Here is a 258,790-nt window from a genome sequence, read left to right on the forward strand (position 1 = left end):
TTATTAATAAAGATTATAGATTTCATCACATTTTCAGTTTGACTTTTTTGTGAATAGGTTTTGCTTGTATTGTTCATGAATATTGTATTTGTTTTATTATTTATACCCCTTTTCACAAGTAAAGCGCTATGGAATAAATGGCACTATAATAATAATAATAATAATAATATTTTCTAAGGTTATTTATTGGTCAGGAGGAATCTCATTCATCTGCCTTTTCTCTATATTTTTTTTATAGGAATCACTATTGTCTCTGAATGAAGTAGAACTGGAGGTTGGGTTGCCGGGGCACTTGTGATGGCTCAGGCCGACACAGGGTTCTGCTCAGCCTGGCACAGGGCTCTGCTCAGCTTCACACAGGGCTCTGCTCAGCCTGGCACAGGGCTCTGCTCAGCTTCACACAGGGCTCTGCTCAGCCTGGCACAGGGCTCTGCTCAGCTTCACACAGGGCTCTGCTCATGTTCTGCAAATCCTGGCACACGGTTCTGCACAGCCGGGCACAATGTTCTGCACCACCTGGCACAGTGCTCTGCTCAGCCTGGCACATTGTTTTGCACAGCCTGGCACATTGTTATGCACAGCCAGGCACAGGGTTCTGTACAACCTGACACAGTGTTCTGCACAGCTTGGCACAGGGTTATGCACAGCCTGGCACAGTGTTCTGCACAGCCTGGCACAGGGTTGTGCACAGCCGGGCACAGTGTTCTGCACAGCTTGGCACAGGGTTATGCACAGCCTGGCACAGGGTTATGCACAGCCTGGCACAGTGTTCTACACAGCATGGCACACTGTTCTGCACAGCCTGGCACACAGTTCTGCACAGCCTGGCACACGGTTCTGTACAGCTGGGCAGTGTTCTGCTCAGTCTGGCACATGGTTCTGCTCAGTCTGGCACACGGTTCTGCTCAGCCTGGCACAGGGTTCTGCACAGCTGGGCACAGTGTTCTGCACCGCCTGGCACAGGGTTCTGCACAGCCTGGCTCAAGGTTCTGCTCAGCCTGGCACAGGGTTCTGCACAGCTGGGCACAGTGTTCTGCACCGCCTGGCACAGGGTTCTGCACAGCCTGGCTCAAGGTTCTGCACAGCCGGGCACAGTGTCTGCATAACCGGGCACAATGTTCTGCACAGCCGGGCTCAGTGTTCTGTTCAGCCTGTGTAGCGCCCAGGGAATGGGGTACTCGGTTCTGGGCAGAATATACCGTTAGGGATGTCACTTTAGTAACCGTTGCCCGGTTCCGTGCCCTGGGCCCCTTTTTGTAAAGGGGGAGTATTTACAGGGGCGATAATAGTTAGGGGCATTTTGCACACTACGACATCGCAGGTGCGATGTCGGTGGGGTCAAATCGAAAGTGACAAACATCCGGCCTCGCTGTCGATATCGTGGTGTGTAAATCCTTTTTGATACGATTAAGGAGCGCAAAAGCGTTGTAATCGTATCATCAGTGTAGCGTCGGTCATTTCCATGATTTGGAAATGACCGATGTTACGATGTTGTTCCTCCTTCCAGCCGCATCTCACATCGCTGTGTATGAAGCTGCAGTAGCGAGGAACATCTCCTACCTGCGTCCTGCGGCTCACGCCATCTATACGGAAGGAAGGAGGTGGGCGGGATGTTTACGTCCCGCTCATCTCCGCCCCTCCGCTTCTATTGGCCGCCTGCCATGTGACGTCGCTATGATGCCGCACGACCCGCCCCCTTAATAAGGAGGCGGGTCGCCGGCCAGAGTGACGTCGCAGGGCAAGTGAGTGCATGTGTAGCTGGCGTAGCGATAATGTTCGCTACGCCAGCTATCACCATGATATCGCAGCTGCGACGGGGGCGGGGACTATCGCGCACGGCATCGCAGCACCTGCTTGCGATGTTGTAGTGTGCAAAGGGCCCTTAAAATGTCGTCTGACGCCACTTGTGGGTTGCGGTTAAGGATGGAGAACTGCCGCTGCTAAAGTGGGTACTCCCAGAGCTGGTAGTGATTGCAGCAATGGTGTTAGGGGTACTTTACACGTTGCGACATCGCTAGCATCGGCTAGCGATGCCGAGCGCGATAGTACCCGCCCCCGTCACACATGCGATATGTGGTGATTGATGCCGTAGCGAACATTATCGCTACGGCAGCTTCACACGCACATACCTGCTCGGCGACGTCGCTGTGACTGCCGAACAATCCCTCCTTCAAGGGGGAGGCAATCGGCCGGCCAATAGAAGCAGAGGGGCGGAGATGAGTGGGACATAACATCCCGCCCACCCTCTCCCTTCCACATTGCCGTCAGGACGCAGGTAAGGAGATGTTTGTCACTCCTGCGGATTTACACACAGCGATGTGTGCTGCCGCAGGAGCAACAAACAACATCGTATCTGCGGTCGACCCGACATTATGAAAATGACCGACGCTACACAGATCACCAATTTTCAACGCTTTTGCGTTCGTTTATCGGCGCATCTAGGATTTACACGTTGCAAGGTCGTTACCAGCACTGGATTTGTGTCACTATCGACGCGACCCCGACGATATTTCGGAAGCGATGTCTCAACGTGTAAAGTCCCCCTTAGGCCCTCCGCAGATAGGGCCGTGCCTGGGAGATTATAAGGGGCAATAATTGAGACCACACCAGGTTGTCTTTAACAGTCTCTACTCACTCAGGCCCTTGTATTACTGGTTCAGGTCCCTTGGAGTATCCGTGCCAATGTAGTGACCCAGGTTGCTCTGTCCCTGGCACTCTCTGTTGGTTGGATCCCCATAGCGTGGAGCGTTTGGGGGCCCTGACTGTCCCTTTTGGGGTACAGTCTCCTTCTCCGTACGGCGGGCAGTGCGGACCCTGTGGAGAGGTAAGTGTCCGAACCCCGATCCTAGTTTACTGCTGATGCCCCCGGATTATTTGGTTCGGTGAAGTCCATGAAGGTGTCCTCACCGGCAGGTATTTATCAAGCCGTGTAGAACTGGCGCCTGATCTAGGGCCCTGTGCCCCGTGCGTGCTCCGGTCCCAGCTGTATCTCCGATACCCGTACTGGCGACCTCTCTCCTGTGCCCCCAGGTCACCGCTGCATGGACCCAGCTCAGGCACGTCTGCACACCTCTCCTGTGTGCTATACTCTAGACTCCCTACTGACTGACTGCTGACCTCCCACCAGGCTGGCTAATCCCAGGGACTCGTTCCTTTCCATAGCGACCATCCCCTTACATGGTTAATGTCGCGGGCGGAGGAGGGGACGCTGCGCTCTCCCACTGCTTGGGTCCGGCTGCTGCTGCTCTGCGGCTGCTGCTGCTCGGTGGCTCGAGCGATGGGCCGGATCCCGGGGACTCGAGCGGCGCTCCTCTCCCGTGAGTGAAAAGGGGTGGTTTGGTTTTGGGGATATTGTCCGTGACGCCACCCACGGTTGTGGTGATTGTGTGGACACCACCGCTGCTCTGGACGGGGATCCCGGGAGTGGTGACAGGGAGCAGCTTTGTTGTTATTTCTCCCCTCCGTGGGTAGGGGGTTGGTTGTCCCGGGGCCCGGTGATGGGGTAGGAGTCGATGGCAGGCCGGGTGCGGGGCCTGGTGAGGTGCAGGGTCGCAGGGGCAGTGCTGTGCCGCACGGCACGGAGGTACTCACTCAGCCCAATGATGATGACACAGTTCACGGTAAAACAAGCGGCTGGATGGACGGGTCCCTCGGACGGCTGCGGTGTTGTTGTTCCCTGCAGGTTAGTGATGACTGTCTCTCCCTGCACCTATGTTCTATGTTGATTCCGATGGGTTCCCACCGGTAACCCGCTCCCCGACCTGGATGTGGGCCGGAGGAGCCCCTTTTGCCCGCAGGCACTGGCCCTGGGAAACGGTTGCCCTTGGCGGTGGCGGTGTCTCCCCTTCACGGTTGGACGGTTGCCTTCTGTCGGGACTTGACTGTTTGGAAACCCGGAGGTTCCCTTCACTAACGGATTTAGCAAATTCACGGCGACTCCTAGCCTTGCCGGGGTCCGAAAAGCCCCTGCCAATGGTGCTGGCTTCTCCTTGTGTACCGGTCCGGTACCGCCGGGCCACCGCCCGTCCACGGTCCTTACGGCAAACTCCGATAGGCCACTCCTGCAGACGGTCACCACCGTCTGCCAACCTTGCTGTCTCGCCCGGGCCACACACCCGGACGCTGTCAGTCAGTTGCTCTGCTCTCTTGCCACTTCACTGCTGTTCACTTTTTCTCCTTCCACTTTCACTGTGCAAACTCAACTCCACTCTCCTTCACTTCCCTAGCTTAACTGAACTTCCTTTTTCCCGCCTCCAGGACTGTGAACTCCTTGGTGGGTGGAGACCAACCGCCTGGCTCCACCCCCTGGTGTGGACATCAGCCCCTGGAGGAAGGCAACAAGGGTTTTGTGTCTGACCTTGATGTGCCTGCAGGGAGTGTGGGGTGTGTTGGTGTTGTGCTCTGTGGCCCCTGGCTTGTCCAGGGTGACACATTAACCCTCTATGCCTGGTGTGGAGTGGAGAATTTAGGATTTTGGTTGTGCTTTGGTGGTATCAGCACTATTACTCCAGGTCCCAGGTATAGGTCCTGCATCCCCAAGAGGATGCAGTTCCCTGTAGTACCCTGAGAGTCTCAGGGGTGCTACACCTGGCATAGTGTTTTGCTGACCCTGGGGCACAATGTTCTGCTCAGCCGGGCACAGTGCTCTGCTCACCCTGGCACAGCCGGGCACTGTGCTCTGCTCCCCCTGGCACAGCCGGGCCCCGTGCTCTGCTCCCCCTGGCACAGCCGGGCACCGTGCTCTGCTCCCCCTGGCACAGCCGGACACAGTGCTCTGCTCCCCCTGGCACAGCCGGGCACCGTGCTCTGCTCCCCCTGGCACAGCCGGGCCCCGTGCTCTGCTCCCCCTGGCACAGCCGGGCACCGTGCTCTGCTCCCCCTGGCACAGCCGGGCACCGTGCTCTGCTCCCCCTGGCACAGCCGGGCCCCGTGCTCTGCTCCCCCTGGCACAGCCGGGCACAGTGCTCTGCTCCCCCTGGCACAGCCGGGCACAATGTTCTGTACAGCCGGGCACAGTGTTCTGCACAGTCTGGCACCGTGCTCTGCTCACCCTGGCACAGCCGGGCACAGTGCTCTGCTCCCCCTGGCACAGCCGGGCACCGTGCTCTGCTCCCCCTGGCACAGCCGGGCACCGTGCTCTGCTCCCCCTGGCACAGCCGGGCCCCGTGCTCTGCTCCCCCTGGCACAGCCGGGCACAGTGCTCTGCTCCCCCTGGCACAGCCGGGCACAATGTTCTGTACAGCCGGGCACAGTGTTCTGCACAGTCTGGCACCGTGCTCTGCTCACCCTGGCACAGCCGGGCACAGTGCTCTGCTCCCCCTGGCACAGCCGGGCACCGTGCTCTGCTCCCCCTGGCACAGCCGGGCACCGTGCTCTGCTCCCCCTGGCACAGCCGGGCCCCGTGCTCTGCTCCCCCTGGCACAGCCGGGCACAGTGCTCTGCTCCCCCTGGCACAGCCGGGCCCCGTGCTCTGCTCCCCCTGGCACAGCTGGGCACAGTGCTCTGCTCCCCCTGGCACAGCTGGGCACCGTGCTCTGCTCCCCCTGGCACAGCCGGGCCCCGTGCTCTGCTCCCCCTGGCACAGCCGGGCACCGTGCTCTGCTCCCCCTGGCACAGCTGGGCACAGTGCTCTGCTCCCCCTGGCACAGCTGGGCACAGTGCTCTGCTCCCCCTGGCACAGCCGGGCACCGTGCTCTGCTCCCCCTGGCACAGCTGGGCACAGTGCTCTGCTCCCCCTGGCACAGCTGGGCACAGTGCTCTGCTCCCCCTGGCACAGCCGGGCCCCGTGCTCTGCTCCCCCTGGCACAGCCGGGCACCGTGCTCTGCTCCCCCTGGCACAGCTGGGCACAGTGCTCTGCTCCCCCTGGCACAGCTGGGCACAGTGCTCTGCTCCCCCTGGCACAGCCGGGCACCGTGCTCTGCTCCCCCTGGCACAGCTGGGCACAGTGCTCTGCTCCCCCTGGCACAGCTGGGCACAGTGCTCTGCTCCCCCTGGCACAGCCGGGCACCGTGCTCTGCTCCCCCTGGCACAGCCGGGCACAGTGCTCTGCTCCCCCTGGCACAGCTGGGCACAGTGCTCTGCTCCCCCTGGCACAGCTGGGCACAGTGCTCTGCTCCCCCTGGCACAGCCGGGCCCCGTGCTCTGCTCCCCCTGGCACAGCCGGGCCCCGTGCTTTGCAGGCTCGCTGATAGGTGCAGGCATTCCTCCTGTCCACTAGATGCTCCTCATTGCTGCTCTCTGGCGCTGGAGGCTCTGCTGCTTCTCTTGTGTCGCTGTCACTTTAAACAAAGGGATCAGGGACCTTGGCAATCTGCGAGCTGGTGGCAGGAGTGAGGCGGTATGGGGGCACCGGGCATCCTGCAGCCATAGCAGCGGCCGCACCTGCGATCCTCCCTCCTCGGTGCCGGGGATGTGCGCACAGCAGGGAGCCGGCGCTCAGCATCCATGTCTATGTGAGAGCAGCACGCTGGGCAGCCTGGCATAGCAGGGCACTGAGCCCTATGGCAGCAGCTCTCAGGGTGTCAGCAAGCAATCAGCTGTAGTGTAACAGGACGCTGAGGAGAGGGAGACAGCAGGGAATGGACTCCTCCTAGTGCTGCATGAGAAGCCTCTGCACACTCACAAGGAGAGCACTGGGCATGTGGGCACTGACTGGCACAGGAGACCCATTTGACTCAGGCCTGGCATAGACTGGAATTAAACAACGTGGAGAATCCCAGGAGAAGCAACCACTCCAGGAGCAGGAGGGGGCATTACTGGGGTGAGTAGCCTGTGCTTACCTTGTGCTGGGTGGCAGTGCCCAGGGTGTGTGCATTGTATGTGCCCCACCACCCCACTGCCATGTGCCAATCACACCAATAGCTTAACCCCATAACTGCTGGGGCAGATTGCTGTCTATCATGTTCCACTGTTTTCCTGACCTTATGTTGTTTACATAACCTGGGAAATCATTATTGGAAGATTGTTAAGTTTGTCTATATTATAATGACTGCGGTGAATGTGCTCTATTGTTCTCTGGAAGCTGCTGTTTCAGGCTGGGGTGAGTTTGTGGGATGATTGACCTGAAATATGTCTGATCATTACTTTATGTCACATCTCTCCGGTTCTGATCAGATGTGGTCCATATGTGGGAATGAAAAAAATCTAGATTAACGCCCGCATCACCATATAGGTGCTCTGGAGAAAAATATAGTAATCTCAAGGAGGAACTCTGTGGGAATGACACTAGTGGGTTCCCACTTTTCGGAGCCTGTAAGATGCCATGCAGGACTGTTGTGGATTCTGCTTTGTATACACCGCGCTCTTGTATCTGGATGACATGCCAGCTGTTAGATTAGTAGGCTCCTAAGGATTTGCAGAACAGAGGTATGGGACTGCAGTAAATCTCCACGCGGGTTGCTGGGAATACTAACATCTGTCGGATTCTCCAGAACACCATTACATCTTTTTGTTGCTGATAGGCTTGAAGAATCCTTATTTAAGGAGAGTAACAATCCCTATGTGCATTCATTCGGCGGAGGCTCCTGAACCCAATAAGTGATACATCCATGGAATCAGGCTGACATGTGTCGTTGTGACACGGCTCCGCTATCGTGTTTGTCTAACGTGACAATCTCCGATTTTGGGTCACAATAGTAGAAAGTACTTTACTGCATGGCGGCATCTGATTAGCTGAAAGTCATTGGAAAGCTTTTATGGAAGAATTTCAGGACTTGTGTAATAAAATATATATTAGGTTTAATAATTCAAGACTTCTCTGTAGTAAAATTGTTCCAAATATTGTTTCTTTGCGTTGTTCTTTGATGCAGATCGCTGATCTGATACGGACAGGAGAACGTTATTGGCCACAACCTGATGTTTCAGAAACACACATAGGGCTGCAATCATTAAAGGGCTTGTCCAGTCCCATAATCATTTTGAAAACAGCTTACAAGGTGTAAAATAGAAAAAGGGGCAATACTGACCTTTCTACTCCCTCCTTGGTTGATGCCACCACTTCCCTGGTCCACCTTTGGTTTTGTTCTCCAGACGCCGGGTGATTGATAAGGAACGTGTTACTCATATTCTTATTTTACACCATTGTAAGATGTTTTTAAAGAATTCTTGTGGTTGAACAATCCTATTAAAGCAGTTGTTTAAAAAAAAAATAAAAACCCTTTCAGGTGTGAGCTATAGCAATATCAGCTCATCCCAACAGATCGGTCTTCTCCCACCCATGGATAAAAAGTGAACATGTGGCCAACCAGACTCAGCAGGGCCGATGTTATATTACATGGTGGATAGTGAGATGAAGGTCAGTCCATGTGATATATGGACGGCACAAGACCATTAGTGTTTCTTCTTATGTCCAATCATATTGTTGCCCTATAAGAAAAGTGTTAGCAGACGACATTGGCATCCAGTTGTATTTTTCTTATTCCATGCCAAGTAGGTGTCTTAGTGAGGACCTGAATGTTTTAGCTGCCAACCAAATCTTGGTCACTAAAGCTTGACCGCGGTTCTTTCCAGATTTAGGGGCATCTGAAGTTGCATAGAACCTATAAGACACAGCGATAGGTCTTAGCTTCCTGGTCTACTGTGACTATATGCTGCCGATAGTAATTCACAAATTTTGCTTGGTTGTTCATCTCATCCGAAAATGCAGGAGAGATGAGTGGCCAGCAGCTTTCTCGAGTGCTGCTAACAGCAACCAGGAACAAATGGTTTGGATAGGAAAACGCCATTATGACCATCACCAGTCCCTATAGACCAGTGTTCCTCAACTTCAGTCCTCAAGGCCATCAGCAGTGCATGTTTTCAGGATTTCCTTAGTATTTCTAAGGTGTTGGAATCATCACCTGTGCAGGTAATTAAACTATGACCTGGGCCATACTAAGGAAATCCTGAAAACATACACTGTTGGTGAGCCTTGAGGACTGGAGTTGAGAAACACTGGTCTATGGGGACTGGTTAATACCTACAGAGGAACTGTAGATTGGTCATATTGGCGTTTTCCTATCCAAACCATTTGTTTCTGGTTGACGTTAGCAGCACTCGAGAAAGCTGGTAGCCACTCATCTCTCCTGCATTTTCGAAAAAGAGATGAACAACATAGACATTAAGGTATATTTCCACTATACAAATTTAAAGCGAAAGAGATGAGAAATATCATTCGCAGGACCTGAGTCCGGCATCCACGGCAGTACTCCATGGCAGCCAGACCAGGTCCTAAGAACTTCCTTGAGTGCCATCATTCTGGGCCCCTTTGGCATTTAAAAGGACCCTGTAACAATATGATGTTCCACAAGGCCTCACACGACATGGGTAAGGCTATTATGGCATGTCCTCCTTGTAAACAGCAGAGACTCCTGGGATTTAGGCATTCGAGTGCCTGAGGAGGAAGCTTGCAGGACCATGGTCCGGCTACCCGGAGTGCCGATGTGGACCATGTGGACAACAGAGCAGGGTGCACCAAATCTTTTTCTTAACTCCGTCCAGCATATTTTTCCCTGCTGATTTGCTGTTCTGAAAATCAGCTGCATATTATAGTAGCAGTGTTGTGAATGAGATTTCACAAAATCTCATTCACACACCACTGAGAAGATAAAGAGTGTAAATTGACCAACGCTGCAGGTCTGAAATTCGCAGCATTTCTATTTATACTGTGAATATCACAGCAAATGTTGAGAATGAAATGTGCAATGAAATGGGTGAAATGCGCAGTGAAATCCCACCTTTTTTGCGTATTGTAATACATGTGCGTAATTTGCTGCAGACATGGTTCGTGTGAACATACACCTAAATTGCTGAAAAATACTAATCAATTTTTCATATTTATTAGAGGAAATCTGTCAGAAGATTTTTGGTACCTTATCTAAGAGCAGCATGATATAGGCAAAGAGACCCTGAATCCATCGATGTATCACTTAGATTACTGGGTGTAGCCATTCTGACACAATCAGAGTTTTTAGATTTAGTCATGTACAGGAGCAGAACTGAGAAAGTTAAAGGGAACCTGTCACCAGAATTTTCGCTATTAAACTAAAACCCTTTAAATTAAACTTAAATTAAATTAAACCCTTCTGCAGCTCCTGGGCTGCATTTTATAAAGGTTCATCTTGCTACTGGCCCCCCTTTCAGACCTAAATAACAACTTTATAAAATATTACCTTTTGCTATGCTAATAAGGTTTGTTGGCCCCGGGGGCGGGCTTTATTTCGTCTGTTATCCCCCCTCCTGCCGCTGTTCGCCATCCCCCAGTGTTCATTTACATAGATGAGGCCGCCGTCCTCATCTTCCACAGTGCTCCGGAGGTCTCGCGCATGCGCAGTGGCACTATCGCAGGACTGAGCACTGTTTTCAAAACGCAAGCGCCGGTAATGACACCGGCGTCCTCACATTACATAGCAAAATCCTGCTGGCAGATTTCATTTATAGGGGCTGTTTCTTAGCTCTCGTTTAAATGAATTTGTCAGTATCTGTTTGCTATTTAATCTGAGAGCAGCATAATATGGGGAAGAGACCTTGATTCTAAGGATGTGTCACTCATCAGGCTGTGTGTGTACAATTACCTCAGCAAATTAACAGCTAGAATGCCAAGGGTCTGCAAAGCTGTAATTGCTGCAAAGGGAACATTCTTTGACGCAAGCAAAGTTTGAAGGGGAAAATTATTATTTCAAGTAAAAATCATTATTTATAACCTAATCAATGTCTGGGCTATATTTTCTATTCATTATGCAACTCATTTGATGAATAAAAGTATGATTTTTTATGGAAAAGACAAAATTGTCTGGGTGACCCCAAACGTTTGAACTGTAGTGTACATTTATAATACAATCAGCATTTTCCCAGCAGGAGCTTGACACTAATGGACTGCAACTTATGAGACAGGCAGCCTGGTTAATTTATGTAACCCCGCCACCACCACTGATTAGCAGCTCACAGTGTACACAGGAATTCGGCAGTCAGGGCTGTGAGCTGGGTTATAGACAGTTTAACAATGAACTCTGCTACATCTATGTCACAAACCACCGGGGGGGGTCACTCAGAAATCCCCCGCGCTGGCTACCAGTACGTCACAATCGGGGGGTAACAAGTGGGGGTCACCCCTCCTTTATACCTCCCGACCGACAGACAGAGCACGTGACGCGCTCTCTAGCGCCCCTCTTATAGTCAGGCCAATTATGGAATTGCCCGACCATAAGCAAGGAGGCCGCTATACTACTTATGCCGATTATTGAAGGGTCCCCGGTGAGAGTAAGGTATATATTCCCCCGACCTCCGCGGGCGGAATATATAAAATCTCCCCGAATCTCACTGGCCTCCCCACAATAATCCTTGGCACAATTCGCTGCCACCAACCGATTTACGGTAACTATTAGCCGAACACACAGACGTGGGATTCAAGATCGAGATAACAGAACAGCCCAAGATTAATTATATAATTTAATCAGCCTAAAGCACACTAGAAACTACAATATATACAATAGGGAATCTACAGAATATACATATGTCAGAGTACAGTTACAATCAAAGCATGGGTTACAAACAGGCATACACAGTTCCAGCAGTTACCTTGTTGCGTCTGGCCACAGGGGGGCGCTGTACCCAGGTTTCTAGGATCCTTCCCACAGATGTTTCCTACACGTGCCCCCAGCGAAAAGAACACTGGAAAATGGCCGAAGTAGGGTTATCAACCTGGGCAAGTCCAGGTCCCCTCCTACCTTAGTGACCTCAGAGGGAGCACTGCTCCACCCCTGGCTTGAGTTATGGACAATCCACAACATGGAATATGGGCCATAACTTTGCCTGGGAGCGTCGTAGGCGGACGCCAATGCTCTCATTGTGACAGTTATGAATTTAGCTACAGAACGAGGGGACTCATGACCTGTCTGCCAGTTCCCCATTGGCTGATATCACGCCTGGGGCATTTCCCAATGTCCTGCTCCCATAAAAAGGGTGTGCCGGCATCGTCCGCATGCGGAGACACCATTTTTATGGTTGCCATATTTATCGGAAATATGGCTTGCGAGATATGAACCATTTTTTACTGGAGTCGTTCTGTCTGGCTATTTCCATAGCCTTGCTAACTAGCTAGCAGCCCCCACTACAGGGTCACGGCAGGGAGTCATCCTGTGTCCATTGTCCCTAAGCCACCTAATTTCCATATCACAGGACATGGCCAGGGAGGTGTAAGTGGAACACTGAGAACAAGAAGGGAGGGGGCACTGCCAGGGAGTGATGAGGGATTATGACTGGAGTCATAATTCATCTTCATATCCCGGGATTTGCCTCACAATCTACATTAAGAAAAAATAGGTATGCTATGAAAACTACACCAAGAAGCCCAATAAGTGATACATCCATGGAATCAGGCTTACTTGCCCTATGTTATGGTGTTATCAGATTACATAGCAGAAACCTGCTGACAGATTCCTTTTAAGTGTGCAGATGGCACAGTATCTTCATAATAGACTCAAGCTTCACTGATGAGGTTGCAATAGATGTACTAGACAGCTATAGTTGTCTGAAATGTAGAATATTAAGAATGTGTCCTGGAAAGGATGGTAGATAAGTACAAAACAAGATATACCGTAAGTCATCCATGCAGTGATTTTCATATACAGTTAGGTCCAGAAATATTTGGACAGTGACACAATTTTCGCGAGTTGGGCTCTGCATGCCACCACATTGGATTTGAAATGAAACCTCTACAACAGAATTCAAGTGCAGATTGTAACGTTTAATTTGAAGGTTTGAACAAAAATATCTGATAGAAATTGTAGGAATTGTACACATTTCTTTACAAACACTCCACATTTTAGGAGGTCAAAAGTAATTGGACAAATAAACCAAACCCAAACAAAATATTTTTATTTTCAATATTTTGTTGCGAATCCTTTGGAGGCAATCACTGCCTTAAGTCTGGAACCCATGGACATCACCAAACGCTGGGTTTCCTCCTTCTTAATGCTTTGCCAGGCCTTTACAGCCGCAGCCTTCAGGTCTTGCTTGTTTGTGGGTCTTTCCGTTTTAAGTCTGGATTTGAGCAAGTGAAATGCATGCTCAATTGGGTTAAGATCTGGTGATTGACTTGGCCATTGCAGAATGTTCCACTTTTTTGCACTCATGAACTCCTGGGTAGCTTTGGCTGAATGCTTGGGGTCATTGTCCATCTGTACTATGAAGCGCCGTCCGATCAACTTTGCGGCATTTGGCTGAATCTGGGCTGAAAGTATATCCCGGTACACTTCAGAATTCATCCGGCTACTCTTGTCTGCTGTTATGTCATCAATAAACACAAGTGACCCAGTGCCATTGAAAGCCATGCATGCCCATGTCATCACGTTGCCTCCACCATGTTTTACAGAGGATGTGGTGTGCCTTGGATCATGTGCCGTTCCCTTTCTTCTCCAAACTTTTTTCTTCCCATCATTCTGGTACAGGTTGATCTTTGTCTCATCTCTCCATAGAATACTTTTCCAGAACTGAGCTGGCTTCATGAGGTGTTTTTCAGCAAATTTAACTCTGGCCTGTCTATTTTTGGAATTGATGAATGGTTTGCATCTAGATGTGAACCCTTTGTATTTACTTTCATGGAGTCTTCTCTTTACTGTTGACTTAGAGACAGATACACCTACTTCACTGAGAGTGTTCTGGACTTCAGTTGATGTTGTGAACGGGTTCTTCTTCACCAAAGAAAGTATGCGGCGATCATCCACCACTGTTGTCATCCGTGGACGCCCAGGCCTTTTTGAGTTCCCAAGCTCACCAGTCAATTCCTTTTTTCTCAGAATGTACCCGACTGTTGATTTTGCTACTCCAAGCATGTCTGCTATCTCTCAGATGGATTTTTTTCTTTTTTTTCAGCCTCAGGATGTTCTGCTTCACCTCAATTGAGAGTTCCTTAGACCGCATGTTGTCTGGTCACAGCAACAGCTTCCAAATGCAAAACCACACACCTGTAATCAACCCCAGACCTTTTAACTACTTCATTGATTACAGGTTAACGATGGAGACGCCTTCAGAGTTAATTGCAGCCCTTAGAGTCCCTTGTCCAATTACTTTTGGTCCCTTGAAAAAGAGGAGGCTATGCATTACAGAGCTATGATTCCTAAACCCTTTCTCCGATTTGGATGTAAAAACTCTCATATTGCAGCTGGGAGTGTGCACTTTCAGCCCATATTATATATATAATTGTATTTCTGAACATGTTTTTGTAAACAGCTAAAATAACAAAACTTGTGTCACTGTCCAAATATTTCTGGACCTAACTGTATGTGAATTTTTGGCAAGCAAACCAAGAACAAAGAGGAAGAGATCAGAAAATCTCCTGAAACAGTAATATCACTAATACTATAAGTAGCGTCTTAGATTTTGGAATAGAGATGAAGTGAAACTTTCTAATATATTCCGAGCCACGTGTGCTAACATGCTTTACAGCCGAACAGTCTACAGAGAGAATACTTACAAAATGTCCATGTAGTTTCCAAAACTCCTGCTCCTCCATAGGCCTTGTGCACACTGCAGAGCGGTAGAATTAAAAAACGGCTTACCATTGTGCTTCTGCGCCTGCGCTCTTTAATCTGCCCAGCTGAGCGCAGATCAAAGTACTGTGATGCGCGTGCACGAGCGGTCTTTGACCTTTCTTCGCGCCTGCACATTACAGTACTTTGCTCTGCCCACAGGAGGACAGATTAAAGTGCGCATGCGCAGAAGTGCAATGGCGGCCTCTTTGTGCATGATGTAGGATGCGTCACGCACAAGGGGCTGGGTAGGAGGACGGTGATCGCACAAGATAAAGGAGACGCCGAGAGCAGTGATACCCATCAGACCCCCTAGGTAGGTATAATAAAGGTGTTTTTTACGTTATACAGAGCGACTTAGGCTCTTATATACAGAATTCTAGAATGCTGTATATAAGGGCTCACTGGTGGCGGCCGCAGCTCAAAAGGGAAAAACATGGTGACAGGTTCCCTTTAACAATAGGCAGCCATCTCCTCCATGAATTGGTAGAGTGGTTGTCTCATCAATATTTTGCGCCTGTGCTGCCCCCACCTTTATTATGGGGGTCTGCTGCATCCTGCTAGTGCCTTGGTAATGGCTGCTTCTTTTTCTGAGTCTTAGGATTAGAAAGTTACACCTTGTCTACTTTATTGCCTGTGGGCCATAATTTTTTAGTAGTGATCCGTTGAAAGGATTTTCCACTTTAAGGAAAGTGGATCCCAGATGTTATGTAGCTAAAATAACAAACAGAAGAGATACGGTACATGCCCTCCCGGGTCCAGTGCCGACTCCTCACTGCTCCTCGGGTTTTGGTATTTTTGCTGCGGCGGTGATTTCACGTCAATAGTGCATAACTGCTGCAGCCAGTGACTGAACTCAGCGGTTCCGCCGAAGTAGACTGCCTGAATAGTGATCTATCAGTAGCCTGTATTTTTCACACTACAGTGTAGCACCTGGATGAAGATACCTTCTGACCCTTCTCTTTCCTTCTTGGTTTGCTTACACACACTCACATATATGAAAATCACTGCAGGGACGACATATATCTTGTTTAATAATTACTCACCATCCTTTCCAGGGAAAGCTCTGAATATTCTACATTTCAGACATCTTTAGTCCTTCATCTATTACAGCCTAATAAATCATTGACGTCTCTATCTACTGCTCGCTAAAGTTTTATTAACAAGATACCACGCCATCTGTAAAGGGAAGGAAAAGCAAGTAACAACCCCTTTAATTAATTTGACAAATTGATTTGTCATTTTTAAGATGACCATGGAAGCAGATTTTCCAGCCCATTGTGGCAGTCAGGCTGAGGATCGCAGTGCTTTAGGACATAAGGTTACAGCGTCTGACACTCAGACATGCTCAGTCATTTATTGTAAATCTCACAATGAATATGATCTCATTTCTTACAGGGAACCTGTCCTGTGATTCCTGCTGCCCGAATCATGGGCACCAAGAATCAGAGTATGGGTGTGGTGTCGCCGCAGGTATGTTTTACTTGATACGGTGTTTTGGAGAATGCATACCTTGAAAAGTTAATCAGGGACTAGGTGTCTGGGATGTCTAGTCCGAGGCAGATACCTGGTCGCTTCTCCACATCCCAATCCCTTTGACTGACAGGTCTCTTTCTATGTATTTACAGTGCCTTGCAAAAGTATTTGGCTCCCTTGAATTTTTCAGCCTTTTCCCACATTTCAGGCTTCAAACATAAAGATAAAAATTTTAATGTTATGGTGAAGAATCAACAACAAGTGGGACACAATTGTGAAGTTGAACGAAATTTATTGCTTATTTTAAACTTTTTAAAAAAATAAATAACTGAAAATTGGGGTGTGCAATATTATTCGTCCTCTTTACTTTCAGTGCAGAAAACTTACACCAGGAGTTCATTGATGATCTCTGAATGATCTAATGTTGTCCTAAATGACTGATGATAAATATAAGCCACCTGTGTGTAATCAAGTCTTCGTATAAATGCACCTGCTCTGTGATAGCCTCAGTGTTCTGTTTAAAGCACAGACAGCATCATGAAGACCAAGGAACACAACAGCCAGGTCCGTGATACTGTTGTGGAAAATTTTAAAGCCGGATTTGGTTACAATAAAATTTCCAAAACTTTAAACATTCCAAGAAGCACTGTGCAAGCGATCATATTGAAATGGAAGGAGTATCATACCACTGCAAATCTTCTAAGACCCGGCCGTCCATCCAAACTTTCATCTCAAACAAGGAGAAGACTGATCAGAGATGCAGCCAAGAGGCCCATGATCACTCTGGATGAACTGCAGAGATCTACAGCTGAGGTGGTAGAGTCTGTCCATAGGACAACAATCAGTCGTACACTGCACAAATCTGGCCTTTATAGAAGAGTGGCAATGAGAAAGTAATTTCTCAAAAATATCAATAAAAACTGTCATTTAAAGTTTGCCGCAAGCCACCTGGGAGACACCCCAAACATGTGGAAGAAGGTGCTCTGGTCAGATGAAACCTAAATCGAACTATTTCAGCATAATGCCAAATAATACGTTTGGTGTAAAAGCAACACAGCTCATCACCCTGAACACACCATCCCCACTGTCAAATATGGTGGTAGAAGCATCATGGTTTGGGCCTGCTTTTCTTCAGCAGGGACAGGGAAGATGGTTAAAATTGATGGGAAGATGTAGCCAAATACAGGACCATTCTTGAAGAAAACCTGTTGGAGTCTGTAAAAGACTTGAGACTGGGACGGAGATTCGTCTTTCAACAACACAATGATCCCAAACATAAAGCAAAATCTACAATGGAATGATTCACAAATAAATGTTTCCAGGTGTTAAGGGGGCTTTACACGCTCCGATATCGTTAATTTATTATCGTCGGGGTCACGGTGTTTGTGACGCACATCCGGCGTCATTAACGATACCGCAGTGTGTGAGAAGTACGAGCGACCTTATATGATCGCAAAAGCGATCAAAATCGTTTGCCGCGGAGAGGTCGTCCTGAAACTAAAAATCGTTCTCTGCTTATTAGCGATGTTGTTCCTCGTTCCTGCGGCAATACACATCGCTATTTGTGACACCGCAGGAGCGAAGAACATCTCCTTACCTGCCTCCACCGGCAATGCGGAATTAAGGAGGTGGGCGGAATGTTACGTCTCGCTCATCTCCTCCCCTCCGCTTCTATTGGACGCCTGCCGTGTGACGTCGCTATGACGCCGCATGAACCGCCCCCTTAGAAAGGAGGCGGATCACCGGCCAGAGCAACGTCGCAGGGCAGGTAAGTGCGTGGGACGGGGGTAAGCGAGGTTGTGTGGCACGGGCAGCGATTTGCCCGTGTCGCACAACCGACGGGGGTGGGTACGATCGCTTGCGATCTTGCTAGCATGTGTGATGTGATGCGTGTTTACCCCAAAACTATATCATATCATGATAAAGCGATCATGAGAGAGTATTTATGGCCATCGGTGGCACCAGAAAGAGCTGATCGCTGGGGTTCCAGGTGTCGCAAACCCAATGATCAGACATCCTAAGGATAGGTCATCAACGTTAAAGCCCCGGACAACCCCTTTAATGAGAAAAACTGGTGAAAATCAGCTCAAAAACATTGATGACACAGACCATTTTTATTGTGTGAAAAAAATCACTAATGTCTATATAAGCTCTTAATCATAGCAAATATACAGTCCGATTCACTGGCAGCATTTCATTAAATGTGTACCATATATATCTTCCACAGATCTGCACTTTATGAATGTGTGCAATGTAGCATCTCCTATATGTGTAGCTGTGAAGAACAGGAACGTGATGTAACAGATCTATTCAGAGAAGCCTTGTGATTATGAGCAACGTGCATTGTGTAGGAGAGGGTCCTGTGTCACCTCTTTATTATACATCTGCAGATAGAACAGCAGCGAGGGCTTTATGATCAGCGGCTCCTTCCGTTACTGCGGTAGATCCTTTTATACTTAGGTAGCGGCAAACTCCATTGTAAGCACACAGCACAGTTCCTTCATTCCCGCCGAGACTGTGAAAACAAATCTAGAATAGGATGCGTAAATCAGAAGACACCACTAATATTCAGTATATATATATATATATATATACAGTATATATATATATATATATACAGTATATATATATATATATATACAGTATATATATATATATATATACAGTATATATATATATATATATATATATTATATAGTATATATATATATATATATATATATACAGTATATATATATATATATATATATATACAGTATATATATATATATATATATATATATATATTATATATATATATTATATATATGTATATATATGTATATATATATATATATATATATATATATATATATATATATATATATATATACACATACACACCGTATATATATTTATATGGCCAAAAGTATTGGCATCTTTGAAATTGTTCCAGAAAATGAAGTACCGTATTTCTCCCACAAAATTATTGCAATTACACGTTTTGTCATAAACACATTTATTTCCTTTTTATGTATTGGACCAACACAAAAAAACAACATAGAAAATAGGCAAATTGGACATCATTTCAAACAAAATTATCAGTATACTCAACTTAAAGTGTATTTGTTGTTTTAATTTTTATTTAATAAGCAACTTTGTAATATTTCTTATCAGATAAATTTGCTTCTTTCTCTGGTAGAATTCTGAGGTGAGATGGCAGCTGGTGCTGATGAGATTCTATGTAGATAGAAGTGGAAGGAGGGGACGGAGCTCTGTCTCTAGCTTCTCCCTTGGCCTCTAGCCCCCCCTCTGCCTCTAGCTTCTCCCTCTGCCTCTAGCCCCCTTTCTGCCTCTAGCTTCTCCGTTGGCCTCTAGCTCCTCCCTCTGCCTCTAGACCCTCCCTCTGCCTCTAGCCCCCTTTCTGCCTCTAGCTTCTCTGTCGGCCTCTAGCTCCTCCCTCTGCCTCTAGCCTCTGACTCTAGCCCCCCTCTGCCTCTAGCTCCTCCCTCTGCCTCTAGCCCCACCCTCCGCCTCTAGCCCCCCTCTGCCTCTAGCTACTCCCTCTGCTACTAGCTCCTCCCTCTGCTACTAGCTCCTCCCCCTAATTCTAGCTCCTTCTTCCTTTTGTCATCATAGAATCTCATCAGCACCAGCTTCCATTTCCTATCTCAGTAATGGGAAAGTCTTCACTGAATACAGATTTTACCTCAGAATTGAGGATTTTGATAATGACCGATCAATTCTGGAAGAGAAAGAAGCAAATTTGTCTGATAAGAAATATTACAAAGCTGCTTATGTTTACATGTAAGGCCTTGTTCACACAGTTTGTTTTTACCCACGTTTTTTTGCATTTTTGCAGCAGAAATTTCTTGAGAAAATGGTCATAACCTTTCTGCAGACATTCCCCAGCAAAACCTATGGAAAAAAATAGCTGTGCTCATTTTTTTCTCAAGAACATTCTTTCTGCAGAATTTCTTGAGAAAAAGAATGTGCATGTCACTTCTTTTCTGCAGGTACCGGTGTTTTTTGCCATAGATAATGGAAAAATAACGCAGGGACCAACCTGTGGAAAAAACGCATAAAAAATGCACAAAAACGCAGTAAAAACTCATGCGTTTTTCGTTGCGTTATTGGTGCGTTTTTTGAACGCAGGTGCGCTAATCTTTCAGACTCAAGAAATTTCTTGAGAAAAATCCTTTTTCTAGTACGTACAGGGCCTAAAATTGATTTATGAAAAAAAAAGTAATAGAACAATGGTTACGCATTAATATCTAGTTACCTTTTAGGGGTACTTTGCACACTACGACATCGCAAGCCGATGGTAGCGATGCCGAGCACGATAGTCCCCGCCCCCGTCGCAGCTGCGATATCTTGTGATCGCTGCCGTAGCGAACATTATCGCTACGGCAGCTTCACATGCACTTACCTGACCTGCGACGTCGCTCTGGCCGGCGAACCGCCTCCTTCCTAAGGGGGCGGGTCGTGCGGCGTCACAGCGACGTCACACGGCAGGCGGCCAATAGAAGCAGAGGGGCGGAGATGAACGGGACGTTAACATCCCGCCAACCTCCATCCTTCCACATAACCGGCATGAGCCGCGGGAAGCAGGTAAGGAGATGTTCCTCTCTCCTGCGGCTTTTCACACAGCGATGTGTGCTGCCGCAGGAACGAGGAGCAACATCGTACCTGTCGCTGCCGCGACATTATGGAAATGACCGACACTACACCGATAATACGATTTTGACGCTTTTGCGCTCGTTAATCGTATCAAAAACGATTTACACACTCCAATGTCGACAGCGACGCCGGATGTACGTCACTTTCGATTTGACCCTACAGTCGTAGTGTACAAAATACCCCTTAGAGTAAATAACTACAATTAATAACTTCCTATAACCATCAACAAGTTTCTTACACCTTTCAACTGGAATTTTGGACCACTCTTCTTTTGCAATTTGCAAACTTCTCCAGGTCTTTCATATTTGATGGGCAGCTTCTCCCAACAACAATTTTACGTTCTCTCTACAGGTGTTCAATGTTTAGATCTGGACTTATTACTGCCACTTCAGAACTCTCCAGCGCTTTGCTTCCATCAATTTCTGGGGGCTTCTTGAAGTATGCTTGGTGTCATTGTCTTGCTGAAAGACTCATGACCTAGAACAGAAAAGCAGCTTTCTTGCACTTCATTGTAACCCAAAATCCTTTAGTGATCATCAGATTTCATGATGCTGTGCAAATAATCAAGGCACCCAGTGCCAAACGCAGCAAAGCAACCCCAAAACATCTTTGTATCTCCACCATATTTGACTGTAGGTGCTGTGTTCTTTTCTTTATAGGCTTCATTCCATTTTTGGTAAACAGTAGACTGATGTGCTTTACCAAAAATCTCTACCTTGGTCTCATCTGTCCACAACTCTCTTTGCCACAAGGATTTTGGCTTAAACATGTATATTTTGGCAAACTGCAGTCCAGGTTTTTTTATGTCTCTGTGTCAGCAGTGGGGTCCTTCTGGTTCTGCTGCCATAGCATTTTGTTTCATTCAAATGTCGACAGTTAGTTTACACCGACACTGATGCACCCTGAGTCTGCAGGACAACTTGAATTTCTTTGCAACTTGACTGAGGCTGCTTATCTACTATCCAGACTATCCTCCGTTGTATTCTTTCATCCGTTTTCTTTATGCCGTCCACATCCAAAAAGATTAGCTACAGTGCACTGGGTTGTAAATATCGATGAGCGAGTGTGCTCTGCACTGCTTGTTATTCAATCGAACATCAGGGGCTGTATGTAGGCAGATACCTGAACAGGCCAATCATTGACTTCCCATAATGCTTGTTACTCATGTCAAGCTTGTCCGAGTGTCTGACCTGCTCGAATTGAGGAATCAGCATTCAAGCATTTTAGGGCTCGGCCATCACTAGTTGTAAACTTCTTGATTATGTTGGTCAACACGGATAAAGGAAAATCAAGATCTCTGGAGATAGACGTGTAATCTTGAGATTGTTGTTTTCTCAAGTCCTCAGACGGTTCTCTTCTTTTCTTTTTGTTCTCCATGCTTAGTCTAGCACACAGACACACAATCCAAAGATTGAGTCAATTTCTCCCCTTTTTATCAGGCTTTAGGTGTGATTTTCATATTGCCCACACCTGTTACTTTCAACAGGTTAGTTTGAATGAGCATCACATGCTTGAAACAAAGTTGTTTACCCACAATTTGGAAAGGGGCCATTTGTCCAGACCATTTTTGGCGTTTTGTGTGAAATTATGTTCAATTTTCATTTCTTTCTCTGTGGTTTCCTTTTGTTATTCCAATACACAAAAAAAGAAACAAAAATGTCTTTAACAAAACATGTGTAACTGCAATAATTTTTTGGATAAATACTTCTTTATTTGGAACAATTTGAAGGGTGCCAACACTATCAGCCATGACTGTATACATACATACACCCCTCACATTTTTGTAAATATTTTATTATATCCTTTCATAGGACAACACTGAAGATATGACACTTTGATACAATGTAAAGTAGGCAGTGTACAGCTTGTATAATAGTGTAAATGTGTTGTGCCCTCTAAATAACTCAATACAGCCATTAACATCTAAGCCACTGGCAACAGACGTGAGTACACCCTTAAGTGAAAATGGGCAAATTGTGTCCAATTAGCCTTTTTTCTCTCCCCAATGTCATGTGCTTTAGTGTCACAAGTTGAGCGTTCCTCTCTCTTAGTGGACCCGTGGCTTGGAGCTGGAGGCTCAACCCAGGTTCCTGAGAACAACCGAGGGACACTTCTCTAGAAAGACTTTCATGGGCACCGGCGGTGACCGCCGACTATCCAGGATCGGCTGAAGCCCATTGTGGCAGAGATCGGTACTCTGGGGCAGCACCTGAACTATCTGTGAGTAAAAAACCTGGAACCGCAGCCCCTGCCTCTGCTTCTCATTTGTCATCGCCATCGCCCAGCGCTTCGCGCCAACGGGGACTACCACCACCCCCGTCCGTCCACCGTCATCCTTCCCGGGGTAACCCCGCTTCGCCTGTGGGGAGCGACACCATCCCGGCTGCGACCTTCACCATCAGCTCTGGAGAGCAGCACCTGCAGCGGCGGCCCATCTCTGGCCGCGGACCACAGGTGGCGTCACACTCTAAAAAGACTTTCCTATCCGTCACTACCACCCCCATCCTCCATCCTTCTTCCCATCCACCGCTTTTCTCCCCTCCTGTACGTCTCGGGGTCATGAAACCGGGCCAGGTCAGCCCGTGACGACGCAGAGGATCTGCACCCCCAGCCCGGCTACGAGTCAGGTGAAAATCCCTCGACCCCAGGGTGTTAAGAGGCAGCATAGGGTGTGGAATAGAGGTGGAGCGATGGAGGCTCTACAAGAGTCTCCGTACACCGAAAGCCCTTCAGCTTCATTTGCTTATCAATACAAACTTCATAAGTAACGGAGGAATGAGTGGGTCATGTACAAGTATTGCTGGATTTGTCTTTGAATGAGCTACGTTCACATATAAATAGTTTGTGGGGTGAAGTCCTGATGACATATTCCCTGTGTTATTGCAGCTTTTAGTAATATCTAATTGAGGAGAATATGAGCTCATATGCAGTTCCTGGCAGTGATCAATAAACAGTGTACAGAGCTGTGCTGCTCGGCTTTGTACAGTATTTACAGCTGGCCACCGCCAGAGATGATAACAGCTGATCTGTGGAGTGCTAGGTTTCGGGCACCCATGATTTCATGATGACCTCTTACTGCTTTGACCACTGACTGGGTGCAGTGGGCACATGGTAGGTACGGCACATCATCATCCCATAATTTCCATCAGGATTAATAAAGTGTACCGTATTGGAGTCATGAAACACCGGAAACTGGTATATCAGCAGTACAGCAGCTCGGTTCATGCCTTATATATATATATATATATATATATATATATATGTATATATATATGTATTTTTTTTTTTTTTTTTCTGGTGGTCTTTATTGAAATAGAAATGAGCTCTTCAAACACTGAGGTGGGATCAAACATAAACGTAACAGGCAAGTCTAAAAAATCAGAGCTGTAGTGTAAAGCATGGGCAAGAAAAATGATGTGCATGGTCCAAGTTTGTTATCAGAGTGACTCTTATTTTTATAATACATATTTCATACAGAATGAAATCATTGCATTTTGTGGTACAGCCGCTTTGTGTGGTCTCCTCATCAGCCCTCCGCAGAATCATCCAAGTTAAGTATAACACAGCCATATCTCATTTATATAATGATTGCTTGCAAAATCGGATTTCTTCTTACTATAAACTCATTAATAGAAGAGCCAGGCTGGAAATGTCTTCTCATTACTGACGAGAAATCTGCACTTTCTCCTATGGCACGCTCTTTATTAGAAAGCCTGTGCACAACACAACACTTGGGGCACAGTCATTTTGGCCATGTACTTTAGTCCTCAATGTGCCCATTCCGTCCAGCCATTGCTGAAGTGCACAAAGATACAATAATTACAATAAACACTATAATCCGGGATCAATTACTTTCTGTGTCAAGGTTCCTGAGATGGTAATTACTTGCGCATGCTGAGTCTTCTCTGCGTTAAAATCCTGTAAATTAGATACTGAGACTCATAACCTGCTCTTTTACTGGTTATTTAGTGCATATGTGACCATTCTGGGACCTGGATAATGACCACATTGGAGCTGGAGCGCTATATGAATCACGAACATCTGCAGTGCGAACTAATGATTAAAATGCAATTATTATTAGTGCACAAAGGGGGGTGACCAAACATGGTGCGCACATAGAGCCGAGCGTCGCTTATGTAGAAGGCTGGGAATGTATAGCACCAGTACAAGTCTGAACCGCTCCCCACATAGCCCCACATAGCCTACAGACAAGCTCTGGAAGAATAGCACAAGACATGAAGCGACAAGTGCTGTAACCTCTGCTTAATAAGTATCTGCAGGAGTTCACACTGGATACATTGGAAGCACTGTGTTGTGTCATTAGGATATTCATTAACTACCTTTTTGGGGGGCAATTTGCTTTGCAACAAATACAAGGGTGAATTCCTCCAAACATTTAGTAAAATAAATCCTTACAGATCACCTTTAGAGCTCAATTTCTGATCTAGATATAATAAAGGTGCCGTATCTTGCCAATGTATGTAAAGCGCTGTGGAATTAATAGCGCTATATAAGTGAATAAATATTATATTATTATATGCGGGACAAGGGTAAGGCTGGACTCACAGGAGCGTGAGAGCATCGGATGCGATATGCTTATGACCCCCAGCTCAGGCTGTGCTGTGAGCATGAGCCGAGTGTCATGCGACTGTGACCCGAACTTGCGATCAGGTCACAGCTGGGAAGCTGAGTGCGGGCTCTGCGGAGGAGAGGGAGGGGTTAATCCTATCTCCTCCATTGTCAGCCTGTGCGTATATTGCACTGCACTGGGATAACATCTGAGTGCAGTCCGATGTATCTCTTGCATCCATTCACTTGAATGGGTGCGAGAGATACGGCTGTAGCAGAAAATCACAGCATGCTGCTGCTCTTCTCGCATCCAGAATCTGGATGCGATAAAAGCTGCCCAACTGCTCTCCCTCATTACCTAACATTGGTCAGAGTGCAATGCTAGATTTTCTCGTATTGCACTCGTCCGATTTTCACGCTCGTGTGAGCGTACCCTAAGGCAAAGGCTTGTGGTGGGATGTATTACACCTAAACTACACATATTGTGAATACCTGTCGGCACAGAAGATTTGTGCCTAAAGGGGACTCTATGCGTATATATGTATATGCATTTATATGTTAGGTGTTGTTATCTACTGCATATGCTTTAAATGCATGACAGATTCGGGTTCTACCTCTGGGAGAATGAATGGGGAGATGATCTTGAAGTCCTACCTCTGGGAGAATGAATGGGGAGATGATCTTGAAGTCCTACCTCTGGGAGAATGAATGGGGAGGTGGTCATGAAGTCCTACCTCTGGGAGAATGAATGGGGAGGTGGTCATGAAGTCCTACCTCTGGGAGAATGAATGGGGAGGTGGTCATGAAGTCCTACCTCTGGGAGAATGAATGGGGAGGTGGTCATGAAGTCCTACCTCTGGGAGAATGAATGGGGAGGTGGTCATGAAGTCCTACCTCTGCGAGAATGAATAAGGAGGTGACCGTGAAGTGCTAACTCTGGGAGAATGAATGAGAAGGTGATTGTGAAATCCTACTGCCGGGGAGGTGACCTTAAGTTCTACGCATGGGAGAATGAATGGGGAGTTGACCGTGAAGTCCTACATCTGGGAGAATGAATGGGCAGGTGACCGTGAAGTTCTGCCTCTGGGAGATTGAATGGGGAGGTGACTGTGAAGTCTTACCTGTGGGGAGGTAACCGCAAAGTCCTACCTCTCCAAGAATGAATGGGGAGATGACCGTGGAGTCTTACCTCTGTTAAAATGAATGGAGAGGTGACCGTGAAGTCCTATCTCCAGGAAAATTAATGGGGAAGTAACCATGAAGTCCTACCTCTGAGAGAATGAATGAACAGGTGACAGTGAAGTTCTACCTCTGGGACAATGAATGGGGAGGTGACCGTGAAGTCCTACCTGTGGCAAGGTGACCGCAAAGTCCTACCTCAGGGAGAATGAATGGGTAGATGACCGTGAAGTCTTACCTCTGGGAGGATGAATGGGTAGGTGTTATTTATATGGGATTTGGCCTATCGAGAATGCTTGGCTGTGTGATAATCCATTCTCCTTCAAGATGAATCTGCTATCGATTGCCAAACGTGTGAGTTTGGGGACTCTGTTCTGCAGATTGATGGGGTTTCCAGACAAGCATTTCAATTCCATACATGTACACTTGATTAGCAGAGTCTAAGGCACCAGACAGTCTGCTGCTACAGGCTCCTGACTTGGGAATCCACTTCTGAATGTAGATCTGCATGGAATTTGAGGTCAGCAGAATGTCCCACAGGTTGCTAAAGGGCAGACTTTTTGCTAACTGTTTGAGGTCTTATTACTGTACCTTGCATTTTCATACACTGCTGACTTCAAATTCCAGGTGGCCCTTCATGTTATGGTTATTACTATCACTGTGGGAAACGGCAAAGATTCCCTATAGATACCAGTGGTGCCCACGCTACAGAATACACGAGGATACTAACGTCATGTGATTACTGATTGAAAACTGCACATTTTGCATCCAAATATAGGTTAGTAATTTGGCTTAGTGCGACCTGTCAGTGCGTCTGCGATCACTGCATTAAGAGTTGTTCAGGCTTCAGTGGGCACAGCTCCAGAGGAATGAACAGCTTGCATATTACTAGTCCTTGTGCGTCTACAACCTTGTACTAAAAATAAGTCACTTAAAAATGGTCAACATGCTGCTATATGATGGCTTATTCTTGTAGGCCTTTTTCTTGCACTATAGGGCTAGATATTAGTTGTGCTCCATTCATTTCCTGCTTGAAGTTGATTGCTGTTTTTACTTAATGGGGACCTCTCACTTGCTTAAAAAAATTAAATTAGTTAAATACTCTGTAATAATCCCTCTTGTCTGATTTCGGCAAAATCAAGTGATTGCAGGGGTCCAGTTCCCCCTCCCCATATGCTATTGGTGATCTCCATAAACACAAAAATTCAAGAAATGAATTATGGTGAAGATCCAGATTACCAGACCAGTGCTCTCCCAGTGTGGCATGAATAATCCAAGTAGGTAATTAAAAATCCAATGAGGTTTTATTTCCAAAACAAAAGTGTGATAAAATAGTTAAAATACAAAGCGTTTCGCCTGTAAAATCAGCCTTCTTCAGGTATACATAAAGATTACTGAATAAAACCAGTCTCTTTTATATCTTTTTATGCTGATGCTTGTCATGTCACTACATTGTTACTGTTTTGCTCCTGGTGGTGCAAAAATATTTTTCTTCCTGTATGCTAGGAAGAAAATGATCAAACTGCATCATGTAACTGGCATGACAGTTAGAAGAATACAAAATAAAGTCCTCCCCTCCATTCAAATGCCAAGAAGAGAACGTCCAGGCATAATATCGGAGTCAACAAGTCGGCTCATCACAAGGACTATTAGTTTTGGCCTGACAAAAACGGCAGTGGAAGCGGCTCACATGCTTCATAAGAGGGAAATCACAAACAGGTTACACAAGTCTGGGATGGTGGCCTGAAAAAAGGTGAAGAAGCCTTGTCTTCTATACTGTCATATGAAGCGTTGGCTCGAGTTTGCAGAAAAGTGGATAGTAGAAGATTGGAAACAGGTGATTTGGAATGATGGGATGAAAGTCAATAGACTAAGCTCTGATGTGTTCAATGGATCGAGAAATTGAAGGAACTGTCAAGTTTGGTGGAGGAGGCCTGATGATATGGGGTTGTTTCACAGCCAAAGCTGTTGAAACTTAACCATGATTGATGGTGGTCTCAAAGCTGAGCTATATATGAGTATCCTACAAGACAAGTTACTTTGTACACTCAAATACTATGGATATGAAAAAAACGACATGGTGTTCCAACAGGACAGCGACCCGAAACATACATCCAGATTGGTGAAGAAATGGTTCAATGACAATGAAGTAGAGGTGCTGGATTGGCCCCCACAGCAGTCCCCAGACCTCAACCCAATCAAACACTTGTGGGTAGGAGTTTAAGAAAAAGCTGTATACATACCTGAGTGAGACAACCAGTATACACCAACATTGGGAACGTGTAGAAGAGACCTGGGATCAGATTTCTCATGGTTGAAGCTGATCTTGAGCATGCCCAGAAGGATTCAGGCAGTGTTGAAAGCCAAAGGTGGATGTACAAAATACTAACAAAGTAATAAAAATTAAAATTGAGATTTTTAGGAGCAAAACAGTAATAATGCAGTGACAGGACAAGAATCTGTATAACTAATAATATACTAAATAGTTACAAGTCAAGTTTATATATGAAATAGCCAAAATGATTGTCTATAAAATGAAGGTAGGCTCACTCTCAAAGCTGTAGTGGATGGTGAGATATAGAGTCTGAAAAGCAAAAGTTCAAAACATTGTCATCCCTTTGCTCGTCGGTGTACATTAAGAAAACATCCATGTAACAGAAACACAAATTATGCTAAACCTATTTGATATACCAACAACAGCTATAAATTACCTCTTTACTTTCCATATTATCAATGCAGCCAAAATCTTAACTCCGACATACTGAAAAGACAATGGCATACACCGTGTATTATGGAATAGCTCAATGAAATATGTGAAATTGAAATATGTGAAGAAAAAAGGTCTAGTTCAACCTTCCTCCACCAATTATACATTTTGTCCCTAAGTCATTTATTACCAACAATGTTTTGTATACTGAGGAAATCATCCAGCCCTTTTTTCAAAGCTGTTATAGTATCTGCCATTATTAACTCTTGCGGTAGGGCATTCCATAGTCTGACTGCTCTAACTGTAAAGAACCCTTTCCTGAATCGCCTTTTTTCCACTTGCAGTGAGCGTCCCTTGGTCCTTAGTATTGTCTTTGGAAGTCATGTACAAGTTCTTTATATTGACCACACATATATTTATACATATAAATGAGATCTCCTCTGAGATGTCTTTTTTTCTAAGCTAAAAAACCTAACTTTTTCAACGTCTCATCATATGGGAGGCCTTCCATTCCTTGTAGTAGGCTATTTGCCGCCTTTGAACTGACTAACTTCTGAATGTCCTTTTTAAAATGTGGAGCCCAAAACGGAATCCCATATTCCATATGTGGCCTTACAAGTGATTTATAGAGGGGTAACAATACGTTGGGATCACGGGATCTAATCTCTTTTTTTATACACCCTAAAATCTTGTTTGCTTTTGCAGCTGCTGCCTGACATTGAGTGCTGCTGCTCAGCTAATTTGTAATGAAAATACCCAAGTCTTTCTCCTGTTCTGAGAACACATAGTTCTCAATTCTTGAATTTAATATCTTAGATACTTTACTTTATTCTTAATATCACTTGATTTGCTCTTGGTCACATGAGAAAAAATGTGACACCACCATGTCATCTGGACTTTCACCTTTCCCCTTTGAATAAATGCAATAATAATATGCTAGTTGCGGGATCATCCTTCCTTTCCCCATTTCTATTTAATTATTGTTTATGCATTTTTGATAAATGTTAGTTAAAACATAAGAGACTATACATATATTGATACCAGTTTTTCTATGACTGTTTTATTTGTTTCATAAAATTAAGAATATACAAAAAAACCCCATAGAAATCAATACATGTGGCGTTGATAGTTTTCAGATGGGGCCGGAACTGAATTCTTCTCTGACTGCACTTCTTTGCTTTAAGAACCTGTGACTTGCTAACAAAAAATGGATTAAATATGGGTAAGCATCCCAGAACTGTTTTGCGCTGCGTTACTCCGTTACATAGATATTCACATTTTTTTGTTTTGGAGCGCGGTATGTGAAATCTCTGCTTATAGGTCAACTGGACATTTCTTCAGTCTTCTCTGGAGGCATGCACTTCCACCCCTCCCTCTCTGACGCTGCACATCCCAGCTTGTCAGTGCCTGAGACTGCTAAATCAGCTGCCGAGCTGTGATTGACAGTATCTGGGAGGGAGGAGATAAAGCGCTCGAAACTAAAGAAGACTAAAAAAATGGCCAACGACGGGATTATACATAGTGCGCTTCAAAGCAACACATGTGATTATCTCTGCAATGGAGTGGCACATCACAAAACAGAAAAGTGCAGCAGAATCAGGGGCACTCAGGGATTTATACAGCGTATTTAACTCATTTTTTTTAGCAAGTGACATTTAATTTTAACGTCTAGAAATGTACTCAGTGAAGCTTTTAGCTCTATACCCAACTGAAAACAATCAATGTCATCTGTGTTGATTTATTTGGTTCTTAATGCTAAAAAAAAATACAGTTCCATAGTAATCGCTGATAGGGGAGCTGAAACTTTTGCAACTGTACCACTGCAATCACCAAAGGCAACCAAAACTATATACCAGGCAACCCCTGTAATGAGGAAATACATACATAAACTAGTGAGCCACAGATTGGAATCGCACAGAAAGTTCCTTATCATTGGGGAATCAATGCTTTATTTGGAGGTAGTGATTAGAAATTATAGTCACTGAATTGGCAATGTCACAACCTATCATTATTATTATGTTTTATTACAGTATGTCCTCACAGGGCATAAATTACAGAAGAAATAATCCATTACATACTCTCTGAGGAATTTGCAGCAAAGTATGCATATATTACATGGAGATTTCCATGTATATAGGCATCAGATTTCACCCTATGTATTCCAAAAGGGTAATATCTGCTATGAAAATCCTCAAAAATAAATGCCCAGGCTGTAGATTTTAAATCCAGGCTGCTGTCAGGTCCTCCTGCATTCCACACCCATTTTTTATAAAGTGATGGACCACTAATGGACAACCTCAGCCAACAATGTATACTCGCCTTCTGCAGCGCCACAGTTCCAGAGATGGTGGCGCCACTGTTCCCAATGAGTCACGTGACTTGTGTCGTAAGCAGCCAATGAGCGTCTGATCTCAGCTGCCGCCGGTACGATTTTGTCAGAGCGACTTGACAAAATATTGCTGAGCTGTAGGCAAATAACGGCTGCGCATTGACTACAGCCGGTACATGACACAAGTGACGTCATTCACCAGGAACGGCACTCATGGAGGAGGGGAGTATAAATTGTTTTTTAGTTTATATCGGGCCCTTTAATGCAGCATAAATTTTCCACCTACAGAATATGGCTGGCAAATTTGCTGTATACCCACCACATATGAAAATACTCTAAAGTTAAAGGGAACCTGTCATGTTGTTTTATGACATTAAACCGCCCCTAGTGTGTTGTAAATGTTGCAAAGTGCATCACTGACAAAGTTTCGTAAAAAAAAAAAATTAACAGATTTATCTTAAAGATTTTATATGCTTCGGTGAATGCAGTACAAACCTTAGGTTTCATTCATAGGGGTGGCACATTTGCTTGTTTAGTCACTATCAGTCATGATCTTTAACATAGTCACGCCCCCCGCATTGAAATTAATTGCCATCCCCACAGGTCCCTTACAACCACCACTTCTGCAATGCTGAGCTCCGCCAATTACAGTCACATGGTTGTTTTATCACCACAGGTCCTTTACCGCTACGTCTGCCATGCTAAGCTTCACACATTATGGCCACAGTTCCGGGGTGTTACATGTCTTCTTGGGAGCACTGTGAACATGTAACCATAATGGGCGAAGGTCAGCATTGTAGAAGTGGTTGTTGTGAAGGACCTGTGGTGATGGCAATCAATTACAATGCGGGGGGCGTGACTAAGTTAAAAAAAAGATCATGACTGACAGTGACTGAACAAGCAAAAGCGCCGCCCCCATGACTGAAACAAAACATCTGTACTGCATTCATCTAGGCATATAGATAAATGTGAAAACCATGTTAGTGATGTATATTGCATCATTTAAAACACATTGGGGGGGAGGGGTGTTACGGAGGGGACGATTGAAATTAAAAATAAAAAATAATATAATATCAATCGTCGCCCCACGTCTGCCGGGCAGGTGTTAATGCCACTAAGGACGAAATACAGCAACTCAGGAAACCACAAAAGAAACTAAGGAGATGTTGTAAGGGCACACTCCTACGTGTAGCGTGTCCCTGTGAACCTCACAGGTGTACACGCAATGGTCACGTGTGTAAGGACACGTCTAAACAAAACTAAACGCAACAGAAAATGGTCACGTGTGTAGAGACACGACAAACCTGGAACATAACCACTGAGCCGGTCACATGCGTACAGGGGCACGTCAGACTGTGAAAGCTACCCAGTTAGCATCACTGAGTACCCAAAGCTGGCACACGCATACACACAAGTCTGCAACTGCAGACAGGGCGCGCGTGTAGGGGGCACCTTTGTCCGGAAGGACTCTAAACCCTCATCATGCCGAGACATAGTTTGTACCTAGATACGAGTACCTGGTACCGGCGCCTGCCCTAAAGTCAGAATCACACTGCACATATACACGAGTCTGCCACAGGCACTGCAGACTTACATGACCATTGAGGAAGGATTCTCCAGTCGTGCTGTATGTGTGTTACCCACCAATACCATCTGTAAATAATACACGAACTGCATGTGACTTGGTTTAAAATTGGCCACAGCAGCCTTTATTACCTATTATTTACATACTAACACAAGGGGGCGCCGTCCAACGGGCGACCCCAACAAATAACAATAGGTAACACAGTAACCAATACAGTAAATATACAACCCTGAGTAGGCCCAGTCCAGGAACCACTTCTCACCCCAGTATCCCTGGCCGCAACACACCGACCCAGAGATGAGGTATTAATCACCTACGGATTAACCCCCCAACTTTGCAGAACCCCGTGCCTGCAACATCCCGGAACCTGGAGCCACCATACCAAGATGGTGTCTCTCTGTCCAGTTACCATTGCCTTCAACCGCCTCTGGACCAGACCTACCCCCCGCCACAGGACAGGGCACGTGACTCCTTACGTGGCCTGGACCCGCCACACACCAAAAGCTTGTACCACACCTCCACGCAATCCCAGCGTCCACAAAACAGCACCAAGCACGTGAAGATGCACCCCCAAAACCACCAGTTCAGCGCCACCAACTTTTGGCGCCGCCCCCCCAATAAGGCTCGATTGATACTGCCTATCGCACGAGCCACACGCCATTCCAACCTGGTCACACTATCAAAACTACCCCACGATTAAGCTCAGGTATGTCTTACACAATGCAACAACCAACAATTTTTTTTTTTTTTTTTTTTTTTTTTTAAAACATTCATAAATAACCTCGAGATACCAAATCGCTGCCTCCAATTTACTGGACCAGTACCATCGACCCGTCCAGACCCAACTGGCAACATTCAGGCGAGCCTCAGACCGTCGAGGCCCCGAGAACCAACGAATGCCCAAATATCCAAATGAGGCACACCCTCACCACAAAAACCCAGGGGTTATAAACCCACAGATAACACCATCCTGTTACGCCAACCCATTCCACTCCCAAAAGACTCAAATGCCCCCATTGCCTTAACCCGATAACAACTGAGGCCAAACGTAACACCGAAACAAGAGGACTCCCACCTCCCAATACTTCTCACAACCCCTTTTCTGAGCCCACCGAGGGGCCTCCGTGGCAGCCCAATCCAGAAGGAATACGACCCATAGTATTCCGGGCGCCCACCCCCGCCACCTGCAATCAAGTCTGCAGCACTGCCTCAAAATGGTACCTTAACAAACGCGACACAATAATGAGCCTGGGCGCCCTCACAACATAATTCCGCACCCGGGACCGCGTATAACAACACCAACCTTCACCACCCGCCTAATCTAATTCGGTGAGCGACAAAGCCGGCGCTCAACCCACTGCACCACCTCGGACACATCCTCCAACATCCAACCTCCGCTCTTGACCGTAGATGGGCTGACCAACCCCACAATCTCAAAGCCCCCCAAAAGGCTAACACAAACCGTTTTGGACAAGGGAAACAAAAACCCGCTCGTGCTCAGATGAACATAGCCGCCACAAACCACTCACCAAACGCTGCCACAAAACAACGGAGACGGACCCTTGTATCCCGCTCCCTCACACCCTTACGACCAAACCCTTCAAGGCCTGCCGCGCCCTAAGATCCTGCGAAAACATCTCTCCACATCTAATCCTTAACAAGACAGCCACAGCCGCCACCCTCTGCTCCACTGCGGACGCCGGCCTAGCAGCCTGAAAACCGTTACTCACCACTGCCAACGCCACCATCAAATACTCCACCGGGCCTTCCTCACACATTGTCCCAAACGTTATCCGCGCCACCCATACTTCTGAATATCAGCCCCAAATAACCTCAGTCACTGGGCACCAAGCCGCTCCCCAACACAGCCACACCAGACTCCACAAGCCCTCCGGACACACCGTGCCCACCTCGTCTGCTACCCGGCCTCAACTCCCGAGACCTGCAGAACTGGAAGGAAACACAGCAGCTGCTATTCCCTTGGCGAACCCCAGTACTGGTTGCGCCACGCATAACATTTTTTTTTTTTTTTTAAAACACATCCAATTGAGAAACCAACTGTCGCAAGTACGCCACCCTTGGCCCCAGGATTAGCAAACCAACTATTAATCGAATTCTCCACCAACTGATAGCCAGAATGACAGCACACCTTCCTCTTGGAAAAAACTGCCAACCTCCACCACCCGACCACTACCACCGATTGGAAGCGCTACCCCACAATGCCCAACCAGAAAACAACTGGACCCGCTGCCTCCGAGTACCGCAGCTACGTTCCATCAGGTAGCACCTTACCCAGCCACAATCCGCGGCCACTAAATCGCCGTAAGAAAAAACCTCCTACACCATCAGATCATCATTGATCTCCCTCGTGACCACACACAAAGGATCCGATGGCTGCACCCTTGGCGCAGCCATCGCCAGCCGTCCAGCAGACACGCACCCCAGCGGCGTAACTCTGCACCCGTGGTTCGACCGCCCCTGCAAAGACTGCACCACCTGAAACCGCACCGTCTTAGCTGACCTAACTGCCTCTATCGCAGCCCATAGGACCACACCATTACCCACGAATCCTACCCCTCTGACCATAACATCAAACTTTATCCCCACAAACCGTATCACTGGCGTTGGACCCTCAGTCTTCGCCTGCGCCAACAGGCCCAAAAGAGTATCCACCACCATCTGTAATAAAACAATCAACCTCAACGAATCATCAACCCGCCAACCCGATGTAAAGAGAATCAACCTACAATGAATAAGAGGTGTAAGCTTGGACACACCACGCACAAACCACTCCACCAAGAAATAACCGCCTCCAAAGGAACATAAAATGGGACAACAACCCATTAGCACCCACCGATCAACATAATAATAACTCCCCTCCCCACCGCAGCACCAGAACTGCTAGCTAGCAGGGTGGACCAGTAACAACCTAAATGCCGCCTCCAAATTCGCCTTTGCCATCAATGCTCCCCGGCTCACCGCCTTTACCAAATCCCACCCTCTGTCAAACGACACATAATAAACCGCCGACAATTCTGGAGCCAAGCAGGCATACACCGATGACTCCTCCAGATAAGATACGTTTTGAACAAGCCGAAATATATACATCTATATACGGCTCATTTCCGGCACTACCCCCCAACAGAGAAACCCAATCGTGACAAGGAGTGCCCCGAATGGCCCACCCATCCTGCCCAACACCACTTCCTGACCCCTCTTTCCACTGACAACCACCAGGTGTCCCCTAGCCCAGCGCAAACTTCCAATAAGGAGGCAAAGATCCACCAATATAAATAGAATGACGCGGAATTACTATGTTCCTTACCACAACCCAACACTTATGCTTAAGACAACCGTCCGCGCCAAATCTGCACCACCCATCCTTCTATTCCCCCCAAAAAACCCTCATCGTCCGTGTCGCCGGGGTTCCAAGCCCCGAACAGCCAACTACCCCCCAAAAAGGGGGGGGGGGGGCTGACTAGGAGCCGCCATCCACTGCAGCCATAAGGATGTGCCCGTATGATCCTACCGCATACTGGCACGCAACACCTTCCCTTGCTGAAATTACTCGGCGTACTGAAGCCAGACTAAACCGCCATATGACCTAACAAGCCACCCCAAATGGATCCATATAACCGAACCATGCCGAACCAATTACCCAATTCCTTCCCCCGATACCCTTGCCAAAAAACGCAAATGCCCGCAGCCACGTTGCAAATGTACGAGGGTGAGCCTCCACCGGCGCTCCCCTCCCTCTACTTATCCTTCCTGGAATCACTTGGCTTAACCTAATCCAGGTGAAACTGTTCCCGGGGGAGCAGCGAAACTATTGCTACACGTTCCCCATTCAAATCTTATCCCTCACATCCTCCAGCAAGTGAGCCCCCCCAGCGGGCCTTTGAAGCACCCATACCTCTCACACTTGGCCACTGTCAGCCAGACGCACCACCTCATCCCCCTCTTCGTTCCTCACCACTCACTCTGTCACAGCCCTTGCCGCCTCTGCCCGAAAATGCTCCCCTGCCGCCTCATGCGCCCTCACTCTGCCTGCCGCACCTGCGCCTACTAACCACCGATCCCGTCCATGCCGCCTGCGGTGCATGCGCACTCTCCACAACCGTATACACCACTTCAGTAAACCCCATACCTGGTCAAAACACCAACCCACTCGGCGCTGCCGTGTCCGCAGCCGCCCCCCCCCCCCCCCCAGCCCTGCCAAATCCACGGCCGTCTCACCCGACCGCGACCCGGCATATCCTGGAATAAAAATCACGCCATCCGGACGTCTGATTCATCCGTCGCTGCTTCCTCCTCCTCGCTGGAGCCGACCGCCTCTGGCTCATGTAATGCAGACACCGCCGAAGCGCTGCCACCACCACGGCCGTCCTCCTGGTACGCCGCGTGGGCACCATCCTCCAAGCTCCATCTTCTGTCCCGCGGCGACAACCCCGGAAACCGTCCCGTCCTACGGGCTGCCACCGCGGGCCTTATCTTCTGGCCTGACCCCCCCTTGCTACCTGCAAGGACAGGGGGTACCTGTGGCCCGACCCGCAGCCAGCAGACTCCCATCCAGAGCCGCCAGCCTCCTGCCCTCCTGGGCCCAGAAGGCATCCGTCCGCCGGGCCCTCCCCCCCTTGGGGGAGACCGCCGCTGCCGGGAGCTGCACGCCTGCTCTGGGTGACCAGGCGGGGACCGCAGGGCCCCCGCCGTCACCCCCACGTACCGACGCCTCCCGGGCATCCGTCGCACCATGCTCGCCTGCCCTGGTGCCGGACCCCTTGCTGGCTGCAGCCCCCCGCCCCCCCCCCCCCTCCACCCGCGGGGGGGGGGGTAACGCTGGCCTCCGTCCTCGCCGGGCGCTCTCCTGGCCAGGAGCCGCCGCATCCAGCCCTCCTGGGCCCCATGAAAGCCTCTGTCCGCTGGGCCCTCCCCCTCCTGGGGGAGACCGCCGCGGCCGGGAGCTGCAACCTGATCTGGGTGACCAAGCAGGAACTGCAGGGCCCCTGCCGTCACCCCCACTCACCGACGCTTCCTGGGCACCCGTCGCCCCAGGCCCGCCTGCCCTGGTGCCGGACCCACCACTGGCTGCAGCTCCGCGCCCCCCCCCCCCCGCCTTCCGCGAGGGGTAAAGCTGGCCTCTGTCACCGCCGGGCGCTCTCCCCGTCCGGGAGCCGCCGCATCCAGCAATCCAGGCCGCGGCTCGGACCGGAAGTAGGCCGCAGCCAAGCCACGCCCCCCTCCCGGCTGCCGCGGCCCGGACGGAGATTCCTCCCGCGGCCGGAGCAGCAGCTGAGTACTGCCCTGCCCACGTCCTACCGCGGAGGGTCCCCGAAGGGGCTCTCGCATCTCCTCCTCGCTCCCCCCGCACACGGCAAGTACCTGAGATATGAGGGAGGGGGGACGCCGCCCGCAGCTGACAGGGGAGCGAGGGGAAAGTGCCAACGGGTTAACCCCCAGCAGCCAAGACGTGGGACCGCGCTGCCAGGGGCCCGTGCACTGCCATGATGAATCCGCTGCTCCCGGGTAGCAGCCATCCTGTCGCACGTCCGGATCGTTCCATATCCGGAAGTCTGGTGATGTGAGGGGCTGGGGAACCTCCATCATGACGTCCTTGTACAGATCTTTGTGTCCTTCTAAATACTCCCACTCCTCCATGGAGAAATAGAAGGTGACGTCCTGACACCTTATAGGAACCTCTCCAGTCAGATCGTTCCATATCCGGAAGTCAAGAGAGAGGGGGTAAGTCAAAGTCCTTTACTTACACCCCTCAACTGTCCCACCTCTTCCTCCAGGGAACTCCTCCTACCCACCAATCCCTTTACTCTGCCTTATAAACAAACCATTCCTGTTTCCATTAACCCCATCACTCCTTCCCTTCCCTCTAGTCATGTCGCCCCTCCACCCTATGGGTTCCATGGCTTTCTTTGGCGCTGGAACCCACTCACTCCTGACAGCAAGGAAAGCAGCCTTCGCTGTCAGCATACAAAATGACGCTCACGACCCCGATGGGCGGAGCTACCGACCTTTTATAGCCGCCACCCTGGCCCAGACTACATGGCATGTGGTAATGGCGTCGGCTGCAGCCATACAGGGGCTGCCACATCATTGCTGAAGTCATGATGACCAATCAACGGCTGCCACTTCATCGCTGATGTCACTGGTGACCAATCAGTGGCCGCCTTGTCATCAATGACATCACGCACATGCTCAGTGTGGCTGCATGAGCACTTAGGCTCAGGATGGTACAAAACTCTAGCCAACTGATTCCTCAAGCGATGGCCAGGTGGCGCTGCAGAGATAACTGACCCCAATGTGGGAGTCAATGACAGGACTAGACCGGTTCAAGGCACAAGTGAACCCCGAACCGTAACAGGGTGGTTTAAAATCACAAAACGACATGACAGATTTCCTTTAAGGGGCCCCATACACATTAGATAAGTGTCATCTAAATGAGTGTTCATCCAACAGCCATGTCTCCTGACACCCCATATACAGAACACTTGGCAATGTCAAACACTCCTCTAGTCTTCATGAGCGAGCCACTGCCAGAATACCTCTACGGTAGTGACTTATCTCATGGTAATACAGAGGGATCTGAAATTTAGGTATTCACCAGGTCAGATACTTTTCTTCTATTGCAAGACCCCATACACAGACTAATGTAGATTACAAAATCCTTTGTAAACATACTCCAGTAGTGGGACTAATAACAGATTATCCCATTAAAATGAAAGTATAGACTCAACAGTTGAGCTATATGAGGAGATAGTCCAAAACTTAAAGTGAACGTGTCACGTGGACAAATCTATTAACCTGCAGATGTTGGATTAATCTGCAGTTTAATAGCATTCTGAATCTGCCCGGTGCCTGCACATTAAACCCCAGTGCCGGAAGGAAATTAACTTTAATCCTCCCGGCAGTATTTGGGTTCAGTCACGGAGGTGGTGCTGGCACAGGTTCAGTCATTGCTCTGTGTATGAAGAGCGGTGACTGTAACCGCGCCCCCGCATTGATTGACAGTTGGATCTAATGCAGAGTGGCTGTCAGTCTGTGTGGAGGCCATGGTTACAGCGCTAATTTTCTTATCCAGAACAATGACCGATGACTGAACCCACACCGGCAACTCCCCATGACGGAACGCTGCAGGGAGGATTAAAGTTTATTTCCTCCTGATAATGGCATTTAATGTGCAAGCACCGGCAGGTGCCAAATGCTATTAACCTGTAGACTAACCAATATCTACAGGTTAATACCATTTTTCTACATGACAGGTTCCCTTAAAGATTCAGGAGTAGCTCTTCAGCATACACAACCAATAAAAAGAACATTTCCAGATGAAAGATCTGAACGTTCTTCAAAGTGTAGAATATACCTTAGAGGGGTTCACAAGCCATAGGAAAATTGTTGAACTATCCTTAGAATTGGTCATCAATATTGGATCTGTGGAGGTCTGACCCCCCAGCACCCTCACTGATCATGTCATCAGGTCCGGCAGCTGCTGAGCTTCTATTCCCGATTAGGAGCTGATCTGTAGTAGTCAGTTACTGCAACAAATTAATTAGAGTTGTGTAGTGTATCTCCGTTTGATGTTTTCATCCGGCCCTTACTAAAGCTGATGACTTGGGGTGACGGGTGTGAGTCCCACATTGATCTAATATTCAAAATAAAACACGTGGCTGAAATCATGCAGCCAGCATCTGGTACATGCTGCCTCTAGAACTGGCAGCATGTATCAGCTATCAGGTTCCCTTCAAGGAACATATATCTTTCTATGAATAAAAAACAGGGGTAAAAGATGTGTCTGAAAAGCACAGCAGCCTGCAAGGCTAAACATACACATTAGATGGCTGTCGGCCATTCGTTTGGCTGGCAGCCATCTTGGCCAGCTTTCCCACAGAAGCCCACATTGAGCCAAGCGCTCTTGTGTTGTCTATGAGGGAACTGCCACCAGACAGATCTGGCAGCGGCACATCTCCAAGAAAACAAACGGATAGACAGTCTAAAATCAACCATGCCAGATCCTTAACTCCCCCAACCATCATTTGTGTTGGGGCCCTGGTATACATTAGAGTGTCTGGTAGCCTGTCGATATTGGCAAGTTCAGCTAACATTAATCTAATGTGTATGGGGGGCTTAACTTTTGCGCTTCACTTACTTTGGCCGACCTCGACCTTAAATTGACCGCCGGTCAGCTACATTCAAAGCGGTCGTTTAGCATTAGCTGATGATTATGTACACAAAGGCTGCAAAAAGGTCCAGAAACATGAAAGTTGTGTCATGAGAGAATATTTATGGAGGCAGAAGGAGCTGCGTAGTCATGGTCTAATTCATTTATATTTGAAGTTGTCCTCATTTGACATTGTTGTATCATTCTATTGTTTGATGTTTAACATTCACAACAACAGACATAACCTGTGCATAAATCATTTAGGCTGACATGTCATCAATCCCAAGGCCGCTTCTTGCTCTACTACGTTAAGGGTTGAGTAATAATCAGAAATACGTGTATTCCACTCAAAGTGCTTAGCTGTCTCCAGGACAGCCCGCTCCAGTACACTACCAAGACATGCAGGGCTGTTAAGATCACAAATTGCGAGGTTTAAAGGGGTTGTCCGATCTAAATCCACAAGTCTGCAGTCACTCTGTGACTGCAGATTTTTGAATCCTCACATCACGCACACTGTGCGCTGTGAGGATTTGCCGGTGTCACGTAGCTGCGAGTGTGCGCTATGCATACTTGCAGCCATAATCCAACTAGATGGGCGCGGCCTCGCTCAATTAAGCAAGGTTGAGCCCATCTATTTAGAATCTGGCTGGAAGTATCCATATCGCATACTTGCGGCCATTCCCGACTGACATCGAAGAATCCTCACAGTGCACAGTGTGCACAATGTGAGCATTCACAATTCTGCAGTCACAAAGACTAATTGCAGACTTGTGCATTTAGACCGGATAACCCCTTTAAGTGTGTATTATCCTCTTCTACATTTTGGGTTAAGCTTCCTTTTCACTGCTGTTCTTGTTGTGGGCTGCCGGCAATTTTTCCTGACACCACACTAATACATTTTATACTATATGGCCGATTCATAAAGGCTGGTGTTTTATACGCTTGTGTATGATGCGCCACATGCATTAAGATGTGCTTGACTAAAGGAACTACAATTAGTTGGTACTTTACTGCTTTTGATATTGTGTCATTTAGGCATTAGTGTTGAGTTCTGGCCCAGTGGTAATACAGTCAACAACATGTTAATGTGCTGGCACGAGCTTTGCGCCACCATTACCTGGTATAGTATGTGCTTTTTGTCACAAATCCAGGACTGCAGCTAAATATATCCCCTTCTCTCTGCCTATCATTAACATGGGATTATACTAAGTAGGGCACAAGCAATGTCTGAACTGGCTAGAAGGCAGAGCGCAGTCTTTTCTTGATGATCCACCTCTAGATTTGTGCTGCATTTGGAGCTCTGCTGGAATACGTGCCCAATATTCCGGAGGGTCGTTCATTTATCTTATAGGGTCAGACGTTAAAAGAAATACAATTAAGCAAGTAAATTAGTTTTTGCTCGCTATGAACAATAATTACTGAATTAGCGATAAAAGAACATCCCAAGATAGTCATTAAAACACTGATGTAAATGAAAAGAATAAATTTGTCTGGCGCAAGTCACAGTGGATATATGTCACTGGGATACTTATACATTATTAAAGCATTGGCCTCGTCTATATGTTTTTAAATGTTCGGTTCATTACAGGAATGCCTTTCTTATCACATTTCATATATTTTCTTAAAAATATATTAAAAACCCTCTTTCTATTTTTACCATTAAATTATAGGTTATCCATTGCATTTTTTTTTTACAATTGTACATATTGCATTACTGATGCTGAAAATATGTATAATGTAAGTTTTATAATTCTACAAAGCCTTTAATGAGTTGCCGGCAATTTTTTTTTTTCTATTACCCTCTGATTCTTAAAGGGAACCTGTCAGCAGAAATTTTGCACTAAACCTAAAAGATTCCCCCTCTGCAGCTCCTGGGCTGCATTCTAGCAAGGTTCCTATTGTTATTGTGCCCCCTTTCTGACCAAAATAAATACTTTATAAAGTGGTACCTTTTCCTATGCAAATCTTGTTAATCGTACACGGGGGCGGGCTGACTGTTGTCCGTTATTCTGCCTCCTGCTGCTTTACGCCGTCCCCCATCGCTCAATTTCATACTTCAGGACGCCGCCCAGTGTGCCCGAGGTCTCGCACATGCGCCGTGCCACTCTAGCGGGACTGTGCACTGTGCACAGTGTGACCGCTGGTGACGTGTTGCGCAGGCGTGAGATTATGGGCGGCGCTGTGATTTTCATCAGCAAGTACCCGCCCATAATCTCGTGCCCACGCTTTCCCCTCTGCCTCCACCGTTCTGCGCAAGCGCTGGCTAGATGACCCCACGTCACCGCTTTCCCATCTTGGTAAGAGGTGACGTGAATTCTGCTGACAGGTTCCCTTTAAAGAAAACATTTTTTTTTAGTTTAGATACTATTCTGTATAAGGACACTAGGGCTAAACTTCTTGAAGGTTCTGTCTGGCACTGTAAAAGTATTAGCATATGTGTGCATCCTGTAGATTAGGTGCAGAACGTTTCTGTATGAACAACTGCTTCTTAGGCCTCTTTCACACGTCCGTAAAAAACCACGCACGTTTTGCACAGACGTGTAAAAGGTGCGTATGGCCCTCCGTGTGCCTTGATTTTGACAGACTTGTGTTCTCCGTGTGCTATCCGTGATTACATACGGAGAACAGGAACTTTTTACTCACCTGTCCCTGGCGTTGCTGTCCATGGTGCTGATCTACGGTCTCCGGCCCTGCCGACTCTGCGCTGATGCTGCTTCCGGTCCTCTGTGCCATGCATATGCGATGATAATGAGGGGTCAGAAGCAAGTGACAGCAGCAGCAGAGACAGCAGTGCTGGAGAAGGTGAGTTTAGAAATTAATTTCATTTCACAGACACGTGTGTTTTCTCCAGTAAGTGTCAAAGGGAGCACACCCGTGTGACACCTGTGCTGCTGGAGAAAGCAAATACATGCTAATAAAACTAAGCTTTCTACAATACCAGCCAAACCTATGAGATTCCAGAAATGTCATGCACACACTTGCTTTTTTCCAAACAGAAATGGCAGAATGATGCGGTTTTGCAGTGTTTTTTAAAGGAAACCTGTCACCAGATTTGTTGACTATAAGCTGCGGCCACCACTAGTGGGCTCTTATATACAGCATTCTAACTTGCTGTATATAAGAGCCCAGGCCGCTGTGTAGAACATAAAAATGACTTTATAATACTAACCTAAACGGTCAGTATGGTGCAGATGGGTGTCTCCGTTCTCCGGGTGTGGCATCTCCTCTTTCGGCCATCTTTCTCCCTCCTTCTGAAGCCGGGGTGCATGACGCGTCCTACATCATGCACACGCGCCGGCATTGAGGTCCTGCACAGGCGCACTTTGATCTGCCCTGAGCAGGGAAGAGCAAAGTATTATAGTGCACCTGCGTAGGACCTCAATGCCGGCACGTGTGCATAACGTGGGACGCATCCAGTTAATTCTTCTCTTTTCCATTAGGTCTATGACATCACGTGATTAAAAACAGACTAGCTGAATCCTTCTAAGATCTATATAGAAACAGAAAATCTCTTTTCTCTGCATTTATCATTTCCCACTTCAACTTTTGACCCAGCTGCTCCTTCCGCTGACAGACAATTTTACTTTGATGAGCTATTAAGGAAAAAGAGACTTCATTTTTCTACATTGCGCTTATAAGATTTCAGCTAGTCTGTTTCTTAATCACATGATGTCATAGATCTAATGGAAAGACAAGAATTAACTGGGTAGAAGGGCAAAATGAGCAATTGTAGATAAAAAGTGCTATATAATATAACTGCAATATATTGACAGGATACACATTTTGAGTAAAGTGCTTCTTCAAAATTGGGCTAATGTATCTTCTTATTACCATATCTTATTTTTTTGAGTAATAAATAACAGTATAGAGGTACTGTATAGAGTTAACATACAGTTGCTTTTTTGCAGTACATTTTTATTCTTAGGCCTCCTTCACATATGTATGGCAAAATGCTTTTGATTTTTCTACAGAAATGGCAAGGGATACTGCTGCCAGAGCTGATTTCATGACAGTGCGGTATATGTTTTTGTTCTGCTGTGTTGTCCCAATACAGATCAAAAATGGATCAAAAGCACATTTCTTTTATCCATATTACGGATGTGCTTTGTTTGGTCTCTATTGACTCCTGTGTAGCATTTTCATGTACAAAACAAAATCTGAATGCGTGTTGTGGGGGTTTTTTTTAGGGATTCTAACTTATTAATATCGTAATACAAAAAGTGTCCATCTATTGTGGTCAGGATGCAAATGGACATTTGTGATACAGACCAAAGATATGATTGTGAAAAAAACTTTAGGCTGGGTTCACTTCTGCATTTTCTCCTTTGATAAAAACGGTTAATTTTGCTGATCAGAGGCAAATCAGAGTGGGATCCTCTTTTCTCAGAAGTGGAGAAGAATTATGAAAAAAGAGTTTCCCCACCTAGTCCAATTTGTCAGTCCGTGAAAATCGGACCACACTTGGATGTCATGTCATGTATGATTTTTTTCATTAACCCATAGACTTGAATGGCGGGATGTCGTCCGATTCTTGGAGGCAAATAGTGCATACTGTGATCTTTCTTCATCAGACCAAGGAAAAAATCACAGATGTGCACTGCCTCGTTGAATAACATTGGGCCGAGTGTGAGCCGATATTTTGTCAGATAGCACTCATACTGAAAATTCAGTGGTCTGCATGAGCCCTTAAAGGGGTATTCTCATGTTTTATCTCCAGGAGTGCATTGCTCCTCTGCCTCCCAACTGCCTCATTGCTGTGGGTAATGCACTCCTGACGATTGACAGTTCAGACAATTTTCCATGGCTACTAGCATAGGCAGCCATTTCTCCCTGCAACATGGGAGAAATGCATTGGGAGTGAGGCTGATCAGATCCGCTTTACTTCAGAGTGGCGCAAGCAAGATCTTAAAGCTTCACTCCAGCGGGGGGCTTTTCAGCACTGGAGTGGTACTTTAAATATAAGAATATAAGTCCCCTACCCGGGTATCATACTAACCTGCCACCAACTTCACCTCTTTTCAGCATTGCTCCAATCCGCGGTGCAATCTTGTGCCCTTATCTTATGACTGCCCGGAAGTTAGAAGTTACGTCACAAGTTCTCAATGTAACTCTATGAGAGCCAGAACCAGGCTGTCAGACATACATTTATTTATGAAACACTGAAGCTACCGGCAGGTCATCACAAATCGCCAGAGACCGAGTGACGCTGGAAAAAGATGACGATTACAGCAGGTGAGTATAAGACATTGGGCAGGGGTCTTACATCTGAAGAACCACTCCAGCGGTGAAATAAACAAAAAAAAGCTAGAGTGGTGCTTTAAAGTGTAACTGTCCTTTTAATTTCAATTTCCTAAATGAATAGTACACATGAAAATAGGCAGCTTTCTAGTATTTCTTATCAGAAAAATCTGCTTCTTTCTTTGCCAGAATTGATCAGTCATTATCAAAAGTCTCAATTCTGAGGTAAAATCTGTTTTCAGTGAAGACTTTCCCATTACTGAGATAGGAGATGGCGGGCTGGTGCTGATGAGATTCCATGATGATGGGAGGAGTTAGAGGCAGAGGGAGGAGCTAGATGTAGAAGGAAGAGTTAGAGGCAGAGTTTGGCCCCGCCTCCCACTTCAATCAACATAGAATTTTATCAGTAACAACTGCCATCTTCTATCTCAGTAATGGGAAAGTCTTACTGACACTGGTTGAATGTGGGCTTAGACAGTCTCAGTGCACATGAGCACATTTGTAGGTCATCAGCCAGTACTCGCTCTGAAAAACGAGCAATGTCAATCGGAAGCAAGGAAAAGCCCCAACATGCAAAACGAGTAGGTGCAACATTAACCGCTTCACGACCATTGGGGTTAAAGCAATATTTTTTAGGTTAATAATGTATTTTTTTCATTTTCACAAGTCAACATTATAAAATTCAGTGAAGCACCAGGGGATTCAACATCAGTCACCAACCATTTAGATAAATAAATCCCTAGATAATGAATTTGAAATGGGGTGCACCAAAATACTACCAATAACAATCACGGGTGCCACATCATGCAGACAAGAGAATACATATAAAGAAGAAGGAAAAAGCTCTGCAGCTCTGCATGTAAATATGTGCACACCAGAAATTAGATGTATCAATACACCTTAAAATATAAAACTTTATTAAATGCCATCTAGTTTCCAAATGGAGCTCCATTGTTTAGGCACCTCAGGAGCTCTCCAAATGTGACATGCTGACTACTAGTGATTCCAACTAATTTTGTGCTCAAAAAGTCAAGTGGCGCTCCTTCCCTTCCGAGCCATGCTGTGCGCCCAGACAGTTGATTTCCAATCCATATGAGGTATTATCATATTCAGAGAAATTGCACAACAAATGGTATGGTGCCTTTTCTCCTGTTACCCTTGTGAGTATTAAAGATTTGGAGTTGAAGCAACAATGTTGTGGTAAAAATGTATTTTTTTATTTTAATGGCTCAACGTTATAAAATTCTGTGAATCACCTGAGGGATCAAGGTGCTCACCAAACATGTAGATATGTTCCTTGAGGGGTCTAGTTTCCAAAATGGGTTCACTTGTGAAGAAGCTCCACTGTTTAGGCACATCAGGGACTCTTCAAACACGACATGGCTCCTGCTATCTACTAGGAACAATTTTACGCTGTAAAATTCAAATGGCGCTCCCTTCTGAGTCCTACCATGCTTCCAAACAGTAGTTTTCCACCATTTAAGAGGTATATGGGGTATCGGCGTACTCAGGAGAAATTGCACAACAAATTGTATGGTGCATTTTCTCTTGCTACCCTTGGAAAAATGCAACATTTGGGGATAAGTTTGAATTTTTGTGGGAAAAACTAAAATTTTCATTTTTTTCCCTCCACATTGCTTTACTTCCTGTGAAGCACCTAAAGGATTAATAAACTTCTTGGGTGTGATTTTGAGTATTTTGAGGGGTGCAGTTTTTACAATAGTGTCACTTTTCGGTATGTTCTGTTATATAGGCCTCTCAAAGTCACTTCAAATGTGATGTGGTCCCTAAAAAAATGGTTTTGGTAAATTTTGTTGGAAAAATTAAACATTGCTGATAAACTTTAAACCCTTTTAACTTCCTAACAAAAAAAAAAATATCTTTCAAAAATTGTGCTAATGTAAAGTAGACATGTAGGAAATGTTATTTATTAACTATTTTGTGTGACTCTGGTTTTAGGGCATAAAAATTCAATTTGAAACTATTAAAAATTTTAAAATTTTAAAAAATGGCCTGGTCATGAAGGTGAAAACAGGCTCAGGGGTGAAAGGGGTTAAGGCCTTGGCCATGTCAATTGTGTACGGTAGTCCTCACATTTGCAGGTAAAATCCTAGTATGATTTTTATAGGGCTAAAGGGTACTATACACGCTGCGATATCGGTACCGATATCGCTAGCGAGCGTACCCGCCCCTGTCGGTTGTGCGTCACGGGCAAATCGCTAACACTCGTCACACTACTTACCTTCCCTGTGACGTCGCTGTTGCCGGCGAACCGCCTCCTTTCTAAAGGGGCGGTTCGTGCGGCGTCACAGCAATGTCACATGGCAGCCGTCCAATAGCAGAGGAGGGGCGGGGATGAGCGGCTGGAACATGCCGCCCACCTTCTTCCCTCCTCATTGCCGGTGGACCGAGGTAAGGAGATGTTCGTCGCTCCTGCGGAGTCACACATAGCGATGAGTGATGCCGCAGGAACGAGGAACAACATCGCTACTCACCAGACAACGATATTTGGTGTTTGGACGATCTCTCCAACACCAACGATTTTTACCACTTTTGCGATTGTTGAAGGTCGCTCGTACGTGTCACACGCTGCGATGTCGCTAACGACGCCGGATGTGCGTCACAAACACCGTGACCCCGATAATAAATTGTTAGCGATGTTGCAGCGTGTAAAGCACCCATAAGTCTCCTATATGACTGTGTATATTGTTTAATATTGCTTTTGGGTGCCAAACTTCCTTTAAGAACTTAAACCAACCTACTTAAGCTGGCTATAGACAATAGATAGCTTTCAGACAAACAATCATATGGCTGGCAACCATTTGTCTTGACTCCCCTGTGCAATAAGTAAAATTCAACAGGTCAGATCCTCCTCTTCCTTGACATAAATGTTGAGGGAAAGTCGTGAGTCTTTAAAACTAGAGAAGAGTGGACCTGTTGAAATTCGGGTCGGCTTTCTATAGAGTTCAGTTCTGGACCGGGACTTGATTTGAACTTCCTTGGAAGTCACTGATTGGGCAGTTCCTCTTTTTTTTGGGGGTAGGTGCACACTACATGCAATAACGCTGATTTTTCCCCCAGTGAAAGACGATCAAACATTGCAAGCGGCTCGCACTGGACTGAGGACCGATCGCACCCCAAGCACAGCTATGCTCACTCGAGTGGTCAGCATACGTAAACCACCAAACTTTACTTTTCAGGTTCGCTCATCTCTACTTAATACTAGGGATGGGCGAACCCCCCGATGTTCGGTGTTCGGGAGACTCACCCGAACGTTTTGTAAAGTTCGCGTTCAGGTTCTGATATAACGCGAACTTGCGTCCGAACCCTGAACTTGGACTTTACAATTATGTGATGGGGCGGGGGGAGCTGTAAAATAAAGAATATAGTTAATAATAAACATTGTCATTATACTTACAGGTCCTGCGACGCGTCCTGCAGACTCTGTCTCCCGCCGCTTCTCCTTCCGTTCATCGCTGTGCCCTTCCGGTAACCAACACTGATGATAGGACCTTCCGTGACATCATAGCATGTGACCAGTCACGTGTGTATTATCTCATTCGCTACAGACTGGTAACATGGCAATGACGTCATGCTAGGTCCTGTCAGTGCATCTCGACAGTATGCGGTGCTCGCCCAAGCATCTCCATACTCAATATACTCCCTGTATGTTGGCGCTCTTTACAGAGTCAGCCCACATGCAGGGATTGGCTGCCACAGCCAGTGAATAGCGGCGCTGGAAATCAGGTGATCGGAGATCACCATTGCTATAGTAACCCGCCTGTCAGGTTACTATTGCAACTGTGGTAGCGGTGACATCACCGCTTACCAACCCTCAGCCTCTGCGCACTCATTGAGTGATTAGACTGCACGGGGGAGAAGGAGCGTCTTTCTCCCATGCTGTCTGATGTAGCAGAGCTGCATGGATTGAAGGAGAAAGAGACAGAAGACCAGGATCGTGGAGGGGTGAGAGGGAGTAATAAACATGTAGTCTCTAAGTGTGTCTGTGTATTTATTTCTAATAAAGTATTTTTTCTCTGTGTGGTGTCTTTTTTTTAACCCTTTATTAGAGATTCTTAATGGCCAGGTCAAACTTGCCTGACATTAAGAATCTCTGGCTTAATACTAGCTAGTAAAACAAAGCTAGTATTAACCCCTTAATACCCAGCGTGCCACCCATCACTAGGGAGGGCCACCGGAAGAGTTGGATACAGCGCCAAAAGATGGCGCTTCTATGAAAGCGCCATTTTCTGGGGCGGCTTTGGACTGCAATTCGCAGCGAGGGAGAAGAAAACTTGGGCCAATTCCCACCTGCCTAGTTGTACCTGGCTGGATACAATAATGGGGCGAAGCCCATGTTGTTGTTTTTTTAATTATTTCATGAAATTCATGAAATAATTAAAAAAAGGGCTTCCCTATATTTTTGGTTCCCAGCTAGGTACAAACAGGCAGCTGGGGATTATGGGCAGCCCGTACCTGCCTGCTGTACCTGGCTAACATACAAAAATATGGCGAAGCCCAAGTCATTTTTTGTGGCAAAAAAACTTACAGTAAAAAAAAAAAAAAAGCTTCCCTGGATTTTCCATTGCCAATGAAGGTAACGCTAAGCAGTTGGGGTTAAAAAGTGAAGAGCTGTGGAAAGAAAGCGCAAATAGGGTCTTACCCCAATATATGCGGGGTGAGGTTAGGGAGTACTCACCAGATGGAGTTGTGAAAGTCACAACCACTGTAAACGCATGGAAAACTTGACCAAGGCAGCAGCAACCCAAGCGGCAGATATCAGAGAACAATAGAGAAGGGTTTTTCATATGCCGCGCCAATGATCACTGTTCAGATGATATGATTAATGTATCTTTATTTTGCACAGGTCGACCTGTGAAAAATAAAGATTCATTAATCATATTATCTGAACAGTGATCATTGGCGCGGCATATGAAAAACCCCTCTCTATTGTTCTCTGTTATAAGCAATTGGGGTTAGCAGCCCTTCCCTGTATTTTGATTGCCTAACATCAGAGTACTGTAAAAATAAATAGATCATTAAAAAAATGACGTAGCGGTTCGCGGTATTTTTGATTCTCAGCGCAGATAAAGCGGACGGCTACGGGCTGCCACCCCCATCTGCCTGGCGTTACCTTGGCTGGCAATCAAAATACAGGGAAGCCCATTATTTTTTTTTTTATTTAAAAAAAAATAATTAAAAAAAAGAATGCGTGGGCTCCCGCCGTATTTTGATCGCCAGTCAGGTAAAGCCAGGCAGCTGGGGGCTGTGATTCTCGGCAGCCCGCAGCCGCCCCTGGAAATGTTTCTTAGCGCGATTTCCAGGCCCTTTACCTGGGTCATCCAGTCGCCCTGATGGTGGTGGCTCGCTGGGTAATAAAGGGGTTAATACCAGCTTTTTATTCTCAAATGGTACTAAGCCCGAAATTCATTGTGTCACGCCAATTAGACATGGCCACCATGAATTTCTAGGAAACAGTAAAAACAACATATCACAGAGAAATATTTTTTTATTAGAAATAAAACAAAAAAACATTTAGAGACTCCATCTTTATTCTAAAAAAAAATCCTTAGTCCGACGTAATCCACAGGGACAGCAAAGTCAACTCTGCTTCATCACTGTGCACTGTACACAGTGAGAAGCAAAGAAACCCATGTCAGGTCTGCTACATCACCCTGGACAGAGCGATGAAGCAGACGCTGACAGTGACGGGATGATTGCACTTGCGTCTCGCAGTACATCATCCCATTCTCCCGACAGGAGCGCCTCAGCTGTGGAAATACATGCAGCTGACCCGCTGCCGTCGGTAGAGTGTGCGCCGTGATGTGATGACACTCGCATCACGGCGCACCAGGACCTTTAATGATGTCATACTCACGTGACCAGTCTGTAGCCAATGAGGTAATACAAAATTCACACGTGACTGGTCACATGGGTATGATGTCACGGTCATGGCAGGTCCTTTTAGCCAGAGGTGCTTACCGGGGGAACAGCACTGATCGGACGGACGCGGAAGCAGAAGCGCTTGGAGGCAGAGTCTTCAGGATGCGTCGCAGGACCTTTAAGTATGATCAGAATGTTTTTTTAATAAAATGCTTTTTTTTTTTTTAACAGCCCCTGGACCCGAACTGTAACATGAACATCCCAGAACGCTCGTGTTCTGGGTCGTGTGCATGAACACCATGTATTCGGTACGGACACCGAACTTTACAGTTCGTGTTCGCCCATCCCTACTTAATACAAATCAGATCCAATCCAGTAACCCAGAAAGTATGAGGGCCTATAGGCTGGATTAACAGGTGGTGTGATATTTATGTTGTAGATTGTTGGTGCAAATCAATTCCATTGATTTCTCAAAACCCCATTCAAATACATAGAACAATCAGTGCAGATTTTAGAGCATGATGTGTATTTGTTCTGGAATATACCCTAAATTTTATCATCTTCATTTATATAATATTGTCAAACATACCCATTCCTCTCACTGGCTGTTTACTCAGATGGGGGATACTAAATTTTGCATTGTCTAAGGAAGAAGAATGATCAGTATTAATGAACATGAACGTGCCGAGCACAGAGCTGCGGCTCTAAACAAATGAGCGATTTTTGATCTGGCACACATGGGTGATCTGTATTACAGGCAATTATGTCTTGCAGAAATCCCTACTTTCAAAGACAGCTCAGATTGCCTTAGGTTCGCTGAAAATATCACCTTGCAGAAATTGTTGACGGCATAATGTGTATAATTTAAACATAGATCCTCTAACCTTATACATTTTTCTGAAAAAGGGCTAAATATATCTAAATGGTAACTAGAAGATTATTCAATATCTTTATATTTCTGAATACATCTTAATTGAGTTCTGTGACCCATTTTTTCTAATACAAAGCTCCAAATAGCCTGCTTGTCTTCACACAGCTTTATAGGTAAATGATAAAATTCTAGCTACCAGGAGCAGATCAAGGCTTGGTCCCACATGGCGCTGGTTGCAAGGCTATGATGCAGCAATGCAGAGGCTCTCCTTAAGTAAAATCTAGATTGATATATTTATATGTGATAACAATGTTAAAGGGAACCTGCCAATAATGTATATGTCCCTAAACAATTGATATGACTGGATACCCCTTTAATAGATTAGCACGTTGATCCCTCTATGACCCCAAAGCAATGTTCTAGAAGTGAGAAGCCGCGTTTTGAAGTTCTGTATTTGTGTTTTGGGAAGTGCATTGGGGCGTGAGAATGCACTTACAGCTTGTCAGCCGCACGCTGTAATCTGTTGGAAATACATTTGAATTAGATTCCAGTTTGGGGCTCCCTCTTTTGGTCAGTGCTTTTAGTGCAGTTGACTTGCTGAATGGGAAACAGACAGCTGAGGAGGATTGGCAATCAGGCCATTCGGATTGGGCCTATATAACTGAGTAGTTTCCTCCTGTTCCTTGCCAGTGCTCAATGTATCTCCTGTGTGCTAAGGACATTCTGAAACCAGCCCTTTTCTCTGTGTCTAAAAAAAATGCAAAACAGGACTGCCGCAGAAACACCATCACATGTCTCAACGCTGGCAGGAAACTAGCCAGGTCTTTCACCGGGAAGGAACAACCATGGGAAGGGCAGTCTCCAGTCAAGGAAACCGCCTATGCCAAAACATGGTATCCATCAACAGACAGCTGTTTCGGGCTATTTGCCCCTCATCAGTGTGGAGTAGGAAACTGGCTAGTGGGAGCAATGCCTAGTAAACGACTACATAAGCAAGGATGATGGACCTTAGGGAGATCAACATCCAGCACCACAGAGACACATCACGTGTTTCACAACGCAGTGATTCTAGAACAAGGCCACCTGGGAAAATATGCAAAACAGGACTGCCGCGGAAACACCATCACATGTCTCAACGCTGGCAGGAAACTAGCCAGGTCTTTCACCGGGAAGGAACAACCACAGGAAGGGCAGTCTCCAGTCAAGGAAACCGCCTATGCCAAAACATGGTATCCATCCACAGACAGCTGTTTCGGAGTATTTGCCCCTCATCAGTGTGGAGTAGGAAACTGGCTAGTGGAAGCAATGCCTAGTAAATGACTACATAAGCAAGGATGATTGACCTTAGGGAGATCAACATCCAGCACCACGGAGACACCATCACGTGTTTCTCAACGCAGTGATTCTAGAACAAGGCCCCCTGGGAAAATATGCAAAACAGGACTGCCGCGGAAACACCATCACATGTCTCAACGCTGGCAGGAAACTAGCCAGGTCTTTCACCGGGAAGGAACAACCACGGGAAGGGCAGTCTCCAGTCAAGGAAACCGCCTATGCCAAAACATGGTATCCATCCACAGACAGCTGTTTCGGGGTATTTACCCCTCATAAGTGTGGAGTAGGAAACTAGCTAGTGGGAGCAATGCCAAGTAAACGACTACATAAGCAAGGATGATTGACCTTTCCATGATCATTGCTCCCACTAGCCAGTTTCTTACTCCACACTGATGAGGGGCAAATACCCCGAAACAGCTGTCTGTGGATGGATACCATGTTTTGGCATAGGCGGTTTACTTGACTGGAGACTGCCCTTCCCGTGGTTGTTCCTTCCCAGTGAAAGACCTGGCTAGTTTCCTGCCAGCGTTGAGACATGTGATGGTGTTTCCGCGGTCGTCCTGTTTTGCATATTTTCCCAGGGGGCCTTGTTCTAGAATCACTGCGTTGAGAAACACGTGATGGTGTCTCCGTGGTGCTGGATGTTCATCTCCCTAAGGTCAATCATCCTTGCTTATGTAGTCGTTTACTAGGCATTGCTCCCACTAGCCAGTTTCCTACTCCACACTGATGAGGGGCAAATACCCCGAAACAGCTGTCTGTTGATGGATACCATGTTTTGGCATAGGCGGTTTCCTTGACTGGAGACTGCCCTTCCCGTGGTTGTTCCTTCCAGGTGAAAGACCTGGCTAGTTTCCTGCCAGCGTTAAAACATGTGATGGTGTTTCCACGGCAGTCCTGTTTTGCATATTTTCCCAGGGGGCCTTGTTCTAGAATCACTGCGTTGAGAAACATGTGATGGTGTCTCCGTGGTGCTGGATGTTGATCTCTCTAAGGTCAATCATCCTTGCTTATGCTTTTCTCTGTGTCTGTCAGAACTCCTCTCAGATAAATTGGTCTTTGTACCTCTGCTTATGGTTTTTACTTTCTTGTTATTTTGCCTGTGTGGAGTTCTTGGTTGAATGGATCATTCCCTGCTGGGAGTATCTGTGTACCTTGTTCCATGTTCTGCTATTTATTGTGTTTTGTCATGCTTGGTACTAAATTCAGTCCCTCCTCTATATCAGTGTTTTTTTTGGATCCCAGTAAGACCAGAGTACTGATATAGTGGGGGAGAGCCTGTGTAGGATCAGTATTTTTTCATATCAGGCGTGCTGGTATTTGCTAGGGTTTTTACGGCTGGAGTCAGTGCTCTTTCCTATCCTTTCCTATGCAGCTAGTTTGGGCATCATCTTTGCTGAATTTATTCTCTAGCTGCGTATTGTGTTTTCCTATATCACCGTAGTCTTTACATGTGGGGGGCTCTCTATATCTTTGGGGACTGCTCCGAGGCAGATTAGCTTTTCTAATATTACTCTCTGTAAAAATATTTAGTCCTCTGGCTGTGTCGAGGTGACCACGGCTAATTCTACTTGTGTGTCAGTATTAGGTCTGAAGTCCGTTAAGGTTCCAGCCACTCTGGTTATTTTTTGGGTTTCCGAGTTTTTGTGCTTTTTCTGGTCCTCCTCGGTCACTTAATCATAACAGTAATCCCTTCCTTCTTTCCCCTGATTGATTGACAGATTGCTGGCTCCAGTACATGACAGGGACTACAGTGTGAAGATGAGTATTTATGTTCATCGTCACACCCCAATGCACTAACACAAATATACTGTATATACATAACTTCAATACTTTATTTCTTGCTCCTAGAATATTGCTTTGGGGTCATAAAGGGATCAAGTTGCTTATATTTTATGCTTACTTATTATTTATACTTATAAGGGAATCTGTCAGCAGGTTTTTGTTATCTCATCTGAGAGTAGCATGATGTAGGCAAAGCGACTGAATCTAATGATGTATCACTTAGATTACTGGCTGAAGTCGTTCTGGTATGATCTGAGGTTTTAGTTTTAGCAAAGAAGCAGAGCTGAGAGCCGTCCCACCCTCACCAGGCTCTCAATTGAGATTGTACATTGACAGTGAGGTGTCAATCACAGTCAGACATCATGGCATGAGCCAGCTAGTCACAGCAATGATTGTGATAAAGCTTTTAGTTTAAGTAAACAGCATGGAGTCTGATAAGAGAAACACAGCTGATTTTTGTATTTTAATCACTACAGCATGCTGTCCTCAGCTTACATAGCAAAAATCACCTGACAGGTACCCTTTAGGCCATTTGCACAGATAGATAAAAAATATATAGGATATATATTTTTGGATGATTGTTTTATTTTTAGAATGTATGCATACAATCCTAAATTGGTTGTCTTTTTGTCATACTGAATGAAAAAAATATGTACAAATCTTTGGAGCAATATTATATAAATCAGATCTTTAAGGATGATTTTTTTTGTCATCTTCTTCCAGGTCTGTTCTTACAGCTCCCAGGGATGAAACTGAAGAAGCAGGTGACTGTGTGTGGAGCGGCCATCTTTTGCGTGGCCGTCTTCTCTTTATATCTTATGCTGGACAAAGTGCAACACGACCCTCCCAGGAGACAAAACGGAGGCAACTTTCCCAGGGTATGAAAAATCCCAATCAATGTTTAACCATTGAACGTTACCACATAAGGACATGAAGGACTGAGAGCAAAGAATTGAAGGTCATCTGCTTATTGAACCTTCCAAGCGACTTCATTCAGTCTCCATACAAAACAATGCTATATCTCACATGTTCTCTGTGGTATACACCTATAAAACATGTACAATGCAGCATTGATTTCTGAGTTCAGTATAATTCTGTTCTGCCCTAAGTAACTCTGTAACTTTCCAGACAGGCTTTACAACGATACATTTACATACCTCCCAACCGTCCCGGATACAGCGGGACAGTCCCTCTTCTGAGCCTTTGATCCCGGGTCCCGCCCGTGAGGCTGTTTATCCCGGCTCCACCCACCCACTGTAGCCCCGCCTCGCTGTTTCTCCCTTCTACTATTCATTACAGAGCCGAGCGCGCACCTACTCCTGTGACTGCTGCTGAGGTATGAATCACCCCCTGCAGCAGAGCGACCCCCCTGCAGCAGAGCGACCCCCCCTGCAGCAGAGCCCCCCCCCTGCACCAGAGCCGACCCCCCCAGTCCCGGAGCCTGCGTTTCCCTGCAGCTGTTCTGACTCCCCGTGTGCGGCTTCTCACTGCTGCAGACACGCGGGGAGTCAGGACGCTGAGGAGGAGACCGTGCAATCAGCACTTCTCTCTCCTGCAGATAGCAGTGACAATAACCTATGCAGAGTGGCATCTGCAGGCTTCTATTAGCTTACCGATCAGTGGTCTCCTGCCTGTGGAGCTGCTGGGTCCTAGCTTCCCAACAGGTTCAGCTCTGCTTTATCCTGGCTCCTCTACCAGTTAAAGGGAAACTGTCAGCAGAAATTTCACAATAAAAGTAAAAGCTTCCCCTCTGCAGCTCCTGGGCTGCATTCTGGAAAGGTTCCTGTTGTTATTGTGCCCCCTTTGAGACCTACAAAAATACTTTATGAAGTCTTACCTTTTTGTATGCAAATGTGTTTTTATGGTCACGGGGGCGGGCTATCTGGCGTCCGTTATTCCCCCTCCTGCCGCTTTACGCAGTCCCCCATTGCTCATTTACATACACAAGGACGCCTTCCTCATGTAACTGTCCTCCCGAAGTTTTGCGCATGTGAACGCTTTTTCAGGTGATTGCGCAGGCACGAGATTATGGGCGGCGCTGTGATTGTCATCAGCAGCGTTAACCAAGTACCCGCCCATAATCTCGTGCCCGCACTTTTCCCTCTGACTCCACCGTTATGCGCAAGTGCTGGCCATATGAACCATGTTACCTATTACTGCTTGCACGAGATTATGGGCGGGTACTTGGATGACTTTGCTGATGACAATCACAGCGCCGCCCATAATCTCGCGCCCATGGTAATAGGTAACGTGGTTCATATGGCCAGTGCTTGCGCATAACGGTGGAGGCAGAGTGAGAAGCGCGGGCACGAGATTATGGGCGGGTACTTGGATGACGCTGCTGATGACAATCACAGCGCCGCCCATAATCTCGCGCCTGCGCAATCACCTCAAAAGCGTTCACACTTTGCACAGTGCTCACTCCCGCGAGAGTGGCACTGGGCATGCACAAAACTTCAGGAGGACAGTTACATGAGGAAGGCGTCCTCATGTATGGAAATGAGCAATGGGGGACGGCGTACAACGGCAGGAGGGGGAATAACGGACGCCAGGCAGCCCGCCCCCGTGACCATAAAAACAGATTTGCATACAAAAAGGTAAGACTTCATAAAGTATTATTTTAAGTCTCAAAGGGGGCACAATAGCAACAGGAACCTTTCCAGAATGCAGCCCAGGAGCTGCAGAGGGGAATCTTTTATTTTTTTTGCTAAATTTCTGGTGACAGTTTCCCTTTAAAGGGAACCTATCAGGTGCAATCTGCACTCAGAGCCAGGAGCAGTTCTGGGTGTATATTGCTAATCCCTCCCTAACTGTCCCTGTATACACTAGCATAGATAAAGGCATCTATAGAAAAAGTATTTTTAAAGAGCTTATATCTTATGCTAATTAGCGCGGGGACTAGTCCCAAGGGCGTTACTTCACTTGGCTAGTCGGCTCACATAGCGTGTTAGTACTCACACAGGGGCGTAATAACATGCTAACATGCTATGCGAGCCGACTAGCCAAGTGAAGTAACGCCCTTGTGACTAGTCCCCGCGCTCATTAGCATAAGATATAAGATCTTTAAAAATATTTGTTCTTGATCTCTTTATCTATGCTAGTGTATACAGGGACGGTTAGGCAGGGATTAGCAATATGTACCCAGAACTGCTCCTGGCTCTGAGTGCAGATTGCACCTGACAGGTTCACTTTAAAGCAGGGGTGGGGAACCTCCGGCCCGCGGGCCGCATGCGGCCCGCCATGACCTTTTATGTGGCCCCCGGGCAGATTCCCGGGGGAGGCAGTGCTGGTGCTGTCACCGCGGTCTTGCTGCCGCCGGCCCTTTAAATCCACACATTGCTGTTTGTGCTGCAATGTGTTCTCCCGTCGGCCAGTGCCAATTGTGGGCGGGTCTACAGTAGCCTCACAGCTTCCTGCCTTGTGTGTCCGCCCCCTGCCCTCCGGAGATCAGTGCCTGCCTTCTCCTTCTGATGCAGTGTGTCCGGCTCCTGCACTCCGGTGATGTGAGTGCGATGCTGCTGTGAGTCCAGCGCCGACCCTCTGCTGCCATGCGCCCTGCCCAATGCTTTGTGCCTCCCCACACCAGTTCTGTAAACCCTCTCCCCCAGAGTTGCATGAAACTCAGCGCAGTGTGGCCCCCAATGTCCTGTGTGCACCCCTCCCCCAGTCCTGTGTGCAGCCCCCCAATGTCCTGTGTGCAGCCCATCACCCAGTAGTCCTGTTTGCACCCCCCCAATCCTGTGTGTACCCCTCCCCCAGTCCTGTGTGCAGCCCCCCAATGTCCTGTGGGCACCCCCACACAATCCTATGTGCAGCCCATCACCCAGTCCTGTGTGCACCCCCCCAGTCCTGTGTGCACCCCCCAGTCCTGTGTGCACCCCCCCCAGTCCTGTGTGCACCCCCCCCAGTCCTGTGTGCACCCCCCCCAGTCCTGTGTGCACCCCCCCCAGTCCTGTGTGCACCCCCCCCAGTCCTGTGTGCACCCCCCCAGTCCTGTGTGCACCCCCCCCAGTCCTGTGTGCACCCCCCCAGTCCTGTGTGCACCCCCCCAGTCCTGTGTGCACCCCCCCAGTCCTGTGTGCTGTGTGCACCCCCCCCAGTCCTGTGTGCACCCCCCCAGTTCTGTGTGCACCCCCCCAGTCCTGTGTGCACCCCCCCAGTCCTGTGTGCACCCCCCCAGTCCTGTGTGCACCCCCCCCAGTCCTGTGTGCACCCCCCCCAGTCCTGTGTGCACCCCCCCCCCAGTCCTGTGTGCACCCCCCCGTCCTGTGTGCACCCCCCCCCCAGTCCTGTGTGCACCCCCCCCCCAGTCCTGTGTGCACCCCCCCCCAGTCCTGTGTGCACCCCCCCAGTCCTGTGTGCACCCCCCCAGTCCTGTGTGCACCCCCCCAGTCCTGTGTGCACCCCCCCCAGTCCTGTGTGCACCCCCCCCAGTCCTGTGTGCACCCCCCCCAGTCCTGTGTGCACCCCCCCCAGTCCTGTGTGCACCCCCCCCAGTCCTGTGTGCACCCCCCCCAGTCCTGTGTGCACCCCCCCCAGTCCTGTGTGCACCCCCCCCAGTCCTGTGTGCACCCCCCCAGTCCTGTGTGCACCCCCCCAGTCCTGTGTGCACCCCCCCAGTCCTGTGTGCACCCCCCCCAGTCCTGTGTGCACCCCCCCCAGTCCTGTGTGCACCCCCCCCAGTCCTGTGTGCACCCCCCCCAGTCCTGTGTGCATCCCCCCCAGTCCTGTGTGCACCCCCCCCAGTCCTGTGTGCACCCCCCCCAGTCCTGTGTGCACCCCCCCCCCAGTCCTGTGTGCACCCCCCCCCAGTCCTGTGTGCATCCCCCCCCAGTCCTGTGTGCATCCCCCCCAGTCCTGTGTGCATCCCCCCCAGTCCTGTGTGCATCCCCCCCAGTCCTGTGTGCATCCCCCCCAGTCCTGTGTGCATCCCCCCCTGTCCTGTGTGCACCCCCCTGTCCTGTGTGCACCCCCCCAGTCCTGTGTGCACCCCCCCAGTCCTGTGTGCACCCCCCCAGTCCTGTGTGCACCCCCCCAGTCCTGTGTGCACCCCCCCAGTCCTGTGTGCACCCCCCCAGTCCTGTGTGCACCCCCCCAGTCCTGTGTGCACCCCCCCCAGTCCTGTGTGCACCCCCCCCAGTCCTGTGTGCACCCCCCCCAGTCCTGTGTGCACCCCCCCCAGTCCTGTGTGCACCCCCCCCAGTCCTGTGTGCACCCCCCCCAGTCCTGTGTGCACCCCCCCCCAGTCCTGTGTGCACCCCCCCCAGTCCTGTGTGCACCCCCCCCAGTCCTGTGTGCACCCCCCCCAGTCCTGTGTGCACCCCCCCCAGTCCTGTGTGCACCCCCCCCCCAGTCCTGTGTGCACCCCCCCCCAGTCCTGTGTGCATCCCCCCCAGTCCTGTGTGCATCCCCCCCAGTCCTGTGTGCATCCCCCCCAGTCCTGTGTGCATCCCCCCCAGTCCTGTGTGCATCCCCCCCAGTCCTGTGTGCATCCCCCCCTGTCCTGTGTGCACCCCCCTGTCCTGTGTGCACCCCCCCTGTCCTGTGTGCACCCCCCCAGTCCTGTGTGCACCCCCCCAGTCCTGTGTGCACCCCCCCAGTCCTGTGTGCACCCCCCCAGTCCTGTGTGCACCCCCCCAGTCGTGTGTGCACCCCCCCCAGTCGTGTGTGCACCCCCCCCAGTCGTGTGTGCACCCCCCCCAGTCGTGTGTGCACCCCCCCCAGTCGTGTGTGCACCCCCCCCAGTCGTGTGTGCACCCCCCCCAGTCGTGTGTGCACCCTCCCCAGTCGTGTGTGCACCCTCCCCAGTCGTGTGTGCAGCCCCCCCAGTCGTGTGTGCAACCCCCCCAGTCGTGTGTGCAGCCCCCCCAGTCGTGTGTGCAGCCCCCCCAGTCGTGTGTGCAGCCCCCCCAGTCGTGTGTGCAGCCCCCCCAGTCGTGTGTGCAGCCCCCCCAGTCGTGTGTGCAGCCCCCCCAGTCGTGTGTGCAGCCCCCCCAGTCGTGTGTGCAGCCCCCCCAGTCGTGTGTGCAGCCCCCCCAGTCGTGTGTGCAGCCCCCCCCAGTCGTGTGTGCAGCCCCCCCCCAGTCCTGTGTGCAGCCCCCCCAGTCCTGTGTGCAGCCCCCCCAGTCCTGTGTGCAGCCCCCCCAGTCCTGTGTGCTGTGTGCACCCCCCCAGTCCTGTGTGCATCCCCCCCGTCCTGTGTGCACCCCCCCCAGTCCTGTGTGCTGTGTGCACCCCCCCAGTCCTGTGTGCACCCCCCCAGTCCTGTGTGCACCCCCCCGTCCTGTGTGCACCCCCCCGTCCTGTGTGCACCCCCCTGTCCTGTGTGCACCCCCCTGTCCTGTGTGCACCCCCCCCCCAGTCCTGTGTGCACCCCCCCAGTCCTGTGTGCACCCCCCCAGTCGTGTGTGCAGCCCCCCCAGTCGTGTGTGCAGCCCCCCCAGTCGTGTGTGCAGCCCCCCCAGTCGTGTGTGCAGCCCCCCCAGTCGTGTGTGCAGCCCCCCCAGTGATGTCTGTGCCTCCCCCCCCAGTGATGTCTGTGCCTCCCCCCCAGTGATGTCTGTGCCTCCCCCCCAGTGATGTCTGTGCCTCCCCCCCAGTGATGTCTGTGCCTCCCCCCAGTGATGTCTGTGCCTCCCCCCCAGTGATGTCTGTGCCTCCCCCCCCAGTGATGTCTGTGCCTCCCCCCCCAGTGATGTCTGTGCCTCCCCCCCAGTGATGTCTGTGCCTCCCCCCCAGTGATGTCTGTGCCTCCCCCCCCAGTGATGTCTGTGCCTCCCCCCCCAGTGATGTCTGTGCCTCCCCCCCCAGTGATGTCTGTGCCTCCCCCCCAGTGATGTCTGTGCCTCCCCCCCCAGTGATGTCTGTGCCTCCCCCCCAGTGATGTCTGTGCCTCCCCCCCCAGTGATGTCTGTGCCTCCCCCCCCAGTGATGTCTGTGCCTCCCCCCCCAGTGATGTCTGTGCCTCCCCCCCCAGTGATGTCTGTGCCTCCCCCCCCAGTGATGTCTGTGCCTCCCCCCCCAGTGATGTCTGTGCCTCCCCCCCCAGTGATGTCTGTGCCTCCCCCCCCAGTGATGTCTGTGCCTCCCCCCCCAGTGATGTCTGTGCCTCCCCCCCCAGTGATGTCTGTGCCTCCCCCCCCAGTGATGTCTGTGCCTCCCCCCCCAGTGATGTCTGTGCCTCCCCCCCCAGTGATGTCTGTGCCTCCCCCCCCGTGATGTCTGTGCCTCCCCCCCGTGATGTCTGTGCCTCCCCCACAGTGATGTCTGTGCCTCCCCCACAGTGATGTCTATGCCTCCCCCACAGTGATGTCTGTGCCTCCCCCACAGTGATGTCTGTGCCTCCCCCACAGTGATGTCTGTGCCTCCCCCACAGTGGTGTCTGTGCCTCCCCCACAGTGGTGTCTGTGCCCCCAGCCCCTCCAGTGGTGTCTGTGCCCCCAGCCCCTCCAGTGGTGTCTGTGCCCCCAGCCCCGCGTGTGGTGTCTGTGCCCCCAGCCCCGCGTGTGGTGTCTGTGCCCCCAGCCCCATGCCCCCAGTTAATTAATTGCTTCACCCAATATAGCAGGGTCATTTAAACATTGATAATTTTGTGCGGCCCCCGAAGGTTGGTAGAAATTTCCAAATGGCCCCCGACAGAAAAAAGGTTCCCCACCCCTGCTTTAAAGGGAACCTGTCACCAGATTTGGGGCCTATAAGCTGCGGCCACCACCAGCAGGATCTTATGTACACATTCTAACATGCTGCATACCTCCCAACCGTCCCGGATACAGCGGGACTTTCACGCTTTACGTTGTTTGTCCCGTTGCCACGGGCGGGACGGCCGGCTCCCGGGCTCCGCCCACCCACTCTCTCTCCGCCTCCCTGCTTTTCCCTCCTACCATCCTAGTAGACGTGGCATAGAGAGGAGCGCTGCCTGTGCTGCTGCTGGTACAGTAAACTAATCTCCCCAGCGCTGATTTCCCTCCCTGCCCCCTCACCCCCGGCCGGAGCCTGTCTGTGCGGTCGGCCGGCCGCCTGTCTGTGCGGTCGGCCCGCCACCTGTCTGTGCGGGCGCCCCCCTGCCGCCTGTCTGTGCGGGCGCCCCCCTGCCGCCTGTCTGTGCGGGCGCCCCCCGCCGCCTGTCTGTGCGGGCGGCCTGCCGCCTCATTCTGCGGGCGGCCGGCCGCCTCTCTCTGCGGGCGGCTGGCCGCCTCTCTGTGCGGGCGGCCCGCCGCCTGTCTGTGAAGGCGGCCGGCCGCCTGTCTGTGAAGGCGACCGGCCGCCTCACTGTGGCTGCCTGCGTGTCCGTGCTGGAGGCCCGCCGGCTGCCTGCGTGTCCGTGCTGGAGGCCCGCCGGCTGCCTGCGTGTCCGTGCTGGAGGCCCGCCGGCTGCCTGCGTGTCCGTGCTGGAGGCCCGCCGGCTGCCTGCGTGTCCGTGCTGGAGGCCCGCCGGCTGCCTGCGTGTCCGTGCTGGAGGCCCGCCGGCTGCCTGCGTGTCCGTGCTGGAGGCCCGCCGGCTGCCTGCGTGTCCGTGCTGGAGGCCCGCCGGCTGCCTGCGTGTCCGTGCTGGAGGCCCGCCGGCTGCCTGCGTGTCCGTGCTGGAGGCCCGCCGGCTGCCTGCGTGTCCGTGCTGGAGGCCCGCCGGCTGCCTGCGTGTCCGTGCTGGAGGCCCGCCGGCTGCCTGCGTGTCCGTGCTGGAGGCCCGCCGGCTGCCTGCGTGTCCGTGCTGGAGGCCCGCCGGCTGCCTGCGTGTCCGTGCTGGAGGCCCGCCGGCTGCCTGCGTGTCCGTGCTGGAGGCCCGCCGGCTGCCTGCGTGTCCGTGCTGGAGGCCCGCCGGCTGCCTGCGTGTCCGTGCTGGAGGCCCGCCGGCTGCCTGCGTGTCCGTGCTGGAGGCCCGCCGGCTGCCTGCGTGTCCGTGCTGGAGGCCCGCCGGCTGCCTGCGTGTCCGTGCTGGAGGCCCGCCGGCTGCCTGCGTGTCCGTGCTGGAGGCCCGCCGGCTGCCTGCGTGTCCGTGCTGGAGGCCCGCCGGCTGCCTGCGTGTCCGTGCTGGAGGCCCGCCGGCTGCCTGCGTGTCCGTGCTGGAGGCCCGCCGGCTGCCTGCGTGTCCGTGCTGGAGGCCCGCCGGCTGCCTGCGTGTCCGTGCTGGAGGCCCGCCGGCTGCCTGCGTGTCCGTGCTGGAGGCCCGCCGGCTGCCTGCGTGTCCGTGCTGGAGGCCCGCCGGCTGCCTGCGTGTCCGTGCTGGAGGCCCGCCGGCTGCCTGCGTGTCCGTGCTGGAGGCCCGCCGGCTGCCTGCGTGTCCGTGCTGGAGGCCCGCCGGCTGCCTGCGTGTCCGTGCTGGAGGCCCGCCGGCTGCCTGCGTGTCCGTGCTGGAGGCCCGCCGGCTGCCTGCGTGTCCGTGCTGGAGGCCCGCCGGCTGCCTGCGTGTCCGTGCTGGAGGCCCGCCGGCTGCCTGCGTGTCCGTGCTGGAGGCCCGCCGGCTGCCTGCGTGTCCGTGCTGGAGGCCCGCCGGCTGCCTGCGTGTCCGTGCTGGAGGCCCGCCGGCTGCCTGCGTGTCCGTGCTGGAGGCCCGCCGGCTGCCTGCGTGTCCGTGCTGGAGGCCCGCCGGCTGCCTGCGTGTCCGTGCTGGAGGCCCGCCGGCTGCCTGCGTGTCCGTGCTGGAGGCCCGCCGGCTGCCTGCGTGTCCGTGCTGGAGGCCCGCCGGCTGCCTGCGTGTCCGTGCTGGAGGCCCGCCGGCTGCCTGCGTGTCCGTGCTGGAGGCCCGCCGGCTGCCTGCGTGTCCGTGCTGGAGGCCCGCCGGCTGCCTGCGTGTCCGTGCTGGAGGCCCGCCGGCTGCCTGCGTGTCCGTGCTGGAGGCCCGCCGGCTGCCTGCGTGTCCGTGCTGGAGGCCCGCCGGCTGCCTGCGTGTCCGTGCTGGAGGCCCGCCGGCTGCCTGCGTGTCCGTGCTGGAGGCCCGCCGGCTGCCTGCGTGTCCGTGCTGGAGGCCCGCCGGCTGCCTGCGTGTCCGTGCTGGAGGCCCGCCGGCTGCCTGCGTGTCCGTGCTGGAGGCCCGCCGGCTGCCTGCGTGTTTGTGCTGAATGGGTGTGGATGGGGAGTGGATATGGGCGTGACTGTGAAATGGGTGTGGTTAGGGGGCGTGGCCTAAAAATTTGCCGCGGCGCGCTACGCGCGCCGCAAACTTTGTCCCTCTTTTCCTTCTTTAAAAGTTGGGAGGTATGCATTTATGACCTTCAGTTTTTACTTACTGTCTAATCTCCATATTTCACTTTTATGGAGCAGTGACACATTTTCTGCTGTGATGTATGCAGTGTGCTTACATAATGCCTTCTTTCCCATACACCTCTGCACGACCTCTTTTTCCTTGATCTGTAGGAGGACGAACATATTATACCATAAGACCTGATTTCACAGTTCTTAAAAGATGAATTAATTTATCTATCTATGTATCTATCTATCTATCTGTCTGTCTGTCTGTCTGTCTGTCTGTCTGTCTATCTATCTATCTGTTATTGCAAAGAGATACAGCATCACCAGTCAAGGTGCAAGACAGAAAGTCCAGACCAGTGGACTGTACAGTAATGTCTATAAAATCAAAAGCGACAGCTCCTCCATATTTAAAAAGACAAAAATTTAGTATTTATTGCAAATCTATGTACAAGATGTTTCGGCTTCGGCAATGAGCCTTTTTCCTTTTATTAGTGAGCATTCTGCCTCTATTATCTCTCTGTCTATCTGTATTTATCTATCTAGCTATCATTATTATTATTTATTATTAAAGCACCACTTAGTCGGGCAGCAGAGTTTAGAATAGATTGGAGGGGTCCAAGAATGTTAGTAGGGAGGCAACAGAGCAGGAGGTTGCAGTAGTCAAAGCGGGAGATTATGAGGGCATGCTCTAGTGTTTTTGCAGATTCTTGGTTAAGGAATGTATGGATTTGGGAAATATTGGAGTTGGCAGAAGGTGGGAAGGGCTTGTATATGTGGCTTTAACCCTTTAGTGACGGAGCTAATTTTCACCTTAATGACCAGACCAAATTTTGCAATTCTGACCAGTGTCACTTCATGAGGTTATAACTCTAGAACGCTTCAACGGATCCCGGTGATTCTGAGATTGTTTTTTCGTCACATATTGGACTTCATGTTAGTACCAAATTTAGGACAATATTTTTTGCGTTTATTTATGAAAAAAATTGAATATTGGCAAAAATTTTGAAAATTTTGCAATTTTCAACTTTTGAATTTTTATACCGTTAAACCAGAGATTTCTGTGACACAAAATAGTTAATAAATAACATTTCCCACATGTCTACTTTACATCAGCACAATTTTGGGAACAAAATTTTTTTTCGTTAGGAAGTTAGAGGGGTTCAAAGTTTATCAGCGATTTCTCATTTTTACATCAAAATTTACAAAACCAGTTTTTTAGGGACCACATCACATTTGAAGTGACTTCAATAGGCCTAGATGACAGAAAATACCCAAAAGTGACACCATTATAAAAACTGCACCCCCCAAAGTACTCAAAACCACATTCAAGAAGTTTATTAACCCTTCAGGTGCTTCACATGAACAAAAGCAATGTGGAATGAAAAAAAGCAAAAATTAAATTTTACCTAAAAATGTTGCTCTAACCCAAATTTATTCACTTTTAGAAGAAATAACACAACAAAATGGACCCCAAAACTTGTTCCCCACTTTCTTATGAGCGCGCCGATACCCCACATGTGGTCAGAAACCTCTGTTTGGACAAATGGGAGGGCTCGGAACAGAAGGAGCAATATTTGAATTTTGGAAAGCAAATTTGGCTGAAATAGATTGCGGGCACCATGTTGCATTTACAGGTCCGCTAAGGTACCTAAACAGCAGAAACCCCTCACAAGTGACACCATTTTGGAAACTAGACCCCTCAAGGCTTCTATCTAGGGGTATAGTGAGCATTTTAGATCCACAGGTACTTCACAGATTTTGTTAACGTTACGTTGTCATATTGAAAATTTTAATAATTTTCTCAAAAATGTTGCTTTAGCATCAATTTTCTCACTTTTTCAAGAGGTAATTCCAAAAATTTGACCTCAAGGTTTGTTAACCACTTTTTTATGAGTGCGGTGATACCTCACATGTGGTCTGAAACCTTTGTTTGGACAAATGGGAGGGCTTGGAACGAAAGGAGCAATATTTGAATTTTGGAAAGGAAATTTGGCTGAAAAAGATTGCGGGCACCATGTCACATTTGGAGGACCCCTAAGGTACCTAAACAGCAGAAACCCTGCACAAGTGACCCCATTTTGGAAACTAGGCCCCTCAAGCAATTTATCTAGATGTTTGGTGAGTACCCTGAACCCCCAGGTGCTTCACAGAATTTTATAACGTTGAGCCATGAAAAAAAAAAATAAAATTTTACCACAAAATTGTTATTTCAACCAGGTAGCTTTTTTTTTTACAAGAGTAAAAGGAAAAAATTCAGCATAACATTTATTGTGCAATTTCTCCTGAGTTTGGCGATACCTTATATGTGGTGGAAATCAACTGTTTGGGCGCATGGCAGGGCTCTGAAGGGAAGGAGTGCCATTTGACTGCAAAATTGGCTGGAATCAATAGCGGACGCCAGGTTGCATTTGGAGAGCCCTTGAGGTGCCTAAACAGTGGCGGTCCCCCACAAGTGACTCCATTCTGGAAACAAGACACCTCAAGGCTTTTATCTAGGTGTATAGTGAGCAGTTTGAATCCACGAATACTTCACAGAATTTGATAAGCTTAGGTTGCCATATTGAAAATTTTCATTTTTTTCACAAAAATGTTGCTTCAGCATCAAATTTCTCACTTTTTCAAGAGACAACAACAAACCGTGGACCCAACAGGTTTTTATCCAATGTCTTATGAGCACAGGGATACCCCACATGTGGCCAAAAACCTCTGTTTGGATAAATTGGAGGGCTTGGAATGGAAGGAGCACCATTTGAATTCTGGAAAAGTTGAGATAAATTGCGGGCACCATGTCACATTTGCAGGGCCCCTTGGGTACCTATACATTAGAAACCCCCCACAAGTGACCCCATTTTGGAAACTGGATTTTATTCAGGAGTATAGTAAGCATTTTGAATCCACAGGTACTTCACAAAAATGTTGCTGTAGCAACAAATGTCTCACTTTTAGGCTATGTGGCCATGATCCAGCGACACGGCGTCTAGTACACAGTGTCAGCCTTCCTGCAGAGATGTGAGTGTTGTCCACGGGAGAACGCAGCTGCCCATGCCCACGATTTGGGTTCAGGCCGCTGTGGAGCTCTATGCTACCTGCAGAGAACACTCATCTCCGCAGCATAAATTGACATGTGGAGGCTTGGGAAGCTGCGCCACAGGTCGGTTTATGCTGCGGAGAAGAGAAGCACAGTGGGCATGGGATTTCTAAAAATCCTTCCACTGTGCTTCTACTGCACAACGCAGCGTTATGGACGCAGGGAAAACACTCTGCGCCCAAAACGCTGCAAACCCTGATCGTGGGCACACAGCCTAAAATGCTACAATGGATGAATGGATAGATGTCAAACATATATAACGTCCCACCCCCTGCATATTCTAAGCTGGCGCCCTTTAGTGCCTTTCATGTGGCACTAAAGGGTGCCTAGCCTTGTATTTAGCCCCCCAAAAAATTAATAATTAAAATAAACGACGTGGGGTCCCCCCTATTTTTGATAGCCAGCTAGGGTAAAGCAGACAGCTGTAGCCTGCAAACCACAGCTGACAGCTTCACCTTGGCTGGTGATCAATTTGGAGGGCTCCCCAGGCGTTTTTTAAAAAAAAAAAAAAACGTGGGGTCCCCCCCAAATTAGATCACCAGCCAAGGTGAAGCGGACAGCTGGGGTCTGGTATTCTCAGGGTGGGAAGAGCCATGGTTATTGGACTCTTCCCAGCCTAAAAATAGCAGGCCGCAGCCGCCCCAGAAGTGGCGCATCCATTAGATGCGCCAATCCTGGCGCTTCGCTCCAGCTCATCCCGCGCCCTGGTGCGGTGGCAGACGGGGTAATATATGGGGTTGATACCAGCTGTAATGTCACCTGGCATCAAGCCCTGGGGTTAGTGATGTCACGGCATCTGAACAGATACCCGACATTACTAACCCAGTCAAGTAATAGAAAAAAATAAAGACAAAAAAAAAATTTATTTGAAAAAAAAACTCCCCGAAACATTCCTCTTTTACCAATTTATTGAAAATAAATAAATTTCGGTCGCTGTAATCCATTTTGGAGGTCCCGCGCCGACTCTGGATCTTCTAGAATATGGGGGGCACGTTCAGGGAACGTATCCCCCATTTTCTGGAAGAGCAAGCTCTCCATGAGCAGTGTGGGTGCAGTAATCTGAGAATACTGCACTCACACTGCCCCGGTCCAACCTAGGGCAGAGTGACCTGCAGTAACCTCATTCTAGAATATGAGGGGCACGCTCACAGAACGTACCCCCCATTTTCTAGAACAGCAGTCTCTCCATGTGAGGAGTGTGACTGCAGATTACCGCACTCACCCTCCCCCGGTCCACAGTGGAGTAGCCTGTGCAGTAGCGACGTCAGCAGGATCCCTGCTTGCAGGGATCCAGCTGACAGCCGCTGTCTGCGCATGCGCCGTCAGCTTTCAAGAAGGAGGCGGCGTGCTGTGATCGCGGGGCCGGAGCAGGAGCACCAGCAGCCAGGTAACGTAAAACCGGGGGCTGGGGGGGGGCGACGGCGACGGCGGGACCTGGGGACAACTTTCTGCCGCATGTGACGTGTCACATGCGGCAGAAAGTGCAGGATGAATGCGGCCGCCATCTTCCACGCTCCGGAGGGGGGAGGGGGGAGGCGGCTCTGGAGACCGGAGGGGGCTCCGGGGACCAGAGATCTCCGGTGGACCGGAGGAGGGGTCAGGGGGAGGACATTTCCCTCCGATCTGAAATGTTTGATCATTTCAGATCGGAGGGAAATGAATGTAGAGCCGGCGGCGGCGGGAGTTTTCAGCGCGCGTCGGCGCCATCTTGGATTTTCCGGAGGGGGGGTAGGGGTGGTGGGGGGACTCTCCGGTACCGGGGGCTTTGGGGGCACTAAGGGCTCATATTTATTTCTCATCTGACATGTTTGATCACGTCAGATGAGAAATAAATCAATTTTACCGGCCATTTATTTTTTTTAATGTTGTCGCCGGTATACGGTGTATACCGGCGATCGCATTAACAGGGTCCAAAAAAAACACCCCGATTCATAATCTTGGGGGTCTCAGCTACCTCCGGTAGCTGAAACCCCCGAGATTTTTCGTCACTGGGGGGCGCTACAAGCTTTTTCCGGCCTGACGTCTCAAGACGTCGGAACAGAATAAGTACCCTGTTTTTCCGACGTCGAGACGTTAGGCCGTCGCTATGGGGTTAAAGAGAGAGCAGAGTCAAGGGTTACCTCAAGGCAGCGAGCTTGCTGGTCTGGGAAGAGTGAGCAGCCTTTGACTATTATAGATAGATTTGTTGGTGAGTTTGAGTGAGATGGGGGAAAGATGATGAATTAAGATGAGTGAACCTTTGGAGGTTCGGTTTGCTGGTAGTAAACAGCGCAACGCTGTACTTCACATGTCCGAACCTTTCCCGAGGAGGATTGGCAGAATGAGTCTCTGCCCCCAGCAAGCCATAAGCAGATCACTTCTAGGGCAGGGTGGGCGGGCATTTTCAAATTTTGTTGGAGGGTTGCACACTACATGTGATCACGCTGTTGTTACCCCCAGTGTTAGCCGTTCAAACACTGCAAGTAGCTTGCACAGGGCTGAGCACCAAGTGTACCCGAGCACAGCGCTGCTTGTGTGAGTTAAGTTCGCATGTAAAGCACCAGAACTCCGAACCTGAACTCTGTGTTTTTAAGTTGGTGTTTGGTTTGAAAACTGAACCTCAGGTTCCCTCATGTTTCTGTTTTGTCCACCTTAAGTTTTAGAAATTCGGCAGAGAAAAAGGATGAAATAGCAGACAGACATTGTGGGATTCAGGTTAGGACGTGATATCGGGTCCAGATTGGTAGATCGATCGATCGATCTATCCCTCTATCTATTTATCCCTCTATCTATCTCTCTATCTATCCCTCTATCTATCTATCTATCTCTCATCTATCGTAATAAGTCTAGGTTTACCCTTGACTTTCCTGCACAGCATTGCTATCACAAATCCATTCTGCTTAGATCACGACTAATGATAGTTTTGTAGCTCAGTAGGTTTAGTTTAACTAATGATAGCTTTGTAGCTCAGTAGGTTTAGTTTTTTCTATCTGTTATTTCTCTGATTTATTAACATATGGGTCAAAATGTGGCCACATTTCTAAGCTCTAATTTAGCAGCACTACACTGCAGTATGTTGATACCTAGCCCTAGTCTAATTATTTAGTGATAATCACACATAAGCTACATGAGAAAAATAATCTGGATAACTGTAGTGTTATATTATTAATATCCAGTGATAGAACAAAAGCAGTAGAGAACAAGAGCCTTTGATGTAGATCACTCCAGCAGCTAATTTAACCTTTTTCCGCTTTTTCACAAATGTAAGAAAAGTAGGTTTTATTCCTCCAATATGGCCACAAATCCCATCCTGACCATTGGTCCAAGTACTCAAACGAATAATATTACAGGGATCTGCATGATACTGTTAGTGTGACCCCTTTAGTAGATACTGCCTAATAGGAAACAGCTGTATAAGGTCTACGCCGGTCATATAAATATAGCAGCATTGGCTCCTAGAATGTGACCTGCTCTATATTTATCCTAAAAATGACCACATCCACATCAGAACTGAGAGTCAGACCAAGGATATCGATGCTTAGTTCTTATAATGGATCTCATTTGTAAAACAATTGTAAGGCTATGTCTGCACGCTCCATTTTAGTTTGACAACAGAACTGCAGCCTTTTGACAAATGTAAACACTGCGTTTGACAAAAAAATGTGGTCAAAACGCATGGGTTTTAACTGCGATCTCATTGTGTTTTGGACGGTGTTGTGTTTTGACATTGAGAAGTCAATGGGTGGAAAATGTTCACAAAACGCACTGAAGAAGTGACATGCTGCTTTTTTTTAGGCAACGATTTTGACAAATAATTGTCAAACAAAACGATTCCTAAAAAAAAGTAACGTGCGCATGGAATTTCTGATTTATTATAGACTTTGCTGGGGAAGCACAACGCATGCATTTTGTCATTGACACAGTACAGTTTACAACGCAACCAAATCGCAAGAAAAAACGCAACGTGCTCAAATGGCCTTACTGTTCCAAAAAGGCACCTGGAAAAGCCTCTGACACTATCACTAGAGGCACCATAGAATTCATAAATAATTACTCGGCTAAGATTGCTATAGCTATGTTTGGGTCACATCGATTTGGCATCTTAGTCAGGGTAATTAGCATTAACAGACTACTAGATAAAAACATAGCATAGTTAAAAGATTAGTCAGTGACTTCAGCTAAGGCCTCGGTTCCACTTGCGAGTACGATCCGATAAAACATCGTATTGCTCTCTCTAGTGCAAAACTATGGGGCAGTGTCCATCTGCGATTGATTTCTCCTGCCATATCAGCATGAGCAATGAATCGCAGCATGCTGAGTTTGGCAGCGAGTCTCGGCTCACGCACCCCCATACAAGTCTATGGAAGCATGTGAAACATTGCACTGTACTCGCATGTAATCCGACCGCAGTGTGATATAGGCAGAGACAGGGGGGAGGAGATGGGGAGAAAGTGCTCCCTCCCTCTTCTCCGCACCTGTGATGCGATCGCAAGATCGCATCACAGTCACATGACCCTCAACTGACGCTCGCATATCTCTTCTGATCCTCTTGCATCAAAAGCTATGGGTAAATGGAACCGTACTCTAACCTGCATTATCTATGGAGTCTAAGGTGGTCTAAAATTCAGCTGCAATGAAGGAGAAGAAAGACAATGCATGAAGGGAGCACACCACCATAAATCAAAATTAATTATTTATTTTATTAGTACAAAAACAACAATTGCCAAAAATGTAATATATAGGCAACAGCTGAGTGTACATGTCCCCATTAATATTTGAAAAATATACAGGTTAGGACTCCTTCACACGCACGTGTCTCCGGTATGTGCTAGGTCCGTGCCCGCATGTACCGGAGACACGGGCACATGTAGACCCATTAAAATCAATGGGTCTGCGCACACGTGCGTGTTTTGCCATGGATCGTGTGTATGTGTGGAGCATTCCACACGTAGACATGTCCACGTTTTCTCCGGTATCACGGGTGTCACACAGCCCGCATACGGACCACAAGGATGTAGTGTGGATGCAGTCCCGTGTGATACGTGCCGGAGAAAATTCACGTGTTAGAGAAAAAAATAACAAATCTTTACTCACCTTCTCCAGCCCTGCTGTCTCTGCCACTGCTGTCACTTGCTGCCGACCGCCGCTCATTATACTCATTTAATATTCACTTCACTGCTGCCGGAAGCAGCAGCAGCGGGGAGTCGGCAGGGCTGGAGACCTAAGTTCAGCACCACGGACAGTGACGCCAGGGACAGGTGAGTAGAAAGTTCCCGTTCTCCGTGTGTTATCACGGATAACACACGGAGAACACACGTAGTGCCATAAACACGGCACACGGAGGGGAAAACGCACCTTTGTCACGTCCGTGAAACACGTGCGTGATTTTCACGGACGTGTCAAGGGGGCCTTACACAAAGCCTACAATAGTGTCACAAAATAAGGCAAATAGTGGACAAATCGGGAAACACAATCTACAATCAATACTATAATACACTGGATACCAGCTGAATATGTGTTCTATAGAAACTAGTTGACACACGCATCATACAATCAATACTAAAACTGCTGGTTGTACCCTGTGAGGGGAGTGGAGAAATCCAGTGTAATGTATAGACCGAAACCCACTTGTGACAATGAACCCTTCCTGAGTATGAGGGATCCTGATATTTGCCTAGTGACCGGAGTTTGGGTCATGCGCACTATGAAGCCGGGTGTACGCGTCCTGGCTTCAAACTGAAGTAGTGCGCATGACCCAAACTCCGGGGTCATGCGCAGTGAGCCAAAATCCCCCTTCGGATGCTATGGCAGCGGAGAGGTGAGTGAGATCATCCTGTGACGCTGCGTATTCATTAGCATGATAGCACTCCCACAGGAGCATACTAACATGCTAATGGGGACGACTGACTGGGGAACTAATGCCCAGGGTATTAGTGCCCTCGCTCATTAGCATACAGTAAAAGATCTTTAGAAATACTTTTTCTAAAGATCTATTTATCTTTGCTAGTGTATACAAGTATAGTTAGGCAGGGATTAGCAATATGCACCCAGAACTGCTCGTGGTTCTGAGTGCGTATTGGACCTGACAGGTTACCTTTAACTGAAAAGCTGGGACCTCAAACATGAATATTCACGAATCAACCCAGGAGCTATCCTAAGGACCACAACCCTTACAATTAGTCAGATCTGGCAAGCAGCACCCTGACCCGCTTGAATTCCAGAATTCTCTCCACTTCATACTTCCTATCCACCTCAACTATGTCTTGAGGAGCATGAGTCCCATCAAATCTCTTCAGAAGGGAAGAATGAAACGTGTTATTGATTTTATAAGTTACAGGGAGTTGAAGCTTAAGGCTATGTGCACACTTTGCGTTCAATTCTGTAGCGTGTAAGTCACTGCCTGTGCGTCTCAGAATGCAGCCGAAAAAGCTGCGTTCTGAGACGCATTCGGCAGAACACAACGTGTGCACATTCCTGGAGAATTCATGCGTTCTGGATGCTTTCTCTGCTATAGACAGAGTGGGCAAAGCATCCAGAACGCACATTTTTCACAGTGCGGTCCCACTAGGCTCTGCAGTATGCCCATAGACTTGCAGCAGACCTGAGTGGGATCGCACTGTTAAAAAGAGCATGGCTGGCTGCGAGACAGTGCCGCGCGATCAGAATGAACTCGGATGAACTTCACCCGACTTCATTGTGATCGTGCGGCTCTGTGCGTGTGCCGCGGCTTGATTGGCGGTCACACGTGAAGGACTCACCTGTGATCGCAAATCCTCTGAGTGACTGCAGTGAGCCGGGCGATCAGCTGTGCTTTCACTCAGGTTACTCGCGGCCACAGCTGCAGTCCTCCACCTGAGAGCGGTGGCTGCGAGTAACCTCAGTGACAGCACAGCTGATCGCGCGACTCCCTTCAGTTCCTGCATGGAGCTAACAGGAGCGGCGATGTTCTACTGCCGCTCCTGTCAGATTCCGATGTAGCAGAGCTGAAAGCGTCGTGGGACCTTGCATGGATTAAGTCGGACCTGGAGGTGTTTTTGAGGGGTTAATAAAGTGGTGGAAGAGGGTGGTTTTTTTGTCTTTCATTCCAAATAAAGGATTTTTTGGATGTGTGTGTTTATTTTCTTTAACTTGCAGGTTAATCATGGAAGGTATCTCGGGGAGACGCCTGCCATGATTAACCTAAGACTTAGTGGCAGCTATGGGCTGCTGCCATTAACTCCTTATTACCCCGATTGCCACCGCACCAGGGCAATTCGGGATGAGCCGGGTAAAGTCCCGGGACTGTCGCATTTAATGGATGCGGCAATTCCGGGCGGCTGCTGGCTGATATTGTTAGGCTGGGGGCTCCCCATAACGTGGAACTCCCCATCCTGAGAATACCAGCCTTCAGCCGTGTGGCTTTACCCTGGCTGGTATCAAAATTGGAAGAGACCGCATGTCTTTTTTTTTTTTCAATTATTTATTTATTTTTTTTACTGCTTGATATAGACACACCCAACGGTGGCTGTGATTGGTTGCAGTGAGACAGCTGTCACTCAGCGTGGGGGCGTGTCTGACTGCAACCAATCATAGACGCCGGTGGGTGTGAGAAGCAGGGAATACGAAATGGATTAATGAGCGGCCGGCATTTTCAAAAGAAAAGAAGCCGCCACAGTGTGAACGCCGTGCAGCGCCGCCGGTGATCATGGATCGGCGAGTATGAGAGAGGGGTGGGAGGGAGAGATCGACATGAACAGAGAGAGAGAGATAGAGACATAGAGATAGAGAGACAAAAAAGACTGACTGCACTCCTCGACCTGACGTGTGAACAGGTGCATAACTGAACATGACATAAAATACAAAAAAACAGTTTGCACTCTGATAATGCTAAAGTATGGAAACCATGAATATGTGAACATGGACCTGCATTACTGCTAAGGAAAATCTGAGAAAAATCAGATATTTAGCATATATAAATGGCCATTTATATATGCTAAATATCTCATTTTTCTCAGATCGAGGAGTGCAGTCAGTCTTTTTTGTCTATATGAAGAGGGTCATACCTTCTGACCGTGCACCCTTCCCCCAGTTGCCACAGGTAATCTTATCCTATATAGCAGGTTCCTACTTGCCCATACACAGGAGGTTTTTAACCTAGAGAGAGGCTTCAGCATAGCGTCAGGGACCCAGTTACGAGATATGCCGTGAAGGGGCAACTGGGCAGATATACAAATGGCCATTTATATATGCTAAATATCTCATTTTTCTCAGATTTTCCTTAGCAGTAATGCAGGTCCATGTTCACATATTCATGGTTTCCATACTTTAGCATTATCAGAGTGCAAACTGTTTTTTTGTATTTTATAGAGATAGAGAGAGACCGACTGACAGACCGACCGACAGAGAGAGAAAGACGAAAGACCTGCCTTTGTTATGTTAAAAAAACACATGCAGATCGCAACAATAATGCAATGCAAACGCATTGATTTCAATGGGTGTAGAACGCAGCCAAAATGGCAAAAACAATTGACATCTTGCTTCTTCAAACGCAGAGTTTTTGACAAATTTTAAGCAACTAAAACGCTGCGTTTATAAAACCATTGTGCGCACAAGAAAGCCCTATTTTCCATAGACTTTGCCTGGAAATCAAAACGCAAGCAATTTTGCATTAAAACGCTGCAGTTCAAAACGCTGCAGAAACGCTGAAAAAATTGCAAAGTGCGCACATAGCCTAAAAGGCACTGTATTCAAAACTTTAGCAATCCTGTAAAGGCCTACAAATTTGGAAGCAAACCTTCCAGATGCCACTTTAAGATATAGATTTTTGAGAACAACCTCTCTAACTCCCACCCTAAAGACAGGAGTCTTCTTCTGCCTGCGGTTGGCACCTCTTTTAGCCTGGTCATTGGTCAAATGAGTACGAGGTCCCAACAAAATCTCGCTAGACAAGAGTTAACCACTGAGACCAGAAGAGAGGTCTTAAGCGGGCTTTACACGCTGCGATATTGGTATTGATATCGCTAGCGAGCGTACCCGCCCCCGTCGGTTATGCGTCACGGGCAAATCGCTGCCCGTGGCGCACAACATCGCTATCACCCGTCACACGAACTTACCTTCCCTGCGACGTCGCTGTGGCCGTCGAGCCGCCTCCTTTCTAAGGGGGCGGTTCGTGCGGCGTCACAGCGACGTCACACGGCAGCCGTCCAATAGCAGAGGAGATGAGTGGCCGGAACATGCCGCCCACCTCCTTTTTTCTTCATTGCCCATGGACTCAGGTGAGGAGATGTTCGTCATTCCTGCGGTGTCACACATAGCGATGTGTGATGCCGCAGAAACGAGGGACAACCTGCGGCATGCCCCACCAACGATATTATGAAAAGGAGCGACATGTAACGTTTTTGCGATCGTTAATCGTTGCTCCTTGGTGTCAAACGCTGCGATTTCGCTAACGGCGCTGGATGTGCGTCACTAACGATGTGACCCCGACGATATATCGTTAGCGATGTTGCAGCGTGTAAAGCACCCTTTAGACCTGGCACAGCCTCTGCAAACGTACTCTTCAGTATAATTGTGAGCATTCGGCCACCAAAAAGATCTAGAAACAGACCTTCACATGGCAGAAAAATCTTGATGCCCCACTAAAACGGAACCGTGAATTCCTTTAAACAGATCTAGTACAAAGAGAGTGGCACATAGAGGTGTTTTTATAGGTAAATCTTCCTGCCCACGGTCCTTTGCATTCAAAATGCACTTTCTGAGATCTGCCCTCAGAGCAGCCAGTATCATCCTTTTAACAGGAACCCTGACTGGTTCTTTGTCCCCCATTTCTGGGACAATGCTACTAGACAAAATATCATTCTAAACATTCTTAGATCCTGGAAGATAAGTTATGGGAACCGAGGATCTCGAGAGACACCCAGAAGAGCAGGAGTCACCCGATAACCTAACCTCTTGGGTCTTTGAGTTGATGACTTAATTGTGATTAAGTAACCATGGCAGACCCAGAACCAATTTTGCAGGTAGAAAAGGTAGCACCATAAATGAAATGGTTCCTTGTGTAATCCTCCCACCTTCATACATACATTCCCCACGCTCATAGTGAGGTGACTATGAAAGAGGAGAATTATCAACAGCAGAGACTTGAATGAGTAGGTTGAGAGAAGAGAAATCATAATCACACTCAACAGTGAAGTCATTTTTAATAAGACTCAGAATAGAACCTGAATGAACAAATGCAGGTGTGCAAAGAACAGGCCTAAGCTCAAGGGATACCTGGAAGAAAAGAGTGGACATCTGTACTAATGACAATCTCAGACTCTTCAAACCTGCATCTCTACAAAAAGTCTCTTCTTTTTCTCCCTTTTTAAATTATTTAATACATTTTAAACACTGAATCATGATGTGACCAGAACCACTGCAGTATATAAACAAAACCGAGCAAATTCTCCAAGTTCAGTTCCCCTTTGGTGTCTAACGGAGGACCAATTTATATAGATTCACCAGTGTCAACTAGTAGGGAGGAAGATGCCACTGAAACGCCTTTAAATTTGTGTCTTATCTCTCAGGCGTCTATCCAAACAAATAGCCAATGTCATAGCTTCCTCCAGGAACTATAAGCAATCGTGTCCTTTATTTGACCCGAAAGTCCCTGACAGAACTGACTGCAAAGAGCAGTTGTTCGAGAAGGTCTCTACTGCCCAATGTTTAAACTGTGAGCAGTAGTCCTCAACTCTCCAGCCTCCTTGAACAAGTTTTTGGATCCTGGGTTCAGGAACAGCGACTTTATCAAGGTCATCATAGATGAGGCCAAGAGCCAAAAAAAAAGCCCCAGCAGAGGAAAATTATGGTGAGTCCTCATGCAAACAAACTGCCTAGTTGTGCACATCCCCACAAAACAATGACAAAACAAGCCCACTCCTTGACTCACACTCAGAAGAGACAGAACGGAGGCAGAAGTACAATTTACATGAGGCAGAAAAATAGAAAACCTACATCTATCCCCATCAAAGCAGTCTGGCAATTTTACCTTAGGTTCAGATGTGGCGTTGATATCAACCAAATTCTTTGTAGAGACAGAAGACATGTGTTGCTACTGAAACTTGATATCCGCCACTTCCAGGGACAAGGCCAGTAATTATGCAGCCAAGGAGTTTACAGGATCCATATTGATGCCCCAGCACACTGTAATGGGCTGGCTATAATGTTATGTCTGATCAATAACATGGTGTCACGTCTCCACCGGAGTCGACTTATGCTTCAATCACCAGACGACGACGTGTCACCACTGTAGGTGGCGCTGGGGACAAAGGAGCAGTCAGTGGCTTTGCTGGGTGCAGGCTGCTCTCATCTATTAGGCTGGGTTTCACTAGGACCTGCAGTACCAGTGGTTGACTGTGGTGGTGTGTGCCTTCCGGCTGGAGTAGCTACCTTTCAGCTGGGGTCAATGGGAAGGCACCACACCCCTCTTACTCTCTCCCTTCTGCTGACAGGTGCCAAATGTAGTTCTGTAATTCCCTGCTAGACTCTGGTTCCTTGCTGTTTGTTTGTATTCTCTTATATTGACCTTAGCTTGACCACCTGACCACTCTTCTGCCTGCCGTTCCTGTACTTCACTGCTAGCTCCGGTTTTGACCCTTAGCTTAATATCTGACCACCCTCCCGCCTGACGATTTTTGTCCCTGTTCTACCTTCTGAATTTGACCCTGCCTGGTTACTGCTCTTCTCAGGACCGCAGTCTTCCGCGGGCAGCAATCACCTGGGCCCTGTCGTAATTCCAAATTCCTGTATAGGGGTTAAAGGGATGCGGGGTCTGGGTTCCTGCTTTGTGGGCAGTTGCCACTACCTGTTTCACCGATCCTGAGTCCGTGGCTCCAGGCAGGCGTCACACATGGGAATGGACAAACCAGGAGTGGTATGGCGTCTCTACTTAACGTCGGCTGACCTTGAGTGTTCTTAACTGCACCCTCAGCTATCCACTAAGGCGGGCTTTGCACACTACGACATCGCAGGTGCGATGTCGGTGGGGTCAAATTGAAAATGACGTACTTCCGGCATCGCATGCGACATCGTAGTGTGTAAAGGCTCGATGATACGATTAACGAGCGCAAAAGCGTCGTAATCGTATCATCGGTGCAGTGGATCATGGATTACGCCGACGCGACGGTCCGATGTTGTTCCTCGTTCCTGCGGCAGAACACATCCCTGTGTGTGAAGCCGCAGGAGAGAGGAACATCTCCTACCGGCGTCACTGCGGCTTCCGTAGGATATGCGGAAGGAAGGAGGTGGGCGGGATGTTTACATCCCGCTCATCTCCGCCCCTCCGCTCCTATTGGCCGCCTGCCGTGTGACGTCGCAGTGACGTCATACGACCCGCCCCCTTAATAAGGAGGCGGGTCGCCGGCCAGAGCGACGGTCGCAGGACAGGTGAGTCCATGTGAAGCTGCCGTAGCGATAATGTTCACTATGGCAGTTATCACAAGGATATCGCAGTTGCGACGGGGGCGGGGACTATCGCGCTCGGCATCGCAGCATCGGCCTGCGATGTCGCAGCGTGCAAAGTGCCCCTAAGTGTAACACAAAACAACAATAACAATAAAGGAAGTATGCACAGGCAGATGGTGAGAGATAGGGCTAAGAACATGTACACACGGTCATACAGGGAAGATGGAGGAAAACAGAAGAAACTCAAAACACTACGGAATACGTGTAAGCCGCCCATATCCACAACGTAACAGAATGGGAAGAATGCTGGGAAGGGAAACTCACATACAAACCACAGGGAAAAGCAATAAAGATAATTCAGCAAGAACATCCGTAACAGAGGCGCTGGGACTCCAAACATCCATCCATCTAGCCAGTGAAGAAAGCTGTTGAGTATAAATCACATCACCTGGGATGTGATAGGACAGAGACAAAATAAGCAAATGAGAACATCTTACAATTGCAAACCAAAGGAAGAAAAGCAAAGATAAAAGAACCATCAGCATTTAGACAGAGACTGACCAGGCTGTAGCTCAGCAGGGAAGGAAACTAACCACCCAGCAAAAGGTCACTGGATTGAGTCCCAAAACTGAGGCATGTCAGCTGCTCTGTTCCTCTGCTGTGTTTTATACTGGATCTCTGCTTGCTCTTTTTACATGTATATAAGCACAAGCTGTCATTCCTTGATCTGCTGTCTGTAGTATTAATATTTGTTACCATGTAGACATCCTAAATTCCAGACAGCTTAAAGTGGCTTTCCAGGATATACCATTGATAGGATGGCCTCACCTCCCAGAATAGTTATCTTGTGTGATTGGTGGAGGTCCCACCACCTACCATAGAACCCTGCCTATGTACAGTAAAAATACAGATGCATAGAGGAGAACATCTCTCTGCTTAGTGCTGCCATAAAGAGGATGCTGTGCTCTCAAAAATGCTGCAGCCGATTCCTTTTACTGATTGTTGGATTGCCGCAAATCACACATTGCTGACCCATATCCATTTTTTTATGCCATTTGTTTGTCAAATATTGAGATAAATAGGCCTCCAAGGTGTTGCTTGCAGGACACAGGAAGAGTGTTTTCTGATGTAATACTTATAAAAAAACATTTACCGGCAATTCAATTTTTACTCAAAAACAATCACTTTTTTTCCCCACAGAGTCAGATTTCCGTTCTACAGAATCGAATCGAGCAACTTGAGCAGCTTTTGGAGGAGAACCATGAAATCATCAGCCACATCAAAGATTCTGTTCTGGAGTTGACAGCAAATGCAGATGGACAACCCCTCCTGCTCCCGTATCACACATCTAATGGAACCTGGGTAATTCCACCAGACCCACGACCCAGCTTTTACTCTATTTCCCCCCAGGACTGCCAATTTGCTGTGGGTCATAAAGGGCAGAAGACCGATTTACAGGTAAAACTAGAACTACATGTTTAAGGCTTTGTTCCCACCTATGTTTTTCTTTCAGCACAGGTATAAGCAGGGGCTGGCTGGCAAATTTTGGCCTGGGAGGCAATCACAAAACAGTGGCCCTCGAGTTGCGGCAACCCACCTTGAGCTTGCTTTATTCTAGTCACTACATTAAATATCGGTGGCTGGTACATAGATATGGGAACAGAACACAGATTACTACATAGATAAAGGAACAGAAGCACTCTTCCTATATAAATGCAGTACCAGAACTGAGCCTACTGCATAAATATAGGAATAAAACTGAGCTTACTACATTAATACAATACCAGAACTGAACTTACTGCGTAGATATGGGAACAGATCTGAGCTTACTACATTAATAAAAGGAACAGAATCTAGCTTACTACATAAATACAGTACCAGAACCGAGCTTACTACATAGATATGGACACAGAACCGAACTTACTACATTAATACTGGAACAGAATTTTGCATACTGCATAAATACAGGAACAGACCTGAGCCTATTACATTAATACTACAGTATAGGGGAGCAACCTGGGAGGGGGGGGGGGGCATTTTGTTCCTCTGCCCCTGGCTCAGCCCGACTTTGGGTATACATCTAGAGCAGGGGTCTCAAATATGCGGGCCGCATGCGGCCATTAAGGCGGCTTCTTGCGGCCCGCAGGCCCGTGGACCCAGTAAAGATGGCGACTGGTGCATGAGCCGCAGCCACCAGCTTTTTATTTCAGCTTACAGTTTTGCCTTTGCCGCGCGCAGTGAAGTTCTCGCTGCAGAACGCAATAACAGCCGCCTGCCAATCAGAGGCAAGCACCTGCTGCATATGACCTCAGATGCTTTACTGTGATTGGCCAGTGGCTGTTGTGCAGTGAGAACTACTCTGTAGCGGTGACAGCAGCTGTGATCATTACCAGGTCCACGTGCCTGGCTGAGGCTGCCACAGGGTGTATGTGTGTGTGTGTGTGTGTGTGTTAGCTGAGGCTGCACAGCCTGTGTGTGTGTCTTGCTAGCTGAGGCTGCACACAGGGTGTGTGTGTGTGTTAGCTGAGGCTGCAGAAGGTGTGTGTGTGTGTGTGTGTGTGTGTTAGTTGAGGCTGCACAGGGTGTGTGTGTGTTGCTAGCTGAGGCTGAACAGAGTGTGTGTGTTAACTGAGGCTGCACAGGGTGTGTGTGTTTTGCTAGCTGAGGCTGCACAGGGTGTGTGTGTGTCTGTGTGTGTGTGTGTGTGTTAGCTGAGGCTGCTCAGGGTGTGTGTGTGTTAGCTGAGGCTGCACAGGGTGTGTGTGTGTGTGTGTGTGTGTGTGTGTGTGTGTGTTTTGCTAGCTGAGGCTGCACAGGGTGTGTGTGTGTGTGTGTGTTAGCTGAGGCTGCTCAGGGTGTGTGTGTGTGTGTGTGTGTGTGTGTGTCTGTGTGTGTGTTAGCTGAGGCTGCACAGGGTGTGTGTGTGTTGCTAGCTGAGGCTGAACAGAGTGTGTGTGTTAACTGAGGCTACACAGGGTGTGTGTGTGTGTGTGTGTGTTTTGCTAGCTGAGGCTGCACAGGGTGTGTGTATGTGTGTGTGTGTGTGTGTGTGTGTGTGTGTTAGCTGAGGCTGCACACAGGGTGTGTGTGTGTGTGTTAGCTGAGGCTGCACAAGGTGTGTGTGTGTGTGTGTGTGTGTGTGTTAGCTGAGGCTGCACAGGGTGTGTGTGTGTTGCTAGCTGAGGCTGAACAGAGTGTGTGTGTTAACTGAGGCTACACAGGGTGTGTGTGTGTGTGTTTTGCTAGCTGAGGCTGCACAGGGTGTGTGTATGTGTGTGTGTGTGTGTGTTAGCTGAGGCTGCACAGGGTGTGTGTGTTTTAGCTGAGGCTGAACAGTGTGTGTGTTGCTAGCTGAGGCTGCACAGGGTGTGTGTGTTTGTGTGTGTGTGTATGTGTTGCTAGCTGAGGCTGCACAGTGTGTGTGTGTGTGTGTGTGTGTGTGTGTGTGTTGCTAGCCAAGGCTGAAAAGAGTGTGTGTGTGTTTGTGTGTCTGTTGTGCTAGTTGAGGCTGCACAGGGGGTGGGTGTGTGTGTGTGTGTGTTGCTAGCTGAGGCTCAATAGATTGTGTGTGTTGCTAGCTGAGGCTCAATAGAGTGTGTGTGTGTGTGTGTGTGATTACTACAAGAAGAAGACATGCATGGGGCACATTACTACAAGAAGGGGACCTGCATGAAGCACATTACCACAAGAAGGAGACCTGCATGTGCGGCACATTACCACAAGATGGGGACCTGCATGGGGCACATTATTATAAGAAGGGGACCTGAATGAGGGCACATTACTACAAGAAGGGGTCCTGCATGGGGCACATTGCTACAAGGTGGGACCAGGATGGGCACATTACTACAAGTAGGAGTCCTGCATGGGGCACATTACTACAAGAAGGGGAGCTGCATGAGGGAACATTAATACAAGAAGAGGACCTGCATGGGGCACATTGCTACAAGGGGACAAGGATGCGCACATTTTTACAGAATGGGGAACAGGATGGGGCACATTACTATAAGATGTTGGCCAAAATTACTCTGCGGTGCTTATTATAAAACTGTATTACTTACAAAAAGGGGAAAAAATGTAAAAAAAAAAAGTGTGTTTTTATATATATATATATATATATATATATATATATATATACACACATACAAAAAAGTACACATTTGTTATAATAGACAAATGAAAAATGTTCAAAAACAGTGATCCAAGGGTGTATAGAAAGAAAAAATGGTACCACTACCAATGTCACTTTGTCCTGAAAGGAATGCGGCCCCTCAAATTATTTTTTTTCTGTGCGCAGCCCATACACCCAGCCGAGTTTGAGACCCCTGATCTAGAGTGTTCTGATGCTTGCCAGTGTACAGGCACACAGTGACAAATTTTCACCATTGACTTCAATTGTAAAAAAATAAAGTGTACCATGAAGTATAATTTTTGTTTACAGGGTTCCTCTCTATAGTAAAGAGTAACAAACTATACTTTCCTATACAGTGAAAGAAAAGGTATGACAGTGCTCTTTAAGTAAGATGAATTTATTAAAACTATTTTGGTAACTTTATTTCTATGTTTACCTTTATCTGTCAATTAATGAATTTTGACATGTGTAATATACATATATATGTTTTGCGCAGCAGATACTTTTGGGAATGTGGTGTTTGTGTGTCGCCACCTGTAAACCTGTCACAGAATCAAACTGATGACTATAGGGATAGGGTTCATGTATCTTCTTATGCCCACCTTGGTGAAGTATTAGTCTAAAGGCCGCTTTACACGCTGCGATATCGTTACCGATATCGCTAGTGTGCGTACCCGCCCCCATCGGTTATGCGACACGGGCATATCGCTGCCCGTGGCGCACAACATCGATCAAACCCGTCACACTACTTACCTGCCTAGCGACGTCGCTGTGACCGCCGAACCACCTCCTTTCTAAGGGGGTGGTTCTTTCAGCGCCACAGCGACGTCACTAAGCGGGCGCCCAATAGAAGCGGAGGGGCGGAGATAAGCTGGACGTAACATCCCACCCACCTCCTTCCTTCAGTATTGCCGGCGGCCGCAGGTAAGGTGAGGTTCCTCGTTCCTGCGGTGTCACACATAGCGATGTGTGCTGCCGCAGGAACGACGAACTACATCGTACACGCAGCAGCAACGATAATTGGGAATAGGGGGGCATGTCACTGATTAGCGATTTTGCACGTTTTTGCGACGATGCAAAATTACTCATAGGTGTCACACGCAACGACATCGCTAACACGGCCGGATGTGCGTCACAAATTCCGTGACCCCAACAAGAACGTTCGAGCGATGTCGTAGCGTGTAAAGCGGCCTTAAGGCTTTATTCACTCATTGACTATAATGAGATTTGTCTGGTTTTCTTAAAGGGTTTGTCCACTACTTGGAGTACCCCTTCTCATTCCCCATGTTTGCCCCCATTAAAATATAAAAGCGTATACTCACCTCCACGGCCTGCGCTGTCCCAGAAGCGTCAGCACTTGCCCTCCTGGGTCTCTCGCGATGTTATTATGTCATGTGGGCCCACATCCCAATTAGTGCTGGCTTCACACTCACCGCCTTCAGACGTATAAGGAATCAAGAGGATGTGAGAGCTGCGGCCAACCACCCATTTCCTCTGGATTGCTTATATGTCCAAACGCAGGGACAGTGAAGCCTGCGGTTTCTGGGCTCACATGGTGTAACACCCTCATATGAGCCACGGGAGAGCAAGTGACGACAGCACTGGAACAGAGGCGAGTATAACTTTTTTTTGTTTTAATGGGCGCAAACGTGGAGAATGAAATGGAGTGGTCAATCCCTTTAATAGTGGCTGACATTTTGCTTTTCTCTTTATAGAATGATCAGAAATAGAGCATCCAACACACACATGTGAATGTTGCCTTTAACTACCTTTTCCGTAAATTTTAAATTTTATTTTATCAATACTTTTCTATTTTTTGTGTTATTATCTTTTCCTAAGATGTTCATATTATTTCTTACTTTAATTTACAGCAGGTGAAGTAAGTATTGAATATGTCACCGATTTTCTAAATAAATATAATATTAAAGGTGCTATTCACATAAATTTCTCATCAGATGTCTGCAACAACCCATCCAATCCACACAGGCAAATTCATGGAATCCATAAATTAAGTTATGTGTAATAATGAGAAATTACACAGAGAAAAAGTATTGAACACGCTTACTGAAATTTATTTAATACTTCATACAAAAGCTTTTTTTTATTTTTTTTTAAACAAACTTTATTTGATGACAAAAGATAATTGCAAACAGTCAAACATTGTATAATAGATTCTGGTCATTCCACCATATTCTTATGAAGCAAAACCTTTTCATCATCCTTTTTTGTGTTTTTTTTTATACAACAATCATTGATGACCACAATTTTTATTATTCGTAACAATGTAAACTTCTTACCTATCTATTCCTACTAAGTAAGGCCTCTTTCACATGTCCGGGAAAAACACACACGTTTTTTACTGACGTGTTAAGGGTACGTATGTCCCTCCATGTGCTATCCAGGATAATACACAGAGATCTACTCATCTGTCCCCACTCCTGTTGTCCGTGGTGCTGATATCTCCGGCTCTCCTGTGTCCAGCCACTGTGTCTCTCACCGCTGCAGCTACTTCCGGGGTCGGCTGTGCACTGCATAACTGCATATACATGAGAATAATTAGCCGGCCTGGAAGCAGGAGACAGCAGCGGCCAGAGACAGCATCGCTGGAGACAGGTGAGTTGAATTTTTTTTTTATTTTAAATGTACATGATTTTTCTGGTACCTGTCAAACAGATCACACCACTGTGTGGTCCATGGGACACCAGTGATGCTAGAAAAAACGGACTTGTCTCCGTGCAAAGCAGGTGGATACGCATGTACGTCGCACGCAAACACATCAGTGAGAAATCACTGATATGTGGACAGACTCATTGATTTTAATGGGTTTGCGTATTCTGGTACGTATACAGTTAGGTCCAGAAATATTTGGACAGTGACACAAGTTTTGTTATTTTAGCTGTTTACAAAAACATGTTCAGAAATACAATTATATATATATAATATGGGCTGAAAGTGCACACTCCCAGCTGCAATATGAGAGTTTTCACATCCAAATCGGAGAAAGGGTTTAGGAATCATAGCTCTGTAATGCATAGCCTCCTCTTTTTCAAGGGACCAAAAGTAATTGGACAAGGGACTCTAAGGGCTGCAATTAACTCTGAAGGCGTCTCCCTCGTTAACCTGTAATCAATGAAGTAGTTAAAAGGTCTGAGGTTGATTACAGGTGTGTGGTTTTGCATTTGGAAGCTGTTGCTGTGACCAGACAACATGCGGTCTAAGGAACTCTCAATTGAGTTGAAGCAGAACATCCTGAGGCTGAAAAAAAAGAAAAATCCATCAGAGAGATAGCAGACATGCTTGGAGTAGCAAAATCAACAGTCGGGTACATTCTGAGTAAAAAGGAATTGACTGGTGAGCTTGGGAACTCAAAAAGGCCTGGGCGTCCACGGATGACAACAGTGGTGGATGATCGCCGCATACTTTCTTTGTTGAAGAAGAACCCGTTCACAACATCAACTGAAGTCCAGAACACTCTCAGTGAAGTAGGTGTATCTGTCTCTAAGTCAACAGTAAATAGAAGGCTCCATGAAAGTAAATACAAAGGGTTCACATCTAGATGCAAACCATTCATCAATTCCAAAAATAGACAGGCCAGAGTTAAATTTGCTGAAAAACACCTCATGAAGCCAGCTCAGTTCTGGAAAAATATTCTATGGACAGATGAGACCAAGATCAACCTGTACCAGAATGATGGGAAGAAAAAAGTTTGGAGAAGAAAGGGAACGGCACATGATCCAAGGCACACCACATCCTCTGTAAAACATGGTGGAGGCAACGTGATGACATGGGCATGCATGGCTTTCAATGGCACTGGGTCACTTGTGTTTATTGATGACATAACAGCAGACAAGAGTAGCCGGATGAATTCTGAAGTGTACCGGGATATACTTTCAGCCCAGATTCAGCCAGATGCCGCAAAGTTGATCGGACGGCGCTTCATAGTACAGATGGACAATGACCCCAAGCATACAGCCAAAGCTACCCAGGAGTTCATGAGTGCAAAAAAGTGGAACCTTCTGCAATGGCCAAGTCAATCACCAGATCTTAACCCAATTGAGCATGCATTTCACTTGCTCAAATCCAGACTTAAGACGGAAAGACCCACAAACAAGCAAGACCTGAAGGCTGCGGCTGTAAAGGTCTGGCAAAGCATTAAGAAGGAGGAAACCCAGCGTTTGGTGATGTCCATGGGTTCCAGACTTAAGGCAGTGATTGCCTCCAAAGGATTCGCAACAAAATATTGAAAATAAAAATATTTTGTTTGGGTTTGGTGTATTTGTCCAATTACTTTTGACCTCCTAAAATGTGGAGTGTTTGTAAAGAAATGTGTACAATTCCTACAATTTCTATCAGATATTTTTGTTCAAACCTTCAAATTAAACGTTACAATCTGCACTTGAATTCTGTTGTAGAGGTTTCATTTCAAATCCAATGTGGTGGCATGCAGAGCCCAACTCGCGAAAATTGTGTCACTGTCCAAATATTTCTGGACCTAACTGTAAAAACAGTAACATACAGACCAGAATCACTGACGTGTGAAGGGGGCCTTACTTGTAACTTCCCTAAATTCCTTCTTAGTTCCACGCTGTATTTCTAAACACCTTGACTAAAATTGAAATTTCTGACTGATTAAAACTACATTCCATAAATGTTCTCCATTTTTTATAGAATGTTTCCGTATTTATTTCTTTTTGTTTCTTTGTCTCTATTTTGTAAAAAAATCATCAGCTTCTTTAGCGTCTCTACTACTTCTGACATAACTGGCGTCTGCTTTTCTAACCAATGTCTGAGAATGTTTTTCTTTGCTACCATTAATACCATGTTGATTATTAGGGGGACACCTCGTCTTCTGTTCTCTTCTCCCTCCTGTGCGCCCACAGAATGTAAGATGAAGGTCTGAGGGATTTTAGGGACTTTTACGCTCCAGCTATTTTTTATGTAATCAATTACGTCTCCCTACACGTTTTGGATATTCGGACATTCCCATAGACAGTGAAATAGATTTGTTCTCCTTAAACTACATTTTGGGCAGGCAAGTAGGGTGCTGCTGCGTTTCGGAAGGAAAGATTAAATGCATACGTCATGTTATGTATTATTTTGAAGTGCATTTCTCCCTACTGCTCGTTGATCATGACCTTCCTTACTTTATTCCACCCTTCTAGAATTTTGACATTTAGCTCTGGATCCTGAATGGTTTGGTCCCATCCTGAGAAGATTTCCTCACTTCAGTCTGATTGTATCTCCATCCCTAATTTGCTATATATTGCAGACAGCAAGTTACAAGCTCCCATCCCACTTGCCAACAGATCAGATTGTCCCAATTTCTCTGCCTTAAGGCCCCGTCACACCCTACGATATATCTAACGATATGTCGCCGGGGTCACGGAATTTGTGACGCACATCCGGCATCGTTAGAGATGTCGTAGCGTGTGACACCTCCAAATGACTGTTAACAAGCAAAAATACTCACCTTATCATTGCTCGTTGACACGTCATTCATTTTCATAATGTCGTTCCTCCTTCTGCTCGCCGATTGTTCGTCGTTCCTGAGCCAGCACACATCGCTACGTGTGACACCCCGGGAACGACAAACACAGCTTACCTGCGTCCCGCCGGCAATGAGGAAGAAAGGAGGTGAGCGGGATGTTCCGGCTGCTCATCTCCGCCCCTCCGCTTCGATTGGGCGGCCGCTGTGTGACGTCGTTGTGACGCTGAACATCCCACCCCCTTCAGGAAGAGGATGTTCGCCGCCCACAGCGACGTCGTTAGGGAGGTAAGTACGTGTGACGGGGGTTAACAACATTGTGCGCCACGGGCAACGAATTGCCCGTGATGCACAAACGATGAGGGCGGGTGAGATCGCTCATGCGATCGCACGATATATCGTAGCGTGTAACACCGCCTTTACCTAAATCCTTTATCAGTGAGCGGTAATGTTGCACTATCTGATTGTATTGGAGGAATTGATGACCACCCAAATTGTATTTTCGTGATAATTCATGCCACATTAGAAATCTCCCTCTCTGCACATCCAACAAATCTCGCACTTTTACAACTCCTCTCTGTTTCCACTCTGAATATAGTTTATTTCGACTCACTTGTGAAAACTTTAGGTTGATTCATAATGTGATGTACTTCGAAGCTCCAAATGGGAGTTTATATATTTTTCTGACAATTTCCGATGTCCCGATGGTGTCACTCAATAGCCCACTTGATTTCACTTGACTTGGTAATTCCCCTCTTTTCATGTGTAGCAATGACACTAAATTATATGGTACTGCTAGTTCCGCCTCTAAAGTTGTGTTTGAAAAGGACTTTGATGCGTTCACCCAATCTCTAACATGTCGGAAAATTGCCGCTAAATTATAAGTTCTAGTCAACGGCATCTGCAGTCGTCCCTCCAACTTCGGGAGCGCTAATTTCTTGTATGCGATTCTCGGCCTTTTTCATTGCCATAAGAATTTTATAAAGGCAGTTTGAACCCGTTGTACATCTTTGTGTTTCAAGAGTGGAGATTTGGTTTCCACTGGGAATAACAGGCATGCAAAGCTAATCATTTTAATTAAATGCGCCCTACCAAAAGGGGATAGGGTCAGCTCCTTCTGTCTAGTTCTTTCACTGTTTTGTCTATCAGATGATTGTAATTGAGGCTATATAATGACATGGCTTATCTCCCTATTTTGATTCCTTGATATGTTAGATGGTGCATCACTATTTTAACTTCCATGTCCTCTCCGACCCTACTATTTGACTGGTTTAGAAAAAGCAGTTGGCTCTTATCAATGTTTACTTTATATCCTGAAAAGGATCCGAAGTATTTCAAAATTTCCACTACTCGCCTCAGTTGCCTCTCTGGGTCAGATATAAACAACAGCATGTCATCTGCGAAACACATTAATTTGATTTCTTTCATACCTACTTTAATCCCGATATAGCTATTTGATCTAATTAAGTTTTGTGCTAGCGGTTCTAGTCCTAGGTCGACTAAAAGAAGAGACAGTGGGCACCTCTTTTATTAATGCTATAGAGTCTGATAGGAAGCCTGGGGTGTATTCTGGCCAGCGGATTAGTATAAATTGCTGTAGGATAGTTCCTGAATGCCCCTGTTATCCCAAATTTGTCAAGTACTAGGTCAAGCCACTTCCAATTTACATTATCGAAAGCTTTTTCGGCATTCAAGGCTAAAAAGGCTGGGCTTCCCTTGACTAGTCCTCCCCTCTTAATACAATCCTGTACCAAAACCATTCTGATATAGAAAAATCAGGTCCTGGCGTTTATTATTTTTCTAAATTTTTATTGCTTGAAGTTTCTCCTCTAGTGATCGGTGCATTCAGAAGTTCTCTATCGCTTTCCTCTAGACCCGGTAAAGTTAAAGTGTTAATACATTTCAGCCCCTCCTTTTCGTCAATCGGGCCTTGGTCATATAGTTTCGCATAGAATTGTTTTAGGATATAATTTATTTTCTTTGGGCTATTTTTTATATGGTGTGACGCCCCTGACTCTATCAGGGTGTCACAGGGAACTGCACCCCTGTCTCTCATGGTGCAGAACTCACCCTCCGTGGTTCTGGGTTCCTACACACTGGTATTGCTTCCATCAGCACTCAAATCCTAACCACACCTCACACCACACCCTGTCAGGCACACCAGTGGGTGGTCTAGCTGGAAAAGGGCCACCCGCCTAGGCGTCAGGCAGACTGATGGGAGGGAGGAAGTCAGTTCAGAAGTAGCCCTAAGAAAGTGAGGAGCTGAGGGAGTTGTAGCTCCCTGTCTGACCTTGGTTGGGTCACAGACGGTGGTCTGGGACCAGAAGAGTCGGAGACCCAGTCGCGGGGTATTGGAAAAGGGTGTACTGACTTAGAGCACAGCGAGGTACAGTACCCTAGATCGGGGAGTAGCTTCACGTAACCTGATAATTTACCTGTGGAGGATAGTCTCTTTATAATCTTTCCCCAAGAGCTCAGAGATCGAAGGCACTAACACAACGAGGGGGATAGGGCTTTCCAGCTTATGCGGCCTACAGAAATCTCAAGTGTCAGCCATCAAGAGCACAGCTCCACTATATCACTATAGGGAGTGGCACCCTGACAGCTTCAGGCCGAAGGGTCACTCAGGAACATCTAGATAATTGTGCATGGAGGCAGGCTCCAGACTACTAAGCAACACCAGCGGGAACGGATACCCGGACGAGCTCCCCCGAGTGGCAGCGGCACCCAGAGACTTGGTTTACTCCTGTGTCAGAGTCTGCTTAATGGTTGCACCAACATCCACACAGCCTGTTTGAGTACATTGCACACCCTGCGTCCTGCCTGCCCGCATAGCCTGTACAACACTATCCGCCACTTAGCTCCAGAGTCCCGGGGTCTCCCCTACCCGTGGAGGGATCGCAATCTGGCTGCCCCACTCCATCTCCTCCAGGTACTCCCATCGGCAGCCGCGGTACTCCCCTTACCGCAAACCACGGGTGGCGTCATGAACTGTCACTTGTAAATAACCCCCTTCACTTTTGAAGTGGCAGCAAGCCCCCGGGTCTGGAGACCCTCGAGCCACAGCAACCTCAGATCCGAGCAGTTCGACTGCACATGGCCTTCTGCATCTTTTAAGGAGCTAATAAAAGACCACTATTGTCTCCCCTTTTCCATGCGTGCTAAAAGTGTACCTCCTTTGTTTGCAAATTTAAAAAACTCTGCCTCATTTTTCTGCTTTCTCAGTTTTTCTAGTCTCTCCAGCCAGATATCAAACTCCGCTTTTGCCGTCACTCATTTCCCTTTGTTGTTAATGGTTGGTTTTTCCACAAACTATATGCCAGACTGGCCTTCTCGCTTGCACCTTCATGGTGTTGTTTTTAGCTTTTTTACATAACCGATTACCTTACTCCTCAAAACTGCCTTTGCTGTATCGCAGTACAACTGAGACTCCTCCTCATAAGCTGCATTATCCATGCTGAACTCTGTCCACCACATGTTTATCTTCCTGCCAAAATCTTCATTTTTGTATCAAGTAGGAGGGAAATTTCCATAAGATACCTAATCCATGTGGGAATATGTCTACTAGGGATAGGGCTGCAAAAGCTTTTGTTGGTGATGACAGGTTCAAGATGACTCCTGTATGGAGAAACTAGTCGCATACATTGCTCAGATGTGATTTTGTCCCATTCTTCCACACAAACACTCTTCGGATCTAGAAGGTACTGTAGACTCCTTTGAACTGTGAGCTTTCGGTCCTTCCAGAAATTCGCTATTGGATTCAGGTCAGGTGACTGGCTGGGCCATGCTAGCAGCTTTATTTTATTTCTCTGAAATCAATTCAGAGTTTCTTTATCGTTTTTTTGGGGATCATTGTCTTGCTTAAATGGCAACCCTCATTTCAGCTTCATCATCCTGGTAGATGGCAGCAGAGTTTTATCAAGGGTGTCTCGATACATTTGTGCATTCATCCTTCCTTCAAGTACATGAATTTTGCCAGTGCTGTATGCTGAAAAATAGCCCCACACCATGATGTTCCCACCTCCAAACTTCACTGTTGGTGTGGTGTTTTGTGGGTGATATGCAGTGCATTTTGACCTCCAAACATTGTGTGTATAATGGCATTCAAGAGTTCAATTTTGGTGTTATCTGACAAGACTATATTCCCCCAGTATTTCAAAGCCTTGCCTAAATATTGTTGAGCAAACTTTAAAAGAGCTTTAACTTGCGTTTGTTCAGCAATGGAGTTTTGCGTGGTGAGCGTGCATACTTGCCATGTAGGTTAAGTGCATTACTTATTGTTTTCTTTGAAACAATTGTGCTTGCTCATTCGAGATCTTTCTGTAAGTCTCCACAGTGGTCCTTGGCTATTGGACAACTCTTCTGAAAATTATTTTCACTCCTTTGTCTGAAATCTTGTGGGAACACCTGGTTGTCTCCAGTTAATGGTGAAATTATGTTCTATCCATTTCCAGATTTTGGCTCTATTAGTGCTGACTAAAAGTTCAGTAAGTTGGAAATTTTTCTGTAACTAATGCCATCAGTATGTTTTGCAACAATTAGGTTGCGAAGATCTTGAGACAGCTCACTGGTGTTACCCATCATGAGTTGTTTCTTGAGTGTCATCTTGGTGATGATACACCTTTTTATAGGCTATCATTTCAACTAGCTGATATTATTATCAGTGACATGATTGCTTTTGTATTAATAATATATTTCAGCTGGTGTCATGACTTTCCATGGCTTTTTGCACCTCTATTTCTGTATGTGTTCAATACTTTTTCCCTTTGTCATTTCTCATTATTACACATTCCTAAAGTTATGGGCATCTATGGTTCTATTTCTTTGCCTGTTTGGATTGGATGGGTTGTTACCAACATGTGGTGAGAAATTCATATCAATTACACTTTTAGAAATAAATTTACTTGGAAAATTGATGATGTGTGAAATATTTATTTCATCTGCTATATGTACCTCTATAAACTAAGCATATTTCTTTACATGTGCTGTAATATAAGAGAGGTAGGACAAAAACTTAGTTCTACTATGCAAAACTTCGGGATAAACACATTTAATTATCTGCTTAGACCAATTACATTTGTAGTCTTTTGACCTATAAGTTTTGAAAGAATTGGGATAAAATGCAGTATCTAAAAAAAGAGAACAAACTCAGGAACAGACCATGCTATTGTATTAAACAGGACCTGTAACTTGTTCATAAAGGTTTGAGATAAATACCTGATTCTAATTCTCTTTTCTGGGGGGTTTTATGTCGCTCCATTTCAGAGAAATTCACATTTGTTTATTCTGGAGTGCTCTTTGTGAAATCTCTGACTGTAGTGCAACTAAGCATTTAGATTTTGCAATCTTCTCTAGAGGCGTTCACTTTCACCTTCCCTCTTAAAAGCTGCCAATCACAGCTCAGCAGCTAATAGACGGCAAGGAAAGCTGCTTAGCTGTGATTGGCAGTGTTTGGGAGCAAGGCGTGAAAGAGTACAAAATGAGGAATGAAAAAGATCTTGCTACATAAAATTCAAAATTATATCGCTAAATATTAAAAATCTGTCACAATGTTACTTCTGGATAGTGAGGGACAAGGGCTCCTATGCTGTCCCTTACACAAGGGAACTATCACTAGGCTATACCTCACCTCCTGTTTACTCCTAATGGTGGAGACGCTGGAGTCCTGTGTCTTTCTATACTCCTGAGAAATACTACTCTAATATCCCCCTGCCACCAAAGAGTACAGGGCAGTACAGATAAAGACTGATATGGGATAACCAAAACTCTCACGAACTGCACACACAGGAATAGACAAAGAGGATCTTGGGAGAAAAACAAGAGCAGGGGCTAGCAACAAAAATGCAACAAGTGTTAACTCTACCACTGCACACAGCAACAGGTATCACACCAGATAGTCTGGATCAGCACACCTCCCCAGACCAACTAAGGTAAACTATAGCTAGTATAGGTGAAAGGATCCAGCCAGCATATATAGGACAGGAGCAGTTGTCATTGGCAGCCCCACAGCAGGTGATCGAAGGAGCCTAACAAGCAGACTAGCAGAGATTAACTCCTGCTAGCCTGCATCTGAATTAGAACTCAGCAGGTCGATGCCCAAACCTGCCTGCGTAGATCACAGACAGTAGAATTGGACGCCGCCATGACAATCGGCGAAATTTGTAAAATTCTCCATGCAAGAAAATTAGAGCCAAAATTATGCAAAAACATAAAAAATCAGATTCCATGTTGTACAGAGGCAATGCGTTTCAAACGCACGTAGGTGGTCTTTATCTGAGTTCAACTCCTGGGAATCCCATGGTTCTTAAATATAATTTCATATCCATTGAATGTAATATAAATAAATCATTTGACAAACATTTATAAAACCACTCTTCAAATACAAAAAATATATCTTAATAATGATATATTATTTATTGTCGGAGGTTAAGCCCGTTTGGATAACATGTACACATCCAAAAAGCTTCTCATGTTAAAAGACTTCTTCAGGTATTTCCACCCCTCAGAGGCTTCACACCCTTTAGGCCGCTTTACGCGCTGCGATATCGTGACCGATATCGCTAGCGTAGGTACCCGCCCCCATCAGTTGTGCGACACGGGCAAATCGCTCCCCGTGGCGCACAACATCGCGCGGACCCGTCACACTACTTACCTGCCCTGTGACGTCGCTGTGACCGGCGAACCGCCTCCTTTCTAAGGGGGTGGTTAGTTCAGAGTCACAGCGACGTCACAGCAGCGTCACTGAACCTCCGCCCAATAGAAGCGGAGGGGCGGAGATGAGCGGGACAAACATCCCGCCCACCTCCTTCCTTCCACATTGCGGGCGGGAGGCAGGTAAGGAGAGGTTCCTCGTTCCTGCAGTGTCACACGGAGCGATATGTGCTACCGCAGGAATGATGAACTACATCGTTACTGCAGCAGCAACGATATTTAAGAATGGACCCCCATGTCACCGATGAGCGATTTTGCACGTTTTTGCGACGACGCAAAATCGCTCATAGGTGTCACACGCAGCAACATTGCTAATGCGGCCGGATGTGCGTCACAAATTCCGTGACCCCAACGAGATCGCTTGAGCGATGTCGCAGCGTGTAAAGCGGCGTTATGCCAAAGCCTCGGCGTTCATGATAAGTAATGAAATGTCTTGATGCAGGTGAATCGTTTCTTTGAGAGCTAGTAGAAGATAAAATATCAGTTAAATGTTCAGAGATTTGTACCTTAAGTTTTCTAGATGTGCGTGTCACATACATTTTTTTTTACAAGTAATGTATTAGACGACATTCTGAGAGTTACAATTAATGTATTCCTTGATTTTAAATTGTTGTGATTCATTAGGATTAGTAAAAAAACGAGATGTTTCTGAATGCTGGCAGGTCCTGCACCTATTGCAGCCACATTTATAAAACTGGGATGATTTAGCCAAGTTTTGGGTTTGGTTTTAGTATAGAAAAAACTGGGTGACAAAAATTTTGCCAAGGAATGTAGCAAATGGAACAACAAGATTGTAGTATATTAGACAAAATATCATCCTCATATATAAAACGAAGATGCTTGTGAATAATAGATTTTATTATATTAAATTGAGGGCTGAATTGTAATGACAAAACAGGTTTTAAATTGATATTATTCCTTTGTTCAACATTTATAAGAACATTCCGTTTTTTGTGTCATACGACATGTAAAGCTCTATTTAAAATCCACAAAGTATAACCCCTTGATTCCAGCTTATTGCGAGACATGTGTAATTCACTGGCAATCATATCTTCATTATTGCAATTTCAAGTAATGCGCATGAACTCATCCACCTTAATGGCTTTGATTACATGTTTGGGGTGGCTACTGTGTGTATGGAGTATTGTATTATCCGATAATCGCTTTGAAAATGTGGAGGTTAGACTAGAATTCCCATAAATGCCCTCCAAATGGAGGTCAAGGAATGAAATACACGATCTATGAACTGTAGATGAAAAAAAATCAAATTGTAATGATTATTCTTAATATTTTAAATAAAATACAGGTACATCGCCCCTCCAAATTATGAGTATATCGTTGATGTATCTGCAGATGGTGAATAAAGTAATGTCCATAGCATACAAGTAACTTTACTCCCAGAACAACATCACCAGATTTGCTCATGTGGGTGAATATTTGGAACCCATAGACACTCACCTACATTGTATAACGCTATTCACAAATATGAATATTTGAAAAAAACTACTGATAAACCTACAGGTCCCTATGCTAATTAGGCCTGTGACTATTTGCAGGGGTGTGTGTTCCCCTGACTAGTCGACCCTTTTTCCATGTTATCACATGTCACCGACACTTAGAAATCTTGCGCATGCATGCGTCTCATTTCGGTACATTAGTGATCCTCAGAAGCAGGGTGGACGCTTCCCGTTTTCATTAGTCTCACTGCGCATGACTAGTAGTTCAGAAGACTGCTCACTTATATGTGGGCTGAACATCTGGTCATGTGCAGTGCACCTAAAGGTACCGTCACACTAAGCGACGCTCCAGCGATCCCACCAGCAACCTGACCTGGCAGGGATCGCTGGAGCGTCGCTACACGGGTTGCTGGTGAGCTGTCACACAGGCAGATCTCACCAGCAACCAGTGACCAGCCCCCAGCCACGAGCGACGCGTGGAAGCGATGCTGCGCTTGGTAACTAAGGTAAATATCGGGTAACCAACCCGATATTTACCTTGGTTACCAGCGCACACCGCTCCCTGCACTCCTAGCCAGAGTACACATGGGGTTAATTACCCGATGTGTAGTCTGGCTATGGGAGCAGGGAGCCGGCACTGACAGCGTGAGAGCGGCGGACGCTGGTAACGAAGGTAAATATTGGGTAACCAAGAAAAGGGCTTCTTGGTTACCCGATATTTACATTAGTTACCAGCGTCCGCAGAAGCCGGCTCCCTGCTCACTGCACATTCAGTTGTTGCTCTCTCGCTGTCACACACAGCGATCTGTGCTTCACAGCGGGAGAGCCAGAACTAAAAAAATTGTCCAGGACATTCAGCAACAACCAGCGACCTCACAGCAGGGGCCAGGTTGTTGCTGGATGTCACACACAGCAACATCGCTAGCAACTAGCGATGTTGCTAGCGATGTTGCTTAGTGAGACGTGGCCTTAACGAAGCCGGGAGGCGTCCACCCTGCTTCTGAGGAGCACTGACGTGCCGAAATGCGCTGCATGCATGCACAAGATTTCTAGGAGCTGGCGGTGATGCCAGCACATGGAAATCAAGTTATCATGCCAACAGAGGCAAAGTAACATGGCAAAAGGTCTTACTAGTTAGGGGAACTAATGCCCCAACAACTAGTCACAGGCCTAACTAGCATAGGGAATAGTGTTATACAGGGCTGATTAGGGGGCAAATTTGAGCATATAGGTATGAATGTTGCTGGGTTAGACAAGTTCCCTTTAAATAATCTCTTTGATTTTTGGTGAGAACTCCGAGAGAAAATCCATAATCTATAGTGTGACTGGTCTCCTGCTGAAAATACAAAGTAGGGTCACTAGAGAGTTTCTTGTACGTAAGGGTGTTATCTAGCATGGCTATAATTTGGGATCTATATACTTTTGAATCTATCAATATTACCAAACCCCTTTGGCTGAGATGTCAAAACGTGTTACCTCTATACATCATGGAATCTGATTTTCAATGTGTTTGCACAATTTGGACTCTGATATTTAATATTCAGCAATATATTTTTGCCTTTTATGTATCTGGACCTTAATTCCTCATTTTGAATTATACGTTTGGTCGCCTCAGCTTTCCTTGCTCCTACAAACACTGATCTACGTATGATGAGCTGGTTTCTGTATTGTTTCCTGTGGTGAAAGAGTTCGCCCCCAGAAAAAACTGAGGAAACGCCCAGTTGGACTGCAAAGCAGAAATTTCACATAATGTGCTCCAGAAGAAACAAATGTGATTATCTCTGCAATGGAACACCGCAAAGAAAAACAGAAAAGAGTGGCAAAATCAGGGGAGTGCAGGGATTTTAAGAAGGTGTTTAACTCAATTTTTTTGCGCAAATGACAGGTCCTCTTTAATACAATAGCATGTTCCTGAGTTTGTTCTCCTTTAGCACATGCTTGTGCTTTTTCTAGGTACTCCATTTTCTTCTTTTTACCTTAAAACCTCATTTAACAGGACAAAACTTGCTCAGAATAGTAAAGAAAAAATACAAACTTGCCAATTCACTCATCAGCCTTTTTGCAACGCTGGAGAACCATTTTAAAGGAACTGTCTAACTGTCTATATAACATTTGACACATGGCACGGTGTGGACTTTTTTGCTGTATGAAGGTTTTGTCATTTTCTCTGAGATTCTTGCTAATGGACTTTTCACATAATGTATTACAATACTTATGTTTCAGATGCTGGATATCTACACACAGTTGCCTTTCGATAATGTTGATGGCGGAGTGTGGAAACAAGGGTTTGACATCACTTATGACCCGGCAGAATGGGAATCAGAACCTCTACAGGTCTTTGTCGTGCCTCATTCACACAATGATCCCGGTAAGAGAACGGTTAAGCTTTCTACCTATTTGCGGGTGGCATTATTCTGCAGACAGGTCTCACGGCTGGTGGCCATTGTAGCAGTGGGATTGGGTAGACGGAGAACATTGAGAGTTTTTGGAGGGTTTTTTAGGTGTTTTGATGCCATATGTCAGAATGTCATGTGATACTGTTTACTATTTGAGACAGTTAGTCAATGGGAATATAGATTAACCCTTAGTTCTTCAGCAGCTTCAACAAAGCGACCTTTTTGATTTATTGCTGAGCGACTCGGTGTATGCCAGGAATGATCAGATTTGTGACACCGCCGAAGCGTGAATTTTTCAGTTCTTCCAGCGCATTGTTGAGAGCACTGACTGAATTGATGTGGCATTTGTTTTGTGCGTATACAAGGCAAATATTCTAATTGGCGTTAGTACTTATAGAAAACACAGTTGATCCCTCCATAAATCAATGTCCTACAGCTCTAGTCTGCGCAGGACTTTCCACAGTCACAGATCTGTCAGCACTATAGATACACAGGCGGAAAAGTAAAAGAGAAGATACGACAATAAATTAGAATATAGAGCGACAATCCAGGCAGCTCAGTATCTGTTACAAGCTGACTGACAACTCCTTGGGGCATTGCTACGGCTGCGATTGCTGGTTGTCATTTATTAAACCAAGATAACACATAAAGTGCTAAGAATATCTAAAAATGACTTAAGAATATTCAGGGATTTATTTTTAGGGAATGTATTCTATAAATTCTTTTTATGTTTCTGTCACTACATTTGCAGCAAATTATTTATTTTTTTCCTTCACATTTTGAACTTAGAAACAAAATTATTGACTTTCCTGGTGTTTTCCTGGAGAGCAGTAAGCTCATAGGGTGCAACTACTTTCTCGTACGAGGCCATAAATTAGTGGGGACTACTTGTTAAACAGAGCGTGCCTCTCAGCTAGTTGGCCAAGAGAGATCACTTAGCATCATCTGGTGGCATGTAGTCTGCCAGGTAATCCTCCTCTGCAGTTCAGGGGGGAATTGTTTTACATCTAGTGCACGCTAACTAATGATTCCCTAACTGGGTCACAGTTTTATGATAAGGTTGTTTGATATCATGTCACTGATTCGATAAAGATTTAAGGAGAAAGAGAGCAGACCCAAGACCCACCTCTTCCAACAAGCCTACAACCTACAATAGCCCTCAGTCGAGTACACCACTGCGCATCCAGCTCTGTCCTCGCCTATTGTACCCTCACCCATTCCCTGTAGACTGTGAGCCCTCGCGGGCAGTGTCCTCTCTACTACTATACCAGTCTGTTTTGTACTGTTAATGATTGTTGTACGTATACCCTCTTTCACTTGTAAAGCGCCATTGAATAAATGGCGCTATAATAATAAATAATAATAATAATAATCCTATCCAAAAGAATGTTTTTAACTTAGATCACCAGGAAATTCTGCCCTTTTGCCAGAAGATAACACTGTTGATACTGTGTTTCCCCAAAAATAAGCCCTAGCCCAAAAATAAGACGTAGTTGCGTTTCAATAATGAAGTGTCCATGCAGATAAAAAGTTAATACAGCAGGACACTTCATTATAGAAAGCAGAGACCCCCAAAAGAGATAACAGACCTCGCAATCGTACTCACCAGACCCCGAATGGGACACTGTCGAACACGAGGACCTGCGTTGGAACGCATCGAGGACCTGCGGTGGAAAGCACACACATCCGGTGATATCGTACTGCTTCGGGGACCTGGGACCTAGTGGAATGTGAGAATCTGCGGTGGACCACACGGAGGACCTGCAGTGGAACTCATCAATGCGTTCCACCGCAGGTCCTCCATGAGTTCTGCCACAGGTCCTTGCATTCCACAGTGCTACCAGCCAGAAGCAGCTTGGTATCACTGGATGCTTCTCTGTGCATGTATTATGTTCCTGCAATCTGATTTGTGTGTGTGTGTGTATGTGTGTGTATGAGAGTGAGAGTGCTGGTTAGAAGGAGGGGATGACTGCTCTGGAGTACACAAGGACCTACTGGGAGCACCCGCTGTGGATCGCAGGAGGACCTGGGAGTGATGCAGATGTCAGGGATCTGGTAAGTATTATTCTCCTGACTCCTGTGGGGTGTCTGCCTTTTTTAGTGAGTAAACTTACCTCCGAACCGTGTTTCCCCAAAAATAAGCCCTACCCTGAACATAAACCCTAGCACATTTTTTGTGGCAAAAAAATTATACAAGACAATGTCTTATTTTCAGGGAAACACGGCAGCTGTCGGACAGTCATTCAGCCAGCTGCTATCTCGCCTGACTGTCCCATACATAGGAACACTTAACAAGCTGGGTGCACCTACAGTTAGGTCCAGAAATATTTGGACAGTGACACAATTTTCGCGAGTTGGGCTCTGCATGCCACCACATTGGATTTGAAATGAAATCTCTACAACAGAATTCAAGTGCAGATTGTAACGTTTAATTTGAAGGTTTGAACAAAAATATCTGATAGAAATTGTAGGAATTGTACACATTTCTTTACAAACACTCCACATTTTAGGAGGTCAAAAGTAATTGGACAAATAAACCAAACCCAAACAAAATATTTTTATTTTCAATATTTTGTTGCAAATCCTTTGGAGGCAATCACTGCCTTAAGTCTGGAACCCATGGACATCACCAAACGCTGGGTTTCCTCCTTCTTAATGCTTTGCCAGGCCTTTACAGCCGCAGCCTTCAGGTCTTGCTTGTTTGTGGGTCTTTCCGTCTTAAGTCTGGATTTGAGCAAGTGAAATGCATGCTCAATTAGGTTAAGATCTGGTGATTGACTTGGCCATTGCAGAATGTTCCACTTTTTTGCACTCATGAACTCCTGGGTAGCTTTGGCTGTATGCTTGGGGTCATTGTCCATCTGTACTATGAAGCGCCGTCCGATCAACTTTGCGGCATTTGGCTGAATCTGGGCTGAAAGTATATCCCGGTACACTTCAGAATTCATCCGGCTACTCTTGTCTGCTGTTATGTCATCAATAAACACAAGTGACCCAGTGCCATTGAAAGCCATGCATGGCCATGCCATCACGTTGCCTCCACCATGTTTTACAGAGGATGTGGTGTGCCTTGGATCATGTGCCGTTCCCTTTCTTCTCCAAACTTTTTTCTTCCCATCATTCTGGTACAGGTTGATCTTTGTCTCATCTGTCCATAGAATACTTTTACAGAACTGAGCTGGCTTCATGAGGTGTTTTTCAGCAAATTTAACTCTGGCCTGTCTATTTTTGGAATTGATGAATGGTTTGCATCTAGATGTGAACCCTTTGTATTTACTTTCATGGAGTCTTCTCTTTACAGTTGACTTAGCGACAGATACACCTACTTCACTGAGAGTGTTCTGGACTTCAGTTGATGTTGTGAACGGGTTCTTCTTCACCAAAGAAAGTATGCGGCGATCATCCACCACTGTTGTCATCCGTGGACGCCCAGGCCTTTTTGAGTTCCCAAGCTCACCAGTCAATTCCTTTTTTCTCAGAATGTACCCGACTGTTGATTTTGCTACTCCAAGCATGTCTGCTATCTCTCTGATGGATTTTTTCTTTTTTTTCAGCCTCAGAATGTTCTGCTTCACCTCAATTGAGAGTTCCTTAGACCGCATGTTGTCTGGTCACAGCAACAGTTTCCAAATGCAAAACCACACACCTGTAATCAAGCCCAGACCTTTTAACTACTTCATTGATTACAGGTTAACGAGGGAGATGCCTTCAGAGTTAATTGCAGCCCTTAGAGTCCCTTGTCCAATTACTTTTGGTCCCTTGAAAAAGAGGAGGCTATGCATTACAGAGCTATGATTCCTAAACCCTTTCTCCGATTTGAATGTGAAAACTCTCATATTGCAGCTGGGAGTGTGCACTTTCAGCCCATATTATATATATAATTGTATTTCTGAACATGTTTTTGTAAACAGCTAAAATAACAAAACTTGTGTCACTGTCCAAATATTTCTGGACCTAACTGTATGTTCTCTATTAGAGAGTTGCTAATAGTCTCCTCTGTGGGCAGCTTATCTCTTAGAGAGCAAAAGGATCGTCAGTCCAAAATCGGGCATGCCACATCCTTATCTTCCTGACAATCCTTAATTGGTGCCTCCATACACATTAGACTGTCGGCTGACCCTTCTATATTGGTGGGTTAGTTTAATGTGTATTGGCACCTTAAAGGGGTTGTCTCAATTTAGAAAGTTATTCCTGATCTAATAATAACTTCCCGATTGCTAAGAGTCTGATTGCTAGGTCCTCCACCGATCTGAGAACTTGGGCTCTAAAGAGCCAACGTGAATGGAGCAGTGGTTGATCAAGTCATTGAAAATGGGAGTGCCGCAGACCAGCCTGGTGCAGCACTCGGCTTTCTCCAGTGGTCCTATTAAGAATGAATGCAGCAGACATGCGATTGATTTACCACTGCTCCATTCACATGAGCTCTACAGAGCTGTGGCTCTCGCGATTGTTGGGGGTCCCAGCTCTCAGACCCCAAGTGATCGTGAAGTTATTTCCTATACAATAAATAAGCAATAACATGCAGACTTACGATAACCAATTTAAGATATGCTCTGGAAACTGCAAATACGTGAAAGAAGGAGAGAAATGACAGATAATTCCGATTTCTTTAAAAGCATTCTTGAGTCTCCATGGAATCAAAGGATTACCACCTATAATGGAGGCAGCCAATAACGATGGAAACTAGGGCTGGACAGGCTCAACTATGAGTGGACCGGACCCATTTTGAGACACAATGATAAAGTAACAACAAGGAACCTTAAGTTTACGTTAATAACCTTAGCTGTTAATCGAAGGCTGGCGATGTTTAATAAACCTGTTAGCCGTTATGGACAGGAATTCTTGCGTGTGCAATGAAACCATCATTACTTCTTCAAGACATGATAAATAAGAGTCCTTCTTACAAGGCTTGTCTGGTTTGGAAAAGTGTAAGAATTTTAAATATCCCACTAAGGAAGTTTTAGTTAATAGAGGGAAAACTTTTATTCAGGTCCTTACCAATCAGCCAAAAAATGGCTATGAAAGATCTTCATTTTGACCGATCTAGCATGACCAGTTCTCAGACCATTATTTTCATGTCATGGCTCTAGTCTGGGGTTCAAACTGTGCTCTCTGGTTGTCGGTCAAAAAACATCCTACATACCAAGATGTTTGTCAAGTAGCAGGGGAAGGGGCACGCACTGTACAGTGCACCACCTGATGACTGAAAGCGAGCAGACGCAGGGAGGATCATTTAATTCTCTCCCTGCAGCTGCATTTCTAATTACACTGCTGCACATATTTAAATGGTATTTAACAGCAGATGGTTGCAGGTACATACTACTTTTGTTTGTTTTTTGATTATGCACAATCTTCATAGATTGTGCTGGGGATGCCGGATGCATGAGCTTATGCTGCAGTGCTAAACGCTGCGTAAACGCATGAAATTATGCAACGTGCGCACAAGCTCTAACAGCTCTCTCTACATACAGAAAATGACTCCTCAGCCAATCAGCAGTAACACGCCATAGCCACTGATTGGCTGAGCTATTACTTCCTGCAGGTCGAAAGCGCCCAGGAAGTATGTCATGTCCCATGACTTGGGAATCATATAACATTGTTGTCACGGGTGACAGACATTCCTGTGGTGTCCACCAATAGGAGGTCACAGCGTTTGGCTGCGCAAAATGCTCCCTGACTTTCTATTATTCCTGCTGTCAGTATTTAGTCTACTAGGTATCTCCTTTGCTGGGTTTTCATACTTTTCCCTTTAAGACCCAGCAGAGCAACTCTTCCCTTCAGCTGCTAATCATCTGTATTTACCCTTGGGTTTAATACTCTCATTTTTCCTGGACTTGTACCAGTGATATTCAGGTACTTCACAAGCTCTGGGTGCAAGCAAGTGGCTTGCACTCATCTGTAGGATTATTGCTGTTCTTTGCTGAACTTCTTCCTGAGGCATCTGTAGATAAGTTGTTCTTGCGCTTTCCATATGTGTGTGTGCTCCCTATGCCTTCTTTAGTGTTTAATGGGGTTGACGAAGAGTTCATCCCACTCTTTTCCTATCAAGGGCCCAGCTGTAGGGTCATCTTAGAGTCAGGAATCTCACTCGGCGTATAGGTGCGGAACCCATCTAGGGTGGTGAGGGATCCCAGGGGCCAGCAGTAGGTTTGATCAGGGGTCACCATCTGCCTCTTCCCTAGACGCAGGGTTTCCCTTCTCTTCCCTTTTGCTGTTCGCTTGATACTTCCCTATACCTAGCATGACATTTCAATTGTCATTATATTGTTGCTCTTTCACTGCTATGCAATAAGGTTTACTTTTTAGAAGTTTGTTCCCCTCTCTCTCTTTAACTGCTCTGATGTCAGTAACCCCTCCCTTCTTCCACAGATAGTGTATGTCATCCATCTTGCTAGCATCATCTCTATACACCTCTCGTTCAGAATCGTCATTTTACCTACTGCAACTTTTGCATAATAAAAGAATTCAGCTTCAAAATAAAACCTGTTCTGGAATCTTCATATATGCTTACTGCAGTCGAGTTAAGCTATGTGATGAAGTCTCTTCCAATTACCGTAGTCCTGGTCAATACAGACATCTATAGAAATGGTTTCTCCAAAACCCATCACTTGCAGCAAAGTTATGGCGTCAGAATAAAATAAATACCAATAGGGACCCAAGAAACATAATAATGGGAGTGACGGGGATTGGTAAATGAAATACCCCTTCTTTTTGTTTTCCATTTTGATGGTTTTTGTTGTTTTTTTTATGCATTGGCCGGACTATCCCTTTAATTGCTGCTACTTATAGGGCTGGAGCTGATAAAAAATAGTTTCTGTCCCCATTTTAAATGAAACTTCTCCAGCATAAGATGAGTAATTGATAAACATTTGAACAGCAGATGAGTTAGGAATAAAATAATGGTTACATGAATGACACCGTCTTATCACTTGAGTTCAGGGACTCGAAATTCCCGTGAAACTGACTAGTGTCCTGTGAAACGGAAAATAGGGCAGTGCTGTCAAGTGGTATAAAAAGCTTGAAGCTTCTTTTTTTTATACTCTTATATCTTGACATTTCATTTGCTGGCAGATGAAATGTTAACTCAGGCAGAATCATCAGAGCATGAAAAATAAATATATATCTGAATAGAAAATCATTTAAACATATTATTTGACAGGAAAAGTAGTAAAATGAGTAAACCTTCACAGAAAACGTTAGATTCAGTGATTCCCCCCCTCCCCCCCGGTGACTTTTTACCACCAGATTTCCAGATGCCTGTCCGTCCTGAGGAAGACAATTCTGTGGACTATCTTAGGTGATATTTTAGCTTATAGAACATCCCTTTTGATGACTTGTATCTAATGATGCGGTATTAAAGGGAATCTGTCTTGTAGGTATATTGTTAGGGCATCTGTCAGATACACTTATAAAGGGGGCTCAAACACTCGTAAATAATGGGCTGTAAGCTACCAGAGAGGGTTCACTTGACTTACTCAACTAGCTTTTCTGTTAGACAAAATGGAGCCTTTCAGGTGATTGCCCATCGGTATATATACACGAGACATAGTTATTACAGATATTCTTGTGACTGAGTGTCACGGAGACAGCCAGTGGGTGTCACACAGATATCCCACCACTGCAAATTTGTCAGAAACAGCACTCCAGTGCCCCCAATCATCAGGACAATATGCAATTGACTGATGATTGACGGACGAGGCAATTGTGGCTTTCACTACTAGGCCAATTATTGGGTAACTGGCAGTGAGCGTATAGTATATACAGAACTGATTCTAGCTCATGATATAAATATATACCTTGGTACACTGGCAGACAACTTCACAATAATAAAAGGAACTACTAATAGCTGCCACCACCAATCATTTTACAGCCCAATTAGACACTTGTTACAGGTAGCGTATGGTTTCTGGTATGCAATTTACAGAGCAAGAAGAACGAAGCTATCAAATTTTATATATTTAGTCCAAAAAGTAGGCAGTGTTTAGAAAAATATACCAAGATTTACAAATGGAACAAAAAATACAGTATATAGAATTACATAAAATAAAAGGGAATAATGAATGAAAAATACTAAACTTGAGTCACAGAAATGGCTTCAGATTTATGGTGGGAAGGACTCTAAGGAAATATAGAACAATTCTACACAACAGTGTACCTTTCTGGCATTGAACAAGGATCATAATTTGACATTTGCCTCTATTAACTCAAGTTACAGCCTCATACCTCCCCTATGATGACTCATAATAGGGCTCATCCTGGAATGTGGCTTTGGTCTCCAGAAAATTAGGAGATCCACCAAATTTCAGGATACCTTCGCTCCTGGAGGTCCCAGGCAGAAGATTTTACCACCATATTTCCTATCATGATTTTACCATTCATAGATTGGAAATATGATTTTATATATATATATATATATATATATATATATATATATATATATATATATAGTCATCCATCTGCCCAATAATAATTATAAGGTCATAAGCAGGCCTCACAATTATGAAAATGAAAATGTCACACATATATAAATATTTGATAAATGCAAACCACAATATTCATCACTGACCAGCGATGCCAAACACTCGGACAATCTTTTGAAATTCAGCAGTTCTGACTTGAGAGGTGAAACATTTGACACTTTTCAATCCCTGGGTATACAGATGCAAGGCTTCATGTCTGAACTGATTCATCTGCTAGATAACAATTACCTGTCCACACCAGATGTTAATTCAATGGTGCTTGAAGTGTCAGCTCTCTCTACATACTAGTTAAAATTAGTTTCAAACTTTCCCAGTTATAATTAATCCCATATGTTTAATGTGGGGGTGGATATGTTTCTTATACAGAGAATTATTTTATAATTTCTCTATGACACGGAGCATCAGTTCCATTTATCTCAAAGCGGTTGTTTTAATGACGGCTTCATGGATTTCTGCAATCTCCAGTCTTTGAAATTTCAGCTACAAAAATTGTTCTGTGTGTGAACATATTCTTACATTTTCATCCAAGTTGATTGCACTGCTGTACATGAAGTGTGCACTAGTGTACGTCCTCCAACTACTGGGCATACAGTGCTGGCCAAAAGTATTGGCACCCTTTTTTATCTCTCGGGGTAAGAAGTGGGGTCTTCCTGGGTATGCTACCATACAGTCCCTTTTCATTCAGACGTCGACGGATAGTACGGGTTGACGCTGTTGTACCCTCGGACTGCAGGGCAGCTTGAACTTGTTTGAATGTTAGTCAAGGTTCTTTATCCACCATCCGCACAATCTTGCGTTGAAATCTCTCGTCAATTTTTCTTTCCTTCCACATCTAGGGAGGTTAGCCACAGTGCCGCCATGGGCTTTAAACTTCTTGATGACACTGCGCACCGTAGACACAGGAACTTTCAGGTCTTTGGAGATGGACTTGTAGCCTTGAGATTGCTCATGCTTCCTCACAATTTGGATTCTCAAGTCCTCAGACAGTTCTTTGGTCTTCTTTCTTTTCTCCATGCTCAATGTGGTACACACAAGGACACAGAACAGAGGTTGAGTCAACTTTAATCCATGTTAACTGCAAGTGTGATTTAGTTATTGCCAACACCTGTTAGGTGCCACAGGTAAGTTACAGGTGCTGTTAATTACACAAATTAGAGAAGCATCACATGATTTTTCAAACAGTGCCAATACTTTTGTCCACCCCCTTTTTTATGTTTGATGTGGAATTATATCCAATTTGGCTTTATGACAATTTTTTTTTATTTTTTTTCATTGAAGACAAATTAAATGAAGATAATAATACCAAAGAATTTGTGATTGCAATCATTTTCAAGAAGAAATTGAGTATTATCTGACAGAATTGCAGGGGTGCCAATACTTTTGGCCAGCACTGTATCTGTCCATCATTACAAGACACAGCGAATGGAGAAGAATTCTGAGAAGACATCAAAACAACATTAGGGTCCACCCAGTATGTAAATCCATGTACTGTTTGTACCTAAAATGCACTCCTCAACATTGAAATTTCAACACCAAGAAGGAAAAGTCATGTAGTTATGAAAATTCCAGGATCTATAGACATGGTAATGATGAACATATGGAAGCTAAATTCTCAAAACATATTGAATTTTTCAGTATCCAGTATGAGCGCAGAAATGCACACAACTTACTCGCCTAGGCATGTTATCAATGAGGTTACTAATGGTTGTCTATGAAATGTTCTATCACGCTGATTACACTTAGGCACGTAAGTCATCATGATCCGCTGCTGGCTGCTCTCTTTGCAGTTGCCGCCAATTACATTCCAGATGTGCTCAATGGGAGATAAGTCCGGACACGCTCAAGGACAATGTAGGACAGCACACCAGCTGGTCACAGTAGCACAGGTGGTCTTGTATTGTCGTGTTGAAAAACTGCTTCTGGGACCCTTTGGAGAAATAGCAGTACCACTGGTTCTATGAGCAAATCAGGGTTTCCACGTCTTGGTCGGTCTAATCATACACATGGTTTGTTTATATTCACAACATTGTGATTGTAAATGGGATATTGAATATTGGTATTGTCTTTATTCAATATGAGATGTTGTGGGCTGATTTTCGTTATCTTCCACGTACTGTTCTATTTTATATACAGTTCATCTTTTATCTTTTGTCTCATATGATAGGCTCTCAATCTATAACCTTTTCTGTACACTGACAATGTATGTTGTTCCATTATCTGATGCTTTTTGATTATTTTTTGTTCTGTGCTGCTCCCCACTTACGGTATCTTTTTAAATTGCATTGTTGAGTACTTTATAAAACTATAATGATATTAATTTTTGAGTGGTTGTTCAATTTTTGTTGGTTCTTATTGTTTGGGATACCTACTGTGTATTTACAGTAGTGATTCATTCCTATTTGAATTTATTCCAAATCAATGTAATATATATGAAATGAAGACTAAAGGGGTCTAGCTACCGTTCATTATGCAACCCCACGCCATATTCCTGAGAGTAGAACCAGTGTGACGTTCCCGTATGAAGGCTTCTTGAGGACCTCATGCCACCTCTCACAAAGACTATCATGGTGCTAAGCAAGATGGTAATGTAGGCTGGAACAAAGGTCTGTCCTCTTCAGTGAAGAGTCCCATTTTTGTCTTGAACACAATGATAGCTGAAGATTACTCTGGAGATGACATGGTAACCCCATTAATAGGCCTTCAGAAAATGTCACACCGGTCCTATAGCTGGAATAATATGTGTGATGGCATAATATACTATAGCCGAACTCCTCTAGGCTTTATTCCAGATACACTAATAGCTCAGTGTGAAGTTGATTGGGTTGTGGAACAAATGGTATGACCATTCTCATGAGTTAAACAAAAAAGATTGAAGACACTCCTAAAATGCAGTCTGAACAGGTGCAAAACTGAAGATGACATATAATAACAAAAAAAGGACAGTTGCACTCTGAAATGCTATAGCATGCAAACAATTATTGTAAAAATATAGATATGCATTACTGCTTTAGGAAAAATTGAGATATTTAGCATATAAAAGCGTTTTTAATATCTGCCTAATGCCACGTCAAGGCATATCTCGTTACTGGGAACCTACACTAAACTGAAGCCTATCTCTGGGTTACAAACCACCATGTGAACGAGCTTGTAGGAACCTGCTACTGAATAATAAAATCACCCCTCCCCCATTAGCCAGAGGAGATTTTATTCTTAAGTTGCTGGTTCCTACATGACCATTCACATTGAGGTTTGTAACCCAAGCTTCAGTTTAGTGTAGATTCCCAGTAATGAGATATGCCTTAACGTGGCTACTGGGAAGATATTAAAAATGGCCATTTTTGTATGCTAAATATCTCAATTTTTCCTAGATTTCCTTAAGCAGTAATGCATATCTATGTGCTTACCTTTTATGTTTGCATGCCTTAGCATTTCAGAGTGCTACTGTCCTTTTTTGTTATTATATGTCATGCTCAGTTTTGCACCGGTTCATACTGCATTTTGGGAGTGCCGTTAGCCTTTTTTGTCTAGATCATGGAGTCATGCCCTATGACTGTGCAACCCTCCCCCATTAACCACAGGTGATTTTATTCTTCAGTAGCAGGTTCCTACTCGCCCATACACATGGAGGTTTGCAACCCAGAGAGAGGCTTCAGTTTAGTGCAGGATCCAAGTAACGAGATATGAATTTAAGTGGGTACTTGGCAGATATTAAAAATGGCCATTTTTGTATGCTAAATATCTCATTTTTTCCTAGATTTCCTTAAGCAGTAATGCATGTCTATATTCTTACATTGATTGTTTGCATGCATTAGCATTTCATAGTGCAACTGTCCTTTTTTGTAATTTCTCATAACTGTATTGGGGGCTGTTTTTCAACACAATAATGCAAGTCTGCATGTTACTCATGCTAATGTGTGCAGCCTGCGTGGCCAAAATTGCCATCATGGGCTACAGAATTTCCGTATTTGTCTTCCATTGAGCACAACTAGGCTTTCATTGCTAGGCAGTTGCAAAAAGAGCTACTAGCAGATCATGTTGAGTTGCCCAAGTGCATTAAATGTGACAGAACGTTCCGGAGGCAACCATTAATAACTGATTGATAGCAGCCAAGGCTGTAAGGGCGTGTATTTCTTCTTGTGGCGCTCATACTCACTAATAAATACATTGGGATAATTTGAGAATTTGTTCTCATTTATTCATCATTTGCATATCATTAACATATTTGTCCATCCTGTGATTTCCAAAATTCCACGTCTTTTCCTTCCTGATGTTGCAATTTCAATGTTGAGGAATGTATGATCAGAAGAGATCGCTTCATCTCACCTCTGTGAGGCAACGTTGAATTTTCTAGTGCCATCATTTGGTCTTCCAGGCACATTAAACCTTCCTATCTTGGCAGAATACAGAAACAAGCTGTCAAAAAAAAAATATATATATATATAGCTCTAAAATTAAAAGTAACACAGTAATCCCACGTGCAACTCTGGTAAAGTCTCTGAGGCTGAACATTCTGAAAGAGATCGGCTGATCTTCCCACATTTACTCGTGAAGATTTACTCTGATGGATTTGTAAATGTGAATAGTATCCACAAAACATAGAATGTTCTTTTTGTATGATGTCTGTGCTGCCCATTGGGATTCTTTATGTTGGGAGAAAGTATGTGTTGTGCACTTATAGCTCGAATTCCCCATCATTCTTAGTGTGAATGTGGCCGACGGTGACCACCTTGCAGAGTCAGGTGATGGTCAGGGGAATCCTGTTCTGGAGATAGCGGCTGGTCTCAAAGATAGGACACATATCGGTGAGATACTAAAGCTGTGGATATGCCTTTAATGTCTAAGGCCAGAAAACACTTTTACTGTTAGGCCGGCGTCACACGCTACAATATATTGGGCGATATGTCGTCGGGGTCACGGATTCCGTGACGCACATCCTGCATCGTTAGACATATCGTATATGACAGCTACGAACAACTGTGAACGAGCAAAAATACTCGCCTTATCGTTGCTCATTGACACGTCGTTCATTTTCAAAATGACGGTCCTCCTTTTGTGATCCGGTTGTTCATCGTTCCCGAGACAGCACACATCGCTCCGTGTGACACCCCGGGAACGACGAACACAGCTTACCTGCGTCCCGCCGGCAATGCGGAAGGAAGGAGGTGGGCGGGATGTGACCCGCTTATCTCCGCCCCTCCGCTTCTATTGGCCGGCCGCTGTGTGACGTCGCTGTGACGCAGAATGTCCCTCCCCCTTCAGGAAGAGGATGTTCGCCGCCCACAGCGACGTCATCCGGGAGGTAAGTGCGTGTGATAGGGGGTTAACGACTTTGTGCGAAACGGGCAACTAATTGCCCGTGACGCACAAACGACGGGGGCGGGTACGATCGGTCGTGCCATCGCACGATAGCTCGTCCCGTGGGACGCCGGCCTTAGGGCGGCTTTGCACGTTGCGACATCGCACGTGCGATGTCGATGGGGTCAAATCGAAAGTGACGCACATCCGGCGTCGCAGTCAATATCGCAACGTGTAAAACCTTTTTGATATGATGAACGAGCGCAAAAGCGTCGTTATCGTATCATCGCTGCAGCCTCCGACATTTCCATAATGCCGGTGCAGCGACAGGTGCGATGTTGTTCCTCGCTCCTGCGGCAGCACACATCGCTGTGTGTGAAGCCGCAGGAGCAAGGATCATCACCTACCTGCCTCCCGGCTGCAATGAGAAGGACAGAGGTGGGCGGGATGTTTACATCCTGCTCATCTCCGCCCCTCCGCTTCAATTGGCCGCCTGCCGTGTGACGTCGCTGTGACGCCACACGACCCGCCCCCTTAGGAAGGAGGCGGGTGGCCGGCCAGAGGGACGTCGCACGGCAGGTATGTGCGTGTGAAGCTGCCGTAGCGATAATAATCGCTACGGCAGCTTTCACTAGATATCGCACGTGCGACGGGGGCGGGACTATCGCTGCAGCATCGGTAACACATTGTTACCGATGTCGCAGCGTGCAAAGCCCGCCTTAGGCTCCTTGCCCACAATCAAGATTCACAGCATTTTGGACGCAGTGTGTTATCGCTGTGTCCAAAGCGCTGCGAAGTACAGTGCAAGCACAGTGAATGGATTTCTAGAAATCTCATGCCCACTGTGCTTGTTTTGCCCACAGCGTAAACTGACATACGGTGTAGCTTCCCGAGCTGCAGCATGTTCATTTCTTACTGCGGAGGGAGAACAGGGAGACAGCAGTGGCATGAACCCTGATCGTGGGCACAGGCCTCTGTAGTCTCCTCTGAAGAGCACTCATGGCCCCATTGGGGCTATGATTTACTCTTCCGAGAGAATTTGGTTCATTTTGATAATGACATTCGCTCAAGAGTTTGAGGTGAGTGCCAGGTTCTTGTTATCTGATCCTCTCGCATGTGAGAATCGGAATACAGGTGTGGAGAAGACAGAGAACTTAATTTCTCCATTGTCTGTGTCAGTGTAAATCAGACTGCACTCTGATGACATTCGAGTGCAGTCCGATGTTTTACACTTTAATGGGTGCGCGCCGTTCAATTTATGCTGCCAATCTCAGCATGCTGTGATGTTTTTCTCATGCTGATTTGGCATTAGTAAAAAAATGCTCGTCAGCACTGCCCCATAGTAAATCATTGGTATATCATTGGTCCGAGGGTTATCCAATAAAACATCAGAGAGCCCTTATCCATGTTATAGGTTTGTGTGAGTGAACTCATAACACTAGAAGTCTTAGGAATTTCGAGCTCCATGGGGTTCCAATGGTATAAATGTCAAATGACCCCTCTCTGGGACTTCTAGTGTTAAATAAAGTCTGTCATCCCAAAAGTGCTAATTAAATTTACCACATGATCAAATATTGGAGTAAGCAAAGCCCTGGCACAAGTGTAGAGAGTGGGCTAGAGCAGAGAGGAGAGAGGGCTGTGCTTGCTCCTGCAGTAACACTGTGTACTTGCATGCAAAAAAATTCTATTCATACAAGCGCTGTCCGTCAACATACAGGGAGGTGGTGAGCATGGAGAGGTGGAATGTTGCACTGAGTACTCCTCTGTCACTCCAGCTCTATTCCCCACCTAGCTCCACCTATTCCTACTTGACTTACGACTCCTGTCCTTGAAGTCAAACACCAAAGAAGCTGTCAATCAAGCAGGAGGAGGTGGCACTGGGTCGGGAATAGAGCTGGAGTGACAGGTTTCACATCTACAAATAATTCAATAATCCTGCAGTTCCATTTCCAAATCAATTTAAATGCTGATTTCTCAGTAAAGGATGAACAGACTGGCCATGTAAAGGCATTGCTAGACTTGTCTTTGAAGGAGCACCATGAACATATAGTTTTTGGGGGGAGAAGGAGAGGAAATCTTGCTGACAGATTCTCTTAATATATTTATTGCATATATTAGAGTCTGGGTTTATATTTGCACTCATATTTCTGTTCTATCTTAGGAACAGAAAATGTAATATGAAGCTAGTATAAAGACCCATTACATGACAGACGTGAGCAGCTCCTGGCATACCATATTGACCATAATTAGGTTCACCAAATTTCCTAACATTATCAACATCCATTTTATGAAAAAAAATAACGCCACATGCTGCACTATTTTTTTCTGACTTTTTTTTACAGAATTTGTGATGGAGGCTCCTGACTTATTAGACCACATTAAGCAGCAATAATCTCCATTATGCACTTCTGTCATCCTTCTTTCTTTCTTTCACATTTCTGTTGAGGCATTTTAGCCGTTCATTTTTGAAATTACTTGACTTTTTTTGCTTTAAATTAGCCGATTTGCTTTTAACAAAAAAAATGTCAATGATTCGTGACAGCGACTCTATTGTGTTCAAGTTAGGACTTTGACACTGCTAATTCAAAGCTTTAGTTATGATTTCTGTACAGCATTTGCTTCTATGTTTTAATGCCTTGGCATTTGGCCAGTTATACATCAGTTTCAGCTTTTGGGCAGATAACTAGACTTTCTGCAAAAGAATTTTTCTTTAAGGCCAAATTCAAACATCTTGTGTATTACAGTCCAAGTACAGACAGTGATATACAGACTGTCCGTATATGAGGCTATGGAGCTCGGGTAGTTCCAGTCCATGCATCGCAGTTTTCACTTGAACGGTAAATACACCCACACATGATTAAATTCAGCTTAAATTCAGAATTTGTATTTCTTTGAACAAATGGTGTCCTGGTCTTCCAGCAGTCATAATTCCCATATAATTCCCCTTATAAGTTGATGTTCCTATTGTGACGATTCCTTGTGTCCATTTTCACCAACAAGCCTTGAGGCAGGGGAATCAAGAGTTCCAGGGGTAAATACCAAGAGGGTTCGTCATACACTGTGGGAAAGACAAAGAGGTAAACAGGTCACAGTCTGAGGTAAGAATTACGAAAAGGTAGCGGATCAAGACAAAGGGGCTAGGCAAATGGATGGTGAGAAGCAAAGTCCAAGGTCCAGCAGCAGTAGATCAGAATAGTAGAGTCAAAGAGAACGAGGTACATACACCACTGAGCAAAAGCTACTACTGGCAATCATCAGACCACTGTTAGCCAGCTAAATTGCCAGATAATCACTGAAAACGGGAGACATCTGGAAGAAACCCAACAGACCTGACCTAAATGGGTGGTTGGGCTGTCACTCACAATACTGACAGCTCAACCGTCCCCTATCAGTGATTGGGCGACTGGGCTGTCACTCACAAAAAATCACAGCTCAGCATGCCCTTACCACTGATTGAGCAACTGGGCTGTCACTCACAAAAATTGACAGCTCATCACACCCCTACATTCTATAGGGTGGCTGAGCTGTTACTCACTACGTTCTTAGGGCCTTGTGAGTGATCAAATTGTGACACCTATTATAAAATTCTGTATTTCATTGATATTTGCAATTATTAAAGGCCTTTCTTTCTAATAAATCCATTCTGGGTTTTTTTTTTAATCAGTTCAAAGAGCATTATCTTAAAATTTCGAGGATCATCTCAGTGACTTTTTTACAAGGGTATAATGAGCAGGGTTGTCTTTCTGAGATGTGATTCCTTTCTTTATTACTCTTCCATGATTCTTATTTCTGGCCAGCCTTCTTTCCATTGTATAGTAATGAATACTTTGGAGGTTGTATAATTCTTCAGTTCACTGAAACTTCTTCTAGGATGTTCTGTGACTATGAATGAGTTGTTGCTTCACCCTTGGAATAAATTTTGCCGGCTGTCTTCTCATGAGTCTTTTCACAGTGGATGATATCCTCAGCCTTAGAATTTGATTTACAAAAGATTTTTTTTTTTTTGCCATTCTGGAAGAAAAATGATTTGCTTCAATCACATTGGAATGATTTCTCCTACCTCAAAATTCCCACTACAAAAGTTAGAATGGCTGTATGGTCTTATTGTTGTAGGTGAAAAGCAATTAGAATTGAATTTATCCTGGAGATTCCTAATCAACAATAAGCATACGATCTGAGATATCTTTCCATGTGTGGCCAGCACCATAGACACTTTCCTGTTAAGGCTGGAGTCACACTAGTGCATACATCTGATGTGCTAATGACCCTCAGCTCCCGCTCTGCTGCGAGCGTGAGCCAAGTGCCATGCAACTGTGGTCTGATTGGATCACAGGTGCATGCGGAGAAGAGGGAGAGATTAATCTCTCCCTCGTCTCTATTGTCTGTGCATATATCGAACTGCATTGATGTTTTCCGAGTGCAGTCCGATGTTTCACACAAACCCATAGACGTGTATGGATGTGTGTGAGCCGAGACTCGCTGACAGGGTAGAGTCACACACTAGTATATGACTCGCATGAGTGCAATACGAGAAAATCTCGCATTGCCCTTAGTCCAATGTTATGTATGAGTGCACGTTATACACTCGGATGACATCAGTGTAGTCCGCTATATGCAGAAATGGGCAATGAAGAAGATGAAGAGATTAATCTCTCCTTCTCCTCACCTGTGATCTGATCGCAAGAGTAGATAACACTCAGCTCACATTCACAGCTGATACTGTGCCGAGTATCATTAGCGTATTGCTCGTGTGATTCCTATCACAATCGCAGCATGCTGCCAATTTTTTCTCAGTCTCAGATTTTAACTTCATATGAACCTCTCTCCTTGTGGCATTCAACAACAGATATACAGAAATATTTATATTGGAGAAAATAAGTATTTGATACACTGCTGACTTTGCAAGTTTTCCCACCTACAAAGAACGGAGAGGTCTGTAATGAGAGACAGAATAGTAGAAAAAACAAATCCAGAAAATCACATTGAATGATTTTTAAATAATTAATTTGCATTTTATTGCATGAAATAAGTATCTGATACAATAGAAAAACAGATCTTAATATTTGGTACAGAAACCTTTGTTTGCAATTACAGAGGTCAGACGTCTCCTGTAGATCTTGACTAGGTTTGCACACACTGCAGCAATGATTTTGGCCCACTCATCCATACAGAGCTTCTCCAGATTTTTCAGGTTTCGGGGCTGTTGTTAGGCAATATTGAGTTTCAGCTCCTTCCAAAGATTTTCTATTGGGTTCAGGTCTGGAGACTTTCTAAGCCACTTCAGGGACACTCCTTATTTGTCCTGGTTGTGTGTTTTGGGTCATTGTCATGCTAAAAGACCCAGCCACGACCCATCTTCAAAGCTCTTACTGAGGGAACGAGGTTGTTGGCCAATATCTCATGATACATGAACCACCCATCCTCTCATCAGTATGGTGTAGTTGTCCTGTTCCCTTTGCATAAAAGCACCCCCAAAATATGAAGTTTCCACCCCCATGCTTCACAGTTGGGATGGTGTTCTTGGGGTTGTACGTGTACTTTTTCCTCCAATCATGGCAAATGGAGTTGATACCAAAAAGTTCTATTTTACTTTCATCTGAATACATGACCTTCCCCCATGCCTCTCCTGGATCATCCAGATGGTTAATGGGATTTTAATCCATGACAACAAATTGGGTTACTAATGCTAATCTATGAGATTGTGGTCCCAGCTTTGGTCAGGTCTTGACAAGGTCCTCCTGTGTAGTTTTGGGCTGATTCCTGACCTTTCTCAGAATCATCCTTACCCCATGAGGCAAGATCTTGCATGGAGCTCTAGAGTGACTAAGATGGGCAGTCATCTTGTGTTTCGTCCATTTTCTAATAATTTCACCAACAGTTATTTCCTTCTCACCAAGCTGCTTGCCTATTGTCCAGTAGCCAACTCCAACCTCGTGCAGGTCTACAATTTTGTCCCTGGTGTCCTTAGACAGCTCTTTGGTCTTGTCCATGGTGGAGAGGTTGTAGTGTGATTGAGTGTGTAAACAGGTGTCTGTTATACAGGCAACAAGTTCAAATAGGTGCAATCAAAACAGGTAATAAGTACAGAGTAGGAGGGCTGTAGCAGGTCTGTGAGAGCCAGAATTCTTGCTGGTTGATAGGTGATCAAATACTTATTTCATGCAATAATATGCAAATTAATTATTTCAAAATCATACAGTGTGATTATCTGGATTTTTGGGGGGATCCTGTCTGTCACAGTTGAAGTGTACCTATGATAAAGATTACTGACCTCTCCATTCTTTATAGGTGGGAAAAAGTGCAAAATCGTCAGTGTATCAAATACTTATTTTCCCTACGATATATGTATGCAGTGTGTATATATATTTTGTGTGTGTGTGTTTGATCACTGACCCCTATAGAATATGTTTAAATGTAGCAGACTTGATGACTACATTTTTGTGGCTTTATCATAAATCTGAATAGGATTTAAAAAATAATAAGAAATAATTCCATTCAGATATACGAGACAGGTTTTCAGTTTCCAAAATTTCTGCAACAAATCTCTACATCTAAACACTAAAAGACATTTTCCAAGACTTTGATGTTGAAGAAATATCTTTAGGGACCTTGTCCCCCAGGACACATATTGATCAGCTACTTGAGCAGATGTTGATTTTCCTAGAGCATTCTTTATTGTTTACCAGGCTCCTGCTTTGCAGTGACTGTCCTGGCATTGCAGATATCCCTGTTCACTTAAATAGGATTGATCAGTGAGCTGCACAGTCGCTACAAAATGTACAACGCTGTGCCTGGCAAACACTTTGGCTTAATTCATACTTTTATTTTTAACGTACAGGTTCTGTCAGTGTTTTTCACGAAAAGAGAAAATATACATGTTTTTTTTAAGGCAATGGCCCCAATCTGTAGCTCAGGAGCCACATGTGGTTCGCAGGGTCATGATGTTTGGCTGCCAACTTGTTGCATTAGTATTGTGTCTGGTAAACAGCTACAAAGAGCTCAACTCCAGCCGGAGCCGCCTTTGAGTATCACCGTACAGAAATTCAGATCTGGATTCACATACACTTGTCGTGGGGCGGAGAGGTAACTATGGTAAGCTGGAGATAGGATGGAAGTGCCAGTTAGAGCAGTGCTTAAAGCTGGATGCCAGGGCGTAATGAGAGTGCTTGATTTGAGAATACCAAATAGGAGTAAGGAACATTTACAGTAAGGTGGCACAAGGTGTCGGTGAGATATGTGGGGGTAAACTTTGACTATCATTATCATGGTAATGGGGGGCAACTACTGAGGCAGTGTGGAGAAACTGGATGTCACTACCCGGAGGGCTCTGGATGCGGCTCGCAGCCATCTGTCATATCTGAATGTGCATCCCGGGGTAAGAAAGGTTGGGGGCCTCTGGTCTAAAGAAATGCTAACATGTTTTTTGGGGATCGTCATGTCTGTTTTTTATCCGATTTGAAGATCAAAATTGTTGATTCAAGTGAATGAATTTGTCAGAAAAACAGCATTTAGATGCCATTGATGTGTCAATCACATGCTGACTTTACATTCAAATTCGAAGTTTAGATTGTTTTGGGGGAGTGGAAGTTGCATGTGAGAAAAAAATTTCCTCACCAGCCACGTGGACCAAGAGGTTAAAAGTCAGAACCAGGACCTTAATGAAAAATGATCCATTATACAGTGTGTACGGAAAGTATTCAGACCCCTTTAAATTTTTCACTTTGTTTCATTGCAGCCATTTGGTAAATTCAAAAAAAGTTAATTTTTTTCTCATTTATGTACACTCTGCACCCCATCTTGATAGAAAAAAACAGAAATGTAGAAATTTTACAATTTTATTAAACAAGAAAAACAGAAATGTAACATGCTCATAAATATTCAGACCCTTTGCTCAGTATTGAGTAGTAGCACTCTCCTTTTGAGCTAGTACTGTCATGAGTCTTCTTGGGAATGATGTAACAAGTTTTTCACACCTGGATTTGGGGATCCTGTGCCATTCTTCCTTGCAGATCCTCTCCAGTTCCATCAGGTTGGATGGTGAACGTTGGTGGACAGCTATTTTCAGTTCTCTCAAGAGATGCTGAATTGGGTCTAGGTCAGGGCTCTGGCTTGGCCAGTCAAGAATGGTCACAGAGTTGTTCTCAAGCCACTGCTTTGTTATTTTAGTAGTGTGCTTAGGGTCATTGTCTTGTTGGAAGGTGAACGTTTGGCCAAGTCTGAGGTCCAGAGCACTCTGGAAGAGATTTTCTTCCAGAATATCTCTGTACTTGGCCACATTCATCTTTCCTTCAATTTCAACCAGTCGTCCTGTCCCTAGAGCTGAAAAACACCCCCATAGGATGATGATGCCACCACCATGTTTCACTGTTGGGATTGTATTGGGCAGGTGATGAGCAGTGCCTGATTTTCTACACACATACCGCTTAGAATTATCACCAAAAAGTTCTATCTTCATCTCATCAGACCAGAGAATCTTATTTCTCATAGTCTGGAAGTCCTTCATGTGTTTTTTTTGCAAACTCTATGCGGGCTTTGATATGTCTTGCACTGAGGAGAGGCTACCATCGGGCCACTCTGCCATAAAGGCCGGACTGGTGGAGGGCTGCAGTGATAGTTGACTTTGTGTAACTTTCTCCCCTCTCCCTACTGTATCTCTGGAGCTTAGCCACAGTTATCTTGGGGTTCTTCTTTACTTCGCTCACCAAGGCTCTTCTCCCACGATTGCTCAGTTTGGCTGGGCAGCCAGGTCTAGAAAGAGCTATGGGGAGATAAGGTATGCACACCAGTGACTATGTAAGGGGAATACATGGAATAGCAGAAACTGCTGTGTGAATACTGACTTGAAAAATCCAATAGCTACATGTAAGAGTGAAAATGTGAAAAATGGAATCTGCATTACTGCCATGAACATATGAATCAAGAGAAATTTAGCTACTGAATTGATCAATGCAATAGAGCCCCAACACTACGCCAAAGTATTTCTCTACGTTGGGGTCCCTAGCTTGTGTGTGTCCTCTCATGCAGCTAAAAAACTTACCGTGTATGGGAAGCTGAGACCCTGGCTATTTATGCGTATTATATGGATTGGCAATAGGTGTGGTGGGGAGGGTTCACAAACGAAAAACTACTAACAATAACGAATAACGTTTGGAACACCATTCTAAGTCTGAACTGGGTGCAAAAAACCTAAAAAAACATCACTATGGGGAGATAAGGTATGCACACCAGTGACTATGTAAGGGGAATACATGGAATAGCAGAAACTGCTGTGTGAATACTGACTTGAAAAATCCAATAGCTACATGTAAGAGTGAAAATGTGAAAAATGGAATCTGCATTACTGCCATGAACATATGAATCAAGAGAAATTTAGCTACTGAATTGATCAATGCAATAGAGCCCCAACACTACGCCAAAGTATTTCTCTACGTTGGGGTCCCTAGCTTGTGTGTGTCCTCTCATGCAGCTAAAAAACTTACCGTGTATGGGAAGCTGAGACCCTGGCTATTTATGCGTATTATATGGATTGGCAATAGGTGTGGTGGGGAGGGTTCACAAACGAAAAACTACTAACAATAACGAATAACGTTTGGAACACCATTCTAAGTCTGAACTGGGTGCAAAAAACCTAAAAAAACATCACTATGGGGAGATAAGGTATGCACACCAGTGACTATGTAAGGGGAATACATGGAATAGCAGAAACTGCTGTGTGAATACTGACTTGAAAAATCCAATAGCTACATGTAAGAGTGAAAATGTGAAAAATGGAATCTGCATTACTGCCATGAACATATGAATCAAGAGAAATTTAGCTACTGAATTGATCAATGCAATAGAGCCCCAACACTACGCCAAAGTATTTCTCTACGTTGGGGTCCCTAGCTTGTGTGTGTCCTCTCATGCAGCTAAAAAACTTACCGTGTATGGGAAGCTGAGACCCTGGCTATTTATGCGTATTATATGGATTGGCAATAGGTGTGGTGGGGAGGGTTCACAAACGAAAAACTACTAACAATAACGAATAACGTTTGGAACACCATTCTAAGTCTGAACTGGGTGCAAAAAACCTAAAAAAACATCACTATGGGGAGATAAGGTATGCACACCAGTGACTATGTAAGGGGAATACATGGAATAGCAGAAACTGCTGTGTGAATACTGACTTGAAAAATCCAATAGCTACATGTAAGAGTGAAAATGTGAAAAATGGAATCTGCATTACTGCCATGAACATATGAATCAAGAGAAATTTAGCTACTGAATTGATCAATGCAATAGAGCCCCAACACTACGCCAAAGTATTTCTCTACGTTGGGGTCCCTAGCTTGTGTGTGTCCTCTCATGCAGCTAAAAAACTTACCGTGTATGGGAAGCTGAGACCCTGGCTATTTATGCGTATTATATGGATTGGCAATAGGTGTGGTGGGGAGGGTTCACAAACGAAAAACTACTAACAATAACGAATAACGTTTGGAACACCATTCTAAGTCTGAACTGGGTGCAAAAAACCTAAAAAAACATCACTATGGGGAGATAAGGTATGCACACCAGTGACTATGTAAGGGGAATACATGGAATAGCAGAAACTGCTGTGTGAATACTGACTTGAAAAATCCAATAGCTACATGTAAGAGTGAAAATGTGAAAAATGGAATCTGCATTACTGCCATGAACATATGAATCAAGAGAAATTTAGCTACTGAATTGATCAATGCAATAGAGCCCCAACACTACGCCAAAGTATTTCTCTACGTTGGGGTCCCTAGCTTGTGTGTGTCCTCTCATGCAGCTAAAAAACTTACCGTGTATGGGAAGCTGAGACCCTGGCTATTTATGCGTATTATATGGATTGGCAATAGGTGTGGTGGGGAGGGTTCACAAACGAAAAACTACTAACAATAACGAATAACGTTTGGAACACCATTCTAAGTCTGAACTGGGTGCAAAAAACCTAAAAAAACATCACTATGGGGAGATAAGGTATGCACACCAGTGACTATGTAAGGGGAATACATGGAATAGCAGAAACTGCTGTGTGAATACTGACTTGAAAAATCCAATAGCTACATGTAAGAGTGAAAATGTGAAAAATGGAATCTGCATTACTGCCATGAACATATGAATCAAGAGAAATTTAGCTACTGAATTGATCAATGCAATAGAGCCCCAACACTACGCCAAAATATTTCTCTACGTTGGGGTCCCTAGCTTGTGTGTGTCCTCTCATGCAGCTAAAAAACTTACCGTGTATGGGAAGCTGAGACCCTGGCTATTTATGCGTATTATATGGATTGGCAATAGGTGTGGTGGGGAGGGTTCACAAACGAAAAACTACTAACAATAACGAATAACGTTTGGAACACCATTCTAAGTCTGAACTGGGTGCAAAAAACCTAAAAAAAACATCACTATGGGGAGATAAGGTATGCACACCAGTGACTATGTAAGGGGAATACATGGAATAGCAGAAACTGCTGTGTGAATACTGACTTGAAAAATCCAATAGCTACATGTAAGAGTGAAAATGTGAAAAATGGAATCTGCATTACTGCCATGAACATATGAATCAAGAGAAATTTAGCTACTGAATTGATCAATGCAATAGAGCCCCAACACTACGCCAAAGTATTTCTCTACGTTGGGGTCCCTAGCTTGTGTGTGTCCTCTCATGCAGCTAAAAAACTTACCGTGTATGGGAAGCTGAGACCCTGGCTATTTATGCGTATTATATGGATTGGCAATAGGTGTGGTGGGGAGGGTTCACAAACGAAAAACTACTAACAATAACGAATAACGTTTGGAACACCATTCTAAGTCTGAACTGGGTGCAAAAAACCTAAAAAAACATCACTATGGGGAGATAAGGTATGCACACCAGTGACTATGTAAGGGGAATACATGGAATAGCAGAAACTGCTGTGTGAATACTGACTTGAAAAATCCAATAGCTACATGTAAGAGTGAAAATGTGAAAAATGGAATCTGCATTACTGCCATGAACATATGAATCAAGAGAAATTTAGCTACTGAATTGATCAATGCAATAGAGCCCCAACACTACGCCAAAGTATTTCTCTACGTTGGGGTCCCTAGCTTGTGTGTGTCCTCTCATGCAGCTAAAAAACTTACCGTGTATGGGAAGCTGAGACCCTGGCTATTTATGCGTATTATATGGATTGGCAATAGGTGTGGTGGGGAGGGTTCACAAACGAAAAACTACTAACAATAACGAATAACGTTTGGAACACCATTCTAAGTCTGAACTGGGTGCAAAAAAACCTAAAAAAACATCACTATGGGGAGATAAGGTATGCACACCAGTGACTATGTAAGGGGAATACATGGAATAGCAGAAACTGCTGTGTGAATACTGACTTGAAAAATCCAATAGCTACATGTAAGAGTGAAAATGTGAAAAATGGAATCTGCATTACTGCCATGAACATATGAATCAAGAGAAATTTAGCTACTGAATTGATCAATGCAATAGAGCCCCAACACTACGCCAAAGTATTTCTCTACGTTGGGGTCCCTAGCTTGTGTGTGTCCTCTCATGCAGCTAAAAAACTTACCGTGTATGGGAAGCTGAGACCCTGGCTATTTATGCGTATTATATGGATTGGCAATAGGTGTGGTGGGGAGGGTTCACAAACGAAAAACTACTAACAATAACGAATAACGTTTGGAACACCATTCTAAGTCTGAACTGGGTGCAAAAAACCTAAAAAAACATCACTATGGGGAGATAAGGTATGCACACCAGTGACTATGTAAGGGGAATACATGGAATAGCAGAAACTGCTGTGTGAATACTGACTTGAAAAATCCAATAGCTACATGTAAGAGTGAAAATGTGAAAAATGGAATCTGCATTACTGCCATGAACATATGAATCAAGAGAAATTTAGCTACTGAATTGATCAATGCAATAGAGCCCCAACACTACGCCAAAGTAGTAGTAGCTAAATTTCTCTTGATTCATATGTTCATGGCAGTAATGCAGATTCCATTTTTCACATTTTCACTCTTACATGTAGCTATTGGATTTTTCAAGTCAGTATTCACACAGCAGTTTCTGCTATTCCATGTATTCCCCTTACATAGTCACTGGTGTGCATACCTTATCTCCCCATAGTGATGTTTTTTTAGGTTTTTTGCACCCAGTTCAGACTTAGAATGGTGTTCCAAACGTTATTCGTTATTGTTAGTAGTTTTTCGTTTGTGAACCCTCCCCACCACACCTATTGCCAATCCATATAATACGCATAAATAGCCAGGGTCTCAGCTTCCCATACACGGTAAGTTTTTTAGCTGCATGAGAGGACACACACAAGCTAGGGACCCCAACGTAGAGAAATACTTTGGCGTAGTGTTGGGGCTCTATTGCATTGATCAATTCAGTAGCTAAATTTCTCTTGATTCATATGTTCATGGCAGTAATGCAGATTCCATTTTTCACATTTTCACTCTTACATGTAGCTATTGGATTTTTCAAGTCAGTATTCACACAGCAGTTTCTGCTATTCCATGTATTCCCCTTACATAGTCACTGGTGTGCATACCTTATCTCCCCATAGTGATGTTTTTTTAGGTTTTTTGCACCCAGTTCAGACTTAGAATGGTGTTCCAAACGTTATTCGTTATTGTTAGTAGTTTTTCGTTTGTGAACCCTCCCCACCACACCTATTGCCAATCCATATAATACGCATAAATAGCCAGGGTCTCAGCTTCCCATACACGGTAAGTTTTTTAGCTGCATGAGAGGACACACACAAGCTAGGGACCCCAACGTAGAGAAATACTTTGGCGTAGTGTTGGGGCTCTATTGCATTGATCAATTCAGTAGCTAAATTTCTCTTGATTCATATGTTCATGGCAGTAATGCAGATTCCATTTCTCACATTTTCACTCTTACATGTAGCTATTGGATTTTTCAAGTCAGTATTCACACAGCAGTTTCTGCTATTCCATGTATTCCCCTTACATAGTCACTGGTGTGCATACCTTATCTCCCCATAGTGATGTTTTTTTAGGTTTTTTGCACCCAGTTCAGACTTAGAATGGTGTTCCAAACGTTATTCGTTATTGTAAGGTCTAGAAAGAGTTCTGGTGGTCCCAAACTTCTTCCATTTAAGGATTATGGAGGCCACTGTGCTCTTAGGGACTTTGAGTACTGCAGAAATTATTTTGTAACATTGGCCAAATCTGTGCCTTCCCACAATTCTGTCTCTAAGCTCCTTGGGCAGTTCCTTTGACCTCATGATTCTCATTTGGTCTGACATGAACTATGAGCTGTGAGGTCTTATTTAGACATGTGTGTGCTTTTCCAAATCAAGTCCTATCAATTTACTTAAACACAGCTGGACTCCAATGAAGGAGTAGAACCATCTTAAAGAGTATCACAAGGAAATGGATAGCATGTGACTTAAATATGAGTGTCTGAGCAAAGGGTCTGAATACTTATGACCATGTGATATTTTAGTTTTTCTTGTTTAATAAATTTGCTAAAATTTCTACATTTCTTTTTTTTTCTGTCAAGATGGGGTGCAGAGTGTACATTAATGAGAAAAAAAAACTTTTTTTGAATTTACCAAATGGCTCAATGAAACAAAGAGTGAAAAATTTAAAGGGGTCTGAATACTTTCCGTACCCACTCACTGTATGTTTTATAGTGGTTTAAAAGTGTATGGCCCCTTCCTGGTTTCTCATCCTTTTTCATGTTTGTCACTATATTAGACAAAGATAACACAAGTAAACACAAAATGCAGTTTATAAATGAAGGTCTTTATTATTAAGAGAAAAAGAAATCCAAACCTACAGGGCCCTGTGTGAAAAGTGACTGCCCCTAAACCTAATAAATGGTTGGGCCACCCTCAGCAGCATCAACTGTAATCAAGCGTTTGCGATAACTGGCAGTGAGTCTTTTACAAAGGTCTTGAGGAATTTTAGCCCACTCATCTTTGCAGAATTGTTTTAATTCAGCCACATTGGAAAGTTTCCATGCACGAACCGCCTTTTTAAGGTCATGCCACATTCATCTCAATCGGATTAAGGTCAGGACTTTGACTGGGCCACTCCAAAGTCATCATTTTATTTTCTTAAGCCATTCAGAGGTGGATTTGCTGGTGTTTTTTAGATCATTGACCTGCTACATAACCCAAGTGCGCTTCAGCTTGAGGTCACAAACAGATGGCCGGACATTTTCCTTCAGTATTTTTTGGTAAACAGCAGAATTTATGGTTCCATTTACCACAGCAAGTCTTCCAGGTTCTGAAACAGCAAAACAGCCCAGACCATCACACTACCACTATAATATTTTACTGTTGGTATGATGTTTCTTTTCTGAAATGCTATGTTACTTCTATGCCAGATATAATGGGACATGCATCTTCCAAAAAGTTAAACTTTTGTCTCGTCTGTCCACAGAGTATTCTCCCAAAAGTCTTGGGGATCATCAAGATGTCTTCTGGCCAAACTGAGATGGGCCTTTATGTTCTTTTTGCTTAGCAGTGTTTTTTGTCTTGCAACTCTGCTATGCAGGCCATTTTTGCCCAGTCACTTTCTCATGGTGGAGTCATGAACACTGACATTAGCTGAGGCAAGTGAGGCCTGCAGTTCTTTGGATGTTGTTATGGGGTCTTTTATGACCTCTTTGATGAGTCGTCGCTGCGCTCTTGGGGTAATTTTGGTTGGCTGGCCACTCTTGGGAAGGCTCAACAGTGTTCCATGTTTTCGCCATTTGTGGGTAATTGCTCTCACTGTGGTTCGCTGGAGTCCCAAAGCTTTAGAAATGGGTTTATAACTTTTTCTAAACTGATAGATCTCAATTACTTTGTTTCTCAATTGTTTCTGAATTTCTTTGGATTGCGGCATGATGTCTAGCTTTTGATGATATTTTGGTCTACTTCACTTTGTCAGGAAGGTCTTATTTAAGTGATTTCTTAATTAAGAACAGGTGTCGCAGTAATCAGACCTGGGTGTGGTTAATGAATTTGAACCTAGCTTCCTAAAGATGTGATAAACCACAATTAATTTATCTTTTAAGGAAAGGGGGGCAATCACTTTTTCACAGGGCCCTGTAGGCTTTGGATTTCTTGTTACCTTAATAATAAAGACCTTGATTTACAAACTGCATTTTGTTTTTACTTGTGTTATCTTTGTCTTATATTTAAATTTTGTTTGGTGAACTTTATACATCAATTATTTGCCAACCCCCATACTCTCAAACAATTCTTGTAGCATCTTACTAAGGTTCCTGCTGTAATACTCATTGAGTGCAGTCTACGTCTGTGTACATTACGGACCTGCAGGTGGTGTTGGGTACTACTTACAATGTATATGGTCGGTTGAACAATTCTTCATCTTTTTTTTGTATGCTTTGTTGTACTAACCTGTCTTTAGATGACCACTTTCTTTTACTTAGCAGAAATATACCTTTTATTTTTATGACATATTCAGTACAATGCATTAAGAAAACATTCATGATTGCTATCCTTTTATTCTGCACAGACGAGATTGTGAGGAGCAGATGTTAGTATAAAGGAAGAAAAGGTTCCATAGATTCCATAGAAAATCAGCGAGGTTACATACAACATACAAGTATTTTATGTCTCTCTATAGCAGCTAACAAAGGAGGCTTTATCTACTAAAATAATACAATGGTTACACCCTTATTCTGCCCTTTTCTGTATGAATTCACAAAGGACAAATTAATTTCACGTTTTGAGGGTTGTTAATTCTATCATGATCTAGAGAAGAAAATGTCAAATTAAGCTTCATAGCTGACACAGTAACCCTTTCGATGAAGAAGGAAATGTTAAATAAGTACTAATAATAGTAGAAAACTGATAAGACACGGCTTACACATTCTGTACATGTTTATGGAAGTTCAACTGAAATGGATGTCACTTAATTGCATGGAAATGAAGTGAAGATCATGTTGACTGTCCCTTTAAAAAAGCACTCTCATCAAAGTTTTTATATTTTTAATATAGTACAATCATTTACATATATACCACTGTCTACACACAATTGCTCATTATGCCCTTCTACCCAGTTAATTATTCTCTTTTCCATTAGGTCTATGACATCACATGATTAAATACAGATTAGTTGAATGCTTCTAAGCTCTATGTAGAACCAAAAATCTCTTGTCCCTGCATGAGTCATTCCCCTCTTCAACCCCCGGCCCCTTCCAGGGATTTTGCAATGATGACTCAATGAAGGCAAAAAAACCTTCCTTTTTGTACATAAAGCTTAGAAGGATTCAGGTAGTCTGTTTTAGTCACATTATGTCATAAACATAATGGAAAAGAGAAGAATTAACTGGGTAGAAGGGCCAAATGAGCAATTGTAAGTATACAGGGCTTTATAAGATGATGACTGCAATATAGTAAGAGAATACATTTTTTTGATGGGAGTTCTTCTTTACATATGTGCTTCTCCAAGGGACTGTGTTCTTAACCCTCAACTGGTGAGGTGGGGTTTGCCACACTCCAGGGAAATTTTGTTCAGCAGGCATTCATTGGAAAATGCTGGTATTAGTCATTAATGTATTACATTTTCCGATACTTGTGGGTGTCAAAAATTTGTTATACTGATGTGTAATCAATCGCCAATAAGAAAACAATTAAAACAAATGTGATCTTTGCATTTTCTGTAAAAATTAGAGATTTCTAAACACTGGGGTATAGGAAGCCCCAGTTGAGGGTTAATGACAATTGTGTAATACTTAAATCAGTCTAATTGCTGTCTTATATTTTACATGATAGGTTGGATAAAAACATTTGATAAATATTACTATGACCAGACGCAGCACATTCTGAACAACATGGTAGTGAAGCTACAAGAAGACCCTCGTCGGAGGTTCATCTGGTCTGAGATTTCCTTCTTTTCAAAGTGGTGGGACAACATTAATTCCCAGAAGAGAGCAGCAGTCCGCAGGTAACTCGACATGTCTAGCAAGTTTTAGTTTTGTATGCTGAGTCTAAATTCACGTACCATGTTTTTGTGAATAACACATTGTTAATGATGGATTATTTTTCTTTTTTTGTATGTCCACACTTTGCTTTGAAGCTTTTAGATCAATATATTAATTTTTTCATAAGCATCTTAAAAAAAACACTTGGAGAAAAAAAATTCATGTTCAAAATTACCTTAAATTAAAACTACATTAAAAAAAATCTTCAAAAGGCAAAGTACATATAAAAGGAAACATTTATCTGTTGAAATGCTTCTTTTATGTGTGTAGTAGCCCTGGACTATTTACCTATAGTTATTTCAATCAGACATGTTTTAATAGTAACATCAGTGTAATTTTGCAAATTCGTCTACCATTTTATTCAATTTTTACTGGAAACACTTACTACAACTACAGCCATGTAAAAAAAAATTGGGGAAAATATGTGCAGCTTAAAGACAATGAACACCCTTGACATGGAAGATAAAGTTGTTCTCTCTAAATTTAAGACTGCAATCTTCAATCCTTAATAAATGTTCTGACTAATATGCAGTTTGTAGCCTGCTCCAAATTTCAGATTTTTCTCTTGTAGGAGTGTCACTCCCTGTAATAGGCTGGATGTGGAGATGAAGTCTATGTAAATCATCTTAATCTGATGTATAAGCACAGTTTCTATACTGCACTTACTCTTCATGTGATAGCCTTCCCTGAGTCTATATCATGTTCTGTGTATATTATGTCCACGAGGCAAGAGAAGCTGTGGAGAGAAAAGGCGCAATAGGGTCTTACCCGGTATGACACAAGGGGGTGAATGCAAGTAGAAGCACTCACCTGGTAGGGTTGTGATCAGTCACAACCCCTTAGCAAGCATATATGTAGCGTGGAAGGCAGTGGTCCAGCAACGAGGAGGTATATCAGACAGCAGGAGAAAAACAGGTTTAAATACTGCGCCAAACCACAGGAGTCCAGATGGTGTTAGTAAAATTCTTCCCTTTATTTTCACAGGTCTACGCGTTTCAAGGACATATCCGTCCTCTTCCTCAGGACAATGTACAGAGAATACTATATCTATACCTATACTATAGTATTCTCTGTACATTGTCCTGACCAAGAGGACGGATATGTCCTTGAAACGCGTAGACTTGTGAAAATAAAGGGAAGAATTTTACTAACACCATCTGGACTCCTGTGGTTTGGCGCGGTATTTAGACCTGCTTTTCTCCTGCTGTCTGATATATTATGTCCACTGCAGATCTATGTGCAACCCCCAACCTCTGCAATCTCTAAGGCTGGAGTCACACTTGTGAGAGACTCGCGCAAGTCTCACATCGCATCACCCGGCATGGCCACACACTCTCCTGACAGGAGCGGGTCAGCTGCATGTATTTCTATGCAGCTGAGATGCTCCTGTCCGGAGAGCTGCAGGCCATGTAGGGTGATGTAATGCAAGACTTGCACAAGTCTCTCACAAGTGTGACTCCAGCCTAACACTGAGAAAAATGGGCAGAGGGAGGCATCAGAACCAGAAAGAACATTTTTGATGCTTTTATAACATTTTTGAAAAAGCACTCAGCTTAATAAAATTCTTACAGACACTCTGCAGCAGCAAAAAAAATTTTTTCCATGAAGACTATTTAGAAATTAGCTTTTTTGCATTTAAGAAGTAAATAAACAAATTAAGGAGAAGAGGATTTCAGTACAAACCTCGTTCTCTGCTGATTGCAGTTCTGTTATGAATACTAGGTAGGCTTCTGTTCCTTTAGCTAAGGGTTGCTCAACCCTTTTTGGTCTGAGTGCCAAATTGTGTCATTGTACCACTTGCAATGGCCGCATAAAATTTGAAGGGGTATTTTTATTCACTGTTTATGTATCCACAGTACTATGTACAAAAAATACTAAAAATTCTAAAGCCAGCTTACCGGTACTCCCCGATGTGTGGAATCTCATATACGGACCGGATATAGAGTCAGCAAGGAAATAGGGCAGGAGCCAGCCTCGAAAATCAAATGTAGAAATGGTTGTCCAAAGACTCCAGCGGGCAAATTTCAGGACTCAGTAGATACACTTAATTTTTTTTTTCTTTTTGCAATGCAATTTTATTTGAATAGTTCCATTAAAAATACATCCACACGTGGGGCAAGACAAATATCGGATAGGGGTAGTGGTCTCTCGAACTATGCGTTTCGGCGTATGTGCGCCTTCTACATGGTCCCTAAAAAAAAGACTCCTTGCCAAACATTAAAAAAGGAAGTGAGGGGATGGGGTAAAAACAAACACGAGACACCCAAATTAACCCCATGTTGACATATCCCTCCGAGGAAGTATAAATTGAACATTTACTTGATATATAAATATATAGGATAATAATAGTTATAATACAAAAAAACTTTTCATGTAGTCAAATAGCACAAATCGGAAACAAATATAATAAAATAAAACAAAAATCACAAGAAAATATGCAAACATTACCCATAAACATCAATGAGTAATATATGAGAATGGATGCAGAAATTCATTTTTATAAGCATAGAGAATGTTTCTGGGGAACCCTATATATAATCAGCATATAATATCGCAAAAAAAAGCATCAAAAACGCATCAAAAAACACAACAAAAAACGCATGAATAATAAAAAAAAAAATGGGGGAAAAGGTATCATGCGTTTTTTTTTTCTGGAAATTATATGCTGAATATATAGAGGATATATTTGTCTTGCCCCACGTGTGGATGTATTTTTAATGGAACTATTCAAATAAAATTGCTTTGCAAAAAGAAAAAAAAAATGTAAGTATATCTACTGAGTCCTGGAATTTGTCCGCTGGAGTCTTTGGACAACCATTTCTACACAGTACTATGTGCATCATAATCTAATTACTGGGGTTCCATTTCTGGAACTTCCAAAATTGTAGATAGAGTGCGACCTGTGCTCCCCTATTTAGCAGTCCAGAAAAAGGAGTCAAAATTACTATATATAAAGTGCAGCTATCTCTATAATTTATGAGAGCTACTGAACACAGAGAAGTCAGAGACCACGTGTAATATCATTGTGGGCTGCCGGTGACCCTCAGGCCACCGGTTGTGCACCCCTGCTTTAATTGAACAATTTCATTTTACATAAAACAGACAATCACTAACAGAAACATCAGATTTGTACCTTGACTTGAAAGAGTATTTATACTCTGTGAATATTCCACATTCTTTCAAGTTTCACCCACAATCTTAAATGTATTTTGGGACTTACTGTATGTTATATATATATGAGATATACTAACACTAAAGGGGGCTTTACACGCTACGATATCGCTAATGCGGAGTCGTTAGGGTCACGGAATTTGTGACGCACATCCGGCCACATTAGCGATGTTGTTGCGTGTGACACCGATGAGCGATTTTGCATCGTTGCAAAAACGTGCAAAATCGCTCATCGGTGACATGGGGGTCCATTCTCAATTATTGTTACTGCAGCAGTAACGAAGTTGTTCCTCGTTGCTGCGGCAGCACACATCGCTATGTGTGACGCTGCAGGAACGAGGAACCTGTCCTTACCTGCCTCCCGGCCGCTATGCGGAAGGAAGAAGGTGGGCGGGATGTTACGTCCCGCTCATCTCCGCCCCTCCGCTTCTATTGGGCGGCCGCTCAGTGACGTCGCTGTGACGCCGCACGGACCGCCCCCTTAGAAAGAAGGCGGTTCGCTGGTTACAGCGACGTCGCCGGGCAGGTAAGTATGTGTGACGGGTCTGGGCGATGTTGTGCGATTTGCCCGTGTCGCACAACAGATGGGGGCGGGTACGCTAGCGATATCGGGACCGATATCGCAGTGTGTAAAGCGGCCTTAAGTAGCAAGTATTTGTAAAGTGTAATGGAAATGATATGTGGTTTTCTAAATGTCTTAAAAATACACATCTTAAAATTGTAACATCTATTTGTATTCAACCCCACTAAGACAACACTTGTAGGACCACCTTTTGCTGCAATTACTGCTGCAAGTCTTATGGGTTTTATCTTTAGCGGCTTTGCACATCTAAAGGCTGACATCTTTGCCCGTTTTTCTTTGTAAACTAGCTCTAGCTCAATGAGATTGGATGGAGAGCATCTGTGAACAGCAATTTTTATATTTTGCCACATATTCTCAATGGGACTTTAACTGGGCCATTCACACACATGAATATGCTTTGGTCTGAACAATTCTATTGTTGCTCTGGCAGAATGTTTAGGGTCGTTGTCCTTCTGGAAGGGAAACCTATGACCCAGTATCAAGTTTTCTGCAGCCTCTAACAGGTCTTTCTCCAGGATTGCCCTATATTTAACTCTATCCATCTTCCCATCTATTCTAACCAACTTCCCTATAGCTGCTAAAGAAAAGCATCCCCACAGCATGATGCTGCCACCACAATGTTTGACAGTGTGAATGGTGTTTTCAGGGTGATGTGCAGTGTTAGTTTTTCATCACACATAGCTTTTTGCATTTATCCCAAAAAGTTCTACTTTGGTCTTATCTAAGCAGAGCACCTTTTTCCACATGCTAACTGTGTTCCCTATATGGCTTTTTGAAAACTGCAAATAGGACTTCTTATAGCTTGCTTTCAAAAATGGCTTTCTTCTTGCCACATTTTCATAAAGGCAACCTTAGTGGACTATACGTCTAATAGTTGTCCTGTGGACAGATTCTCTCACCTTAGCTGTGGGTCTCTGCAGCACCTCCAGAGTGACCATGGGCATCTTGGCTGCCTCTCTAATTAGTGTTCTCCTGGCTTGAGATATCAGTTTAGATGGACAGCCATGTCTTGGTAGGTTTAGCAGTTGTGCCATACTCCTTCCAGTTTTGGAATTTTTGTGATTTTCCTGATGGAGACTACGATCTCCGAAACGCGTAGAATAAATCACTGATCAACTTCCTAAGTCTCCTGAATTCGCCATGGCAGTACGGATGGTTAACCCTTTCTTTTCCCCATATGATGATTGATGGATTAAACAGTGCTCTGTTAAATGTTCAGAGATTGAGCTATTTTATATAACCTAATCTTGCTTTAATCTTCTCCACAACTTTGTCCCTGTCCTGTCTGGTGTGTTCTTTGGTTTTGATGATGCTGTTTGATCCCTAATGTTCTCAATCAAAATTATGAGGCCTTCACAGAACATCTGTAGTTATATTGAGAATAATTGACACACAGTTGGACACAATGTACTAATTAGGTGACTTCTGGCTACTCAAGATTTAATTTAGGGGTATCAGTCTACAGGGGCCTGAATAAAAATGCACATCACAATTTTCAGATTTATATTTTTAAAATATTTAGAAATCCTTGTATCATTTTCTTTACACTTCAAAAACACTTGCAACTTAGTGTTTGTATTTTGCATAAAATCCCAATAAAATGAATTTAAGTATGTGACTGTAACGTGGGTATGAGTACTTTTTCATGGCTCTGTACTTGATTTTGTTTCAGGAACTTGCAGACTAACAAATTGGCAATTGGGAACATCGGGTTTTTTGGTTTTTTTTTTCAAACTCCTCACAACAAATATTTTCCAGCGGAAAAGAATTGAGTAAAAGGGCCGCTGCATTTATCTAGTAGATAGGGCAGACATTCTTCAAGCCGGTATACCTTCTTATGATGATTTGCCTTTCACAGGGATGGAGATTGCTGCAGTAGAAACCTCCATTTTCTGCTGTTTATAATCTTGCTATGAATACTAGATAGGCATCTGCTTCTTTAGCTGAACAATACCATTTCAAATGCTCCAGACAATCACTAACAGAACAAGAAGGTGAAGGATTTCTGTCACATTTCTACCTGACTGTTTCGGGAACTTGAGAATTGACAAATAGGTAATTGGAAACATCTGGGGTTTTTTATATGTGAATAGGAATATTTTAGATAAGATTGATCTAAATGACAGATCGCACAGCTGTCTCCGTAACTCCCCACAGATTATAACTAAAGTGCAGCCATAGATTGCGCTGTCACAATCCTTCTCATCTCAGCCAGGGTCTGCTGAATTTGAAGACTTGGCAGGGACATGGGACACTGCGATGGGCCCTTCTCCTATTAAACAATGATGGCAAATCCTCTCGATTTGACTTAAAGGGGTTTCAAGGTTTTTCACGAAACTCTGTACTCATTCTATGTGACTGCAGACTTCTGAATTTTCACATCACACTCAGCGCTGACTGTGAGAGTTCTCCAGTGCCATTAGAGAGACTGGGCTGTCATGTGACTGAAAGTATACGATATGCATACTTCTGGCCACATTCAGACTAGACATGCCCGACCCCACTCAATACAAGTTAATCGAGTAAGGCTGCTTACATCTAGTTGGAATATGTTCAGGAATATGCATATTGGATACCTGCAGTCACATTACAGCTCACTGTCGCCGGAAGCACGCAAGAATCCTGACAGCACGCGATGTGAGGATTCACGGGTCTGCAGCACATAGAATGATAAACCTGGGCAATCTCATTATGCTTCTATTGTCAGTATACGTATTTTAGGATCACTCCCATGAAACGTGTCAAAACATGTCAAAATGTAGATGAAATGTAGTGTAAGTGCAATAATAGATTCAGAGATCACTAACTTCATTGGTTTCCAGTGCAGATGCAGTCCTCTTCTTGGTCACGTGATTTCTTTTCTGATTTGCTGCAATACAATGAGTAGTCTGGATGTGTAAAAAGTGTGCAAAGATAGATAAATGATAGATAGATAGATAGATAGATAGATAGATAAAACGCTTACATAGATTGTTTAGCTATTTAGCCAAATAAATAATTTAAAAAAAAGATGTGAAGTCCCTCCCATTTTTGATAGCCAGTAAAGGCAAAACAGACAGCTGAGGGCTGATATTATCAGGCTGGAAAGACCCATGGTTATTGAACCCTTCTCAACCTAAAAATAGAAGCCCGCAGCCACCCCAGAACTGGCGCATTAAATGCGCCAATTCTGGCACTTTGCCTGACTCTTCCTGATTTCTCTGATGTGTTGGCAATCAGGGAAATGGTTTACGGGGTGGATGTCACTTGTATAGTACATCAACCCCAACTACCATAATCCCAATTGCCAACGCACCAGGGCAATCAGGAAGAGCTTGACGAAGCGCCAAAAATGGTTTATGGGGTGAATGTCAGGTGTGTAATGCATCAACCCCAACTACTATAACCCCAGTTGCCAATGCACCAGTGCAATCAGGAAGAGCTCGGTGAAGCGCCAGAATCGGCTAATCTAATGGATGAAAAGTATTGTGGGACTGCTTTGAAATAGAAACCATCATTCTAATTTTTATTTAATAAATGAATAGTACACATGAAGATAAGCAATTTTGTATATCTTATCAAAGAAATCTGCGTTTTGCCCCTCTTGGATAGATCTTTTACTTTCAATTTATGGGTAAAATCTGTATTTAGTGACGCTAGATTTTCCCATTACTGAGATAAGAGATGATAGTTGCTGCTCATAAGATACTTTAACGTTATATTTAAAAGTGATAGTTTGCACACATTTACAGCTATGTTTTTTACATTCCTGTTCTTCATATTTTTCATTAGGATAGTTACTAATGGGCAATTGGAAATGACAACTGGTGGCTGGGTGATGCCTGATGAAGCCAATACTCACTATTTTGCTATGATTGACCAGATGATAGAAGGTCATCAGTGGCTAAAGAAAAATATTGGTAAGAATGTAAAAAGAAATACAAAAAGAAAACAATTTTATATATGTGTCTCAATCAGAGTATTAAATGGTGTGCTCATGAATGAAGTCCAGAAAATCCTCCATATAAATCTAAAATGTTCACCTCATTGCTCTAAACCAGGGGTGGGAAACCTTTTTTCTGGCATTTGGAAATTTCTACCAACCTTTGGGAGCTGCACAAAACTATCAACTTGAAAATTACCCTGCTATATTTGCTCAAACAATTAACTCACTGTGGAGCTTCTACTGTTTGGTGCAGCTGTAATATTAGTTGCTTTTCACAACTGATTTTCCAGGTTTGAGTTGGCTGGGACTGCTGTATATACATCACAGGGGAGTGTTGGGAGGAATATAGATCACTGGGGAGACTGGGGGCATAGACATCAAAAGGAGATGATGAGGGCAAATACATCACCTGGGAAGAGCATATATCACTAGAAAAGCTGCGGGACGTAAACATGGCTGTGGGCATAGACATCACTGGGGGGGTACATACATCACTGGGGGTATATACATCATTGATGGGGAGCACAGATATAGCTGGGGGGCATAAACATTGGTGGGGAGGGCTGGGAGAAATATACATCACTAGGGAAGCAGCGGGACATAGACATCACTGGGGGTACATACATCACTGGTCGGCACAGACTTCACTGGAGGTATATACATCACTGGGTTGCACAAACATAGCTGGGGGCACAAACATTGCTGAGAGTATATACATAGCTGGGGACACAGACAGCCCTGGGGAATGCCAAAGGGGCACAGACAGCCCTGGGGGATGCCGGAGGGGCACAGACAGCCCTGGGGGCACAGAGAAAGATGGGAGAGGTTGGAGGCACAGACAAACTTGTGGGACGCTGGGGGTACAGAGGGCACAGAACAATGGGAGAGGCTGGAGGCACAGACAGACCTGGGGGAGGCTGGGGACACACAGCTCACTGGGGAGACTGGGGGGCACAGATCACTGGGGAGACTGGGGGGCATAGATCACTGGGGAGACTAGGGGGCACAGATCACTGGAGTGACTGGGGGGGCAGAGATCACTGGAGAGACTGGGGGGCGCAGAGAGCGCTGGGGGCACAGAGCGCTTGGGGAGGCTAGGGGCACAGGCAGGCCTGGGGGAGGCTGGGGGCACAGGCAGACCTGGGGTAGTCTGGGGGCACAGGCAGACCTTAGGGAGGCTGGGAGCACAGGCAGACCTGGGGGAGCTTGGAGGCAGTTAGAGAACTGGGGGTGGCTGGGATCACAGAGAGCGTTAGGGGAGGCTGGGATCACAGAGAGCACTGCCGCTGGGCACAGAGAGAAGCCGCCACCGGGCACACACAGAGCCGCCGCCGGACACACACAGAGCTGCCGCCAGGCACACACAGAGCCGCCACCAGCCAGACACAGAGCTGCCGCCGGGCACACACAGAGTCGCCGCCGGGCACACACAGAGCCACCGCTGCCGGGCACACAGAGAGCTACCGCCGAGCACACAGAGAGCCGCCACCGCCAGACACACAGAGAGCCACAGGGCACAGAGAGAGCTGCCGCCGGGCACAGAGTGCTGCCTGGCACAGTAAGACCTGGGGGATGATGGTGCAGTCACTCATCTTCTGCTGGATTGTAGCGCACCTCGTGCCTACCCCACCTACAAGGGTGCGAGGTTTTAAAGGGCCAGCAGCCAGTAAGATGCAGCTGCTGACCAGCACTGCAGTCCACGGGAATCTGCGGGCTGCAGAAAAAGTCATTGCGGGCCGCATACGGCCCGCGGGCCGGAGGTTCCCCACATTTTCAGAAAATGGGATAGACACTAAATGGTTGTTCATTTGTCTTGTTGACTTGTGTTAATATTTTCCAAAAAGACAATTCCAGATAATCAAAGAACCATCATCACAGACACTATGGACAGCACAACAGGGCATGTAAAAATGCAACTGCTTTGTAAGAAATGTGATTTTATGCTCGCAAGATTTGGAAGCAAAAACCTTGAATGTTTGTTGTGTTAACCTAATTTAACCCTGACATAGATTAAAATTTGGAAAAAATAAAAAAGTATAATAAAAAATGTGTTGAATTCTGAATATACTGTATATAAACAGTTTTGAGGCTAGCAAGAACTTTTAATATTGATACTGATCTGCTGAAATCACTGGAAGAAGGTGAAAGGGAAAAACCAGGGCTGCAACTTGAGTCACCTTATAGTTTTGAGGTTTGCCACCTTGTTTGTTTTAAGCGCTTGTGAGAGTTAAGGCCCCGTCACACTAAGCAACATCGCTAGCAACATCGCTGCTAACGAACAACTTTTGTGACGTAGCAGCGATGTTGCTAGCGATGTTGCTGTGTGTGACATCCAGCAACAACCTGGCCCCTGCTGTGAGGTCGTTGGTTGTTGCTGAATGTCCTGGGCCATTTTTTAGTTGTTGCTCTCCCGCTGTGAAGCACAGATCGCTGTGTGTGACAGCGACAGAGCAACAACTAAATGTGCAGGCAGCAGGAGCCGGCTTCTGCGGAGGCTGGTAACCACAGTAAACATCGGGTAACCAAGACGCCCTGTCCTTGGTTACCCGATATTTACCTTTGTTACCAGCGTCCTCCGCTCTCACTGTCAGTGCCGGCTCCTGCTCTGTGCACATGTAGCTGCAGGACAATCGGGTTAATTAACCCGATGTGTCCTGCAGCTAGGAGAGCAAGGAGCCAGCGCTAAGTATTGTGCGCTGCTCCCTGCTCTGTGCACATTTAGCTGCAGTACAAATCGGGTTAATTAACCCGATGTGTGCTGTAACTAGGAGAGCAGGGAGCCAGCACTCAGTGTGCGCTGCTCTCTGCTCTCTGCACGTGTAGCTCCGTGCGCTGGTAACCAAGGTAAATATCGGGTTGGTTACCCGATATTTACCTTAGTTACCAAGCGCAGCATCTTCCACGCGGCGCTGGGGGCTGGTCACTGGTTGCTGGTGAGCTCACCAGCAACTCGTGTAGCGACGCTCCAGCGATCCCTGCCAGGTCAGGTTGCTGGTGGGATCGCTGGAGCGTCGCAGTGTGACATCTCACCAGCAACCTCCTAGCAACTTACCAGCGATCCCTATCGTTGTTGGGATCGCTGGTAAGTTGCTTAGTGTGACTGGACCTTAAGGCTATGTGCCCACGATCAGTTCTCACTGTGTCCTGGACGCAGCAGGTCCTGACCTGCGGGGCCTCAAGTCTCCTCCGCAGGAGACCGCAGCTGCTCGTACCCACGATCAGGGTTCAGTGCGCTGCGATCTTTTACTTGTGTTATCCCTACGGAGGACGCATGCGGAAAAAAACAAGAACAGTGGGCACGGGATTTCTAGAAATACCATCCACTATGCTTGTACTGTACAATGCAGCGTTTTGGACACAGCGAAAACATGCTACATCCAAAACTTTCCTTTGAAAGTGGAGTCAGCTATATGTCAAGTCATGCTTGTTACCTTTGGTATATATAAGGAGGGTTCTTGGATTTACTGAAATCATTCTTTTGGAGAATTTTAGAAATCAACAACTTATATGTCTCCTCTCCACTTTGAAGCAAAACTCATTTGGTATTTATACTAATGTGCAAATGTTTTAGACTGATGTGGGAAAATGCTACAAAGTAAGAATGCTTTCAAAAATAGAAGTGTTAATAGCTTATTTTATCAATTAGCAAAATTAATGAACAAAGCAGAAATTTAAACTAAATAAATATTTGTTGTGATCACCCTTTGCTTTTAAAAAGAGCATCTAGGCATCAGTTCTTATAGATACACTCACCCACGGTTTTTCACATAATTTGGTAGGGAGGTTGTTCCAAACATCTTGAAGAACTAACCACAGATCTTCTGTAAATGTAGTGTTGCACAAATCTTTCTGTCTCTTCATGTAAATCCAAGACTGATTTGATTATGTTGAGATCAGGGCTCTGTGTGGGCCATATCATCACATCACTTTCTTTACATGAAGATATTTCTTAATGACATGTATGTTTGGAGCGTTGTCCTGATGTAGAGTAAATTTGGAGCCAATCAGATTCCTCCTTGATGGTATTACATGATGCACAAGTATCTGCCTGTATTTCTCAGCATTGAGGACACCAAGAAATGGGCTACGCTGAGGACTGTAGATGAAGTAGTCGGCCAAGGACACTTAGTTTAGCAGATGAAAGAAACAACATGCTTCTAAATTGGAAGATATTCAGCAGTGTCATCAGCTTACAACCCAGCTATACCCTTCTACAGTTTAAAGAAGTCTGAGTAGAAGTGCAATTCATAGAATTACAACCAAAAATGATACCTTTGACATGAAAGCTAGGCCAAGTGACTCAACTGTACTTGTAAAAACTAGGAACCGGTATGCAGAAATTGGCAGTAAGTACTCTGGCCTGATGAATAAAAATGTATAATATATAACTGAAAGAGAAAACAGTTTTGTTCATGAAGGATTAGAGAGTGGTAAAATAATGGGTGTCCACAGTTAACAGTGATAGTAACTAACGTGACAGAGATTTCTTGCAAGTTTGTGGCTACATTTCCCAAAATGGAGTTGGGGATTTGGTCAGGATTAATCGTGTTCTTAATGCTGAATAACAAAGGCAAATATTTGTCGATCATGCAATACCACCAAGGAATAAGTCTTTGGCGCCCCTCCATCTTTTCCACTGACATCTTTTCCAATGAATTATTTTCATCTTTCTGGTACAGAATATTGACCGTCGGCTTGAAAATGGTAGAAAGTGGTTTTGGCAAATATTCCTTGACTGCAGATTCAGCAGTATTCTCCCCATTTTCTTCCTGATCAAAACACTGCAAAGAGAGAACCTGGCAGAAAGCACTGCACGTCCAGGAACAGAGCCCAGCACGGCCCGGCCCGATTTTCAAACCCAGTGGTCAATATTCCATACCAGAAAGATGAAAATAATTAATTGGAAAAGATGTCAGTGGAACAAGATGAAGGGGCGCCCAAGACGATACGATACAATATGATACGATACACTTTATTGATCCCGTGGGAAATTATAGTATCACAGCAGCACAACTTAAATCATAACATGAATTACATAATTGACAAGACAGTAGAGTTGACAAAAGAACATTATACATTAGATAAGGTCATACACAGGGGTGAACTGAAAGTAGAAAAAAAAAAAAAAAAGATGTCCTCCCAAGAAAGAATCACCACCAAGGAGTTGCCTGTAAATTTATTTTGCGGCTGGACAATGATCAATAATACAAAGCCAATATTATTAAGAACTATCTTCAGCATTAGGAAGAACAAGATGTTCTGGAAGTGATGATATGGCCCTCAGAGAGTCCCGATCTAAGGGCTAGGACACATGGTGAGTTAAACAGACCGAGTAGAATGCGATAAAAAAAGCACATTACACAAAGACCCATGTTACTCTATGGGGCCGTTCCCATCTGCGATTATTTTCTCAGCCCTAATTGGACTGAGAAAACACATGCTACAGGTGGAATCTGATCCGTATTCACTTGCACCCATAAACGTCTATGGGTGCGAGTGAAACATCGCACTGCACTTGGATGACTCCGGAGTGCAGTGTGATAATCGCGTCAGTTGACAATGGAGGAGATAGAGAGATTAATCCCTCCCTCTCCTCTGCAGCTGTGATCCGATTGCAGGATTGCATCACAGTAAAATGACACTCGGCTTACACTCGCAGCACAGCGGGAGCTAGCTATGCCATATGCTCGTGTGGCCCCAGCCTCAATATAATCTTGTGTGTCTGGTATTACATGAAGAGATAGAAGGATTTACAAAACCTACATCCACAGAAGATCTGTGGTTATTGTTCCAAGATGCTGAACAGTTGATACATTAATGCTGTTTTGAAGACAAAGGGTGATTGATTTGATTGACATTTCTCTTTTGTTCATTCACGTTAAATTTTGTTAATTGATAAACACACTATTATTTCTATTTAAGCATTTTTTCCATACTTGTCTAAACCTTTTGTACAGTACTGTATACCCTGAATTTAAAGTGGAATTCAGTGAAAATGTTTAGACATGTTTTATGAATATTAATAGTAATAATGTAACCTTTCCTCTTTCTTTACTCTAGTTTCCTCTTCAGTTTGCTACCAAAGAAATCATAGTCATTAAAATAATATACTAAAATTCCTTAATGTGAAAGAATATCTATAGCATCTTATGCTCATTGAGTGCAGTCTACTTTTGGGCAAAGCGATTGCAGCTATTGACCTGAATATGGTGTTTCATAGTAACTAATGAAGAGCGAATAGTAATTATTCATAATGAATACCAAAGTACCATTCCGATATTCGTCACGAGTAACAAACCTAATGCAAGTCAATGGGGAACCTGTCACGGATGTGTCATGGCCTGTCACGGAGGTATCACGGCTGACTGACAATCCAGTGGGAGCGAGTGCTAGAAGATCACAGAGATTGGCAGCATGTGTTGTTATTTGACAGTTCCCTGTTTCTGCAGCAGGCGGATGCTATGACTCTGGAGAACTGTTGTCCTGCCTCTCAGTTGCTCTCCTCTGACTTTCTTTATTAACCTCACCCTGGGGTGGGTTGGGTGCGGTTAATAGTTTGTTCCTTGCTGAGATCTGCAGTGATCATCTCCTGTTGCTCCAGAGACTTCTGTGGTGGCTGCCTATACCTCAGATAAGTGTTGTCTTTTGCTATCTAACAGGGCTCTGGTGATTGCAGTCGTGTTTCCCCTGTATTGTTCCCTTGTGTCTTTCTTTAGTGTTAGTGGTGTTGACTTAGCGCTCATACCGTCCCATCCTTACATAGAGCCCATTTGATGGGCGGCACGGTGGCTCAGTGGTTAGCACTGTAGCCTTGCAGCGCTGGGGTCCTGGGTTTAAATCCCACCAAGGACACCATCTGCAAGGAGTTTGTATGTTCTCCCCGTGTTTGCGTGGGTTTCCTCCCACACTCCAAAGACATACAGATAGGGAATTTAGATTGTGAGCCCCAATGGGGACAGTGTTACCAATGTATGTAAAGCGCTGTGGAATTAATAGCGCTATATAAATGAATAAAATTATTATTATTTCACAGGTGTAGAGAGGGCCCCAGGCATCCAGCTCGGCAACAGTTGCGGAGGCTGAACAGGGTCGGTGAGAGCAGTGAGGGTGAGCCGCAGGTTGTTGTCAGGGATCACCATTTCCCCCTTTCCCTAGCTATAAGGCATTCCTTCCCCCTTCCTGTGTGTTCTCCTATATGGCTGTTATAGCCTCTCTCCCCTGCCGGGACAGAACCCAAGCATTTTCAGGAGGTTTTCCCAGAAAAATGCTCGGGTTCCCTATTGCTTTGCATTAGATTCATTATTCGTGACCACTACCGGAATAGTACTTTGGGATTCGTTACAAATGATCCAAACATGAATAGTTACTATTCACCCATCACTATTAGTGACTAAAATGTAGTAATCTGAACAGTTCTAGATAAGTTATTGTCTGTCTTTTGTACTCTCCTATTTCTAGATAAGCAGTTTCTTTTATTTGACAGATTTATACCTTTCATTTACGGTATATGATGCATACAGCTAAAATGCATAAAGAAAAGACTCAGGATTTCTATCCTTTTGTTCAGTGGCGAGGAGATGGTGAGGAGCAGATGTTAGTATAAAGGGAGAAAAGCTTCCATAGGAAGAGATAACGAGGTTTACAGCAAACAATCCACACATATTTCCGTGCCTCTTTATAGCAGCCAACAAAGGAGGCTTTACCTACTAAGATATTACAATGGTTCCACCCTTATTCTGCCCTTTCCTGTATCAATTCACATTGAACAAATTCATTTTACATTTTGAAGCTAGTTAATTCCTTCTTGAACAAGAAAAGCAAGTTGCAAATAACGCTTCTTAAGCAACAGAGTAACCCTTTCTAGGAAGAAGGAAATGTTAAACAGTGATGCTGGTCGAAAGCTCATAAAGCTGTGCCTTCTACAAGGTATATGCAGAAAGAATGCCGGTGTTGTAGATTGTAGGTGGACAGACATTCCACCAAATTAATAATTACCCAAAATGATCTCAGTCACCATCATTTCATTTATTCAGCCCTAAGAAAAATCTTTAAAACCTTTAAAGTGATTTTACAGTCTTTTGTAAGTAAGGTATATTATTTTTATTCTTTTCATGAATGATATTAATCCACATGGTAGCTGGGACCCCCACCGATTACTCGAACCGTGTCCTCAGTCTTCTTCACAGTGATCTGAGATTGAGCGACTTGGTCATGTTTGACTCCATTCATTTTCGGTAAAACTGATGAAACAGCCGAATACAGCAGCCGCTGACAATCCAATAGACACTATATGGAAGGGCAGCTCATATATACTGTACTATCATGCTGCTCCTTTTATAGTGAACCTGTCATGTCCAATTTGCACCCAGAAACATGAGCAGTTCTGGGTGCATATTTTTAATCCCACCTAACTCTCCAAGCATCTAGTAGCATAGATAAAGAGATCTTTAGAAAAGATCCTTTATGATGTGCTAATGAGCGCAGGGACTTGTCATAAGGGTGTTACTTCCTCACTAGTCCGCCCTCTTAGCATGTTAGCACGCCCAAAGGGGTGAGCTAACATGCTATTCAGTGCCCATTCCCCAAAGTCATCGGCGGTGACACACATACCTGTGTCCATTGTCACCTCCAGGTTTAGGCTCAGTGAACATGATCAGAAGTTGCGGCACTTTCGGTCATGTGCACTCGATCTCACTGAAGCTGGGACACATACACCCAGCTTCATAGTGCGCTTGCAAAGGACTTCTGATCATGCGCGCTGAGCCTAAATCTGAGGCAGTGGCAACGGACACAGGTACACACGTCACCCCTGATATCACTGGGCAGTGGGCATTGAATAGCTTGTTAGCACGCTCCTGTGGGTGTGCCAACATGCTAAGAGGGCAGACTAGTCAGGAGAAATAACGCCCTTGCGACTAGTCCCTGCGCTCATTAGCATATCATAAAGGATCTTTAGAAGTACTTTTTCTAAAGATCTCTTTATCTATGCTACTAGATGCTGGAACTATTAGGCAAGGATTAGAAATATGCACCCAGAACTGCTTGTGGTTCTGAGTGCATATTGGACCTGACAGGTTCTCTTTAAATCTCTGAGTTCATTGAGGAAGGATCAGAACTTCTATTTCAGTGACTGGTGGGGAACCCAGCGATCAGACAGTTGTTACTTATCCTATGGAGAGGTGATGATTGTAATTAGTGCAAAATTTCATTTAAAGGGAATCTGCCATTAAGTTCTTGAGAGCACCATAATGTAGAGACAGAGCCTCTAATTCTAGTAGTTGGTCACTTATGAGGCTACTTGCTGTAGTTTTTATAAATACATTGTTTTATCAGCAGAGTGTTATAAGTAAAGAACTAGTAACCCTGCTGCCATGTAGTCCTCCATATTAATGAGCTCTGTATAATTCCACCTCCACCACAACTGATTAGCAGCTTTCCGCCTATTCAGAGTGTAAACATAAATCTGCCAATCAGTGGTGTGGGCGGGGTTATACAGAGCTCAGCATTCAGAGAACTGATAGATCTGCAGTGTCTCATCATGAGATAATTAAAAAGACTAAATATGACTACTTCATATTATCCAAAAATTTCTTTAAAAATATAATTAAATCTTCATTAGAAAACATGAGTTTAGCTAATCTACAGCAAGCAGCCCAGTAAGTGACACATTTCTGGAATCGGGGTCTCTGCTCATACATCATGCAGCAATCAGATGGTGACAGATTCCCTTTAATCTCTGTCTAATGAAACATTTTGTGTTTTCTGATATACTTTATATATTTTTCTGCTTAGTATCCAGTAATTGTAATATAATTTGCTTACTTTGTACTTAAAAGTGTCTCCAGAAGCAGCAGTAACTCTAAAGGAGCCATCTCATTTGTGCAATAAACAGATGACCCATTGTATTAATTGGATGCAGTGTAGTGCCCAATCTCTGATTCATCTTATTGTCAGAAGACCTAACACAGAAAATCTGCTCATTAATGTAACAGAATACCAAAAGCTTCTTTGAAATACAGTCTTATGCCGACGGTTATGAACTGATTACCAAATAATGTGATTTGCATGGTTATTAGATAAACAGTGACATTTATGAAGCTAATTGGACATCTTTGTTGTAGGTGTCATTCCAAGGTCAGCATGGGCAGTGGATCCATTTGGACACAGTTCCACCATGCCGTACCTTCTAAAGCGCTCTAATCTAACCAGTATGCTGATCCAGCGAGTACATTACTCTATTAAGAAACATTTCTCAGCCACTCGAAGCTTGGAGTTTATGTGGAGACAGACATGGGGTAAGAAAGCACCAATCGTTTCCTTGGCACTAGTCCTAAGCATGTGGGTCTGGAGAATTGTCGTGTACTCAGCAGATGTGTCGCCAGACTGTCTGACTGTATAAGTGCACAATAGCGGCCACCTTTACAGAAACAAAGGGATTGATTTTTCACTTTACTAATTTCATTTTCATATTTTGCAAAGGACTGATAAATGTTCCTGCTAAAACTGTTGGATCATTACTTTTCTTGTTCTTAACTGTTTGAAAACATATAGAACTGAAGGATAAAAGCGCTTAGGGTTCCATTAAATGGAATCTGTTTCCAGGTTTTTGCTATTTAATCTGCGAGCAGCATAATGTAGTAAAATAGACCCTGACTCTAACAATGTATCACTCAGTTTCCTGAGTGCAGCAGTTGTAACACAATCAGAGTTTTTAGATGTAGCATGAAGCACAGCTGAGAAACCTAACCCCGCCCACACATTAGTTTAGTGGGTACAGTGTCTATTGACAGTGAGCTGCTTATCAGAGGAAGGAGTATGGTCGGACGACTTGGCACAAGGCAGCTAGTCATAGCAATGATAATGTCCTAGTGATAAAACCTTCACTATAAGTAAACAGCAGCACACAGATTAATAAATGATATATGGCTGAAATCAGTGTCTCAGCCGTAATCTCCTGCTGTCTTCAGATGACCTAACAAAATCCTACTGACAGATTCCCTTTAGAGGGGAATGCTAATTAAGACATTTATTATTATTATTATTATTATTATTTATTATTATAGCGCCATTTATTCCATGGTGCTTTACAAGTGAAAGAGGGTATACGTACAACAATCATTAACAGTACAAAACAGACTGGTATAGGAGGAGATAGGACTATGCCCGCGAGGGCTCACGGTCTACAGGGAATGGGTGATGGTACAATAGGTGAGGACAGAGCTGGTTGCGCAGTGGTCTACTGGACTGAGGGCTATTGTAGGTTGTAGGCTTGTTGGAAGAGGTGGGCCTTGAGGTTCCTCTTGAAGCTCATTTATGACATATTATCAATAAATGTCTGATAAATGTAAATCCTACCTATGTGACCTGCACCTACTTGGTGATTTGGTTGCTTGATATAGCTGGTAAGGTGGCCTCAACGTCCATGCAGAGAATGAGTGGAGAAGTAGCTGTAAGTGTTTTAAGTTGTTTTCATTTACTGCCGATGGGCATAATACAAAACTATTCCATTGTGTTAGAAAAATGAGCACTAGTGGAACCAAAAAGTTTAAAAACAAAGAAAATACCTCCTCCTACCTGACATCATAGATGTATCAATTGTTATCATTGTGATTTGGCTTACTAATCAGAAGTGCAGGGGATGCCGTCAGGTAGGATGAGGTGTTTCCCGAGCTCTGGTCCGATAGCCATGGACTACCAATGTGGCTGTTGGATCAGTGTCTTGGTCAACGAGATCACATAGCAAAATGAAAACAATAAAATGTAATAAACCATTTTGATATTGCTGCATTTGTAAAAGTACAAGGTATTCAAAGGTCACATTATTTGTCCCTCACAGTAACTGGCATATAAAATAGTGCCAGAAATGCCTTTCAAAAATTGGAATTAAAGGCAATTTAAAAAAAATCATATGTATGCTAAAGTGGTAGCAATACAAACTACAGTGCATGTTACAAATAAAAGTAGCATTAGTTTATTACAAGATAGTTTTAACATGTTTTTTCTCTTGTGCTCCAATTCTTAGATACAAATTCTGACACAGATATCTTTTGCCACATGATGCCCTTTTACAGCTATGATGTGCCTCACACATGTGGCCCAGATCCCAAAATATGCTGCCAGTTTGATTTCAGGCGCTTGCCAGGAGGAAGGATTAATTGCCCTTGGAAGTCACCACCAAGAGCCATCACTGAGTCCAATGTGGCTGAACGGTAAGTCATTTGTCACTAGGCACTGTTTGCAAAGCTGTGTGTATTTCTGGTATATATTCTAGAACAGGGGTCTCAACTCGGCCAGGTAAAAGGGCCACACATAGTAAAAATTAGAATTTGACGGGCGCATGGTTTGTGAGATGAGATGATGTTTGTAGCAATGCTGTTTTTTTTCCTATATGACTTTTTGATCCCTTTTTGTTCCATTTTTTTGTGTCAGTATAATGTTTTTTAATATTATTATATATATTATATATATTATTATATTATTCTGATCCTACTTCCTGTAATAACGTCCTCCATTCTGATCCCACTTCCTGTAATACTGTCCCCCATTCTGATCCCACTTCCTGTAATAGCGTCCCTCATTCTGACCACACTACCTGTAATACTGTCCCCCATTCTGATCCCACTTCCTGTAATACTGTCCCCCATTCTGATCCCACTTCCTGTAATAGCGTCCCTCATTCTGATCCCACTTCCTGTAATACTGTCCCCCATTCTGATCCCACTTCCTGTAATAGCGTCCCTCCTTCTGACCACACTACCTGTAATAACGGCCCTCATTCTTTCCCCACTTCCTGTAATAACAACATTTTGGCTTGTTTTTTATGTATTTCTTTGTAATGGTATTCATCATATGGATTATGGCATGGTTTTATACTATGGGACTTTCTGGATGTAGTGATATCATACATGTACATTTTTGGTTTACCTTACTTTTTACGTAAAAAGGCATTTTTAGTGGAAACATATGTTTATGTTATTTTTACATACTTTATTTTTTTTTCTATTTTAACGCTTGTTTCCTTTTTTTGTTTTGCCCTCCAATTGGGCCCATACAGTAATCTTGTCTTACATTTGTCCCCATACAATAATTATGGCTCCATCCTGTAATCATGTCCCCAATCGAGGCCCACATTCTGTAATAACGTCCCCTTTCCTGTGATAATATCTCTTGTCCTGTAATAACATCTCCCACTCTGACCCTACTTCCTGTAATAACATCTCCCATTCTGACCTCACTTCCTGTAATAATATCCCCCATTCTGACCCCACTTCCTGTATTAACGTCCCCCATTCTGACCCCACTTTCTGTAATAATGTTCCCCATTCTGACCCCACTTCTTGTAATAACGTCCCCTATTCTGACCCCACTTCCTGTAATAATGTCTTCCATTCTGACCCCACTTCCTGAAAGAACGTCCCCAATTCTGACCTCACTTCCTGTAATCGTGTCCCTCATTCTGACCCCACTACCTGTAATAATGGCCCTCATTCTTTCCCCACTTCCTGTAATAACGACCCCCATTCTGACCCCACTTCCTGTAGTAACATCCCCCATTCTAACCCCACTACCTGTAATAACGACCCTCATTCTTTCCCCACTTCCTGTAGTAACGTCCTCCATTATGACCCCACTTCCTGTAATAACATCCCCCATTCTGACCCCACTTCCTGTAATAACATCCATCATTCTGACCGCACTTCCTGTAATAACGTTCCCCATTGTGACCCCCACTTCATGTAATAACATACCCCATTCTGACCCACCTTCCTGTAATAATGTCCCCGTTTCTCTAGTAATCAAACATCAGAGAAGATTAGTCAGAATGGGGGAAGTTATAACAGGAGGGAGAATATTATTACGGGAAGATTATATTATTAAAGGAAAGGGTGCATTATTACTGAAAGAAGGACATTATTACAGGAAGATGGCCATATTGGGAAACATTATTACAGGAAGGGGGATATTGTTAATAGAATGGGAATATTATTATAGAATGGAGGACATTATTACAGGAACTCAAATAATAGTGGGATAGGGAAGGAGACGATGAACACCTGAGGCTGTAACTGGAAAATATGGCGCGGAGACACCCTGGTCAGTGCTGAAGCAAACCAAACATCAGAGAAGAAATCCTTCAGAGATGAAAGTGAATATAAAACTTGATATTTATTGCAATATATTTAGAAGCAGTAAAGTGCAGACAGCACCACAAGGGTAGTATAACCTATGCTTTTTGGCGTGATGCCTTATTTATGGCATACTAAATGTGAGATTAATGATTATTAAATACATGAGAGATCCAGTCACATGGGATTATAACAACCAGTCACAGTATTGCAGTGTCAAAAGTTACTTAAAGAAAAACAGGTGCATACAAATAGAAAGACATTTATAGGATATAGGAATAATTACCGTATTTTTCGGACCATAAGACGCACTTTTTTCCCCCCAAATGTTGGGGGAAAGTTGGGGGTGCGTCTTATGGTCTGACTGTGGCTGCGGGGAATGAGGTGCTGCGGTGGAGCGGGTCATCGGGGGCACGAGCAGGCTGTAGCAGCCTGCTGTGACCACGTGGGCCCGCTCATTACATATGCACGCCCATCCTCCCGCCCATCTCTCAGCGCAGAAGCCGGCGCTGACAGGTGGGCGGGAGGATGAGCGGGGACGCGCGCATAGTAAAGAGCCGGTCCGCATGATCACCCCTGGCAATTACAGCCTGGAGTGATCATGTGCGGCTGTATTCACTGCTCCCCGCGCGTCATTATCAGCGCGGGGTGCAGTGAATCAGTGTACTCACCCGTCCCCGTGTGTGGAGGAGCCGTCCCCCTGCAGCACGCGATGTCTTCCTGTCTGTGCCGGTCAGCTGATCTGTGCTGATCAGCTGATCGGCACAGACAGGAAGACATCGCGTGCTGCAGGGGAACTGCTCCACACACACAGGTCAGTGGCGCAGAGAGGAAGATGATCGGTGCTGCAGGGAGTGAGGAAAAGGTGAGTATAAACGTTTGTTTTTTCTTCTCTGTGCTATAGGATACAGGCCATATACCAGGATGGTATATAATAATAATCTAATAATAATCTTTATTTCTATAGCGCCAACATATTCCGTAGCGCTTTACAATTCAGGAGGATCATATACAAACAAGTAACAGTTATAGAAATACAATATTTAGAGGGGAAAAAAAATACAACCCTGCTCGTGAGAGCTTACAATCTACAATGAGATGGGGGGAGAGGCAAGGTTCAAGTGCTTATTTACAATGACAATCCAACCATCTCACGGAAATGGGGCTGGATAATGGTTTCCTGGACCAGTGGGCCCGAGCCTTGAGATGCCTTTGGGTGCCATGGAGTTTGATGTGGAGCTATGTTGTGAGAGGTTGTAGAGGGACTATGTGAATCGAATCTGATTAGGGAGTGTGATAGGCCGCCCTAAAAAGATGCGTCTTTAGGGTGCGTCTGAAGCTGAGTAAGTTGTGATTTGTCCTAACTTCTTGGGGTAGAGCGTTCCAGAGGGTTGGTGCAGCTCGGAAGAAGTCTTGGATCCGGGAGTGGGAGGTTCGAATTAGTGTGGATGTTAGTCGAAAGTCGCTTGCAGAGCGTAGAGAACGGGTGGACTGATAGACAGAGAGGAGGGTGGAGATGTAGGGGGGTGCTGCACTGTGGAGAGCTTTGTGGGCGAGAACAAGCAGTTTGAATTGGATCCTATGATTTATGGGCAGCCAGTGCAATGACTGGCACAGAGCAGAGGCATCCGAGTAGCGGTTAGCCAGATAGGTGACCCGGGCTGCTGCATTAAGGATTGACTGTAGAGGAGAGAGTCTAGTTAGGGGGAGACCAATTAATATGAGCAAGATGGGGGCATATAGCAGGATGGGAGTATATGAGCAGGATGGATGGGGGTATATGAACAGGATGGGGGTATATGAACAGGATGGGGGGTATATGAACAGGATGGGGGTATATGAACAGGATGGGGGGGTATATGAACAGGATGGGGGTATATGAACAGGATGGGGGTATATGAACAGGATGGGGGTATATGAACAGGATGTGAGTATATGAGCAGGATGGATGGGGGGTATATGAACAGGATGGGGGTATATGAACAGGATGGGGGTATATGAACAGGATGGGGGTATATGAACAGGATGGGGGTATATGAACAGGATGGGGGAATATGAGCAGGATGGATGGAGGGTATATGAGCAGGATGGATGGAGGGTATATGAGCAGGATGGATGGAGGGTATATCAATAGGATGGAGGTATATGAACAGGATGGGGGTATATGAGCAGGATGGGGGTATATGAGCAGGATCATATACAAGGCAGGAGGATCATTACCAGGATGGGGTACCTTAGTAGAGAATTTGGGGACATTACCCCCATAACAGTGTCAGCAGCAGATCCTCGCCCCATAACAGTGTGTCATGACCACATTTTTTTGCTTAAAGTTTAATTTTCCAATTTTCCTCCTCTAAAACCAGGGTGCGTCTTATAGTCCGGTGCGTCTTATAGTCCGAAAAATACGCTATGTATATTGTAGAATTAGATTTTATCTAATATTGATGGAATTCTAGAATCTAATGTGAAAATTCTGTCACATTCTCTATTCAAAACTTTCCTCGTAAGGTCACTGACTGATCAGTTTAAAGATTTTTTCATTACCTGTGAACGTAAAGGCAGTAACGTCACCTTATGTATATTTGCAAAGTGTTTGGAAACAGCAGATATGTTAATAGCAGCAGGATTCACAGCATCGGTATCTTCTAATGTGTTTTTTTAGTGGACCTGTTCTACAACTAAAGTATTGCACCTGGCAAGGTAAACATTCCACTAAGGAGATTACAAATAATAATAATATTTATTCACTTATATATGAGATATATACCATATTGCAGTTGCCAAAACTAATAATAGAATGGTTGTGGCCAGTACTAAAAGAGAAAAAACTAGTATCTTTAAGAACATGTTCACATGATACACAGCGGGTATGGCCACATTTGTAGAAACCCTTAAACGATAACCATGTATTAAGCTGAGTGTTTTTATCTAAAAAAAAAACTGGGTGATAATATGGAATCAGGTATAAGCGCTGTGCTAGCCACAAATTGAACGTTTTTATTAGTGAAAACAGAAGTTTATCATTGTGGTTTAAAATGGACAAATACTTAAACAGGTGGATCACTACTTATTTTTCCAAGCCACAGCGATATAAAGTTGAGAAACAATATTTCTCTCAAATACCTTGTGTTGCCAGTAGTGCCTGTGAGTGGCGCTATTGTGGTACGCTCATCCCCTTCTCGTGACCCCCGGGCTCATGACCTCTGGGATCCGGTGATGTCACGTCAACTTCCAGTTGACCTGATATCACCGTGGCCGGCGCCAGTCTTCCTGAGTTACTGGGCTGTGGGTGATGTTTCACCGCTTGTCACAACATAGCGTCACAGCCCAGCATCTTCCTGCTCCCTCCTTCACTGCAGAGTGCATGCAAGATGCTGGGCTGTGACAAGCGGTGAAACACCACCCACAGCGCAGTCACTCAGGAAGACTGGGGCTGTCTGCGGTGATGTCAGGTCAACTGGAAGTTGACGTGACATCACCGGACATCAGAGTTCATGGAGCCTGAGGGTCACAAGAAGGGGATGAGCGGACTGCAACAACACCGCTCAAAGGCACTATTGGCAACACAAGGTATTTGAGGGAAACCTTGTTTTTCAACATTATATCGATGTGGCTTGGAAAAATAAGTGGTGAACCACCTCTTTAATAATGCTCATAATTTCTGTAAATTGAGGACTGTATTGAGTTGAAAAAGGGACTGGTTGCCAAAACAGTATTCTTTTACTTTGATAATAATTCCTATTTTCGTTATTATCCATCAATAATTTATTTCTGTCTATACCAGCTGTAATTTTGTCAGCTCTATTTAGGATTCATTTAGGGTATCCTCAATGGTTGACTATTGAAAAAATATTACGTGATTCAGTAAAAAATAAATCTTGAGAGGTATTGCATTTAACTTGGATCAATTTACCTAGTGGAATGTTTTTAATAGTTTGGTCAGGTGACATTACTGAGCTTGAAGAATGGAAATACCGTGTTTCTTGGGATTAGTATAAAATGTAATGTTTAGATAGCTAATAGTGCTAGAAGGAAAAAAATAGATAGATTTTATGTTTAAAGGAGTTAAAGGAGTTCTGATTAATGTGCTTTATAAAATTATATTCTTCATTTTGTTTCCTCTCATATGAAAAGTAAATCGTCAATATAACAACCGTACCATTTAATTTTATTGAAAAAGGATTAGTGTCCTAACTATTCCTCCCATACTGCCATCACAATATTTGCTAAGGACGAGGAGAATTTGGATCCCATGCTCACACCTTGTTTCTCAAGAAAACACTGTGTGTCAAAGGTAAAATAATTGTGAGTTAGAAGGAAAGTAGTTGTAGAAATAAGATCATTTTGGACAGGAGCCAAGCGCTGAATTTATGGAGGAAATAAGAAAGACTGTTGATGGTAGTATTAGGAGTTATGGAAGGGTGCAGACTGACGACATTGCAGCTCAACCAGTTGTAATTAGGTTCAAATGAAAATTTATCAAAAATTAAAACAATATACAGTGCCTTGCGAAAGTATTCGGCCCCCTTAAATTTTTCAACCTTTTCCCACATATCAGGCTTCAAACATAAAGATAAAAATTTTAATGTTATGGTGAAGAATCAAAAACAAGTGGGACACAATTGTGAAGTTGAATGAAATTTATTGCATATTTTAAATTTTTTAAAAAAAATAAATAACTGAAAAGTGGAGCATGCAATATTATTTGACCCCTTTAAGTGAATACTTTGTAGCACCACCTTTTGCTGCAATTACAGCTGCTAGTCTCTTGGGGTATGTCTCTAACAGTTTTGCACATCGAGAGACTGAAATTCTTGCCCATTCTTCCTTTGCAAGCAGCTGGAGCTGAGTGAGGTTGGATGGAGAGCGTTTGTGAACAGCAGCTTTCAGCTCTTTCCACAGATTCGCGATTGGATTCAGGTCTGGACTTTAACTTGGCTATTCCAACATTTGGTTACGTTTATTTGTGAACCATTCCAGTGTAGATTTTGCTTTATGTTTGGGATCATTGTCTTGTTGGAAGACAAATCTCCGTCCCAGTTTCAGCTTTTTTGCAGACTCCCAACAGGTTTTCTTCAGAATGGTCCTGTATTTAGCTCCATCCATATTCCCATCAATTTTAACCATCTTTGCTGTCCCTGCTGAAGAAAATCAGGCCCAAACCATGATGCTTCCACCACCATGATTGACAGTGGGGATGGTGTGTTCAGCGTGATGAGCTGTGTTGCTTTTATGACAAAAATATCGTTTCACATTGTGCCCAAAAAGTTTGATTTTGGTTTCATCTCACCAGATCACCTTCTTCCACATGTTTGGTGTGTCTCACAGGTGGCTTGTGGCAAACTTTAAACAACACTTTTTATGGATATCTTTGAGAAATGGCTTTCTCCTTGCCACTCTTCCATAAAGGCCAGATTTGTGCAGTGTACAACTGATTGTTGTCCTATGGACAGACTCTCCCACCTCAGCTGTAGATCTCTGCAGTTCATCCAGAATGATCATGGGCCTCTTGGCTGCATCTCTGATCAGTCTTCTTGTTTGAGATGAAAGTTTGGATGGACGGCCGGGTCTTGGTAGATTTGCAGTGGTATGATACTCCTTCTATTTCAATATGATCGCTTGCACAGTGCTTCTTAGGATGTTTGAAGTTTTGGAAATCTTTTTGTAACCAAATCCAGCTTTAAACTTCTCCACAACAGTATCATGGACCTGCCTGTTGTGTTCCTTGGTCTTCATGATGCTAGCTGCGCTTTAAACAGAGCATTGAGACTATCACAGGGGAGGTGCATTTATACGGAGACTTGATTACACACAGGTGACTTATAGTTATCATCATCAGTCATTTAGGACAACATTAGATCATTCAGAGATCCTCAATGAACTTCTGGAGTGAGTTTGCTGCACTGAAAGTAAAGAGGCCGAATAATATTGGACACCCCACTTTTCAGTTATTTATTTTTTTAAAAAGTTTAAAATAAGCAATAAATTTCATTCAACTTCACAATTGTTTCCCACTTGATGTTGATTCTTCACCATAACATTAACATTTTTATCTTCATGTCTGAAGCCTGAAATGTGGTAAAAGATTGAAAAATTCAAGGGGGCTGAATACTTTCGCAATGCACTCTATTTCGAATCCCGGGTAAATCCTGCACAAAAGGTTGAAGATAATGGCCAACCCATGCACGTAATTTTTCTCCAAGAAAGCAAATACAGACTTTAATGGGTCTCATTGGAGGAGAAAAAATATTTTCATGTATTTTGGGGAAAAAATTACATATACAGTACAGACCAAAAGTTTGGACACACCTTCTCATCTCTAGAGCAACTATTAAGAGGAGACTTTGTGCAGCAGGCCTTCATGGTAAAATAGCTGCTAGGAAACTTCTGCTAAGGACAGGAAACAAGCAGAAGAGACTTGTTTGGGCTAAAGAACACAAGGAATGAACATTAGACCAGTGGAAATCTGTGCTTTGGTCTGATGATTTTAAATTTGAGATCTTTGGATCCAACCACCGTGTCTTTGTAGAAAAGGTGAACGGATGGACTCTACATGCCTGGTTCCACCGTGAAGCATGAAGGAGGAGGTGTGATGGAGTGGGGGTGCTTTGCTGCTGACACTGTTGGGAATTTATTCAAAATTGAAGGCATACAGAACCAGCATGGCTACCACAGCATCTTGCAGCGGCATGCTGTTCCATCCGGTTTGCGTTTAGTTGGACCATCATTTATTTTTCAACAGGGCAATGACCCCCAACACACCTCCAGGCTGTGTAAGGGCTATTTGACTAAGAAGGAGAGTGATGGGATGCTATGCCAGATGACCTGGCCTCCACAGTCACCTGACCTGAACCCAATCGAGATGGTTTGGTGAGCTGGACCGCAGAGTGAAGGCAAAAGGGCCAACAAGTGCTAAGCATTTCTGGGAACTCCTTCAAGACTGTTGGAAAACCATTTCCGGTGACTACTTCTTGAAGCTCATCAAGAGAATGCCAAGAGTGTGCAAAGCAGTAATCAAACCAAAAAGGTGGCTACTTTGAAGAACCTAGAATATAAGACATATTTTCAGTTGTTCCACACTTTTTTAAGTATTTCATTCCACATGTTTTCATTCATAGTTTTGATGTCTTCAATGTGAATCTACAATTTTTAGAGTCATGAAAATAAAGAAAACTCTTTGAATGAGAAGGTGTGTCAAAACGTTTGGTCTGTACTGTAGGTATAATAGGGTTATCAACATATAAATATTTGGATAATTTTTTGTCAATGGCTCTCAAAATCAGTCCATCTTCTAAGAGTTTATATAATTTTGGTGAAAATTCTCATTATAGATCTCAGGATAGTTCAAGGTTGTTAGAATTATTTACAAAGTCTATCAAACTGAGAGAGTAATAGAGGCCAAAATTCATAACTATGATGGCCCCCCTTTGTTGGCAGATTTAATTAGTAGATCATTATTGTCTTTAAGTTAAGCGCACTCCTTTCTTCCAGAGATACATTATCTTAACTATAAGTAGAAGACCATTTCTCTAACAAAATAAGTTATTTTTTCCACAAATTCTTGAAATTGGTCAAGGGAAGCTGGCCGTGATAGAATCGATAAAAATAAGAATTGCTTGAAGCAAGAGGGTGAATATTAGATCCTTTGAATCTGAATCTGTTTCCATGAAACTTACATTTAATAATATGTTGTCTTCAAGTAATTGTTATTTTGATTCCATTCAGATATTGAAGAAGTCTTTAAACCGATAATAGGCCTTAAAGGGGTTGTCCAGTCTAAAATGATTAAGTCTGCAGTCACTCTATGTGACTGCAGACTTCTGAATTCACCCAGCACACACACTGGCATTGATCATGTAACCACAAATATGGATTTCAAGATAATATTTAGGTCGGCTTTCTCTATTGCTATGTAGTGCTCATATCATAGGATGGCTTCCCCAATCACAAGATGAAAGAAGTTTCGGCACTCACATGTATTCCTTTGATGCTTATTTATTCCATAAAGCCAAAATTTTCTTTACAACCTGTCAATAAATGACGCGTTTCGGCTGGATAGCCTTTCTCAAAACAGTGTAACCTACTACTAAACAACCCACTCTGACATAGACTGTAGGGCGTGAACCTCAAACACCTGAAACTCATTTCAGTCACCACAATGAAAAATCAACTCCATTATACCAAAGAAAATATAAACGGATGTATATATTTAGTTGGAATTTTTTGTTGATATTTTCTTTGGTATAATGGAGTTGATTTTGACTTTTTCATTGTGGTGACTGAAATGAGTTTCAGTTGTTTGAGGTTCACTCCCTATATTCTATTTCAGAGTGGGTTGATTGGTAGTAGGTTACACTGTTTTGAGAAAGGCTATCCAGCTGAAACCCGTCATTTATTGAAATTTATTGGATTTATGAAATAAAGAAGCATCAAATGAATACATGGGAGTGCCGATCCTTCTTTTGTCTTGTGACCGCAAATATGCGATATGCATATTCCTGGCCTGACCCCGACTAGTGGGCATGATCTTGCTGTATACAAGTGCTTGGAGCGAGGCTTCACCCCATCTAGTGGGCATGTCTGACTAGTGGGCTCTTCCACCTGGTGGGCACAGCCTCGCTCAATACATTTGCATTGAGCAAATCTACAGCACTACCTCCTGGCTCAGAAAACTGCGACTCCTTGGAGCACACAATGCATGTTATGGGAGGATTTGTAAGTCTGCAGTCACATAGAGTGACACATAGAGTGACTGCGGACATTTCATTTTATATTTAAGAACTCCTTTAAGAGAAAACTTTTGAATAGAAAATATCATTGGATTTTCACTTTAGATACTAGAATTCATTCAGGTCTCAATGTTAGACAAGATCTAATTCTACAGTATACATAATTATTGCTATATTTTATCTATGCCTTTCTGTTTTTATGTACCTATTTTTATTTAGGTAACTTTTGACACTTTAATACTGTGATTGGTTGTTATAATATGTGACCGAATCGCTCATGTATTTAATACTTGTTAATATCATATTTAGTATGCCATGTATAAGGCATCACACCGAAACGCATAGGTTATACTATCCTTATGGTTCTGCCTGCTCATTACTGCTTTTAAATATATTGGAATAAATATCAAGTTTTACATTCACTTTCATCACTGGAGGATTTCTTCTTCTCTGATGTTTGGTTTGCGTCAGCCTTGCCCAGAGTGTCTCCATGTGATATTTTCCAGCAGCGGCCTCAGGTGTTCACCATCCCAGTGAGTCGACTCTCCTTCCCTATCCCACTATTATTTGACTGTTCTGTAATAATGTCCTGCATTCTGTAATAATGTTCCCCCTCCTTTAATTATATCCCCCTTCCTGGCCACCCTTTTGTAATAATGTCCCCCATATTGTTCTTGGTCCTTTAATAGTATCCCTTTTCCTGTAATAACGTTCCCCATTCTGACCAACTCCATGTAATAATGTTTTCTATTTTGTGATAATGTTTCCCTTCCTTTATTAATATCCCCCTTCCTGTAATAATAATATTCTCAATGATTAAATGATGTCTTCTTTCTGTAATAATCCTGTTGCTATTCATATTAAAAAAAAAAATTTATCTCATCTATTCCTGCTCTCACAGAGAACAGCATTCTCTCTTTCCTCGCAATAGGTAAGGGTGGCACACAGAATCGGACTGGCTACCGGAGGAACCACCACTAATACTAGGCCTGGCAGCAGTTACCTGCACTGAACTCCGGAGCTCTCCCCTGAGCTCCGGAGTGCAGCCTGGATTGAACTCGGGGTTTGCAGGACTAAACTGCAAGTGCCGACTGATTCCACGGCGATTTTCGTTCAGTTCATGTCACAGCTGCGGACAGGTCGGGCTGAACTCCGGAGCTCAGGTGAGAACTTCGGAGTTCAGCCTGGCCTATCTGCAGCTGCCATGAACTGAACCGCAAAGACCGTGGAATCATTCGGTGCTTGCAGTTCAGTCCTGCAAACCCTGAGTTCAGTCCAGGCTGCACTCCGGAGCTCAGGTGAGAGCTCCGGAGTTTAGTGCAGGTAACCGCAGCCAGGCCTGGTATTACTGGAGGTTCCTCCGGTAGCCAATCCAACACTGGTGACACATGGCAGTGACGTCATGCGCCGCCTGCAACGGACACGTCCAATTCAGCTACCAGCCTCTGATAGACTAGTGAACTGTATAATGTGATAATGTGGGAGCGCTCTCTGCGCTATGATACATTTCAATTGAGTGTGTGTCCGAGGATGTACATTCAGCTGAAAAAAGCGCTGGTGTCCGTGGTCTCCTTCTTCCCCGGACGGGTCACAATAATCTCAGGAGTTCTGGTGCCCCACATGCCCCAGAATGGATCATCAGGGGCTGCATTGGGCTCACAGGCCACATATGAGACCCCTGCTCTAGAACCATGGTTGTACTGGTATTGCTATTGTCAGCAAATTTTCATTTTTCTCTAGTCACATAGTATACCAAAGACTTTTTATCATGTTTGACCTAGCTGTTAGAAGATTGGAGCAATGCAGATATTGTCTTCTAAGGAGACTGTCAACACAAAATGACCAGACTGCGCACAGGGCTCGGTGCACTCTCGATGTGACCAAACAATTCAGTACTCCCACCTACTTCCTTGTCTGGCTCCTGTAAAGCCCGAGCTGCCATCTGTCAGCAGAGATAGAAGCAAAGTAGGTTGTAAGGTGTACAGTATCGGCTATGCCAAGGGTGCACCAAGCACCTGTGCCTGGCTTCAACAGTCATTTTATGCTGATGGAGTCCTCTGAGAAGATGGAAGACAATGACTGCCTTTGACCAGTCTTTTAATTATAAAACATATAGGGATAAATATTTATACATAAGTCTGTGATTAAGTTATTAGATTTATTCTATCAGTAACCACCTTAATTATTACAGGGCAAACCTTCTTCTGGATCAGTATAGAAAGAAATCCAAGCTCTACCGCAGTAAGGTGGTCCTTGTGCCCCTAGGTGATGACTTCCGATATGATAAAATGCAGGAGTGGGACGCTCAGTTTTTAAACTACCAGAAGCTCTTTGACTACATGAACTCTCACTCAGAGCTCCATGTCAAGGTAAGCGGGAATAAATATAGAATTGTTCATGTTTCCTTGACACTTGTTAAAAATGGGCATCATTAGTAATAGTGAAGTGAATAGAAAAGAAAGGTCTAATGGAAACATTTTGTTTCTTTGGGTTGTTTCCGTGTATGTTCACTCGTCTACTGTCAGCCATGTCCACTTTGCAGAGCACAGAGGCAGAATGAATGGGTTAATCTCGTAGTCCATGGCTGTGAGACATTTCATTATACAACATTTCGGGGGGATTTACGTATCAGTGCATATGTGGCAGATAACAGGATCACAATAGTGCAAGCCACATTTGCCCAGATATTTTTTAGCTTTTTCAGTTTAAAAAATAGCAAAAAAAGGAAATAAATTGAAAAAAAAATCTTTAAGTAGTGCAAAGGCATGACCAAACGTTGTCTAATAGGATGGCGTAAATCATAGTGGAAATATATACCAGATCATTACTGTTTTTATTTTATTTATTTTTTTTGCGCATGGACAGCACAAAATGTTATATTCATTAAGAGGCATGAACCGGTCAAGAACTGCAGGACTGTTCACTACAGTGGGATTTTTTTCAGCATATGAAACCCCAATCTGAATAAATCCCCCCTATATGTTAATGTATTCATGTGTTTTCAGCTCTAATCTAAGGACTATGGGTTGATCTAATAATTACTTTACTAATACCTGTGGCGCCCTCTACAGGCTCAGTTTGGAACGTTGTCAGATTATTTTGATGCTCTATATAAGAAGATGGGGGTAAATCCGGGGATGAAGCCTCCTGACTTTCCTGTCCTCACTGGAGACTTCTTCTCTTATGCTGACCGAGAGGATCACTATTGGACCGGCTACTATACATCAAGACCTTTTTACAAGAGCATGGACAGGGTGTTAGAGTCACATATACGGTAGGTCCAAAAAAAGATAAACATTGCCAAAAATAATTATAGGCTAGAGAACGGCACAGTGTTACTTAAAGCAGAACACGGACAAGAGTTGGGCTGTTCTTTGGAAAAAGCAAACTTTGTTTTAATCCATAAAAAGCAGCTCTCACTAAAATATTTTATTACTTATACCCATGTAAATGTATACGGTATATACATATATTTACTTACCAATTGTTTCCCAACATGAAGTTAGAAGATGATTACCTTTGGAGGGCTACTGGTTAAAACTAGGACATTTAACTAATCATAAGAAATGGTGGACATAATACAGTGCTGTGACTGTGACATAATATAATCATAATTTTTAGTTATATGGCGCCAACATATTCCGCAGCGTTTTACAATTCAGAGGGGACATATACAGACAATATGAGACAATACAAATAACAAAATTAAGATACCAAGAGGAGTGAGGGCCCTACTCGTAACCTTACAGTCAGAGGAAATAGGGGGGGTATAAAAAGTGAATGGGGGAGGGGTGAAAGCCTGTTATATATGGTCCAGCCATTGATTTAATAGGATATTCAAAACACTCTGTACTTGGTACCTGAAGATGGCATACTTAATGGATTATATGTTCTGTGTACATTTTCAGAGGGGCAGAAATCTTGTACAGTTTGGCCATAAATCATGCAAGACGAGCCGGCCTGGAAAGTAAATATCCTCTCTCTGATTATGCTTTATTAACCGATGCCAGACGCAACCTTGGTTTGTTCCAACATCATGATGCCATCACTGGCACAGCAAAGGAAGCGGTAGTTGTAGACTACGGCGTACGGTAAGGATCCACCAAAGTGGCTTTGTTGGTTTAGGAAATACTTAAAACTAGATCCTTTTTCAGTGTATTTGAACTGCTTTTTTGTTTTACTAAGGAAAAGTAAAAAAGATAGTAAAACAAGTATGAAGAAAAAGTAAAGGAACTGTCCATTGCAAGTGATCAGGTGTCATTTCTTTAAAGGGACTAAGCACAGAATGACTGTTCAAACCAAGAACAAGAACTTTGTGCATCATGGTGTAGACAAACATTGTAGTGCACCTTCCCTCCTGATGGTTTTCCAGCTAACTCTGCCTTTTACTGGCTCGATGAAGCCAGAGCTGTCAATCAAAGAAGTGGGGGTTGAAATAGGGGGAAAACAAGCACTGGGAAGGTGCACTTAAAGGAGTATTCCCATCTCCAAGATCCTATCAAGTTCAGGCGCTTGTGGATCATGTTATTGACAAACATTTTAAAGGTTTATTCCCATCTCCAAAATCCTATCCCATTAAGTAGGTGTAATAATAATAATATTAGCAAATACCTCCAATTAGAAATGTAGTATAGTTTTCTTGAAATAGTCATGTCTCTTACTTCATGTGCAGGGCATTGCAGCTTAAATATCCATGGTTACGACCATGCGCAACTAATTGTCACTATGTGAGCGGTTATAACCATTGACACCTAAGCTGCAATGCCCTGTACATGAGGTAAGAGACATGGCTATCTTAGGAGAACTATACTACATTTAGGCCCTGTGCGCACACTGCGTTTTTTGCCGCGGATTTGCAGCGGTTTTTGCTGCAGAATTGGTGTGGTTTTTGTTCATAAGCTTCATGCAGTCCTTCCAAGGCAAAGTTCATGAGAAATCCAAAATGCTGTTCACACTCTATTTTTTTTTCCTTACAGGTTCTGCTGCAGAATTTCTGCAGCAAAAAAAAGTAGCATGTCACTTCTTCTCTACATTTTTCCCTGTGTGTTGCCATTGACAATATTAAAAAAACGCAGGGACAAAAACGCGGTAAATCCACAGCAAAAAAACGCACCAAACCGCGGTAAAAATGTGTGTGTTTTTGGTGTGGTTTTTTCGCAGGTAGGTGCGTTTTTCTGCCAGAAGATGCGTTTTTCGCTGGAGAAACAAATCCGCAGTGTGTGCGCACATAGCCTTATACAGGAATTGGAGGTATTTGCTAATATTCTTATTATTACACCTACTAAATATTGGGATAGGATCTTGTAGATGGGAATACCCCTTTAAATGATTGGCCCCGTCATGATGCACGAGTGCCTATACTTGGTTTGAACAGTCGTTTTTTGCTGCCAGAGTCCCTTTGGAGGAAGCTGCCATCAGAAACCTATTGTTTAAATTAGGTTTTTGTGTTACTTATATTTTTTAATGTTTTTGGCTAAGTAGTTTATATATACAATAGTACATTTTATACATGCAAACGTTTTAGGAAGATGTGACGCTTTTGCGCGAGCACCGACTGCTCCGTCTGCTCCTCCCATCTATTTCCTGCTGCTGAGCAGGATGGGAAGGAGGTGACGTCCGGTCATCTGGCCAGCGAGCGTTTGCGCAGAACGCTGGAGGAATAGGCGAAAGTGCGGTCACGAGGTTATGGGCGGCACTTGCTGATGACACTCACAGCGCCGCCCATAACCTCGTGCCCGCGCAAAGCGTCACTAGCGGTCACACGTGCACACAGTGCACGGCACCGCTACAGTAGCACAGCGCATGCGCGGGACCACGGGCGCCCAGGGGCGGCGTCCTGAGGTTTGAAATTCAGCGTTCGGGGGCGGCGTAAATCGGCAGGAGGACAGCAATGTACATCAGGCAGCCCGCCCCCATGGAACATTTACGAAATTTGCATACGAAAAGGTACAAGTTTGTAAAGTATTTATTTTGGAATAAAAGGGGCCACAAAAACTATAGGAAGCTTCCTAGAATGCAGCCCAGGAGCTGCAGAGGGGGAAACTTTTAGCTTTATAGCTAAATTTCTGATGACAGGTTCCCTTTAAAGGCCACAATCAATAGCGGTCACAGCATTTAGGAGGCTGGCAAAGGGAGTGCTCTCCCTCTGCCACTCGATTGGCACTCCCACAATGTAATTGTTGTCTGCCGTTCGTTGCCATGGCAACTTGAGGTCATATAATGACCTCTGGATTTTCTGGCTATGGTGACCCTTTAGACCATGTCAGTAGCTTCATTCTAGATGGTGGCATATCCACTAGTTACTTTGTTCTAGCCCAGATCTGTATTTGACTGAGACTTTCGCATGTCAGATCCGTGCATGTTCCTCTTTTCTCTCCCAGGTTGCTCCATTCATTGATGAATTTGAAGCGCATCTTAATTAATGCGGCTCACTACCTCGTTGTGGCAGACAAGGAGAAGTATCACTATGATCACTCTGTGCCGTTCTTCAGCACGGTAATTGTATTACGACATAACAAGTTGGCTCTGGGGTGTGTTTTTAATAGGTCATAGAGATTTAATAAGTCCCATTGTGGCTTCAAAGGAGACGGAAAATAATAAAATGTTTCTCACGCCTTCGTGTGAGGAGTCAGCACAATAAACGAGGCACACATTTATATTATGATAACTAGCTGTAATGTTTTGTGCAGGCTAAATTTCTACATACACAGGGACAAAGCAACGTGTGTAGAGGTAATTATATTTAAGATTATAGTAAATGTGCAGATAAAAAGGACTGTGATGTCTGTTCTTTAAGGCTTCTTAAAGGGAACCTGTCAGGTCCCTTATGCGATCTAACCTACATGCAGGGTGATGTGTGGCCTAGTAACCCCTTCCTACCCATCCCTGTGTTGTAATATTGTGTAATGTGAATGTATAAGGCTACTTTCACACATCCGGTTTGAGCTGTGCGGCTCAATCCGGCTGTGAAACCTATGCAACGGATGCGGCGAAAATACCGCATCCTTTGCATACGTTTTTACATACGGCCCGTATGTTTTTTGCGGTTGCGGCATGCTACTGAGCATGCGCAGTGGAAGAAACCGCATGCGGCGGCCGGATGCGTTTTTTCCGCATTGCGCCGCATCCGGCGCCCATAGGCATGCATTGAAAAATGCGCCGCAGCGGCCGGATGCGGCGCAATGTGTTTTTTTTGCCGGAGCAAAAAACGTTGCAGGCAACGTTCCATCCGGCCGCGGCATCGGCTAAATCTGCCGCATGCGGCAAAAACCGGACCGAACGCAAGCCCATGCGGCACAATACGGCACTAATGTAAGTCTATGCAAAAAAAAACGCAACCGGCGGCAAAAAAAATGGTTGCGGTTTTTCTGCAGAGCGCCGTATTGTGCCGCAGAGCACAAACCGGATGTGTGAAAGTAGCCTTAAAAAAGTTTTATTACTTACATGTTCCCTATGTAAATGATCAGAGGCTGTAGCCCCATGGGCGTCACATCACCCTGTGGACGTTTGCATGTTTTCCGTGGTATCACGCCCCTCATGGATTTACATGTGCGACATCACTATCAGCGTCTTCAGATCCCTCGTGTGCGCACTTACCATTCCCACAGCCATTATCAGGGTGCTCGCTTCTCTGCTTCAGATGCGCTCTGTGCATGCTCAGAAGACTTCTGCGGTTCAGACCATGCACAGAGCGCGTCTGAAGCCGAGAAGTAAGCACCCAGATAACAAGGCAAGCGCGCACGTGTGGGATCTCCAGGAGCTGACGGTGACGTCACTCTTGTAAATCCATGGTGTCACACCCACAGGGGCGTTATACCATGGAAAGCATGTAAACGCCCACAGGGCAATGCGAATCCCATAGGGCTAGACCCTCTGATCACTTACATAGGAAACATGTAAGTAATAAAATGTTTATTTATACATTCATATTACACAATATTACAACACAGGGATGGGTAGGAAGGGGTTACTAGGCCACACATCACCCTGCTTCTAAGTCAGAATGCATATGGGACCTGACAAATTCCCTTTAAACATTACATTTGCATACACATACCTATAGAGTTGCTATATCATGCTGTATACTGTATGTCTTTATTTTTCTTGTATGTGGGACCCATTTGTATTAAATTAATTGTAGTTGAATGCGATTTAAGTATGGCACACTTGGAATTATGGGTGCTCAAAAAGGGTTCAAACCTGTCGTTAGATATAAGAACACCTGGCACACTAAATATGAATAAGAGGACTTTATTACACAGGCAATCCAAACAATGTAACGTTTCGACCCTTATATTCGGGTCTTCATCAGACACAATAGATTCTTGTGCAGGGATATGCCTTTAAGATGGTGACACTGTCAAAATCACCGTGAGATCTATAGATAAATCAGATTGCTGTTCTGTATAGATATAATGGCGCAGTATAGCAGAGCACCTTACATGCAGGGAGGAGGGCGCCTGATTTTGATGGTAATCCTCAGCGTCCCGATAAATTTAGATCTTTTACGGTTTTCAGCTTCCATTTATAGGAAAAACTTCACTTGTCATGTTACATCATGCCCTTCTCTGTGTGTGTAAGACGCTCTGCTATACTACAAAGAAACACGATAAAAATGCATACAAGAAAACAAAGGTGCAGAAATTCTGCAGCATCAAAAACTCAACAAACACTGATCGTGGGAACGCAGCCTAAAGGCCCCGTCACACACACAGATAAATCTTTGGCAGATCTGTGGTTGCAGTGAAATCATGGACATATTGTTCCATTTGTACACAGCCACAAACCTGGCACTGGTTGTCCACAATTTCACTGCAACCACAGATCTGCCGCAGATTTATCTCTGTGTGTGACAGGGCCTTTAAAGTTTTCAAGTAAACCTAGTGGAAGAAGAAATTCCCGTTGCTGCATTATAGTTTTGTCTGTATTGTTAAGTGGTATTATCATTTTAATCTGTTTCTCTTCACTTTCAGGATGACAGCCGATTGACTCAGGAAACATTGCCGGAGAAAACCGTTATTAAATTAGGTACATCTCCAAGGTACGGTGTTGCAGACAGGTAGTCGGTGTGGCCTGTTCCAAGATATACAGTGTTTTCAGCGGCTTCAGTATCCGTTATCTGGCAGGATGCACTTTCTATGTATCAGGATAATTCAGAGCAGTTGTGGGCAGATATTAAAGGACCATTGAATAATAAATTAGGCAGGAGAGATAATTCAGATGTTTAGGACTCATAAGACAGGTCTAATCTTTCCTGGCATGCTGTACTGGCGACATACTGGTGCCATTGTTCACCCTTTTATTGACGTATATTTTCTCTTTTTTGCTTTAGATATTTAGTCGTCTTTAACCCCGTGGAGCAGAATCGCTTGTGTGTGGTCTCTGTTTTGGTGAACACACCTCATGTCCGTGTACTCACAGAAGAAGGACAGCCATTGGCCATTCAGCTTAGTCCAGTATGGCAGACATTGACAGACATGAACCCTGATGTTTTCCAGGTCAGGAAGACTTTTGGTAATGGAGTTCAAGCTGTATGTTTAACTTATACTTTATTGTCTTTCTTTTTCTGTGTCAGATCACTATTTAATTATCTACTTCTGACTATTTTTTTCTTTGCTTTCCATGCCAATTTTAAAATAATAAGAATTAGGCTATGTTCCCATAGATAGACACCGAAACAAAATAAGCAGCACCCTTCGTCCCGATGCAAAAAACAAAGGACCTCTTATTAGCCCGTCTGGCTGTGACAACGTTTCGTTTCAACAATAGATCCTTTTTCAAGCAGCCGTTAAAGATGTTGTCCACTACTTTTACATTGATGGCCTATCCTTAGGGTAGGTCATCAGTGTCTGTTTGCCCAGGGTCCGACACCCCACACCCCCAGCCCTTCACCTGACGGGGTAGCTACAGAACTGAGCATTTTCTGCTGCCAATGCTTTCTCCTAGAGCAGCTGAATCGCAGGGGTGCGGGGTGTCGGACCCCGGTCAATCAGACATTGATGACCTATTCTAAGGATAGGCTATCAATGTTAATTTAGTGGATAACTTCTTTAGGGCTGAGGCCACACGGGGATTTGTGGGAGTCCTCGCATGGCACTCGGCTTATGCTCGCAGCACAGCGGGAGCCAAGTGTCATGCGAGTGTCATGCGACTGTGGTCCGATCGTGCGATCAGACTACAGCTGCGGAGGGGAAGGCCGGTGCTGCAGAGGGGAGGGCCAGCGCTGCGGAGGAGAGGGAGGGATTTATCTCCCTATCTCCTCCCTTGCCGGCTGATGCGAGAATCGCAATGCATTCGCATTACACCGCTGTAATGCGAGTGCAGTGCAATGCTTCTCTTGCCCCCATAGACTTGAATGGTGTGAGTGAAACAGGACCGCATTGCACCTGCAGCATGCTGTGATTGTTTTCTCGGTCTGATTAGGGCTGAGAAAAAAATCGCTCATGTGTGCTGCCCTATAAAATAATATTGGTCCGAGTGGAATGCGATAAAAAAACGCATTCCACTCGCTCCATTACTTGCCATGTGTGCTGACCCTAAGTATTACAGTAGTAGAACATCAATAAATACATATTTGATCATCATTTTGTGAAAAATATACATTATATCCACTGAATCCAAGAACATAAAATGCAAAATACATAATATACGAGGGGCTGCTGATAAGTCTTTGGCTTTACCCAGAAAGAAACAAGATAGGATGATGAAACTACATTTATTCCACATACTCTCCACTGATGTCAACACACTTCTTACATTGGTATTCCAAGTTCTGTCAGCCTAGCAAAAAGAAGGATTTTGGTTGTGCCTCAAACCAGGCATGCGTAGCAGCCATGGCATCAGAAATGGTGTGAAATTTAGTACCCTTGAAGTGTTTCTTCAGGTTTGGAAACAGATGATAGTCGGAGGGAGCTAGATCTGGTGAATAAGGTGGGTGGTCAACCAGCTGGAAGCCCAGCTCTACCAGTTTTGCCATGGTTGCTTGTGTAGTGTGAGCAGAGGTGTTGTCTTACAGGAACAAGATTCCTTTGGACAGCTTGCCGCACCTTTTAGCCTTGAGAGCTGCCTTCAATTGGTCCAAAAGTTCAATGTAATACCTTGCATTGATGGTGGAACCCTTTTGAAGGTAGTCCACTAGTAGCTCCCGAAACACAGATGCCATCACCTTAGTGGCTGATTTTTACACCCTGAACTTCTTTGGATGAGGAGAACCTCTGTGCCTCAACTATTTTGACTGCTCTTTGTTTTCAGGGTCAAACAAATAAATCCAGGTCTCATCCATAGTGAACAGTCCATCCAGGAAGTTCTTATCAGTCCTTAAATGCTGACAAATGGACCGGGAATTTTTCACTCGCATGCTTCTCTAATCTGTGGTCGAACATTTCGGAAACCCACTTTGCAGATAGCTTCCTCATGTCCAAATGTTCATGGATAATGACACAAACACGTTCACGGGAAATCCCCATGATGTCTGCTATTACTTTAGCTGAAATTTGGCGATTCCCCAGTATGAGGTTGTGCACAGCATCAACGATCTCCGGAACAACAAATCACTCTCGGTTGTCCAGGACGTTCCTCATCATTGGTGCTGAAGTGGCCCGTTTTAAATTTGGCAACCCAGTTCTTAACTGTGGAATATGAAGGGTGCATTGATCTCCCAATGTCTGCGACATATCGCCATGAATATCCTTTGTGGACTTCCCTTGCAGAAACAAGAATTTTATCACTCCTCTGCTCTCAGTTACTGTGAATATTGCACTAGACACTGCCATTTTGATTTCCCGCATGTGTAGAACACTGTTGCCAAAAGCAACAAAGACAAAATTTTGAAAACATATATTAGACACATAAGGCTTTTGTGTGAGGTAACATTCGTTACCATAGAAACAAAAAAAGATCACAAAGCCAAAGACTTATGAGCAGGCCCTCGTATAAGCTGCCAATAGTTTACCCTTTTAATAAATATTAATGAGATATATGCATAAACTGTGAAAATGTATATAAAGTAAATAAGTGTATAGGTAGCATTTAATTCATAACATGTGCAGATAATGATGGGAAAGATGACTTACCTAAACATAAATAGCATTATCTTATAATGTTATGAAAACATTTAGTCCAGCGACCTCAGTATCCAATTGTACATGTCTATGAGGTAATACGTTGGTAGGTGGAGAAAAAATAGCGGCATCATTGTTGGAAAATTGCGCATGCGCACTTCATACCACAAGGGAATCAGCACCTTATAGAAAAAAGGAAATTGTTATGAGCTGATGATTGCGGATGCAGCACACAGTGTTACATCGCCACTAAACTGCACAGACACATTTTATTATTTGAAGTAAGCAAGGGCCATATCTGTTAGGAGCAAACAATGCACGCTTATAGAGAAACACTATTGAACCATGGGGCAATCAAAAAGCGCCATATTGTTTAAGGGCAATAAAGTTATGGTAGATTTAACTGTATTTAAGTATTAAGGATTCTTTTTATTCTATATTTGAACCAATATAAGTAATTATTTGTATGGTCATCTTGTAGGCTACTAAGTACATGAAATTCCTCAAGAGATATTAATCACGTTAACATTATATAATCTGTTCCCCGATTACCAACTATCACGTCTTATAGATATTGTATTGTTTAGGATTCAATGATATTTATTTTAATTGGAAAACCTATAATATTATAGACTGAAAAATAATGCAAAAATATGTAAAATAATAAATAAAATAAAATATAGAATACAAAAAATAATTACAGAAAAAATATATGGTAATTCATCAGTGTCTCCAATAATAGATCATCGACATCTGTGAACAATAAAAACTAACATGTTAATATATAATACAAGCAAAAACAAAAATACAAAACTAAATACAGTAGATAACATCAACGAAGATGTACTAATACTTCTATTTTTTATAAAAGTGCACTCATTCTAAATTCTTTGTTTAATCCTTTGGTTCTCAAGGTGTTGAGTTTATAAATCCATTCTAGTTCCTTACACTTTAGTAAATGGATCCTATCACCTCCCCTCCTCTGAGGAAGAACCTGATCAATGAGTCTACATTTTAGATGTTCACACTTTGTTCCTTAGCTAAAAGATGAAAAAATCTCTTCCTCGCTGAAGGTACACAATGTTTCAGCTCAAACAATGACACCTTCTCAAAAGTTTGAAACTTTACGTTCCTTCGACAACCTCTGTAACTCGTTGCCTCCTCAGCCAATTTTTGTTTTTATATTTTGCAATTTTCCCTCCACTTTTTCCAAGAGGTATAACTTTTTTCTTTTTCTGTTAACCTTGCCATATGAGGGTTTTTATTCTGTGGGATGAGTTGTAGTTTTCAATGACACCATCCATTTTTCCCTTCAATGTACTGAAAAATGAAAAAAAAAAAATTCAAAGTAGAATGAAATGCCGAACAAAAATTGCACATGTTTTTAGGGGTTTTATTTTTCCAGCGTTGTTTGTATTTACAATACTTATTCAGCACTTTCGGACATTTTCTTTCTGTGGCCAAAGGAAGAGAAAATGGTGAATTCATTTATATAGGAGTGTAGCCTACATTTTTTACAGATTTTTAGGCATACTGTTTAATTTGTGCAGACGTCAGTGAGCAGGAGGGGAAGCATTGACCTGTATCCATCCATTGATCCTGTGTTGTCTACATTAAAGGGAACCAACCATCAGGATTTTTATATATGAAGGAAAGCCGGTGCTATACTGGAGCTAGGATGCTGAATGTAAGCATAGATTTTGTTCGGAGATTGGATGTTTTATTTCAGAAATATGTGCAAGTAAAGTTCCAGCAATGCACTGGTGTTTGATTGACAGCTGCAACAGGAAGGGAATATGTGGGTCGGGTCTTGCTATCTATTCCCGCTCCTGTCTGCCTGCCTGGCCTTCCTCCACCTGTCGCCGTAATAGACGTTAATTTCAATGCAGGCAGACAGACATGGGCAGGAATAGATAGCTAAACCGACCCACATATTCCCTTCCTGTTCCACCTGTCAATAAAATAGCAGTGCAGTGCTGGAACTTTACTTGCACATATTTCTGACATAAAACATCCAATCTCAGAACACAAGCTAAGCTTACATTCAGCATCCTAGCTCCAGTATAGCACTGGCTTTAATTTATGTATGAAAATCCTGCTGGCTGGTTCCCTTTAAATGTTACATTTCATTGTAATCCGGCCTGAGTGATAATTAGATGCTAACAAGTAATCTCTACAGAACAGCAAATGTCAGTTTAATTTTATCCCCAATGGGCAGAGTGAACACTTCAAGATTTCAGTCTTTTTTTAACATAGTAAGTTAAAAAAACACCATCAAAGCTTTTTAAAGAGCATGTTCAACAATAAATTGTGATTTAAACAATAAATAAATTTCTGACGGTACATTCATGAAAGTTATTGAGAACAACATACAAGTTTTTGAACCTTTCTTGTAGCTCCACATTATGAGACGTTCCAAGGCTATAAGAAGCAAGTAAGTTATAGCATACGTTGGATTAAAGTGATGATTTCATTAGATCTACATCAGAAGGATCTTGCTCTCATTTTTCATGTTACTCTTTGATCATAAAGTCTGTTTCATTGTGACAGGTGTCCTTCACTGCCCGGTTACCAGCTCTCGGACTGAGCGTCTTTCAGCTTTACATGTCGTTTGATGCCCACACTACCCTCAAATCCAATGTCCGAGTGTATTTACATGGAAGAGACCTAAACATGAAAAAACAAGACACATTTTCACTCAAGCTCTTGGAGACAAGTACGGACGATTTCTATGTGGAGAATCAGTACATGCAGGTGTGGTTTTCTGGTGTCACAGGTCTAATGAAGGTGAGTAAATGGGTGAGGCTCTGCCATATGTTATTGTTGCTACATATGTAGAGTCTTTCTTGTTCTGCCACGTTGCATCAGATGCCGCACTACACGTATATTCCTCCATAGTAGCATCCCAGGCCATAGCATACCTCTGTAGTACGGTGCCATATGGAAACGCCAAGCTACATGGACCCTTGTTTCTCCACTCTGATTCCATAGGATATCTATCTATATATAGCTAATGTTTTTAGGATTTTTGACTTTCAGCAATGCATGGGTCTGTAATTAGTCAAAAAAGATTTGTATACGGCATTCACAAATAAAATTCACACCTTTATTGAATCGGTTTAAAATATGATAAAATCAAGCAAAAACAGCATAGAAAGACCAGTCTACGCGTTTCGGGCAAAGCTCTTAGTCTTGACGATGATCTGACCTAAGGCGTATACATTTTTACAAACATGACACTGAAAAAGCTCCATTACCACCTCTGATTAACAAATGAGTAGATTACATGCACGTGAACATAAATAGCTCACAACATAGCTCCAATCTGCAAGAAAGAGGAAAAAAAATATCAAATCATGTTAAAAAATAAATGCATATGTGAATGTACGACTATACAAAAAGCTAATAATGCATAGCAATGAATATTGAAAAAAGTCCACATACACTACATGAAAAAAAAGACACAACTAGTGGAAAAAATCATGTTGAACAAATTATATATATATATATATATATATATATATATATATATACATACATACACAGTACATACACAGTGTTTTGCGAAAGTATTCGGCCCCCTTGAATTTTTCAACCTTTTCCCACAATTCAGGCTTCAAACATAAAGATAAAAATTTTAATGTTATGGTGAAGACACAACAACAACAAGTGGGACACAATTGTGAAGTTGAACGAAATTTATTGCTTATTTTAAACTTTTGTAAAAAAGAATAAACTGAAAAGTTGGGCGTGCAATATTATTCGTCCCCTTTACTTTCAGTGCAGCAAACTCACTCCAGAAGTTCATTGAGGATCTCTGAATGATTCAATGTTGTCCTAAATGACTGTTGATGATAAATATAAGCCACCTGTGTGTAATCAAGTCTCCGTATAAATGCACCTGCTCTGTGATAGTCTCAGTGTTTTGTTTAAAGCACAGAGAGCATCATGAAGACCAAGGAACACAACAGGCACGTCCGTGATACTGTTGTGGGGGAATTTAAAGCTGGATTTGGTTACAAAAAAAATTTCCAAAGCGTTAAACATCCCAAGAAGCACTGTGCAAGCGATCATATTGAAATGGAAGGAGTATCATACCACTGAAAATCTACCAAGACCCGGTCGTCCCTCAAAAATGTAATCTCAAACAAGGAGAAGACTGATCAGAGATGCAGCCAAGAGGCCCATGATCACTCTTCTGATGAACTGCAGAGATCTACAGCTGAGCTGGGAGAGTCTGTCCATAGGAAAACAATCAATCAGGAAAACTGCACAAATCTGGCCTTTATGGAAGAGTGGCAAGAAGCAATTGGTTGGAGCTGTCTGAACTTCACTTCTTGTAATTGGTGTTCACTGTATGGGAAATGCTCAAATATTGACCTGTTGGAGAGTACATGAAAAATCAATCAATGCTTTAATTTTTTTGATTGCATTTTAAGCATAGAATCACCATAATATAGATGGGAAGATGCTCTCCTCAACTTTGAAATTACAACTCCAGAAATGAGAAGTCATGATATTATGGAAATAACAGGATTAATAGTTATGTTCATGATATAAGAAGAGAAACAATATTTTACAAACATCTAAATCTATTGCGTATTGTGTATGAGTGCCATGCACAGAAACACACAGTCCTACACGCCATCGCCGTCATGATTGAGGTCATTAATGGTAGTCTGAGGAATGTTCTACGACACTGAAAGCACCCAGGCACATCATCATCAAGATCCGTTGCTGGCAGCTCCCTTTGCAGTTGCCAACCAAAGACATCTGAGCTGTGCTTGATGGGAGACAAGTCCTGAGACATGGCAGGCCGTGTTAGCATGTTTATGCCATGCAGGCTGCTTACAGTAACATGAGCAATATGCGACCTGGTGTTGTCATTTTAAAACATGTCTTCTGGGACACTCTGGAGAAATCGCAACCATTGCCTGTATGTCGAGCACACATAATTGACTGGCAATTGCAGAGGGAGCGGATCTTGATGATTTTTATGCCAAACTACTTGAATGAAAAAAATAATATAAAACATCATGCAATGTCAAGGCATGACTAACATAGACGCGTTTCAAGCAACAGTGTGCTCTTAATCATACATGCATTTTTGTCATGACTAAGAGCACACTGTTGCTTCAAACGCGTCAATGTTAGTCATGCCTTGACATTGCATGATGTTTTATATTAATTTTTTCATTAAAATAGTTTTTTAATCTTTTGCGGATGCTGCACTAATTGCTCTCACCCTTTTTGTTTTTCACCTGGGAGCCCAACCAGGTTACCCAAGCACCGCATTTCAATTTACATTCTCCGGTGAGCTATGTTCTCTATTTGTTTGTCTCTGCAATTTCCATAATTCCACAACTTTGCTTTATTGTTGCAATTTTAATGTTCAGGGGTGTATAATGACAACATATAAAAAAGAAAATATGTAGAAAATGCCTCACGGTGCTGGTATAGATATCAGGACTTGTTGAGTGGGTGCAGAGATCTTAACTTTTAACTGCTTAACTTTTAGCACAAAAAAGAGAGATGGATCAGCACTTCCTTAAAATCAGTGTTCAGTCTTAATTTGTGACAAAACTATCCATTAAAAACGATGTCCATTCTTTAAAAATATGATTTCTCTAATTTCTTTGACTATGTCATGATTTCATTTATATTCAATGCTTATATTATCTATAGCCTACAATTGAAACCAGAAGTTTACATAAACTATCGAAAAAAGACACATCTGCATGTTTTTCTCATTATATGACATGAAATCAGAATAAACCTTTCCTGTTTTAGGTCAATTAGGAACCAAAATTATTTATATTTGCCGAATGCCAGAATAATGAGAGAGAGAATTTCAAGGCATTTTTATTACTTTCTGAAAAAAATTTACAAACATTTCACTAGAATTCGGTACCGTTGTCCTTAAACTATTTCACTTGGGTGAAATGTTTTGGATCTCCTTCCACAAGTTTCTCACAATAGTTGGTAGGAATTTGGGCCCATTCCTCCTGACAGACCTAATGTAACTGAGCCATGTTTGTAGGTCGCCTTGCTCGCAGCGGCCTTTTCATTATTGCCCATATATTTTCAATAGGATTGAGATCAGGGATTTGTGATGGCCACTCCAGAACATTGACTTTGTTATCCTTAAGCCATTTTGTAACCAGTTTGGCAGTATGCTTCTGGTCATTGTCCATTTGGAAGACCATTTCCACCCAAGCTTTAACCAAGCGCGGTTTTGGGTGCATATTGCTAATCCCTGCCTTGCAGTTCCAGCCTTTACGTAACATAGAGGATCTTTAGAAATGCTAAATACTAGTCTCAAGGGTGTTAGTTCCCTTGGCTAGTTGCCTCCTTGCCTCCTTAGCAAGATCAGAACGTCCCCGGACATCCGGTCATGTGCACTACAACTGTTTGAAGTTGGGAAGCGCACATCCGGCTTCATAGTACGCATGACTGGAAGTCTGGGATTTCTAAGCCGAAATCAAGCTTCGGATGCGGTGTCAGCAGAGAGGTGAGATCGATCATGTCTCTGATGCTGCGCATTCATTAGCATGTTAGCATGCCCACAAGGGCGTGCTTACATGCTAAAGGGGCCGACTAGCCAAGAGAACTAACGCCCTTGTGACTAGTATTTAGTTTTTTAAAGATCCCCTTATCTATGCTACAATAGGCTGGGACTGCTAGGCAGGGATTAACAATATGCACCCAGAACTGCTCTTGGTTCTGGATGCATACAGGACTTGACAGGTTCCCTTTAAGTTCCTGGCTGACGTCTTGAGATGTTTCTTCAGTATTGCCACATAATCTTCTTTCCTCATGATACCATCTATTTTGTGAAGTGCACCAGTCCTTCCTGCAGCAGAACAACCCCACAACATGATGCTGCCACCCCCGTATTTCACAGTTGGGATGGTGTTGTTTTGCTTCAAAGCTTCTTCTGCCTTTTTCCTCCAAACATAACAATGGTCATTATAGCCAAACAGTTTCATTTTAGTTTCGTCAGACCACAGGTCATGCCTCCAAAAATTAAGGTCTTTGTTCCTGTGTGCATTTGCAACCATTAATCTGTTATTTTTGTTTCTTTTGGAGTAATGGCGTCTTCCTGGCAGAGTGACTTTTCAACCCATGTTGGGACAGTACTCGATTCCCTGTGGATAATGACACAATTGATTGTGTCATTATAATAGATTGCTACAATCTAATTTCTATTTATATAATTGTAAAATGAAAAGATTTGCTGTTAAAGTAACATTTTTGTAGTAAAAATGTATTTTTCATTTTCGCAGTGCAACGTTATAACAGTCTGTGTAGCACCTGAGGGTTCAAGGTGCTCACTACACATCTAGATAATTTCCTTGAGGGGTATAGCTTCCAAAATGGGGTCACTTGTGGGGAGTTTCCACTGTTTAGGCACCTCAGGGGGCCTCCAAACGTAACATTGCGTCCGCTAATGATTCCAGCCAATTTTGCATTCAAAAAATCAAATGGCGCTACTTCTCTTCCATGCCTTGACGTGCGCCCAAATAGTAGTTTTCCACCACATATGGGGTATCCCTGTACTCAGGAGAAATTGCACAACAAATTGTATGGTATATTTTCTCCTGTTACCTTTGTGAAAATGGAAACTTTGTGGCTAAAGCAACATTTTTTTGTGGGGAAAAAGTGAATGTATTTTCTGGATTATGAGACTCACTTTTTCTTCCAAAACTGGGAGGGAAATGGGGGTGCGTCTTATAATCCGGATATAGCTTAACAAAGCAAAGGTGGTGGAACGAGGTCACAGGTTGCAGGGTCGGTGATACTGAGGGCTCAGAGGAGGGGTATCACTGCAGTGGAGTGGCTCAGGAGGGTCACAGGACGGAGGGTCGGCAATGCGGTGGGCGCCATTGATCTGACAGCAGGCCGTGGGCTCCATTGAATCGCCCACGGTTGATGCAATGGACTTCAAGACATTTGCCGCGGAGGCGCTGAATGCGCAGATTGACGCAGTGGACTTCAAGAGAATGACCGCGGAGTCCTTTCTGCACAGACGCCACCTCTGCAGCCATTTTCTTGAAGTCAATCTCGTCAACCGTGGGCAATTCAATGGAGCCCGCAGTCCGCCAGCAAATGAATGGCGCCTGTCACCACAACACCCCCGAGCCCGCAGTATCGCCGACCCTGCCTCCTGTGACCTTCCTGAGCTGCTCCACCACCACCACTCTCCCTGGTGAGATATTATATGACATACTAGGTTTATAAGACGAACCCTCATTTTAACATTAAAAATTGTTTTTAACTATTTTCCTCTTCTAAATTTTCGGTGCATCTTACAATCTGGGGCATCTTATAAAACGAAAAATATGGTACATGTTCATTTAAGTTAATAAACTTCTTGCATGGGGTTTTGAGAACATTGAGGGGTGCAGTTTTTCGAATGGTGTCACATTTGGGTATTTTCTGTCATATAGGCTCCTCAAAGTCACTTCAAATGTGATGTGGTCCCTAAAGAAATGGTTTGGAAATTTAGTTGGAAAATGAGAAATTGACGATAAACTTTTAACATTTCTAACCTCAGAATCACTGGGCTCCGTTGTAGCATTTCAGGGTTGTTTCCTCATAAAGTGACACTGGTCAGAATTGAAAAAATGGCCTGGTCAGGAAGTTCAAAACAGGCTGGGTGGTGAAGGGGTTAATCCCTATACAGGGATCTGAACTTACACATGGATTTCTAGGCAAGGGCCACAGAGTCAGACACTATTCAATGGCTCACACTGGCCAGACGAATAGTCAGGTAGCCATGTCAAAGCAAGAGGGCAGCACGTTCAAAATCATCAGGCAGGAGAAGCGTCAATTAACAAGCGAGATCCATACAGGAAACAAACACACTACAAAGGAGCTGTATATAAGGAACTGAGCCAAAGAAACACTAGGCTATATCTAGCAGCTTTCAACAGTAAGCTGGAAGCTTTAGTAGTGTGTGGTGCCTTCCAATAGGCTAAAGTAAAGAGTTGTAAAGAACTTCAGCTGGACAACACACACCCATTCTGTCAGACTGGAAAGCACCAAAGGTTCCAGCCATTCTTACCTCATTGGCTGGAGAGAGCCTGTGCCGTCCAAATCTGCTGGTTCTGACATCTCCTCTATCATCATCGCTCACAGAGTGAATACGGCGGCACCTGACAACAGATACAGATGTTGCAGGAGCAGGTTCTGGTGGACATGTGACAGCTCCAAAGCATAATTCTGCCTCCACCATGCTTCACTGTGGGTATGGTGTTCTTTTGGTAATGTGCAGTGTTATTTTGGTGTCAGACATACTTTTTTGTATTATGGGAAAACAGTTCAACCTTGATATCAACATGTTTTTGACAAACCTGTGTGACGTATCAACCGGCTGTATTACAAAGGGCCGGTATGTTTTGCAGAAGCATGGGTGCTCTGCAATGTGAAGTTGGCTGGGACCTGTGGTTCCACAGGATTGCATTACATGCAGAGCCATGGAAGGGTGTGTGATGCTGATTACACACTCCTTACCACCTGTGGGTGTGGCTCCAGGGGTTAAAGCAATCCTGTCTCTGAACCTAGGTGGAGTGTGTCTAGGGCAGTCTAGATAGAGACTGGCTCTAGACTTCCAGCGGTGTACTGGAGACTGGGAGAGCAGAAGCAGGGTGTTTTGCTCTGCTCAAGAGACCTTCTGAAGGAAGGGGCTTTTAGGTCCATGTGCAAAGCCTGGCTGGAGCCAGGGGGAACTTGGTAAGGACACTAGCCGCCTTTAGAGGAAGGTAACCCGGATTGGACTGTAAGGATAAAGCCAAGTACTGACAAGGGTCAGTGACACGTGTGAGGAAGTCCAAGAGTGTGTGGACTTTACGTTATGTGTTGGACTTTGAGGATAAAGCCAAGGCATGGCATCTTTCTGTTATAGGACCTAGCATGGTTTATTTGAGCTGTTAATAAACCATATGGTCTGTTAAAGAGGCAAATAGTTCCGGTGTGCGTTAATCCCGATACCTGACGTGTGGCCCCCATACACTCTGGGCCCCACATCGTTACACCTGATATAGGTTTGGATGTGTTTTCATGTAAGAAAATGCATCCATCTTGCAGATTCCCAATTATAAGAGGGTGTTTACACTTATGCAGCCACATTATTTTAGTTTTGTTATTTTTATTTCCCCCCTCAAAATTATTTAAATTTGTTTCTCAAGGATTTGTACAGATTATGAGTGACATTACAGATGGAAAAAATTCTGAAATTCTTCTTGGTATGATATTTTTATGTGACAAAAACCTGTCATTTTAACAGAAGTGTGTAGACTTTTTATATCTATCATATGTTATTGACAGTATATTTACTGTATTTCCATAGCGGCTTATGTTATCCATGGCCTCTATATATCCATAGCGGCTTATGTTATCTACATCCTGTATATATTCATAACGGTTTATTCATATAGAACACCTGATAGAGTGACATTGATAAATATTGTGTTTAAATTTGATATCTGTATTAATGATGGGCGGACTCGCAGATAACCGGGATTGGCGGATTTAACTGTATTCTTTTAAAAAAAAATCTGGTTCCGGCCCGTGATTGATTCCAGGTATCTAGCTGGATTCCGGTCCCCGTATAAGTTTATGAGAACCAGAATCCGGGGATTAAAAATGGTAGTAGAAGGGGATAGGAGCAGGTGCGCCATACTTACCGAGGATCCAGGTTGGTTGTAACTGCTACCGTGACCTCCCATTCATTTCCGGGGCCGCGCATTAGCCTTCATGCATATGCACTGCTTTCCCATCGGCGTCTGTGATTGGTTGCAGTCAGATGTGCCCCCACGCTGAGTGGCATCCAGTCAGCTGACTGCTTCCAATTACAGACACTATGCGTGTCATATTATGATACTCAGCACAAATAAAGCCTACAGCTACAGGCTGCAGTCCCCAGCTGTACGTTTATCTTGGCTGTGTTACAAACTAAGAGGAACCGCATGCATCCTTTTTTTTAATTAGTTAAATAAATCATTTAAAAAACAGTGTGCGGTCCCCCAATTTTAATACCCAGCCATGATAAAGCCCAACAGCTGGGAGCTGGTATTCTCAGGCTGGGAAGACCAATGGTTATTGGGAGCCCTCCAGCCTAAAAATAGCAGCCTGCAGCCTCCCAGAAGTGTCACATCCATTGGATGCAACAATCTCAGCACTTTACCCAGCTCTTCTCGATTGCTCTGGTGTGGTAGCAATCGGGGTAATAAGAGGTTAATGGCAGCCCACAGCTGCCACTAAGCTCTAGATTAGTAGTGGGATGCGTCTATGAAACCCTCCATTACTAATCTGTAAGTGAAAAGAAATAAACACAAACACAGAAAAAATCCTTTATTTGGAATAAAAGACAAGATAACAGTCTCTTTCACCACTTTATTAACCCCCAAAACACCCCTGCAGGTCTGACGTAATCCACATGAGGTCCCACAACAAGTGAGCTCTCCAACATCTGAAATTACAGCGTGCGATCAAGGAACATGTCCACACGCTGCAACTGCAGGCAGAGACTGAGCTGAGATCAGTGGTGATGTCACTCAAGTAAGATGTGGTCACAGCTAGAGGTTCTCACAGTCCTCCATCTGTGACTACAGGTAACCTGACCTCAGGGTACGTAATTAAACTTAGTGACCCCACCTGAAATCAGGTGAGGGGGTCTCACAGACTCATCCCATTACTAATCTAGGGCTTAATAGCAGCTGTTGGCTTCCATTAACCCCTTATTATCCAAATTGCCACCGCCCCGGGGCAATCGAGGAGAGCCGGGTAAAGTGCTGGGATTGTCGCATCTAATGGATGTGACAATCCTGGGCGCCTGCAGGCTGCTATTTTTAGGCTGTGGGGCTCACAATAACTATTGGTCTCCCCAGCCGGAGAATTAAAGGCCCCCAGCTGTGGGCTTTATCATAGCTCAGTTTCAAAATTGAGGGTGACCGCACGCTGTTTTTTTTTTATTATTTATTTAAATAATCAAAATGAAAAAAAAAGCTGCATGCAGTTCCCCTGAGTTTGATACACAGCCAAGATAAGCACATGGCTGGGGGATGCAGCCTACAGCCATGGGCTTTATCTGTGCTGGGTATCATAATATGGGGGGACCCTACGCCAATTTATTTATTTTTACTGTACGATATAGACCTGCAGACAGTCTGTGATTGGAAGCGTCAGACATGCTGTCACTCAGCGTAGGGGCGCGTCTGCAACCCACCACAGATGCCGAGGGGCGGGGAAAGCAGTGAATATGCATGAGCCTAATGAGCATTGCTAGAAGAAAATTGAGAGGCCGCGGGAATAGTTACAGCCGTGCTGGAGGTTTGGTAAGTATAGCGAGCCTGCTTTATTATTGTTTCATTTACTTATGTTTTATTTCCTGAGTGCCAGATCTGGATCCGTAGCCAGAATTCCTTGAGCATTCTGGGCCTTGGCCCAGCACTCAGGTATGTTTGAGACCATGCGGATCCTGACTTTTACAGTCCGGGTCCGCCCATCACTAATCTGTATGACTTTTGATGCACAATCTGAACTTTTTGCAGTTTTGATCACGTTCTTACTCATATTCTTGTAATTATTTATTGATTGTTGCAGGGCATTAAACGAGCGGGGGAGGAGTCGGAACAGAAAGTCAGCATGGAATTTCTCATATATGGAACTCGCACATCCAAGGACAAAAGTGGAGCTTATCTTTTCCTACCTGATGGAGATGCCAAGGTACAGAGTTTATACTAAACATGTTCGCTTATTCTGCATGTTGGGGGTTGTATTATGGGGCATTTTTAAATTTTAAATATTTGTATAATCCATAAAATAACAGTTCTGCAAAAAATGTTTCTTAGAACATTTGTACTGTATTTTGCTGTTATGTTTCAGTTTCTCGACGTTCATAAGCTATTACCTCTTGATTCAAATAAATTACATCAGTGTTCTCCAAAGGCTGGGATCGTTTGCTGCACTATGGACTACAAAAAAACATTATTAGCTACAGTTAGGTCCAGAAATATTTGGACAGTGACACAAGTTTTGTTATTTTAGCTGTTTACAAAAACATGTTCAGAAATACAATTATATATATAATATGGGCTGAAAGTGCACTCCCAGCTGCAATATGAGAGTTTTCACATCCAAATCGGAGAAAGGGTTTAGGAATCATAGCTCTGTAATGCATAGCCTCCTCTTTTTCAAGGTACCAAAAGTAATTGGACAAGGGACTCTAAGGGCTGCAATTAACTCTGAAGGCATCTCCCTCGTTAACCTGTAATCAATGAAGTAGTTAAAAGGTCTGGGGTTGATTACAGGTGTGTGGTTTTGCATTTGGAAGCTGTTGCTGTGACCAGACAACATGCGGTCTAAGGAACTCTCAATTGAGGTGAAGCAGAACATCCTGAGGCTGAAAAAAAAGAAAAAATCCATCAGAGAGTTAGCAGACATGCTTGGAGTAGCAAAATCAACAGTCGGGTACATTCTGAGAAAAAAGGAATTGACTGGTGAGCTTGGGAACTCAAAAAGGCCTGGGCGTCCATGGATGACAACAGTGGTGGATGATCGCCGCATACTTTCTTTGGTGAAGAAGAACCCGTTCACAACATCAACTGAAGTCCAGAACACTCTCAGTGAAGTAGGTGTATCTGTCTCTAAGTCAACAGTAAAGAGAAGACTCCATGAAAGTAAATACAAAGGGTTCACATCTAGATGCAAACCATTCATCAATTCCAAAATTAGACAGGCCAGAGTTAAATTTGCTGAAAAACACCTTATGAAGCCAGCTCAGTTCTGGAAAAGTATTCTATGGACAGATGAGACAAAGATCAACCTGTACCACAATGATGGGAAGAAAAAAGTTTGGAGAAGAAAGGGAACGGCACATGATCCAAGGCACACCACATCCTCTGTAAAACATGGTGGAGGCAACGTGATGGCATGGGCATGCATGGCTTTCAATGGCACTGGGTCACTTGTGTTTATTGATGACATAACAGCAGACAAGAGTAGCCGGATGAATTCTGAAGTGTACCGGGATATACTTTCAGCCCAGATTCAGCCAAATACCGCAAAGTTGATCGGACGGCGCTTCATAGTACAGATGGACAATGACCCCAAGCATACAGCCAAAGCTACCCAGGAGTTCATGAGTGCAAAAAAGTTGAACCTTCTGCAATGGCCAAGTCAATCACCAGATCTTAACCCAATTGAGCATGCATTTCACTTGCTCAAATCCAGACTTAAGACGGAAAGACCCACAAACAAGCAAGACCTGAAGGCTGCGGCTGTAAAGGCCTGGCAAAGCATTAAGAAGGAGGAAACCCAGCGTTTGGTGAGGTCCATGGGTTCCAGACTTAGGGCAGTGATTGCCTCCAAAGGATTCGCAACAAAATATTGAAAATAAAAATATTTTGTTTGGTTTGGTTTATTTGTCCAATTACTTTTGACCTCCTAAAATGTGGAGTGTTTGTAAAGAAATGTGTACAATTCCTACAATTTCTATCAGATATTTTTGTTCAAACCTTCAAATTAAACGTTACAATCTGCACTTGAATTCTGTTGTAGAGATTTCATTTCAAATCCAATGTGGTGGCATGCAGAGCCCAACTCGCGAAAATTGTGTCACTGTCCAAATATTTCTGGACCTAACTGTATGTGCCCATGGGAGCTCACACCTGCGGATTTTGCTGCGGAAAACCTGCGGATTTATCTGGATTTTCTAGATACATCCGCAGGTTTCAGCAAGTACAGACACTCTCCATGTTATCCTATGGGACATGGGGAGTGCTGTGTCCATGCTGCAGTCTGTGCGGCTGTCGAATATGCTGCGGATGTCCCACAGCCGCACATAACTGCATGTCAATTATTCCTGTGGAATTACCTGCGGAAATCCCGGCCTTCCATTATGGAGATAGAGACCGGAACTTCCACAGGTAAGTCGCATGAATGTCCGCAGGTTTAACGCAGCTATTTCGCTGGAATCCCGCAGCTATGTATAGCTGCAGATTCTGGGAATCAGCTGCGGGTAACCTGCGGACATACCTGCTGATATATCCGCAGGTGCGAGGTCCTGTGGGCACATAGCCTAAGGGGTACTTTGCACGCTGCGACATCGCAAGCCGATGCTTGCGATGCCGAGCGCGATAGTACCCGCCCCCGTCGCAGGTGCGATATCCTGTGATTGCTGCCGTAGCGAATATTATCACTACGGCAGCTTCACATGCACTCACCTGTCCTGCGACGTTGCTGTGGCCGGCGACCCGCCTCCTTCCTAAGGGGGCGGGTCATGCGGCGTCATAGCGACGTCACACGGCAGGCGGCCAATAGCAGCGGAGGGGCGGAGATGAGCAGGATGTAAACATCCCGCCCACTTCCGTCCTTCCTCATTGCAGCCGGGACGCAGGTAGGAGATGTTCCTCGCTCCTGCGGCTTCACACACAGCGACGTGTGCTGCCGCAGGAACGAGGAACAACATCGTACCTGTCACTGCATCAGCATTATGGAAATGTCGGACCCTACACCGATGATACGATAACGACGCTTTTGCGCTCGTTAATCGTATCAAAAAGGATTTGCACACTACGATATCGACTGCGACGCCGGATGTGCGTCACTCTCGATTTGACCCCACCGACATCGCACCTGCGATGTCGTAGTGTGCAAAGCCCGCCTTAGGCTAGTGCAATTACTCCTTAGTGCAAGTTTTCTTGGGGTTCACATTCCACAGGTTAAGAATCTGAACTAATAAGGTAAAACTTTCAGGTGCACTTCCCAGGACATCTAGTGCCCTCCGGAGACTTCTCCCTTACTGGAGATCCTCCTATCGCTCAGGAGCGTAGGAGCTTAATTAACATACAAATATCCATCATAAATGACTTGTCTTTGTTCTACCTTCAGTAGGGCATCCTATCCCAGGACTGCCCATACATACAGGACTACTGGTTATAAGTAAATATATTTTTCTTACCTTCTTTTACAGCTTTATACACCAAAAGACCCTCCTATTGTCCGCATTATTGAGGGTCCTTTTATTTCAGAGGTGACTTGCCATTTTCAACATGTTCAGCAGACTATGAGGGTCTATAATATACCAGGTGAGTGTTTTTCATGCTTAATATATATGTATACTGGCATTTTATCAATGCAATATCTACTCTCTATTCTCTGAAATATCAAGGAGTCAGAACAACTTTGGACAGCCATAGACGTAGAAATGTTCTTTAATTATAGTAGATATTTAATAGTTATGTGCATAGGTCTGATAAAATAAAATACCTGTTTCAAGAGAATACATAGTTACATAGGTTGAAAAAAGACCTAGGTCCATCAATCAAGTTCAACCTTCCTTCACCAAATATACATTTTTTTGTCACTAAATTACCTATAACCCACAATGTTATGTGTCCTGAGGAAATTATCTGGCCCTTTTTTAAAAGCCATTATAGTATCTGCCATTACTACCTCTTGTGGTAGGGCATTCCACAGTCTGACTGCTCTAACTGTACAGAACCCTTTCCTATTTAGCTGCCAGAATCGCTTTTCTTCCACTCGAAGTGAGTGCCCCCTGGTCTTTAGTATGGTCTTTGTAAGGAATAAGTCATGTACCATTCCTTTGTATTGACCAAACATGTTTTTATACATATAAGGCCCGTTTCACACGTCAGTGAAAAACACTGACGTTTTTCACTGGCGTGTAAAACACGCACATGTCACTCCGTGTGCCGTGAATCACGGCACACGTGGGTTGTCTAAGTGCAATCCGGGCTCCGTTCTCCGTGGCCCGTGATTGCATTTAGAAATCAACTCACCTGTGCCCGCTCCCGCTCTCCATGGTGCTGATTGCTCTCGCGGTGCAGCATCCGGCCGGCGCTGACCCCCGCAACAGCTGCTTCCGGGTCGGCTGTGTTGTGCATAATGAATATGCGCGACAGTAATGAGCCGGCTCAGAAGCAGCAGGGAGAACGGGCTGCAGAGGACATCGCTGGAGCCGGGTGAGTAAAAATGATTTTTATTTTAAAAGCACGTTTTTTTCTGGCACGTGTCTAACGGATCACACCACTGCGTGGTCCGTGGGACATCAGTGATGCCAGAAAAAAATGGACATGTCTCTGTGCGACAATCACGCACACGCGGGTACGCCGCACGGAGACACGTGCAGTGAAAAATCACTGATGTGTGAGCAGACCCATTCATTATAATGGGTCTGCGTATGTCAGTGATTCTGGTATGTTTAAAAAAAAGCACAAACGTACCAGAATCACTGACGTGTGAAAGGGGCCTAAATGAGATCTACCCTGAGACGTCTTTTTTCTAAGCTATACAAGCTCAACTTTTCCAACCTCTCATCATATGGGAGGCCTTCCATTCCTTGTAATAATCTAGATGCCCACCTTTGAACTGACTCTGATTTCTGAATATTCCTTTCAAAATGTGGAGTCGAAAACTGGATCCCATATTCTAGATGTGGCCTTACAAGCGATTTATTGAGGGGTAACAATACGTTGGAATCACAGGATCTAATCTCTCTTTTTATACACCCTAACATCTTGTTTGCTTTTGCCCCTGCTTCCTGACATTGAGTGCTGCTGCTCAGCTTATTTGTAATGAGAATACCCAAGTCCTTCTCCTGTTCTGTAGTCCCGAGTTTACTTCCATTTAATGTATACGCAGCTATAGGATTACTCCGTCCTAGGTGCATTACTTTACATCTATCAACATTAAATCTCACTTACGAAGTGTTTGCCCATTCAGACATCTTATCAAATTATTTTGTATTGTACTGTCAGGGTCTTATTTTAATATTCTACATAGTTTGGTGTACACATATAACCATTCATAAGGAAAAAAATGTAAATGAAAGAAAAATTTTGTAAAGATGGAAATTGATTATTACAGTTTGCTTTTTTAAAATCAGTGTCCTAATTGTGAAAAATATCAGTACCTTTACCGGTTGGCATATTCATACGATATACTATAAGCACCTGATCGTCTTGGATATTGTCACTAAAGATCTTTACCAAGACCTCCACTGATCTGACATTTATGTAAAATGGTGGATAAATCACTCTGCTACATTATATTTATATTACACAACAATTATTTAACCCTTTCCCAACTTTTGACTTATTGGTATGTCATATGTCGGGCCCCCTTCTTTCAAGCAAGCTCAGGATCTGAGCCTTCATATTTCTTGGTGGATGATGACTGTGTTATTCAGCCATCATCTGCCTCTAACAGTAGTGAGTGTAGTGGCCCACTACTGTTGACCTCTTAATGCCACTGTCAATCTCCAACTATGGACATAGCACACACCATTCCACATGCCCTTTGACCACCCCCCCCGCCCCCCGATACACAGTAAGTCTCTATGGCAACTGGCGGACTGCTGCAGGCTCCCATGTGTGCCGTGATACTGCAATTATGAGGACCAGTGCCTGTGGCTGGTGCTCATTAGAGACCGTGATTATTACTAAATACTGCAATGCTACAGAACTTCTCCTGAGGGATCTAACAAACAAGGTGAAGCTGAAAGTTTTTTAAAATGTAAAAAAATATACATATAATCATATATATATATATATATATATATATATATATATATATATATATATATACAGTGCCTACAAGTAGTATTCAACCCCCTGCAGATTTAGCAGGTTTGATAAGATGCAAATAAGTTAGAGCCTGCAAACTTCAAACAAGAGCAGGATTTATTAACAGATGCATAAATCTTACAAACCAACAAGTTATGTTGCTCAGTTAAATTTTAATAAATTTTTAACATAAAAGTGTGGGTCAATTATTATTCAACCCCTAGGTTTAATATTTTGTGGAATAACCCTTGTTTGCAATTACAGCTAATAATCGTCTTTTATAAGACCTGATCAGGCCGGCACAGGTCTCTGGAGTTATCTTGGCCCACTCCTCCATGCAGATCTTCTCCAAGTTATCTAGGTTCTTTGAGTGTCTCATGTGGACTTTAATCTTGAGCTCCTTCCACAAGTTTTCAATTGGGTTAAGGTCAGGAGACTGACTAGGCCACTGCAACACCTTGATTTTTTCCCTCTTGAACCAGGCCTTGGTTTTCTTGGCTGTGTGCTTTGGGTCATTGTCTTGTTGGAAGATGAAATGACGACCCATCTTAAGATCCTTGATGGAGGAGCGGAGGTTATTGGCCAAAATCTCCAGGTAGGCCGTGCTATCCATCTTCCCATGGATGCGGACCAGATGGCCAGGCCCCTTGGCTGAGAAACAGCCCCACAGCATGATGCTGCCACCACCATGCTTGACTGTAGGGATGGTATTCTTGGGGTCATATGCAGTGCCATCCAGTCTCCAAACGTCACGTGTGTGGTTGGCACCAAAGATCTCGATCTTGGTCTCATCAGACCAGAGAACCTTGAACCAATCTGTCTCAGAGTCCTCCAAGTGATCATGAGCAAACTGTAGATGAGCCTTGATATGACGCTTTGAAAGTAAAGGTACCTTACGGGCTCGTCTGGAACGGAGACCATTGCGGTGGAGTACGTTACTTATGGTATTGACTGAAACCAATGTCCCCACTGCCATGAGATCTTCCCGGAGCTCCTTCCTTGTTGTCCTTGGGTTAGCCTTGACTCTTCGGACAAGCCTGGCCTCGGCACGGGTGGAAACTTTCAAAGGCTGTCCAGGCCGTGGAAGGCTAACAGTAGTTCCATAAGCCTTCCACTTCCGGATGATGCGCCAAACATTGGAGACAGGTAGGCCCAACTCCTTGGAAAGGGTTTTGTACCCCTTGCCAGCCTTATGACCCTCCACGATCTTGTTTCTGATGGCCTTGGAATGCACCTTTGTCTTTCCCATGTTGACCAAGTATGAGTGCTGTTCACAAGTTTGGGGAGGGTCTTAATTAGTCAGAAAAGGCTGGAAAAAGAGATAATTAATCCAAACATGTGAAGCTCATTGTTCTTTATGCCTGAAATACTTCTTAATACTTTAGGGGAACCAAACAGAATTCTGGTGGTTTGAGGGGTTGAATAATAAATGAACCTCTGAATAAACTTTTCACAATTTAAAAAAAAAATAAAAAAAGAAATAACATTCTTTTTTGCTGCAGTGCATTTCACACTTCCAGGCTGATCTAAAGTATTGGCACCCCTGCAATTCTGTCAGATAATACTCAGTTTCTTCTTGAAAATGATTGCAACCACAAATTCTTTGGTATTATTATCTTCATTTATTTTGCTTGCAATGAAAAAACACAAAAGAGAATGAAACAAAAATCAAATCATTGATCATTTCACACAAAACTCCAAAAATGGGCCAGACTAAAGTATTGGCACCCTTAGCCTAAAGCCTGCTTTACACGTTACAATGTATCGTGCAATCGCATTTGTGATCGCACCCACCCCCATCGTTTTGTGGCACGGCAATTTGTTGCCCGTGTCGCACAATGCTGTAACCCCCCGTCACACGTACTTACCTTCCAAACGACCTCGCTGTGGGCGGCGAACATCCACTTCCTGAAGGGGGAGGGACAATCGGCGTCACAGCGACGTCACACAGGGGCCGATAGAAGCGGAGGGGCGGAGATGAGCAGGACGTAAACATCCCGCCCACCTCCTTTCAGCATTGCCGGCGGCCGCAGGTAAGCTGCAGTTCATCGTTAACGGGGTGTCACACGGAGCGATGTGTGCTGCCCCGGGTACGATGAACAACAGGATGCTCGATTTTTAGAAAATGAGCGACGTGTCAGCGATGAACAAGAACGTGAGTATTTCTGCTCGTTCATAGCTGTCACACGCTACAATATCACTAACGATGCTGGATGTGCGTCACTTACGACGTGACCCCGCCGACATCTCGTTAGATATATCGTAGCGTGTAAAGCCCGCTTTATACTTGGTTGCACAACCTTTAGCCATAATAACTGCGAACAACCGCTTCCGGTAACCATCAATGAGTTTCTTAAAATGCTCTGCTGGAATTTTAGACCATTCTTCTTTGGCAAACTGCTCCAGGTCCCTGAGATTTGAAGGGTGCCTTCTCCAAACTGCCATTTTGAGATCTCTCCACAGGTGTTCTATGGGATTCAGGTCTGGACTCATTGCTGGCCACTTTAGTAGTCTCCAGTGCTTTCTATCAAACCATTTTCTAGTGCTTTTTGAAGTGTGTTTTGGGTCATTGTCCTGCTGGAAGACCCATGACCTCTGAGGACGACCCAGCTTTCTCACACTGGGCCCTACATTATGCTTCAAAATTTGTTGGTAGTCTTCAGACCTCATAATGCCATGCACATGGTCAAGCAGTCCAGTGCCAGAGGCAGCAAAGCAACCCCAAAATATCAGGGAACCTCCGCCATGTTTGACTGTAAGGACAGTGTTGTTTTCTTTGAATGCCTTTTTTTTCCTGTAAACTCTATGTTGATGGCTTTTCCCAAAAAGCTCTACTTTTGTCTCATCTGACCAGAGAACATTCTTCCAAAACGTTTTAGGCTTTCTCAGGTAAGTTTTGGCAAACTCCAGCCTGGCTTTTTTATGTCTCGGGGTAAGAAGTGCGGTCTTCCTGGGTATCCTACCATACAGTCCCTTTTCATTCAGACGCCGACGGATAGTACGGTTGACACTATTGTACCTTCGGACTGCAGGGCAGCTTCAACTTGTTTGGATATTAGTCTAGGTTCTTTATCCACCAACCGCACAATCTTGCGTTGAAATCTCTCGTCAATTTTTCTTTTCCTTCCACATCTAGGGAGGTTAGCCACAGTGCCATGGGCTTTAAACTTCTTGATGACACTGTGCGCCGATGACACTGTGCACCGTAGACACAGGAACTTTCAGGTCTTTGGAGATGGACTTGTAGCCTTGAGATTGCTCATGCTTCCTCACAATTTGGATTCTCAAGTCCTCAGACAGTTCTTTGGTCTTCTTTCTTTTCTCCATGCTCAATGTGGTACACACAAGGACACAAGACAGAGGTTTAGTCAACTTTAATCCATGTCAACTGACTGCAAGTGTGATTTATTTATTGCCAACACCTGTTAGGTGCCACAGGTAAGTTACAGGTGCTGTTAATTACACAAATTAGAGAAGCATCACACGATTTTTCAAACAGTGCCAATACTTTTGTCCATCCCCTTTTTTATGTTTGGTGTGGAATTATATCCAATTTGACTTTATGACAATTTTTTTTTTTTTTCATTGAAGACAAATTAAATGCAGATAATAATACCAAAGAATTTGTGATTGCAATCATTTTCAAGAAGAAACTGAGTATTATCTGACAGAATTGCAGGGGTTCCAATACTTTTGGTCAGCACTGTATATAATTAAAATCACCTTTTTTCCCATTAAAAATAAAGAAGTAAAAAAAAAATATTTGGTACCTCCATGTCTGGAGACATCGTATCTAAATATTAAATTAATTAACTTGATTGGTAAACTCTGTTAAGAGAAAAAAAAATTAAAACTGAAGAATTGCGTCTTTTTTGTGACCACAACAATGGAAAAAGTGAATTAAGAAGCGTTGGAATTGTTGTATGTTCACCAAAATGGTATAAATAAAAATGTTAGGCCGCTAGGCAAAAATATGCACCCATACAGCACTTTCAACCTAAAAATTAAAACGTTATGGGCCTTGGAACATGGTGACACAAGCAAGATGTTTTTACATATTTCTTTGCATCACTGAAATATATATATATATATATATATATATATATATATATATATATATAAATAAAAATTTGATGTCATCATAATTCCACTGACTTGGAGAATCATATTTCCAGGTCATTTTTACTGCTTAATTAAAATTGTGAAACAAAACTCAAAACTCAATAACAGAATTGTGTTTTTTGTGAAATTTCACTGCACTTTTTTTTCCCTGTTTTCCAGTACATAAAAACAAAACCCTCAAAAACATGTCAAAATTACATTTTTTTCAGCATTTCCATCTATTATGAATTTTTCCTATTTTGTAATACCTTGCACGGGAAAATGGATGATACCATTGAAAACTACAACTCGTATCACAAAAAAGAAGCCCTCTTAAGTCTATTTGAGCACAAAAGTGGAAAAGTTATGGCTGTTGGGAGAAAGGGAGCTAAACAGAAAATCGTATGTTGTGTAGGGGTTAAATTTGGATCCAGGTGTAGTGTGAAGGCATCCACTATGGCCACGTTGAGCCACAGTATTTTTGTTGCAGATTGTTTTATGTGAATTCCAAAATGGAAATTCGTGGCACAGTACAATACTTGTGAGAGAGGATTTGAAAACCCCGTTCATATCTAGTATATCTTTTTTTCCTGGCATACATGCTGTGGATTTTCAAATGAAACTCAGAGGTTGATATCATACATGTCGGTATTGTCAAATTGCATATTTGTGGCGGATTAGCTGCAAAAGCTTCTGTGGATTTTAAAGAGATTATTCCAAGATTTAAAGTTGAGTTGAAGAATCTTATCTATGGAGGGGAGGTTGAGCATGTGCACTTCCGCTATATTCATTCTCAATCGGAGTGCTGGAGATAACCGAGCGCAGGGTCAGCTGTGCCATCACCTATTGTGATTGGTGGATCTGTGTTATGTGACACCTGTCATTGTAATCCTGCCTGTGATGATAAAACGCCTGTAACATTCTCCTTTTAAATATATGTAAATCAACAACCTCATTTAAACATTAGGTCATTTTCTGTAGGTGACCTTTAATAAATGTAATAATATCATTGATACCCTTTGTAATAATCAAAATACTGTGTTTTTCCAAAAATAAGACCTCACCCAAAAATAAGCCCTAGTCACGGTTCAATAATGAAGTGTCCATGCAGATAAAAAAGTTAAAGAATTCTGCAGGACACTTCATTATAGACAGCGGACACCTCAAATGAGAGAAGACCGAAGACTCACCAGTCGCCGAACGGAAGGACCTGTGGTGGATCGCACACCCACACACATCAGATCGCACACCCACACACATCAGATTGCACACCCACACACATGATTGCACACACATCAGATCGCACACCCACACACATCAGATTGCACACCCACACACATGATTGCACACACATCAGATTGCACACCCACACACATCAGGTCGCAGGTGCTGATGTCTGTAAAGCACTGTGGAATTAATAGTGCTATATAAATGAATAAATATATGTTATTATGTCGCACAACATCAGATTGCACACACATCAGATCGCACAACCACACACATCAGAACACACACCCACACACATTAGATTGCACACACATCAGATTGCACACCCACACACATCAAATCACACACACACATCAGATCGCGCACACACACTCACCACATCCGGCGATACAGATTGCTTCTAGCTGGAAACAATCAGTATCGCCATATGTGGTGACTGTGTGTGTGTGTGTGTGTGTGATCTGATGTGTGAATTTGTGCAATCTGATGTCTCTGTGTGTATGAATATGTATGTTTCATCTGATGTCTGTAAGTGTGTCAGCCAGAAGCAGGGTAGGACGGCGTGGAGCATACCTGCTGGGAGTGCCCACTGAAGATCGCAGGAGGACCTGGAAGCCACGCAGACGCTGAATCTGTTAAGTATGATTCTCATGGAAAGGGAGGTCTGCTTTTTTGGGGTGGTAAACTTACCCCTAACTGTGGAGAGTAAGCCCTACCCCAAAAATAAGCCCTAGGGCAAAAATAAGACAGTGTCTTATTTTTGAAGAAACAAAGTAATAATAATCAGTTCATTATTCAAGAAAAACATTTTATATACGTAGTTACATTCCTATAATGAAGTTCTCAAGACAGCATATCTATATATATAATTGCCTTATTCTGTCTGTCTGTCTGTCTGTCATGCTCCAAAATTGTGTCACGGTGACAGTGTCACGGTGACAGTGTCACCGTGACACTGTCACCGTGACATGTCCTTACGGTGACACAAAGCTGATTGGCCGCTGGGTTCGCCATGGCCCCGCCCCCCCACACGGATTGGCCTCTCGCCCCGGCTGCGCCCCCCACACGGATTGGCCAGCCGCTCGCCCAGGCTCTGCCCCCCCCCACAGATTGGCCTCTCGCCCCGGCACCCTGCAGGCATTGGCAACTCGCCCACGCCACGCCCCGCCCCACTCACGCAATAGACGTTAGCTCTCCCCCCCCTCCCCCCCCCCCCCCCCCGCATTGCCCGAACTGGCACGGTCACGGACCCACGAATCCCAGGTGAGTACTGTACTCACCCCCCCCTTTTCCCCCTCCCCAACGGGAGCCCACATCAGCGTACGCCGCCGCCGTATGCTGGTGTCGGCTCCCGTGCGAGCGGGGGACGTCTTGCGCTGGTAACCATGCTTGCATAGTTACCAGTAAATGAAGGTCCTGCAGCGGCGCGACTTCCACACGCACAAACATAACAGCACACACACACGCATACACACACATCAGATCGCACTCACTCTCACAAACACCTCACACACAATTCACACACACATCGCATCCACATACTCACAGCATCCGGCGATATCGCTTGCTTCTCGGCCTCGATACTGTGCTGTTGTGATCTTCCAGGACCTGACGGAGGATCACATGACCAGAGGCATGTGGTATGTCCGGATGTTGTGAGTATCAGCGCGTATGTGCGATATCGTCAGTGTCTGTGAGTGGATGCGATCGGGTGTGTGTGAGTGGATGCGATCGGGTGTGTGTGAGTGGATGCGATCGGGTGTGTGTGAGTGGATGCGATCGGGTGTGTGTGAGTGGATGCGATCGGGTGTGTGTGAGTGGATGCGATCGGGTGTGTGTGAGTGGATGCGAGGGGCTGAGGCTGGGGACAGAGAGGGGCTGAGGCTGGGGACAGAGAGGGGCTGAGGCTGGGAACAGAGAAGGGCTGAGGCTGGGGACAGAGAGGGGCTGAGGCTGGGGACAGAGAGGGGCTGAGGCTGGGGACAGAGAGGGGCTGAGGCTGGGGACAGAGAGGGGCTGAGGCTTGGGACAGAGAGGGGCTGAGGCTGGGGACAGAGAGGGGCTGAGGCTGGGAACAGAGAAGGGCTGAGGCTGGGGACAGAGAGGGGCTGAGGCTGGGGACAGAGAGGGGCTGAGGCTGGGGACAGAGAGGGGCTGAGGCTGGGGACAGAGAGGGGCTGAGGCTGGGGACAGAGAGGGGCTGAGGCTGGGGACAGAGAGGGGCTGAGGCTGGGGACAGAGAGGGGCTGAGGCTGGGGACAGAGAGGGGCTGAGGCTGGGGACAGAGAGGGGCTGAGGCTGGGGACAGAGAGGGGCTGAGGCTGGGGACAGAGAGGGGCTGAGGCTGGGGACAGAGAGGGGCTGAGGCTGGGGACAGAGAGGGGCTGAGGCTGGGGACAGAGAGGGGCTGAGGCTGGGGACAGAGAGGGGCTGAGGCTGGGGACAGAGAGGGGCTGAGGCTAGGGACAGAGAAGGGCTGAGGCTGGGGACAGAGAGGGGCTGATGCTGGTGCAGCATGGGGGATGGATTACAATGGGGGGTGCGCAGCATGGGGGATGGAGCACGTTTGGGAGTGCGCAGCATGGCGGATGGAGCACGTTTGGGAGTGCGCAGCATGGCGGATGGAGCACGTTTGGGAGTGCGCAGCATGGCGGATGGAGCACGTTTGGGAGTGCGCAGCATGGCGGATGGAGCACGTTTGGGAGTGCGCAGCATGGCGGATGGAGCACGTTTGGGAGTGCGCAGCATGGCGGATGGAGCACGTTTGGGAGTGCGCAGCATGGCGGATGGAGCACGTTTCGGAGTGCGCAGCATGGCGGATGGAGCACGTTTGGGAGTGCGCAGCATGGCGGATGGAGCACGTTTGGGAGTGCGCAGCATGGCGGATGGAGCACGTTTGAGAGTGCGCAGCATGGCGGATGGAGCACGTTTGGGAGTGCGCAGCATGGCGGATGGAGCACGTTTGGGAGTGCGCTGCATGGCGGATGGAGCACGTTTGGGAGTGCGCAGCATGGCGGATGGAGCACGTTTCAGAGTGCGCAGCATGGCGGATGGAGCACGTTTGGGAGTGCGCAGCATGGCGGATGGAGCACGTTTGGGAGTGCGAAGCATGGCGGATGGAGCACGTTTGGGAGTGCGCAGACTGGCGGATGGAGCACGTTTCGGAGTGCGCAGCATGGCGGATGGTGCACGTTTGGGAGTGCGCAGCATGGCGGATGGTGCACGTTTCGGAGTGCGCAGCATGGCGGATGGTGCACGTTTCGGAGTGCGCAGCATGGCGGATGGTGCACGATGGGAAGTGCGCAGCATGGGAGATGGAGCACGATGAGGAGTGCGCAGCATAGGGGATGGAGCACAATGGGAAGTGCACAACACACCACACACACACACACACACACACACACACACACACACACACTGGGAACCACAAACAACTGCCCTACACAGACACCTACACACACAGACAACGCTGCACACACACAACACCCAACACACAAACACCGCGGCACACACAAATATACGCACATACCGCACAACACACACATTGCACAAAACATACCTCCCCCCAAAACACACCACACACACACAAACCGCGCAACACACAATGCTACAGACACACAGCGCTCCACAAACAACGCAACACACATACAACACCGCTCTCACCCCCGTCACACCCAGACAACACCCAGAACATGTACAGCGCCTACACAAACACTTGGTAACTACACACAACATTATATATATATATATATAACAAAAATCATACATGAACTACACAATACGTAAATTCTAGAATACCCGATGCGTAGAATCGGGCCACCTTCTAGTATTTTATAAGTGCAGTGTTAGTAAATGATAGACCAATGGTTTTCTTTTAAAGCTTTCTCTGTGATTTGTGTACTTACTATGAGCACTATGTTGCCTTACAGGAACCGATGGCCTTTCTGTAGATATCAGTTCACTCATTGACATCCGTGATCATATCAATAAAGAAATTGCCATGAGAATCAGCACTGACATCCAGAGCGAGGACACCTTCTTCACTGACCTCAACGGTTTTCAGGTTCTTTTATACCTTCCTATTAATATTTCCATCTCCAATAATTTTACGGATGCCAAATGTTAACATATATCAGAATATATATACAGTATATATATATATATATCTATATATATAATTGCCTTATTCTGTCTGTCTGTCTGTCTGTCATGCTCCAAAATTGTGTCACGGTGACAGTGTCACGGTGACAGTGTCACCGTGACACTGTCACCGTGACATGTCCTTACGGTGACACAAAGCTGATTGGCCGCTGGGTTCGCCATGGCCCCGCCCCCCCACACGGATTGGCCTCTCGCCCCGGCTGCGCCCCCCACACGGATTGGCCAGCCGCTCGCCCAGGCTCTGCCCCCCCCCACAGATTGGCCTCTCGCCCCGGCACCCTGCAGGCATTGGCAACTCGCCCACGCCACGCCCCGCCCCACTCACGCAATAGACGTTAGCTCTCCCCCCCTCCCCCCCCCCCCCCCCCCGCATTGCCCGAACTGGCACGGTCACGGACCCACGAATCCCAGGTGAGTACTGTACTCACCCCCCCCTTTTCCCCCTCCCCAACGGGAGCCCACATCAGCGTACGCCGCCGCCGTATGCTGGTGTCGGCTCCCGTGCGAGCGGGGGACGTCTTGCGCTGGTAACCATGCTTGCATAGTTACCAGTAAATGAAGGTCCTGCAGCGGCGCGACTTCCACACGCACAAACATAACAGCACACACACACGCATACACACACATCAGATCGCACTCACTCTCACAAACACCTCACACACAATTCACACACACATCGCATCCACATACTCACAGCATCCGGCGATATCGCTTGCTTCTCGGCCTCGATACTGTGCTGTTGTGATCTTCCAGGACCTGACGGAGGATCACATGACCAGAGGCATGTGGTATGTCCGGATGTTGTGAGTATCAGCGCGTATGTGCGATATCGTCAGTGTCTGTGAGTGGATGCGATCGGGTGTGTGTGAGTGGATGCGATCGGGTGTGTGTGAGTGGATGCGATCGGGTGTGTGTGAGTGGATGCGATCGGGTGTGTGTGAGTGGATGCGATCGGGTGTGTGTGAGTGGATGCGATCGGGTGTGTGTGAGTGGATGCGAGGGGCTGAGGCTGGGGACAGAGAGGGGCTGAGGCTGGGGACAGAGAGGGGCTGAGGCTGGGAACAGAGAAGGGCTGAGGCTGGGGACAGAGAGGGGCTGAGGCTGGGGACAGAGAGGGGCTGAGGCTGGGGACAGAGAGGGGCTGAGGCTGGGGACAGAGAGGGGCTGAGGCTTGGGACAGAGAGGGGCTGAGGCTGGGGACAGAGAGGGGCTGAGGCTGGGAACAGAGAAGGGCTGAGGCTGGGGACAGAGAGGGGCTGAGGCTGGGGACAGAGAGGGGCTGAGGCTGGGGACAGAGAGGGGCTGAGGCTGGGGACAGAGAGGGGCTGAGGCTGGGGACAGAGAGGGGCTGAGGCTGGGGACAGAGAGGGGCTGAGGCTGGGGACAGAGAGGGGCTGAGGCTGGGGACAGAGAGGGGCTGAGGCTGGGGACAGAGAGGGGCTGAGGCTGGGGACAGAGAGGGGCTGAGGCTGGGGACAGAGAGGGGCTGAGGCTGGGGACAGAGAGGGGCTGAGGCTGGGGACAGAGAGGGGCTGAGGCTGGGGACAGAGAGGGGCTGAGGCTGGGGACAGAGAGGGGCTGAGGCTGGGGACAGAGAGGGGCTGAGGCTAGGGACAGAGAAGGGCTGAGGCTGGGGACAGAGAGGGGCTGATGCTGGTGCAGCATGGGGGATGGATTACAATGGGGGGTGCGCAGCATGGGGGATGGAGCACGTTTGGGAGTGCGCAGCATGGCGGATGGAGCACGTTTGGGAGTGCGCAGCATGGCGGATGGAGCACGTTTGGGAGTGCGCAGCATGGCGGATGGAGCACGTTTGGGAGTGCGCAGCATGGCGGATGGAGCACGTTTGGGAGTGCGCAGCATGGCGGATGGAGCACGTTTGGGAGTGCGCAGCATGGCGGATGGAGCACGTTTGGGAGTGCGCAGCATGGCGGATGGAGCACGTTTCGGAGTGCGCAGCATGGCGGATGGAGCACGTTTGGGAGTGCGCAGCATGGCGGATGGAGCACGTTTGGGAGTGCGCAGCATGGCGGATGGAGCACGTTTGAGAGTGCGCAGCATGGCGGATGGAGCACGTTTGGGAGTGCGCAGCATGGCGGATGGAGCACGTTTGGGAGTGCGCTGCATGGCGGATGGAGCACGTTTGGGAGTGCGCAGCATGGCGGATGGAGCACGTTTCAGAGTGCGCAGCATGGCGGATGGAGCACGTTTGGGAGTGCGCAGCATGGCGGATGGAGCACGTTTGGGAGTGCGAAGCATGGCGGATGGAGCACGTTTGGGAGTGCGCAGACTGGCGGATGGAGCACGTTTCGGAGTGCGCAGCATGGCGGATGGTGCACGTTTGGGAGTGCGCAGCATGGCGGATGGTGCACGTTTCGGAGTGCGCAGCATGGCGGATGGTGCACGTTTCGGAGTGCGCAGCATGGCGGATGGTGCACGATGGGAAGTGCGCAGCATGGGAGATGGAGCACGATGAGGAGTGCGCAGCATAGGGGATGGAGCACAATGGGAAGTGCACAACACACCACACACACACACACACACACACACACACACACACACACACACTGGGAACCACAAACAACTGCCCTACACAGACACCTACACACACAGACAACGCTGCACACACACAACACCCAACACACAAACACCGCGGCACACACAAATATACGCACATACCGCACAACACACACATTGCACAAAACATACCTCCCCCCAAAACACACCACACACACACAAACCGCGCAACACACAATGCTACAGACACACAGCGCTCCACAAACAACGCAACACACATACAACACCGCTCTCACCCCCGTCACACCCAGACAACACCCAGAACATGTACAGCGCCTACACAAACACTTGGTAACTACACACAACATTATATATATATATATATAACAAAAATCATACATGAACTACACAATACGTAAATTCTAGAATACCCGATGCGTAGAATCGGGCCACCTTCTAGTATATATATATATACATATATATATATATATATATATATATATATACTCTGAAAAATTTAAAAATTTGTGACCTCAGGTTGGAAGGGGTTAAAAGCCACGCTGAACAAAGAGTCTTTGAGTTTGGATATGTGAATTTATTTTATGAGTTTTGGAGTACCAACTCCTTCATCACGATAATCACATTTCCTTTGGTCTGAATTTTTGGTCACAGATAAGACCCTATTGCGCTTTGTCCTGTTCCTCCTATCTAGAAAAGTTAGAGATCTGTAAGATTATTGTTTGGAGGATAAATGTACAGTGTCCATATTGTTTAGGATCTGAAGATAAGTCCCCAGTCTTACCAAGTTTAGGTTAAAGAAGCATTTCTGCCAAAAATGTTATCCTCTAAACCTTTCCAAATTGATATGTCACATAGTGTAGTTGCATTAAAATACACACTGTTCATCTCTCCGGTTCTCTTCTGACTCTTTTGTGTCTTGAATTCCGAAATCATTTTCACAATGTAAGCCTATCACAATGTAAGCTTGTGAAGCCTCGTTCTCCAAAGACTTACTGTGATGTCAGTAGCACCGCAACCCAACAGTCCGTATGTGAGCCGGCAAAGATGAAGAGCACTCATGTGACCCAAAATTAGAGCAGAGTGATTTTGTAAACCGGGGAAAACAGAAATCTGTAAGTGTTCCAACATATAGAAAAAATCTTGGAGTCAGAGCCTCATAATTTAGATGTCGTAGTCAGAAATAGATTGACAGAGGCAACTAAATGGTTAACATCCGCGGGCGTAGCTCAGCTCTCTCAGCGGCTATTAGACACAGATGCTGGCTATATAAAATAGCAGCCATCAACCAAGTGTGGAGGGAGATAGGCTCTTGATCTCTTTCCACACTTGTGGACTCCTTCCCAGGACATGTATTCAAGTCCTAATTTGGGAAGTGGTTAAAGAAATTTGCTATTTTCCTTTTTCTGGTCCTTTCGTTTCCAGGGACAAATGTGACATTAACCTAAGCCATAGATATACAGCTCCAATGTTGTGTGGTGCATTGTAAATTAATGATTTATTCACTGTAACCTTATTGATGTTCTTACTGTTGATTTCCCTAAAATCAGACATATTCTTGTTCTTATTTACATGTAGATCCAAACTAGAAAGTTTTTCAAAAAACTTCCACTGCAAGCCAACTTCTACCCAATGCCGGTGATGGCATACATCCAGGATGAGCAGAACAGATTAACGCTACACACAGCCCAAGCCCTGGGGGTATCCAGTCTGAAGAGTGGTGAGGAGAAGTGCTGTGTTCTCTGCTAATTAATCACTTGGAGTTTCCTCTGTTTATGAAAATCAAAATCGTTAAATCTGAACACCATCTGTCAGCGCCACACCATTGATCAAACAGAACTTTGCTATTGATATCACTTGGCATTAAATGGCTAACAAACTAATTAATTTATAATGCAAAGTGACTCTTATTCTCCTTTTTCTGCTTGTAGGTCAACTCGAGATCATTCTGGACCGCCGCTTGATGCAAGATGACAATCGTGGTCTTGGTCAAGGTTTGAAAGACAACAAACGGACATGCAACCGGTTTCGCCTTCTGTTGGAAAAAAGGTCATCCGGAAATAAGGTAAAGTATTGTTAAGAGCTGTGCAACCTTAGGCTGGTTGGCAAAGCATGCTGGGAGCTGCAGTCCACTAATGCTTGATATCCACTCATCATAGATATGTAGACATTTTAGAGCAGTAGTGTTAACAAATTAGTCTAGATGGTCTGCACAAAATTAGTATCTGGTGGACTAGTGCCATCCATATATTATTGAGAAATGTATGGCTGGGCTCAATGTCTCTGGCCTTTTAGCAAGTGATCATTATCTTCATTTTCAGGTGTGGGTTGTAATGGTGATATAAACCCTTTAAAAAGGTCCTAAAAAAAATTTTTCTTTTTTAGTTTTTCAACAAAAACTTGTTGAAAACTTACAATCCAGATGACCATTTATTATACACAGCACTGTCCATATTCCTACTTCATAAGCTTCAAACTGATAACACATCAGGTCTTCTCCAGCCAGTAAAATTCCAGCTTTGGTAATCTTTGTGTTTTTCGTATCTGCAGACTGAACAGGGTTTATGTATGTTGTCCCTTCAATTAGTCATCTAGGTAATAAATACACATAACTTTAGTGCCATATTCCAAGTCTTAAAGGGAACCTGTCACAATGTTTTTCCCTTATAAGCTGCGGCCACCACCAGTGAACCCTTATATACCGCATTCCAGAATGCTGTATATAAGAGCCCAGGATGCTCTGTGTAACGTAAAAAACACCTTTTTAATACTCACCTCGGGGTAGTCCGGTCCGATGAGGGTCACTGCTCATGGGTCTGGCGCCTCCTCTTTGCAGGCGTGAGGAAAGGTCAAAGACCACCTGCGCATGCGCACTACAATACTTTGATCTCCCCTTAACAGTGCAGATCAAAGTGCACCTGTTCAAGACCTCAATGCTGACCTGATGAAGGACGTGTCATCCACACTAGGCTCAGAAGAAGGAGGACCGTGATCACAGCAGAGAGGAGGCGCCGGACCCATGAGCAGTGACATTCATTGGACCGGACTACCCCCGAGGTGAGTATTATAAAGGTGTTTCTTACGTTACACAGAGTATCCTGGGCTCTTATATACCACATTCTGGAATGCAATATATAAGGGCTCACTGGTGGTGGCCATAGAATATAAGGGAAAAACCTGGTTACAGGTTCCCTTTAAGAGAATATAGACAGAAATATACTTTATATAGGAAAAAATGAAAGCCTTACTGCCTCCTCATGCGGACTTCCTGCCTAGGAAGTGGCTTTCTGCCATGAAGATCCTTTGACATAACAGCTATGCATGAGCTTGTATTATGCCCAATGCCAAGGTGGGTGCTGTAAAATTGCCAAAAACAGAAGTAATGTAAACTAAATGTTTTACCAAAACCCCCCATTTTCCTGTAATGTAACGTGTAAAATGCATGTTTTCACTTCCATCTTTTTGACTGTTTATTTCATGACCCCTTCCTAACCTCACTGCCATGTTTTGCCATTATGATCTCGAATTACCCACCGTCCCGTGAGCTACCACACATCCTCCCATGCCCTAGAATATATCATCCACTTATTGATCTGTGAAGCATCACTGACTTTGTATATGACATTTTCCCATCCATGTCCATCCATTTATTACCTCTTCCATTTCATTATTCCCCTGTTTACCATAACCACTCTGCCCAGCTTTCCAGCTTCCTTTCTAAACTGCTTTCCTGGTTTAGAAAACTGGCATTTTCCATCATGAAGATCTTCAGCTCTGAGGTAATTCTCTCCAGGGAGCTCCGCTGAATGGCTTTGTAGTGATGTGCACTGGTATTAGCTGCTTTGTGGTATATAGTATAGTATGTGTGCCTTTGGCTAAAACCTCTGTGTCCTTGTAATATCCACACAAAGACTCATTGATTTTGTGTTATCAGTCAACACATGTTGTTCGCTAAGAGTTTGTGATTTTATCGTGGCCATTACCTCTCAATAATACACAGTTTGGACCAACCTGGATGAAAACTGATAGGTTCTTCTAATGATGTATTTTCCCGTTCATGCTGTGACTATGTAGATGATACTGTGACCCAGATCGTCTTCTTTTCTTGATAACTGCCTTTTTTGTCTATTATGTTCTCATGAAAGCTTTGTGTATTCAGCTTTTTTACTTTTTAGTAAGCTCTTTAGATTTCTTCTAAATAAATTGCTCCTTCTTTTTTTATTTTGTTCCCATTTACTGCTGCACAATGTTGCTTTTTCAGAGTGGGTTTAGTCTCCAGCAGTACTCGTATTACTTTTTGATGGTTCGGAGCTGACTGCACGGCACTTTTTTATATTTTGGTAGCACTCACCACCAACTATTTTGTTTTTGAATTTCATCAGCAATTGAGACCACCATGAGAAACGTCTGAATTTTACATAAAATAGTTGTTTAGTCCAGTGAACCCTATCTCAATCAACAGTCTACTAAGCTAGCAGCTCTAAAAAGTGAGATAACCCTACGGAGTAAGCATTCATCTTCTAGAGCAGGGGCCTCAAACACGCGGCCCCTCAGGCTGCTTCGTGCGGCCCCCAGGCCCGTGCCCCTGTTCACTATCGCGGCCGGTGCAGGGGCCGCATCCAGTGTCTGCGCTTTATGTCAGATGAATGTTTTGTTGGTGCTGCGCTCTCGCGCCAGCAATACAATCATCTGACATAAATCACTGACAGGGTCTGCGGCCCCTGCACCTGCCGCGATAGTGAACAGGGGCACGGGCCTGGGGGCCGCATGAAGCAGAGATGAGGCAGCCGAGGGAACGTGGGACAGGTGAGAATAATGGTGTTTTTTTTTTACTGTGTGTGTGTATGTATGTGAAGCACGGCACATTAACCCCTTAGCGACCTATGACGTACTGGGTATGTCATGGCTTCCTGGTACTTAAGGACCCATGACGTACCCAGTATGTCATGGCGATTTCGCAGCCCCGGTGGCTGCGATCGCTTTGCAAATACAGTACCTTAGATTTGGGGGTGGAGGGGACATCTGCCTGACCTCAGAAGGGGTGGTGTCTGCTCCCCGGACCTATGGAGGCTGTGATTGGCTGAGCGGCGTTCGTCAGCCAATCACAGCCACTGTAATGTTTCAGCCATTGAAAATGGTTACAACATTGAAATCCAGCCATGGTCAGTGCAGCTGTAGCTCTGATCATTGGCTGGAGCTGGGTGACCTCAGTTTCACCCGCCCCCAGCTCTGATTGGAGAGACCGGCCTTGTGACCGATCTGTCCAATCACTGTGGATCTGGGACCGGCGACCGCCCCCTCAGCTTCACTGAGTCTGTGGAAGGTGAGGGGAGCGATCGGTAAGTTACAGCCACTGCACCACCCCATTTCTACAGGATGGGGACAAAGTGGGCACATTACTATGGGATGGGGATAAGGCTGGGGACATTACTATAGGATGGGGACATAACTATAGGATGGGCACAATACTATTGGATGGGGACATTATTACTATAGAATGGGGACAAGGCTGGGGACATTACTATAAAATAGGGACAAGGTGAGCACATTACTATAGGATGGGGACAAGGTGAGCACATTACTATAGGATGGGGACAAGGTGAGCACATTACTATAGGATGGGGACAAGGTGAGCACATTACTATAGGATGGGGACAAGGTGAGCACATGACTATAGAATGGGGACAAGGTGGGATATGACTATAGAATGGGGACAAGGTGGGCACATGACTATAGAATGGGGACAAGGTGAGCACATTATTATAGGATGGGGACAAAGGGAGCACATTATTATAGGATGGGGACAAAGTGAGCACATTACTATAAGATGGGGACAAGGTGAGCACATTGCTATAGGATGGGGACAAGGTGAGCACATGACTATAGAATGGGGACAAGGTGAGCACATTATTATAGGATGGGGACAAAGTGAGCACATTACTATAAGATGGGGACAAGGTGAGCACATTATTATAGGATGGGGACAAAGTGAGCACATTACTATAAGATGGGGACAAGGTGAGCACATTGCTATAGGATGGGGACAAGGTGGGCACATGACTATAGAATGGGGACAAGGTGAGCACATTATTATAGGATGGGGACAAAGTGAGCACATTATTATAGGATGGGGACAAAGTGAGCACATTACTATAAGATGGGGACAAGGTGAGCACATGACTATAGAATGGGAACAAGGTGAGCACATTACTATAGGATGGGGACAAGGTGAACACATTACTATAGGATGGGGACTAGAATGGGCACAGTACTACACGATAGGGACATTACTACAAGGGGAAAAGGATGGGAAACTTTACTATAGAATAGGAAGGAAAGGAAATTCCGGCGCTGTGGAGTATATCAGCCACCACTCAGGATAAATTTCCAACTTGTTTATTGCTGTTCATTAAAAAGTGAAGCATGTACAATATCTCCATACAAAAACTTGCAGCATGTAGAAAAATGTTGACGGTGCTACCCGTTTCGGCTACATATTGTACCCTTTGTCAAGTGATGCTATCAAGTCTGTGATACACTTATAAATCCTACTAGTGGGAAAAAACCCCTGTTGTAGCAGGTGTTTTTCCTAACCAATTAGTCAGTAACATTAACCCTTTAGACATAGTCATGGGATGGATCCGGTATAATACATGAATATAAAGTTAGCTTGCCAATAAATTGGAGAGAAAACATTCAAAATTGACAAATAACAAATATGATTATTATGAACAAGAACATATATGAACCATTGTAAATAAAGACAAAGCGAAAAAACACATCTTATGTCTAGTTGTTTTGTATAAAAAACATGCGTGTTCACTTTCAATGTATAAACCATCAGTCACATGGAAGAACTATTTTGGGTGAAAGTGATTGGAAAAATTACATCATATGTTGACATATCCCCTGTTTGAAAATATGTAAGAGTATTATCTGGGTTAGGTCCTAAGACAAATAAATGGGAACTATACTAAAAAAATAGGCAGGGAATCAATTGACCGTAGCGGGGCATGCACAGATGAGATCTTGAGCCGAGAGCTCCATTTGTGCCATTATTTGAAGTCCACACCGCTGACACCGGCCCCTGCCTCACCTCTACCATCACAGCGTCCAGCACCAAGCCCGCAGCACAGCCTGCCGCCTGCAATAAACCCGCAACACAGCCCACAGCCTCTCCCCTGCCTCCTGTGACCCCTCCCAACTGACCCCGGTAAATTACATTTGGATTATAAAACACACCACTCATTTTCCTCCCAAATTTTTGGGAGGAAAAGTGCATCTTATAATCCGAAAAATACAGTAATTTAAAAAAATCTGGAAAAGCCCTTTAAACAGATATTCTTGACAGTGAGACCTGCAACAATTTTATTTTTAGTGAACTCACAAAAAAAATAAATAAAAATTAAGTCCATGGGCCAGACACATCAAAGTTTTTACACCAGTATTCTAATGTAAATAGCTTTGAAAAGTCATATAATTTTGGCGCAATTTGAGGCTACGCTAATAATATGCGTTTTCATGCCATTTTCGCCCAGCTCCAATAAAGTAGTGAGAGTTGGGGTGGGATGAGGGGCATGGCGACCTCTACAAATAAAACTCATGACAAGTGGTGGTGGAGCTGGAGTAGAATTTGTGCAAGGCTCACACAGAGGCGTACGCTACTTGTCTGATGGTCGAGGTTCACGAAGAGGCATGCTCCTTTTCATAAATCAGGAGTGTCTGATTCCAGCATTCCCCTTCATCAAGACCGGTGTGATCAGCGCTCTCCTTGATATATCAGGTCCTATGCGCCTCAGTCTGAAATTGGTGCTTATAGTTTGTGAATATAATCTTAAAGCTTTATACAATTCTGAGTTTATTTGCCACCATAATGTAGATGTGTGCATTATCCCTAGACTGCTAAGATCAGATATACTAGTCAGACTATAATGGATCTGTATTTTACACAATTTTAAAGGGTTATTCTCATGTTATAACATTGGTATAGTTAGACAGCATGAAAATAAGCACATTCGCTATTGACTTGCTTTGTTCTATTTGCTGTTATTCTCCTGCTATGCAGGGCCGTATTTGCCACTAGGCACCCGTGGTCCCGTGCCTAGGGCGGCACGTTGCGAGGGGGCGGCACTTTCTGGCAGCAAAAAAAAAAAAAAAAAAAATATATATAATTTTTTTTTTTTTTTTTTTTTTTTTACATCCCCGCCCCCCGCCCCTCCCTCCGTTGCACTTCGCTGTGTTCTCGGGGGGGAGGGGGGTTTGAGAGGGAGAGGAAAGGCGCACTTCTGTCTCTTTAAATACACGGAGGGCGCCAGGCATAGTGAGCTGATTAACCCCGGAAGTTCCATCGTCTGCACTCCCGGGTCAGAGGCGCGCGGGCGCGCCAATCAGCTCACTGCCCCGTGCTGCAGCGTCCAATTCTGAAGACATCACACGCCGCGGAGGAGGACGCGACTGGAGCTGGAGCCAGCCGGCAGAGGATAATAGCAGAGCAGGGCAGCAGGCACCGGAGCAGGTATGCGTAAGGCAGAGCCTAGAATGTATGGGCACCTTACAGGTTAGTTGATGATCGTTGCGATGCCTCTTTTTAGCTGGGGGGAGGCTGGGAAAAGAGAGGCTGGGAAAAGAGAGAGGCTGGGGGGAGGCTGGGAAAAGAGAGAGGCTGGGGGGAGGCTGGGAAAAGAGAGAGGCTGGGGGGAGGCTGGGAAAAGAGAGAGGCTGGGGGGAGGCTGGGAAAAGAGAGAGGCTGGGGGGAGGCTGGGAAAAGAGAGAGGCTGGGGGGAGGCTGGGAAAAGAGAGAGGCTGGGGGGAGGCTGGGAAAAGAGAGAGAGGCTGGGGGGAGGCTGGGAAAAGAGAGAGAGGCTGGGGGGAGGCTGGGAAAAGAGAGAGGCTGGGGGGAGGCTGGGAAAAGAGAGAGGCTGGGGGGAGGCTGGGAAAAGAGAGAGGCTGGGGGGAGAGAGAGGCTGGGGGGGAGGCTGGGGGGGAGGCTGGGGGGAGAGAGAGGCTGGGGGGGAGAGAGAGGCTGGGGGGGAGGCTGGGGGGAGAGAGAGGCTGGGGGGGAGAGAGAGGCTGGGGGGGAGGCTGGGGGGAGAGAGAGGCTGGGGGGGAGGCTGGGGGAGAGAGAGGCTGGGGGGGAGGCTGGGGGGAGAGAGAGGCTGGGGGTGGAGGCTGGGGGGAGAGAGAGGCTGGGGGGAGAGGCTGGGGGGAGAGAGAGGCTGGGGGGGAGGCTGGGGGGAGAGAGAGGCTGGGGGGGAGGCTGGGGGGAGAGAGAGGCTGGGGGGAGGCTGGGGGGAGAGAGAGGCTGGGGGGGAGGCTGGGGGGAGAGGGAGGCTGGGGGGAGAGAGAGGCTGGGGGGGAGGCTGGGGGGAGAGAGAGGCTGGGGGGGAGGCTGGGGGGAGAGGGAGGCTGGGGGGAGAGAGAGGCTGGGGGGGAGGCTGGGGGGAGAGAGAGGCTGGGGGGAGAGAGAGGCTGGGGGGGAGGCTGGGGGGAGAGAGAGGCTGAGGCTGGGGGGGAGGCTGGGGGGAGAGAGAGGCTGAGGCTGGGGGAGAGAGAGGCAGAGGCTGGGGGAGAGAGAGGCTGAGGCTGGGGGAGCCTGGGGGAGAGAGAGGCTGAGGCTGGGGGAGGCTGCGGGAGAGAGAGGCTGATGCTGGGGGAGGCTGGGGGAGAGAGAGGCTGATGCTGAAGGCGGGGGAGAGAGGCTGCTGCTGGGGGAATGGGAGAGAGGGGCTAATGCTAGAGACAGAGGACAAGGGTTGAGGGATGGTGCAATGACAAAATCGATGGGGGGAGTGTAAGGACTCAGAATGAGAGGGGGCAGCATTGGGAGCTCATTATGGAGAAGGGGCAGCATGTGTGGGCTCAGTATGGAGTGGAGCAATGTAGGGGAGTCAATATCAAGAGTGGGGTAGTGTGTGTGTGTTGGGGGGGGGGGTCTCAGCATAAGCGTTAGTGTGGTGGTCTTAGTATGATGAATGGGGCAGCATGGAGGTGTCATTATGGAAAAGAGTAAGGCAGCATTAGGAGCTCATGGAGAGGGGCAGCATGCATGGGACACTGTGAGGAGGGGGCAGCATGCATGGGACACTGTGAGGAGGGGGCAGCATGCATGGGACACTGTGAGGAGGGGGCAGCATGCATGGGACACTGTGAGGAGGGGGCAGCATGCATGGGACCCTGTGAGGAGGGGGCAGCATGCATGGGACACTGTGAGGAGCGGGCAGCATGCATGGGACACTGTGAGGATGGAGCAGCATGCATGGGACACTGTGAGGATGGAGCAGCATGCATGGGACACTGTGAGGAGGGAGTAGCATGCATGGGACACTGTGAGGAGCGGGCAGCATGCATGGGACACTTTGAGGAGGGAGCAGCATGCATGGGACACTTTGAGGAGGGAGCAGCATGCATGGGACACTGTGAGGAGGGAGCAGCATGCATGGGACACTGTGAGGAGGGAGCAGCATGCATGGGACACTGTGAGGAGGGAGCAGCATGCATGGGACACTGTGAGGAGGGGGCAGCATGCATGGGACACTGTGAGGAGGGAGCAGCATGCATGGGACACTGTGAGGAGGGAGCAGCATGCATGGGACACTGTGAGGAGGGAGCAGCATGCATGGGACACTGTGAGGAGGGAGCAGCATGCATGGGACACTGTGAGGAGCGGGCAGCATGCATGGGACACTGTGAGGATGGAGCAGCATGCATGGGACACTGTGAGGATGGAGCAGCATGCATGGGACACTGTGAGGAGGGAGCAGCATGCATGGGACATTGTGATGAGGGGGCAGCATGCATGGGACATTGTGATGAGGGGGCAGCATGCATGGGACATTGTGAGGAGGGGCAGCATGCATGGGACATTGTGAGGATGGAGCAGCATGCATGGGACATTGTGATGAGGGGGCAGCATGCATGGGACATTGTGATGAGGGGGCAGCATGCATGGGACATTGTGAGGATGGAGCAGCATGCATGGGACATTGTGATGAGGGGGCAGCATGCATGGGACATTGTGATGAGGGGGCAGCATGCATGGGACATTGTGAGGATGGAGCAGCATGCATGGGACATTGTGAGGAGGGGCAGCATGCATGGGACATTGTGAGGAGGGGGCAGCATGCATGGAACATTGTGAGGAGGGGGCAGCTTGCATGGAACATTGTGAGGAGGGGGCAGCATGCATGGGACATTGTGAGGAGGGGGCAGCATGCATGGGACATTGTGAGGCGGGGGCAGCATGCATGGGACATTGTGAGGAGGGGGCAGCATGCATGGGACATTGTGAGGAGGGGGCAGCATGCATGGGACATTGTGAGGCGGGGGCAGCATGCATGGGACATTGTGAGGCGGGGGCAGCATGCATGGGACATTGTGAGGAGGGGGCAGCATGCATGGGACATTGTGAGGAGGGGGCAGCATGCATGGGACATTGTGAGGAGGGGGCAGTATGCATGGGACATTGTGAGGAGGGGGCAGCATGTATGGGACATTGTGAGGAGGGGGCAGCATGCATGGGACACTGTGAGGAGGGGGCAGCATGCATGGGACATTGTGAGGAGGGGGCAGCATGCATGGGACATTGTGAGGAGGGGGCAGCATGCATGGGACATTGTGAGGAGGGGGCAGCATGCATGGGACATTGTGAGGAGGGGGCAGCATGCATGGGACATTGTGAGGAGGGGGCAGCATGCATGGGACATTGTGAGGAGGGGGCAGCATGATGTGAGGTCAATGTGCAGATCATATTTCATAATTGAGGAAGGTGTGGTGGGTATAATTTATAAGGGAGGGCAGTGTGTAGTTTATTAGGGGCAGTGTGACAGTCACAGTATATAAGTGGGGACGGTGTGGTGGGAATATTTTATACTCATGCTATGTTTTGATGTGCCTGTGGTGATCCCCATTGGGGGGGGGGGGTAGTGCCCTTTGTTTCTCATTTATACTTTTTAAAGTGTTTTACAAAGTAGATCTGCCTTAAACAGATGTCGAGTGCGAAAACTCAGTTTTACGTTGTCACTAAGGGGCGCGACCACTTAAAGTGCCTAGGGCAGCACGAAGGCAAAATACAGCCCTGCTGCTATGAGAGTTTTTGTCTTAGATTGTTTACACCTTGTTGCCAGAGTCTGGCAGAGTATGCACAGTAGTTACATTCCAGGCTGAGAAGTTAACTCCTGAATTCCAAGACATTTCTATCCAGTCCATTAATATATATATATATATATATATATATATATATATATATGTATATAAAATAGTTAGATGGCTATTCGCCTCCCCCTCCCTGTTAGCTCCTTTGCTGTTATCAGTCCTGCAAAATTAACAGACCCCCTCCTGTTATGCTAGGTATGGGGGAAATACCGAGCGAACGGCAAAAAGGGAGGGGAGGGAAGAGGGAAACCCTGTGTCTAGGGAAGAGGGAAATGATGACCTCTGATAATACCTCCACTGGCCCCTGGCTCCCCTGACGTCCCTAGGTAGGTTCTGTATCTATGCACCGAGCAGGATAACCTGGCTTAGGCTGACTCTGAACTGGGCGCTATATAATGAACAGGCGGGATTAGCTCTAGTCAACCCCACTAAGTCCTAAAAAACACACAGGAAAAACAAACAGGAGAAAGCAAACAAACAACTTATCTTCAAGATGACTTAGGCGGGCTTTGCACACTACGATATCGCGGGATGTCGGTGGGGTCAAATCGAAAGTGACACACATCCGGCGTCGCTCTCGATATCGTAGTGTGTAAAGCCTTTTACATACGATTAACGAGTGCAAAAGCGTCGTTATCGTATGATCGGTGTAGTGTCCGACATTTCCATAATGCCGCTGCAGCGACAGGTACGATGTTGTTCCATGTTCCAGCAGGCAGCACACATCGCTGTGTGTGAAGCCGCTGGAGCGAGGAACATCTCCTACCTGCGTCCCGGCCGGCTATGGAGAAGGACAAAGGGGGGCGGGATGTTTACGTCCCGCTCATCTCCGCCCCTCCGCTTCTATTGGCTGCCTCCCGTGTGACGTCGCTATGATGCCGCATGACCCGCCCCCTTAGTAAGGAGGCGGGTCGCCGGCCAGAGCGACGTCGCAGGGCAGGTGAGTGCATGTGAAGCTGCCTTAGCGATAATGTTCGCTACGGCAGCAATCACAAGATATCTCACCTGCGACGGGGGCGGGGACTATCGCTGCAGCGTAGGTAACACATTGTTACCGATGTCGCAGCGTGCAAAGCCCGCCTAAGGTACAGGAACTGCAACATACAACAGAATTTCTCCAGATGATTACAAGCTTACTGCCTGCAATCAGGACCCTTTAAAAACTTAACTCTATCACCAGCAACATACCAAGGGGAAATTCAGGTATATAAAGACACAGAGGGTGAGGGATAATGATTAGCAGCTGAAAGGAAAAGATCTCTGCAGGGTCCTAAAGGGGAAAGTGTAAATCCTAACAGAGAAGACAAAGAAAACTCCATTCACACCATAGAAGAAAGGATGGAATATCATGGAGCAGTTTGTACAGCCAAACGCAGTGACCTTCTGCAGCCGAGCACCACAGGATTGTCTGTCAACCGTGAAAACCTGTGATACCACCTATCGCTGATTCCAGAGCAGTTCTCCTAATTACTGCTTTTAATCCAGGGTTGTGTGATTGTTCAAAAGTCCTGCTATTTGTACATGCAAAAGTAGTGATAACACTGTAAACTTTAGTAAAAATCTCTAACTGACCTGATTGTGTCACGGTAGCATGATAAGCTCAGCAGGACAATGCTACTGAATCAGAACTGTCACTCAAGGTAAGATGCCAGCCCCCAGCAACAAGGAAGTGAAGAAGCTAGAGAGTTGTGTGCTCCTAAAGATAGATGTTGAGAATAATCCTTTAACCCCTTCACAACCAAGGACGTATATATGCTGTATGTCCTTGGTCGTGTATGGCCCTTTAATGTGCTCTCGTGCATTGAACCCACATTATTCCCCACACATATCTGTTCTGATCAGAAGACATGTGCAGCTAACAGGCGTAGGTGGATCTGAGATCTACCTGCACCTGTTAACCCCTTAGATCGTGCTGCCAATCTCTGACAGTGAGATCTAATGTTCTCTGGTGGAGATTGTGCTGTTTCCCGCCGCCATCAGCGGCCCCATGACGTGATCACGGGGCACCAATGGGTGGTCATAACAGTGTGGGGTCAGATGATGACCGTTGTCATGATGCAGTAACAGGTGATCAAAACATCACATCTACTCAAAAATTGTACAGCTCAAGACACAAAAAATAAGCTGTCCCCGATCCGAAGTAATGTGAATGCTACACGTCTTAGAAAATTGTGCCAAAAGCGCCATTCTCTTTTCCTTACAAACCTCTGAAAATGTTTTCACCACTTCGATAAAACTAGAACTATACATGTTTGAAATCTACAAACTCGTATTGACATGGGGAATCATATTACTTGGTCAATTTTACCATATAGTGTACATAATAAGTTAAAAACCTCAAAAAACGTAGAATTGCACTTTTTTTTGAAATTTCACCGCACTTGGATTTTTTTCCCCAATTTTCCAGTAGAATAAGGGGCAGAGTGAATAATGTCATTCAAAAGTACAACTTGCCCTACAAAAGCAAGCCCTCATATGGCTATATTGATGGAAAAATAAAAAACAAGTTTTGGCACTTGAAAGAAGGGGGGGGGTTCAATAATGGACAATCACCTGGGGGTGGAGGGGTCAAAGAGAACTTGTCACCTGGTTCATGCTACCCAAGCATTAGGAGCATGAATCAGAGCCCCTTTTAGTAGAGTATTTCTTTTAATTACATTATGATTGGTCTTGAGGTATATTAAAGAGAATCTGTGAGCAGGTTTTGACTATATAATCTGAGGTCAGCATGAGGTAGGGGCTGAGACACTGATTTTAGAGACGTGTCACTTATTAGGCTGTGTGATGTTGTTGCAGTACAATGGGTGTTTTATTAGCAGAAGATTATTATTGCCTAGACTAGGTCTTACATGAGGCCTGGTCCAACTCCCAGCACTGATTAGCAGCTTACTGTCACTATATGTCACAATGTATACAGAAAGCTGTGATGTGGGTGGGGTTAGCTTTCTGAGCCCTGCTACATCTAATAGCTCTGATTGTGTCACAACTGCAGTACTCAGTAAAGTAAGTGATAGATTGTTGAAATCAGTGTCTGTTTTCCTACATTATGCTGCTCTCAGATGTGGTAGCCAAAACCTGCTGATAGATACAGTAATATATATTATTAGAGGGAACCTAAGTGATCAGCTTATTTTATCCAGACCCTTCATGTTATATTATTTGTTCTATGTAACCTTTCCTGAATTAAGCCTGTATGTGATAATCCTTTAAAAAAAGATTGATGCATTCACAGAAGTGTAGTGTAGAAATACTAGAGCTGACTTGTTATTGCCAACTATTGCATTTTGTTCCAGAGTCCAGAAAACCATCCCGTCAGCTTTCCATCACTCCTCAGTCACATGACGTCTATGCATTTGAACAATGAAGTCCTGGTAATGGCTGTGACGAATGAAAAAAGCGGAGGTCCGGCTCTTAAATCCTTCCTGCCACTATCTGCCACTCTGCCATGTGACATTCACATTCTTAATCTGAGAACACTGCAGGCGGAGGTGACTATATTTTCTCTGAATATTTATTGACTTATATTAAAGGGGTTGTCCCCTACTTTTACATTGATGGCCTATCCTTAGGATAGGTCATCAATGTCTGATTGGCCCGGGTCAGACATGCAGCACCCCCGCCGATCAGTAGTCGTCGGTCCCAGCAGCAGGCAGCCAGAAATGCTTAGTTTTCTGATAGTGGCCGCGGCCAGGTACTGCACGTCCGCCTCTTCTTGACTAGAATGGGAGGTGGATGTGCAGTACCCGGCCGCGGCCACTATCAGTAGACAGGGCAGCATCAGGACTGAGCATTTCTAGCTGTCTGCTGCCACCGCTGGGACCGAGAACAACTCATCAGCAGGTGTGCCGCATGTCAGACCACAGCCAATCAGACATTGATGACCTATCCTAAGGATAGGCCATCAGTGTAAAAATAGTGGACAACCCCTTTAAGTGCATTAATAAGTATTCATCCAGTTGATTGCAAGATGAAAATGTGTACTTTACAGCATAGTGTATAATATTCCCTGATGTTTTGCAGGATGATGGAATACCTTCTCTTGATACTGCACTGATTTTACACAGAAAAGGATTTGACTGTGGACTGGAAGCAAAGAATCTTGGGTTTAATTGCACCACAAGTCAAGGAAAGGTAATCTAAGCTTTAGGCTGAGGCCACGTGGGGTTATGTGTGACCCTCGCATAACACTCGGCTCACACTGGCAGCACAGCTGCAAGTGTCATGCGAGGGTCATGCGACTGTGGTCCAATCGTGCGATCAGACCACCGTTGCGGAGGGGAGGGCCAGCTCTGCAGAGGGGGGCCGGCACTGTGGAGCAGAGGGAGGGGTTTATCTCCCTCTCTCCTCCGTTGCCGGATGATGTGATAATTGCACTGCTCTTGCGTTACACCGGTATAACATGAGTGCAGTGCGATGTGTCTCTCGCCCCATAGACTTGCATGGATGCGAGTGGAACAGGATCGCGTTCCACTTGCTGCGACTGTTTTCTCAGTCCAATTAGGGCTGAGAAAATAATCGCCCATGGGAGCGACCCCATAGAGTAATATTGGTCCAAGTGAAATGCGAATTTTTTTTTATCGCATTCCACTCGCATTGTTTTTCTTGCTATGTGTCCTAGGCCTTAGAGATATCTATACACTGGTGAAAGTGCGGAACCGTGAAATGATGATCACTAGGCACAACAAAGGCACTAAAACTAAATAACTGAACCAGTGCTTGAGTCATTTTATTGCTACGGCAGCGTCACACGCACATACCTGGTCAGCGACATCGCTGTGACCGCCGAACAATCCCTCAAGGGGGAGGTGCGTTCGGCGTCATAGTAACGTCACTGCGGCGTCACTAAGCGGCCGGCCAATAGAGATTCCTTCCTTCCGCATTGCCGGTGGACGCAGGTAGGAGATGTTCGTCACTCCCGCGGTGTCACACACAGCGATGTGTGATGCCGCAGGAACGAAAAACCACATTGTACCGGTGGCTGCAGCGATATTAAGGAAATGAACGACGTGTCAATGATCACAATTTTGGAACGATTTTGCAATCTTTGATCGTCGCTCATTAGTGTTACATGCTGCGATGTCACTACCAGCGCCGGATGTGCGTCACTAACGACGTGACCCCGACGATATATCGGTAGCGATGTCGTAGCGCGTAAAGTACCCCTTAGATACAGGAATATCATGAAAGGATAGACATTGTACTTTTTATGTCTTTTAATGAGCACATTGAGTAAAGATCAACAGAAGAAAAAAATAATTGAACCTTTGTGTAAATGTCTTCGCCAAAGAGCTAATTGGCAAAAAATGTTTCAGCTAAGAAGATAAGATTCTGGGTTTACATGTTCTTTGCCTATTAATAAAGGAACCCAAATCCCAGTTACTGGAAAAGCAGATTTTCTCTGGAAACATTTGTCAATCTGAACTTTAAGGAGATCTCACAAAAGATATTATAGAGATGCACAACAATAGTTAGACAAATTGCCAACAAATGGAAAACATCTGCAAAAGTACTACTCTTCTTCCTGCTAACATCACTCCATGAGCAAAACATGCAATCCGCAAAAAGAGTGAAAAACTGCAAGAGGGAATGCAGAGGTCCTGCTGAAAACTGCAATAACCCGTTACCTTCCACTATTATAAAAGCACTGAATAAGAATGGTATTCATGAAATGATGCCACAAAAAAAGATGTTATTATTAAAAAAATATATTTTGTGGCCATTTCATGGCTCAACACGACCTTGGTGTGCCAAAATACTTCCGGACGTGAATTTTCTATGGACAGATGAGCAAAATTGGATGATTTTTAGCAAAAAGGCACAATGCTGTGATTGGAAACAAAAGAGCACTGCACACCAGAACCAAAATCTTAACACAACTGTGAAGCATGGTGGAGGAAGTATCATGATTTAGGCAAAGTTTGCAGCCTCAGTGCTTTAATGTATTGGAACAATAAATTGAAAGGGATCTGGCAGCAGGTTTTTGCTATGTAATCTGAAGACAGCAGGAGATAATGACTAAAGCTGAATTCATTGATGTGTCACCTATTAGGCTGTGGGCTCTTTGCTTAGGGTATCGTCCCACTTTAGCGACGCACCAGCGATCCCACCAGCGATCTAACCTGGTCAGGATCGCTGGTGCGTCACTACATGGTCGCTGGTGAGCTGTCAATGAGGCAGATCTCACCAGCGACCAGTGACCAGCCCCCAGCCAGCAGCGACGCGTGGAAGCGACGCTGCACTTGGTAACTAAGGTAAATATCGGGTAACCAAGGGCTTGGTTATCCGATATTTACGTTGGTTATCAGCGCACACCGCTTAACGCTGGCTCCCTGCACTCCTAGTCACAGTACACATCGGGTTAATAAGCAAACATTTGCTTATTTACCTGATGTGTAACTCTGGCTGTGAGCAGGGAGCCAGCACTGGCAACGTGAGAGCGGCGGATGCTAGTAACGAAGGTAAATATCAGGTAACCAAGCAAAGGGCTTCCCTTGGTTACCTGATATTTATGTTGGTTACAGCTTACCACAGGCTGCCAGACGCCGGCTCCCTGCACAGTCAGATCGTTGCTCTCTCGCTGTCACACACAGCGATGTGTGCTTCACAGTGGGAGAGCAACGTCAAAAAATGAACCAGGGCTGTGTGTAACGAGCAGCGATTTCACAGCAGGGGCCAGATCGCTGCTCAGTGTCACACAGAGCGAGATCGCTAATGAGGTCACTTCTGCGTCACAAAAACCGTGACTCAGCAGCGATCTCGCTAGCAATCTCGCTATGTGTGAAGCACCCCTAACTTACAATGAAGATTATACACAAGGAGATAATCACTGCTAGGACTACAGGGCTTGTGAACAGTTGTCCAACCATGCCTCCTCCCCTGATAAGCAGATCACTGTCATTATACAATGTATACAGAAAGCTGTGGGCGGAGTTAGTTTTCTGAGCTCTGCTACTTCTAAAAACTCCGATTGTGTCACAACTGCGGCACGCAGTAAACTAAATGATAGATTCTTGGATTCGGTGTCTTTTTTCCTGTATTATTCTGTTATCAGATGAGGTAGAAAAAATCTGGTGACAGATTGCCTTTAAAGAAGAATAAACTGTTTTGAAGTCAATGTCCTGACCTTAATCTTAATGAGATGCTGTTGATGGACCTGAAGCGAGCAGCTTATGGCAAAAAAACTCCTCCAAGTAAACTAAGTGATACATCAATGAAATCAGGGTCTCTTCTTCCTATATTATGCTGCTGTCAGATGAAGTAGGAAAACCTGGTGACAGATTTCCATTAAAGGGACATCATAACATTTTACAGGAGATTGCAAGAGACATTGGGTGATGCAACAAGACAATGACCCAAAGTACTCCAATAAATTAAAGAATGGTTGTAAAAAAAAATTGTTTTGGCAGGACCAAGTTAGAGTACTGACCGGATCAAGCGCTGGGGCGTGACCTGAAGAAGGCTGTGCTTTCAAGGCTTGCTGCAAATATTGATGAACACAAACACATTGGCAGGAAGGAATGGTCCAAAATTCTTCCACAACTTTGTGGAAATCTTATTAGTAGCTGCAGGAAAAATTTGCTAGTAAAGGAGTATTTTCAGGTTATTAAATTCAAGGATTTACTTGTGTTCTCCCTATATTTAACAACAGGCTTGGACAGTGCGTCTGAGTGTTATTAGCTTAGATAAATTGTGTTTGGGGTACTTTACACGCTGCGACATCGCTAGCGATTGCTAGCGATGTCGAGCGCGATAGCACCCACCCCCGTCGCTCGTGCGACATTTGGTGATCGCTGCCGTAGCGAACATTATCGCTACGGCAGCGTCACACGCACATACCTGGTCAGCGGCGTCGCTGTGACCGCCAAACAATCCCTCCCTCAAGGGGGAGGTGCGTTCGGTGTGATAGCGACGTCAGTGCAGCGACACTAAGCGGCCGGCCAATAGAAGCGGAGGGGCGGAGATGAGCGGGACGTAACATCCCGCCCACCTCCTTCCTCATTGCTGGTGGAGATGTTCGTTGCTCCCGCAGAGTCATACACAGCGATGTGTGCTGCCGCAGGAACGACGAACAACATCGTACCGGTGGCAGCAGCGATATTAAGGAAATGAACGTGTCAACGATCACCGTTTTGGAACGATTTTGCGATCGTTGATCGTCGCTCATTAGTGTTACACGCTAACGACGTGACCCCGACGATATATCGGTAGCGATGTCGCAGTGTGTAAAGCACCCTTTTGTCTATTATTGTGACTTAGATAACAATCAGACCATATTTTATCATTACTGAAATATTGGTAATTCAATTTATTGATATGTACTGTATGCACACAATCTAAATGTATAAGATGGTGTCCAGTCAAAAAAATACGTTTAAAGGATTTTTAATACAAATATATATATATAATTTACTAATAATTGCATTACAAAGGTTTTCCCAATGTCAAGATTTAAGCATCTGTTCTGGGTCATGGCCACTCCACTCTTGACATTGGGAAATGTCAAGATTTAAGCATCAAATAATTCAAATTCAAATAATGAATGGGAATTTTTTTTTTGCCTTTTTCTCTACGAAATGTCTAGATCTTTTGGATATTGATTGTGATTGACATTTGACTTTCTATCCCCTGTGTTACCATGTATCTGACTTTTTTTTTTTTCTAGGTGTCTCTTGGAGGCCTATTCACGGGGCTAGAAGTAGGACTTATGCAAGCTATGTCCTTGACATTGATGTATTCACTAGCTCCCAATTCCAACAGCAGCAACCCCACACTCAGCATGGACCCAATGGAAATTTCCACTTATCGCCTGCGTTTCAGCTAACATCAGCCGTGTGGGACAAATGATCCCATTGCACACAAGCCAAGGACTGGAGCTGGATGGTTCATCAAGGGCAACACATTTGGTTCTGTAGCGTGGCGCATCGCCAGCACTGGAGGAGCCGCTGCGGTATTTGGGGCAAACCAAAATAACTCTGTAAACTTAGTTATTGCTAAGAGAGAAGTGTGTTTCAGACTCTTTTAGCGCTCAAGGAGTTAAACATCTAGATTATATGTTACTGACAGAACAGAAGCTATTTATGATAAACTTGCTTTTTAAGAAGAAAAACTATTTATTTCTTGACTTTTTAAGCACATCTCCTCACTGATTCCTGCCACAATCTGACAGTCCTCAGCGGAATAGAAAACTCAAAGCAATTTCCCCTGTGCCATTAAATGCTGCAGACAGGTCAACAAGAATATGTTTTCAAGAATCCCGAGGGGAATTACCCACTAGATGGTATATTAAGCCTAGAATAGGAATTTTGTCTCCACCATCGTCAGTATTCTTCCATATGTTATCTGTCTTTTTTATACTGTAGCACTGAAGAAAAACGATTATGGCAAAGAAGCACTGAGTCAAGTATGGAATAATGACGTGAAGTGATGGGAATATCTTGTTTCTGCAGCTGTGGTTATAAATATAGATCTGATACCATCCCAGAGAGTTTGGAATCGTTGTTTCACTTCTTGAATCTCAGCATTACAGTGATATACAGATTTTGTAATGTTATAGGTAAATGTAAATCCGCACCTCTAAGGCATGATCATAGAAAACCTTACTTACAGAATAGACTCTACCTAGGAGATGAAGCATAAAGCACCGATAGAAGAAGAGAGAAAATCTAGCACCACGGACATACAGACTTCTTTACATAAGATTACAACTTCATGTTGGCGTATGTTAGCATCTACGCGTTTCAGGTGTCGCTGCAACCTTAGGCTATGTGCCCACGGGAGTTTGTACCTGCGGATATATCCGCAGGTTTCCCGCAGTTGCTCGCCGGAATCCGCAGCTATTTTGAGCTGCGGTAGTACAGTGAAATAGCTGCGGTAAACCTTCGGGCATTCGTACGGCTTACCTGCGGACGTCCCGGCCTCTATCTCCATAGTGGAGGGCCGGGATTTCCGCAGGTAATTCCACAGAAATAATTGACATGCAATTACGTGCGGCTGCGGGACATCCTCAGCATGTTCCGCAGCCGCACATATCCGCAGCATGGACACAGCACTCCCCATGTCCCATAGGATAACATGGGGAGTGTGTGCATGCTGAAACCTGCGGATTTATCAGGAAAATCCAGAAAATCTGCGAATTTTCCGCAGATAAATCCGTAGGTTTAATCTCCCGTGGGCACATAGCCTTAAAGTGGACCTGTCTGGTGCAATGTGGACACAGAACCACAAGCAGTTCTGGATGCATATTGCTATTGCCTGCCTAAGTATCCCTGTATCTAGTAGCATACATAAAAAAGTATAAATAAGTATTTGTAAAGATCCTTTATGAGATGCTAATGAGTGCAGGGACTAGTTGCAAGGGCGTTAGTTCCTGCGCTCAATCTGCCCTCTTAGGGTGGAAACACATCTATGCGAGTAAAATCGGTCCGACTGGGCTGAAAAAAACTCGGCTGATTTTAGTTCACGTTAGGTGCGAGTGCAACGCAAGTGCGATGCTATTTCTGAGATTTTACTAGCGTGTGTAATGCGTGTGTAATGCGTGTGTAATGCGTGTGTAATGCGTGTGTAATGCGTATTTTTTACTATGTCATCTGCCATTCAGCGCTGCTACATGGCCGCTGACAGCAGACACAGACAGCCATGTAGCAGAGCTGAATGGCAGATGACAGCAGACACAGACAGAGCCGCACTGTCATAATGAACTCGGATGAACTTAACCCGATTTCATTGTCATGCTGCGGCTCTGTCTGTGCCGCGTCCTGATTAGCGGTCACCAGTGAAGGACTCACCGGTGACCGCTAATCCCCTGAGTGACTGAAGTTAGCAGCCCTCTCTCATACTCACCGATCCCCGGCGCTGCACGACATTCACACTGCTCCGGCGGCTTTTACTATTTTGAAAAAGCCGGCCGCTTATTAAACAATCTCGTATTCCCTGCTTTCCCCGCCCACAGGCGCCTATGATTGGTTGCAGTGAGACACGCCCCCACGCTGAGTGACAGGTGTCTCACTGCACCCAATCACAGCAGCCGGTGGGCGGGTCTATACTGTGCAGTGAAATAAATAAATAAATAATTTAAAAAAATGGCGTGCGGTCCCCCCCAATTTTAATACCAGCCAGATAAAGCCATACGGCTGAAGGCTGGTATTCTCAGGATGGGGAGCTCCACGTTATGGGGAGCCCCCCAGCCTAACAATATCAGCCAACAGCCGCCCAGAATTGCCGCATACATTATATGCGACAGTTCTGGGACTGTACCCGGCTCTTCCCAATTTACCCTGGTGCGTTGGCAAATCGGGGTAATAAGGAGTTATTGGCAGCCCATAGCTGCCAATAAGTCCTAGATTAATCATGTCAGGCGTCTATGAGACACCCTCCATGATTAATCTGTAAGTTACAGTAAATAAACACACACACACATGAAAAAATCCTTTATTAGAAATAAAAAACACAAACACATTCCCTCATTACTAATTTAATAAGCCCCAAAAAGCCCTCCATATCCGGCGTACTCCACGGACCTCCAGCGTCGCTTCCAGCATGAAGGTGACAGGAGCTGCAGAAGACACCGCCGCTCCGGTCACCTCCAAGCAGCAACTGAGGTGAGTAGCGCAATCTGCTGAGGTGTCACTGAGGTTACCCGCTGTCACTGGATCCAGTGACAGCGGGTAACCTCAGTGACACCTCAGCAGATCGCGCTACTCACCTCAGTTGCTGCTTGGAGGTGACCGGAGCGGCGGTGTCTTCTGCAGCTCCTGTCACCTTCATGCTGGAAGCGACGCTGGAGGTCCGTGGAGTACGCCGGATATGGAGGGCTTTTTGGGGCTTATTAAATTGGTAATGAGGGAATGTGTTTGTGTTTTTTATTTCTAATAAAGGATTTTTTCATGTGTGTGTGTGTTTATTTACTGTAACTTACAGATTAATCATGGAGGGTGTCTCATAGACGCCTGACATGATTAATCTAGGACTTATTGGCAGCTATGGGCTGCCAATAACTCCTTATTACCCCGATTTGCCAACGCACCAGGGTAAATCGGGAAGAGCCGGGTACAGTCCCAGAACTGTCGCATATAATGTATGCGGCAATTCTGGCGGCTGTTGGCTGATATTGTTAGGCTGGGGGGCTCCCCATAACGTGGAGCTCCCCATCCTGAGAATACCAGCCTTCAGCCGTATGGCTTTATCTGGCTGGTATTAAAATTGGGGGGGACCGCACGCCATTTTTTTTAATTATTTATTTATTTATTTATTTCACTGCACAGTATAGACCCGCCCACCGGCTGCTGTGATTGGGTGCAGTGAGACACCTGTCACTCAGCGTGGGGGCGTGTCTCACTGCAACCAATCATAGGCGCCTGTGGGCGGGGAAAGCAGGGAATACGAGATTGTTTAATAAGCGGCCGGCTTTTTCAAAATAGTAAAAGCCGCTGGAGCAGTGTGAATGTCGTGCAGCGCCGCACCGGAGATCGGGGAACGGTGAGTATGAGAGAGGGGGGGAAACTGACCGACAGACTGTGAGAGAGGGACAGAGATAGTGACGGACCGACAGAGAGAGAATAGAGACCGAGAGGGAGAGACCGACTGACAGGGAATAGTGATTGACAGACATTGGGAGACATCGCTCGTTTCCAGTGTTTTAGGAAACATGCGAGAAATGTATTTAGAAAATCGGATGTCACTAAGATGGTGTGAATGCCGTCCCGTGACATCCGATTTTTTACACGCTCCCATAGACTTGCATTGGAGAAACTCGCAGTAGAAACTCGCAAAAAAGCAGCATGCTGCGATTTTTTTCTCGGTCCGATTTGGACTGAGAAAAAAATCGCAGATGAGAGCTGAATCATTCACTAACATGTGTCCGATTCCAATGCGAGTTTTTCTCGCATTGCTCTACTGCGAGAAACTCGCAAGTGAGAATCAGCCCTTAGCATGTTATTACACCCACAGGGGCGTGCTAACATGCTATTACAATGCCAGTATCATCAGCAGTGACATGCGTACCTGTGTCCATTGTCACCGCTGATGACTCCGGCTCTAGGCTCAGTGCGGAAGGTCAGAAGTCCCTGGCACATTCGGTCATGCACATTAGACCTCTCTGAAGCTGGGACACAAACACCTGGCTTCATAGTACGCATGACTAGAAGTGCGGGGCATTCTGATCATGTGCACTGACCATAAGCACAGCATTCTGAAGCAGTGACAGTGAACACTGCTGATGATGCCAGCAGTGAATAGTATGTTAGTACACCCCTGTGGGTGTTCTAACATGCTAAGAAAGCGGAATGAGCGCCGGAATTAATGCCCTTGCGACTAGTCCTTGCGCTCATTAGCATATCATAAAGGATCTTTAGAAATACTTTTTCTAAAGATTTCTTTATCTACGCTACTATAGCCTGGGACAGCTAGGCAGGGATTAGCAATATGCACCCAGAACTGCTCGTGGTTTTGGGTGCATATTTAATGCACCTGACAGGTTCACTTTAATCATGATACATGAAAGCACTGATACTCTAACAATTGTGACTACAGTCCATTGGACACTCCAACAGTAAAGCTTATAGACACCTTTGCAATAAATACTGTATATACAATTGTTTTTCTTCTTAAAGGGAACCAGTTACTGCTAGAAATTCTTTTACTTGCAGGTATACATGTAATCTCCAGGTAAATAGTGTTTAAATCTTGTCTAATTAGTTTTCTGGAGCAACAGATACCAGGAAAAATAAAAAAAAAATATTCTCCCTGCAACCATAACATTTTATACATCAGAATGATGCAGTGGGCTGTTATATTGCTGACTTAAAGGAGCAGCAGCTGCGGGAAGAATAAAACTTAATATTCTCCCTGCAACCGCTGCTCCAGGAAATCTGCTGGATGTGACAGGTTCCTTTTAAATGCTAAACTCTCTAAATAATCTTCATTACAAATACTATTGTGTTTTCGTGGAGTCTATGTAACTCCTTTACTTATCTGGCTTTCCTGTTTCACTCTTTTTAGTGTTGGTAACAGACTGGAGGGATAGGATGCATTTGGTAAATCAGAGTGGAATGGAGGTATGCTTCCATGTTGTCAGGGAGTACTGATCCAAAGGATGTGCTGCATCAGAACTATATCATGAGAAGAGCGTAAGAGAGAGGGGTGCACCTCTGTGGGAAACGTGGATAGAACCCAGAGATATTCTGCAGGGCAAAGGAGGAGGATAATCACATAATCGTTAGCATCAGGTGAGGAGAAATCCCTCAAAAGATGTAGTAGGTGAAATAAGCCTAGGAATACAGCAGCACTGATACGTGAGAGCTAGTGAAGGCATCCTGGTCACATAGACCTCACACTTAGCATGTGTCACTAGGAGGAACATACTAGAAGCAATCCCTCATAAACAATTTGCTTATTTTTGCAAGGTAAGCATTGACATATATAAAAAAAAAATCCATGTTGAAGGCGTCAATAGCCTTTCACTAAGGTTTTAGCTTAGGGAACCCTCCAGGCAAGCAAGAAAAATCTAAGATAGTAGGTGCCCCCTACATCCACCTAAATTTAAAGCTGGGCCCTCCAAGTTAGCTATATGGAGATCAACGTGGTCTTTGTTTCAAATACTCACAACTGGACACTCAGGATTAGAAATGTAAAGAAGGAGAAAAAACACTGCAGAGCCTTTGGTTAAAGATGGTATAGGGGATAACTTCCTGATCGCTGGGAGGGTAAGACCGTAGGGTCCCTCACCAATTCCGAGAACCTAGACTATGAAGAGCCCCATGTGAATGGAGCAGTGGTCGATCACGCCGCTCCACTCATTGCTGGAGTGCCGAACATCAGCCGAGCAAAGCGCACTGAAGCATCAGATATTGTTATGCTGTGTGGATTTGTTTCTTTCATTATTCTTTGAATATACAGTATATTACATCCTTATATGAAGCCACAGAACTCTCATAGACCCCAGTGCCCACTCCTCCATGTTTTTTCTCATTTGGTCCATGAATCTGAGCTACAATATGGGGTTTCATTTAGCGGGATACTCATAATGGAGAGCTGATTAGTTATTAGTGGCTCTTTAGATAAATGTCTTTTTTCAATCACGAACTGTCAAATATCTCCACGTATCTCAGGTAGTTGGACCTTTGTGAGGGTGACATGAGAAGTAGTATACAGGAACGCTGCTGAAGTGGAGTTCGGCTTCACAAATATGTAGCTAAACATTATAAATAAATAGCAAATTTTGAGAATTTATTTTACCTTTTGTGTTATTTATATATGTTTTTGAGAAGTTTTTTGAGTATATTTTGAGAAAAAAATAGTTTCTCTAACTGCCAGGTTTAAAATAAAATTACATCAGAAATATATTGCATTTTCTGGAGAGGTTTTGAAAATTAAATGTTTTGCGATTGCGACATGTATATTACATTAAATATTCCCAGTTCTACAAAGTGAGTTATTTATGACATAAAGTGAGTTATTTATGACATACAGTGGGTACGGAAAGTATTCAGACCCCTTTAAATTTTTCACTCTTTGTTTCATTGCAGCCATTTGGTAAATTCAAAAAAGTTCATTTTTTTGTCTCACCACCACCATGTTTCGTTATTGGGATTGTATTATGTAGGTGATGAGCAGTGCCTGGCTTTCTCCATACATAACGCTTAGAATTATCACCAAAAGGTTCTATCTTCGCCTCATCAGACCAGAGAATCTTATTTCCCATAGTCTGGGAGTCCTTCATGTGTTTTTTTGAAAACTCTATGCGTGCTTTCATATGTCTTGCACTGAGGAGAGGCTTCCATCGGGCCACTCTGTCATAAAGGCCCGACTAGTGGAGGGCTGTAGTGATAGTTGACTGTGTGTAACTTTCTCCCATCTACCTACTGCATCTCTGGAGCTCAGCGGCAGTGATCTTGGGGTTCTTCTTTATCTCTCTCACCAAGGCTCTTCTCCCATGATTGCTCAGTTTGGCTGGACGGCCAGGTTTCAAAACCTCTTCCATTTAAGGATTATGAAGACCATTGTGTTCTTAGGAATCTTGAGTACTGCAGAAATTCTTTTGTAACCTTGGTCAGATCTGTTCTTTGCCACAATTCTGTCTCTGAGCTCCTTGGAAAGTTCCTTTGAATTCATGATTCTCATTTAGTCTGACATGCACTGTGAGCTTATATAGACAGGTATGTGCCTTTCCAAATCAAGTGCTATCAGTGTAATTAACCCCTTCACGACCATGGACGAATATATCCGTCATGGAGCATGTCCCGTTAAGCCCCGCCCCCTGCCGCGGGCAGGCGGCGGCGGTCGGCACACATATCAGCTGTTTTCAACAGCTGACATGTGTGCCTGCTAGCCGCGGGTGGAATTGCTTCCACCTGCGGCCATTAACCCCTTAAATCTTGCTGCCAAAGTATGGCAGCAAGATCTATATGCGCGCGGCCATTTTTTTTACTTACCGCCGCCCCCACCGGAAGTCACGTGCGTGATCACGTGACTATCAGTGGTTGCCATCGTAGCACAGGGTCATGTGATGACGCCTGCAGCTATGATGTTTCACTTTCGTTTTCCCTCGGCACGGAGCAGAGGGAAACAGAAAGTGACTGTATCTGCTGTTTACAGCTGTATAGCTGTGATCAGCAGATAGATCAGAGCGATCGGATTGCTGATCGCTGTAGCCCCCTAGGGGGACTAGTAAAATAAAAAAAAGTTAAAAAAAAAAAGTTTTAAAAAATAAAGAAAAAAAAAAACCTAAAAGTTCAAATCACACCCCTTTCCCCCCATTGAAAATTAAAGGGTTAAAAAATAAATAAATATACACATATTTGGTATTGCCGCGTTCAGAAATGCCTGATCTATCAAAATATAAAATCAATTAATCTGATTGGTAAACGGCGTAGTGGCAAAAAAATTCCAAACGCCAAAATTATGTTTTTTGGTCGCCGCAAGTTTTACGCAAAATGCAATAACAGGCGATCAAAACGTAGCATCTGTGCAAAAATGGTACCATTAGAAACGTCAACTCGAGACGCAAAAAATAAGCTGTCACTGAGCCATAGATCCTAAAAAATAAGAACGCTACGTGTTTTGGAAAATGGCGCAAAACGTGTGCCACTTTTATTGGACAAACTTGTGAATTTTTTTTTTAACCCCTTAGATACAAGTAAACTTATATATGTTTGGTGTCTACAAACTCGCACCGACCTCAGGCATCATACCCACACATCAGTTTTACCATATAGTGAACACCGTGAATAAAACATCCCAAAATCTATTGTGCCATCACACTTTTTTTGCAATTTTTCCGCATTTGAAATTTTTTTGATGTTTTCCAGTACACCATATGGTAAAACTTATGGTTTAATTTAAAAGTACAACTTGTCCCGCAAAAAACAAGCCCTCATATGGCAAGATTGACGGAAAAATAAAAAAGTTACGGCTCTCGGAAGAAGGGGAGCAAAAAACAAAAACGCAAAAACGGAAAGTGCCCCGGGGCTGAAGGGGTTAAACACAGCTGGACTCCAATGAAGGAGCAGAACCATCTCAAGGAGGATCACAAGGAAATGGACAGCATGTGACTTAAATATGAGCGTCTGAGCAAAGGGTCTGAATACTTATGACCATGTGATTTTAGTTTTTCTTGTTTAATAAATTTGCAAAAATATCCACATTTCTGTTTTTTTCTGTCAAGATGGGGTGCAGAGTGTACATTAATGAGAAAAAAATGAACTTTTTTGAATTTACCAAATGGCTGCAATGAAACAAAAAGTGAAAATTTTAAAGGAGTCTGAATACTTACCGTACCCACTGTAATGGTCTATTCTTTATTTATTCAATTATTCTTTCCAGCAAATGATTTTGCTCCCTGACTTTCTGTGTTCTTGTACCACTAGATGTCAACAGCATCCTGAAATATTAATAGCATAATTTCATGGAATAGCAACTTTAGGATATTTATCCCATTTGTTATTTAGATCAACATACATGTGTTCTAAAGATAAATGTAATCCCTGATAGCTATTTTTACATATTATTAGCAAAGACTATAGGATTTAGATAACAAAAAAATATATAAAATTCACTGAACACGTAAAATTGGCTATATAATTTTAAAGCAACACTTAAGCATTGTTTTTTTAGGTTTTAATCATTTACAGTACTGTGCAAAACTATTAGACAAGTGTGCAAATAATGCTGCAAAGTAAAAATGCTCTCAAAAATAGAATTGTTAATAGTTAAATTATATAAATTATTATAAGTGACAAGTTCATTAACAAAATATAAGTCTAAATCAGATCAAAATTTTGTGTTATTACTCTTTGTATTACTCCGCTCTGTGTTGGCATATTTTAAGACTCAATAGTCAGGGTGAAGACTAAGATTGCAGATATATTCTTGCAATATACAGTAAATTGAAAAAAAGGAAAAAAGTCTAAAATTCTTTAAAAATATGTTTAACTAAAAACTTGATTTAAGCAACTATAAAGGCTGCTTTACACGCAGCGTCATCGCTAGCTATGTCGCTGCCGATCGCACCCACCCCCGTCGGTTGCGCGTCACAGGCAAATTGCTGCCTGTGGTGCACAATATCGTTAGTCCCCGTCACACATACCTGCCTAGCGACGTCGCTGTGCCGGCGAACCGCCTCCTTTCTAAGGGGGCGGTTCGTGCGGCGTCACAGCGACGTCACACGGCAGCCATCCAATAGAGGCAGAGGGGCGGAGAGCAGAGGAAAGAAAGACACGCCCATCTCGTTGCCGGAGGACGCAGGTACGGTGTTGTTCCTCGTTCCTGAGGTGTCACACGTAGCAATGTGTGCTGCCTCAGGAACGACAAACAACCTGCGTCCTGCAATAGCAACGATATTTGTGATTAGAACGGCGTGTCAACGATCAACAATTAGGTGAGTAATTTTGATCGTTAGCGGACGTTCGTACGTTTCACACGCAACGACGTCGCTAACGAGGACGGATGTGCGTCACGAATTACGTGACCCCAACAACATCTCGTTAGCGATGTTGCGTGTAAAGCCTCCTTAATGTTAATGATGACAGATTTCCTGTAACATGTTTGCCTACAATGTGTAGGACAAGTTTTACCACAATGTGTAGGCTATGTACACCTTCATGAGTTCCGTTTCCTGGAGATACAGAATTAAATTTGGGACAGGGTTAATAAAAGGCCGGAGTCATAAATGGTACAAATTAAGAACTTCTGGAATGTCTATTTTTAACTAAATCACATTATTGTGTATATAAAGAGGATGTTAGAGAGGCAGAGTCTCTCAGAAGCAAAGATGGTCAGTGGTTCACCAATCTAAAGTCCACAAATTGTGGAAGAATTTCAGAAAAATGTTCCTCAACGGAAAATTGTAAATATTTGAATATCCCATCATCTAGTGTATACAGTATGATATCATCAAAAGGATTCAGATATTCTGGAAAATGTATGTACACAAGGGACAAGGCCAACTGTCAATATTGGATGCTCCTAATCTATGGGTGCCCAGGCGGCACAGCATTAAAAACAGACATGATCCATTTGTGCCAATCACTGCATGGACTCTGGAATATTTCCAGTAATTATTGGAAGTATGAAATCATCTTGAATAAAGGAATTTGAGTGCACCTACCATGATAGATTGACTCCACTTGCTCTGCCATATGTATTGAGATACAGTAGCTGCACGTAGTAGTAAAAGTTACAAAGAACTACATAGCAGGCATTATTACTAGCTCTACAGGTCATCATCCTTACAATAAAACATAAATATCTTTTGCATTTTTTTAGTATGTCAGTTGAAACAAAGGTTAAAAATACATTTTTTTTTCATTAATAAATATGATGGTGTCACAACTCCTTTACTGGGTAAAATGGATGTGAACGTAGCCAGAAAGGCCCAGTTGATTGTAGTGTGGTTCCCCATCTTTTCTTGTGTGTCAGTTTTTGAAATAGAACAAAAAACTAATCATGGAGAACTTTTTGTTTGGCTTAAAAAATAGACACATATCAAAAAGTGCAATGGAAACATTGACTATATGAAATATAAACTGCATTATTGCCATATGGAATACACTCGTAAAATTGAGGTACATAGTGCACAAAATGGCCAATGTGTCTTATGTCCGCAAAAAATGCATTGTGCACCGTTCTTTGATGGAAACTAAGGCTATGTGCGCACAGTGCGTTTTTGCGCGTTTTTCGGGTGCGTTTTTGGCCTCAAAACTGCATGACTTTGCTTCCCCAGCAAAGTCTATGAGTTTTCATTTTTGCTGTCCGCACACAACTGTTTTTTTAAGCTGCGTTTTTGAGCTTGAAAAAAAAAATGGACATGTCAATTCTTTCCTGTGTTTTTCTGCGTTTTCCCCCCATGCAATGCATTGGAAAAACGCAGCAAAACGCAGAGATCAAAAACGCAGCAAAACGCAGCCAAAAACGCACCAAATCACGGTAAAAACGCATGCGTTTTTGTGCGTTTTTAGCGGCCAAAAACGCAGCGGCAAAAAAACGCAGTGTGCGAACTTAGCCTAAGAGCTTGTTCACATGTTGTTGATATCTTTTCCCGCATGTCCTTTAAATCTGTCACCAAGTTTTTGACATCTAATCTGTGACCAGCATGATGTAGGGGCAGAGATCCAGATTCCAGCGGTGTGTCACTTACCAGGTTGCTTTGTGTAGTTTTTATAAAACCACTGTTAATCAGCAGTAGATTTTCATTACAGGACAACTTGGTGTGCTGCCAAGTAGTCCAGCATATTCATGAGCTCTGTATAACTGCTGAATCTGCAGCAAAGAAAACATGGATTTTATCAAAATGACAGCAAACAGCTCAGTAAGTGACTCATCACTGGAATCAGGGTCTCCGTCTCTACATTATGCTGCTCTCAGATGGGGGAGCAAAACTCTGGTGACAGATTCTCTTTAATGCTGAAAAAAGCAGCATTTTACAGTAAAAACAAAGTGAATATGATATCTATAATTCTAAAATCTTATTCACAAAGTGTTTTTTTTTTCTTTCTTGCGTTTCATGACCTGTGAGGCATTTTTTAAAATATGCAGCATTTAAATTCTTTACTGGAGTTCTTCCCTATTGAGATCAAAATAGCTTGGCATAAAAAAAGCACATAAAAGAAAAACACATTCGAAATGCACATAATTCTCTGAGTTTTTCTGACCATTGCTTGAATTTTTTCAGGTAAAAAAAAAAAAAACCAGACCAAAAAATCTAAGTGTGAATGTAACCTAATCTTTTAATCTTTAAGTGGAAAAAAACGCAATAAAAAAGTTAAATGTAAGGGGTGCTTCACACATAGCGAGATTGCTACCGAAATCGCTGCTACGTCACGCTTTTTGTGACGCAGCAGTGACCTCATTAGCGATCTCGCTGTGTGTGACACTGAGCAGCGATCTGGCCACTGCTGTGAGATCGCTGCTCGTTACACACAGCCCTGGTTCGTTTTTTTTATTGTTGCTCTCCCGCTGTGACGCACAGATCGCTGTGTGTGACAGCGAGAGAGAGACGAAATGAAGCGAGCAGGGAGCAGGAGCCGGCATCTGGCAGCTGCGGTAAGCTGTAACCAGGGTAAACATCGGGTAACCAAGGTGGTTACCCGATATTTACCTTCGTTACCAGCCTCCGCCGCTCTCACGCTGCCTGTGTTGCCGGCTCCTGCTCTCTGCACATGTAGCTGCAGTACACATCGGGTTAATTAACCCGATGTGTACTGTAGCTAGGAGAGCAGGGAGCCAGCGCTAAGCAGTGTGCGCGGATCCCTGCTCTCTGCACATATAGCTGCAGTACACATCGGGTTAATTAACCCGATGTGTACTGTAGCTAGGAGAGCAGGGAGCCAGCACTAAGCAGTGTGCGCGGCTCCCTGCTCTCTGCACATGTAGCGACGTTATGATCGCTGCGGCTTCTGCTGTGTTTGACAGCTAAGCAGCGATCATAACAGCGACTTACAAGGTCGCTGCTACGTCACAGAAAATGGTGATGTAACAGCGACGTCGCTGTCGCTATGTGTGAACCCAGCCTAAATGAATATGGCATCCCTGAAAAGGTAATCTCATCTCGCAATAAAACAAGCTGCGGTACAGCTCCATCAGCTGAAAAAATAAAAAGCTATAGCTGTCAGAATATAGCGATTTTTATAAATAATAATAAACTGAACATTGGGGCATGCAATATTATTCATTCCCTTTCAGTTAATACTTTGTAGCGCCACCTTTTGCTGCGATTACAGCTGCAAGTCTCTTGGGGTATGTCTCTATCAGTTTTGCACATAGAGAGACTGAAATTCTTACCCATTCTTCCTTTGTAAACAGCTGGAGCTGAGTGAGGTTGGATGGAGAGCGTTTGTGAACAGCAGTGTTCAGCTCTTTCCACAGATTCTCGATTGGATTTAGGTCTGGACTTTGAGTTGGCCATTCTAACACCTGGATACGTTTATTTGTGAACCATTCCATTGTAGATTTTGCTTTGTTTGGGATCATTGTCTTGTTGGAAGACAAATCTCCGTCCCAGTCTCAGGTTTTTTGCAGACTCCAACAGGTTTTCTTCAAGAATGGTCCTGTCCCTGCTGAAGAAAAGCAGGCCCAAACCATAATGCTGCCACCACCATGTTTGACAGTGGGGATGGTGTGTTCAGGGTGATGAGCGGTGTTGCTTTTACGCCAAACATATCGTTTGGCATTGTGCCCAAAAAGTTCGATTTTGGTTTCATCTGACCAGAGCACCTTCTTCCACATGTTTGGTGTGTCTCCCAGGTGGCTTGTGGGAAACTTTAAATTACACTTTTTATGGATAGCTTTGAGAAATGGCTTTCTTCTTGCCTCTCTTCCATAAAGGCCAGATTTGTGCAGTGTACGACTGATTGTTGTCCTATCGACAGACTCTCCCACCTCAGCTGTAGATCTCTGCAGTTCATCTAGCGTGATCATGGGCATCTTGGCTGCATCTCTGATCAGTCTTCTCCTCCTTGTTTGAGATGAGATTTTTGAGGGACGGCCGGGTCTTGGTAGATTTAAAGTGGTATGATACTCCTTCCATTTCAATATGATCGCTTGCACAGTGCTTCTTGGGATGGGTAAAGTTGTGGAAATCTTTTTGTAACCAAATCCGGCTTTAAACTTCTTCACAACAGTATCACAGACCTGCCTGTTGTGTTCCTTGGTCTTCATGATGCTCTCTGTGCTTTAAACAGAACACTGAGACTATCACAGAGCAGGTGCATTTATACGGAGACTTCATTACACACAGGTGGCTTATATTTATCATCATCAGTCATTTAGGACAACATTAGATCATTCAGAGATCCTCAATGAACTTCTGGAGTGAGTTTGCTGTACTGAAAGTAAAGGGGACGAATAATATTGCACGCCCTAATTTTCAGTTTATAATTTTTTACAAAAGTTTAAAATAAGCAATAAATTTCGTTCAACTACATAATTGTGTTCCACTTGTTGTTGATTCTTCACCATAACATTAAAATTTTTATCTTTATGTTTGAAAACTGAAATGTGGGAAAAGGTTGAAAAATTTAAGGGGGCCGAATACGTTCGCAAGGCACTGTGTATATATATATATATATATACACAGTGCCTTGAATGTGATATATGAATAGATATTCCGGTCTGGGGACTGGGATGGCCATTCCAGAACATTGTAATTGTTCCTCTGCATGAATGCCTGAGTAGATTTGGAGCGGTGTTTTGGATCATTGTCTTGCTGAAATATCCATCCCCTGCGTAACTTCAACTTCATCATTGATTCTTGCACATTATTGTCAAGAATCTGCTGATACTGAGTTGAATCCATGCAACCCTCAACTTTAACAAGATTCCCAGTGCCGGCATTGGCCACACAGCCCCAAAGCATGATGGAACCTCCACCAAATTGTACTGTGGGTAGCAAGTGCTTTTCTTGGAATGCCTTGTTTTTTTGCCTCCATGCATAACGCCTTTTTGTATGACCAAACAACTCAATCTTTGTTTCATCAGTCCACAGGACCTTCTTCCAAAATGTCACGGGCTTGTCCAAATGTGCTTTTGCATACCTCAGGTGACTCTGTTTGTGGCGTGCTTGCAGAAACTGCTTCTTTCGCATCACTCTCCCATACAGCTTCTCCTTGTGCAACGTGCGCTGTATTGTTGACCGATGCACATTCACACTATCTGCAGCAAGATGATGCTGCAGGTCTTTGGAGGTGGTCTGTGGATTGTCCTAGACTGTTCTCACCATTCATCTCTGCCTTTCTGATATTTTTCTTGGCCTGCCACTTCTGGGCTTAACAAGAACTCTACCTGTGTTCTTCAATTTCCTTACTATGTTCCTCATAGTGGAAACTAACAGTTTAAATCTCTGAGACAACTTTTTGTATCCTTCCCCTGAACAACTATGTTGAATAATCTTTGTTTTCAGATCATTTGAGAGTTGTTTTGAGGAGCCCATGATGCCACTCTTCATAGGAGATCCAAATAGTAGAAAAAATTGCAAGTGGCCACCTTAAATACCTTTTCTCATGATTGGATACACCTGCCTATGAAGTTCAAAGCTCAATGAGGTTACAAAACCAATTTAGTGCTTTAGTAAGTCAGTAAAAAGTAGTTAGGAGTGTTCAAATCAAGAAATTGATAAGGGTGCCCATACTTTTGCGCCGGTCAAATTTTGTTTAAATGCGGATTGCACATTTTCAGATAGTACAATAAACCTCATTTCAATCCAGAAATATTACTCAGTCCATCAGTTATTAGATATATGAAACTGAAATAGCTTTTGCAAAAACCCAAATTGTTATAAAGAAAAAAGATTAACATTAATAGGGGTGCCCAAACTTTTTCATATGACTGTATACCGTATATAGAATATATTTATATGCATATATGATTATTTTTATTGTGTGAAGGAGGGAAAACATTAAAAAAACATTTTAATGTGGTAATGCTGTGATTGTACTGACACAAGGAATAATGCCATCACTTTTACAAAACAGTGTATGACATAAAAAAAACCCACTTTCTGAATTGCTGATTTTTGTTTATTCTGCCTCCCAAAACTTTGAATAAAAAGTGCTAAAAAAAAGTCATCTCCTCACAGGTGATCACAATAAAAACACCAGATCATCCAACAAAAATCAAGCCCTCACATGACTCGGCAGAAAAATGAAAAAATTATAGCTTTCAAAATATGGTGAGGCCAAATTTTTTTTAAGCATTGTTTTAGTACAAGATAGTAGCCAAACCTAAAACCCAATATAAACCTGAAATCACAATGACCCAAAAAATAAAATCGTCTTATCTCTTATACTGCACTGTGAATGTCATAAAAAAAATTTTTGTTACCTCCTGTTGATTTGATTATTCTGTCCCCCAAAGATCGCAGTAAGGCTTGGCTCACATTTATCCTGCGTTCTATGCTGAGCGCTTACACTGGGGTGTTCATGTAAATCTTTAAATTACTTGATTCAAATGGAACCCCCAACAGCCCATTCACTATAATGAGGCAGAGGGAGTCACTGTGCATTGTCTCTGGCCTTTAATCCATCGGTGTCTGTCTCTTTAAGCATTCATAAAAGTGCTGTCGGCTACAGTTTTGTGCACTTCTGTAAAGACCAACACCGCTGAACAGAGGCCAGACAGAGTCCAGAGTATCTCTGCTGCCTCATTATAGTGAACGGATCCCTCGGGGGTGTCATCTAAATCATATCATTCAGAGATTTAAATGTAAACCCCAAAACTTAGTGCACAGGATAGATGTGATCCAAAATGTCATGTAAAAGGTTTCCAATAAAAGCTTCACTCTTTCCACACAATAAAAAACAAGCCTCCACTCTGGTCTGTCATCTGTCAATGTAAATATAGAGGTCTTGACCCAATACTAGTAACCTAAAAGCTCTGGAAAAGTGCCATGACTTACCCCAAAAAGTAATCCAGTAAAATCTGCACTCAAATCCAAGTGCTCCCTCCCTTCCAAGCCCCTGAAATGTGCCTAAATCATGTCTGGAATGATGGGAGCTTGCTTAATTTACATGGTTCATGTCTCAGGAAGCATGAACTGGGCACAATCATTGGGAACTACAATGTCAGATTTGCAATTCTCACTCAGCAATATCCATTGCTGCTTTTTTCTGGAAAACACCCATGGAGTCAAAATTGACACTACACCTGTAGATAAATTCACATATGGGTAAATTATGATCTTCTGGCACTTAGGGGCTTTTCTGACTGAAAAGTCCACAGACTTTTCTAGGAAAATCTTCAAATAATGGCACCCGGGAGTTGACAGGTGCGCAGATGGTGCTCTCGGCTCAAGATCTCATCTGCGCACACACCGCCTCCAGCCCATTGATGTCCCAGCAGCGGACTTAAGGAAAATGGTGTTACATGCACAGATGAGATCTTGGCTTATCAGTAAGCTGATAACTCAGTCTGCGCACGCGCCCTCTCTTCAGGATGTACCCTGCCTCACCGCCCGCAGAGACCAGTCCACAGCACATAGCAGCGCCCAGCTCACAGCACAGAGCGGTGCGCAGCCCGAAGCATCACTCCTGCCTCCTGTCACCATTTTCCACCATTCTTACGCCACGGTAAGCTACATCCCTAGATATTTTTCCTGCCTCACAGCAACACCCACAGCATGCATGCCCCTGCCTCCTGTGACCTCCGTTCCACCACCGCTGCCGTTCCCCCCCCCACCCCAATAATACACCACTGGATTAGAAGATGGACCCATTTTTTTACCTTTTTTTTCCTTCTAAATTTGGGGTGCGTATTATAAAATGAGAAATACGGTATGTTGCTCAACCATGGAAAGATGTTGATGCCAAGCAATGTAATGAGAAGTAGGTGGCACTCACCATTCCATAAAAAAACCCTTTTATTTCATCAAAATAAAATAATGCATGCAGGAGGAAGTGGGCAGTGCCGTGGACCATGGTCGTTTCACATACCACTGTGCTTCAACGGGTCCTATACATACTGGCATAGGACCAATACCCCTATAGGTGGGTCACACCCACATGTCAGAGTAGTCAGATAAGCATGTAGTTAAAAAATAAATCTTTCCCATCTTAGCTTTGCACTGTGCCTAAAAAGTATTTTTCGACCACATATGGGGTATTGGCATACTCAGGGGAAATTGCGCAATAAATTGTACAAATCTTGTTCTCATATTACCACTTTTGAAAATTAAAAACTTAACACCAAAGCAACATTTTATTGGAAAAAAAATGAATTTTTCATTTACTGAGCCCAATGTTATACAAGTCTGTGAATCGCCTGAGAGTGCAAAATGCTCACTACACCCTTAAATTCCTCGAGAAGTGTAGTTTCCAAAATGGAGTTACTTGTGCATGTTTCTGCTATTTTGACACGTCAAGGGCTCTTCAAATGTGACACGACGTCTGCAATGCATTCCAGCCAAAATGGCGCTACAAAATTCAAGTAGTGCTTTTTCCATTCTGAGCCCTGCCGTGCGCACAAAAAGATGTTTTCCACCACATATGGGTTATCAGTGTATGCAGGAGAATTTGCACAACAAATTGTACAGTCAATTTTCTCTTGTTACTGTTATGAAAATCAAAAACGTAGGGCAAAAGCCAAATGTTTGCAGGAAAAACATTTTTTTCATTTTCACTGCTGAATGTTAAAAAATTCTGTAAAGCATCTGTGGGTTCAAGGTTCTCACCACACCTCTAAATAAATTCATTTAGGTGTGTAGTTTCCAAAATGGGGTCACTTGTGGGCAATTTCCACTGTTTAGGCACATCAGTGGTTTGGCAAATGCGACATGGCATGTGCTATCTATTTCAGTGAATTTTGCACTCCAAAAGTCAAATGGTGCTTCTTCACATCTGAGCTCTGCCATGCACTCAAACAATAGTTATCCACCACATATGGGATATTGGCAAGGGTTAAGCAATTCTTTTTGTCTCCTAAGGGTACCGTCACACTTTAGCGACGCTCCAGTGATCCCACCAGCGAGCTGACCTGGTTAGGATCGCTGGTGCGTCACTACATGGTCGCTGGTGAGCTGTCAATCAGGCAGATCTCACCAGCAACCAGTGACCAGCCCTCAGCCAGCAGCGACGCGTGGAAGTGATGCTGCGCTTGGTAACTAAGGTAAATATCGGGTAACCAAGTGCTTGGTTACCCGATATTTACCTTGGTTACCAGCGCACACCGCTTAGCGCTGGCTCCCTGCACTCCTAGCCAGAGTACACATTGGGTTAATAAGCAAACCGCTTTGCTTATTTACCCGATGTGTACTCCGGCTACTTGTGCAGGGAGCAGGGAGCCGGCACTGACAGCGTGAGAGCGGTGGACGCTAGTAACCAAGGTAAATATCGGGTAACCAAGCAAAGGGCTTCCCTTGGTTACCCGACATTTACCTTGGTTACAGTTTACCGCAGGCTGCCAGATGCCGGCTCCCTGCACATTCAGATCATTGCTCTCTCGCTGTCAAACACAGCGATGTGTGTTTCACAGCGGGAGAGCAACGTCCAAAAAATGAACCAGCACTGTGTGTAACGAGCAGTGATCTCACAGCAGGGGCCAGATCGCTGCTCAGTGTCACACACAGCGAGATCGCTAATGAGGTCACTTGTGCGTCACAATAACCGTGACTCAGCAGCGATCTCGCTAGTGATCTCGCTGTGAGAAGTACCCCTAAGACTTTCTATCCTAGATAATATCAGCTGTTCTAATTTTATCACTCCCCTCTGCTATTAGTACTCATTTATTAGCTTGGGTAGCTGCCAGTGATAGCTTTTTATACCTTGCTCTTTGTGTGGAGATGTGAGCTGTGGACAAGGATGTTGTTTCGAGAGCCATGTTTGTAGATTGTTGCTTGCTAGTTTGTTTGGTGTCTTCCCATCCTTTATTCCCTTTTTGCTTTGCCTCACTAATGCTCTCTCTTTATTTTTTCCTGTAGCCTATTCTGCATTGTACGATTGCTGTTTCTTTATTCTTGTCTTTTCCCCTTTGTGTCATTATCTTAAAGTGGGACTACTGTTCCTGCTGCCCTGCGCACTAGTCAGGGTGGTGCTCAGGGAAAGACAGGGATAGGAACGTGAACGCAGCACGGAGTGAAAGAACCTGTCTAGAGACATCAGGGAGCTCAGGTAAAGTGTCATGGATTGTCCCTCTTTATTCTTCTTTGGTGGCAGTGTGGCACCCCTGACCTGGTCAGGCACCACTGAGTACTGCACCCATGCTGGGGACAGTACAATACAGGTAATCCAGAAGGCTGACAGGGGTGTGGTACACAGGCGCATAGTAATCAGCTCTCACACATGTACCCATGAGAGGACCCCTGGGGATCCCAGGAGGGGGAAAAGCCTTGACCTTCACTGGAATAGTGGAGGGGGCCAAAAGCCTCCATCTCCTCTCAAGGGGTGTGGTAAGAGAGTCTGGTTGCTAGGTGGCGTAGGCAAGAACAGGAGAGGAGGGGCAGTGAGCCAGAGCAGTGTAGAGTTCAGGGAGCTCGAGTGAGGAGCAGATCCCTGGGGCTGTGCAGTCTGACAGCGCCCGCGCAGTGGCTACTGACGGGGGAGAACGGTCAACTAGGAGTGCTACCCGAAATCCATCTTCAGCTAGAGAGAGAGCAACGGAGTGGGAAGTAAGGAGACTGCTAGAGAGTACCAGGCCCAAACGGGCGGCAGTTCCCGAAGCGGAGATAGATCCAGCTTTCTTTTGCTAAACCTGCCGGTGTGGGGCTCTCAAAGCCCACGCCACAACACCACAAAAGCCGCAGCCACGTAGCCACAGTTAGGGCCCATAGGTCACAGGAGGCAAGCAGCTGGAGTGGCCTGGTCCAGGCGACAAGCAAACGGCAAACGAAGGGGAGAGAGGCTGCAGCATCTTCCCTGGGTGACCCCCATAGGGACTCAAAGTCGGGGTTACCCCAAACCACCAAGGGCTAAGGAAGGCGAGTTGGTAGTCACCCTCACAAGTCAGCCTGAAGGACACCTGGTTCCCACTTGGTTCATCCCAGCTACGCCCGGGTCACTCACCCTGCCATCAACTGTGAGTAAAAACCCTAAAAGACATCCTGATTGTGTGGAGTTATTCTGCGCCTTGTGGTACTACGCACCTACACAGGGCCCTGGGGCTTGCCTCACTCTCAGGAGGCTATTCCAACTAACTGCACTCACCATCAGCCCCAGGCGTCCCTCAACCTGCAGTGGCGGTCCCCACTGACCGCAATACTGAGAGTGGCGTCACGACAAGAAGAAGATCTCCTACCTGTGACAAGATCCAGCCGAGTGGAGTCCCTGAAGGTAATGCACCGACACAACACCTGTGGGGCTTCACATCTGGCGTCACGAACAGGATAAGGACTAGACCTGTTCAGACAGGTGACCATGTGCCTGGGCGGTCCGCTTGAAAAGTTGGAAGCGCCGCCATATTGCCACCATGAAAAGCGCGCTGAAAAACAACAGCAGCCCGCGCTGGAAGAAGTTACCGCCCACGAAGAGGTGTGGCTACCCAGAGATCCCCTGCAGAGTTCTGACCTCGCTTGTGAAGAGAGCGGAAGCGTCCAGAGACGTCGGGACAGAAAGGGAGCCAGAAGCCTGCTGCTGGGAGAGGAGCTGCTGAAAGAGGCAGAGCAGAAACTGAACAGCTTGCTATCAGAGGCAACGGCGAGTACACAGCTGGAGAGTCGTGCAGAAGAGGGCGCAGCAGAAATGGCGTCTGACCGCAGAAATCCAGAACCGGGCTCCGCTGCCTGGTGGTATCGGGAGCTGGCCCAGTTCTGCGACCGACTGGAGACCCGGGTTGTGGAGCAGATCCGGGAAGAACGAATGGAAATGCTGGAGATGACCGCGGCGGTTCGGGCCTATGAAAGGAGAGCCGCGCGCCGAGTGCCAGACAGGACGGCGATGACGCAGACCCCGATGCTGCCACCGGTGGGTGAGTCGAGTGATGCCCCGGCCAGCGCAAGTGCCCCGACCCCTGCTGCCACGCCCGCGGTCCCCGAAGAGGCGTCCGGTGCGGCGACGCTGAAGCAGGCCGCAGCCACGCCAGGTGCGGCCTTCCAAGCCCCAGCGGCCGCAGCGATGCCCTGCTCGGCCCACCAAGACCCGGTCCCTGCAGCAACGCCCAGTCCGGCCCGCAAAGAACCGGCTGCCACCGCGACCCTCATCCGCGTCGCAGGCGTAACGCTGACCCAGGCCGCCGCCCTGCTAGGCCCGGCCCGCCGAGACCCCACCGCCGCAGCAACGCTCGTCCGCGCCGCAAGTGAGGTGCTGAACCAGGCCGCAGCCACGCCAGGCGCGGCCCGCCAAGCCCAGACTGCTGCAGCGACGTCCAGCCCAGCCTGCACAGAGCCCCCTGCAACAGCGACACAGATCCAGGCCGCCGCCATGCCAGGCCCGGCCCGCCAAGACCAGGCCGCCGCCATCCAGGGCGCGGCCCGCCAAGACCAGGCTGCCGCCATCCAGGGCGCGGCCCGCCAAGACCAGGCTGCCGCCATGCCAGGCGCGGCCCGCCAAGAAGAGATTACCTCATCGTTTACCCCGGCCTGCAAGGCCAGAGCAGACACCGCTCCCCAGTCCAAAGAGGTCCCTGCTAGGAAGACCCTGATAGGAGAGGACCCCGAATACTGGAAGCTGAAGGCTGACCTAGAGGCCCAGTTCCCACAAGAGATGGTGGATCGGTATCTGCTCCCTCCGCATACCCCCAAGGAGATTCCGGCAACCCCTGCAGCAGCCGCGCCAGAGAGTCCACCGCCCAGACCAGCTGAGGAACACTCATCCCCAGCGCTGCCACGACCAGAGTGCAGCGAAGAACTAAGGGGGAGGGGAGGCCAGGAAGTTGAGGAGCTGACTCAGGAACCACCAGCGGTGGATCTATGCCCAGAGCCAGAGATGTTGCCATACTCCCGCTGGGATGAAGAAGACCTGACACCGTCCGCTGACGAAGATCTGCCTAAGTTTAAGTAAAGTACAGCAAGTTTTGACCAGTTTGGAAAGTTTGTTTTGCAACGTTTTAAAAGTTCAAGAATGTGCCCACAAAAACTATTGTGAGAAATAAACCTTAAGGCTATGAACTGGCTATAGCCACAAACTCTCGCAGTGTAAATAGTTACACCAAAAGGGCACCACCACCACCAGAGTCAGCCTGTTTAGGGGCTTGGCTCGTCTGCAACCAGGAGGAGCCCGTCCGTATATAGGGCCTTGGCTCACCTGCGACCAGAGAGCATGCCTGTTTATGGGGCCTGGCTCTCCACCACAAAGAGGGTACCTGGTTAGCACCAACTGTGGAGGCCGCCTCTGCATCCTGCCAGAAGAGGCTGAAGGCGCGGATCCACCAGGCCAGGTATACCCTGAAACCACCAGCCCATGTAAGCCGCCTCTACATCCTGCCAGAAGTGGCTGAAGCCGCGGCCAACGTGAGAGGGTTTTGGGTGGGTTAACGGACTTGTGGGTGGAGGGTGGTGATGTATGGTACCTGGTGCTTTTAAATGTTTTACATGTTTTAATGTTTTATGCATTTTAAAATGTTGTCTTGCAGCCCGAGGACGTGCTGGTGATAACTAAGGGGGAATGTGGCACCCCTGACCTGGTCAGGCACCACTGAGTACTGCACCCATGCTGGGGACAGTACAATACAGGTAATCCAGAAGGCTGACAGGGGTGTGGTACACAGGCGCATAGTAATCAGCTCTCACACATGTACCCATGAGAGGACCCCTGGGGATCCCAGGAGGGGGAAAAGCCTTGACCTTCACTGGAATAGTGGAGGGGGCCAAAAGCCTCCATCTCCTCTCAAGGGGTGTGGTAAGAGAGTCTGGTTGCTAGGTGGCGTAGGCAAGAACAGGAGAGGAGGGGCAGTGAGCCAGAGCAGTGTAGAGTTCAGGGAGCTCGAGTGAGGAGCAGATCCCTGGGGCTGTGCAGTCTGACAGCGCCCGCGCAGTGGCTACTGACGGGGGAGAACGGTCAACTAGGAGTGCTACCCGAAATCCATCTTCAGCTAGAGAGAGAGCAACGGAGTGGGAAGTAAGGAGACTGCTAGAGAGTACCAGGCCCAAACGGGCGGCAGTTCCCGAAGCGGAGATAGATCCAGCTTTCTTTTGCTAAACCTGCCGGTGTGGGGCTCTCAAAGCCCATGCCACAACACCACAAAAGCCGCAGCCACGTAGCCACAGTTAGGGCCCATAGGTCACAGGAGGCAAGCAGCTGGAGTGGCCTGGTCCAGGCGACAAGCAAACGGCAAACGAAGGGGAGAGAGGCTGCAGCATCTTCCCTGGGTGACCCCCATAGGGACTCAAAGTCGGGGTTACCCCAAACCACCAAGGGCTAAGGAAGGCGAGTTGGTAGTCACCCTCACAAGTCAGCCTGAAGGACACCTGGTTCCCACTTGGTTCATCCCAGCTACGCCCGGGTCACTCACCCTGCCATCAACTGTGAGTAAAAACCCTAAAAGACATCCTGATTGTGTGGAGTTATTCTGCGCCTTGTGGTACTACGCACCTACACAGGGCCCTGGGGCTTGCCTCACTCTCAGGAGGCTATTCCAACTAACTGCACTCACCATCAGCCCCAGGCGTCCCTCAACCTGCAGTGGCGGTCCCCACTGACCGCAATACTGAGAGTGGCGTCACGACAAGAAGAAGATCTCCTACCTGTGACAAGATCCAGCCGAGTGGAGTCCCTGAAGGTAATGCACCGACACAACACCTGTGGGGCTTCACAGCAGTTCATCGCGTCTTCTGGTCACATCTTGTGCGTCAACTAGGAGCTGCCCTAGATTAGTACCTGGTGCCTATCGTCAGCTAAGTCCAACCTTGCCATCAGAATCTCTGGTGAAGACTGGTTAGGCACTTAGTCCTGATCCTCCAGGGAAAGCCTGGTTCTCAAATCAGTGGGTCTACGCTCCTCTTTCCCCTCCATCTTGTAGTGTGACACAGTGATACTATACTGGAGAAACAAATATTATTTACCAGCAAGTTACTCTGTATGTTTCATATCAGCAAATGGTGACATACGTAAATGGTTTATAAACAGCATCGCTGCACTATGTGTTATTATTGCCTTTTATAGCATGTAAATGTGGTGTTTTAATACAGAATGTTGTCTGGCAGAAAGGTACATTTGAGGCACTTTCTTCAGAATTCTGTTCTTGCTTCTGTCTGCCATCCGTTGGTAAGACAATGCTGTTTGATGGTGTGAGACCTGCAGATTGTATGCAGTAATTAATTATACACTAGCCATGTGTCTCATGTTGCAGGAAGCCTGGGTGGTCTTGTTACATAATATTACAGATCAGCTTACACACGAAACAGTTAACCTTATCAAGGCCAATGTACAATGTGTGTTAATTGGACAGAAACCTTAAAGTATCTTGCTGAAAACTACTGTGCATTTTAAAGTAAACCTTCAGGCAAACAGTTTGTTAATTGTGCTGAAGAATCTACTGGGCGGCTCTCGATTGCTCCTCCGAGTCTGGATCTGCTTTCTTGACAGGTCTTCTATGAATGGATATAGGGGGAAACCTGTCAATCAAGCCAATCCAGGCGGGAAAAAGCCAGAGGAAGGAGCCTGTCTGCATGTCATGCTGCCTATGGTGTGGGAAACATGATATTGGGAAAAGAATATTACAATCGTTACCTATCCTTGGGTCTGCCAATGATCAGCAAAACAAAAGGCATCACCGCTTTCTGCAGTACCCAGCATAGCATTGTTGGATGTCTATATAGGTATGCCTGTGTTTGGTATGGCAGATAAGTAAACACGGAGTCTATCAGTGGCTGGGTGAACAGGTATAAAATCCAGTTAGTGAGATATACGGTACCTTTCATCTATACCAAACCAATGCATTAAAGGGATTTTTTTGGACCAAGGCTAATTTTTATCAGGCACCATGTCTTACGGTATTGCAAAAAATAAACAATGTTAGGATTCAGCTCTGCTTGCCAGTTCAATTGGTCATGACGTGACTGCTCATATGCGACATGCATACTTATGGTCACATGCCAACTCGCTAAACTTTCTGCTTCTATAAATGCTAATGACATTGAGAGACACAGGGACAGACATTAGTTGGCATATGAGATATGTCGACAAGTATGTAAATAGCATATGAGTGATCACATGAGATTGATTCAGTAAGCAAACAGAATCGTACACTACACACTATTAAGATTTGGCATGATACAGTGCCTAATCAGGATAAGCCCTAGTCTAGAAATACCTTTAATGTTTACGACCGGCTGCTGCCAGAAGCTATTACAGCTGATCAGCAGGATCACGGGGTGTTAGACCCCACTGATCAGATATCAATGACCTGTCTAATGGATGACTCATCAATGTCGCTTACCCAGAGTGTTTTCAAATATTATGATACCTGTTTCATGGCCTCCTTTAAATATGATGGACCCTAAAAATGGCTTCCCCCACATAAAGTATGATCCCCACACAGTGCGTTTGACAACACAAGCACAGAATGATGACCTCAGAGTGAGACTAGCAAAGTTTAATGCCCCAACAACACAGTCTGCTGTCACCCTATACACAGTATGATGTCCTATGCACAATATGATCGCCTGACAGATTCCTTATACACATTATGATGTCCTCCACAGATCCTTATATTTAGTACGTTAACTCCACAGCTAACCTATATTCGGTAAGATGGCCCCCACAGCTCCCTTTATACAGTAGGATGGCCTTCATATCTCCCTACATATAGTATGTAGTTGCTGCAGCTCCCTATGTACAATTATAGGGCCTGAAAGCTCCCCTATATACAGCATGGGGCCCACACAGCTCCCCTATATGTAGTGTGATGACCCCACAGCCCATCTACATATAACATAAGGGTCTTATATCGCTTTACACAATATGGACTCCACATACAGTATGTAATGACTAACAAAATAATTATAAAAAAAATTAACTTCCCTGCATTCCCAGGGTGCACTTCTCTGGACCCTGTAGTGCGAGGCTTAGTGAAGCAGGCACAATCTAAGGATATCATTGAACCTACTGAAGTCTCAGACACACAGGGTGAATGGCAGAGGAGAGAGTCAGCAGCTTTTTCCACCTTTTATTCCAGGTATCTGCAACTTTAGGATGTAGATACTGTTTAAATCCAGATGGGGAGGGCCCGATGTCATTTGGTGATGAGTTTTGTCAGACTCAAAGGCTCCATAGTGACCACAATGCCAGGGACCCCCGGAGCATTCTACGGTGCCCTGGTGGGCCAATCAGATCCTGGACAGGGGAGACAAATAGTCTGTGATTTATTTAGAGTGTCAAGCTCCTGAGGAGAATGTCAGCACACTATGTAAAGTTTTGCGACTAAAAGCCCGCTGCTGTTGTTTAAACCAATATATCTGTTTTCCAGCCATTGTATCCCATGAGATTGTAGGAACCATTAAGCCTGTTGCCTTTATAGAGATTCAATAACTATCAAGCTTGCTTGCTTCTTTAGAGTACAGTTCTTCCTGAACTTTTCCCTATATGTGACTGCATTCCTTTCGCTCACCCTGAATAATGAAACCATTCTGCCACCGTGTGCGACTTTATCGTATATATTCTTAAATGGGCCCACTACTACCCAAACACCCCATGCAAATCACTTCAGAAACTAAAATTGAAAGACATTACCAAGGTAATACATTTATATGAAAAAGTTTGGGCACCCCTATTAATGTTAACCTTTTTTCTTTATAACAATTTGGGTTTTTGCAGAAGCTATTTCAGTTTCACATATCTAATAACTGATGGACTGAGTAATATTTCTGGATTGAAATGAGGTTTATTGTACTAACAGAAAATGTGCAATCCGCATTTAAACAAAATTTGACCGGTGTAAAAGTATGGGCACCCTTATCAATTTCTTGATTTGAACACACCTAACTACTTTTTACTGACTTACTAAACCACTAAATTGGTTTTGTAACCTCATTGAGCTTCGAACTTCATAGGCAGGTGTATCCAATCATGAGAAAAGGTATTTAAGGTGGCCACCTGCAAGTTGTTCTCCTATTTGAATCTCCTATGAAGAGTGGCATCATGGGCTCCTCAAACAACTCTCAAATGATCTGAAAACAAAGATTATTCAACATAGTAGTTCAGGGGAAGGATACAAAAAGTTGTCTCAGAGATTTAAACTGTCAGTTTCCACTGTGAGGAACATAGTAAGGAAATGGAAAAACACAGGTACAGTTCTTGTTAAGCCCAGAAGTGGCAGGCCAAGAAGAATATCAGAAAGGCAGAGAAGAAGAATGGTGAGAACAGTCAAGGACAATCCACAGACCACCTCCAAAGACCTGCAGCATCATCTTGCTGCATTTGGTGTCAATGTGCATCGGTCAACAATACAGCACACGTTGCACAAGGAGAAGCTGTATGGGAGAGTGATGTGAAAGAAGCCGTTTCTGCAAGCACACCATATACAGAGTCACCTGAGGTATACAAAAGCACATTTGGACAAGCCAGTTACATTTTGGAAGAAGGTCCTGTGGACTGATGAAACAAAGATTGAGTTGTTTGGTCATACAAAAAGGCGTTATGCATGGAGGCAAAACAACACGGCATTCCAAGAAAAGCACTTGCTACCCACAGTAAAATTTGGTGGAGGTTCCATCATGCTTTGGGGCTGTGTGGCCAATGCTGGCACCGGGAATCTTGTTAAAGTTGAGGGTCGCATGGATTCAACTCCGTATCAGCAGATTCTTGACAATAATGTGCAAGAATCAGTGTCGAAGTTGAAGTTACGCAGGGGATGGATATTTCAGCAAGGCAATGATCCAAAACACCGCTCAAAATCTACTCAGGCATTTATGCAGAGGAACAATTACAATGTTCTGGAATGGCCATCCCAGACCCCAGACCTGAATATCATTGAAAATCTGTGGGATGATTTGAAGCGGGCTGTCCATGCTCGGCGACCATTAAACTTAACTGAACTGGAAGTGTTTTGTAAACAGGAATGGTCAAATATACCTTCATCCAGGATCCAGGAACTCATTAAAAGCTACAGGAAGCGACTAGAGGCTGTTATTTTTGCAAAAGGAGGATCTACAAAATATTAATGTCACTTTTATGTTGAGGTGCCCATACTTATGCACCTGTCAAATTTAGTTTAAATGCGGATTGCACATTTTCTGTTAGTACAATAAACCTCATTTCAATCCAGAAATATTACTCAGTCCATTAGTTATTAGATATATGAAACTGAAATAGCTGTTGCAAAAACCCAAATTGTTATAAAGAAAAAAGGTTAACATTAATAGGGGTGCCCAAACTTTTTCATATGACTGTATGTGTATATGATCAGGTTATTTTTATTGTTTAATAACCCCTGGCCAACATACGATGTAGTATTCCATTATATGTCAGATCTTTGCCTGTATATGATGCAGGTTCAGGAGCTGAGCGTGCAGCTTTCCAGGCAAATGATGTCTGTGTTATACAGCCATAATCTGCCTCTAACACCAGCAAGAGGTGCTGAGCTCTGACTTTAACTCCTTAAGAGCTGCGTCAATCTATGACAGCGGCATTGAAAGCGTGCAAACTGGGGTGGTTATCATGGGATACCAATAGGTTGTCTTGTGTCTGCAATGATGGTACTCCAGGATATAGTGTAAGCGACAGATCGCACGGTCGTGTCCTCTAAGGGGGATAAAAAAAAATATACTAAAGATGTAAAAAAAGAATTTAAATATAAAAAAATATAAAAAGTATAACTATTTGAATCACCTCCCTTTAAAAATATTCATATTTGGTATTGCCGCATCCATAAAAGTCCAGTCTGTCAAAATACAAAATTAATAAATCTGACTGGTAAACGGTGTAATGAGAAAAAAATCAAAACGCCTAAATTCAGGGGGGGGGGGGGGGTTTAAAACCTTGAGGGAAAAAAATGTTGTATGTACACCAAAATTATATCAGTAAAAATGTCAACTCGCCAATCACCACTCAAATTAAAACAAAGGCATTTGTAGCTCTATCATTGAAAAATAAAAATGCTACAGGTCTCAGAAAAAGGTGACAAAAGGCAATGTTTTTTATGAATTTCTAATTTTTTCTTACCACATAAAGACAAAAAAACTACACAAATTTGGTGTTGTAATCATACTGACCCGGAAAACCATGTTGCCACATCATTTTTGCCATACAACGATAAGCAATGCTCAAAAATAATTGCTGATTTGCATTCTTTGTTTTTTAATTTAATCGCGCTTAGATTTTTTTCTAATTTTCTCAGATAATTTAAACCATTATGGCCCTTGGAAAAAAGCAGAATGAAACCTCAAAAATCTAAAGACGTTATATCGGGAAAGAGTTAAAAATCAATGTAAAACTTTTCCACACCACAACTATAGAATGCGGAGAGCCATGATTTAGCACAGAGCTGTCCATTTAGAGATTTCTGGGAAAAGAATATTACACTAAGTACATTGATTGTCCATTTTCTATGAGCATTACAAACAGCTGAAACCAACGGTGTATTCCCAATGATCTTAGACGGACGGTAATTTAGCACTAATGCAATAAAATAGATTCCAGTTCAAAAGACCACTTTTGTGTATTCCTAACCCTTGCTGCTTAAGTAGTGCTT

The 258,790-nt window shown here is 45.0% G+C and overlaps 1 protein-coding gene across 2 annotated transcripts; it reads left to right on the forward strand.

Annotated features, from left to right (window-relative positions):
* The first annotated feature begins 6,274 nt into the window (after window positions 1-6,274).
* On the forward strand, window positions 6,275-228,733 carry MAN2A2 (mannosidase alpha class 2A member 2). Of its 2 annotated transcripts, XM_075345892.1 has the most exons (24): window positions 6,653-6,761; window positions 57,012-57,166; window positions 83,161-83,418; window positions 101,966-102,110; window positions 133,688-133,859; window positions 141,422-141,549; window positions 151,697-151,870; window positions 153,598-153,784; window positions 166,622-166,799; window positions 167,502-167,704; window positions 168,339-168,521; window positions 170,811-170,925; window positions 173,403-173,470; window positions 173,762-173,927; window positions 179,040-179,276; window positions 189,096-189,218; window positions 192,466-192,580; window positions 204,337-204,470; window positions 208,682-208,823; window positions 209,035-209,168; window positions 210,805-210,885; window positions 222,559-222,741; window positions 223,274-223,384; window positions 227,916-228,733. In XM_075345892.1, the coding sequence occupies exons 2-24, from the start codon at window positions 57,035-57,037 to the stop codon at window positions 228,072-228,074; spliced, it is 3,528 nt and encodes a 1,175-aa protein (XP_075202007.1). In that variant the 5' UTR covers window positions 6,653-6,761; window positions 57,012-57,034; the 3' UTR covers window positions 228,075-228,733. The 2 variants fall into 2 exon arrangements, with proteins under 2 accessions (XP_075202006.1, XP_075202007.1); XM_075345891.1 differs by lacking the exon at window positions 210,805-210,885 and having other exon boundaries at window positions 6,275-6,761; window positions 222,547-222,741.
* The last annotated feature ends 30,057 nt before the right edge of the window (window positions 228,734-258,790 follow it).

The sequence above is a fragment of the Anomaloglossus baeobatrachus genome, chromosome 4 (assembly GCF_048569485.1).
Source record: "Anomaloglossus baeobatrachus isolate aAnoBae1 chromosome 4, aAnoBae1.hap1, whole genome shotgun sequence".
Classification (NCBI taxonomy): domain Eukaryota; kingdom Metazoa; phylum Chordata; class Amphibia; order Anura; family Aromobatidae; genus Anomaloglossus; species Anomaloglossus baeobatrachus.

What these genes read in the sequence shown, in the direction of transcription:
- MAN2A2 (XM_075345892.1), top strand. Translation starts at nt 57,035, where the DNA reads ATGAAACTGAAGAAGCAGGTGACTGTGTGTGGAGCGGCCATCTTTTGC. An exon ending in ACTCAGAGCTCCATGTCAAG is followed by an intron (nt 166,800 to 167,501) that starts GTAAGCGGGAAT and finishes CGCCCTCTACAG; the next exon opens with GCTCAGTTTGGAACGTTGTC. An exon ending in TGAGAACACTGCAGGCGGAG is followed by an intron (nt 222,742 to 223,273) that starts GTGACTATATTT and finishes GATGTTTTGCAG; the next exon opens with GATGATGGAATACCTTCTCT.